The sequence below is a fragment of the Streptopelia decaocto genome, assembly GCF_964273445.1.
Source record: "Streptopelia decaocto genome assembly, chromosome: 3".
NCBI lineage: Eukaryota > Metazoa > Chordata > Aves > Columbiformes > Columbidae > Streptopelia > Streptopelia decaocto.
The window spans coordinates 13,563,332-13,804,191 of record NC_138656.1 but is presented as its reverse complement, the minus strand read 5'-3'; the positions used below and the strand labels follow the sequence as shown (position 1 = coordinate 13,804,191).

The window sequence follows — 240,860 nt, the reverse complement described above, 5'->3', positions numbered from 1 at the left end:
TAGTAGTAGTCTATTTTGCCCATCCAGATGCTCATGTTAGTATTGCTCTTCCTTTATCATCCAGGTGGCTGAAGCCATATGTCCTGCTGTTCCCACACAGACCCTGTGGTGAGGAGAGGTCCAGGGAAGATCACGATATCCAACGTGCTGCCTGTGGATGTGTGGCAGAGGTTTGACCAAGCCTGACTTGCCTCAAAAGCTCATCTGTGCCTTGAAACTGGGCAAATATGTTCCCTCTTTCACTGTTTTCTGCTCCTTTTGCTTCCCTCGGTCTCTTTTGAAGCCAAAGAGGAAAAGCCTGTTCCTAGTGAGGCTGATGACATGAATCCTCCCCTGCAGCCTCATGTAATGCCATGTGAGATTTGTCTTGTCTGCATGTATGCATGTAAATCCATTGCTGAACACTGTAAACTTTCACCCATACTTCTAAGGGCAAAGGCATTGCAGTAAAACATCTTGACCCACTTCTGATAGTTTGGGTTCATGTAGTGGTGTTCCTATAAATATTCCCCAGGCTTCTGTGTGAGCATCACTCAATCTTTGCTTAAAGGAAATTAATGCCCTGTGATCAAGTTTTCTCACCCATGTACTGTCAAGCTTCAGGTTTTTCTGTTTTCTCACTTTTAAATGCAGCAGAAATCTATGTTTTGAGTTTTTGCATCTTTCTTAAAGTCATTGATTTAAAGAAAGCCTAAAATTAATTCTGAAGTTGCTTGGTAACAGCTTAAAACAATAGGAGCAACATGACTAAAGTGCTGTGCAGCCATGTGGTTTGATCACGAGGCTCCCCTTTAATAGGTATGTCAGAACTCACCCAGTTATCATGTTGTTGTCCACCTACACCTCTGCTATAGCATATTAAAGAAAAAAAATAGACATCTACTGATCCAAGTAGCACTGCCTCCTACAAGTTAACTAGCAGAAATAAAATAAAATCTGGCCAAACTGTGGAGCTTAAAGTACCTGTAGATGCTCTTCATTGTGATCAGCTGCAGAATGTTCTTTCTTTCTACTCTGTGAGCTATGTGGGATACATCTTACACTTTTCTTAGCTATATGAAGGTTTTGATGAAACCACGTATAGGCAATGTGGCCAACTTTGACATGTAATAAGCAATTAGGAATATAAATATGTTTTAAACATTACTGCACAGTCTATGATTGAATGCTTGGCTAAAAAAAGAAATAGGCGATCTCTTCTCAGTGTTTAAGCACCTGTAAAAATCAGTCACTGCTTCAGGTTCACAGCCTGTGATAAGGGTTTGATTACACTAGAAACAGCAAGAAGTTGAACCATTGAGGATAAAAAGACAAGGTTTTCAGCTGTGTTCTCTGTGCCCCTCAAGATACTTCAACAGACCCTGGCAGTGGAAGAAGATCCAATGAAATCTCCATTGAGCTGCTGCAGAGTTTGGTTTCAATCAGCAGTCCTTCTTTCCTTCTCTGAAAAGGACAGAAGCAACTGGCTGACAGATATGGGACATAACTGCCTAAGTACACAGATAGGGGCTACTTTCAGAACACTGAATTCCACAGGGAGATTTGCATTATCCAGAAACTACTCTAACCAAGAGCCATTCAGTCCTTCTTCCCAGGGCAGAAAAGGTGTATGTTCCTCTGAAGCATTTAACAGTGGAAACGTTCCAGATCCAAAACAAAGCAAAAAAAGATGCTGTCTGAGCAGAACATTAATATTGCCTTCCCAGCTTCCTAAGACAAGCTGTGTGCTTTGCAGGGGTTAAATTTGCTTGTGTAAAATCTGAACACGAGCAGAAAGGAATAAAAAAGCAAAAGAATGCTACCTATGCTTACATGCTAAAGAGTATAAAATTAAAACTACTGCTGTTGCTAACATCCACAGACCCAGAAGTTGCTCTTCAAGCAGTACCAGTAAGAGGCAAAGCAAATCTGCTCCTCTGGAGTTGCTCGTTTATCCTCATTTTACATCTTCCTCATATAGCCATATCTCAAAAGCAAAGCACAGAGCCTTACTAGGCACTAGGGCTTCAAAGCTATGCTGTGCCCACTCTACTAGAATTAGATTAGTTAAAACATTGAGCAACTGTTTCGAGTTTGCAAGAGGAGCAAAATCCTAAAGCCCTGTGTTTCTAGACCAACTAACTAAAGTAAAACCTTTCCCATTCTTCTGTTTTCCCCAAACAATGGCAAGCTTGCTCAAAAAGCTAGAGAGGGAGGGAGAAAAAACACAGACTACTTACATAAGCCTTAACTTCTTTTGTTTTAACAACCGAAAGAGAAGAATGCTTTTAGCCCCACTTCCCCTCCTCCCCACTCCACCCCAGGATCTCCTGAAGAATGCGTGAAGTGCAATAATTAACTTTCTCAGGTAGGAAGTGAATATTTCCAACAAAAACTCGGACACCACCTGTGGACCTTCTCACACAATACCTTTCCAACCTCCTCAGGTTGCCAGCTAAGCTGGTCTCAGTGTGGCCAAGCGCCTGCCTACCCATTTCTCAGATTAAATGATAAAGAGTCCAATCTACATGAAGCCAGACAGGAAGGTTGCCTGTGTGTAGTGGAGGACATACCCGTTTGAGGTGTATATACCCTGTTTCCAAGCATTGAAGTGTTTGGCAGCAACAGGTGACCCAGCTGTCCCTGCTCACCATTGTTTCTTCCCAAAAATTTCACTGCATGAGGAGGCAAAACAGGAAACCAGAGTTTCCCTTTTCTTTCTTGAGCTGTAGGGGAGCCATACCAGGATGGGACAGAAGATGGCACTCGAACAGCACCAGATGCACAACCATTGCACTCCACACCTCCAACCTGGGTTTAAAAAAAAACCACAACACACCACAGGAAAACCCCAACAGCCACTCACCCACACGGTACATGTTCTCCCTATCAAAGCTTCAAGCTTGCCATAATTGTTAATGTTTTAAACTTTGGACTGTAAAGGCCAGACATGTTAAACAGTACCCACTGCTGTACTCTCCCTCCATTCACAATAAAGCCTGATACTGTAGTTAATGTTTCTCTTGGAAATAAAAAGCAATCTTATACTTTATTCTACGTGAAAATGGCATTTGGGTGTGATCAGCCTGCAACTTGCTTTTGTACAGTTGGTTCCCATTGGGGAGGAAACTGCTGAGAACAGCCCGGTAGGTTCACAGCAGGGTCTGCGCGCCCAGGGTTCACAATAATGGGGCTGAGCTCGCCCACTCAGAAGGTAACTTGTGGTCCTGCAGCAGCTGAACTGCAACCTCTTGTATGAGACATGCATAAAGAAATGAGCAGATCATGCTCCCAAGTGGTCACCCATTACCTTTAGCTCTCAGCTTTCTACACGTATGTGTTTTCCAGTACTGGAGCTAATACAGTAGCTTCCTCAAAACATTACATTTCATACCAGTTTGTAAAGGGAACAGCTTTGTCAGGTAGAAGGGAAGACTGAAGGAACTTAAGTAGGGAAAAAAAAAAAAATAAATAGACTATTAAGGTCAAATCCAATACAAATGAGCCAGAATTTCAAGCACTTAATAAACCAACTCTCTAGTACCTAAAGCTGTTCACAGACAGTAAGCTCTTCATCCTTTTTCTTACTACCAATGAATTTTGTTACATTGCATAAAGTGACATACCTACATGATAAAGACATTGTTTCCCTGAAAGCTATCTTCTAGTTGCAGTAGAGCACAAACAACATGTTATCTCTGCAGCAACAGGATTCAGCACCCCATTGTGTCAGGTCCTCTTTGAAGGCAGGAAGACAAAGGCAACCCCATCCACACACCTCAATGAAATTACCTTTGGCCATCTGAAACTCAGGTTAAGGCTCCCTCCAGTGAAATGAGCAGCATTTTCCTCAGGCTTCAGTGTGCTGAGTGGTTAAAGGGGCAGAAAAAGAACAAACATCTGATCATTTCACCCTCACATCACTTTTGTAAGAACTTATCTGCTTCTGGGGAGATATGCATCTCTGTCAGCTAGAGACAAAGCTGCAACAAAAGAGCGAGCCAGCTGTGGGTGCTCACACTAGCTAATACAATCACACTCCTCTCATGGACAGCTTATCAGTATTAGTTGTTCACTCCAGCTGGAGACAGCAGCCTACTCATAAACAAGGAACCTTTGCTTCTGCATCTGTATCGTCCCTGTATGGGACAGGAACCATTTATTCTTTTTTATTATTTGTACAGCACTTAGCACCATTAGCCTTCTGTTCACAACCCACAGTGTAAGTAGAACAGGAATTGAGCAAGATTTGAACTTATATGGGATCCAGACAGGTTTTAGAAGGTGCAAACCGCTGGACAGTGTTGAAATAGCTATGTTAGCCCACCATTCACCTGGCATGCTGGTAACTCCTTCACCATTGCCCTCCCAACAGTGTCCAGGAAGGCTTATTTTCAGATAGGGAATGTTGAAAATCGCTAGATGCAACAGGCCCAGTGTTGTGCTTGGCCCACTAATGGTTTCCCAGTGCTGGAGGGCTATCATGAAGATGCTGCATGGTTGTATAGAGATCCAGCAAGATTAAGCCACACATAGCAGGTTGTACTGGGACCAGACTGTCTCTGCACAGTTCACATCTACACTGCCCTGCCTGCTAGTACTTCAGCCAGTCCTCTGGTGTTCTGGATGGTGGAGAGCTGGCTGTACCATCTATGCACAATGTTCTAATTTATGAAAAAGGAACTTTTTCCCCCTAGAGGTTGCTTGATTATATGCAGTAACTAATTACCATAGCATTGTTGGAAAGTAAAAAGATTTTTGTACCAAGTGGGATTTGAACCTGCATTCTCCAAAGGCAGTATCACCCCTCTCATACTGCCAGATGGATGTAGATAGGCAAAGGAAATTAGACACAGCTCTCTCAAGAGATCCATGGCCCAGCATGCCCTGGGCATAAGGCTTACACGAACCACCACAGTCTGCATGCTATTGCTAATTCATCAGTCCAGAGTCACACAGAGAAGGAGAATCACTTCAGAGAAACACAAACTGGCTCCACATCACAGAAAGAGAAGATTGTGCTTTTTGATGATATGCCAGTATCATGTCCCCCTTTCAGACCACAAAGGCCAGAGGCCATATTTATGTACACACAACTGTCACTAGCGTCTTTTACAACCCTCAGGGTATTCAGATAATCTATAAATTTTTTTCCTGTGCCACCAGGCCAGAGGAACTACTTTTCTCTTCTGAAAAACACATCTTCCCAGAATACTTCTGCTTTAAATTTCAGCAGGCACATGTACATGATGCATCTGCCAGAACACACCAATACAGATTTGACAGTGGTCTTGTAGCTGTCTGATGAAGGAATAAATACAACAGATGCATCACCAGGCAATGGCAGCGATGGAAGAAATGAAGCACAGATGTACATGAGAAAAATCAGGATTTTAATGGCAGGTAAGAAAGATAATAAAGAATCAGTGAGTTCTGTTTGACATATTTTCCCACGTCAGATTCTTAGTCTTCCATTAGATGGCAGCTATCATAGGAGAAACATGTCAGCTTTAGGACTTAAGCACTCACCAGTAGCATTAGTCTGAAAGCAAAGTTTGGGATCTCATTCTTGGTAACGCTCATTAGCAAGTTTTTCTGATCTGCTAATGACTTCTTTTCTCTCATTCAGAATAAGTGTCCCTGGAGTGCTCAACACAGTACTTGGAAGCAATGCATCACCACCCAGCTGTTGTATGGCTGTTTTCAAGTCACACAACCAATTTTTAGTACAGGAATGGATCTACTTTTCCACTTCAGCCTTGACCTTCAGTGCTGACTCGATTTCCAGTCCACTCACAGGACGCTCACACAGATAGACTGCTCCTTTATGTTTCATTGAAAATAAAGTCACTCCATGTCCTGAAGCTGCTCACAAATTTATAAGTCCACTTTGCAAAAAGCAAGTTGCTTTGTCACCTTGGCTGTGAAGCACAGATTTGAGTTCACGGTTTTCTTTCACTTTAGAACTCCAGCCACTCTGTCATATAAATACAATTTGATGGAGAAATCTCACCACCTTCATGGCAATCATCAAAAACCTAAAAAAGAAAGCCCTGTGTCAGTAATTATATATATAGCAAGCACAATCTAACTGGAAGTAACATGCTTGCATGTTTTCTGCTCCTTCCCTAGTAGAAAAGCAGTAGTCTAACAGAGACCAAAATCTAGAAAGTCCAATGCCAGCTCTGAGGAAGAGTAATGTGAGCACAACAAAGCAAAACAGATCCTGCTGTAGTAAATTATGTGAACAGACACAGTGGCAAGTTTTACCCACATATCAGTTTACAATCCAAGCAGGAGAGGCCAAAAGCTAGAAAGAAATAAGTTACCTTGTTAAAAATCATAAATAGACACACTTGGGATGGGAAAATATAATAATGTAATTTGGAATGGGCTATACTTGACAGCACCCTTTCACATACAGTACAGTAAAGAGACAACATGTAAGTGGGAAACATCCTGGTCTAAACAAAAGAACCTGCCTCTTAACACCACAGCTAAGGCATCACAGATACCACTCATGAGCATAACTGGCTTAGAAAGCCATGAGGATCACTCATGGGCATAACCCTGCATTGTGCTGGCTAGCCATTCACAGGATTGTATTCAAAATTTGAAGGCACCCCCATATTTATATACAGAATTAGTTACTTACAGGACAGAGTCCACAGGGCGTCCTGACTAATCCAGTGGGCTGTATGAGAGGACTAACAGCTCTGTACAACTTCATCTGTCCATCCACACTGCCTACTGTCCCTTCCTTTGCAGCAATAATAGTCATCTCCACTTTTCCATCGTATATTAGCGTATTTAAAATGGTTTCAATGTCTTCCATTGACAACTCTACCTATGAAATAATTTGCAAAATAAGTATTAGGAAAGACACGTGCCAATAAGTCCTGCAAGGAGGAAATGAGCAAACACCATGAGTAACAAATCCTTCAAGTTCTAACCTAGCCCAGAAAAAGGCACCGCTCTCGCTGGGGCACTCTATGGGGTTGTGCAGATGCAAGAAGTAAAGCAAATAATAATACCTCCTACCTCCCAAGCACTTTTGAATTACATTAGCCTTGGCTTACCAAAAAGAATTTCCCTATGCACTTCAGGTGTCTACATCATCCTAACAGAATACATTTCCAGTTTTACAAGAAAATTATTGTGAAAGAAGAAAAACAAACAAAAAACCCAGACTATTGAAGATAGGCCTGTTGATAGTGACCAATAATTGCGGGGTGTTTTAAATATTTTTTTCTTTTTTTTTTTTTTTTTTGTTACCTCCCTTAGAACTGCTTGAAGTACATAGGCAAACTTTAGAGAAATCATAAAATATGTCCCAGTTGGGACTGTTATAGGAATACTTATTCCAGTTTCTATCAGCAAGCATCTGAATGCAAATTCTTCTATGCATCTTTAAAAACCCACATGTACAAACTATGCCAGAACCCCATGCATCACCACTCACTCTCCTCAAAAAGCAATAAAGTAGCAAAGCCCACCTCCATTACAGTATCTGTAAGGTACTAATGCAGTTATCAGACCCCCACCAAATTTGCAGGACCCAACTCCTGCAACTAGTTATACACTGACAGTTTTGACTGTAGCAAGATGAATCTATTCTGACCTTACTGATACCCAGTTCACAGATGTATTTCCACACCTCATGGGATGAGGCAAATGAGCTGTTTCTCTGTATCATAGGGTTCTGTTTGCTCTCTCGAGCTGCCTCTGCCTGAGAAAAAAGCAAAGATGTGTTACAGTCAGTACTCACAGCCAAGAGCCTCCTTGATGGTTCAGTTTCAGGCAGACCAAAGTATAAAAGTTGATTTAGAAACCATTTCTAGGACATGTTTTTTATTTAGCATTTAAACCTATGTCCTTAAAACTGATATAGGCAAGACAAAGCAGTGCACAACTAAGCATAATTTTACACTAAATATTACACAAAATGTAAACAGTGATTTAGACTGATATGAAGAAATAGTAGCACTTGGAATTTGGTTAAGAAAAAAAGCTTCTGCTGTACCTACCACCAGTTAAAAAATATTTTAATAGAACAGAAAAATGCTGCAACCTGCATAGGACTTATTTAATGGCAAGCAGGCTTCTCTGACAGCTGACCTAGAGAAAATTGTCTTCTAGGCAGAGCCTTTTACCCTCTCAGAAACTAGGAGCTCTGCAGGGAATGCAGTGACTTTTGCTGGATTTTTTTTGGTCCTGTGTTCTTTGCTGCCTAGCTTGTCATTGGACCTTGGAGATGGAACACTTCACTCCGTGTACAGGGTCTGAAAATATTAATTATTAAAATGCAACACCATCACATTTGCTGTGACAAAAACAATAGTCCAGTACAGATTTGCCAATCCAGCTATAACAATGGCCAGCACTTATGGAAAACACAATAGAAAACTTTAACCTTGCCTGTCACTGGTTTTATGAAGAAAATAATTACCTGCACAAAACAAGTAGAAGGTGACATCAGTAGTGGCACTCACCTTACTTTGTAGAAATTTAAAACACTGTTGATTTAACACCTCCACAAATTCAGACTCAAAGTCTTGGTCACTATACCAAGCCCCGCCAGTCACTGACCGGTCTGGCTGCAGGTTATAGAGCATATACACCTTCTTCTTGGATGCCTGTTAGAGAAAAGCACACAGCTCTTAACAGCTGAAAGTCTTCCATTTGAAAGGAAGATTTAAGAAGATTTCTGCAAATGACATTTAGTTCATTACTCCTGAAATCTAGGGCACAGCAATCCAGCTGACTCAAGCTATCCTTAACATGGAGATAAAGGGAAGATCAATACCTTTAGATTCCTAATCATTTTATAACATGGTGTGTTAAGAGAGAATCCTACTAACAATGTACACACAATACTAAACTCTGAGATCTTCTTCAGTGAGGTTTATTTTAGCCTACTGACTCTAATCCCCACCACAGTCAAAGGAGGGCAAGAAGGTGTGCTTAGATGCCAAAGACAAAAAATGTAGAAACTTTCAGCTATTTCTGCAGGATTCAACTCACGCACTGATGATAGAAGACTCCTTACATAATTGTTGTCCGGAGGACTACTCAGCAACCACTGAAGCAATGTTAGCAGCATTACATCCCCTAGATAAAGCCAACATCTGTCACAAGAACATTAAAAAGCTACTGCTATGCTCAACTTCTCTATCTCCATTTTATTTTTATTTAGAAAGTTACCCTCACTTCTCACTCCCCTCTGCCCCTTCCAAAAAAATGCACACCTACACATGCCAAGGTATAGCCTCTACAGTGCAAACGAGACTGGCACACAGAAGAGGCACACAACATAAAACTTCCGAAAGTTTACAAACAAGTGATCTTCCTGGCCTTACCAGGCCCTGCAAAAGACAAAATCTCAGCTGGAAACCAGCAGAATGTCCAAAGAACATGCTAATACCAATGACTTGTAATTAAGCAGGTAAGGGATAGCAGGATGCTGCATGAGAGAGAGAAACAAGCATGAAAAGAATAATCCCTAATCTAGTAAATGGACTGTTGGCACATAAGAAAGTACTTGAATAACTGGAACAAAATAGAGGAACCAAGACTAAAACAGAAACAAATGTTTTAGAAATTGTTTGAAGTAAACAATACAAATCCAGCATGAACAGGATAACTGAAGGGAGTTTCAGGATCTGCAGGTAAAAGGAACCTTGCAAGGCCACTGGTAGCTAGGTAACCATATCACTAGTCCCATGTAAAAGGCTGAGGTTGCTTTAGTATCAGAAATACCAAATTGTGGTACAGCAATGTGTGTACACATTGGGACCAATGGAGAAAAAGTAATTACTGCATATTGCTTATTTGGGTGGAGACTAGTGGAGAAAGGAAAAACAGGTGGTAGAAAAGAGAATTAAGAAACAAGAAAGGAGAATAAGGTATAAAAATCAAATAACAAGAGAAGTCAGGATTTGCAGACTCACAGGAATTAAACCCATTGGGATGCTGGAGGGAAACCCACCAGGTGCTGCCCTAGTTTTATGTCCTAAAGCTCAGGTATGGAAGAGCAGAGAAAATGGTGATAGAACTGCAGATTAGTAGTAAGCACCACAAGAGGTTTGTGATAAAGTTGTTAACAGAACAATAACAACAGCAATAAAGAACCAAAAGAACCAAAATTGCAATTTTATAGTAATGGTGTTAATTAGCAGTGGTGTGAAGAGTGATAAAACTGTATATTAATAGTGATGTGTTTATTAATTAGATTGTTAATCAGTTTGTTAGAAGTATGTTATTTAATAAACATAATAGCCTCTTGTATCTGTTGCACCTCAAACCTGCATACTAAAGGCAAAGAGTCAAATGCATAGTCAGTAAGAAAGTTGTAGGGAAAATGAGGTTTCTCTACTCCCAGTCTCCTGTTCAAACATACACAGCATGCAGCAAACGTTTGAAATGGTTTAAAAGCAAGAAGTCACAAAATACTCACTGCCACAGATTTAACTGCTTTAATTAGTTTCTTGCTTTCCAAGTTTTTCAGAATCTTGTTGATCTCTGTTAAAGGCAAATTACTTTTGTATCTAATGTCCCTGCTCCAAATACCTGTTTAAAAACAGAGAAGTGAACAGAAATTAATAGAAGAAACCATGTGTTTCTGTACATACTCACAAATCAAAAGTCATATAACAGCATTGCTTGACACATGATGTATCCTCAATCCTACCACTCCTGGCAAAGCGAAAGAGAGGGAAGGGACAGAACGGAATAGAACAAATAAAAACCAAAACCCTGACAAAACCAAGAAATGCATACCACAACCACCACACTGTCCTGCCCTCTGCCTCTCCTCCGAGAGCTCTTACAAGTGGGCCCTATTTCACTGCCAACATGAATACATCAGAGAAACGTTCTTGCATTTTTAGGTAACTTGTGTTTGCTTCAGCAGAGATATGACAGCCAATTCTACCTGCGATCTCTCAACCATAGTGTGCAACAACTACTGAAAAAGCCTAGTTACTAGACATTAAATCCGATACAGATATCACATTTTATTTTAAGCAGTTTGTGTTCTGCAGATTCCTCAGCTTGACAGTCCCATAGATAAATGGTAATTCATATTCCAAGTATTCTAAAAGAGCCCCCTCAAAAGTCAACCAGGACAGGTTGTTATTTTAACAGAGAAATATGTCATCTTCTCCTTTGTTTTTAGAAAGTGGACACATGGAACACTAGCTACAGACCTGGTACAGGGACTCTAGATTTTATATTTGTATTGTCTGGACAAGCATTTAAAAGTCTGGATAGGAACACTTCCATAAGTAAACAGAGTTAGTACCATTCACAGTTATAATTTATTTTACCTTTGTTGCCTGCATCTTCTATAATTTGGTAAACCAGTTTCTCTTGATTGTCAGAGCCTTTCATTTTACTGTAAAATAAGACAGACATCATGATTTTTGAGAGGTCCAAAATTTGAAAGAAATTGGATTTGTTTTAAACTAAGTACTATGGAAAAAAAAATGCACAAAGAAAAAGAGACAAAACCAAAACAAACAAACAACAACAAAAACTCAAAACAAAAACAACAACAAACAACTACACAATAACTAGCCATTGGTAAATATAATACATGACACTAAACCTCTCTGGATCAAGCCAAACTTGCCTGCAAGAAAACACAGTAAAGAAAAAAGAAAAAAGAGTACAGTATGAAATCAAAGTGACTAAGCAGGAGTCACTCAACTTGTCGTAACGGTTGGGAACTCAGAGTCACATATTAACACAACTGTGGAAGGTTAAACACAGCACAGAGCATATTTCAGGATAATCTGTCTCTAGACAGAATGCCTACAAAGGAACAGCAGTGTGCTCCCAACTCTAAGACGTGCCTTTCCACTGGTCTAAGGAAGCCTGAACTCAGCAATCTTTTTCTAATGCATTTTAAAGAGAGGGTGACACACCTGCATCACGAGTAATTTTGAAGGATATTTCTTCTCAGAGCATGTCGAGGCATCTTCTGCTCAGATTTACATAGGCAACACAAGACACAGTTTAAAGGTACATTTTAATAAATCAAAGAGCATAAGCACTAGTTCAGGTAGCCTCCTGGAACAACTGTTAATATGAGTGCTGATACTGTAACATGAGCAGTGAGGGAGACCACAGAACCACAGTTTGCAAAGGGGATGGACAGGCTTCAGCTGGATTTCACCTGAGAATATACATATGTTTGCACAGATGACTTCGCTGTCACCTGGACCAGGAACTTTGCTAGCAAGTTAGAACTGTAGTCTCATGGCACCATCTGTTCAGTACAAACCGCTATACCAAGAACAGCTTTCAGGATCAGCTCAAAGGAGTTAAATCTACCCTCCGGAAACAAGCAGTTATGTTCTGTAACACCCTTATTACAGAATCCATATTACATTACTTAGTGTATTCTCAGCAATACTGCATGTGAGTTGCAGATTTGTGTTCCAAATATATTCATCTAGCAAACACAAGGCTTACCTTGCATTTTGAGACTCTTTGATTCTATATAGGAGACCTGCATTGCTCCTGAGAAGGTCCAGTTGCCCCTAGAAGAGATGGGCACAATGCATTTACTTTTCTTCAAATAGTTTGTTTCAGAACACGGCAAAAATCTTCTAATATTCCAAATTAAAAACCTTATTGCATGTCAATTGAATAAAGTGAAAAACTAACACTTCTAACCACTAGAAACAATAATACCTGTGAGGATATTTTATTCCCCCTACAAGTAGCTGTTTATCATCAGGTGTCAGAAATAACAAATGCAGTTCCTGTCCTCTCCCACAACATCCCTGCAATTCCTACTATTTCTCCTAACTTTCACCATTGTACAAGGGACATCACATTCTTGTATACTTTGCTCTTGCTTTCCACCAAAACACTAATTTGCACGGCTACCCAGAAATCACGTTGGAGCTCTACTGCACAAATCTTGAACAATTCCGAGTTCCAGTAGCAAAGTTCTATTTTTTACCAACTAGAAACCACTGGAAAATTGCCAGCCAGGATTGATAGTGGCTCTCAGAGGCAAATTACCAGCACTTCTTACACACAAAACATTTGTTCTGCCCTTGAAACTTGTGCCTAGGCCAGGCAAATTTTTAGTTCCTATTCAGAAGAGGCAAGCAGTTAGACAAGCCCATGAACATAATTGTGTATAACAGCATGAACTAACATTCACTCTTTCATTGCCAGCTAATATTTTCCCCAAGTTACAGTTTTGTTTCTTATAGATTTGCATTATATGGTTGATTGAAGCTCACACCAAGACCATCCCCTTCAATGCTTTTTTACAGATGAAGTACTGGCAGCTGACCTCAAGTGAAGTACCTGATGCTTATAAAGTCTGAGCTCTTACCGCAGTTTTTCCTCATGTTTGAGGTACTTACTGCATCTCCGCACACACACCCCATGCCCCAAGTCATCTATTTTAAACAAATTCTAGAGAATTCGTCACTGTGAAATGCGGCAAATTCAAAAGGTACTGAATACAAAAGCTCACATCCAACATGCTGATAAATCTCATAACTATAACAGAAAGACCACAAAGAGAGAGATTTAGACTACTTCCACTGCCACCTAGTATGGCTCCAAGCTAAGAAGTTTCTGTTATGAAACGAAACAAAAACACTGCACCTCGCTCAGTTTGGATACTTTCCACCACCGCTCTTTCTAAGAAAGCCCTTCTTTTGCTCTCCCCACTGCACCACTCAGTCTCCTGACTTCACATACCCCTGAAGCAGTTAGCTAAGGAACTGAAAGGAACCTTGATCCTTAAAGACCTTGAACATTTAGCTGATACTCACGTTTATGCCACACTGAACTAACATGACTATGTTATGCTATCTGTTCCTGAACACATGGCAGAAGTTGACAGTGATCCCTGCTCCTATCTTAGGCTCACTCCTGATATGCTAAAGGCAAATGTCCAGTGAGATGTGGGACATTTACAGAAGATGCAAAAAATCCCTTGAGGTGTTTCAACTGCTTTTTATCAGAGCAATCTACAACCTTGGGATTTTGTGAGGGGTTCAGAGAAGACCTTCACATATGAAAGTATGGAATAACATCCATTCTAATAACATCCTCTAGCTTACTCATTCCCCATCATTAATCGATCTTGTGGTTATCACCCATGGCTTTCTCACCAACTGCTGAACCACTGCAACTACACCTGCATCTGTTACATTAGGCTATTGTATCACATGCTGCTTTACAATGAAATGCACAGGAAAAAGAAGATCAAAGAACTTTAGACATATTAAAAAAACAAATGTACTTCTCGGTGGTAGCATCCTCACCTAGGGAGATATAGTTTCATGGTAAGCTTGTATTACTGCACGGAAAGACTAAGTTGAGGTATGTTTTGATCGGCTATGGCAACCAAAGTAAGTTATGGTATTAATAACTGTACATTATTAACTGTACATTATTAACTGTACCACTAAATCCAAAGGGATTAATTTGCTAGCCCTGCCCAACTGTGTGTATGAAGCGTGCTTTGGGTTGCTGAAGTAACATGAGGAAGGCGAGATCACCCTACCATTGAGAGCAGCCTGTTGATCGCCATGGCTCGCTGCTGGGCTTCCATGTGAGGCATATCATTTTGAATCACCTGGTCTGTGATACCATGAGGGAACTGATGACACAGCTCAATAATTCTGGAGGAGGATCAAAATAAGGTTAAAATCATGTTCTGTTGCATCCAAACCCAAATCCAAACAGTATTAGAGTCAGAATGGAAGAGAGGGGAAAGAAAGATTCAGGGAAAAAGTACCAATGAACTGTTTCTCAGTGATATCTATTGAGGGAACTTAGCATCTACTCCCTGTGCTGATAAACACACCTCTGCAACTGCTGGACAAACTGCCTTTACTCTTCATTACAACAGTGAGCATGGTGCTCCATTTTACTTTTACGTTGCTCTCATTAGTAAGTACATGGATTTTCTGCTCCCTACAGTTTCATTATACAAAAGCTTCTGATGGGAAGGAATTGCTAGCGAGTCAGCAATTGCAAATACTGATGAAATCCTGTTTAGAATCCACTAATTTAATGCAGAAAAGTTGCAATTCCCCTCTGTAAAATTTTCCAAGAAAAGAAAGACACCACGACAGCAGACCCCATCCCTCACTGCCACCTCAGCACTTCCCAGCCCCAGCACAAAACACATAGAATCATAGAATCATTTCAGTTGGAAATGTTAGATCATCGAGTCCAACCATAACCTAACCTAACTCTAGCACTAAACCATGTCCCTAAGAACCTCATCTAAATGCCTTTTAAACATCTCCAGGGATGGTGACTCCACCACTTCCCTGGGCAGCCTGTTCCAATGCCTGACAATCCTCTCCACGAATAAATGTTTCCTAATATCCAATCTGAACCTTCCCTGGTGCAACTTGAGGCCATTTTCTCTCATCCTACTACTTGCTACTTGGGAGAAGAGACCAACACCCTCCATGCTACAACCTCCTTTCAGGTAGTTGTAGACAGCGATAAGGTCTCCCCTCAGCCTCCTTTTCTCCAGGCTAAACAGCCCCAGTTCCCTCAGCTGCTCCTCATCAGACTTGTGCTCCAGGCTCACAGTGCCCCCCAGCACCAGCAAGCCTTTCCTCCTGCACCATCACCTCCCGAGGCTCCGGCACGCCCGGTGCCCTAACTACTCCCCTCACATCTCTGCCACCTCCCCCCAGGACACTTCCCTCACCTCCCTGCCAGTCCCCACAGATCCCCAGCGCACCCTGTCCCTTCACGGCCCCTTTCCCCCGCCGACAGGGCCCTCACCGCCCGGCAGCCTCCCGCCTAACACACACGCTGCCGCCCCGCCTCTCACCAGGACGCCCTCCCCCGGCACTACCAGCCCCGCACCTGCTCTCTATATCCATGGGGTCGGGGATCTCCGGCTTCACCTTCACCTCCGCCATGGCGAGCGGTAACGCGCCGACAGCTCAGTCCTGACGTGCGAGCGGCGCAGGCAGATGACGTCAGAGCCGCGCGGCGGCGGAGGACGAGGTGGGTTGCTAAGCAGCGAGACGCGGACCAATGGGTGGCCGCGCTGGCCGTTCCAAGGGAAGGAGGGGCGGGGGAGCGGCCGGGCGCGCGGCGTCTGTGGTAACGGACGGACGGACGGACGGACGGACGGACGGACGGACGGACGGGCGGGCGGGAGGGAGGGTCGGGGATCGGGGTAGGATCGAGCGGGGCGGGCTGGGATGGGTTTTTTACCGAGGATCGAGCGGCGTGAGCAGGGCTGTGGAGGGAAGCGGGGTCCAGTGGGGTGGGCAGGGCTGGAGTCGTGCAGGGTGGGCAGGGGCTCGGTAGCAGGGGTGGAGCGGGGTGGGCGGGGCTGTGGGCTGGAATCGAGTGGGGTAAACAGAGCTCTACAGCGGCGATCGAGTGGGGTGGGCAGGGCTGTGGCTGGGATCGAGTGGGGTGAGCAAGGGCTGTACGAGTGGGTGGGCAAGGGTCTGCCACAGGACCGCGTGGGTGGGCAGGGCTGTGGGACAGGATCGAGTGGGGTGGTCAGGCTGGTGCAGCGGGACCGGGCGGGTAGCAGAGGCTGCACAGCAGGGATGGAGGGGGGTGCAGAGGGGTGAGCTGAGCCGTGAGGGGATGGGAAGCGAGGCCTGACCTGGCACGGCAAATGCAGGCAGGGAACAGAGCCCATGGAGGGGCAGGGGCTGCGCATGCTGAGGAGCGGGAGGGGCAGGTCTGGTTCTGTCCCACCACTGCTGAGCTCTCAGAAAGCTGAAACAGGATACTGTGGTTTTGGTCCAGGTGTGCCAAGAGTAGCTGTGTCTTTGAGGAAGAATTCTCTCTGCCCCCTTTTGTCAGGTAAACATCTGATCCACCCATCGTTGTGTCTCCCTGCAGCCCAGGAGAGTTTGGCTGCACTCCTTGACTGCTGTTTTGGGTGGCCCAGCTGAGCAGAGGCAGCTGCAGGCAGCGCTGTGGCATAACCTCATGTAGCCCCAGTGAGAGCGTGGACTAACAAACACCACCCGTGCTGAATCATTACTGTATGCATTGATGGGTAATGTGAGAGATGTTTCTGGAGGATTGAAGGGTCAGTTACAAGACCAAATCCTTCTAGTGTAGACATGTTTCCTAGCCCTGAGTATCAGTTTCCAAGATCTGGAGTCTCTCTTTTTGTATTGTAAGAAGTTATTGTATCCAAATGCGATTTTTCACACTTGAATTGTGTGACATGGTAATGACTAAGTAAATTATGATAAATCCTATTTGGCACCTGTTTTATAGGTATATTCTTAGTGCATACAACAGCTGAGATAAGCTTTAAGTAATAGCTGTCTTGCTTTAGTCCTTTTCAGGACATCTTGTACATATTCAGATGGCCACAATGAAACAAGAGGCTGGTTCTTCCTGCAGAGAAAATGACACCAAATCTGCCATGATTAGGGTTCACATACCATGTATTGCTGATGTATGATGCTAAAGCATCTCACTTGAATACATGGAAATCAGACTTAAGCTGATTTAGGCCAAAGTGAAATGAAAGCAGTGGTGCTCATCTCAAGCTTTGACCACAGTTCTGCAACGGGAGAATAAGTTGGAAGTGTGATGGTTGATAGGATCTTATTTCTTTTCAATGTCAAAATCATGCAAAGATTAATGAGAACTAACAGTTTAAGTAACCTAGTGTTCTCTCTGTTAAGAAAAATAAATGAAGACAAGGAATCACATCAAAAGACTATATTTCTCAATGCATTCTTCTGTTTAGAAAAAATATTGTCTGCCTTTTTGTTTTTTAAAGATCACTGCTGAGAAAAAATGACAGCTGGCTCTGTCTCAGTTCCTCAGGTCATACCCCTTCAAATCCCTCTTCCAGGGAAGGCTAAGCATGAAATAGACACAAATACTCTTGTTGAAATAAAATCAGGTATGAGTAAGAGCTTTGACTGTATGTAAACCCTTTTCCTGTGTGTTCGTTTGAAACTTTAGCCTCTATACTTTTGTTTGCATTTAATTATGATTCTTATGAGTGCCGACTTCATTAAGGAACTTATACTATTAACAAACAGGTTTTAATACACCAAATATACTTGCACTTAATTTTGTGCATTCAAACAATATTATTGACATATTAATTATTTCATAGATGTTAGCAGTCTTAATTGCTTCCAAGATCAAGGTCTTAAACTGCTGCATCTCACTTTGACTGCAAAACCAGTGCTTGAAAGTATCATTTGCCAGGCTCACCTCAAAGGTTTTCCTTACAATATTTGAAATGCCATCTTGCACCATGGGAGGAAATATATTTTCTGTCATTAGAATGGATAAGCTTTTACAATGTTATCATTTTTTAAAAATTGCACAGCTACTTTATGAAGGGAAATATTACTTATAATCAAACTGCATTTGTTGAGTGACTAATTTTTCGTGGGAGGAACAGCTTTGGTCCCAAATGTGCAGTCATTTATGGAACTGCTTTTTTATGTAAGAAAAATCAAGCAGAGTAATGAGTACTTTGAAGCACAGAACTTGTTTTTCAAAGGCTGAATACAGTTTGGCTGATTACTTTCTCTCCATCTTTCAGATACACCTGACGTGTCCATTTATTACACATTGGATGGAAGTAAACCTGAACTCATTAGGAAACCTGGCCATGGAGAGCACAACACTTTTAAGTATAAGGGTCCTATCGTATTACCAGTTGGGAAAATAATGGTCAAGGCATTGGCAGTTACAAAGTAAGCATCCTGTTTTATTTTAATTGTATTTTGGCAAGAGACAGACATTCTGGTCATGTCTTAGAGCCATGTTGTGTAAAGCACTCCATACCTCGTAAATGTGACACGCCCCTTTCCCCAGCCAGTTTGCAATCTAAGTGATCTTCATGGGTTGCATTGACTTCACTTTCTTATAATGCTTTTTGTCCATTAAGTGTTCAGTTGGATTATCTCTTAGATGTTTATTTCCCGGGCTGTGGATGCAGGCCAATGACCTGTAGAGACTGTGGGTGGGAAACTAATGAAATATACTCAGGGCACATCCTTTTGAGGGTGGTCATCAAAAATGCCAGAGGAACTAGTATGGTTCTTTCTCAGGTCATCCAGTGATTCAGCAGATTTATAGAAGCTGGTCTACCCAGGAATCTGCTTAGTTTCTCCTGAAGGAGCACAGAATGCTAAACCTCACAGCTTAAGTACAATGTTAGTGCAAGGGTAAAGTAAAAATAAAATACATAGAAAGAAAACTGGATTTTGCTGCACGGGCATTAACTTTCTCCAAACTAACTTCAAGCTTAGAGGCAGAGAGAGGAAATGCATTATCTGCCTGTACTGTGCTTTATTATATTTTATTTCCAAGGAAAAAGAAACTTCCACTGCAGTTGGGGATTTGTGCTTGCTGTTCCCCCACTGTTAGCACCCACAGGTATCCTTTGCTTGTGTCTGCACCAGAATATATCAATACAATCCTGGGCTTACCTGTATTTTCTGATATCACTACCTGGATTAACACTTGTTTCCAGCATGTTTTTATTAAGACATTTTCAGGTGGGCTAAATATATGCTCTAGAATCACAATAAATCCTAAATGAATGGTTTAGTCATTTATAGCCATTTTAGTGTTACTGCTGTAATTCAATATATGATAGAACATGACAGTTGTTGTATCAAATGAATATAATGCTAACTGCTGCTTGACTGGGAAAACTAATATGGTATTATGAATGGAATAAAAGACTTGCTCTCCTCTATTTTCTGTGATGCTGGCAAACAGTAGTTACCCCAAAAAGCAGATACAGGAGTATCGAGAGTTTTACATGTAAAAGTTGTTGAGGGATTAAAATATTATTACATTTTATTGAAAACTTCTTAGTGTGCACATTTTAAACTGAAAAAAAAGAACAAAACAAGGCAGTAGTTACTTGAGAGTCTTGCTTAGGATTATATTTACTAACTGAAATAATGACTCACAAGCTTGGAAGAGATGTACCAGCAAATGAGCCATGGTCATCAGTGATTTACTTTTTGCTGCACATAGGTTTGTGGCATATATATAGCTTTATGAACATTGATTTTCAGGGACTGCAGAGAGAGTACAGTTGTAACAAAGGTATTTCTGGTAGAATACAAGCAACCAAGCATCCTCTTCTCTGTTGAAGACAATGACAAGAATTTCCTAAAAGATATCACCACACAGGCAAGTTTTGGCAAATTTATCTCCATGTCTGAATATAAAATGTTGTATGTATGGCATTACATAGAGATGAAAATTTGATTGCCTATAGTTTTTATAAACTTTATTACCTCTGCCCATCTTTGTTGCCTTCGTCCTTTTTGTAATACTAAGATTTCAAGTGGACAATTTTTTAAAATTTTCTTCACTTGCCTCTCATTAGCAGTCCAGGTCAAATATTTTTAAAATACATTTATTATTTAAGATTTTCAAATGCTTGCATTGAAAATGAGCGTGTACTTTTAAAATCATAACAAATAAATATAGCAAGAGAAGATTAGTGCAAACCAAACATTTCATTTGGAAGTCAAATGGAATTACTTTTTAGGAGAGGAGAGGTGGGATGTTTACTACAAAACCAAAGAAGAATGGAGTGAATGTGGAAATCAAGTCTGCCTGGGGTGAAGCACCCCAAGATTTTCAAGGTATAGTATTACTTCATAAGACTGAAATAGACTTCTGTCTTAACTCAAAATGTGCAATATAAGGTTTTCCTCTTATATCATTGGTAAAATGTGTAATTTCAAAACCATCTCAGAAGACAGAACAGCCTGTGGGAATTCTATTTCTAGTGCTCAACACTGCAAATAGAGAACAAAAATTAACTTCCATACATACCGCATTACCTCTTAAAACATATTAAAAATTCATTCATTTCTGAGCAACATAACAAAGCCCAGTCTATAGTTCCCTTTGTACCAGAAAATGCTGTTAAATTGATGGGATTGCAAATCCTTTATGGAGTTCTTTACCAATGTTTGCTTGCAGTAGTATTCCAAATTAAGTACACCAAGCAGAAATGAAAACTTGACCCAGATTTTCTCTATAGATTAAGCCTGTTATTCCATAGTAATGGACATAGTGCTGTTTAAGAGCAGGGAATCATATTAATGTTTACTCATTAATTTACTCTTAGGATCTGAGGTTATTTTGAGCACGCAGGAAGAAAGAAAACCATAAACTGAGAAAAATAAAAAAATAAGCTCTTTCAGAGAAGAATGAGGTCTCTTGTAGTTTAATTTCCTGTAATTCCAGGCAGTTTATTTGAACCCAAAATCTGGATGTCAAATACATTTTAAAATATGCTTAGCTATTGGAATTTAAAATGGTAGAATGTAATATTCATGTTAACTGCATGAAGTGAATGACAGTGGAGTAACAGTATTGTAATTTTAGACTTTGAAAGAGAAAAAAAGACTGCTCACATGTCCCTGCAAGGACCACAGCTCCCTGCCAATCATTTGGAAACAACAGAGTACAGAGAGGAACCCATCTCAGCACCACCAATAGATTCATTACAGGTAAGCAAAGGGGTGTTGAGGAAAACTGTTAAAGGCTGTCATCAGAATTAAGCTCTAAAAAAATAAGAGGTGAAGATTTGTGATCATTCTCATATAATATCTCAGAAATTAATGCCTTTGGCTGTATTATACACTACTCATTTAAATTTACTGGTAATGGCAGACTAGAATAGAAGTGCCCAAAGCAGTACAGAGTTGTCGGTAAGGACAAAACCAGGCAAAGCAATCTAACAATACCTGCATTCCTACCAATTATCTTTTAATACATTACTGAATCTGCAATTAGCAAATAATTATTGTTATAAGTTGGCAAGTTGATATTTAAAACTTAATATTTAGTAACTCTGTCTTGGAAGTAAGTAGTAATACATTAATTTATTTTTATTGGAAGAAGTTGTGGGTCCTTAATGCAGCTAATAGGGAAATCAATGCAGCTAATAGGGAAATCAAGTATTAATTAAATCAATGCATTTCAGTGCACTGTGTCTCAAATAGTTACTCTTACATGCATTTTTCAAATAGCCGCTTCTTAAGGTTATAGAATTACCTTTATTTCAGTTTGCTAGTTCTTCTGCAGTAACAAGCCGGAAAAGCTTAGCAAGCACACAGGTGGCAAGGATCCAGAGGGAAACAGATTTCCTCAGGTAAGTGAGTTCTCTTTTTAATATGTTTGTTCTTGCAAAGTAACTGAGTAATTGCCTTTGGAACCAAGTTGGTAATATCGTGGGGTTCTATAAAAATGAAGAAAGCAAAGACATACACTGGCTCATAACTGGAGAACGTGATCTAGGCAGGACTTTGAAAAGTCTCTTACATGTGGTTTTACTTACATCTCATCATACGCAGTTATCAAATATTTCATCATTTTAAAAAAATCCTAATACCTGTAGGATCAGAGGAAAAGCTGTCTTTTTAAATTAGTGTATAGCCCTCCCTGCTGTAGGTGAAAACTGCTCACTGGAGTAGTCTCACAGACTTATCAAAATTGAAAGTGTTATGTGATCTACATCAGTGGTTCCTCACGTTGCAGCAATGGGGCCTGATACAGATTGTTTGTCAGCAGATTGTTCACCTCACAGAGTGAGGAAGAAAGTATGAAACTCCATGGCAGCCAGAGAGCTTTCTGCCTTGTAAAGCTGTTTAGAGTTCAGAACCTCATATCATGGATGCTGGGGCATGGTCTGGTGTACCACCATAGCTTGGAAACCACAACTGAGAAATCAGTGGCCTAAGTCCTGTCACAACAGTTTCCAGATTAACCATTATTATGCAGCAGTACAATAACAAAACAAGCTGAGGCAGTTTGCTTTTATTTTCAGATGTGCACACTGTTCTGCACCTCGCCTGTCTGACCCCTTGTCTCACTTCTGTCAGGAATGTGGATCTCCTGTCCCACCTGTGCCAGTACATCGCTTCCCACCCCCTGAAGGAGCACAGGTCAGCAGAACATCAGAACAATCAACAAATCTTCTTTGAAGAAAACAAATTCCTCAGCAAATTACACATTCAATGCTGGCAAAACCATTATTTAATCACGCTTTCATTTGTGAAGCTCTGTTCTGGTTGCTTTATTTGATTCAATACCTTTAACAGTGGACCTGATGTAATTCTTAACTTATGGGAAAAATTAACCATAGTTTGCTTCAAGTGCCATATATATTAATAAGGATAATGATGAAAAAGTAAATAGTGTTTTATTCACTTGTGCCAGGAAGCATCACCAAATTCAGATTCCTCCTCATTCTGCAACAATGACCACATCTTCAGGACCTGCATATGCATCTTATTCCAGTGCTAACTACTGCAGTTAGTTAATTATTGACTAGGGCTTATGTCATAGCTGTAGAAGATCTATCTAATATGCCTGAAACCTTAAATGGTGGCATGTGTGGACATATGTAAGGGCACTGAGTTTTTACAGTGATACCTGCAACTGTCTTCTCTAAACTCTTCCCAAGAGATAATAACCTGATCTAACAAATCAATAGTGTATTTTTTTCCCCCTGTATCATCAGAAAGTTGTCTTGTCTGGGGCAATGTTGTAGTTTCAAGTGATAACAGAGAATATTCAGCACCTCTTTAGATCAGATTTGTAATTGAGAGGATTTGAACTACTACCTGCACACATTTTATAGTAACATTTGAAATTAGCTGAAAATTAACTTAGTACCTTTCTGGAATATTTTTAGTGGTCAGTAAAACATAATCTTTCTAGTTTTCTTTGTATTATCTTAATAGCCTCTGATCTATAAGGATCAATAGAAGCATTTGTTGCTGTCAGTTTCTGTGTTTCCAGTGAGTTTGCTGCTAATGTAGACTCTAACCAGGAAAATATTGAAAATCTCTTTATAATCTTACTGATCTCATAATGGTCCTTAATGTGCTGTGATGTGGCTTTTTCTTCAGATGGCACCATGTCTTGAATGCAGACATCTTGTGCCAATGAATACACCCACTTGCATCGTATGTGAGTCGCCAATAGCTCCACAGCTACAGCCCCAAACCAACATCTGCATAAAGGTAATTGAGAATAAATATAACAAAATAGCAATTTACCTCCTGGCATGCATTTTTCTAATGGATGACTTCATTACAAATATTTAGATCCAACTTGGGTTTGTGTAATCACATTATGACAGATTTAAGAGTTAGTACAGGGGTGTCAAACTAATTTTCAGCGGGGGCCACATCAGCCTCGTGGTTGCTTTCAAAGGGCCAAATGTAGGAGTAGTTACATTTATACAGTCCTAAAATTACATTTGGCCTTTTGAAGGTATCCATGAGGCTAATGTGGCCCCCCTTAAAATGAGTTTGACACCCCTGAGTTTGTAGGATGAAAACCACCTTGAATAGAAAGAATCATTAAAGGTAAACCACATACACTCAGGAAAGCATGCTAAAGAGCACATGATGCAGCAGTCTGAATGACAGGAACGCATGCACGTTTGGTAAAGAGATATTCTGTGATTTATGGCCTTAGTATTACTAACCATCCTAAGTTTATTAAATATGTCTTCATGACTTTGCTTACCTCATTTGATTGTAAGTGCTTAGGACAGATGGGCTGGCAGGACTGGGGCAGTGGGTATATTGCATGGGGGAGCCTTGCATGGGTAAACAAGGAGTTCCTGTCAAAACTCAAATATAAAAAGGAAGTATACAGAAGCTGGAAGCAGGAACAGGTAACCTGGGAGGAATATGCAGAGATGTTGTTAGGAAAGCCAAAGCCCTGATGGAGCTGAGTCTGGTGAGGGATGTCAAAAGCAACAAGAAGGGCTTCTGTAAGTATATGAATACCAGAAGGAAAACTAGGGAAAATGTGGGCCCACAGCTGAATGGATTGAGGGCCCTGGTGACACAAGACATGGAAAAGGCTGAGATACTGACTGCACTCTTCACTACAGCCTTTACTAGTAAGATCAGCCTTCAGAAATCCAAGGCCCTGGAGACCAGAGGAGAAAGTCTGGTGGAAGGAAGATTTACATTTTGATTGAGGAGGATCAGGTTAGAGAATACTTAAACAAAGTGGATATACATAAACTCCTGGGCCCCTGATGGGGGATGTACTTATGAGTCCTGAGGGCGTTGGGTGATGGGATTGTTCAATAATCTTTGAACAATCATGGCAACTGGGAGAGATTCCTGAGGAATGGAGGAAACAAAGTCTCATTCCTGTCTTCAAAAGCACATGAAGGAGGACTCAGGGACTTACAGGCTGATCAGCCTCACCTCAATCCCTGGGAAGGTAATGGAGCAAGTAATCCTGGAAACCATTTCCAGGTATGTGAAGGACAAGAAAATCGTTGGGCATAGTCAGTGTGGATTCACAAAAGAGAAGCCATGATTAACTAACCTGATACCCTTTTAGGATGAAATGACTGGCTTGGTAGATGAGAGGAGAGCAGTGGATATTGTCTACCTGAATTACAGCCTCACAGAGAAGCTGCTAAAGTATGGGCTGGATGAGCAGTTAGTGAATGGATTGAAAATGGGCTGAACAGCTGAACCCTGGGAGTGATGATCAGTAGCACAATGTCTGATTGCAGGCTATCAGCTAGTAGTGTACTCCAGGGGTCAAGACTGGATCTGATCCTGTTCAACATCTTCCTTAGTGATCTGTGTGATGGGGCAGACTGGACCCTCAGCAAGTTTGCTGATGATATGAAGCTGAGAGGGGTGACTGATAAACTAGAAGTTCATGCTACGATCCAGAGGGACATGCTGGAGAAATGGACTTTCAGGAATCTCATGAAGTTCAACAAGGAAAAGTGTGAAGTCCTGCACCTGGGAAGGAGCAACCCCCTGCACCCATATATGCTGAGGGGCACACACCTGGAAAGCAGCTTTGTATAAAAAAGCCTGAGGATCTGGTGGACACCAAGCTGACCATGACTGAGCAATGTGCCTTTGGGGCAAGGAAGTCTATGGTGTCCTGGGCTGCATTTAGGAAGTGTGTTGCCAGCGGGTCAAGGGAGGTGGTCCTTCCCCTCTACTCAATACTGGGGAGGCTTTACCAGGAATACAGTATCCAGTTCTGGGCTTCCCAGTACAAGAGAAACATGGACATACTGGAGAAAGTCCAATCAAGGGCCACAGAGATGATTAAGGAATTGGAGTGTCTGGATGAAAAACTGGGAGAGCTAGGACTGCTTAGTCTAGATAAAAGAAGGCTCAGAGGTTATCAATGTCTATAACTACCTGAAGGGAGGGTGCAAAGAGGGCAAAGTCAGGCTCTTTTCAGTGGTGCCTAGAGACAGAACCAGAGGCAACAGACACGAACTCACACACAGGAGGTTCCATGTGAACATCAGGAAACACTTTTTTACTGTGAGGGTGACTGAGCACCTGCACAGTTTGCACAGAGAGGTTGTAGATTCTCCATCCTTAGACATATTCAAAAACTGTCTGGACATGGTCCTGGGAAACATGCTTTAGGTGACCTTGCTTGAGCAGGGGGATTGGACCAGATGACTTCCAGAGCTACCTTCCAACCTTAGCCATTCTGTGTGATTTTGTGATAATTGCAAAGGAACATTTTTGGAAGCAGGATGCTGAAAGGAAAGTACTGGCTGAAGACAGATAAGAAAGGAGATTCATAACCTGAGGCAGTTATCAGCTTGATGTCAAAGTAGATCATAGAAATTGGTCTAAATGTGATGTTTTATGGTAGCCCTGATGTAGGTGCAAAGGCAGACCTGAACTGTTTGGTGGCAGCCTTCAAAATATTAGACTAATTACACTTGGCTCTGCTGGAAACTCACATGTTAATAGTGAATGTCCTAAGATCTTTTAGGGCACCCTCATGGTATGTTGTTGTTGTTGTTGTTGTTATTCCTTGCAGATACCAGACTGTTTTCATAGAATCATAGAATGTCCTGAGTAGGAAGGGACCCACAAGGATCATCAAGTCCAACTCCTGTCCCTGCATCTGACAACTCCACAGTTCACACCATGTGTCTGAGGGCTTTGTCCAGTCTCTTCTTGAACACTGTCAGGCTTGGGGCTGTGACACCTCCCTGGGGAGCCTGTTCCAGCGCTCCACCACCCTCTGGGTGAAGAACCTTTTCCTAATGTCCAACCTAAACCTCTCTTGGCACATCTTCCTGCCATTCCCTTGAGTTCTGCCATTGGTCACTAAAGAGAAGAGTTCAGCACCTGCCCCTCCTCCTCCCCTTGTGAGGAAGCTGTAGACTGTGATACGGTCTCCTCTTAGTCTCTTCCAGGCTGAACAAACCAAGGGACTTTAGCCACTCCTCATACAGCTTCCTCTGGACACTCTCCAGTAGCTTAATATCTTTTTTTATCCTGTGGCACCCAGAACTGCACACTGTGCTCCAGGTGAGGCCGCACCAGTGCAGAGCAGAGCGGGACGTTCACCTCCCTCGCCCGGCTGGCAATGCTGTGCTGGATGCACCCAGGACACGGTTGCCCTCTTGGCTGCCAGGGCACACTGTTGGCTCATGTTCAACTTGGAATCAATCAGAACCCCCAGATCCCTCTCTGCAGAGCTGAGTCTGTATGTACAGCCAGGGTCGCCGTGTCCTAGGTGCAAAATCCAGCACTTGCCCTTGTTAAACTTCATGTGGTTGGTGATTGCTCAGTTCTCCAGTTTGTTCAGATTCCTCTGCAGGGCCTCTCTGCCCTTGAGAGTGTGAGTGCAGTGACTAAGCAAACTGACATTGATATATACATATAATATGTACATTAATATATACATATAATATATATAAAGATCTGGAGGTATTGATACTGGATCTCCTGAGGGAACTGTACCATAGTTTTAATAAAAAAAAGTTGTTCATAGTTTTCAAATACTATATGAAATGTATTTTTTCTCTGTTTAAAAGGGCAAAGTAATTTGTCAGGCATGTGGCACAGGAAATCCTCTCCACCATAAACACTGTGTGACTTGTGAAAGCAAACTGCCTGAAATACAGACGGTAAGGCTTCTTGCATCAATCGCAGTGGGGTTAATCAAATCAAAGCATAACATCCTTTTACTTTGGAAAACTGAAGTCATATCACTGTGTGCCTATGGTACAAAAGCAGAGATTCCCTCCCTCATGCCATATGCAAGCCCAGCACTCCCGCGGATGCTCCATCACAAATGTCCAGCTAAACATAAGTGTATCGTATACTTTCAGGTTTTTCCTGTTGAAGTCAGGGTTGCAAATGCCATTGTAAAAGCTCGGAAGGCTCATAGAAAATGAGTAGTCTTGACTCCAAGGCAGTCTTGTTTGCATTCATGTTATTTTCAATTGCAACAGAAAACTTGGGTATACACATCAGGAAGATCACTCTTGTTGATTTCAATTATTTTGTGAAAATAAAAGCTTCTTTTACTTTATTTTATCTCTATTTGCTGCTTTCCCTACATGCATGCAGCTACTATGCTTGTGTTTGGCTGTGACTGCACCAAGGTGAGAAAATCAACAATAAGCGTTCTCCCCAAAATGGCTGTTTGTTTCAACTCCCCATTTAGACTGTTCATTTGTTCCCTTAGAAGAATTTTACTTTCATTTCCGAAGAGTCTTGTATTAAAACCTTATGGTACATTTAATTTCTTCAGGTTATGTTAAATACAGAAATTAGAGAAGAATAATGATTTGTGAGTTTAAATCTTCTGATTATATTGGAAACCTCCTGAGTTCTAAAACTGTCCGTACCTAGCGGTAAAGATCTCTTGTATAGCCACTGAGGTGTCATTTCAAAGTGAATTTCAGTAGGAATCTATACTTACCTAAGATAAACATATGTTTAGGTGCTTCACTGGGTGTAGACATTACTACATAGCTGCATATGACTTGAATGGTGAGATCTGTAGTAGCTAAGAGAGAAAGCTAAATGCTTACTAACAATTATTAATAGGAATCAGAATTTTTACTAATAATAGTTATTAATTAGTGATAACCAATAGTAATTCCTGAATAATTAATAATTATGGTATTACTATTAATGGTTATTAAATAATTCAGATTTAGAACCTATTTAGACTCATGCTCTTGTAAATTTTATCTTCCAAACGAACCCCCAAATTACATCATTCAAATTGCAAGGCAGGCCACAGAGGAAAGTGGGGCTATTTCATGTTTCCTTACTTCTTGTTGTGGTGTATGCAATCAAAACAATTTTCCTTGGGTTCTGTTCCTTATCTATATTCCAGACTTGCAGAGAAAATAAACTGCGTAAGCCCTGAGGCAAAACCTAGCAAAACATTTTAAGACTTACTTGTCCTAACTAGGATCTATACCCACCCTGTAGAAGTTTCAGCTGAATAATCCATTTTATTTTGAATATCCATGTAAGTTAATGGTAGTAGGAAAACTAGGTAGTATATAACTTGTATATGGTTAAAGAACGCAAAAAAAAAAAAAAAAGGTAGCAAATACCAAACTGAGAGAAAACTCATGGTCTGAACACACTCTGCTGTACTGCTACAAGGAAAGGTACAAAAGAAAAATAGCTCTTGTGGTTTGGATTTGAAAATATAAGTTTATCAGCAAAGAAGCCTCCTTCTCAACTTCAAGTGTACTTGTACATGGGCCATATTAATAAATATTCAGTGTAAAAGGACATAACTGATAAGGAATTTTGTGGTTTTTTTTTCACTCAGTTCTGCTACAAATATTTAAAAATTAATGCCATGTTTTACTGTGTTTTTGTAATGAAAAGAAAATATAGCTCCGATTCAAGTCAGTCTATTGCTTATTCTAGGTTGAAATAATTCTTTTAGGCTAAATAGTACTTTATGTTATCAAAGTAACTTTCCTCTTTTCCCTTATTTGGCTTGTGAGCTTTTCTTCAAAATAAGCATTTTCTCACTAATCCTTGTTTTGTTTTATTAGCCCATGTTTGGAGGAGACACTCCCTCACCCCACTACAGCCAGCAAAGGAAGACAGTTTTGTGCTCAAAATGCAATCGTGTCAACCAGTGTGATGCCCGTTTCTGTGACTGGTGTGGAGCCAAGGCATGTGCTCTCAGTGTTTGTGTTGACAAATCTGTTTTTACTCATCTGTGACCTAAAGCAATTTCAATATTCTCTTTGCAAATCTCCCATCAGTTAGTACACAGCTCATTAGTATCAAAATACTTGCTTAGAGCACACAGGATTATGTAAAGAAAAATGAAAGGCTTAGATGGCACCCTCACCCCTCAGCAGTCAGTGACTTAAGGGTTTAGAGATGTATACAAATTACCATGAGTCAATGAGCATCAGCTCATTGCATCAGTTGAGATGCAACAGCTGGGTAGTTTGCAAAGTAACTTATCTATCAAAGGTTAAAGTACAGGCTAACCTAATGCAAATTTCTCCGTATCTACACTGGGCTATGGTCACCTATCCAGGCAATTAGCAGAGATGAGATGATGCATGCAATTTTTCTTGGCTGAAGCCTTTACTAGCTTCAGTAAAGACAAGTAGAGCTTTGCATGGTACAATCAATGTAAACAATTTCCCCTAGCATATATTTTTATAGGTACAGTTTTCAATCTAAGATCACTCTCAAGGAGAATATTTTTGTTTTCTATGAGCTGAGTCTACATAAAATTTGAAACATTCCCCTATATGCATACATAACCATTGATCCTGTACTGTACTAGGGGACTCAGGGATGGGAGGACTGGTGGTGGTAGAACTGAACTGTAAACAACTGCCATCAATATTCAGTATCAGAGCACCAGGCTGGTAACTACAGGGCTTTGCCAAAGAAAATAATTATTTTTGAAAGTATGTGTTAAAAAAAATACCATAATGCTGGAGTTATCTGGAAAAAACGTTTGCCTCTGTAGCATAGTGTTGAGATATCTGAAGATTTACTGTCTTGCATCTGCCAATGTGTTAACAGTCTGATAGCCTGGTTAATATTTCTAATCTTAACAGCTTTGGGTAGCGCTACTTTACTTCCTTTTTTATTCATGCCACCGCTTTTATAATTCCTAAATGATGCATCATATGTTTCTGTAGTAACAAGTGTTTAATTGAACTTTCCAGCCTGGACCTCCTCCATCCTACTTTACTTGTTTCAAGTGTGGCACAAGCAACCGTCCATATGCTCGCTTCTGTGGGTCCTGTGGTGTTTACATAGAGCCTCCGTCAAGGATGGGTTCTCAGAACAGCAGTCTCGTAGATGCTGGGGACTCACTGGGGTTTTCTGAGGTAAGACACACGGTATTACAAAACCAGGTTTGAACACGGCTAAAAGGCTCATCCACTGTGGGTGTAGATTCACACAACTCCATTAATTTCCTCTTTGAGACAATGGTATGGCCTGTGAGCATGCTGACAGCAAAACCCAGGATCTATTTATTCTGAGGACTGCTTTCTGCCAAAAAGTAGCCTTAGCCAAAGGCCTTAATCGGGCTTTATTCTAAATAGCCAAGTGAGAAACAGTCAGCTTTTCAGAAGTCCTAGCTCTTTAAGTACTTTTATCTTACTACTTGATAGTTATTTGTGTCCTGCTGATACAAGGTATTATTTCATGCATATGTAACAGTGTTTTTAAAACTGTGTTTTAAGAAAGACTGTAATACTTAGCAAGGCCAGCTTTTGTCCTGCAAAAGCATACCTGTCATTCTACTGGCCATCATGAAGAGTTTTGCTTTTCCTTGAATATTTGTGATAAGTTGCATCATTGTTACAGGCTGGTAATTAAAATCAAGAATTGTTAATGATTCTTCCTGCTAGCTTATTCATTCCTTTACGATTTTGTGTACTGTTCGAGTTTTCTGCTTATAAGGCATTTAATTCTGTCTATTTATATTACTTTCACTTTTCCTTCACCTCTACCCCAACAGGCTAAACGATTTCAAACTCAAGTTGCCTGGCAGCCTCTTCCTGTCTCCTTGCCCAAATCAGGGGCAGAACTAAAAGAAAGAGAAGATAAAGGAACCCAAACCATTGGACTTTTTTACCCATCTAGCAAACTGTTGGAAAAGAAGGAACTTGAGCTGATTTCACACAAAAAAAAACTGGAAAAGATGAGTGACCATAACCCTCTCCTGACAGCCGTTAGTCCTGGAAGAGGTCAGGAGTTTTGATTTTATGTTTTCTAAACAAAGCTGCAATGTATGACCTTGCTTTTTCTCAAAAAAAGATTATAGTTTCTGGAATGTGCCATCAGTAGGACACGGATTTACATCATTACAAGTCTGTCTTCTCACCAGTCACTTGTAAATGTAGTGCCTTAGAATTCACAGAACCATAGAATCATTCTGGTTGGAAGAGACCTTCAGGGTCATTGAGTCCAACCATTAACCTAATACTGGCACTAAACCATGTCCCTAAGAACCTTTTAAATACCTCCAGAATGGTGAAACAACCACTTCCACGGGCAGCCTGTTCCAATGCTTTGACAACCCTTTCCATGAAGAAATTTTTCCTAATATCCAGTTGAAACCTTTGCTATCACTGATGTCCATCAATAGCTAAAAGAAAGCCTAATAGCAATATCAAAATTATGGTTACTGACCCCTGTGCAGCCTTACTAATTTGCTAGTAGTTTGATTTCCTGAGATCCTACAAGATCAGGACAGATGTTCTATATTTGAATTGCAAACCACTGAACAGCCAGCCCACCTCCCAGCGCCCTCCCCACCCCTCGCAACATGATGTTCAGTTAGAACTGCGATACCACCTGCTTGTATTGTTCAACAGAACTCTGAGACACAGGGGATCATAGCTCTTGAAAAATATGACGGGGCTTGTCTATGTGAAGAGCTTGTTTGGAGTGCTGTTGTGGAATAAATTATAGAAGTTTCAGAAGCAAAGGGAACTAGAGAAAGAGATTATTAATAGGATTACAAAAACTAGGATTGCTAGAAATCTTGAGAGCTCTTGTAGGACCCATCTTCCAGCTCCCCAAAGGTATCTGTGTGTCTACATTGCTCGTGGCAGAGACCATCCACACACAGACTCCTGTATCAGTACTGCAGATAACTTTGTTTCAGTCCCTGGTTTGGTCAGTTAGTTCTTTGTGAAAGCGCTTAACTGTTTGCTGCCATTTAAAAGTTTGCAATTTTTAGAGATTTCAGTTTTACTGTCCTGGAAAAACATTAGCTTTCAGGATCCCAAACCCTTGAAGAAAGTCCATCAGTATTAATTAAGCACCTATTAAATAGCCCAATTTGGAAAATTGTCTTTAATCTCCCAGGGCAGTCCAGCTGTACAGTCCAGAGAATAAGTTAATTTATACTAGTACAGCATCAAACCATGGTTTGGAGGAGCAGTTACTTTTTTTGATCTCCTTTGCCATTGCTAGATCTTCTCTACAATCAGAGGGTCAGCCCCACAGGCCATCATAAGAATTATTTGTTGGGTAGAAAAGGTTACTAAAGAATGTTAGAAATTCCTGTTTTGAGTCTATATATAAATATCCAGAGGAGGCACTCTTATTTTAAAAATTATCACTAGGGAAATCTGTTTTCTTGTTCCCGTACTCTGAAACTTGGTGTGTTCTCTTATACATCACACAATGCAACACTTGACTCAACATGTCAGGGAGCTTAATTTAGTCAGAGATAATAAAGGATTGGGCCATAATAGTGCTGAGGAAAAAAAAGGTAGCACTGAACAGTTATATATCTCTATCAGAAGTACAGCTCTTGACTTGTGAGTGAGAATTCCTTTCACTGGAAAAGGTTGGGAGGAAATTCTGAACTGCTTTTAAACTATGTTAATTTTATCCAGTTAGCAGAGGTAACATTTAAGTTGTACGGTGTAATGTATTCTTCTTTAGACCCTGCCAAGGACTGAAGAACATATTTCATTCTATAAATCAATAAATGTCTGTTAGAATCAAGTTTTTCATGCTGTTCCCTTTTCTTGATGCTGAGCTGTATATATGTCTTGAAACTACGTGTGTCAACAAGACCATACACTATCACCCAGGAAAATCTTGTTTATATATGCTGAATACCTCCATTATTTCTTCAAGTCGAAGAGTATTAGACATTTGATATTAAAGTTTTTAAATACAAGTGATTAAATAAGTTATTTTAAAATTATTAATTCGTGACCATACTGGCCATTCACTAACCTTATTTTCTTTGTGACAATTAAAAAAAGAAAAAAAAAAAAAAAAGAAATTGGAAGAAATTGGGACAGGAGGAAACAACAGCAGTACCAAAACCCTAATGGTTTGATTTGTACTGTGTTTCTCTTTTTTTTTTTTTTTTTTTTTCTGTATTTTCAGTCTGTTTTGAACAGGAGCCAAGTCATTTACCAGGTAAACTTTAACAAGAAGCCTCCCCTTTTCAACTGTAACAACAGCAAATCAGAGTCATCAGCATGAATTCAAGTATTCCATCAGTGCTGCCAAAAATCCTTTCACATGTATTAAAACCCCAAACATGCAATAATATGTTCCTGACCATCTGGATTTTTTGAAATAAAATCTGGGGATCTAGTTATAAGCTAGTTTATTGCAAAAAAGCACTGACTTCTTTGGAGGGATCACTCACCAAGTAGCAGTCTAGCTTAGATTTTTTTTAATTACTGTTTTCAACTACCATTAATTTTTGCATCTGAGACCATGGCAGGGAACAATTTCTGTTGCTCTGTGGATCCTTCATTTTTATTCCTTTAAAACTGCCTAACAAATAAGACTTGCTGTTTTAGTTTATCATAGTTTCTACCAGTTTGATCTTGGAAGATTCCTCCAAACACAAATCCTTGTGCACTTGTATTCTCTTGTAAAAGTCAGAGAGCAGCACTTTTCTTCTGACTTGGCTTCTTTTGACTGTTTTTGAGCTTCACCTAACCTAAAGAGAAAGATAAGGTCAGATCAACTTCATTATTTAAGTGAGGTTACCAAGCCTACACAATTTATTTACAACAAAATAAATCATGCTCTGTACTCATAAATATGCTCAAAAATCAAATTACCCAGATCCAGATACCAATTACTTAAGAATGAGAACAAGTATTTTTTTTTTTCTTTCTCTGATGAAAACATAATGTTGCTTCAGAAATACTTGGACAGGAGCTGCAAGAACTCTAAATGGCTTAAGATGAGTTTTAATCCAGGTGCATTCAGCCCCTCATGCTTCATGCCCTGAATGCTTAAGCTCTTAAAATGCTGTCCCATATATAACTGAAAGGAATTTATTTAGGGAATAATTTATACAGACAAGAATGCTGTATAGCTTGAGTTATTATGTCTGCAGTTCTCAGATTTGGCTTATTGTTACCTGTGAGTGATCTGAAATCAACTAAAAATCAGTTCAATCATGAACAAGTGCTTAGTTGTAATATTGTACTTTTTAAAAAATTATCTAAAATAGTGTGAGATACTCCTTCACACAGGGCCGGTTTTGATTATAAAGGACAATTTCAAGACATAGTTTTGTTGTGAATAGAGGTGGCCTAAGAATGAAATATAATCTATGGATAAGATAGTATAACTGGCTTCTCATTTTCTTGATCAGATTAATTTTCTAAAGAAATGTTCAATTTGTTTTGTCTCAGTGAAAATATGCTATCTTTTAAATCATCCATCACATGAGTAGATGAAATCCATGAGAATTTCATGGATTTTTCTCCTGCTTGACTCTCTCCAATCAGGTTACTGGAGAAAACAGCTGGATCATGTCTGCACTCACCTGAGATGCTATGCACAGAACAACCTTGAATTCAGAGCACTGATTGGGGAACCTCGAATGGGAAAGGTAGGAAGGAGTTTGTAAGTAATATCTTCTTATGGAGCATCATGAAAATATTGTGGCTGCTAGACAGAAACTGCAAAAATAAATGTCTGCCTTTTTAGATCTTGACCTGTTTGTGTGTAATTTTTGTTTTGTTGTTCCATTTTTTGCTTAGTCTTTTACTGAAGATTTTTTTTTCTGCTTTCTTTCCTATGGCAGTTTCTATTCTTCTTTCACCTCACAGCTAGAACAGAAGTGATAGAAGCCAGAAAACCCTTGCTCAGCTGCTTTTACAGTATCTCACAGCAGGCAATCAAGAAAAAGAAGGATCACTGACATCTGTGTAGTTGGTCAGTTAAATAAGCCCTGCTAAAAATGGGATGTAATGATGTGCTTGCTTCTGCTCCAGGTTGTATTATACCAGCAGACAGCAGCAATTCTCTTTGGTTATATGATCTGCTTCTAGTGTAAATTATGCCAATATCATAGGAAGAGGGTATTGCTTTTTTTTTTCTGGAGATGTTGTCTTCAGGTTGTCACCAAACTGCATTAAAATGGTTAAAGGGATGATAGCAAGAAGGTAGAAACTGGAGATTCTTCCCAAAGTGTCTTAGAAGATAGGGCTGGTACGACAGAGAGATCATTTTGTCTCTGTCCTGAGTGGGGGATCAACTCTGCCTAAACTGTTCCTAACAGAAGCCTTGAAGCTTTTCAGTCTGGCCCAGGGAGTTGCCCCAGGGAGTCCACTTCTGCACTCAATTATCCTTGCTGTTCAGCTGCAGTTCTGCATTGCTTTCTTTGGCAACCCTGCTGAGTTAAGGAGTTTCATCCCTTCACACTGCTTCCCGTGTGCTGTCAGCACAACTGCTTGTGGCAAAGTCCTGTGGACTGGATCAATGACCCAGGCTAAAAATGGTTCTAGAGGTAAAAAAAAGGGCATCAGGGCTAGCACAAAAGTAGGTTGGCAGTGAGCATCTCAAAGTGGGGTGCAGGCAGAAGTAGGGTTGGGAACTCTTTGAAGTGGCATAGCTACTGGGAAGCTTTTTCCCAGTGTTTGACCTAAGTCTCCATTGTTACGGTTCAAGCTCACTACTTAGCCTGTCCTGACTGATGTGGCACATCAGTCAAAAAAAGCCCAAAACAGTTTTAGCACACAGAAACAACTACATCAATACTGGGGATCAGAAATCTAGTTCTCATTTGGCAGATTACACTTTTAGGAGATATGAAACACCATCAGATACTTTGCATCTGAATTCTATACCGACTGAGACCTATTGGGTCCAAGACCAGTTGTGCTCCAGGTACCCAGCCGTCTGAGCCAGAAGACAGGGATTGGGAGCAGAATGAAACCCCAATAATCCAAGGGGAAATGGTTAGCAACCTGCTACACCACTTGGACACCCATAAGTCTATGGGGCCAAATGGGATACACCCAAGGGTGCTGAGGGAGCTGGCAGAGGTGATCACTAAGCTACTTTCCATTATCTATCAGCAAACCTGGCTAACCAAGGAGGTCCCAGTTGACTGGAAATTGGCAAATGTGATACCCATCTACAAGAAGGGCCGGAAGGAGGATCCAGGGAATTACAGGCCTGTCAGTTTGACCTCAGAGCTGGAGAAGGTCATGGAGCAGATCATCTTAGGTGTCATCATGTGGCACATACAAGACAAACAAGCGATCAGGCCCAGTCAGCATGGGTTTATGAAAGGTTGACCCACCTGATCTGAACAGGCTGCCCAGGGAAGTGGTGGAGTCACCATCCCTGGAGGTGTTTAAAAGGCATTTAGATGAGGTTCTAAGGGACATGGTTTAGTGCTAGATTTAGGTTATGGTTAGACTTGATGATCCTGAGGGTCTCTTCCAATCAAAATGATTCTACAATTCAATGTGTTCAGAAGCTGTAGTACAAGTATAAATATGAAAAATATCTGCTTGATGGAAATGAAGTATAGGTCCAGTGCAACTTGTTTCCTTTGCTGGAGGATTAAAAAAGATATGCCTAAAAAGTATTAGATTGCCTAGAGAAGGCTATTCCTGCTGGCTCTCGACCTTTTTTAATTCCATTGTCTTGAAACCACTGCCCGCAGAAGTAACAGACGTGATTCAAAGTAGATGCCAACTGAGTTTAATGCTGCTTTCTCAGTTTTCCTGTAAATTAGAAATATAATTAATCTTATCTTAAATTTCTTGGCCTGCTGCAATATAATCTTGTCAGCTTCATTCCACTTCTTTGTAAACCCCTCTGCACTTATTTATGTATAATTTCAATAGCCTTCTTGCCAATACTACTGTCTCAATGAATTGATATAGAAAGTTGCCCACATTTTACTACAGGTTATGCTCCTACAGACTGATACAACTCAAGCAGAAACCAGTTATCCTGGAGTAGGGAGTCCTAAGGACAGCACAGCCTTTTATGCAGCTGCAAAATCTGGGTGGAAAATGACTGAACTTTCATGAAACATAGCATTATTACATCTTTTGGATTCATTTGGCATTTCAGTAATTCTGATATTTCCAGTTACTCAAAATACCACCTGCCCCTTGCTGAGTTAGATGGGAGGTGTACAATATCACAAGTAGGCAAAGGCCACATGTGATTTTGTTGTGTGGCTCCATCATCAGCAATACTTATTCCTAAAACTATTTCTGTGTACTTTTTGTAAGAAATACTAATGGTTGCTCTTTCCCTTTAGATTAATTCTGCTACCATCCATGAGGATGACTATGAAGTCACTATTATACTGAATTACGCTCTTGCTACTAATAAGGTCAGTTTGGGGGATAAGGCCTGTTGTTAGGCAGCTGGTCTAAAGCTGAGCAGTCAGTGTAATGCTGATATATTTTAAATTCAGGTCTAAACAAGAGATAGTTTTGTTCAAAGGGTGTTAACGCATCACTTCAGAGAAAGGAATCTCTTTTTGTATTGGAGCTGGCTGAACAGGTATCTTTATCTGATTAAGCCAGACTTCATGGTTATGTTGTTAACATCTTGCATTTCATTAGTTTGCTATTAATTATTAACATTCTTCTTTCAGCTGTTGCTGTTTGATCATTCTAACACCCCTTAGTTCTTGATCTTAGAGCCTCCTTCAGTATGCATACTGTGCTCTTAAGAAACAAGCTTAGTAATAATTTTCAGTAGATTGGAGGTAATGTTTACCAGAGCTTCTGTTAACTGTATTCAAACACTCGAAATCTCTACCTCCAGAATTACCATGTTCCAAAAAACACCTACATATTCATTTCCAGCTTTTCAAATATGAAAATCTACCATTTCTAAGATCCAAAATTCAGACTGTATCTCTTGTGTAGAATCTTTAAAAGCTTACCTTGACAAGTGGTGCCTCAAAAGGTGTATCACGTCATTTCACAAGTGAGGAGTTAACCAGATCTCTCAAGTGGCAGAAACACTTTCATTTGGATGGGAATCTTCATTTTGTTGAGTGAGGTTGTGTCGCTTTTTTCTTTTTTTTTTAATAAAAACAAATACCTAACACAAGGTTTAGGAAAAAAAAATTACATTATTTTACCTCAAAACAGAGTTCAATTACATGTAATAATTAGTCTTCTGTGAATTTGAGACTGATATTTAAAAGCCTATATATTTTTTTGTATGCTGAACATTTTCATTTTTTCACCACTGTTTGTGCCATTGAGATTGTAACAGGATTACGTGATAATCTGATTTACTGCTTGCATTTGATGATTCTACAGGATATTCATACTAATAGATCCATGAAGATTAGCAATCGTTACCTGAAGTCTGTTACAGAGGTTGGAGGTGGACAAGATGGCAGTCAGACTAGTTTTGGTGAGATTTTTTTTTTTCCCCTCTGCCTTTATGATAGACCATAAATGTAGTAGTCAACAATACAAAAGTAGTGCTTGGAAGGTTAGACACCGAAACAGGCAAATGAATATACTGGTACATCCTGCACCTCTTTAAGTCTCAAAGTGTGGCTGAGTTGAGATTTAAGCAATGTACAGACTCTGTCAAAAACTCATGGGAGTGCTTCATCCCTAGACGAGAGCTGGAGAGGCTAGTAAACTGCAGCAGCAGCTCCTAGCAGTGTCTTTATTATAGGGATAAAATTGTAAATGGTTTGCATATTCTTTTACAATAGGAACTATAAATGTCAGTATTAGCTCCACTTTTGAGCTGTGCCAGGGACTTCAGCCTCAGCACATTTGGCAAAGATAAGAAATTATGAAATACATCAAATTCTAGACCTGGTTTTCAGAGATGCTTAACTTGCATCTCCCATTAGTCTCAGTAACAGCTCAACATTATAGGCATCTCATATTGGACTTAGGTTTTCATTAAATCAACTAGTTGTAAAGTCAACATTAGAATTCAGAAATTTGACATACTTCAATTCACATATAAATTCTGGCCAGTTTGTTCTTCTAATCTGAGACTGGGCAAGTGGAAGCCACAGCACTAGGAGCTGGTTTTCTCGAGTGTCAATAATGTGACACTCCAGGTCAAAGGATCCTCACATGCTACGTAATTTACTTATCAACTCTCCTGCACATTGATAGATTATATCTCTTAAAAGTAATGGACATATATATCTACTCAAGGTCCTCCAGTCTTGTTCTTAAGTATTTGAAGGCTAAACAGCATTGAAAAAGTGTAAGGTTTTTGGTCAAAACAATAAATGGATCTGAGTCGAGCCTGTTGAACAGCTGCAGCTAGTTAAAAAAAAAAAAAAAATACTCAAACCCCCCAAAGTTCACATTTCATTGAATCTTCATTTCAAAATAGCAAGTTTTTAAGTCTGCCTGAGTGTAAATCTTTTGATAAAACCAGTCTGATTTGCAACAAATATTTCATCACTTTCTCTTGTAGAAAATTGATAAATACTGCTTTCATTTCAACATAAAATACTTTTGTGAATAAATTGTTTCCAGATCTCTCCCCCAAGTTCTTTTTAGAATACTGACTTTGCTTTGAATTAACACTTTTTTTCCTTTCTGGTAGGCAAAGATGATCATAATCTTTTCAATTCAAGAGGTAAAATAAAGAGAACGAAGTCAAGGACACTTACAGAAAAAGATCAGCTCCCCGTACGTATCTTCTGCCAATAAAGCAAAAACTATTTGTAGAGCAGCACTAACATGAAGGAGGACACCCAAGGGTAAAAATAGAAAGCTTTTAACACTGACTGGAGTGGGGAGGAGGGAAGGGGACAAAAGTTCAACTTAATATAAAACCTGAAAATTGGAAGCTGACATTTATTACAGAGCTGGAAATAACCAATCATTGTCAGTACTGAAAGATTAATTAATTGTTGCTCACATTTTTGGGCCCATTCTGTTTTACTGACACAGCATTAGGCCTAAAGACTGTTGCAGATGGATTTTGTTACAGTTTTTTCTCATAAGCAACATCAGATGTTGGCATTATCCTCTTCCCTTGACCCTTAATGGTTGGTTTGACTCCACAGGATATACTCTTGGCTGTGCTAGAACCACTGTTCACACAGTCAGACTGTGAACTAGACAGGAGAAGACGACCTACACAATAAGCTTTTTAGTCAACCCAGTTTTCCCATCCAGCTGAGATGTCAGCACAACTGAGGGCTCACTTCATGCAAGAAGCAAGACTTTATTTCCACTAGAGACCAAATATCCTGGAAGCACTTCTTACTAAATGGCTTGTCAATAATGCCATAAAAATTTCCAAAAGGGAAAGATACATTAATCTAAGCTTGGAACAGTGAGCTGACTCAACAGGTGGAAGAAGATATGGAGCTTTGTGATGAGTCCAGAGATAAAAATGCTTAGTCAAGTGACTGGACTTTCAAAAGGAAAGATGAAGGAGGTGGAAACCTGGGAAGAAATAAAAGGAAAAGTTTTAGGTTTTGTTGATTCTTTGTTGTTTTAACATTCAGTAGAATAACTTCCATGAGGCAAAACATTCCTTTTGTAAATAAAATATTTCTACAAGTTCTGGAAGCTTCAAAATTTAATTCTAGAGCAAAGAAGTTGTCCCCATGTTTAATTTTACTGTGGTGAGCAAATCTTTGTACAGCCCTGGAGATCTGCAATGATGTAAAGCTAATAATTTGCAGATACATTTGCTGAATCAAGCCCTCGATAGTGAGGTATTATCCTAGGTTATCCAACACTTGCTCAAATTCAGAAAGACATTCCCACAGAAGGGTTGTGGATAGTAATAATAAGGCACTACACTGCACTCATAACACTGTGTGCATTTTACATCTTTTCTGAAAGGCAGAATATGGCCCATCTACTTGCATTTTCACTATGTGGAATGTTACTGGCTATTTTCGGTGGATGAACTGGGTCCAAATAGAAAAGGAAGAATCATTTTGGTAGAACAATTGCTCACTGAAATAAGCTATTGCTTGCTGAAGTTTCCCTTTCCAGCTCTTTGATGATTTACTGCATGAATGTTATCCTGGTATGAGACTTCAAGTTTATGCTTGGGAGGCACTATCCTTGCAATGTAACTGTCTTAAGATAGAAAGAGCATTTTAGAGAAGAAACAACCTATTTTACATTTATATATGTTCTCTGCAAATTTCTGTTTGGCTGGTGTGTAAAGCATTCTCCTCGTGATTTGTCAAGGCCATGCAGAAAGAAAAATATGCTAATGTTATAGTCTAGGGTCAAGTCCTCTGTATAGCAAAAGCAAGCATAATCTCTACCTTTTTGCTGTGTGGTAAGGTGCATCCTGACTGTGTGATCTACATTTGACTGCTCTTGTTACTCTGGCTTTGAGCTAGGAGATGACAAATGTTTTCAGATGAAACAATAGTCCACAGTTTGAACAGTTCTCTGTCTTGAGCATAAAGTCCATTTGCCAACTTAAACTAGCATAATATTAAAGCAAGGTGGAAGCTGCAGAATCTTTATGGCCTTTAACAGCTCACCTTTCCTCTCCTGTGCATTCTAGGGAGCTGACCTAAACTGCATCAGCGATGAGGAATGACCTGCTCTCACAGTTGCTGTCTGTAACAACCACGTGGAAGCAATCCCCCTACTCGTGCAGAAAGGTGCTGACATTGACCAGCACTCAGGACTATAAGTGAACACTGATTCTCTGTCTCCAAACTTCTCAAGTTTTATCAAAAAAGCACTTGTGCTCCAGTTTTAGAGAGGATTAAGTTCCCACCCCTTCTCCACAAATCTGTAGTCAAGGAGCTCCTTTCAAAAAACAACCCACAACTGAGCAAAGATAATGGTATTCAGAAGTCCTTTCTGTTGCCAGCTTTCTCATAATTTCTGTTAGGAAAGCTGCTGTTCTATTCAACTCCTTCCCCCACCACTTAAACATAATATGATAAACCACAGTAAAGTCTACCAGAAAATAAAAAATAAAAAACAAAGAAACAAACACAAACAACAACAAAAAAAACCCCAACACATAACTTCTAGTGTATTCTATATCCTCCTATTAATTTTCCTTAGTTTTAATCTGCCAAACCACTTCTCCATGTGCCAGAACAGTTTTAGAATAACAGAAACAAAGAATCATTTTGGTTGGAAGAGACCCTCAAGATCATCAAGTCCAACCATAACCTAAATCTGGCACTAAACCATGTCCCTAAGAGCCTCATCTATATGTCTTTCAAACACCTCCAGGGATGGCGACTCCACTGCTTCCCTGGGCAGCCTATTCCAAAACCTGACAACCCTTTCCAGGAACAATTTTTTCCTAACATTCAATCTGAACCTCCCCTGGTGCAACTTGAGGCCATTTCCTCTCATCCTACCACTTGCTACTTGGGAGAAGAGACCAACACCCTCCACGCTACAACCTCCTTTCAGGTAGTTGTAGACAGCAATAAGGTCTCCCCTCAGCCTCCTTTTCTCCAGGCCAAACAGCCCCAGTTCCCTCAGCTGCTCCTCATCAGACTTGTGCTCCAGACCCCTCAAGAGCTTCGTTGCCCTTCTCTGAACTCTCTCTAGCACCTCAATGTCTTTCCTGTAATGAGGGGGCCCAAAACTGAACACAGCATTCAAGGTGGGGCCTCACCAGCATAGAAAGGGACAATCATTTCTCTAGTCCTGCTGGCCACACTATTCCTGATACAAGCCAGGATGCTGTTGGCCTTTTTGGCCACCTGGGCACACTACTGGCTCATGTTCAGCCAGCTGTCAATCAGCACCCCCAGATCCTTTTCCTCCAGGCAGCTTTCCAGCCACTCTTCTCTGACCCTGTAGCATTGCCTGGGGTTGTTGTGACCCAAGTGCAGGACCTGGCACTTGGCCTTGTTAAACCTCATACAATTGGCCTCAGCCCAATGATCCAACAGGTCCAGATCCCTCTATATGACCGTCCTACCCTCCCGCAGATCAACACTTCCACCTAACTTGGTGTCATCTGCAAATTTACTAAGGGTGCACTCAAGCCCCTCATCCAGATCATTGATAAAGAGATTAAACAGAACTGGCCCCAGTACTGAGCCCTGAGGAACACCACTCCTGACCAGCCACCAACTGGATTTGGCTCCATTCACCACAACTCCTTGGACCCGGCCCTCCTGCCAGTTCTTTATCCATCTCAGAGTACACCCACCCAGGCCATGAGCTGCCAGCTTCTCCAGGAAAATACTGTGGGATATGGTGTCAAAGACTTTACTGAAATCTAAGTACACAACATCCACGGCCTTGCCTTCATCCACTAAGCAGGTCACCTTGTCATAGTAGGAGATCAGGTTGGTCAAGCAGGACCTGCTGTTCATAAATCCATGCTGACTGGGCCTGATCTCTTGGTTGTCTTCTATGTGCCACATGATGACACTCAAGATGATCTGTTCCATGACCTTCCCTGGCACCAATGTTCGACTGGCCTGTAGTTCCCCAGATCCTCCTTCTAGCCCTTCTTGTAGATGGGCATCACATTTGTCAATTTCCAGTCAACTGAGACCTCCCCAGTTAGCCAAGATTGCTGATAGATAATGGAAAGTGGCTAAGTGATCACCTCTGCCAGCTCCATCAGCACCCTTGAATGGACCCCATCTGGCCCCATAGACTCGTATGCGTCTAAGTGGTGTAGCAGGTCACTAACCATTTCCCCTTGGATTATTGGGGCTTCATTTTGCTCCCAGTCCCTGTCTTCTGGCTCAGAGGGCTGGGTACCTGGAGCACAATTTGTCTTAGTATGAAAGACTGAAGCAAAGAAGGTATTTAGTACTTCAGCCTTTCCCTCATCCTCTGTCACTATGTTTTTCCCCCCACATCCACCAGAGGGTGGAGATTATCTTTAGCCCTCCTTTTGTTGCTGATGTATTTATAGAAGCATTTTTTTTGTTCCCTTTTACAGCAGTAGCCAGTCTCAGCTCTGTTTGAGTTTTGGACCTTATTTTCTCCCTGCATAACCTCACAGCATCCTTGTAGTCCTCTTGAGTAGCCTGGCCAGTGTTCTTTCCCTGCCAGCTCACCTTTCAGCACATGGTGACAGCCTGCTCCTGCACCTGTAAGATTACCTTCTTGAATAGTGACCAGCCTTCCTGAGCTCCTTTGCCCTTCAGGACTGTCTCTCAAAGGACTCTGCCAACTGGACTCCTAAACAGATTAAAGTCTGCCTTTTGGAAGTCCAAGGTAGCAGTACTGCTGACCGCCCTCCTTACTTCTCCTTACATATTACTTTCTTAGGTAATAAGCATATTGCTTATTCCTCCTTTTCAGGCATAACGCTGCTCTCCACAAGGCAGTGCTGCTTGGACTGGAGGGATAGGAATGTATCCAAGTCCTGTTAGTGTAAGTACTGCAGCTGGGCCTCTAGCTCAGCTACAGGCTGCCCACAGTCTGCTTGCACAGATGTAGCTGGCAATACTGAATGGCCTGAGCCTGCCTGAGGCTCAGTACTCTTATTTCACAGCAATGTCCCAGCAAGAAGCAGCATCCAGAAATTCTTAAGTCACTCTGCATCGACATTTACCTGCAAGCCACTTCACTAATTCCAATAACTTGGAATGAATTTAAGTAGAAAAAACAATCTGTTCTTTATTTACAGCTGCAGTGCAAGCATAAATAGAATGCAAGAGGACAATCAGCATATGATTTGGCTGTTGGAAATAATGAAATTATTTCATTGTTCACAAGTCAGCTTGGATAGGGAACATTGTACAAACTAAGAAACCCAGGAACAGTAGTCTCAATAGTGTGTGATTGCAACTACCTTTTCCCAAAATGGAGCTGGAGTTTGAGCTTGGAAGCACCTAAGCGCACACTGCCAGTTCTGTCTGCAGACTTCACAACCCTGTACAACCAGCTCAGGCCTTGTAACACCCAGCTATTCTGCACAAGATTCCCCCATTCCTTCCTAGCAGTTCAGAGCACAATTCTTCACTGTCTGTGCTCAGTTCTGCAAGATTTATTTTCCTTTCCAAACCTGTGCAAGGAGAGGGACCAACAAAGCCTTCCAAAGCACAAGGACATTTTAAGGAGACCTGATAAAGACTGCTTAAGATGGTTTGACACTTGAGCAATAGCACTGTAAGCTGTACATTGATTAGCTTATTTTCCATTTTGGAAGTTAAAACTGCATTCAGTGCAGCTCACTGCATTAAAGATCAGATTATTTTCGTCCAGGAAACTGAATAAAATTACTTTGCTGTTTTGCCTTCGACTTTTATTTATAAATGCATCAACATGAGGCAGCCACCAACTACTAACAGAAATTTACAAGGATACCAGGCACACTAAGACCTGGTATAGTTAGACATTATTAGCCGGAATCCTAAGTCCCTGAAGGAATTGTAAAACTCCTTCCCCTTTTTATTTCCAAAATTATCCAAAAGCATTAGTATATGCAGCATAAAAATGGAAGTGCCTGCCAGCTCTTGCAAGAAACACAAGTTTTTGCACCAGAGCTACCAGCATCTTCAAATTGGAAACAGCTGTGTTTAAAAAAAATACAACCACAAGCAGTAATTCTTAATTAAACCAACAGGAAGAACAGGAGAACCCCTGCAGAAAAAGATTATGTATGCAGTGCATCAGACCCCAGGTACTTCCCAAATACACTCAGGTGAGTGAAGGAGAATTCAGCCAGCTTCTCACAGAGACAGCCATTCTGAAAGCAGTCTCAGGAAACAGTCATTCAGTCAAAGTGGCAGTGCCAGAGCACGGACACAAGACAGATGTCATCAGCAAGCGAGAAGCTACAGTAGCCTAGGAGCCCGCATTCTCTATGTAACGACGTGCAGCCTTGGCTTCATCTTCAACCTCCGTTGCCTTCTGAGAAATGTCTTTTTTCTGCAAAGAATAAAATTAGTATGTTACTGTCCACCAATGAACTGAGCATCATTCATCTTCAAGGGGAAAGTGGGTTACCTCTCCCATAAGACAGAGAACCAGGAATGAAGAAGCAACAAACCACTTTGGCAACACCGTGGTAAGAAACCAAGAGGCCAGCTAAACAATCCCAAGACTAGAAACTAAATAACTCTTCCAGAATCTCAGGGCTGTAGAAGAATACTGTGGTGCCAATGTGTACGTACCACTGCATTTCTCATTCGTTCTCTGTCCAGCTTCAGGAACTCTCGCAGTGTCAGGTCAGTAGGTTCTTTCCGAAGGGAGAGAAAAGCACAACCTGCAGAGTGCTTTTTGTGTTCCTCCCTGAAAGAGGAAAAACAAACAAACAAACAAACAAAAACCACCAAACCAATTAACGAGACGGCACACAGTGCCATTCTCCCCTGCCAAGCACGTCGGTCGCCAGCAGCGGTTTCGCCTCTGCCGCCATCCCCCGCGCTGCGGCAGAGCTGCCGGGAGCGGCCTTGGGAAGGGGCCGGGAGGAGACACCCACTACTCACAGCGGGTCGTCGTCGGGCTCCCAGCCCTCCAGCTCCTTGAAGCAGAAGAAGCACTGCGCCACGTCGGGGCCGTTCTCGCTGGGGCGATGCACGAAACCCGCCGCCGCCATCTGCGGCCACAGGGAGAACAGGAGGGCCCGTTAGCACCGGCCGCCCCCGCCCGGCCCCGGCCCCGCTCCCCTGGGTCCCGCTCCCTCGCCAGACCCACCCGCTCGGGCGTGCAGGCGCAGCCCTCGGTGAAGGGCCAGTTGCGGAAGGTAGCGGCGCGGGTGGGAGCGAAGTAAATCTGCCATTCCTCGGGTAGCGCCGCTGCCGCTCCTCCGCCGGGCGCCATGGCTGCGTTCAAACGGCGGCGGTTGGGCGCGCGGAGCAGGGCGGGAGCGGCGCGGCCGCGCGGGCCGCCGGGAGCCGTAGTTCGGCCGCCGGGGCCGCGTCTGCGCTGCCGGCAGCTCCCGGCAGCCGGTGCTCGGGGCGGGCAGGACCCGCCAGCAGAGCCCCGGGCCTGGCGCAGTGTCAGCCGCCTCCAGCCCCGCAGCGGCTCACAGAGCCCTGAACCTCGGGAGACAAACTGCACCGGCCCAAACCTCCCTCTGGGCCTTACGCCTCCCCCAGGCCTGGGTCTGAGCTGCGAGCCGTGCCCTCGGCAGCCCGGGGCTCCCCTTCGTTCCCTGCCGCACCACCACCCCACCCCGCACAAAGCCCATCAGCGGCGGCGCAGCCCTCGCAGCGGTGCCGGCAGGGCTGGCAGGCGAGAACCGCCTGAGGAGCATGAGGTTTGGCAGGAGCTAGCAAGGAAAAAGATGCTCTTTTTAAAGCCTCCAGCGCAAATCCAAGGGAAAGGAGGACATGTTTGCCAGTTTGACCTTTTTTTCATAAAAAATTACACCCATAAGCAGGTGCCGTGGGTTTCTATGTCGACAGAGCTGGCAGAGCAGCACAGCAAGAAGGGTCCTGTCGAGGCAGGACCCGTTCAGAGATGCTCCCACTGCTCTGTGGCAACGGCCGCCTGTTCTTGCCACGGGCAGCACAAGTGTCTGAACTCACCGTCTCTGCCTAACGCTCCCTGCCTGGAGAAGGAAGCAGGACTGGCAACCTGGCTCATTGCCACTGGGGCAGGAGGCAGCTGGTTTTGCAGGGTGAACCGCCTACTCATCCATTACAGCAGCAGGAGGTTGGGGTTTGGCACTGTCTGAAGCGGCAGTCAGTGCTTGCTCAGAGAGTCTCCTCTAGAAAAAACACAAGGGCTAGAGAGAAGCAACCCCATGGACCAGGTTACCTCCTTGAGCAAGCTGATGCAAGCAAAGTAGTCAGACAAGGGATGAAGATGGCTTAGCTCAACCACTTGCTAAGATCTTATCACAAGCAGGTGGGTCTGCAAAGAGGCACATCCTCCACCATAGGTGGCAACAAACGGACCAAGCAGACTTCTTCCTACATCCCTCAGACTGAATATGAAACCTGAAAATAAGCATTCAGCACATACACGTACAACATCAGGAGTCTCAGGAAAGAGACTTCCCAAAGTAAATTGCAAAGTATTACTTTACAAAATTATTGACCACTATGCAGAATAATCCTAGTATTTACCCAGCTTAGCCACTGTAGATCAACGGGTGTGATAAGCTGACCACAGCGGGCAGCTTCCTGGTTGTGAAGTATCAAAGCTCAGACAAGCACATGGAAACATTCAGGCCTCGCTGCTCTATTAAAAAAGATGAGGTTCCACCTTTATTCTCCCAGGAAACTTTGTTGTGTTAAACGAGACTGCATTTGGCAATCACAGTCACTGGTACAGTCACTGCGCAGCTCAGGGAAGCGTGGAGTAACCGTGTCATTAAGCAGGGTGGATGTTTGCTTTCTAATTACAGCTAACATAACTCATCACACTGGTCTCTGAGCCACAAAGAGGCAAGCAGAGGGGTAAAAGCACATGGTTTGTTCCATTGCGTGCCTTGGAGGAGCCTCATTTGTTGCAGAGAAGGCCAGCTGTGCATGACCATTGAAGCAGCGGCCTTAAGCTGCTATGAGCCATAGGGTTTCTCATTATTCAACATTTTGGGGAGGAAACATTCTCTTGAGAGGAGGCTGTAAGTGGTTCCTGTGCAGCCACAAAAAGAGAGAGCTGCAGCAGCTGTTTTATAGCTACTTCAAAGGCTGCATAATTCTGGTGCTCACTTAGTGAGGGCAGGTAGAGCGCCCTGGCAACGCTGATGCATTTCCCTTGGGCTGCCAGCCCCTATCAGATTGCACACCTGATTTCACGTAGTGCTTGTTCTGCGGCTGGCCTCAACCTCCTGTCCTCAGAAGACTTGCTGAAAGTGTGGGGTGAATTCCTGCTCACCAAACAGAGCCTCCATGCTCTGTGCTCAACCATATAGCCAGCAGAGTAAAAAAAAACTCTCTTACAGACAGCTTGTGTTGCCAAAATAAAATAATGCAGATACCACAGACTTCACCAGTGTCCTTCAGATCTGGTGTGCTGGAATCCCTTCGCAAATCAGGAAGGTTTTCTTGAGTCACAGCTATTCATCTTTCCCAGACCATTAACAAAGTGATCTTCGAGCCAGCCATGCTTGCACCCCGTTCTGATCAAAGCTACTAAAGTTCTGATCAACAGGGAAGGAATTCACAGAAAGCAGTTCAAAGCTGTGCCAGATTTTGACAGGCAGCACGAAGGAACAGGTTGCAGAACGTTCTCCACATAAGATAACGCTAAGAGACTAAACTTAGGCCTACAGTCCCAGGAGTGTGCAGTATAATAGGTATAGCAGTTTTCCAGCATATTTCCAAGAAATATGGTCAAATCAGCAAGTAACATAAATGCTGGTTGCAAAGCTATTTCATGTTTCTGTAGCCTCCAGAACAGCAATATTGATCTCCATCCCCTGTAACCTTTGATGAGTTCATTTTTACCAGTTTCCCTGAAGAAAGTATATGCTGGTATTTCTACTTTTCCAGGTGACAGAGAGATCCAAAATAGCTGAGGTGCAAAGGCTCAAAGGCACTTAATTGCCTTTGAGAATCCAGGGGTAAATGAACCACCTGGATAAAACAAGCGGAATCCCAGGGCTGTTGTAACGCTTTCTTCACTTGGCATCCTCCCTCTGACGGATGAAGCCACGGAAGCATAAGCACAGAACAAGAAGTTTCTCAAAATCTTCACGGTCACCTTGGATGTGATACAGAACTGGCCATCTTCTTCAGACTATTTTTATCTCTTAATTCTGGCTGACACAGAAACAGCCTGCTAAGGCCTGCGTGTGTGTGGCTTCTGTGCGAATGCCCAGTAGAGAAATAACGAGTTTATTGTGTTGCTCCACTGGCTACACACACGTTTAGCATCCTCTATCGGCCGTACCTGAGTTTGCTAGGTTTCAATGAAATAAGATGGACAGACAGCTTAACAAACAGTATGACTACATGTAGACTTTTCCAAGGGAAGGGCTTTAATTCCATTCATAAAGACATATTTTTTTCTTTCCAAGTACAGCTTACTCATAACATCAGTAACACTGAAAAGTTTCACATAGTTGTAGAACAGGCAGAAATGTGCTTGGATGCATTCTTTTTCCCTCCCACTAACACTGTTTTTGTTTTCGTGAGGATGTACATTGGCTACACAAAAACATACTTTGTGTCCATATCTCTGCTGTTACCATAACAAGGACTCCATTAAGGGAACTACTCCTGTTAGCCAAGTACCCAATGGGTATACACCATGGATTAAGAACAAAGAAGTCACATTTGTTGCGTAGCTATCTGTGGGGCCTGAAGTGAAAGGAACAGCACAGTAGATGTGATTCATATTTAAAATGCACAGACTGACCTTCAGTCAGGCAGCAAAGCAAACTGCCAGCTTAATGTTCAGCTGCAATAAAAATCAGGGAGAGAGAGAAGCTGCTAAACTGTGTCAAAGGACTAGAACCCACTACCAGAGAAACGGTTTGGGGTTTGTATTTTTTAAATTCATGTTTATTTCCATTTATTATTTGCTTTCCTCTTTACTTTTACCTAGAGTCATGAAATCACAGCCTAAATGCTTCAAGAACTGGAACTGTCTCACCTCTACCCTCTACCCACTCCTCCCCCCAGGCTGCAGACAGATTGCTTCTACAAACTAGAGCCTGAATTTCAAACGTCACCACTAACTTTTGTTCTGGGTTTCTTCTAGTCAGTGTGTGTAGCAGGAGGAGGTGGATGCTGTAGCCTGTGAGGCTGGCTCTGCAGCTAGAGGTCTGCCCAAAGGGCTGATCTGCAGCATCAACAACTGTCAGAGCGGTTGTAAGATTTCAAAGAGCTGATTTGGCAGCTGTTGTGTCCTACTTTGCCTAACTGCAAACCTGCTTGACATCTTGTTCCTGAACACAAAACACTGCACACTACAAGAACTTCACATTGAGGGTGATGAGGGGAAAGGAAGGCAGCAGGGAAGGAGTGGAAGAAAGATATCTCTGAGCCTGCATTCAGGATCACATGAGTTCACATACTCATCGTTATTCCTAAAACATTGTTCCAGTATTGCTGTTCTGGCATGTGTAGAGCTTTCCTGAAGTTTGCATCCAGCCAGATGCCCCAATATCTTATTTCTCTTCATAGATTCAATAACTGGTTCCTAACAAAGCGATCAAATCACAGGAACACTGTGGATGATTTAAGTTTAGATGTTCATTTCCCATAAACAAAAACAGAAACAGAAAACTTGGGACTGGGTTTCAAAATCAGAAATCCATGGGCCCCTCTGAAGTGACAAGTAATTTTGTTTGTGTGTTTATTTTGTTTGTCTGTTTGTCAATGAGGCTCTCCAAAGTAACAGTGGCAGGAAAACTCCCTATAGAGAATTTCAGTCTTCCAGTGGTTTCAGCATGTCCCAGTTGGCATTTCCAGGCCTCTCCCCTTGGAGTGCAGGAATCAGTCCTCTTGGATTGCAGTTTCAGCACACAACATAGCAGTGTTGACACTGAAAGTCCTAGGGACAAAGGCATCGGTGTTTTCCAGTTCTCACATGGCAGCCAACGTTCTCCACTGAAAGCAGTGGTAGTTCCTCGCTTGATGGACTGGGCTTTTTACAAACCCACAGACAGCTCCAATGGATCAGCGCCGCAGCCTGAGAAAGAACGCATGCTTGCACTCCTTGCTGTCCAAGGGATAATATTTGTCATAAAAATCCAAAATGTATTCTTCAGACTTAAATCCAAACTTCTGGTAGAGCAGCATAGCAGGGTTGCTTGCAGAGACGTGAAGGGTTACATCTTTGCCCATGCAGGTCTGCCAAGGGAGGGGGGAAAAAAGAAAAGTATCACAGCAAGAGAATGGGATGGCCCCTGGGGGAATGTGGAGGAGAAGAGATTCATCAGGTCAGGTATTTGAGTTACTGAGGTAATGTGAGAAAATCGCAGGCCTCAACACAGAAGTTACCACAAATAGCAGCTGAAAGGTAAAGGGAACACTGCTGTTCCTCCGAGCCTTTGTTTCTGGGAAACGTGGACTCTCTGACAAGGAAAACAAGTTTTGGACTATAATTTGTCAGTTTTCCATTGTCAATTGCTAAGTAATTGTTAATTAAAAATAATCTTGGTGTGCAGCACTGATCTCAAATACATTTTAACAATGGCCTGAAGAAAAGACAAAACATGCCAGAGGATCAGGCGCTGCGCTCCTCCCTGTCAGCAAACAGAGCTGAGCTCTCCGGGACTGCACCAGCAGCCCCAGCGCACCTCTGGGCTGTCACACTGGAATTCCTGTCTATCCCACCCAGCTCCTCTCCCATCCTTCAGGGCACAGCACTCACCTCCTGAGAAGGCAGGGAATACAGCTCAGATGGCAAATGGCGCAGCTGATTATTCTAACCAGCAGCTTTCTGATAAACATGCTGATATAATATTTTTTTCCCTGCTTTCATCTAGTGTTTTAATAGCGTTCTATTTAAATTGAATGTATTGTAACTCTAAGTGGGAACAGTTAACACCCTTTACAAAATTTTCATGGTAGATTATTCAAAGGGAAAGCTCTCACACTCTCACAGGGATTTAAGAAAAAAATCTGGGTTTGTTTTTGGGAAAAGGAAGTTGGAATGAGATGGCAAGAAGATGCAGTTTAGTCCTTTGGGCCAGATGCACTAGAGGATAACTTTTGAAAACAAACCCATCAGAAAGGCATCATTTGCATCAACACATTTTCTGTCAGATTATGCTGTTCCCAAGAATCCATCCCCAAACTCAGCACACTGATCCAAGAGACAGAGAATTACCCTTAAACCAAACAGGCTATGAAAGCGGCTCTAGCTACAGACATGGTGTCAGCCCAAGCAGGCTGCGAAGCAGCACATACAATCTGGCAACTGAGGAACAGAAGGTCACAACCACCATTTCTTCTCTTCCGTGACTAGATACCTTCTACTACTGACAGATACTTGGCAATGGAAAAATAAATCTAATGTGAGCTGACAGTATACTAGTGATCTCACAATGCTAGCAAGCCTAATCAGCCTCAAACCTGCCTGGCTTTCCTCAATGTGATAACTTTATGCTAGTTTCCCTGCAAGCAGAATTAGGTTAATTGGCTGTGATACATCCTACAAAAAGCTGTGATGACTTTCTACAGCTGACTTGCCAACACATCTCAGGTCTGCTGCAGAGACAGGACTCCAGCTGATGGATCTCTGCAAACCCTGGCGCATCGCTCATGCCTGTTTTCACTGGGTGTTGACATCTCCCATCAACAGACTACAGTTGAGGGCAATTTACTTAAATGCTTTACACAGAGACACTCAGGAAATGTGAGGGATGAATTTAAAGTAGGTTAGTTAGTGGCCTGTGTCAATATGCAGAGCAACAGAGAGGTGGACACTGCAGAGAGCTGTGTAGGTACAAGAGTTACCCTTGGGTGGCCCAGAAGAGATACCCTCAGTGGAATATGCTTTTCCAAGCTACAGATCACTGTTCCTGAGGCTCTGCCAGCACTCCCTACTTCTCTTCAGCTAAATGAGTATGAGGAAAAGGGCTTCAAGGGTGAGCTTTTGCTAGTGCAGCTCATCTTGACTAAAACAAGTTAAGGAATGTTTCACATTGGTAGGTCTGCCAAGAGAGTTCAGGGAGTGGTAAAACTGTGGACCCTGAAGAGGCACAGCTGGGCTCTGAAAATGCCATCCGTCTGCATCTTCACTCAAAATTAGACTGGCTTTCCTGCAATTTAATTCAAGAAAGTGAATAGAATTAAGGCCACCTGAATAACAGTATTCTTCAGAGATTTAATGAAGTTTAACTACTTTAATACCACCCGTTTAGTAAACTCAGATTAATTTTCCCAAGTGTGCCTGTGGAACAAAGCCCAGTACAAGCTAGTCTGAACAAATCTGACTGAGTTTACAAGCGCTTATTCTTTAACTTCAACTCAGCTGGATTGGAACTAGAGTATTAAAAGTGAAAGAGAATGATTAAGATCAGCAAGTGATTTAATGCAACAGCCCTTGTCACGGAATAAACTCTCAGGTGTAGCCAAGAAAGCTGCAATAGATTCTAACTGAACCTCCCCACTATTATCTCATTCCCTCCTTTAACACCTAAATTTATGGTATTACTGTTATGTGAACTATTGACCACTGAAGAACACAAGGTTAATCCCAAGACAGTCATAAATCCACAGCACCTCAGTCATTCCAAGGACCTGTCCAGTATGGTTATTCTTCTAAATATATTCTAGTTTCTGCTTTTGAAGTGATTTCCCACCATAAATGTTCACATGAGCTGCTGACAGTGGACAATCTGTGCAGGTGTGTAAGCAAAAAAACAGCAATGGGAAAGAGACAGAAAGGAGGAACAACACTTCTTACTTTCTAATATTTGCATGTGTGCCCACAAGGAGAGGTAGTTCCTTAGGAGACATGGGATTTTTTCCATTACCTGGATAAGATGGTAAATCATGAAGGTTGCAATCCCAGCTCTTCTCCACTCAGGGTGAACTAACAGAAAAGAGATGTAAGCTTCATTGTATTTCACATCTGGCACCATAAAGCCAAAGGCAATGATAACTTTCTTGTAAAGGACGACAACGCTGAAGTCTGGATATTGCAGACATTCTGACAAATCAATTCCTATGGAGAAAGAGCAGTTGAAAGTATTGCAAAACAAAACAAAAGTGTCACACTTGCACAGAAATTCAGGGTTTTAAGGCCTTTTAGAAACACTCACTTGATCCCTACCTTTTACCTTTGTTTCAAAGCTCTGAGATTGAGAGATGCTTTACCCAAACAAGCAGACAAAACGAGATGTGCTCACTAGGTGGGGATTCTTGTATGGAAAAATTAACACAGCTGATTTCTTGAGCTGACTCAAGGGTGAAACTAAAACTCAAAAAGCATGTTTTCTAGAACAAAATGATTTTTCAAAAAATTACATGACCTCAGCACCAAACTGATCCTTTGTTTGTATTCTAAGCCATACCAGCAGACTCTGCTAAGAACCCCATTCTCAGTATGGATGTGGATAAAGATACTTGCATGTCCAGATGTAAGTTTGTGCCCTTTGCCCAAGTTTGCTAAGGGCTGCAATAATGTTAATGGATAAGGGTTTGCTTCTCCATTTCACCTGGGCTGGGCCAGCACCGGGCTGATGTACACTATTCCTATTCCAGTCAGCAAATGCTGAGGACCTGCCTGAAGACAAAGAAAGGGCGGACAGTTTAGAGTGGATCAGCCTGACAGACTGGGTCAACCGTCCCATTCTTCCTGCAAACTGACGCAGCAGACACGAGACTGGGCTTCAGCTTTGATAGCATTACCCGCCTAAGGTTCTCATCTCTTTTCTCCACCTCGTCTTGAGCTCCTGCTGCTTCCTTTGCTGTGCACACTCAGCTGTTTGTGGACCTGCACTGTGAACCTGACCACAGCCTTCAACACTATCACAACATTTGCTTTTAGCGTGCAAATTCTCTAAGCTGGGGCACAAAGTAGCCTCTCAGGCAGTGGTGCTTCTGTGAATGAGAGGCTGGACAGAAACGCCTGAAGCTGGTGACTTCTGAGTGGAGTTTGTTACCTTACCTAATTATGTTGCTGTGGCAGCCTAAGAAGATCCACACACCACGTTCGGGCTGGGCAGTGCAGTTCACAGCACAGAAGACTGCTTGGTAATTTGTGTGGACAGGCCCTAAATGAAGTGCAAGACATAGTGGAGCTGTGCCATAAATGTTAGTTTCAGCCTCAAACTGGCATTCATGGATATATTTGGAATGTGAGATAACAAAACAGCAGAGTGTGTCTTCCCGTAATGTTTATCTCCCTTGATGAGATGCAAGACTTCATCAAGCACTAGGCACAAATAAGCGGGTGAATTATTTTCTTGCTCGAAAGTAAGCTGGGTGGAGTAAGATGTGGGAGGAATCAATTGGCAATAGGGAGCCACATTAATTATCTCAAGGCTGCAACTAACTGGGAAGTGCCTTACAGCATGTCTGTACAGGAATGCTACATTGCCCTGAGCACACTGACGTCTACAAAACGGTGCCGTCCCCTCCGCACACAGTTATTCCTATAGGAAGATGCTTAGCTCAGTAGGGTTTACCACTCAGGAGATGTTTCCCGTTAGAACATGAAGGCACAAGACACTGTGAGAAACAACAAGGGGAAATCTTGCTTCACATCAGCTCATTTGTGGTAACTACCAGCAAACTTGCTTCTGCCTTGTGAGAAACAAGAACTCTGACAGGAAGGATATGGAGAGGTGGAAGAACTAAGGTCTGGGCTTGCCCCACCTGGTCAAGTGCCTAAAACTTAAGGACTCAGTCAATGAGAGCATCACTATTAGAAGACAACTGAGTGTACCTAAGATGTCATTTACGGATGATAGCATCTCCAAGCACACTTGCTTCAGATGCCTAAACGTAGGTGGAATTTCAGCTGTTTCTCTGAACAACACTGCCAGCTCCATATCCCACCACCTGTCACAACTGTACTAGCCTGTTGTGAAGCTAAAGCCTTCACATCCACAAAGACACTGTGCTTTATCTCCTAAAGCATCATCACCTCACTTATCTCGCCTGCTAAAACAGAACCAAGGTGCAATAAATCGTAGACTCTCAGCCTCAGTAAATTTACACCATGGAAGAGATTTTAATTCCTGTTTGGAGACCGATGGGAGTGTCAGCTTTCTGATTTAACGATGAACAGTTCACAGTTGGGTGGAACACACCCACGCTCCTTATGTTAAATAAAACAGGGTGAGTCCTGAAGAACTTAATGAAGGTACGACCCAACTTGGCCAGAACTTCAAATGCGTTATCAGAAGAGGAGAGACTATGACAAAGGTGTTGCGCTTCTGTTGGAATTGCAAGTGTCCCTCATGAGCTCCAAAACAGCTTGTGAAAGGGAAGATATGTCATGTTATCTCCCCTGAATTGTACAGTTTGGACAATGAGTAGCACAAAGAGCTTGGATCCTGACTGCAGCATATGAGCACTGCTGAACTACAAACCCTGTTGAATCACTATCTGGAAATCAAAATGTAAAGCAGTTACTTGGAAGGAATAAAGGTGTGTACTGTCTGTTAACTTAATTAGTCTGCCATGTTGTTTGTTGATCAGAAGCTGATCCATGCATTAGTTGAACATCACTATTATTATTTCAGAAAAACTAGAGACTACAGCCTCATAACTGCTCCCATAAAGGGCAGCCACAGTCCCAAAGAGCCTATAGTTCCAGAAATGACACATAAAAATCAATACCCAGGCTTTCCCATACCTTGCAAATACTGAGGCTTGAAGAAATAAAGGACACCACAGCAAAGGTGGCAGTTGTAAGTGCAATTTGCAAACCTCACTCCAACATATGCAGCTTATGGCTGCTAGGAAGAAACTTCCTTATGAAGCTAATGAGCAGTAGATCTCTGGTATAAAACTGTTTACTTTGCCCCAGATTCTGCAAAACGTTTCACTGGATGCTTAATTTTAGTAACTGACTACTCCTATTGGCATCAATGGTGTTATCCAAAACAACCTCTTTCTTTAAGTGCTGTGCTAATTAGGGCCTAATTGCCCAGTTCTAAATGATCTCAAAAGACAAAGACACCAAACCCATGTCTCCATCTGAACTGCATTCCTGCGACATCAGATAATGGTTTTCTAAGAATCAAGCCAGACACCAACTGAACAAAAATTTGGCCCGCGAATATCTTTTTCTGAAGAAAAGCACTTCCTTCTTAGAAAACCAAGCACTGAAGGAATCTTACCAGGCCAGAAGAATTCATGGCACATGGAGTTTATAGTGGGGATGTGATTAGGGCGAACATAGCAGTAATCAATGGGTGCTTCTCGCTCAGCCTTCCAGTTGAGATCATTCCTGTGTGGATACGCCCGGATTTCTGCCAGCAGCCTGAGTTTTGGGGGCTTTGTCTCATAGTCACGCCTGCCAATAACATGAAAAGCAAACACAAAAGGTGAGTGAGCAACAATAACTGCCACTGCAGCTGAATGGGTACTGCCCATGAAATATTTTCTGACATGCTCAGCTTGGAACAAAACAAGTCTGGCATTCGTATAAGAAAGCAGCACCCAGCTCAGAAAAAACACCCTTGTGTCAGAGGCTAGGACACTCCTTGGATCTGTAGCATGTGAAGCCAGCCTCTCTTTACCACAGGAGCAAGAAAATCACTGTCCTGACCCAAAAGCAGGTGCAACTTGCACTGAATGACTATGGTGATTCCCTCTTTGCTCTGCCCCCTCTTGGAGATTCCCCTTCCCAGTGCAGAGCCAGATTAACTACTCAGCTAAACAAAACACTATGATTTCAGAGTTACTATAGTATACTGGGTTGTACTTCAAGGATGAGTGAGGAGCACTGCCCAAGAAAGGTGTCCTCTCCATGGGCTGTCAGTTCACAAGCCAAGAGCAAATTCACCCTCTGGCCAGCTGTACCTGATGTAAGGTTTCAGGACACGGGATGTGTAAGGACTGACAATACTGTGGTCTGTCAGCAGGTCTTCTGAGCCTACCAGTCGATACAGAAACTTTGTTGTCTGCTGTCGATATCCCTTCATGGCTGGCAGCATTGTCTATATGCACAAAAAATGCAGAACATTTCAGGAACATTAGTCAATGACTTAAAACAGGGGACTCATATCAACAGAGGGAGAATAAAGGCCATCCAATGTGATAGGATGGACTGGACCCATAGCATGATGGTCCCACCTCAGAGGACTTTGCTGTGCACTCTCAGATTTAGCTGCACACATGACTCAGAAAAGCGCTGCAAGTGATCTCTCTCCTACATAGCATGAAAGAGCAAACGCCTATTTGGTTACTTCAGGACTCCACCAATGTTTGGGCAGGGCTGGAGTACAAATACAGAGACATTTGTGGTGCTGACGCTGATAGACAGCTATGTGGTATGAGCATGTCCCAAGAAGAAAGGGGTTTGTGAGAACATTGGTGGGACACAGCCCCAAGTCAAAATGAGTCTTATTCACATAATCCTTTTCACTTTGGGAGGCAAACATCCACGGGTGACACTGCCGTCTGCAGCAAAAGTTCTAAAATAACCTGTGCCAAAAGCTCAGTTAGATTTGGAAACACTCACCTGGTATCTGTCCAAGATCCTGAAGTCCTGGCTAGTAGTTCTGTATGTTGCTTGCCCTACCGGGGACCTGGAAACACCTCCTTCTTTGGCTCCATAAATCCCATCAACCAAGAGCAGTGCAGCGTTCACAACTTGGTCCAAGTCAAAGAGTGGCAGTCCTCTTTCCCTCTTGGCCTGCCTGACTATCAGCTTGCGCCTCAGTCTCCGGGCCTCTGGGGTCATGCTCGTGGCATTGGGACAAGCTTCCAGTCTCTTCAGCAGCAGCTTTTCCTCATAGATGCTAACAGAGGTATGCTTGGGAGCTCTGGGTTTAGCATCCTTCTCCAGCTGTGGCTTCCTCTTGTCTCGTCCCCTCACCTGCAGAGATGTGTTTGACTCTTCAGGATCTTCACTATCCCCTTCCATCCTTTCTGTTTTTTCTTCTTCACTCTCTACTTCTTGCTTGATCTGCTCAGCTGTCTTCACTTTTTTTCTGCTCGCTATCACAGTGCCAGCGCTGGCTGTCCCACTGGGAGGGGGCACATACTCTATTCCTGGGTCTATGACTCCATCCCCTTCCATCTCCTCATCATCTGTTCAAAAGATCAAAATAATCCAGGAAAAAAAATGTAAACATCAAAGCCCCATTTCAAAAAGGGTTGTCACAGGACTTTTCTGCTAAGGAAAAATAATGCAGCTTTACCCAATACACTCCATTTTCTATATACTTCTAGACCTCTTGATTTTCAACATGAGACAGCATAAGGAGTCCAATTTCAGGACACAGAATCAATCTTCCTGCAGTTTGGCATCCAAAACCATAGCATACCTGAGCTGCAAGCTCATGTTCTTTGACAAATGCTAAAGTGTTGAAAATTCCAGAAGATCAAATGGTCAACCTGGTAAACTAGCTTATCCTGGAGAAGTTCTGTTTAATCTGAGGGAACAAGTAGGAGTTACAGAAGCACAGGATTTGTCCCTCTACAGAAGCTGACTATCCTTCCTTCCATCAGTAAGTGCTTTATTCTCTTCTTTCCTGATTAGATTGAGATCTGTCTCCTTAAGGAACTAACAGCATTCAGCCTGCACCACTACTTTGCAACCTGACTGAAATTTTGCATCTGTTAATTGGGATGTTCAAACTTAAAAAACTAGTGGAACATTACCATAAGAACAAAATTTCTCCCATTTAAAAGCATTTGAGACAAAATTAGAGTTGCTATCTAACCGTAACCTGTGTTGCAGTGAAATGCTTATATGGAGGGGTGCAACAGTTGTTAGCTGAAATCTTCTATCCACTGTTTATTCAGCATCCCTCAGAAGACGATAATGGCCTTCTGGCCTTAGAAGCTGGCAATACAACTATAGAAAACTAATCTAGATTTACATGCAACTAAGACAAATGGAATTTTACCAGTTACTTTCCATCTTTTCTTGAAAAGATCCTACAGCTCATTGGAAGTTTTATTTTTTAACGTCTTACTTGATAACTATGGATGACTTATAATCATGGCATCTCTTACCGTGAAACAGAGCCTGTGGTGGCATGACATCTGGGATGAGATCTGCTTCTGAGAGAAGGCTGGGAGTAGCTGAATGCGAGGCTGGAGTGCCAGGAGCAGAGAAGTCCAGAGATGGGGACGGAGAAGGGCTTGTCAGAGGAGTACGATCTGAAGAGCTCAAGGAGGAGAAGTCAATCACCTCTCCTTTCTCAAGGACAATATCAGGACGACGGCCTCGACTGGTGAATTTAACGGGAGTGGAGGAAGTACTCCGGTCCAGGAAGCCGGCTGCCTCCTTCTGGGCTCTCCGAATATCCTTGGCTTCCTGAGTACGAGATCTCTTCTCCTTCAGCTCCATGGCTGATTCGACTGGATTGCGGCTTACCCGCTTCCTGAGTCCTTCCACAGTAATGATGGGATCCAGAGGTGGCTTTGAAGCTGCTAAAGAAGATAGTTTGCTTATTCTAACAGCCATTGAGCTCCTGCAGTCACTGCATACTTACTATATGGTCAGAAGAACACCCGGACTACAAATTTTGGAAGAAGTGTTTTCAAAATATGCAAGAAATTCACTCCAAGACACGTAGCATAAAGCCAATGCATGACTAAAGCCTCATTAAAGCCCCAGTCTTGCTCCTCTGCACAGAATGGAATTTGCATCCAGTGACAAAAGTTAAAAAAACCTTGCCCGTGGTAAAGAGGAGCAGAGAAACTACAGATTTCAGCTAAAAAAAACCCCTGCACAAATCTCAAAAGCCTTTAAATCAGTCAGCACAATGCAAAAAGGTAATAAAATACAACAAGCTTCTCATACTACAGTATATGCACCATAGTCCTCTTAAGTCAACCATTACAGCAGAGCAAAACTAAGAAGCTGTCTGTGCACACAGACACATGGTTTTAAGTAAACTTCCAGCTCTGTCAGCTCTGGCCCAGCTAGGAACCTACACACCATCGGGGAAACAGTTACCTTTCGCCTTTAGTGCAGATGCAGACAGTTTCTCTCCTTCAGGTTTCATTGTTGGGGGTTTATTATGGACCAGTTTCCACCATCCTGGTTCTCCAAATTCCTGTGCGCCTGAGCGGAAAAACAAGGGGCTCCCCACAGAGAGACAGCCAGCGACTGTGCTCCACCATGTCGAGGTCTTTTTCCTACAGTGGGAGAGGGAAAAACAAGCGTTAAGTGCCCACATGCCAGCTGTGCTTCCACCTTAAAGCCTCCTCCCTCTGCCAAGATGGAAAGGGTAAAGTGCTTCTGCCACTGGCACTGATGCAGAGGGATGACATACTCCTTATGACCCCATCCTCAAAGAGGAGAAAGATTGAGTAATTTTAAGCACTCTGAAGGGCAAGCTAAAATGTACTGGTGGGCTCTTATGTGTGAAGCGCTGCATACATATTCTCATAAATGCCACGCAAATACAGCATGGCAAGATGGCAATTTTTCTTTTGTCAATGAGCTGCCATACACTGAGCCTACAGAGTAGATGTCTATCCTGCCACTGGAACCCTCAGCCTTCAAATGATGACCTTGCCACCTTCATTAACAATTTGACGATACAAGAACAGAAACAGGATCCTAGTGCTACCTGTGTTGACCTGACTTTGCAGAGCCATATTCCATTACTGAAGACAGCGAACAGGACTCTGGGTGTACAGGATGGGAGAGGCAAAGGAAAGGTAGTGATAAACCAGAAGGAAAGACAAACTTAATTTAAATGCCTGCCTTGACTACTTTGAGATTTCATTTAGCAAAGCACACTCCCAGAGCTGCAGGACAGGATCCCTAAAAGCTGAATTCACAAAGCTGGTTGCGATCCAACCACTCTGCCCTCCACAGCTGCAGCCTTGTCAGGCACTGCAGAGAAGCAGAGTTAGGAGTCTGAAAAGTAAATCACTGAGGATAAGTGAGCTGCAGAAGCAGCAAGGTAACAGAGTACATATGCTTGTCCCACACACATGCATGTGATATATACTGGAGCCCTCTTTTAGCTTGGGGTTTTCTTTTATACCATGAAAGGGCATCCCTACTAGTCAACATACTTGTCAGCCACACCCACTGAACTAATTATGAAGCACCTTGGTCACTTGGAACCAGGGAACTGCATTTCAGCCTTTCACTCTGCAGGGCAGTGTCATCTATTGAGCATTTGAGCGCCTTTTTTCCTCTAAGAACTGGTCACAGTTTAGGGAAGAAATGAGAAATATTTTTAAATTGCCCCTGTAACCATTAACTGAGGTACTCCCTTGGCTACTGGAGAACTGGGTTCATGGTGCAAAGTCTAAAACCCTTATTTGCACAGGATCTCAGGATCCCTATTTGCCTTTGCACACCTCCACTGGCAAAAGCTTCAGCACTTGGGTTAGGCTTGGCCAAGCAGGTATTCACTGCTGAGTGTTGCAGTTACAAACCTTGGGCTACTGACCCTCAAACAAGAAGGATTAAACTCAATTGCCCCATACCAGAGTCTGGAGCGTTACAGTAAGTCTGGATAAGCTGTATTTTAATATGCCAAGGAAGTAAAGCATTGCATGCCCTGAACCGCTACACACATCGTTCGGCTGTCCTTGCTCCATCGGTGGCTTGTCCAGGCAAGTGGGGAGACTATGTCTGAGGCCAGTAATCACTTCATCTGAATTTAATCAGAACAAGGAGCGCCCTGTTCTCAGGGCAGGTCTCAAAAGGCAACAGCAAACACTGGGAGGTGATGGCTCCCTGAGCAAGGGACAATGGGCCTTCAGGTACCTTTTTGTCAGAGTCCCTGTGGTGTCCAGAGGGGACAAACACTAACATTTCTGAGAACAGAGCAGGGAGGCACAGACAAGCAGTGAAAGTAAAACCAAAAAGCAAATCCAGTTAGGGAGAAAGGCCAGATCTTGCATCAGAGAAATCCCTGGGGAAGAAAAGAAGCTGTGAAGTCAATCAGTTCTACAACTTCAAAGCCTTGCTCAGTTCCTCTCCTGCCTTCATAGCACGTGCATTAATAATGAGACTTGTGTTTGACAGCTGCAGCACCCTCAGAAAAAAATGTGCCGTTCACCTATACAGCACACAAATCATCACACTATGAAGGCTGCCCTTTATGAGAAAGATTCATACCCTGACAGCTTCTTTCTTTACACACACTGAAAAACATCTCAGTGGTTTGTAATGCCTGCTATGTAAAAGCTATTTTATTAAGATCCAACACAGGCTCACAGACAAGGCACAATTTTTCTTTTTGGAGAACTGGATCCATACAAGCTTTATAGCAAAGTAACATGGTACTTTGCTAAACCTGTTTTTACTTTAAAACCCAGTGATATCAGGACAAGCCTGTCTGTTGTGTCTATTTAGAAATATTCAAAGGCTTTGTAGGTTCATATGCTACCTACAGGACAATGAGAAGTAACTTAAAATATATGCATTTATATTGCTTTTGTGTGACACTTGTGGGGTTGTTTTTGCCTACTAAGAAAAGAGTACCCCTCATGCATATATTCAGTTTCTCAATATGAAATCCTCCCATTTTCTCACTACTGAGGCTCAATAGAGACATCACCAATTAATCAGGATTCTTGTCCACCTGCATAACAGGTTTTAAGTCCTTTGGCTCATCAATCAGACATTCAGGGAAACATCGCATCTTTACCTGTTCCCTAATAAGAAAGTCCAGTGTTTCTCAATAAAAGCACAAATATCTTCTTTCCATCTGAAGTACCCCTGACGGCCTGTTCCCTCCAGCGACAAATTGTACATTGCCAGCATGACAACCTGGAACAGAAAACATCAGATACAAGTGAATCTTTTCTGGTTCATCTGCTGAACTGCCCGCCACAGCCACCACGCACAGACAAATCTGTGCTCCCTCATAAGTATCTTGTTTTTGCAACATCTCACAGGCAACTTCTGCAATACATCTTCTTCCTGATTGCACGCTGACCATTCTTGTCTTTCTGTTGTCAGATGCACAGTCTCCCACAGAGTTCTCCATCCCAGGGAAATAACAAGATGCCTAGTTATGCAGGTTTATGTTGAGATACAAGATTTCACAGTGGTTGTATAAATTAATTATATCACAACTGGAATCTGAATGTAGCATGGAGGTAGGGAACAAGTCTTTCAAGAAAATGGCCACAAGAAATCCCACTATCTAATCCATCAGAAATGTAGTGACAATCATCTTTCTAGATACTTACTGTTACATTTTAAACTGAAGAGACTGTAAACTCTGTAAAATTACATATCTACTAATCGTTCTGGGTATGCAAGAATTAAGTTTGACTCCAGGTGATAACCATTAAAGACAATCCTTTTACAGCTCATTCATTCACATGCTTTACCACCAAACTCAGTCTGACCTGTTACACATCTAAACTAAAGGGCAGGTTTGAAAAATACCACACCTCTTTGTAAGTAAATCCTAGGTGACAAACTGTTAATTACATTTACCCACTTCATTTGAATACAACTAAAGTCATACAGCTGGGATGGGAACATCTCTCAATAATCACACATCCTCGGTTGGATACCATTTCCAACAGGGACTTATTCTTCACTGTCAGAGAAGTTTGAAATGTATTTTTAACAGGCAGACGGGTCTCCATGCAGTGGGCTGTAACCTTCTGAAATGCATTGCTGAAGATAACAACATGATTAAATACAGACAGCCTTAATGTCCCTTGTAGCCTACTTCTATCTCATAACTCCTCATAGTTTGATAACCATTTACCTAGGATTTTGTAGTTGTATTTTGTTTTGGTTTTAAGTCAGGTGCAACACCATTTCAGGACTTCAGAAACAATTATCTTTTCAGCTAACTAAAGATAAGGATCTGTTGAGGCCACACACTGAAAAAAAAAAACAACAAAACAAACAACAACCAAAAAAACCCAGAGAAATCACTGTCCCCATTTTTCCTACTTCAGATAATCCTAGGGAGACAGCCTCTTCACTAGTTGACCTTCTTCCTTGCCTGTCTTGATTTTTTCTTTCCCTTTGCCACTCTGGAGAGACCTGGGTGTAATGCCATGGCAGCCTTTGCTCTCCAGATGCTGAGGCTGCTGAAACTCTGCCAGCGTGCTGGCCAGAGGCTGCTGTGCCAACCATTTCCCCTGCACAGCCCTGCACCAGGCACCACAAAAGAGCTCTGTAGGAGTTACAGCTAATGTTTTAAATTATCTGCTATGAGAGAGCACACCACTACTGTACTAAAGGATGCAAACAGGTTGGATATTAGGAAAAGGTTCTTCATCCAGAGGGTGGTGAAGCACTGGGACAGACTCCCCAGGGAGGTGTCACAGCCCCAAGCCTGACAGTGCTCAAGAAGAGACTGGACAATGACCTCAGACACATGGTGTGAACTGTGGGGTTGTCCTATGCAGGGGCAGGAGTTGGACTTGATGATCCTTGTGGGTCCCTTCTAACTCAGGACATTCTATGGTTCTATAAAACGGATGTCTTGCACATACTGCGTGATGCTCAGCAAGTGGAAACACTAAATGCTGAGCAGCAGCTACTGCTCGATCAAATTCATTTTAGCAGAAGCAGACAGCACTGCCTGCCTGCTCCTTCAGCATCCTGCTTAGAGCAAAAGCACATGCATCACTCTACCCATATGGTAGTTGCTATATAATGCAAATTATTTTGATTGCTCAAGTGTGCAAGTGACTGAAAGAGCAAACTCTAGCAAGGACTGTTGCAAACAAGGAAGCAGCCAGGTTGGAGCTTTGTGTTCAGGGAGCCGGCAAGCTTTATGCTTGTATGTTGCCACCTTACTAGTTTTACCTTTGCTCATATACACAAAAAACTGTTCATGCCTATCAGCCAAATTGCATTACTTTTGCTTTTCCACACCTGCCTGAAGCCATGAATTCATGAACGACATAAGGGGAAGAAAAAGGAGAAAAAAAAATGCAGTTTATACAATTATGTTTCAATTTACCTGCCAAATGCCCAAGTTCTAATATGCAGACAGTCCTTAGCTAATTAATTTCTGAAGTTCATGCATATATTTCTTTGTTACCTATACCTGATCCTCCTTTTCTACGTAGCACATACACAACAGACAACAATTTTAGAAAGTCCTATTGTTGTTCTGCTGGCACTTACTTGTTGCCATGTTAATCTCAGCCGTTCAAATTGCTCCTTCCCATCTTCCGAGCAATCAGAGCAAGTAAATCTGAAAAAGTTATCTCCTTTGAGGTAGCTGAGCTGTTCTCTCAGTTGACCTGAAATGAATAGTCAAAAATCAATTTATTGATCCCTTTATAAGAAAAAAATGCTGCAAAGGAGATTTGGATTCCCTACAACATCAGGCAGAAAAGTACTTTTTGCCTTTTTTTCAAAGTCCAGAGACCTAGGCAGTTCCCAGCCAGCATCAGAACTCTCTGCAATGGCACAGATTCATTTCACAGTTGCGGCAGCCAGCAGTGACCAAGGGAAAAGCAAAGGTATAGAAAAGGGGCATTTTATTTCACATATGATTGTAGGTACAAAGCCAAGGATATCCTTGTTTCCATTGCATTTCTCATTCCTTCTTGCTTCCTGAGGATAATGTATCTATTTCAATAAATAACTGTTTTCCCACTCTGATGTGTTAAAAAATGGTATGCTGCTGCAAAGGCTATCAGAATATACAAGCTTTCTCTTCCATGTCATCTTCCCAGTCACTACTACATTTCTTTACAGCTCCCTCTTTCCCTGTCCTCAAAATGCTACTAGAGTAAGGTTGCCAGTCCCCATTTACAGCAGCCTCCAGGATGCACTTGCAGCAGATATAGTGTGAAGCTTTAAGGTATTTATTTCTTCTTTCCTTGAAACTGAGAAATAAAAGAACAGCCCAACATTACCAGGAAACACTTTACTTCAATTGATGCATTAGATCACAAATCAGCAAAGCACTTCAGTATATGCTTTGCTGTGTAAAGCTAACCCTGTGTAAAAGTTTGTCTGAACAAAAGTGATCTGCTGGGATACAACTGCCTGTAAAAGCCCATGCATCCAAAGTCTGATGATCCAGAATTTAGAAAGTAAACTCTAGTCTGTTGCTAACAGCATCTATCTTATGTCAAGCAGAGGGATCAAGTTCTGCAGCTCTCTCCAAACACCTCCCAGAGCTAGCTGCTACAGGCTGGACATGCTTCTGTGAAAGCTAAATTAAATTCATATAATTGGGAAACCATTAGAGTTGACATTTAGCTATCTGCTCCACAGATGTGACAAACTGACCAGGAAAAAAAAAAAAAAAAAAGAGGAAAAGTAACACTATCCCAAAACCCTTTCCTCCACAGGCAGAGCTTTACAGCAAGGGTCATTATCTTCATCTGAGTGAGCAGAGAGGCTGAGTTGTTCAGCCAAAGTCTCCTAAACACACCAGCAACACTTGGAAAGGTGTGCATGTTTCTCAAATCACATCCTTGCTCTTTAATTAATGAAGAAATTCCTATTTCTTTACAGGGAATGCCAGCTTTGGACACCCACACAGTTCATGGATCAAAGTGCCTAACGCATACTGCTGCCATCAGGCTTCCGGGCTCCACGCAATGCCGAGACAGCCTTTCTCCTTCAGCGCAGGATGGGACACAGCTGAACGAGGGCTGCAGGTATGCAGGACAGTGTAAGAGACGAAGGAATTGAGAGCAGCCCTGTGGAGAAGGACCTGGGGTTACTGGTGGATGAAAGGTTGGACATGAGCCAGCAATGTGCGCTTGCAGACCAGAAGGCAAATTGTATGTTGGGCTGCATCAAAAGGAGCATGGCCAGCAGTTCGAGCGAGGTGATTCTGCCCCTCTACTCTGCTCTGGTGAGACCCCACCTGGAGTCCTGCATCCAGCTCTGGAGCCCTCAGTACAGGAAAGACATGGACCTGCTGGAGAGGGACCAGAGGAGGCCACATATATGGTCAGAGGGCTGGAACAGCTCTGCTATGAGGTGAAAGATGGGGACAGGCTTTTTAGCGGGGTCTGTTGTGATAGGGCAAGGGATAATGGTTTCAAAGGAAAAGAGGGCAGATTTAGATTAGAGATAAGCAAGAAATCTTTTACAATGGGGGTGGTGAAACACTGGCCCAGGTTGCCCAGAGAGGTGGTAGATGCCCCATCCCTGGAGACATTCAGGGCCAGATTGGACGGGGCTCTGAGCAACCTGATCTCATTGAAGATGTCCCTGCTCATTGCAGGGGGTTGGACTAGATGATCTTTGAAGGTCCCTTCCAACCCATACTATTCTGTGATTCTGTGTTGCAAACAACAACCCCAGTGATGCAAGCGAGACACAAGACAACTGGCAGGCTTACTTGCTGGAATCCACTTCTGGCACTTCTCACAGTAATAGGACATCTCTTCCATCCAGGATGCATCACCTTCATCGCTGTTCAGAGAGTCCCCACTCTGGTCGTGTGATAAGTCCACTGAAGCCTGGTCCTCAGACTCAACAATCAGGAGGGTCTCCCCTTCCACCTCACCCTCCTCCAGGCCCTCTGAGGTGGAGGTTCTGGTGGCTTCATCATCGTGGCGGCTCAGCAGCCCACTCATGTGAACATTATTAGCCATCTTAGATGGTGTTTGTGTAACAAGGAGCTATTCCTCCCCACATTGACAAGTCCATCCACTCTGGATGTGTGTGCTGTCTCCACAGTCAAAGTACCAATGACAGACAAAATGTTTTGTGTCCACCCTATAGCTTTTGGGACTGGATTATAACCTATACAAAACAACAGCCTTTCACAGATTACCTCTTGCTTGCTTAAACATTTGCAAGTGGTTAGACACTGATATTCTCCAAATGTCTTTAATCAAACCTCTGACGACTCAGGATTGTGCCTAGGACTGGTGGGACCCTTTTTCCATTAGCTCTTTGTCTCTTTCTTCCATAAGCTGCTTTGTCAAAGCAATCTGCTCTTCTAGCAGGCGAATATTCTCCTTTTTCTGATTTTGACGCTCAAGATCTCGGAGAACTCCACTGTGCAGCCTCTGAAAACACAAGGGACAGGGTTGGTCACAGCCTCTTGGATGCTGAATGTGATTAACCCCCACCCAGCTCTAATCCCTCCTGCAGGGCTGTTCACCAGGCTGGCTTTGCAAGTCCTCAGTCCTCTGCCACCACCTGTAGCCACAGCCACTTAATGTGGTTTGAATCTAAAACTACAGGAGCTGATACTCAATATTAATAAGCTTAAGGTACTTCACCAAAAAGCGCTTTGTTTGCACTCATTTCAGATGGGTGTGTTTACTAAGTGGTAAAGCTATCAAGCAAATAAATGCTGTGCACCCATATTTCCTATGGTGTGCAAGAGGGATGCGATCTATAAAATCCCGTTACCTCTGCCCTAAATCTTTACCAAATTGAGCTAATCTCCTCAAAACTTCTCTGCCTGGAGAGAATTTGGTGGCAAATTGGAAATTATTTTAAGAAAAACTGCCAGGTGTCTTCTGTTTCTTTCTGCTCATGTCTTATTCTTAAAAAATAATCTTGTAAACTCTTGCTGCAAGGCTGATCAAAGTCCCACAGCCTACTTTTGCCAAGCTTTGGAAAAAGCACTGCATTCAAAAAATATCCCCTTTACCTAAAATGTTTATTATAAATAATATGTGCAACACACATCAGCAGTTTTCTAGCTGGTGGGTAAGCCCCCAATGGGTATAAAAAGCCCTAAGAAAATCCCAGCTACTCTTTGTTTCCTCCATATACTTTTCTCTCTCTGCTACCTGGAAGGGTTTTATTCACTCTGATAATTAGCTGAAATATTTAAACTTTACTTTTCACCAGAGGAATGCAAACTAAGTGAAACCAAAACCAGTGACGTGGATTTGGGTGGGGAAAAGGAGGGGAGGGACAAGCTGTGAACCAGCTGCTCTACTCCAGATGTGCACATCTGGGGAAGGTGGGCAGCAGAGCGATATGAGTGGCAGGGTGATGAGATCAGACATGGGATGGAGGAGTTGGCAAGGCTGACACTAACTAAGGAAGGAAACAGGGACCATGTGAAGCATGACATCGGTTGTGCACGTGACAGCTGATATACGGTTCCCTGGCAAAATCGGCCAACCAAAGTGTGTGCTGCCACCATCCTCCAGCTCCATGCTCCCCAGGGCCAGACAGCTCAGCCAGCAGAAAGCAACTCTCTCCCGTTTTTTTTCTTTGCAAAGCAAGACATACTCTGCTGATTTAACTCCCCGAGCTGGCTAACCAAAGACAAGTGCTAGTGCAAAGGAGAACATGGGATGCCCAGTCCACTTTGGTGGTTTGACTTGAACTCCTTGGGCAGGCGATATGCTTTTAGATATTCAGACCAGATTTCAAAGCAATAGTCAGAAGCTTATCAGATAATATGGTACATGAGGACAGAAACATTACACATGCATAGAAGAAGTTGAAATTATTTTTGAGAGCTGAGAAGCTTAGTTTAGTTAAAGCATTATCTACCTGCCTAACTTACCAATTCATGCTCAGGTTGGATTTAGGAATGAGAAAGTCTCCCAGGTAACAAGGTTAGCCACTAGATACTGGAGATATGAATAATTACTAAGCCAAATGGAAAAAAAAAAAAAAAGGATTAATAATTTATTTGACCTGTTTGAATAATGCAAAAATGCACCTGCAAATAATTTATTTGAAAGCTGACCCTAAAGTCATTTTAGAAGATGTTTGTGATTATTATTTGACAAGTGGGGTTTTTGACATTGTTTGACAACAGGGGTTTATTCTTCATCTAGAATGCAAATAACTGCACATTTCAAAGGGACTTATTTCTCTTGTCAAGATTAAAATAGAAAAGTTTTGTTTAAGAAATATTTTATCTTGTTAAGAAAATACACAGACACATATATCACTCAATAATCAAAACTCTCTCTGGAAATTAAACTAATAAAATCTAATAAAACCAGCTTCAGTCCCCTGAACTCAGGTTACAAATTAGTAATCACTAAACTTCACAAACTTAAAATTTCATTACTATTACTTAATAGCAATAAAGGATGTGAGGAGCTACAATGTAATTGAACAATTACATCAAGAATGTAATTCTTTTTCCTTCAAAAAACACAGCCATTTTGCAACCTTTCAGAAAGATTTCATTTACTATGAAAATGCACAGTTTGCAAAATACACCTTTATAATTTGAGTATCACGAGTGACAAAGAACTATGAAAAAGTTAATCTTCTCACCATCCTCTGTTCTCAGAAGTCAGGCCTGCTTGTCTTCTGCATCAGTTTAGACAAATGTGCAAAAGCTCAATTCACTTTGTACTTGGCATCTCAATTTATAAAAGTCAAAAGTTTATTAATCTGCATAAAGATAAACATGAAATAATCCATACACCAGGACTGCATAATGTCCATGTTACTTATTTCCATTACATTCTCTAAATGACTGGGTTCCTTAAACATGCAGCCATTATTCTCTGACTTGAAGAACTACAGAGAGAAAATCTCAGATTTAATTTATAAAAGATAAACTTTGAGCCTTAGCACTTTTGAACAGTGATTTAAAATTATATTAAACTGATTGCTGGAAAGAAAAAAAAAGAGTTGATCATTTTGGATTTGCTTCTGCAGCAGCAGCATCTTGAGCAATGCTAATATGCCTGCAAACATATACAGATTAGCATCAAATTCAGCTTTTAGGGAGATGACTTCTAATTCTAGAGGACTGGTTTGCAAACTCATCCGCATATGTACAGGTCAGGCACCTCTAAACTCACAAGTTACCTACACAGGGTTCACAGGCTGCGCCTATGCCTGGGTGTTAGGATGGATAGCAAAGAATAGACACTGCATCTGTCCCCCAAAACCCCATAAAGGTTTTGTCACCAACCAGCTAGGTCCTTTGACCCGTCCATCGCTAAGGACACTCAGCAAAACTGTCTATCTGTCAGAAATGGACAGCAGTGACACAAATACCCTCTACAGCAATGGAAAAATATGTTAAAACAGACAGCTGCTCACCGTTGTCTCATGTGGGAAACCTAGAATCTCCACAGGCAGAAGCTTGCAGCAGCAAATTTAATGCTTTAAAGCAATTTGATGTTATTTTGCAAACCAAGCAATAGCTAAAGCATAGAGCAACAGGAACAGGCAAAGGGCAATAAGTCCCTGTTTTCTTCCTAGTATCATTAGAAATATATGAAGCAACCAGAGAGTGTTAACCAGATCAACTCATTGCTGATCCATCACTTTTTTTACTAGAGACATATTTCACACACCAGAAGAATGCGTCCTGTAAACTTGCTGTTGCGCCCTTAATTTACCTGTGTTCTGCATGTGACTTACAGCATCGCCTCTATATACTAGGGGACCACTGTCTTGTTCATTGCTAAGACTGGATCCTGAACAGGTACCCAGCCTTTAGTTTCACATTCCCTCTCCAGCCTGTTGCCCGAGGTGTTACTTCATGACACACAGATGCCATTCTGACAGTGGCATTATTCATTTACCCATAGACTGGTTTATGCCTGCAACCCCTACAGAATATGAACATTTGATAAACATTGATTTATTTTCACAGTCTCTGTATGAGATGAAGGAGAGATATTAGCCAAAGATTAGAGTCAAACACATCCATCTCACTGAAACATCCAAGTATGATTGTTTTCAGAGCATGTGTTGTCCTGCAGCACATGCTCAAATTACAGGTCTCATTTATTTCAGTTGTAGTTTAGGAGCATTTAGCACATATTCCTGCCAGACCTCTGGTGGCTCAAGGCAGATACACTGAATTAACTAGTAATCACCTGCAAAAAGCTGAGCTTAACTGATCTACCCAGCACCTATGTCAGCTCCAGTAGGTGCAGAACCTCTACCCATCCCCACTCGGAGACCAGACTTCCTCTTCCAGCTGCTGTCTGTGCCATTCAATCAATTTTCCAACAGCAAATTAACCTCCCTCTTTCCTTACCCACATCACCCTAATCCTCCAGGATCCATCATTCTCAAGCACTGGCAGAGACAATCTCTTGAGGGAAAAAATTCCTGTAATTACGGCCTGCATCGTAAAGCCCACGCAACAGGCAACTGAGCTGGGCTATGGACTAGCAACCTGACCTTTGATGGTTTGTAACTTCTGACTGCTTCAAACCTTTAACAACAGTCATTTAACATAAGCTCTTTTTGTATGCATTTTCTGGATTTTTTTTGGTAAATAAGCAGGGTGAAATCAGATGTATGTCCTCATATCAGTACCCCTTTGGCTCATTTACAGGGTCTAAACCTGCATGCTCATTGCCCAAATTTCTGTCATGTGCATCTTATCTATTCTGCAATCATGGGACTTTCAGTCCCAGGCAGGATTTCTTTGTACAGGGACCCACTATCATCTGACCTGACACTTCAGGCTGCAGGGCTCTCTTGCACAGGGTGCCTGCCAGGAATTACCTGATTTTTGCGAATGTAGCACAGAAAACTTCCCTGTTTAATTAGCACATGGTATTTCTGTTAGCTTGCACTCTGCCCGTCCTGTCAAATCAAGAAGGGCACCAGGGCAGGCTGCATGGCACAGAACAGCACTGTTGGCCCTTTCACAGGAGGTATTTCTGGAGCCCAGGAAAAGCAGAGCACATGTATTGCCAGAGGGACAAGCACCAGCAGGAAGGCAGGCAGGACAGGGGAGAGCCCTGGGAATGCTGCCAGGGTGGTGCCCTTTGGCCTGGAGGGTGCAAGACTACATCTTTCCTGCACCCTGACACCCCCAGCGGCTGGAGAGGATGAGGAAATCGCATCCACTGAGCCTGTCCTGCCTCACCCCGAGCTCCTCTAGCAGCCTCTTGCTCCTGAAGGCAAATGCATGGGATAAGGGATAAGGCATAAGAGGGCGGGTGCAGCTACATGAGCATGGAAAGGGCAGATGCCAAATCAGGAGAAGGTGCAGAAGGGGTAGATCGTGGCAACACCAGCAGCAGAGCAGGGGAGGCAGCTCACTGGCTGGGGGCTGCTCTGCAGGCACGGCTATGGCCTCCGGGATGGGCACACCCAAGCTCCCGCAGCCCCCAGCTTCAGGCAGGGGCACACGAGGTGTTAGGACGCTGTGGCTCCGGCTCCCCGCGCTCAGGGCCGGGCAGGCGAGCAAGGAGCAGCAGCCAAACACACGTGGAGCGGCGGCGGGGCCCAGAAGGGGAAGGGGCAAGGGGCGGGGCTGCGCGCGTAGGGGCGGGGCTCCGGAGAGGGCGGGGCTCCGCCCTGAGCCCCCGAGCCGAGCTGACAGGTGAGGGGCGGGGCTCCGGAAAAGGGGGCGGGGCTCTAGCAGACACCTCTGTTCAGGCCTCCAGGTCGGGGGGCGGGACCTCGAGCGAAGAGGCGGGGCCTGTCCTACCGGTGGGCGCGGGCGCAGGGGCAGCCGCACGGGCGGGGCGGTGCCCCGCTCGCCCTCTCCCCCCCCGTCCCGATTGGCGGGCCACTCACCTCCCGCTCCCGCCGCTGCTGGACGTGCACGGCCACCACGGTGGCGGCGGAGAGCAGCGCGGACACAGCCAGCACCGCGCGGGACCGCCGCGACATGGCCGCCGGCGGCACAGGCGGCGCGTGCCGGAGCCGTCCGCTCGCCGCGGGGGGAAGGGCCGGGCGGCAGGAGCCGGTGGGAGAGGAGGCACGCCCCGCCGCCAGCCGAGTGCATCGAGCCAGACCGGAGCAACGGATCGCCGAGGCGGGGCGGGGCCGAGCCGAGCGACGTCCCGTCCCCCTGGGTGGGCGGGGAAGGCAGGAGCGGCGGGAGGGAGAGCAGCGGCTGCCCCGGCCGCCTCCCCTGCCCGGGGAGCGGCCCCTGCGGTTTCCTGGGTTTCCTGACGAGGTCTGGGGGACCCTCGCGCCCCCCGGGCCAGCCGCGGCCCTGCGGCAGCGCCGTGCGCCCGGGGGCTGCGTGCGGCAGCCGCGCCTGCTCGGGGGCCGCGGCGGGAGCCGGTCCCGCAGCCCGCGCTGCGCCAGCCCGCTGACCGGCCCGGCCCGGCCCGGCCCGGCCCTGCCGCGGCTGGGCCTTGATGATCAGAAGTGCCAACACGGGCGGCTAAAAAAGGGCCTTTGCCCCCTCGACGCCGCTGCTGGAGGGAGCGTCCCTGAAAGGGGGAACACAGGCAGCTGCTCTGCCGCCTTTCCCGGGGCTGTTTTCTGGAGCTTCCTGCCGGCGTGCACTTGCATTTTATGTGTGGTTGCAGTTGTGAAAAGCAAAAAAAAGGTATTCTGAGTTCAAGAAAGACGTTTTGCTTTTATTGCATTAAGACCTCCCGTTCTGCACTTTCCTTGCCCAGAAACCCCAAATAGCAAAGGACAAGCAGCTGGAGAAAGCAGCTCTTCAGTTGTTTGGTTTCTTCTCATTGTTCAGTGTGTGGCCTTAGGCCTCGTGTTTCACAGTTTTTTGTGCTCTGAAGACAACATTATTCCTTCCCCGGAGGGCTTTTCCCTGGCACCTCCTCACTTGAGTATCTGAGTGCTTTGAAGACAGAGAAAAATTTGTTCTCAGTGTTCCCGTGCGAAGGCAACAGATCGCTCTCATGAATGATTCTGATGCACCATGTTCAGATGCACTTCAGGCTTCAGGTGGAGGACTTCAGCCTTTCAAGACATTTCCAGTGTAACGCTTTAAAGTAAAGTTCCCCCTGGCTAGCACGGAGCAGACAGAGGCTCATGTCACACTCAGGGAACTTGTCTGCAGTCACTCTGCTGCTGTATCACCCGGATGAGCACAGAGAGGTGCAGAAGCGTGATTCTTGCAGATGTATCAAACAAAAGGGTGTCTAGTGGTGAGGTGGGATATACCACAAGGTCTCTAAAAACCTGGAGGAGGTCAGGGAGCAATCGTTTGCCAGTTCCCACAGTCCAGGGGTAACCAGTGGGTGTGCAGGTAGCAAGCTTAAGCCAACTAAAAAGAAGTTCACACCATGTGTGATCAAGTTGTGGAAGTAATTGCCCCTGGCACTATAGAAGCTGAACTTATCTACAGATTAAGAAAGGAACTGGACAAATTTCTGGAGTGCCCTTGCTGTCTGGATGTTGCTTTTGGCTCATGAACTCCTTAAACCACAAATGAATGGGAAGGTGGGACGTTTATTGTGAAAGGTGTAGGCTTATTCCCAACTCCTTCCTGTTCTTTTTTCTCCAAGGATCAGCCACAGCTTGCTGCCAGGCAGAATGGAGGGGCACACGGAATTTCAAACTCATCAGGTACTGCAGTCCCTGTCTCCAAACTGGGCCTGGATATCTCCAGGTAGAGTTTAGATGAATTACAGAGCGGTTGCTGTGAGGGGATGGCCACGTCACGTCCCCAGCCCAATCTGGAGTGGGAGAGGAAAACCAAATGAGTGAAGCTGATCCCTCCCTGTTATAATCTTTTTCATCTCTTTGCTGAATGAATGTGATTAAAATGAAAGGTGAAATTAGTGGGAATGATAATATTTCAATTGAGTCTAATAGTTTTGCTCACATCAGTGTGTTTACTGTTATTAAGACTTATGCATAAGTGCTTATAATGCATCCAAGGCCGCTGGAGTGCCAAGAACAGGGTCGAGCCAGATGTGTGGCAAATGTGAGCCAGGGCAGTGCCCTTGGCACTGTGGAAGGGCACAGCTCAGCCAAGCTTGAAGCCGAGAGCGTCTACCCAAGCCTGGCATTAATCACCTGAGGGGCTAAAACCCGTGGTGGGGAATATTCAGGCCGTTCTTTCACAGACTGAGTTTCTTCCATGGTGTTCTTCAGGTGTTTCTTGCTCTCCTCTCTTCCCTCCCAAGGGCCAGAGTTTGCTGAAGTGCTCACCCAGCCATGGACCAGATTAACAACTGAGTCTGGCTTAATACCCTGCTGCAGCAACAAGCCAATTTTCCATTTTCTGGCCACTTTTCTGGCTGGGTTGAGTAAGCCCAGCCAGAGGCACTCTGCAGAGGCAGGGAGTGGGGAGTGATAGAGGAGGGAAGCAGGAGCCAGTGGTAATGCTGCTGGGGAAAGCCTTTTCAGCTGGCATTTAGCTGAAGTACAAGAGAGAAGGAGATTTCAGAGTTCCTCCAACAAACACAACGTTGACTGCCCCAGGCCTGTTGCAGAGATGTCTCGTGGGACCGATGGGGTGTGTATGACTGGCAAAGCGATGGTAGCTCCTTGCAAGGAGACAAGCTGTGCTGCTGATGCTCTCAAACAGAGGGTGAGGCAGAGGATGAGATTGTGCTGAGGAAAGTGTGGCTCAGGAGGGCCATTTTCTTTGCTGGTTCTGGTGGTTGCTCCTCACGTGAGGTTTCCTCAAACAAATGTTGTGGCTGCTAATAGCTGGTTCCTGGTGTGCTATGCCCATACCTTTATTTGATGCACTCTTTCCTGTGCCTTGGCTTCTCCTTGGCTGGCCTGACTGCAGCAGGATGCATGTCTCATGGAGACAGGGCTGAGCACCAGACAGGGAAGGGTTGACTCATGTGTGAAGAAGACACCGAAAAGCTGAAGACCATTTTTTCCCCTGGGCAAACAGCTCAGGTCTTTACAGTGATCTTGGATAACAAGTCTGAAGTCAATGCTTAGGGGGCATTTTTATCCTGGTTTCCAAAGCAAATGATGCTTGTGCAACCTCTGTGCCTCATCCACCCTCTCCCTCCCCTTCACACGCTTACACAGGCATTCACCAGCTTCCTTGGTGAGGTTGCATTGCAGTCCTCAGTAAGACTTTCATGTTTATTTGCCCATTCCAACCATTTTGACAGATGTGGAGGAGTTCTGGCTAAGAGTTGTGTAATGAGTGGTTACACCAAGCAGGGGAGCATCCCGTGAGGGGAAGAGGTGGCCGTGTCAGCTCAACTCTGTATTAGTCACCAGAGAATCCAAAAAACAGTGCTCAGTTGCAGCTTGTTGTAGCAGGTCACCAGTAGCCTAAAGAAAAACCCTGCAAAATATGAGAGAGGATGGAGATAAAGTTTGAGGTGATCTTGTTCCCAGGTTCACAGCCTGAACCACAGCCCCTTGCCCGGCTTCATTTCTTACCTGTAATGTGTGGAACCAATCTCTCTTCTCAAACTGCAAACAAACAAATAATAAATCCATAACATATGTTTTCATAAAGCTTTTGGGGTGTTTTTATAGGAGTTTTGATGAACTAGATGTCTTTCCCCCTTTGCAGAGCCGGCTCATGCACGTGCAGGCTTGCGTGCTCACACTGGCAAGTTTGCACACACCTGGGGCACTCCACCAAGACACAATGGCTCAGCTACCTGTCAGAAAGAAGACCAAAAAAAAGCCAAAAGTCAATCTAAACCAAGTTCCCATCTGCTTCGTGAAGCCGCTGGAATCCAGCCTGGAGATCCCAGCACAGTCAGCCCAGCCCAGCTCTCACAGGCACTGCAAGGGGGCTGCCCCGGTACCCGACCACTCTCTCTGGCACCTTGGCCACTGGCCGGGGGTCTGGGCATGCGGTGGGTGTGTGTGCATGTGCCTGCACACCATCAGCCAGACATCTCGGGATAGGTATGGAGAGGACCACACGGGAGAGCCCCCGAGGAGGGCTGTGCTCCATGCCTGCTGCTACTAGCATTGATTTTCTTATTGTGGAAGCGCTAAAGTGAATGGCTGTGTCGTAAGTGCTTTTTTTCTCACCGTGATGCCTTTTCCACTTTGAGAAATGTAATTATCCCCCCCAATAGCTGCAGAAATGTTTGCTGCAGTGTAGGCGTTGTCCAGGAGTGGTCAGACAGTGAATGTTTCTATCGGATTTGCTGAGGGGGAGGTCATATTGTCTGTATTCAAAACCTAGAAACATGCTGAATTAAAATGGAAATGCAGTAAAGGTTTTGTGTCCTCCCTCTGTAAATAAGAGGTAGGGCTGCTAAGGGCTTCTCTGTGCAGAGACTCAAAAAATAATTTAAGTTAATGAAATGCATGTATTAAAAATGCCTTGTTTTGACCAAGTTAGCTTCCTCTCCAGGCAGGTGGAGGTATGCCTGACTTGAGCGAGTTTTATTTTCTGATGGGTACAACCGAAGTGACAGCCACCCCAGCTCATCCCTCCAGCATTTGTACAGGGGCTCCATCAGCCTCTGACCCGCTTTCCCCAGCAGTTTGGATGAATTTTGTTGCTCCTCCCATGCAGACAAGCCCCAGGGTCCAGACAAGATCTTCCCAAGGGGCTGGAAGTAAATGAGTCTGATCATCCTGAGATTTTAATGATGGAGAAAAGATAAAACCAGATGAGGCAAACCCTTCTTTTACTCCTTTTGTGAGCAAGGGAGCATTGAAGCTTTCCTTCCATTTGTAGCCTGCAAAACAGTTACTTTAGATTTGAATTTCCCCGTGCACTTCCTCCTTCCAGCTAGGAGCACAGGAACCTGGGGCAGCCGCTACATGAGCCCTGTGGGTTTTATAGCTGGGTGATGTGTGGTTACACGTTAGCCAGCCAGCGCTGGCGGTGAGCGCACCAGCAGGTCACCTCCAGGTAAATAAACTAAGGTGTGGGCTCTGCTGCTGCTGCTCGCCCCGCCGTGGCCTCATTTCACCCTGACCAGAGGGTGCAACAGGGCCTCTGTGTCCACAGCCACTCCAGGCTCCTTCTCCAGCACTGCCATGACAGGGGAAGAGAGGACAGAGGTCTGGATGCTGGCCCCCACCGTCTCGCCATGCTTTTCCCATGGCACAGCTTGTCCGTACCCTTCATTTTGGCGTGCTGCAGCAGGTACCCGACCCGGGGAGCTGCACGCCGGCTCCGTCCTTCACGAGCTTACCCTGAGTGGGGACGGGTAGTTATACAGGCGGAGGCCAAAGTCTACCTGCAGAGCAGTAAGGGGAGGATGTAAACCCAGCACTTTATAATTATATTGGTGGCAATCGCACAGACCCTTGCCCGTGGATGGTGGGAGGCAGGTATTGCAGCAGCACTGTCAGGAGTCGAGAGCAGAGATGCTTATGGGCATGGGGTTGTTTCTTGGTTGTTTTTTTTTTGGTGTTGTGTTTTGTTTTGTTTTGTTTTCCCCTGGCAAACATTGTAAAAGGCACCAGGAGATAAAAATCCTTGTGAAAAAGAAAAAAATGTTGGTGAAGTAATTCTGCAAGCAATTACCGCGTAGTTCACATGGCAAAGTTAAACCTGACCCAGCGCCAGGGATGCTGCAAGAGAGAGAGGTGTGTGGGTCCCTGGCCCACAAAGCTGGGGGGAGCCCTGCAGAGTGCTGCACCCCTGGCTCCCCCCCTCCTAGGTTTCCCTAGGGGGAGGAGGCTTCTTGGGCTGTGGCGGTGCAGCCGTGTGGGGAGCAGGGAGAGGAGGGCTAACATTGGGGTTTGGCCCCAGCTGGGTGGGTGAGGAGGAGACAGAGGCACCCATGGGTGCTGCAGCTGGCACTGAGCACCCCCCCCCCCCCAAGTTGTCAAACCACAGCTGTAGGGAAAGGATCCTGGCTGGAAGCGGCACTGCTGCACTCCCTGGGTGATTTCACAGGCAGTGCGCACGTATCCCCATGTGTAACTCATCCCGGGCACGTTGGAGCACATCCTCTGCCATAGCGCAAGTGGGACGGGCAGGGACCCTGACAGCAGTGCTAGGTCCCCCCTGGTTGCACCTGTGGCACCAGGACAGGGAGTGGGAAAGGTCCAACTGTAACGTGGCAGCATTTGAACAGGGGGTGGGACATCCTAACCCATCCTGTGGCCTAGCTGGGAGCACATTTGTGCTGGGTCTGCTGTCAGCAGTGCCAATGGCCAAGACTGTCCTGGCAGTCCTCCTGGTTGGAGGGGAGCTGAGAGGAGTCCAGATGGACTTCATCTTCTCTTCCTACTACTGCCAAAGCCCCCAGGGAGCTGCACTGCCAGGGCACCTGGCCAGGGGTAGCAGTGGTGAGACCATCCCTGAGCATCCAACCTGAGACAGTTATTCCTTCCTCCAGCTCATCATTGACTCTCTGTGACCTTATCACTGCTCCATCACGCTATTAATCTTCCCATTCCCCGCAAAAGGAGAGGGATGGCAGGGACAGCACCTACTGCCCAGCTGGCCCGGCCCCTTAAAATGGTAAAGAGATGTATAAACCCTGTATGCATACAATGGGGTTTATGGCAGCAGTCATCTGGCAGGAATGAGGAAGCCTTGGGGGCCACAGAGGTGCCATTTGTCCTTGGGGAGGGGACAGGGGATTTTTTACCACGAGGTCTGAGCTGGGAGAGGGGTGGCAGAGCTGGCAGGACTTGCAGGATGGGGAAGCACAGCCCCGCATGCAGTGCAGCAGTTTATCAGCCTGTGCCAGCTGTGAGAAGCAGGGATTTTAGAGGTGTTATGAAAGTGCTCTTGTTATTTTTAGGAACCTGGGAAGGGACTGGCTGGGTCAGACCCCAGCTGTGGCTCATCCACCTTTTTTCCACTGGCACCAGCCAACACCTGCCTTTTCGGGGAGAGCTTTCCCAGGCAAGGTGAGCAACTGCTGACTTCCTACCCCTGGATAAAAGGTTGTGGTCCCAGTAATCTAATAGGACAGGCTGATCTTGCCCAGCAGCTGGGCTTCATGCTCCTTGCTTGAACTCTCAGCCTCTGTGAGCACATGCAATACATCCTCATGGGCAACACATCATGTTAGAAGTGCATCCCAGCAGCAGGACACCCTAACAGCAGCATGTCCCAATGTGCAGCATATCCTGACAGCAACACATCCCAACAGCAGCTCATCCTGATGTGTAGCGCATCCTGACAGCAGTGCATCCCATTGGCAAGGAAAATGTGTCTTTTCCAGGGCAACGCCTTCTGTTTGCATAAGTCACCCTGCTCAAGCAGGCATCATCTGGGCAGCAAAATGGGAGCATAGAGATGTGGTGGTGCTAAGAGTGGAGCATAATGCAAGGAATGGTAACATCTCTGAAGGATAAAACCAGCACGTGGGTTTTCAGTGGTTCAGCAGTAGCTGAGGCTCCCTTGGGAGTCAGAATCAGGCCCACAGGCAGGAAAGCTGCTCACCTTCATGGGTGTTGACACCCTCTCTGGAGGGACCCACAGAGCCAAATCTTTCCCTGACCTGTCAGAGAGAATCAGAATTGTTTCGGTTGGAAAAGAACTTTAAGATCATCAAGGCCAGCATAACCTAGCACTGCCAAGTCCACCACTCAACCGTGTCCCTAGGAACCTCATCTACATGTCTTCTAAACACCTCCAGGGATAGTGACTCCACTACTTCCCTGAGCAGCCTATTCCAATGCCTGACAACCCTTTCTGTGAATAATATTTTCCTAATATTCAATCTACACCTCCCCTGGTGCAACCTGAGGCCATTTCCTCTCATCCTACCACTTGCTACTTGGGAGAAGAGACCAACACCCTCCATGCTACAACCTCCTTTCAGGTAGTTGTAGACAGCGACAGGGTCTCCCCTCAGCCTCCTTTTCTCGAGGCTGAACAGCCCCAGCTCCCTCAGCTGCTCCTCATCAGACTTGTGCTCCCTTCACCAACTTAGTTGCCCTTCTTTGGACATGCAAAATCCAAAACACAGGTCAAAACCAGTGGCTACCACTCCATTTCTTCATTGTTCATGCAGTTGATGGGTTTGGAGTGCAGAGAGATGTCTCTGGTGAAAACATCAGAGAAATCCTAGGGATTAAGGACCACCACCACCAGCCACTCGTCGCTGAAGGCGCTGGAGGGGCTCTGACTTGCATAGATGCGGCTTTTGGAGGTTAGAGCACATGTGGATTCACTGGTATTTAATAAAGGCTGTGTGTGTGATGTATTTTTAAGCACTGTGGGAACAGTAAGAGAGAGTAACTTGCTGTCTTCTGTGTATCTACCAATTTGCAGGAAACTCCTGGGATTTCACTACCTTCGCAACTTCTGGTGCTGTATCAGGTTCAGTAGGAACACACCAAAGTTCCCAGCGAGAACAGTGGGCACACAGTGAGATCACAGGAAACCAAGCAACAAAAATAAGTTAGGCAGTGTGAGAAAAGATGGGGAAGGGGCTTCAAAGGGGCTTCTAGAGCAGATGCTCATGTGGTCATGTTTCTATGGCAGAGTCTGTGAGCTCAGGGCTCTGCTGACCACCTTGTGAGAGGGGACGTCTCTCCAAGGGGGTCACCTCATCCTACCAGAGTGGTACTGGACCATGTGTGAGGATGTGGGGGGCATGGATCCTCCAGCAGCTTCTTCCCCCAAGCCTCAGAGCCGTAGGTGCCACCAAGGAGGGTGCTCGGGGATGCCAGTGGGGTCTGACATATCACAGGAGAATTTGGGTGCCGTTTCCATGGGGAGGGAGCAGGACTCCGAGGCTTGACGGGGAGCGGTCCGGCAACTTGGGGTGACGCCGGGCGCCCTGAGGGAGCAGAGCCGCAGCGAGTGGGTGGCTGCAGAGACAGCGCCAAGCAGGCGGGAGGGAGTGGGAAGAAGCGGAGGTATCGGTGGAGAAAGACAGGGAGACGCTGGGAGTGGCAGGGGCCGTGGGAGGCAGGGAGACAGGAGCCTGGTGAGTCAGCCTGGTGGGGTGCTTTGAAATTCAGCAGGGAAGCACAGGCAGGGCAGGTTCTGCCACAGCCTGGGGAGCCATCTTCCCCCAGCTGGCACCCTCTTCATCCCTCCTTCCCGGCTCAGCCAAGGAAAGCAGATTGCCTCCAAACCAGGGTGGCTTGTGGAGCCACTGCTCTCTCCTTCCGAGATAACGCTGGCATGGAGCCACCCTGGCTCCATCCGCTGCAGTGAAGCGGTTCCTCATCTAACCAGGAGAGCTGCCAAAATGCCAAAACCGGGCTTGGAAGCAGAGTTTTCCGGTGACCAGGCTTGGCCCCATGGCTGGCAGCACAGGGAGGTGTTGTGCAGTCATGACCAGGGCAGTAGCTTTGCTTTAGATGTTCGAGCAATGCTCACATCCCCCTGACCTCTGGGGGACTGTGGGCCAGTATTCACCCAAATGTTGGCATTGGAGGTGCTATGCTTAGGGTGGGAACCTGCCCCCAGAGGCAATAGCAAGCCCCTCTGGCAACACATAGTGTGTGCGTGCAAGAGGCTGCCGAAACCCGGCTGAGTCACACCTGGTGCTGCAGGTGTGCGAAGGGGCGCAGTGTAGGGTGGAGAGGAGCAGCCACTGAGAGCACATCAGCTCTTCACAGGCAGATGCTGAGCTGGGAGATGAAGGGCAGAGGTCTGTCTGGGGCTGGAAGCAACATGTGCCCTGGGTGAGAGGCTTTTTTAAAAGCAGGGGACCTTTCCTCTGTGTGCTGCTGTGGGCTTTCAAGCTGTGGTCCTCAGATGTCCCCATGATCCTTCTGGGAAGAACCTACAGTATTCTGGACCTCCACTAGAAAATTCAGGGAGGCAGCAGGCTGTGAAAGGCTGTGGAGGAGATACCCTCCCTTGTTCCCAGCTTGTCTAGGCTACAATGGGAACATCTTCCTTCTGCAAACCCTGTAACGTGGCTGGAGTGTGAGCCCAGGGCTCCTGCTGGTCTTGTGGCACCTGTTCCTGGGTGCCAGCATGGGCTCCATGCTCACCACCCTGCCTCATGTGGGGAAACATGGAGCTTTTCATGGAAGGAATGTCACTCTGGGATGCCTCTGGCAGAAGACTGGGCAACCTTTTGGCATCCAACCTCTTCCCTGACTCTCCCAAAACACCTCTGGGATCACTGTAGGAGTTTGACAGCCGGGGGGTGTCAGCTGGTGTTTCAGGCACACTGCAGACCACAGAAGATGAAGGTTCGTCTTCCCAAGGATCTGAAGCTGTGGCCTCTCTTGCATGGTCAGTAAACTCAGATTTATCATCTTTGCTGGGAGCCAAAGACCAAAAACTGTGCTGTTGCATTGCCAGGCTCCTGTACCAGCCAGGGTCTCATCTCTGTCCAGCCCAGTTTGGCTCAAAATTATGAGAAATCACTGGAAAAGGGACACTGTGTGACTGCTCTCAGCCTTATGTGCAAAGCATCCCTACGTATCATCTACAGGTGTACCTGCTGGTGTCCCTTCACGTCCCTGCAGGAGGGGTGATGGCTGGGGGCAAGATCCCACCAGGGGCCAAGCATGAAGGTCCCTTTGCTGGATTCTGAGCTAAAAGCCCAGCTCAAAGACATGGCCATGGCATTGCCTTTCAGCAGTGTTCTGCTCTGTCTGGCTGAATGATCAAACCTCTATCCCTGCCCAGGCTGTGTCTCTCTGCCATGTGGGCACATGCCCGCTTCTGCAGCTACACAGTGCTGATTGAGGTGAAATGTAGCCAAGACAAGAAGAAGAAAGGGCACAGCTCCCGGGGAGCACTGGGCAGCTAAAATATTCCCTAGTCACAGATAAAATTGAGTTGCCATCTCCCAAGCAGTGGACATGTGCCTTTGCTTACACCTCCTTTACTGAGCATCTCTCCCTCTGCTCTGCTCTTCTCAAGCCCAGCTTCTTCCCTCACTCTGTACACCCAGGTCCCTGCCCCCAGGCACTCCTCCCCCACTCCCTTCTAGATGCTGTACTGACTGGGGCAAGGCTGGTGGAGAGAGGAATCCTCCAGAAGGGACAAGTTCCCCATGTCCCTTGCATACAACCATTGATCCCCCCACCACCTGGGGTGGGTTGGGGAAGGAGCTGCGACTGCGACAGTGACACATGGCTGATTCATTGCTCGATCCAATCTCTCCCCCAAATGACGAGAGTCAAATGAAGCATATTTTAGTAGTCAAATTGTAAAGATGGCTCTTATTGTTGTTTGACCCTACAGGGTATTTTGTGTACTTAATTTGATTTACACCCAAAACATTAATTTAGTGTACTAGATTTTCTCCCACACCCAAGTAATGCTGAAAATTAAACAGGATCCTACAGAAAGGTTTGTGCGCCATTATCTTGTTATCATTGTTATTTAATGAGTAATTACAGTGCTCGAGCTGTGCATGCAACATTGCTCAAGCAGGTATGTGGAGAAGGATGCCAGCCCCCCAGTGACATGTCCATGGCATCATGTGTGGCTCCTTGCAATGGTGTTGGTGGGGGCATGCTATGAGCATGCTTCCCAGGCTCCTCTGGGTTAAAAAATACCAAGGAATGGTATTTTTAGGAAAGGCAGCATCATTTTCTTCTGGGCTATGGTCACACAACACTAAGGTTTGGTCAGCATTCTGTATTTCCACCTGCTAACTCAAGGGGAAGGTAGCCCACTGCTGCTGAGATGCTCTACTCTGTGGAGGTGGTACCTCTCCATCCAGCTCCTCTTACCTTGCTGAAGGCTGCAAGACCTTCTCTTCACCCTGTGCCTCCAATGGTTCTGGGCACACCACAACCCTGACCACTTGTGTCAGGCCTCCAGAGCTGATAATAATAATAATAATAATAATAATAATAATAATAATAATAATATAGTTCCTTATTGAGCTGTGCATGTAGGTGCATGTCTGATTTGGAGCACCCCAATTAAATGTGTGGTCCAGGACCTCGCTAAATGGGAACCTCAAAAGCAACATTTGAAAAAGACAAGACATTAAAATAGTCACAGAAAACTCTTGGTTCAGGAGTGCTGTGATTAATGTCATTTGCTACCTCTTTCAGCTTGAAAGACAGGGAGTGGTCAAAATAAAAGAAACCTCAAGTTGAAAGCATTGAAAAAAATCAATTAAACCCATGTACCTTCATTTTGACTCGAAGCAAAATCTCAGACATAACACAGAAATTACATAGCCTTAAAGAGAAAGAGAAGTTTTAACGTGTGGTATTGCTGAGGTATTGCCCAAAGGCATGCTGAGGTGGCTTCTCCCCTGGTACTTGCAGAGACTGTAGACTCTCTGCAGGAGCAGAGGGAACAAGTAGGTGTCCCCAGCCCACTCCATCACTCTCAGAGATTGTCCCATGGGTGAAGGGTCAGGGCTTAAAAGCCATCCTGGAGGACCAAGTGCAGAGTAGTGGGGAAAATCCTCTGCTGCTTCAGCCTGTGAGATGAAAATGTCTGCACCTGAACATTGGTCTGGTAGACCCTCCTGAAAGGGGGTACAGCAGATAGGGCTGCTGCGGCTCCCAGCTGGGATTTTCTTCCTGGAAACACCAATTGCTTTGGGATGCTCAGACTGGAGGACCTCTCCAGCGTGTGACACCAGGTGTGGGGGTCAGGGCTGGGGATCCTCCATCTCAGCACCTTCCCTGGGACTCCAGCCGCTCCTACTCCTTCAGGCAAGAGCTCGCACCAGTTTGCCCCTGGATAAAGTCTCCAATGGTCCCAAAGTGGTGGTCCTTGCCCCAAAGAGTTACTGAGGATGTGCATTAAGCAGAGCTCTTTCATTTGGCCATGTTTGATGGTGCATCCTTTCCAGAAGCTCCAGACCCATTAAATCTTTGTCTCAATGAATGAAATCCTGAAACTCCCATCTGTTTACCCTGGCCTGTGCTTTGCTCTTTGGGAGGAAAGCAGCAACCGTAGAGAAGAGCGATACCATCTGAAAGGCCTCTTCACACAGGGAAAAAACTTTCTGTGCTCAGCCCCATGAGCCTCCACAACTGCTCCAGCCTGGTCCTGGCTCTTCTGCAAGGATGTGCTCAGGGAGGAGGCACCAAGTGCATTTCTACTGCAGATTGAATAGTAAGCGTGAGGTGGGAGAAGGCACCCTTGAATTCTGTTAAATACCTGAGGACACACAGACTTCACTGTGCTTGGAGGCTTTCCAGTGCATTTTTGTGGGTTTTCTTCTGTTTCTCATGCTTCCTTCCCCCCACCTCATCCTCTTCTATTTTGTTTCGTTTCCACTTAGGGAAGAGGAGGAGAGGACAAGAGGCAAATAAAAAAAGAGGGGAGGGAGAGAAAAGGCTGAGGCTGTGACACGTTTTCCATTTTAAATCAGTGACTGAAACAGAACAAAACCTTTAAAAAAACACCAAACAAACAAACACCCCCCCCCCAACAAACAAACAAAAACACAAAACCAGAAGAAAGGCTTGTCATTAAGAAAAATAATAACAACAACTTTCCGTCTGCTGCTGCCCCGAGGACAGCTCAGCCTCTTCCCCGGCTCCCTGAGGAGCCTTCCCCTCCGCGACCTGCCCCGGGGGGGCCCTCAGCGCAGCCCCCCGTGGGCGACGGGACGCGCACTGCGGGTGGAAGCACCCCCGGCACCCCCTGGGCGGCGGGCGGGCAGCTGGTCCGGCCGCACCGGGGTGGCCGCCAGCGGGGCGGCGGCGGCAGCGCTCCCCTCCCTTGTCTTTTTTTTTTTTTTTTTTTTTAATTTTCAGACGTTAAATTCTTTTGCAAACATTCATGCCTTAGGAAGGGCTGGAACAAAGCTCAGCTGCTCCAACCGGTCGGACAGGTAAGCAGACTTGTTGACACCGTTATGTTTGCAGCACGCATGCTCCTTCCCAAGTTTCCTGGTGCATTTTTCTATTCCACCTTATGAAACTTTCCTCCCCCCCCCCACCCCCCTTCCCCTCTCCTCCCCTTCCCCTCCCCGCTCCTCGGCGGCTCTGCCCGGTGCGTGCGGTCCCGCTCCCCGCGGACGGCAGCGCAGCGCCCGCGCCCCGCCGGGCTGCGGGCGGGCGGCGGTTGAGCTGCCGCTCCGCTCCGCTCCGTGCCCAGCCGTGCCCCCTGCCCTCGCCATGCCCAGAGCCTTCCTGGTGAAGCGCCGGAGCCCGCAGCCGGCGGTGCGCAGCTGGGATGGGCTGCCCGACGAGGAGAGAGCCGACACCTACATCCCAGGTAGGGCGCCGACGGGCTCCCTCCCCCAGCACCGCTCGCCGCCGGGAGGGAGGGAAGGGGTCCCCGCCGGACCCCAACTCTTGCCCCGGTCCCCGCGGGCTGCGGAGGGGGCGGGCTAGGAAAGGGGCTTTGCCGGGCCGGGAGAGCCCCGAGGGGGCGGGCGGGCGGCAGACCGGGAAGGGCTGTGCTAAACGTCGGGGTGGGGGGGATCGGGGGGACCCTTCCCGCCCAGCGGCGGGGGTGCCGGGTGCTGGCGCCGCCGGGCGATGCCGCTCCCATGCCTGGCACCATCTCCCACGCCGGCGAGCCCCCGGGCATGGGGGGGAACAGTGTGAGTGTCCTAGAAGTTGGGAAACCTCGTTTGCATGAGAAAGGTGGCGGGGGGGAGGAGAAGAAAGGACCCGGGCTGTGTAGGGGGCTGATGTCTTCCTGGCCTTCCCCTCCCCTCCCCTCCTCCTCCTCCTGCCCTTGCCCGGGGTATAACGGGAAGGCGGCGGAGCTGGCTTGTTTGAACTTTGGGACCGTTCGTGTTTGAGTTTCCGATTGCAGCGTGAGCCGAGGATCCTCCCCCGCCTCCCGCGGCCCGCCCGCAGGTTAAACACCGGGGCTCGGCGGCTTTCCCCCGTTGCCACCGCTGCCCCCCTCCCTTGGCCGCGGTTCCGCGATCCCCCTCTTTATCGCATCCCGCCCCCCCGCTGCAGGCGGGATCGGCTGCGTGCTGCTGGGCTACGAGGACAGCTGCAGCCTGGAGAGCAGCGGGAGCAGCGGGACCCGGGACGCGGAGCCCAGCGATCCCCCGACGCCCCAGCCCGCCCCCGGCGACTTGGGCACGGCCGGGGGGATGCTGCTGGACCTGGCCGTCAAGCGCCCCGTGGTCAGGTCGAAAATCAAGGTAACTGCCCGCAACCCTGTGTTTTCTTCCCCGGTGATGGGGCGACCCCACTTGGAGGGCAGGGCACAGCTGCTGGCTGGGACACTGGGTGACAATATTCCCTTGGGCTCTCTCTGCTGGAGGTGACAGCACCTGTCCCACACAAGGAGATGGAGGCCTGTGAGACCAGCTGGCTGTAGGATGGCAGCGGCAGGGCAAGCCTTGTAAGCGATGTACCTTAATCTTCCAGTGCCCTTTGCTTTTCCTTATCCTCGCCTGGGACATGCTGCTCCTGACCTGCTTGGCTCGGGTCCCACAGGAGCTCTGAACCCAGCCAGGAAGGACCAGCCCTGGCAGCGAGGAGTCATGCCCCATGATGTGGGGGTGGATCTCGTTCCTTAATGTGGGGTGTCCTTAAAAGGCTGCATTCTAGGTTGTAGTCAAGGGGAGTTGTCGTGAATCTTCCCAATGTCCCCTTACACTCTTCACTTATCAAGATAGCAGCTAGGAAAAGGTCCTTCTCCAAAGCTGTGAAAGGCCATTACCACCTTGAGGTGTACCTACAGGGCTGGGTGAAATGAAGCAATTATCTGTCCATTAACTTAACTGGAGAGTCTCTCTGCTGCAAGGACTGGGGCTCGTGTTGACTGGATGTCCCTGGGCAGAGCCAGCAAAGTAGAGTGGTAATTTCAGTCCCCAGGCTGAGAAGAAGAATGGTCTTCTAATGGTACTGGACAACCCAAGACCAAGCTCCCAAAGCACGATGGTGATACATATGGGGTGGCAGGACCAAGTCTATCTTTGAACATCCAGGGTTCCCCTCAGCAGAGGCGAGGCCAGGCCACCTCAGTGCTAGGAAAGAGGGGATGTGTTTACCAGTGGCTAGTTAACACCCCATTAAACCCTGGCTGTTTCTTTGCCAGATGGAGCTGTAAAAATTCCCACTGTCTCTGCTGACATCACAGCCTTTCGGCCACCATGTTATTAATCTCATGATTAACACTAGGTTTTCACCCTGCTTGTATGTAGCTGCATGAGTCTTACCTGTTGCCCAACAGATACTTCCCAGCTGCCATCCCCCCTCTAGTTTCACACCTCGTGGTTTTGCAGCTGCCTTTTTTTTTAATCTTTCTTTACAATTTTCCATAGTAAGTGAATGAGTAGGATGGGAAAAAGAAGTGGCTCTTCAGGAAAAAGAAACTCCAAATGTATTCCTTTATGAAGAGCTTTCCCCACTGCTGTTTGACTTTAACCTACTTTGTATAATTTAACCTAGGCTATTAGCACAGTCACAGCGAAACCTCATTTCAGCAGTTGTGTTTTCTCAGCATGCCACAGAAACTCGCCAAAAGCACCACGAGAGCCGATGGACGTGTGCGTGCGGTGCTGCCTGCTGTTCTGGCTTTCCCCTGGCCCAAGAGGCTGGTGGCAAGCAAGTCTGCTCCCCTATGAATAATTAAACTAATAACAAAATATTTGCATCTTCTAGACGTTAAGCCTTCCCTCTGAGGAATGCTCTTCCCAAAGAGCTGAATCATCAGTGTCTCCCTTAGTCAAGTTAGGTCATGGTGTTGGCGCAATATTTTTGGTGTTAGGAGCAGGAATTAGGAGTTTAACCCCTAATGACACTCTGCTGTTAATTAACAAGTCAGAGAGATCAACAGGAGGAGGTAAATGCCATTGTTTCATTCTCTGCTGATTCAGCACAGTGTGCCTGTAGCCTAAGCGCAGGTGCTTATGGATGTAGCTGAATGGGGGTCCCTGTCTCTTGAAGGCATCCAGCACACAGGTTTTGCTTTAACCCCTGGAGCCAAGCTGTCCAACATCTGTGCAAGTCCCAAACCACACACGTTAACAGTCACCCATCTGATTGCAAGGGAAGCGTGAAAGTTTCACCCAGCAAGAATCTCTTGAATGCTTTCACTTTTCATTTTGAATATATCCCAAGTATTCTTAAATGTAACAATGAGCCATCCCTCCTTATTTTGTTAGTTTTCTTTGTTAGTCTTTGTCATGTTGATGCCTGCTCACCCAGTTCTCTTCCATTCCCTAGTTCACCACTGGCACCTGTAACGATGCTACGGTGCATAGCTGCGAGCTGTGTGGCAAAGGCTTTCGCTTGCAGCGGATGCTCAACCGTCACATCAAGTGTCACAGCCAGGTGAAGAGACACTTGTGCACCTTCTGTGGAAAAGGCTTCAATGACACCTTTGATCTGAAAAGACATGTCCGGACCCATACCGGTGAGAACATGTTCCCTGGGGGCTTGCAGACACCTCTGGGTAGTGGGAGTTGGGAGAAGGGGTGGGATGGGACAAAGATGGGGGCTGAGGGTAACCCAGAAATACAATAATACAAAACCCAGGTAAACAACATTTGCAGAAAATAGCGGGGATGTGGTGGAGGAAAGGGAGAGACATGAATGTGGACAGATAAAAGTCCTGGGACTAACAAAATCTGAGGAGAACTAATAAAGTCTGTTAGAAGTGCTATGGTTGCATGAGCTGGCATCCAGGTCTAGTGTAGATGTTGCCGTGTGCTGCCATGCCTGGGTCAGCGAGACTGGGATAACCCACCCAGGAGAACCCACATGTGATAACTCACCTGGGATAACCCACCTAGGGTAATTCATTGCATGTTATTGCGAGTCCAGCAATGAGCGCGGGCAGGCATTGGATGAAAATGCTTTGCCCTCTAGAGGCAACAAGCAGCAGTTTCTTGGATCTTTTTTGGCGAACCTTTCCTGCTGGCTGTCCTGCAAGGTGGGGTCATGGCTTGATTTTGGCACCATCTGGAGAAAACAGAGTGCAGTTCATGCTATGCTTTTTTAGGGAAACTAGATAACACATCTGACTTCTGCTAACTCTGTGCATTGCATCTCCACCTGCTTCAGGCTACCAGCTCCCCCAATCCCCTTTTGGAGCCGTTTCCCTCTGCATATCTGGCCATTCAGATCAGTTTGGCCACTGGTCCTCTACTCGTTGTGTGGGTCACAGCATGGGTTGAAAATCAGGAGCAGTCGGCTGAGAATCAGGAGCAGTGGGTTGAAAATCTCCCAACAGCAGTTCCTGCCCTGGATTGAGGGTGGGTAAAAAAGTTACCTTCAACCTGATCTAGTTCCCTCCTCCCTGCTTGCATCTACACCAGATGTACAGGCATAACTGAGGAAGCTGTCATTTAAGCCCATGATGGCACTGGAAGAATGAAAAATCATCCCTTTCCCTTTTCTGCTTGCTCTTGCTCCCAGGGATGCACTTTCCGTGGCTGCTCTGCAGTGGGTTCAATGCTCGAGCCCACCCCAAACAGCAATGGTTTTGTTTCTTTGATTGGTTGCCTCAAATCCAGCTAAGAGAAGTGCTTATCCTAACTTGGAGCAGGGAGAATGCCATGTTTGAGTTTCGCTTTTTCTTAGTAGAAGTGATGTCTTAAACACATATCAGCCCCACTGTTCCCAAGCAAGGCACTTTCTGGCAGACCAAGCTGCCTGTGCTTATGGAGCTTTGACTTTGCACTGTAGAGCATGCAGAAGATGCATCCACCACATCTCCTGGGCATGTTCCAACTTTCAGATTTGTGGTTAGCTACAGTAGCTGCTGATTATTTGGGCTTGCTCTCCAATGCCCCTTTTTTGGCTCAGGCACCACCACCCAGGTGATCCACCTGGACGCATTCCTGTGCAATCTGGTCTGTGTGAACCTGCTTTAGCAGGTGGGTTGGACTAGATGATCTCCAGAGGTTCCTTCCAACCCCAGCCATTCTGTGATTCTGTGAACTGCTAGAGATGACGCAAGTATGTTGATGGGCAGGAGTTGTTTCTTAGCAGTAGAGCTCACTAAAACAATTCTGCCCATTTGGACGGGAAAGCATTGGTCAGAGCCAATGTTTTGTGCTGTTTTGGTTTGTTTGCAAGGCTTTCATGTGGAAAGGAAAGCTGCTGGCTGTGAGCACGGAGCTGCCACTGGGGTATGGCTGATGTGTCGAGTTGGTGCTTCTGAAAGAAGTGATTTTTTAACCTCTCTGGTCATCTTTTGAGATTCAGAAACTAAATCCAAGAAGGTCTCTGTTCAGAAGCTAAATATACATATATGTTGTGGCAGCTAGACTTGAACTCACTATGCAGGAGTGGAGCTGATTTTGAGAAACTCTGGAAGCAAACAGGGGGTGAAAACAGGGGTGAAAACACACTGTCCAGGAAATGTGAATCTTACGGTTAGATTGTTCCCAAATTTACTAGAAGAAATCTGGCATAACTTTTTCTCCTTTCCAGTGTAAAGCTGGGATGGACACTCACATATATTGTATTTACCCGATGCCTTGGTTCATGGTGGGGGCATGAAGGCTGGCTGCAGCAGCAGTACTAATATGTATTGTGTATTGGTGTGTATCTCTGAAAATGATTGTCTTTTTTATGCCAGAGTTGGTTGCTGTTCAGGAAAGATGGACTATATTTGAATGTTTAAAAGAAGATAAACAGGCTGGAAGTGGTAGTGTGGGCTTTATATTTTGTAGCTACAGGTGCTCATCTACATGTGCTCTACTGACTGGTGGTGTTTCCAGTGGAAATTGTTGTGCAGTGTTTGTAACCAGAGTGTGCAACAGTAGGGTAGTGTCAGAGAGAGTGAGAGCCAAATGTCCCAGTCTAGCTTCATGGCATAAGCAGCATTACACATTAAAGATTAACTAATACACATAGTAAAATCAAATTTTAAAATGTTTCCTAAGTAAAGAAGAAGTTGCCACAGCCCTAATGGGCTGTGCCGTCCTGGCATGACCACCCATGTGCTTGCACTCATGCCTGTGGAGCACTGCTGGTGTCACGAACCAAGGATGGTGGGGGTTTGAATAGCCTTCAGATGAGTGTGACCTTATTGTGGCCTTTTGGTACTTAAAAGGTGCCTGTAAGAAAGATGGGGACAGACTTTTTAGCAGGACCTGTTGTGACAGGACAAAGGGTAATGGTTTTAAAAGAAAGGAGGGGAGATTCAGGGCAGACATGAGGGTGATGAAACACTGGCCCAGGTTGCTCAGAGAGGTGGTAGATGCCCCATCCCTGGAAACATTCAAGGCCAGGCTGGACGGGGCTCTGAGCAACCTGATCTGATTGAAGATGTCCCTGCTCATTGCAGGGGGTTGGACTGGATGAGCTTTGAAGGTACCTTCCAGCCCAAACCACTCTGTGATTCTATGACTGTGTGAGCCAGTACACTGGCATTACCTCCTTTTACAAGACTTGTAAAAATGCAATCAGGATGCTGCTTATTGGAACTTCTGATCAGTTTGGATTTCTGTTAGAAAAATCAGAGACTGAGTGGTGAATTTAGTACAATCCAGTTACAAATTTATAGCCATGTGTATGGACATGTGTGCTTTGTTCTTTTTTGCATGGCACCATAGGACTGATCTTCCACAGGCTCGCGTTTCACCTTTCATTGGGAAAACAGGGGTTTAGGTAAATCCTTGCATCAGTATTAAGGCTGTTCTTTGCTTGAAAAATTACCGAGCTAGTCTAGTAAGTAAAATCAAAACTGGTTTAGGTTTTTCTCAAGTGTCACAAAACCCTCACCTATTTGTCATGCAGGTATGGGCAAACATTGTCCCAATCTAGAAGAAGGGCAACAGGGATGACCCTGGCAACTACAGGCCTGTCAGCTTCACTTCTGTGCCTGGAAAAATCATGGAGAAGATTATTCTGGGAGTTACTGAAAAACATCTGAAAGACAACACAGTCATTGGTCTGAGTCAGCATGGTTTCATGAGGGGAATGTCCTGCTTAAAAAAACTAATTTCTTTCTATAACAAGGTTACCAACCTAGTTGACCAAGGGAAGCCTGTTGGCGTGATCTTTTTGGATTTCAGTAAAGCCTTTGATACTGTCTCTCACAGTATCCTCCTGGACAAGATGTCCAGCACACAGCTGGGTAAACACACAATGCAGTGGGTGAGCAACTGGCTGACGGGCCGGACTCAAAGGGTTCAGTAAATGGGGTTATGTCGGGCTGGTGACCGGTCACTAGTGGCGTTCCACAGGGATCCATCTTAGGGCCAGGACTCTTCAATGTCTTCATAAATGACTTGGACACAGGACTTGAGGGAATACTAAGCAAGTTCTCTGATGACACAAAATTGGGAGGAGCTGTTGACACTCTTGAGGGCAGAGAGGCCGTGCACAGGGATCTGGACAAAATGGAGAACTGGGCCATCACCAACCTCATGAAGTTCAACAAGGGCAAGTGCCAGATTTTGCACCTGGGACATGGTGACCCCGGCTGTACATACAGACTGGGGAATGAGATGCTGGAGAGCAGCTCTGCAGAGAGGGATCTGGGGGTTCAGATTGACACCATGTTGAACATGAGCCAACAGTGTCCCTGGCAGCCAAGAGGGCAACCGTGTCCTGGGTGCATCAAGCACAGCATGGCCAGCCAGGCGAGGGAGGTGATTGTCCCACTCTGCTCTGCACCGGTGCGGCCTCACCTGGAGCACTGTGTGCAGTTCTGGGCACCACAGGATAAAAAAAAAAAAAAGATATAAAACTACTAGAGAGTGTCCAGAACAGGGCGACAAATTTGGTGAAGGGTTTGGAGGGGAAGCCATATGACGAGCAGCTGAAGGCACTAGGTCTGTTCAGCCTGGAGGAGATTGAGGGGAGACCTCATCATGGTCTACAGCTTCCTCACAAGGGGAGGAGGAAGGGCAGGCACTGATCTCTTCTCTCCGGCAACCAATGATAGAACCTGAGGGAATGGCAGGAAGATGTGCCAGAGGAGGTTTAGGTTGGACATTAGGGGAAGGTTCTTCAGCCAGAGGGTGTTGGAGCACTGGGACAGGCTCCCCAGGGAGGTGTCACAGCCCCAAGCCTGACAGTGTTCAAGAAGAGACTGGACAACACCCTCAGACACATGGTGTGAACTGTGGGGTTGTCTTGTGCAGGGACAGGAGTTGGACTCAACGATCCTTGTGGGTCCCTTCCAACTCAGGACTTTCTATGATTCTATGATACTTGGGGGTTGTTGTTAAATTGGTGTTGCTCGGTGGTAAGATGGTTACACTTTATTGCTATTTTGATAATGTTTGTTGTCTGTACTGAACAAAACTGCTCAGGCATTAAAATCACCAGCCAGCCTCTTCTCCCTCCTCCCAGGTAAATGTACATATTTCTTTCATCTTAATGCACTTCTCCTCTAGAACTTGAGCTTGTAATCTCAGTCAATCAAGTGGCTTCTTCTTTAGAACAAAAGCCACCAATGGACATCTGTTATCCTCAGCGTCTGCCGACATCCCCTTGAAACCTAGAATGTTTTTTTGTTCCTAAGTATATCAACCCATTCCTGAAAATTTTAGCCTGAAAGGAAGAAGTTTTGTTTAGACAGATAGTTCCTCAGGCTATTAGCTCCCTGCTGCGAGGTATTTGCTGAATAACTAATATGCCAGAGCATTGCTCATAGCCGGGTCCTTAGTAAATCAGAATGGTAATGGCTGTCTTTTAATGTTGCAGGAATTCGACCTTATAAATGCGAGATTTGCAACAAAGCCTTCACGCAGCGCTGCTCCCTGGAGTCCCACCTGAAGAAGATCCATGGCGTGCAGCAGCAATACGCCTACAAACAGAGGCGAGACAAACTTTATGTGTGCGAAGACTGTGGCTACACAGGCCCCACGCAGGAGGACCTGTACCTGCATGTTAGTAATGTGCACCCTGGAAGCGCTTTCTTGAAGAAAACCTCAAAAAAACTTGCAGCAGTTTTGCAAAATAAACTGAGCCCCGTCCTGCAGAGGAACTCCAAAAATGATGACAAGGATGAATAATACGGTGGATTACAGTGGGCTAAAGGAATGAAGTTTACATATATATATATAGTATTTTTTTAAAAAACAATTTTGAAATAAATCCCTGAAATGAAGGGGACGCTTTTGTTAACAGAACTCTCTTGATGTTGGTAGAATCTCAACTTGAAAGAAATATTCCTATATTCCATGCAAACATCACTTTTTTTATCTGGCCAAAAAAACATAAATGGAAAGGTTGGAAGAGGCGGTCACCTCTAAGATGGAGCATTTACTGAACTGCTGTTTAGGCAACCTGTTTTCTGTTTCAGCTCTACCACATGTCTAAGTGGCCATTGACAAATAAGTTACCTTCCCCCAGTGTATTTTGTAAAGATAATAGCCATTACCTCCCGTACAAATTACTTTGAGAGGTCTGAGTGAAAAGTGCTGTGTAAGAGCAACTACTAGTACATTGTTCTATGCAAAATGATATAAAATGGTGTTAAGAATAGGAGTCCATTGTATCGGTAAATAAGAAAAAATGTGCAAATAACCTTAACTCTGGCCTCCATGCAGTAAAATAATCATTTCTGGAAACATGATCCAAGATGAGCTGAGACTTTTTTAAAGGATGCAGAACTTTTTCCTCCCAAACTTTCTCTACTAGCAAATGGCATTATTCCAGGGCAGACTTACAGTCGTGTTTTAGGTACCTTAAGCTGTGAACTTATTTTATTATATTTAGATTTAAGTGTAACCTTAACAGTCCTGGACTTGTCATGCTCACTGTGGGGATTATTACAAAATCCTTTTAACATACATCAGTATCAATCCAGAAACCCAAAGAAAATAATGACTTGAAGATATGTATTTTTCTGCCAAGATGAAATGCAATTCTATATTTTATGGTGCGTATGTGCATGTGTGTGTTCATTTAGGGATTATTTTTCTTCTTAATGATTAAGCTCATTAATACAACAGAGCAGTGCAAGGCAGTGAAGAGGGACACTTAGCCTGTCTCTGCCTCATGGGATCAGCGCAAACCTGCTGGCAGGAATCTGTCCTCTCATCCGTAACCACTGTCAGTTTAGAAGGCTCCTGGTGAGATGGGAAGGAGGTGGTGATGATGATGAGGGACTGGTGCTATGTGTCTGTGTGTTGAGGACTCACCTTACAGTCCTGCTCCGGCTCTTTGTTGACCCAGGACAACCAGGAGGATAGCCTGTAGGGACTACTGAGTGTGAATTTTGGAATTTAAAGGAAAGGGAGAGGGATGCCCGTACAACTCACGCTGCTGAAAATGCCTGACACTTTGAGACTTGTCAGAAGCTGCTGCAGCCCTTCCTGGGCACTTGAGTGTCTTATACTGGGTGTGACAGGGCTGGGTGGTGGCTTCCTCAGCAACCACAAGCTGCTCTGGTCCAGGCAGGCGCATGTTATTCACCTGGCTCTTAACTTAATGGACACAGCTGCCAAACAGGTTTTTTTTTTTCATCAGTTTAAATGCATGATAATTAATGGATTTCATTTGTAAATTCCCAAACTTCATTTTGTGCTCAAAATAAAGCTGGACACTTGGAGAGAATACACTGTATTCTATATATGTTGAAATAGCTGAAAAGTAACTCACCTAAAATACTGTTATAGCCAGGACCTTCATAATCATTACTACTAAAATGAGAGATTCTGAACGTCTCTGCAGGAATAATTAAAGAGTCTTCTCAATTTGCCTCAGTTTTGTACAGGCATCTGCTTGGGTTTTTGTGGGTAAAAGCTTTTATGAGTTTAAAGGATTTGTAATGATATTAATACTTTATTCAGCACAACTGTTGGTGCTTGGGACCTTGAAAACAGGGATAATAAAGTGATGCTACTGTGTAAAGAACAAACTTCTCATCCTATGTAACAAGAAAATTCGCAGAATGCTTTAATAAATGGGAAGTCCATATGGAAAAAAAAAGCATCTGAGGTAAATTAGAATATCCTTTTTCACAGAAAGAGCTGAAGCTTATGCACTGATCCCTAGTTCTGAGAACATGCCGTTTTTATTATTATTATTATTATTATTATTATTATTATTATTATTATTATTATTATTATTATTATTACGGAATAGTGTAAATAGAAGGTTGCGCACTCTGAGACAAGCATGCATGCTTGCAAATACATGGACAACACTTCCCAGGTGAGAAGACAAGTGTTAACAGCAGATCCAGCCAGTTGTGCTGGTGAGACTCCCCTATAACTCACCAGTGAGGGCTCAGTCATGAAACTTGAGTTCAGCTCCCAGGTGGGACTGGTCACTAAAGTCCATCTGAGCAACGTGACTGGCGTTCACCTCCCTGCAGAGGACTCGTGCTTTACTCTGCTGAAACCTCAGCCCTTGCTCCAGAGCAGTGGAGGTGTGGCTGGAACCCTCCCTAGCTAGCTGGAGACATTTTGTGCGTGTGCGTGCGTGGTTTCTTTTCCCTCCCGTAGCACACTTTACTTTTGATTTCCCTCCAGTATTACTGCCGAAGCATGTCCCTGCCCAAAGAACTACAGACACATCAAGGTGGTCCATCCATGTGATCTTGGTCAAAGAAAGCATCCACGGCAACAGAGAAAAGAAGCGGGTAACAGTACACAGAAGAAAAACAGCTCAGGATGGAGAGCAAAGCCCTGACAAGCTGGATGCTACAGCTGAAGAAACTGCCCTGATTATCTGGCTGTTTTTTCTGCAGATGACAGATATGCCCTGTAGCAGATGCCTTGGGCATGTCTATTGAACAGTCTGGCAAGTCAGTTTAAACTGGGCACAAAGTGAGTTTGAGGTTGCGTGACACTGGCAATGGCCATTTGCCTGTTCGGTTATGGGAAAAAAAATGGTTGTGCCTCTAAAGAAATGTTCCAGAGCTCCAACAGTGATGCCAGAGGCAGACAGACCAACAATGTCCACGGGTACTGCCTGAGGGCTACCTGCCTCCTCCTGGCTGTCCGGTGGTACAGACACATCCAAGACTTAACAACAGGTTTACAAACTAATGCTGCCAGTGACGCTTGCAGCCTTCCTCAGACACCAGGCTTTTGTTAAACACATGAACATGGGGGAAGCCAACAGGTGCCTGCACTGCCCAGGATCCAGACTTGCCCTTATTTACAAGGAGGCAGGATGAGGCTGAAGCCTTACATGGTTCAGAGACAGCTGATGGCTGTATGATGCATTGATGAAGGCAGCAATCCCACCCGAACACTGCCCAACTGCTCCACACTCTCTCAATTTATCTAATCCCAATCACCACTGCAATTCCAGAATGTTTTGTCACCTCCAGCTTCTGCCCAGGGCATCTTCCCTTTTGCTTATGCCCACCCTCCTGGTATCCACAGAGTTATCTTTCACAGAAAATTGACCATGTTCAGTGGTGTCAAACCACCCACTTGCTAAAATTCTGTGATGTGGGAATGTACTTGTAAAACAGGTAGAACTGAGCGCTCACACAGACTTGCTGTGGTTTGTCATCTCTGAACCTGGTTTCGCAGTCTTCATGATTTGTCTGTTTAGATAGAAGTCTAAGCACAGAATAATCACACCATCACCAGACCAGGTCTGAATAAGCAAGTACCATTATAACTGAGTTTCACTGCGCAGGTTTTCACAGTTCGGTGCTCAGAAGGAGCAGAGATTACGCATTACAGAGTTTCTTCAGCAGCAAGCCTGCTCATTGGTATCTTTAGGTATGGTTCTGGCTGATTTTTTAAAGCTTATGGGTTGGCTGTATTTTTATTTGTAATCTGCAATGATATCATGAAAACTTATACATACGATTTAGAGAAAACAAAGAGAATGAGGAAAAGAAGCTTTCCAGGTGTGCAACACACAAAGTAACACTGCCTGACATGATCAAGGCTTATTGCGTGTCTTATAGACATTTTTGGAAAAAACAAAACCAAACCACAAAAAACCACACCCCTCCCCACCCAATCAGCAGCTCTTCATTCCTCAGAAGGCCCTGCTTCAGGGCCACAAGTGTGCTTTTAGAAAGAAACTTACTCACACTGGCAAATGTGATAACCCAACACTGGAGAGATCGTTCCACACAGGGACACTCCCTGTTGGCTCAGCCCCGCAGCAAAGCCAGGAGAGCTCAAGGCAGTTGCAGACTTAGCCTGCTCAGAGCCTCGCAACCTGAGGTACAACACCTGCCTACACCCCCACAGGTCTTTCTTGTGAGGCGTGCAGCCTGTTAAAGAACCTGAGGGAGGAGCCAATAGAAGCAGTTGAACTTCCAACTTCTCAGAAGGCTTGCTGGAAATTTCTAAGTGAATCAGTTACAATTTTGCTCCTTTTTTGCTAAGTCACTTCTGATAAATTATGACTTTATTAAATAGGTATGTTAAATAAGTGTTCATTAGAAATTTAGCGCAGTTTTCCCAATTGTTGCTGCAAGAAAAAATACAATAGTAACAACCCTGTTAATAGATACCTTTGAGATGAACAAGAACTAAGCTGGCTGAAACCCAGTCTACTATATTCATTTGTTTATCATTTGCATTTCTCTCAGCTCAGACAACGCAGATGTCATTTTGCTTCAGCTCATCAACTTCGTTTTCAAAGGTTCAGTTCTGCAACAGATTTTTTCTCAAAAATGACAAAAGGAGGATGATTTATTGAACAGTTTTACTTGATAACAGAAACTTCCCCATCAATCTCAGGTTGCATAAACTCTGTAGAGAAAAACAGAGATTAAGACAACTTTGTCCAGCCAGGTCCACTTAAGTCACCTACAATGTAAGCAAATACACATTTCCCACTCCAATTTTTTTTTTTTTTTTTTTTTTTTTTTGGGTGGGGGCGGGGGGGGGTTGAAAACCCTCCAATATTAAGAAATCAGCAAAGTTGCTGAAAAAAAGAATATGTATTCCAATGAAAGATTTAAACAAGGGATTCTTGCTTTGGTTCTGTGCTCAGACCACTTGCTTCTGCACAGCTTAGTTTGGGTCAGTTTCTGTCCATGTACTCCTCAAGGCGCAAAAGCCACTGATTCCAGTACTGCGTGCACAGGTCAGGATCCATGAAATGCGGATGCGCAGGGGAGCCATTCTTATAGGCAACCACAATGAGTCCACAGCTGACCTACAGTTAAAACCAGAAGGCTGTCAGAAATACAGTGTTAATAAGCAATTTTAATCAGCAATTCTGAACACTAAACCTCACTGCAAAACATCATCCTTAACATATAAGTGCCTTAAATAAGAGGTGAGGAACAGAAGAGCAACAATTTAACATAAAATACTCGGAGACTAACATTCAAATGCTAAAAGTTCAAAGCTCTGACTGACTTTGGTGAAAACTGAAAGACTTAAACTTTGAATATCTGAATTTTACCAGATGCTGGTAAAATTCACAGGTTTTGCCTGGGGTCATATACCAGACTGATGTCATTATCCAACATCAGTCCGAATGGAAACGGTTATTTAGGTGTGTTCCAACATCTATTATACTTGACAAACAGCTGGAATCCAAACACCACTCAGCTACTGGGGTGAAGAGAAAGTGCTGAGGGACAGAAAGCTAACAGCAGAATTCTAGAATTGCTGCCTGTATTTCACTCTGTAAGGACCACATCTGTTAAGTGCTTGTGTTTACTGATCTCTGTAACATTCTAGAAAGTTGTCTGAAAAACCTACAAATTACCTTGCTTTCTTCTGCTTTGTATTTCCCCCCTTCAATGTTTTGTATTGAAATAGCAATCCTTGAGGCCAAGCAGGCCTGGCCAGAATTGTGTTTGCAATCTTTAGAAACATTATTCCACTGTCTTCTGATTAAGTGATTGACAACACACTGCTTTCCTCTGAGGAAGCCCCAAACACACTAAGTAAATCACTTAGTCCCTCATTTGCTAGTGGGATATAGCAACACATGATGCAAGCAATGCCCTCCCTCCATATTTCCCTGTTTGCAGGCTCTTTTGCTTGACTTCCTCTCCTCCCCATTCCTATTCTTGACACAAGTGAAAACCACACAGAACAAAGTACTGAGGGCTGCCCAGATGCCAAGTCTCTGGGAGTTCATCTGACCTCCGATGATGCTGAGCATCCCTGGGTCCCACTAAGCAGTTCCTCAAAACCAATGAAAATATACTGCTGACACACAAAGGCAGCAGGATTAGCCAGTTAGTAGAGTCATTTCACAGTATGTCAGTTTAACCTGATGTAAAACTGGGCTGCTTTGGTACAAATCCTACCAACAGTTTCATGATGGACAGCAGGTGCTAAAGGCAGGAGGTGGGGAGAAATGAAAATAATGTGGGCACTGCTGCCTGTCTTGGCAGGTAGCAGGCCTACTGACCTGGAAGTCATAACTGGCATCATGATTTATGGCTCCAATATACGCTGCAACCTGTAATGGGTTGTCAAATGTATTCTTCAGAGATGGCTTTGGTTTCTCTGAAGTTTTCCAGTCAATCACACACAACTGGCCTCTGCATAAGATGAAAAGATAGGACGTTTTAAACTTAAGTTTAGTTACAGTGAGAAATATGGCATGGGACGGCAAAGAAAGGCATATCTGTTTCAACCTGACATCCTGTTGTTCATTCTTAAGCCCAGACTAAGCAAGTCTCTTCCACAATGGTAGTTTAGAACTCAAAAATCAAGACCTACTAATATCTGCTACAGTTTCTGGCAACTGCTGAGGAGCACTTAATCCTTCCCCACTCATAGAATAGTTTGGGTTGGAAGGGACCTTCAAACGTTATCTAGTCCAACCCCCTGTAATGAGCAGAAACATCTTCAACTAAGATCAGTTGCTCAGAGCCCCATCCAGCCTGGCCTTGGATGTTTCCAGGGATGAGGCTTCTACCACCTCTTGGAAAAATGGTTTCTCGTATCCTGCTCCAGTGAGAAAATCTCTACAAAGAACAACAGCACTTCTGTCCTCAGGTTGATCCAGGGGAGTTCATTCATTTCACCTCCGTTGCAAAATCTTTTCAGCTTTCCCCCCCTCACCAACACACCTGCTCCAGCCCAGGACACAGCCTCCCATGTGTCATGGAGCAGCACGCAACACTGGCATTACCAGGTTTCTTAGAGAACCACTACCTCACCGATACTTAGCCACGCAGTCTACCAGGCCCAGATACTGGAGAGTCTCATGCTGAACGGCACTTTCCAGAGCTTTCACTTCGCTGATATCTTTTAAGACATGTTGCACACTTGACAAGTAGCCGGAAATAATGTCTTTTCCCTGCTCCTTAGCTGCAATCTCTTCAGACAGGAATATAGATTCCAAAGCTGCATGAAATAGCTCTCCTTGGAGGAAAAGATCTATGAAAAATGTGAAAAACCCCACATTTTAGACACTACTTGTAATACCTGATGGACTTTTATTCTAGATATTACACAACATAGTTCTTAAACTAGTCCTGGTTTTTGTACTGAAAGCTTGAGGACTTGGGGAGGAGAAAGGAATGAGACAGAAACATAAATCAAGTGTCAACAGTAAAATTAGTATCTCTTATATTAATGCTTACATTACTTTTAAAAAATTTCATCAATTACTCAGAAACAAAATATGATTTTTTATTTGTTTATTCAAATAAATTTGTGAATTTCTATGGAATTTAAAATATTATTCTAGGCTGCTTTTGCTGCATTTGGTTCTCCTGCTGTATTGGTTCATTTGAATGGAGCTAGCCTCCTTTTGAAAGGGGTTGGTATAGCTCTAGGAGTAAGGGCTTGCTTATCTCAGAAATTATTCCAAGAAATATACATTTTAAATAGCTGTGTAATGTTTGTTATGCCACCTTATTCACAGAAATGCTTAGTAACTCAAAAAGCATAAACAAAGGATATCCAGTTTTAAAAAGCATAATAACTAATGTAAGGAGTGCTCAGGTATTTATGAACCTCGCTACAAGGGGCTACCTACCATTCCCCAGGTTCTCCCAGATCCCCTTCAGTCCTACAGCTCAGGGGAAGTCACTTTTGTAGGTCTCACGAAATTAAAACCTCTACATGCATGCCAATTTCATAGAAAAGGCTGTATATACTGGATAAACTAGTTACTGAAGAACTTCAACAAAAACAGTCGGGTTTTTTTAAACACTCAAGCTTATTTCCATCTTGTTGCAATGTAGCTTTGTATCTGCAAACAGGCTCAGTAACATCAGCTGGAAAATATAAATTTGTAAATAGCTACTAGCAACTAGAGAAACAAAGGAGAAGCAGACAGTACAGAGCAAAGAACGCCTAATTCTCATTTCCCACACGTTTCTGAATCCATTTTGGTAGTCTTAGAACAAAGATCAGAGCTTAGATTCATTGATAACAAGTGAACTCATAATATGCTCTTTCCCCAAAATGGAAAAAACTTAAAGGATTTCCAGAACATTTGAGGTGTAGGGCCAGACACAGCAACTATGCCAGCACACCTCAGCCAGCTATCCACACTACTGCTTCTACTTTGTAATCACACTGTGGTTAGACTTACTTTTAGTATACTCATCAAACCCAGCTTTTCCAAGTTCCAGTATCATTTTTTGCTTCCATCTTTCTAAATAAAAGTTTTGCTGCGGAGACATAGTCTGTTGGAGAACACGGGTAACACTGGGCATTTTTGTTCTTGGTAAAGAGATTTTCATGGGGAGGTTTGAATGACCGTTGACAAGGGGAATTCTCTTGTTAGGATTTATTAAAGGAACCCAGTTCTTGGGAGTTTTTGTTTCAGTTTTAACTGGAGGCCCATATAACAAATTGTCTTCTTCAAATATTGTCTCTGGTGTCTGGGCACTGGTTTTGTAAGATGTAACAGAGCAGACCAAGTTCTTGTATTTTTCTTGGTCAACTTGTTCATAACTGTTAACTTTTTTCTTCTTACTATAAAGACAAGTAGAGGTGGCCAGACACAAATATGGGAATTGCTTTTGGCAAAAAGGTATTTGGAAAAGCATTTCCAGTTTCCCAGGTTTCCTGGACAGTAGCTGTAGGAATTTCATTCTGATAAGAAACATTTGTAAGTAGTTATAGTTTTCTTTCTTCTGTTAGGAACAGTCTGTAGGTCACCATATTTTTTCCCTGTAGAAAAAGAAATCTGTGATTTGCAGAGTCATAAAACACTACCGTTTACCTATTTTTGCTCTTTGCCAAACAAAGAATTGCTGTGGTCAAAGTGCCCTAATACGCCTTATGCCACCAAAATTCCTTTAGATAAAGAACACAATAAGAGAAAGAACCAATAAGCAATGAAAAAAGTGAAAGATGATGAAAACAACCTGTGCTATCCACAAAACCTGAAACAGGGCAAATGCATAAAGATGTTGCAAGTAGCAAATACTGTAGCAGAGGATGCTCTGACTGCAACAGTAGCAGAACTGTCAGGAAAGGAGACAGAAAAAACTGTTTCACAGCAAACACCCCCCCCCAAAAGGGGGAGGGGGGAAATTAAAAAAAAATGCTATGCAGAAGAGAATGAAGCAAATCCACTGTTATGAGGTATTAAAAACAAGCAAGTTTATAGTGGATGCCAACCTTAAGAGGACTGTGGAGACAAACTACCTTTTGGAGAATAGAAACATGTTTTTCTCTCATATTCCTAGCAGACAGTGGCAGTATATGGATGCTGAAATTGGAAATCTCTAGACTGGGAAAGCCAAAGAGAAAACAGATGTACTGCAAGTATCTTCAGATTCAAATAAATATTTTAAAAATCAGAGTAAAATATAGAAGTACTTTTCTAAACTGAGTTGCCAACATAGTTGTGTTCTAAGAAACTTAGAAAGTTTAAAGTTCACAGTATAGCTTTCAAGACTACATTGTAACTGCAGTGCTAAGTCCCAGGAGAGTTTATGCACAAGGATAAACTGTAAACACTTGAATAGTGGCATTTAAATCAACACTAAAAACTTGCAGAATTGAGGCACTATTCTCCTACTGAAAGTTATCTGCTTACCATTACAAACTTCCCTTCTATCGACTGCAAACAAAGAATATGGACAACACACGTTGCCAACTAACATCAGCATTTTGTTCCTGAAAATACTTTAACATTACTCTTTTCTTTCCCCACACTTCTCACACAGCACTTCATACACTGCACCAACTGTAGGCACCACAGAAAAAAAAAAAAACATAGTAGGAGGAGTTATTTTGTATGGACAGATCCTGCACTCCTGCAGAACTGCAGTGGCACCAGCGTGTGGGTGCAGGCATCTGCCACACAAGGCGGTTCACAAAAATGGGGCTGTATTGGCTGCAGCTGGTGGGATCCAGGCATCACAGAACAGGAGGGTGAGACCTTGGACTCTGGTTCCATAAATATTGTTCCTCATCTGTGAAGGACAAAACCCTCCAGCTGTAGAAGCTTAATCAGGAGTAGGCAGATACACCCATGCTGTCTTGGTATAGTTTGGGCAAATAACTGATATAACAAAAAGCTAACACAAGACATCAAGGGTACAAACAGATAGCATGTAACCCAATACAAAACCTGTCAAAAGCCAGTCTGAACCAGGAAAACACAATGAGGTTGGATCAGAACTTTGTGTCATGTAGCAGTGGCATTTCTGACTTGGTACCAGGTACCCTACAGCCAGATTTGCTACGCTGTTGTATAATGGTCTCAGTCGTTAGTTACAGTTTCTTATAATTACAGTGCACATCAATTGAAATAGTTAATGAATTTAAAATTGCTTCATAGTCCATAACAGAGGAATATAATGAAAGTACCAACTGGTTACTTCTGCTACCTTTTTACAGTCTGATAAAGTAAGCTACATTACACAGGAAACCTTACCATTTAAGATACTTTGAAGTGCCACTTCAATTTTTAAATGATTACACTATATTTAATATTGAACCAAATCTAAATCTGCTTTCCTCATCCAGCAGAACTGGGCTAGGTGGAGTTGCACCTGTTTTGTCATTTTCCAGTGTTCAACAGCAAGAATGGACATGACCCTCTGAGCATACTCTGACCTTCAGATTCCTGTCAAAATTACCCTCCCGCCTGAAGATGAGAAAAGCAGTCAGGTAAGTTACAAAGGGACAAACCAGACAATTTCAATAATTTTATTTCCACAAAGCGTGCAAGTTTTGCCAAAAAACAGAACAGCCTGCTTTAGACAGGTTACACAGCAGCAAGAAATTGGACTGTTTATGTTCTGTAATTTAAGTTCCGCCCTACTTCATTTCACGGACATCTAAGGAAGTTTTACAAACTTAAATAAAATGTAACAAAATTTTATGTTATCTCTCATTTTTCATTTGATGTCAAGAAGCTCTTTTGACAGCTTGCTAAAAATTTATAACAGCATAAAGAGGTACTTTGAATGAAGTATATGTTACAATTTTTCAGTTCCCTTCAGGTTTTCAGCAAGTGAATTTTATATGTCTTCACTATTACTACCAATTGTTCTAATAAATTTATTTTTAAGAAGCTGCCCCTGTTTTATCTTTTGAATATCCTAAAGCAGTTCATTTCTGCAAAACTGTTATGCCAGCATTTACAGCAACTAATTATTCCCAGAAGATAATCACATTTCTAAACAGACTTTTTCAGTCTTGGAATGGGATCAGTTACCTGACAGAATCTGCCTCTTGCTGAAAAAGAAATAATGAACAATGTTAGCGTATTACAACAGGTGTCAGTTTGCTGCAGTGGGTAAAAAAAAACAGTAAAAGCAACAAAGGGATACATAAATGTCAGACTTAATACCTCAAGCAAAATGCTCTATTGTATTCTTTCATCACAAAAAGCAGTGCATAAAAATTAATCTCTCCTTTCTTAGGGTTTACCTCTAAATAGAGCTGCTGAAGCTGTGATTTAAAATAAAACATTTAAAAAAATACTCATATTCCACCGTAATAGCATCCAAGCTTGTAGTTTCTCGGGCTATTGTTTGATGACCATTAATATGCTTACCCAAGTGTATTAACGAGAACAGAATAAGCACCGGGTCAATGACTGTGTATTTGTTACATGAGCCAGAGCACAAAAGAAAACGTTTATTCTGGCCTTGTGTCAGCTGCAGGAAGCAACATGATACCTGAGTCAGTATGAAGTTCTCTCCTTGTAAGCTGCCCCCTCAACATTTGTTAAAGAGTAAATTTATACCAGATCAGTGCTTTGAATCATGGGGCTATTAAAATATGCAATATTACAAGGCCTGGAGCTAATTTACTATAACACTGATGCAGTGTTTCAGTAACATCTAGTAGGAACTTTTAATTGACAGTCTATATTGTTCTTGAGTAATGTCTGCAGAAATGTTTGTGCACTCTGTGAAATGAACCACTGAGAAAGGGAGAGTTTGCCAATTGCTGTGCTGTTCTACAAATGAAGTGCTTCTAGGATTGCTAAGACATAAAGAACACTTGTATCTAGCAGAATAAAGAATCACGTGTTTTTCAATAAATCACAGTGGCATTTCTGTGCAAATAAATTATAAGAAATAGAGTTGGAGTAGTCTGGATCTACTCTCAAACATAAATAATTTAATTGATATTTCTCTAAAGGGAAGTGTCTCTCTTCTCTCTGAAACAGTTTGTATTTGAAGACTAGTAAAACTGCTTTAGATATTGCATGATGACCCACACTGGAGAACTGAACACAAATAAAATAACCTGGAAAAAAAAAAAGAAAAAAGAGAAAAAAAAAAAAGAAAAAAGAGGAAAAAAAAAAGAAAAAGGAAAAAAAAAAGAAAAAAGAGAAAAAAAAGAAAAAAGAGGAAAGTACTTCTCTTAACTTTCCCAAGCCAGTTGGCTTTGCAGCTCCAACAACTGGACTAACACAACTGAGGAAATTTTTCCAGGATAGGAATGAGTGGCCTAAGTGAGGGGAACAAGAAAGAGTTACTTAGCAAATTGTTCACATCCATAAAAACTTTTAGACAATAATCAGTACAGCTTTTTTTCCACAGTCACCCATCAAGCAAACAAAAGCACTAATAGCACTACTAAACATAGTTACAGATCTGTTACCCTGTGTCCCTAATTTGAGGAGAGCAAATCTGCTGATGAAGGTATGATTTTAAGTTAACATCACAGGCTTTTTTATCTGTGAAGAAGTATTACTATTTGATGTGGAGAGGCAACAGCAACCTGTTTTTTTGGTCAGAGTGAGCCCTTTCTCTTGTTTTTCTGGTTACAGCTTAATAATGCAGGCTTTTGACAGCTTTAGCAATTTTAGGACTTAGCACACTTGCCCATTCCCTGCTGCCAGCCTCTCTTCCTTGGTTCCTTACAGTTTTAAGCTAAATCATTGAACCTAGCCAGGTTAAAAACACACCTCCCTCTTTCGGGAAGTTAACAACACAAGGAGAAAAATGAGATTAAAAAAAAAAAAAATAGCAACTCACTTCACAGCACAAGCCTACAAGCTTCAGCATTATGAAGCGAATTAGTGGGAAATAGGGTTGTAACACGAAGTCAGCGTTTCCAGCAAAGTAACGGGTGAAATCGCTGGCTTGATGTCGGTGACCAGCAAGCGCCCTCCAGCAGACGGAGGCACCAGGTGCCCGAAAATCTGGGGTAGCACTTGTGCAGGGTTTCCCCCGACAGTCCCTCAGGGATAAGCCGCTCCGGCCCCGCTGCCCAGCGGACACGCCCACCCGCCCCGGGCAGCCCCGCCGTGAGCCCCAGGTCACACACCGGGGGCAGGAGCGGGCAAACACTCCCCGGACGTGCGACCAGGGTGCGGGGCAGGAGAGAACTGCAGGCCCAGGGCAGCCGCGCTCTCGCTCAGCTGACCCGAGCCAGGTGGAGAGGCCGGAGTCGAGGGAGCGCCTTTCCGCTTCACCACCGCAGCTAACAGCGGCCACGCAGCCCCAGTCCGCCTTGCCTTGCCTTGCCTTGCCCTCCTCTCCCCACGCTGCAGGCGCCCACCGAGGCTCCCACCGGCCCGGCCCTGTCACGAGCAGCGGCCGTTACCTCAGCTCCGCGCTTCCCGCCAACGCCACGGCCGCTGCCCCTCGTGCGCGGGCGCGCTCCTGCTGCCACCGACGAGCGCGCTGCGCACGCGCGCGCCCCGCGGCCTCCTGGGATTTGTAGTTCTCCCGCCGCCCCGAGCCCTGGACTCTCTCCCTGCACTAGACCCCGAGAGAGCGGTGGTGAGAGAAGCCTCTTCCTTTCTTTCGATTTTGTGAGTGTTCTTTGAAAATCGCTAACGACAATAACCCATAGCTTTAAAAGTAAGGGAAAAAAAAAAACACACACAAGGAAAAAAAGCACATTACGCCACCATCTTGGATGAAGGCAAGCGGCACTCTGCCCTTACCCAAGATGGCCGCGGACCGCGCGGGGGCCGCCGGGACGGTGGGGGTGTGTCCCGGCGGCGTGAGGCGGTGTCTCCGCCCCGGGCTATATGAGGCGGCGGCGCGGGGGGTGGTGAGCGGTTGGCCGTGCTTGGCGACATGGATTTGCTCCGGGAGGACACGCAGAACAAGGTGAGGACAGCGACCCGGGTTTTGCTGAGGAGCGGTGCGGGTGCGGCCGTGCCCCGCCGGGCTGAGGGCCGCGGTCGGTCCCGGGCTGGTCCCGTGGGGTGTGACGGAGCTCCCCACCCTCCCTCCCCCCGGCAGCACTGTGGCAGTGGCAGGTTTTTATTTGTGTTCCTTTTAGTGCTTGTATTTTAATTATTGGGTTTCTTGGCCTCTGTGCTGCGCGCTCCCTGCACTTAAGGTCCTCTGAGGGCGGGCGGTCAGGGGGAGCACAGGGAGCTGCCCCTGAAGGAAGAGGCGCCTCGAGAGAGATAAAGAGGGGAAAAAAGGGTCGAAAAAACAGGGTGGGAAGGAGGAGAAGGGAGGGGGCTCTGTAGCTGCCACAAGGCAGAGCAGGGTGTGAGCAGAGCACCTGGTTGGAGGTGGGAACAGGGTGACAGGCAGGGCCTTGCAGGAGCTGGACCTGCTCATCGGGACCTGTGGCTCAGTGCTACTGGGAAACTGCTGTCGGCTCTTCTGCTAGAGGCATTCAACCTTGCTCTGTGGGACCAGCCTTCCTGCTTGTGTGGCCTGTGTTAATTAGGTTGTCAGCTGTCACTTCAGCTGTGATGCCTCTTTGCTTTAGTTGTCACATCAGTAGCTGACTTGGTTTTCCTTTCTTTGTAGCAGTGTTGGAGCTTTAAGTGCAAGGAGACTTAGGTTTTTGGCTTTGAGAGAGTATGGGGTGTTACCCAGTGTTAAGACACCAGACTTCTCAGAGCAAATGCAAATTAAATTCTAAGGCAGGAACTTCTTGAATTAATGTGTGTGTATGTAGTCAGGGCTTCGAATTATTTTTGTATACTGGGCAAGCTGCCTGGTGTAACCTACCTAGTGTACCTGGTTTAATAACTACCCCCCACACACCTTGAATAGAAGGTAAGACAGCCCTTTAACAGTCTGTAACCTGCCTGTTTGATTTTCATGCTGTTGCATCTGCATGCCGTTTTGCATTGTGACTAAGCTTAACTCGCAGGAAGATGATTTGTGTTTTAAGCTATTAAAGGTGTTTAACTCTTCTCAGTTGGTGTTTTCTCTAGCCTTTTGCAAGATGTATATTCCTTGGCTTGAAGGCTAGAAATACGCCTACCTTGAATAACTTTTTTTTTTTTTCAAGAAAACTTCCTTTCATCTACTTCTCTTACAAATATTTTAAAACAATCTTGATCTAGTAGACATGGCAAAAGTTTGAAGAGGTGTTTTCTGGTTATTTGCTTTGAGTCGTGAACGAGCTGGTGCTTTAACCTTTCTCTGCTGCATGTGAGACTATTAGTGTTAAAGTATCTACCATTTGAGAATACTGAGTGGAAGTCTTCATATGCTTTGCAGGACCTGGATGTGTGGAGGGGAAGGTAAAATATCAACTGTCTTGCAGGAATTGGTAACTTTGAGTGTTTATGTGCCCTTTCCAACTTAACAGAGAGGAACATCGGGGGAAGGGAAAACATCCCCATGGTGAGGGCTGGAGTATCTTAAAGCTCTAATATTAAATAGCCGAAGATTAACTAGCTTGTTTCAGGTAGTAGGGCTGTCTTGGGATTCCAGCAGCAGGGAGGAGGATAGAAATACTCCTATCTTGTCTGTTCCTGTTTGGGTAAGGAAACAGCCACATGGAGCTGGTGTGTGGCCAGTAGATAAAGCCTGTGCCTATAAAGGGAGCTTCATTAGATATTAACCTTGGATGGGAAGTATAAACCAAAAACTGACCCTGAGGTGGCAAAGCAGGAGAGGTTCAGGATGTGTAGGAAGAGGAAGGGAGAGTAGGATAAGGGTGACTGGAAGCACAGTGGGAAAGATGGTGTAATCTGTCATGGGGAGGAAAAGGCACTTCAGAAAGTGAAACAAGTAGTGGGACTGCCAAGCTAAGCTTGTGCAAATACTCTGCTATTTCTTCATCTTAATGTCAGTGGTGTAATAGTATTTTAAAGGCTTTAGTCAAACTGTTCTGGATGAAAATACTGAGCGTATCATAGCCCTTCTTTCTCAGAACAGTCAGTAGAAGACAAAATGGCATGTCATAGCCTGGGACTTGCTGTTATCACTCTTGAGCAGTGGTTCTTGGTGTTAGACGACTTCAGCATGTTCTGGAAAGAATTGAGGGTGTACTAGATCTTGCTTATGCTTTGTGAGAAGACTGCTTCTGTGTGCTGATGGGCCCAAAAGCATGTGGGGAGATGAACTGCTAGGAAGGTGAAAGGTACTGAATAGGGATAATGTACTGTCAAGGGCTTACAGCCTCCATGAAGCTGGCCTAACGGTTTGGGCTAATGCCACAATTTTAAATCCATGGGTTGTAAAGAGAGCATGGTGAAGCTGTATTGCTGCAGGAGGCCAGGAAAACATTCTTGTAGATGCTGACTGTGGCTTAGAACTTTGCTTCTGTTGCACAGTTTCCATTTTACCTGGGTGTGCTTCATGTTACAGATGGCATATGGACTCAAAGTACTTAGCCATGGGCTGTGCTCTGCAGGCAGACTGCTGCAGCTGGGATGATTTGATCTGCACTTCCAAAGCTGCTGTTTGACCCCCTGAGCTGAGGAAGCAGTGGATTGGGTGGAAGTGTCCTGTGCACTGCTGGGTGGAGCAAGGTGTGCTTGAGAGTCTTTTGCTTGGGATATGGAATCCTTGAATGGTGACAGTGTTCTTCCCACAGCCCCTTCCCTCTGTAAGGAGGTGCATGACCACTTGGCTTCTGCAGAGATCCCTCTGACAGGAGAGCTAAGAGATCAGGCCAGCTCAGTGCACAGCCAGTGGCAACAGGTGTTCTGGCTACAGAGGCTGCCTTCTGCTTACTTGGCAAGCACTGCAGTTGGTGAGGAATGCCATTTCTATGTGACTAAACAGAGCTGTTATTCCCTCTATCTTTGTTTTAAGCAGAATAATTAAACCATTGCATCACTGAACTTATACAGTCTCAAGTCACAAATTTCAGAAAGCATTTTCTATAGCATAAGTAACAACATGAAGGCTGTGTGTGAAGAGACTGGTTTATTTTCCTGGTTCTATGTAACTTGGACTACTTTGGGACTGTTTCAGCTGAATGTCAGAGAGCTAACAGCAAGTCTGTACTGGCTCTTTACTGCTGCATGCACACAGTGTACTTTCAGACATATTTTTTTGTATCTTGATTAAGGGGAGAGCCAAATATGGCTGAAACATAGTTCCAGCAACTAATGCCACTAATATCTGCTGGCCAGGTACCCTGAGAGGCTGCTGATTAACTCCTGAGTATCAAAACAAGGCCCTCTGGAACTGAGGGCTCTATATAAACTGCGAGAAAACATCATGATCTCTTAGTGCTCTCTGGAGAGCACTTAAACTAGTTTAATTAGAAAGCCTACTCTGCAAAAGTAATGGATGCTGGGTAATGGCAGATGTAGTTACTAAAGTCTTGTTTGTGGCTGTTGCTTGAATGACAGCAGATAGGTTATCAGTAGGAGGAGAAGTTTTTTAAAAGGTAGCTGACAACAAGCAGAAAGCTGTGGCATGTAAACCCTTGTGAAAGGGCTCCTCGATCCTTCTGGGAGCCCAGCTATGTGGAAAACCATTGGATTAATCCAACTTTTAAAGCAAATATAGATTCTTATTTTGCTAGTGATCAGATGTTGTACACAGTTGCTTGCACTGGCAGATTCTTTTGTTAGAATGCAGAAGTAACACTGAGTCATCTAGAACTGATGCTAAAACTGCAGAGGGCATAATTGTAGAAGCAGCAACTCAGGCTGCTCAGCAGAACTGAGCAGCTTCAGTTGCTGAGGGCATTTCCTCCCACTGGATGCTTCCAAGCGTGGACATGTGTTTGCATTGTGTGAGGCCTGAGCAGAAGCTTGAGTCTGTCAAGTTGAAGATTGTGTATCTGATGGTCATCACATGGCTGTACTTAAATTATCCAACTCTCTTGTTGTTTGTTTGTTTAACATCTTTAAGCAAGTACGGTAAAACTCTACCTGACCGGTCACAGTAGTGCTCTCTGAGTCTTCTCTTTGGGTTTTGAGATAAGGTGATTGTCATAGTGTCCTAATTGGTACCATAATTTATGTGTTTAGTCTTCGGTCTTAGAAGCATTAATCAATATGATGTCTGTTATTCTGGAGAGCTCTGCTTGATGTCTTGCTCTAATTTCCAAGTCAGACAGTTGTGGTGGGTGGTATCTTTACTGAACAGGGAAGGCCTTTTATTGAACCCTCAAGAAACCCTGAGTGTCCCAATGTGAGTCACTAAAGAGGCATAAGCCTAGAAGTGGAAGGCATCAGAGTAGCTGTAGCAGTTGCTGTAGTCAATGCAAACCAGAAGCCTCCAAGCTGTTTCTGACAAAGGGAAGTGGGGGCACTATGCTAGGTTTGTGTGAGTGTTTCAGTTTGCAGCCCAACCCAGCTATTTCCCCATGGTGCTGCTCCAGGAGTTACTATCCTCTCTACCTCTTTGGGCATGTGCTGCAAGCAAGAAATAATCTCTCACAAACTGCTGAGTTTGAATTATATCCCCTTGAAGGTGTTGGGGAACAGACTGGTTTCTGGTAACTGGAATAGGGAGACTTGAGTTCTCTTGCCCACTGCCTTGAGTGCATGGAGGAAGCAATGATGTCCTAGCAGAGAAATACCTCCAGATACAAAGGAGCTGCCAGGCATGGCAGGCCAGAGAGCTAGGAGTAATTTCCTGCTGAAGGCTGTGTGCCTGGAGGTGGAAGTTTAATTGCTCTGCTCTGCACGGCCTTCATGTGACCATTAGCAAGTTGGTCCTCATTCCTGCTTGTAGGATGGGTATAGGAGGGGTGGTGGAATGAAAGGTCCTGAATGATGAGCTGCTAATGCTGCAGGAGCAGGTGTTTGTATTGATTAAGGGTTGGTGTGGAATTGCTGAGGGGATTCCAGTGAAGGATGAGTAGGGGTCTGGAGTGCTTTTCTTATGAAGAAAGACTGAGAGAGCTGGAGAAGGCTGAGAGGGGATCTTATTTATACATTAAAATATCTCGAGGGTGGATGTCAAGGGGATGGGACCAGACTCTTTTCAGTGGTGCCCAATGATAGGATGAGGGGCAATGGACACAGACGGAAGCATAGGAGGTTCCATCTAAACATGAGGAGAAACTGCTTTGAGGGTGACAGAGCATGGGAACAGACTGCCCAGAGAGGTTGTGGAGTCTCCTTCTCTGGAGACATTCAAAACAGGCTCAAATGCATTCACATATCATCTGCTCTAGGTGAACCTGCTTTAGCAGGTGGGTTGGACTAGATGATCTCCAGAGGTCCCTTCCAACCTCAACCATTCTGTGATTAATGCCTTATAGAACTGGGATAATGAGGGGGGCTTCTTGCTTCCAGTTCATTGGAGAAATGCTGCCCCAGCACTTTCTGTAGGGAAGCAAAGCACTTCATCCTCCTGAAGTCAGGCAGTGTGAATGCTCTCTTTGTAGTCTGAGCATTGCTGCTGTGATTGCATAATCCTAAATATCTCTGACCTAGAGTTAGGAGCCCACAGTGACCTTCACAGGACTAGAACAAACCAGTGGTTTTATTAACCTCTGTTTCATATGGCTCCAGGTTCTTCACTGAAGACCAGAATCCTGAAAGTTAGAGGTGATAATCCTCTGCTGTCTTCAGTGATACACTTCTTGTTTGAGCCTGCAGAGTGGCCTTTATGTATAGGCTGGATCATGTACATTTACAGCAGGTGTTTAGTTAGGAAAGGTGCAATATTTTATCAGCAAGTGGCTTCATGTAGTCCTGAGGGGCAGGATCCCATCACTGTGTGTAGGTGTCTTCTTGCCTCTTGTCCTGTTTCTGGGCTGGTCTCACACTTTGGGCCCTGTGCATGGTACACACTGGTCTAGAGTGCACAGCTGAGCACTGCTGCTGACTCCTAGTTGTTTCTGTATAAATAAGCCCGTGCTGGGGCAATAAGCTCCGCTTAAGCTCCGCTGCAGTGGCATTCCTGGGGACCATTAAAGCTGTCAGTTATGTGTTCTTGCCCCATTGCCTCTGCAGTTTATGGTACAAGTGCATGGGAGAAACACCTGTGACATGTTAACTGCTTTAATCTGACAGAGCAGTACCATCTTGTGTTCGTACCTGCCCACATTTTGTGCAGGCATGGAGGGGTATTCACACAGTATCGAGTCACGGGTTACTTTCTCCACATCACTTAACAAAAAGGGTTGCAAATTCAGGACTGGCTGATTTGTGTAATCTTTTCCTTAGTTTATGTGAGAGAAAGCAGTTTCCTTTGGCTTATCGTACTTTCCAGACTCAGCAGTTCATATTGTTAGCACTGCTGATCCTATTTGGACAGTAAAGATAAGTAAGCAGGATGCAAAACACCGGGGTCTGCATCTCACTGTTTTGGCTGCTGGTGCTGCTTGGTCAGTGTTGGTGGGAAGCACTGACCAACTTGCCTTTCATTCAGCTGGCAGAGAGTGAGCTGTGCTCCTAGTGAAACTAATGTCTGAGGTGGTATTTACCTATCCTTCTGCTAGTGCTTGGGTGGGGCAGCTTCTGCCTAAACCAGTGTCAGTGACCTCTAAAACATGCACATTTGTGCTGTTTGGTCTGTGCCTTCTTAGCAAGTCCTATGTAGGCTGTAGCATGCCTGTAGAGGGATATAATAATCTGTCCCATAAGGTATCTGGAGAGAAGCAACTACCCTGTTGGACTCTCTGACATCCATTTGCATGTGAGCAGTGCTGGGACTACTAAGAACTGTATTCCAGGGCATACTCTGTGAGCTTGATGTCCTTGCTTGCTGCCAAGGCAATATGCAGCCTTCTGTCCTACATGAGTCAGAATGGGAAGCTCAGTGTGCCAAATACAAGGTCTTTCCATAGTCATAAGGCTTAAAAAGGTGTATCTCTTAGCTAAAGTACCTTCTTCTAACTCTAGCAAACAGGTAGTATGCAGCAGTTAAAGTCTTTTTAGCATGACTAGAAGAATGAGGGTACAGTGACTGGGGTATCCCTTGCTTAGGCTTGAGAACCTGATCATGGATGCAGATGCATATCAGCCTGACAGCTGTGTCCTCTGCGGGCAGCCATGGAGACTTCTCATCTACCCAGTCTGCAATACACAGATGCCCAGGCTAGAGGGATGGAATTTCTAAAAGCTTTTGGAAATAAAACTTCACCTTATAAAGTGGTGTGACCTCTCAACAGTTCTTCTGCAGCTTTACAGCAGCTTAAGGTAGCATTCAAGCTATCTGTGATATGACAGGATTGCTCAGATGCTGTCTGGCACCATTTGCTTGTGGGCTTTGCTGCTGAAGCTTGTTGTTCTTATCAGGTAGTTGGGGCAAGCTCCGGGCATGTGGGATCTGAGCACTAATATGCTGCAGGGTGGTGAAACAACATCAGTTGTGGCCCAGTTCTCTCACTTGCTTTCCTGGGAAGGCATTCAGAATTATCTCTATAAAGATAACCTAGGGATTCAGCCTGCCTCTGATGGTCAGTCTTCAGCCAACTTCATGCATTGTGACCTTGATCTCTGGCAGTTTCTCCCTTATGCAGAAAATAAGGATGATTTGTTAGGCTGCAACACTGAAGGGCCTCTTAGATGATGGCTTTCATAGCACAGGAACCACCATACTACGATAGATTAAGGTTCCTGCATGCTTCTTGGGTGCAGATGACTGAAGCTCGTGATCACTAATAGCTTGTAAAGGTCAATTCCTTGGTATCTGAATACATGATTCTACTTAATGTAAGAACTGGATGTATACATTAATCTTGGTAATATATGCTTGATACACGTAAACTTTTTTGCTTGCTTCTGAGGTCCTGTAGGGAATTGAAACCATTTGTCTTCAATGGTTGAGTATGATCAGTGAAGTACAACCTGATTAAGGAAGTTCAAATTGTAAACCAGAGGGACAAATGGGTTGGTTATGCTCACTCTTACTGCTCATGAGTGCAGCTTGTCCACTTCCCTGAACATTGGGGCATTCTCAGCATCAAGGCCTTGTTTACTCTGAGTCAGAAAGGACTGCCCTTGTAAGGAATTTCAGTAGGACTATAACTTGAGGATGATAGTGGTGTGTAACCTAGAGCATCTTCAACTGAGAACTGCTCTATAAAAGTTTGGTTGAAGTTGTATTCTGGGTGTAGGCTGTCTGAAGCACTGGGAAGGTAAGTCTGGTCTTTACAGGAAACCTCAGAGCATACCAGGTTCAATAAAGATTTCCTCACATACCATGCTCAGAAACCTCTTCTGAACTGCTCTAAATGGAAACAAATAGCATTAAAATATTGACAGATACAGAGATCTGTCTTGAAAACCTAAGACCTAGATTTATGAGAGGAAGAGGCTTACAGTATCACAGTATGTTTGGGATTGGAAGGGACCTCAAAAGATCATCTAGTCCAATCCCCCTGCTGGAGCAGGAATGCCTAGGTGAGGTCACACAGGAACATGTCCAGGCGGGTCTTGAATGTCTCCAGAGAAGGAGACTCCACAACCCCCCTGGGCAGCCTGTTCCAGTGTTCTGTCACCCTTACTGAGAAGAAATTTTTCCTCAAATTTAAGTGGAACCTTTTGTGTTCCAGCTTGATCCCATTACCCCTTGTCCTGTCATTGTTTGCCACCGAGAAGAGCCTGGCTCCATCCTCGTGGCACTCACCCTTTATATATTTATAAACATTAATAAGGTCACCCCTCAGTCTCCTCTTCTCCAAACTAAAGAGACCCAGCTCCCTCAGCCTTTCTTCATAAGGGAGGTGCTCCACTCCCTTAATCATCTTGGTTGCCCTACGCTGGACCCTCTCCAGGAGTTCCCTGTCCTTCTTGAACTGAGGGGCCCAGAACTGGACACAGTATTCCAGATGTGGTCTCACCAGGGTGGAGTAGAGGGGAAGGAGAACCTCTCTCGATCTACTAACCACCCCCCTTCTAATACACCCCAGGATGCCATTGGCCTTCCTGGCCACAAGGGCGCAGTGCTGGCTCATGGTCATCCTGTTGTCCACCAGGACCCCCAGGTCCCTTTCCCCTACACTGCTCTCTAATATGGAATTTCCCAACCTATACTGGAACCTGGGGTTACAATAAATAGCTTTTTGTAAAGGAAAATTCAGATATCTTTGACACTTGTTCTTGTACCAGCTTAATGGGGCTTTCTTTAACAGCAAGTGTGCATTCTAGCAGCAATGAATAATGGGATGCAAGGTATCCTGAAAATAAGATTGAACAGGTGCAGTGCTAGTGCTGCAGTGTTCTTGGGGTTTGGTCCTGTTTCTAGCAAACAGTTGGTTCTTAAACTTTATAGAAGCCTAAAGAAAGAGGTTTCATGCCTTTTTTTTTTTTTTTATTCCAGGATCAACTGTTCTGCCACATATTGTGGAGGCACAGGGTCATAAAGAGAGAACTACTAGGGTTGTTGTTATTTTTGAAATGGCATAGTAGGCTTTGGCTTAATGTGCTTCAAGAAAACAAGCTGGAGAAGTACTGGAAGGAGCATGCTTCTTTTGAGAGAAGACTTCCCAATACCTCTGGTGTGAACTCTAACAATTGTTTCTTCAGACTTTAAGCTAACAAACCTTTTTCTTTTCCTGTGTTTGGAAGGGAAGGCTTGTTGCAGTGATGTGGAGGTAGTGTCAAGGCTGTCATGCTTGTCCATAATGTGCTGCTGTTGGAGGAAGAGATTTAGTGCAATGTGGTTCTTCGCTAAACCTACTTGATGCTTGACCAAGACATATCCTGTGAATTCTTTTGCAGCTGAGGTCTGTATCTGTAGACCTGAATGTTGATCCTTCTCTCCAAATTGATATACCTGATGCCCTAAGTGAAAAGGACAGAGTTAAGTTCACTGTGCATACTAAGGTAAGATTGTGGAGTAGCAAGTGGTCTTAATAAATGTTATGCAAGTAATCTCTGTATTTGCAATAAATATACCTGTGAAGATGGGCTTGACAGTGAAGGAAATCTAGATGGAGATTTTTCACTTAAAGGTGGCCTGAAGGCAGGGGTGTGTGTGTGTATATATGTATCTGCAGAAACTTCAGATTTCCTAGGACTTGAATGCTCTCTAAATAGAGACAAGGTAGCTGATACACTGGATTTGGTTTGCTGAGGAATCCTAGTGTGACACCAGAAGGCTGGGGGGTAGGGATGGGGAAACCAGCTACTGCAAAACTTCACTGAGTAAGCTGCATTATTGCTATTCCACAACAGTGCCTATTCTTTAAATAGTATACTTGGTAGTAAGGCTCTCAAATGAATGCCAGCTCAGCTAAAAGGGAGTAGGCGAGGCTCTCACTAGGCAAAATAGCTTCCTTTGGAAATGGACAGAACTGTTTCTAAAAGCACTAATTTACAAAACAGTAGGGCTTCTATATCTTCTCTTCCAGACTACACTGCCTGCTTTTCAAAGCCCTGAGTTTTCAGTTACAAGGCAGCATGAAGACTTTGTGTGGCTGCATGATACACTCACTGAAACTGAAGAGTATGCAGGACTCATTGTAAGTACTTCCTAAAAAATGCAATTCTAAATGAAAGACTATGGTGATTTAAAGTGCATACTAGTAAGAGTGTGAAGTCTGTTTTAACAATCATACTAGTGTTCCATGACTCAGGTATTCCCGATGCTTCCTTTTGCCTTAATTCCCAAACAACTTGAGTGGTATGGCTCTGCTTGCTTGGAGCAGCAGAAAAAGACCTCTGTGCTCTGGAAGTTCCTGACTCTATGGTGGTATTAATATCTGTCTGAAGATAACACAGCAAAATACTCTGTTAAATAGAGTCTTTATTTTCTATTATGATTCTGTAGGAGGCCCTGTGGGCCACAGAAGATGGCTGGCTACAGGGTAGATTATAGAGGCTGTTCATCTCAATTGATTTTCCTCCTGGGGCAGGGGCAGCACAGAGCTGGGAGGGGCCAACAGGGACCTAGACATCAACATGCCCCTAGAATTCCTGGGTGCAGAGACTTGCTCACTTGCCACGACCAGGCAAGTCATAGCCTTCCAGAGAAGGCTAGAAGTGATTTTTTTGAAAACTATTTGCTAGCATCTGTCACTAACCAGTTCCTTGGCTAGATACCTCCAGCACCTTCAAAGCCTGACTTTGATGGTCCCAGAGAGAAGATGCAGAAGCTAGGGGAAGGAGAAGTGTCTATGACAAAAGAAGAGTTTGCCAAAATGAAGCAAGAGCTAGAAGCGTAAGTGGAATGAGCATACTGCCTTAAGCTCTACTTAGAGAAACCTCCTGGGAGAGAAACATATTTAGTGGTAATTAATCTTGAGTTCTGAAGGGTGTTTGCTGCATTAATCTTTAAAATCCTGGAGCTGGGGTGTTGTTGAAAGTTTCTCTCAAACTGGAAAACTTCCTAGCTAAAGAGTGAAAATAGTTTCTTGATCACTAGGTAGCTATTTCAGAAGCATGCTGCTGAATATTTGCACTCTATAAACCTAAAACAATTCTTTGTATATTGAAGAAGGCAGTACAAGAGACTTAGTATGTTCTTTCCTTCAGTGAATATCTGGCTGTCTTCAAGAAGACTGTATCATCACATGAAATCTTCCTTCAGCGGATTTCTTCTCATCCTGTGCTCAGCAAAGATCGCAATTTTCATGTTTTCCTGGAGTATGACCAGGATGTAAGATACCTTTTTTTTTTTTTCCTTTCAAAGTGAGGTGAGGTGTAAGAGTGTCACTTCTCTGGGCCCAGTCAGAATGTTATGTAAATCTGTGTGTAGTGTCAGCAAGCAGATATTGCCAGTACTTCTGTGAGATGATTAAAGGATGAAAGCCTGGTCTTTAGACCTTTTTCTGCTATAAATCTCAGTGGTTTTTAATCCTAGTCAAGTTGATTAGGGAGCCAGCTTGGTATGTCTTGATTTCTTAGAAACAAATATGTTTCAGGTGTACCTATGCTGTGTAGTGCATGGTCCTAAAAAGGAAGAATGGAGGTGTATTAAAGTTAGCACTGCATCTGTTTTGTTACACTTAATTGAGTGATGGATGCTGATCCAAGATATGCAAGGAGAAACTGAGCTGTTTCTGGGAATGAAAAAATCTGAGGCACAGCATAGTTGAACACATACAAGTCAAAAGATTGTTACACAGACCATCTTTGTGCAGCTCATAGGGCTATTACAGAGAGCTTGGAAAATGCCTTGCTTTGTTGTCTGCTAGATATAAATGATGTTACAGCATTGCAAGTGTCAAAATAGTCACTCCTTTCCCCATTGGTATGACTTTAAAGCTCTCCTGGGCTCTCTTTTGCAGCTGAGCGTTCGGAGGAAAAACACAAAAGAGATGTTTGGTGGCTTTTTAAAAAGTGTGGTAAAGAGTGCTGATGAAGTCCTTTTCTCTGGTGTCAAGGTAAGGTAGTTGTTTTTTCTCTTACTTAGCCTAATCTTGTTTTTCTTGCTTCCTGCTTGAGGGAAGTTAGTTATGTCTGTTTCAGGCTTGATGTGCACGAGGCTCGGTTACTGATGCTAACCTTCCTTGTTACTGCTGTCCCAAGTTCTGTGGAGTAGCCTGTACTAATTTTGACTTGTATAGAAACAAGATATTGAAGCTATAGGCTGTTAAAATTTAAGTGTATATTTAAAGTTTCTGGTGGATGCACAAGAGTTGCTTTAACATCTGATGCTGGTGGACACGAAGGTGTTCCACCTTCGGCAAATGTGCTTGTGGCTTTTTTTCTACTTTGGAGCTGTGAACAAACATGATTTACGGGTTTCTGCTTGCACTCTGAGACCAAATACCAAAGACTCCTGTAACTGGTCCATGTTGCCATGGTAGCTCTTTCTAATAGACTTGCTGTCCTAAACACAATGTCATGAAATATTTCAGTACATGTAATGTTTGTGGATGTGAGGCAACCTTGTAAACTGCTTCCTGCTTAGCTACTGTGTTGTAGAAGACCTGGGAAATAAAATTCCAGCAGTTGGTAGCCATCTGATACCAGCTTACTGGTTGCTTCAGATAACCTGCAGTGTTGAATAGTCCGGTGTCAAGCCCATATTCACTTCATCATGAAGAAACTGTCCAAACAGCTTGGTTTGTCAAACCCTTGGCTTAGGGTCTTGTTGAACTCTGGTCTTCAGTAGAGCCTGATGGGCATAACGCTCAAGTGGCTGTGGTTATTTCTTTGATCCTTCCCAAAATTGAGAAGAGCTTGTATTCTGCTGTAATGTAACTGACTTAATAAGTCATGTTCTCTTTCAGGAAGTAGAAGACTTTTTTGAGCAAGAGAAGACTTTTCTTGTGAACTACTACAACAGAATCAAGGATGCATGTGCAAAAGCAGATAAGATGACACGATCTCATAAAAGTGAATATTTTCAAAGACCTTTCTAAAGACCTTGCAGTCTTGCTGATTTCAGCCTCAAAATCTTGTCTTGTTCTTGCAGATGTTGCAGATGACTATATTTATACTTCAGCTTGCTTGAACAGCCTGGCATTAGAGGAACCTACAGTTATCAAAAAGTAAGCAATTCTAACTGTTTATAAATGTATTCTGAGTCTAGGAATATCAAATTCCTTCTGTAAAATCCAGGGCATTGAGTAATAACTGTTTTGAGTTTATTGAATTTCAAGCAGGTGGCATTTAAACTTTCTTTTGTCTGATACTCCTGGTATGACAGATGTAAAATTATCAATTGCATCTGACTCTTAGCTGATCTTTTGCAAGTTGTGCCCTAGACCTGAATTGTACTGGTCTTCAAATCTCCTTCTAAACAGAGGTCTCCTTCAATTTTTGTTCAGGTTGCACACTCCCAGAGATTATGGGAGAAAGGGGTTATGCATTGTGTTCGAATGTGCTGTTAAATACAACTGCGGCTTACACTAGGCCTGTATTTTCTTCTGGACCTTTGCAGTTCCAGAACACTAGAAGTTTAAGCTGTGGAAGCCTAGTCACCTTTTCTGAGGTGAATTCTTCCACCTTTCCAAGCTTTTGCTATCAGTTTACCAAGACCTTATTAAGAGTATATAGCTGAATAAACAACAAGATGTCTCATCCTACTTGGAGACTAGCAGCAGGGAAATTCTCCACAAGATCTTTCTGGTCTAGAGATCAGTGGTGTTACTTTAAATGGTGTCTAGCTGCCCAACTATACTAGTCTGTTAGGCTGGAATTGGCATCTTTTGTCCAGGTCTTTGCTTAGACCTGAATTCTTCTTAAGCTGTTGTCTGGATCTGTATGGAGGAGTAAACTCCAGCCTTCAGCTTTTTGGTCTCCTGTCAGTTGATCCTGGAACTTATCAGACTAGGAAGTATCTAAGACTTATTTATGCCTTTTTTTTTCCCTTAGGTACTTGTTGAAAGTTGCTGAGCTCTTTGAGAAACTCAGGGTAAGAGAAGCTTTGGAGCAGGGAAAGAATATCTGAATCTGGATGTTACTGTTTCCTGTTATATACCAACTATCTGATCTTTTCTGCAGAAAGTAGAGAGTAGAGTTTCATCTGATGAAGACTTAAAGCTCTCTGAACTGTTGAGGTACTACATGCTCAATATAGAAGCTGCTAAGGTGAGAACAATTTTCTGTTTGAAGCTTAGTTTTATTATGGGCATCATGACTCACCCGTGTTCTTCTTTGTGCTTTAAGAAGATGGGAAGGTGGACTCTTGTTTTGCCTAAGAAACCTGGCACTCCTAAACCACATCAGAATACAGAAACTATATGTTGGCTATCTGCAGCCCAGTACACTTACAGAAGGACTGTTTAAGATCTTCAACAAATTTTTCTTTAGCATGTAGAGAGGAAGAACTCATTAGATGTCTGTAGGCAAGTTAGAGCGAACTGAATTTGAGTCTGCAGCAGCATTCTAACCCTTCCCCTGCCTGAGTACTCATTGCTTGTCAGTAAAAGCAATGATGACTAATTAAAAATCCTGAAGTAAATCCCAATTACTGAAGTACTTCATCATTAATATGTAGTAATATGTGAGGGCTGTTTGAGTTGGCTTTCAAGAGGGGTTTGGTAAACTGATATGACTGCAAAAGCCTTATCAGCAACTCTTCTCTAATCAATACTTGACTTGACAAGGGTGTAACTATGCTGAGAAATGGTATCTAGGTATAACCAGATGGGCATCTTCATCTAGTGTCACACCTGTAATGCCATGTACCCTGGAATACTGAATACAGACTCCCTGTTTGGTGTACTGCTGTTTAGATATCAAGACTATACTGCTGCTAGATTAGAAAGGAATTAGCACAAAGACCTGTACTGCTTCACATGTTAGTGTTTCAGTCAAACTGTCAGATCTCTAACAAGTTAAATGATAATATATCCCCTTACTGGAAGTAGACTGAGGGAATTCAGGAAGTGCTATTACTCCTTAGTGGAAAGGTCCACCTTACAGAAAGTTAAAGCTACTTTAAGAGAAGTGATCCCTACAGTAGCTCTCAGACTTCCTCAACTAAGGGACAAGTGGCTGTTCTGATTACTTGATATTGCACTGGCAAAAGGCTCCTGTTGCTATGTAAAGAGCATAGCAGATTATAATGGCTTGTTGGAAGAAGCAGAATCTGGTGCTGAAAGAAGTGAAATCTCCTGCTGTTAAGTTAGTTGTAATCTCAGTTTGGGATGCAGTCCTCATAAGGCTTTGCACTATTCCTGTCTACTTTCAGGATCTTCTGTACAGGCGTACAAGGGCTCTTGTTGACTATGAAAACTCAAACAAAGCTTTAGATAAAGCCAGACTAAAGAGCAAGGATGTCAGGCTGGCTGAGGCATATCAACAGGATTGTTGTCAGAAGTTTGAAAAGATTTCAGAATCTGCAAAACAAGGTAAAACAAGATTTGCTGTATTTATGCTCAAGGGAGATCTTAATGCAGTTCAGGTCTCCATTTGACCTTCAACTACTGAAGGCTTTTGAACACTCTCCTGAAGCAAATAGTCTGGACATCCCAAGGGCAGTATAGATGCCTGTAAAATAAATGCAGCCAAGTATCTTTAAGAATGAATGTCTGAAGCAGAGCAATGTCAGTACTAGACTCACCTTAATTATAAGCCCCTAGTATTTGCTTTCATGACTGTACTCTTGATCTCAGCCTCCAGCTGAAGGTAACTACTCAGGCTTCTCATTATCTCAATTAGAACTGTGCAATCAGGCTTTTTTTCTGTTCTGGTACAGCTGAGTGCCTCATACAGAGTTTCAAACATTGGTTCTTAGTAGATGTCTTTGGACAACATAAACCAGAGGAAACATGCTTTCATGGTATATACACTACTCCTTTAACATTCTTGTCTTTTAAATGTTCTGGGTTCTCAGCTTATGTGTCTTACTTCCGTCTTATTCCAATTGTCTTCCTACAAAACCTTTCTATCTTAGATAAGCTGTCTCTTTCCTCATCAAGATGTCAGTGTCATGTGATATATGCACCTCCTGGCTAGAAACAGCAAAACTAACTCAAACCTTTTTGTAGTAAAATGCTGTAACTAGAGCTGTACAACAGAACTCTGGAAACATAAGGGGCATTACTGAAATGTTACATTTTGTATATCTGTCTTATCTTTGTTCTTTCTTCCCTGCAGAACTGATGAGCTTCAAACAGAAGAGAATAGCAGCATTCCGCAAAAACCTAATTGAAATGGCAGAACTGGAAATAAAACACGCAAAGGTGTGTTCTTTTTGGAATTTAACAGGCGTAGCTTGAGAGAGTGAGTTCTGTGTAACTTGGAGGATTTGCTGGTTTCCTTTTAAAACTAGGAAGTGTAAAATAGAACAGCTGGGCTCTTCAAGATCTGAAGAGGTGAAGGAAAGGAAGTGAAAAGCTGTAGGTGTAGTGCATACAAAGAACAAATGCTGACAGTTTTATCTGTCCCGTGCAGAGAGTCTGTTTTCTACTTGTCACTCCTAGGACACTGGCCTATTGGGCTGCAGGTGTGAAGTCTTGATTTTGCTGGTAGTGCACAACCACTTGCCTAACTTCCCATGAGGCAGCCTCATCTGTGGGTTTCAACCTCTCCTGCATCTAGAGGCAGCTGCTGCTTCAGATGTTACTGAGTGCTGTGAGAGCACATCCTGCAGCTTGTGATCTAGCCATCATCCTTTCTCAGTTGGCTTGTCAGTGAAGGGGGACACTGGCTTTGTGGCAGCCTCTGCCGAGCTTTACTGAGTATGCTTGAAGTAGGCTGTGGAGACCACACCATATACTGCCAGCTTAATCCAGGAAAGTGCACACAGGTTACCAAGTCTGCTAACTTAGTGTAGAGAACAATGCAGGGAGCCTCAGGAAGAGGTAACTGTGCATCCTCAGCTTCTTTTGGAGAAGGGAAGTTTAACTTCCCACTCCTTGAGAGTGCTGGGCTTTGTCACAGGAAGCTGCTTCACTGCTGATATCGAATGTGACACATAAAAGGCTTGACAATGTGGTTTGATTTGGTCCACTTTAAAAACTTACTGTTCTGTCTCTTACCCCTCTTTCCCACAAGCAGTCATGGTTGCAGGCCTGCAGGAAGAGGCAGATTGCAGGCCATATGATCTGGTTTTGATGCTTTATTACTTGAATGCTTGTCTTTGCAGTATAAGCTCTTTAACTTTGTCACAGGGTACAAAATTTGGGGATGGACCTGCTATTTTGGAAGCTACTTCATTGTGGAAGGCCTGGTTTAAATTATCAGTCATACTGATCTGAAATTAATTCTCTTCCTTTCCAGAACAATGTCTCTCTCCTGCAAAGCTGTATTGACTTATTCAAGAACTAAGGAGCCTTATTCTGAAAATGTGAAAAAAGCATCAATTGCACTCAATGGCCAGGGGCAACTTATTGGCTTGACTTTGTTAGCTTAAAATAAATATTGTCACAGAGATTGTTTGACTAGTACTTAAATATGTTGATAGTGATACATTGACTTTCTTGGTATAAATGAGAGCCAAATTGTGTATGAATTGTTTGGATGTAGCTGACATCCTGCTGGCTGATAACTCAAAATGAGTAAAATGTAAGAAATCAATTTGCTGTTGACTGACTTCACCTAGCAGAAAATGTTTTCTGAGAACTCCTTTTCTTGCAGGATCATAAATCTGTCTCTTCATAGCCCTGATATATTTAAAGCTTGCAAGTGGCAGTGACTTATATAAGTGTAGTAATTTTATAAAGTAAATATCCTAACATTCCACTTCCCAGACAGATTTCTACTACAATATATTTTGCATTTCTATAACTACATTCAGTATTTGTACACTTCAGCAATACAGCAAATAAAGATCTCTGATAGAACAAGCTGCTTTTGTATGGCAAGACTTTGTGTGGGATGTAAAAGGGCAAACTGGGATTTCAGGCACAGACCTATGGCAAGTTACTGATCACCTGGAGCTCTTCATTTGGAGCACTAGGGTTAAATATTTGACTTAACAGGATTGTTCTTGGAATGGGTGTTAACATGCAATGTGGCGACTTCAGGTCTTGTTGCTTGAGTAGCTCTCAAACTTTTATTTCCTATATGCTGTACACAAAGGAAACAAAGCCTTTCAAAAGCATTGATATGCTTGAACTCTTCCAAGATGGAACTCCTCCAACTTCATAGATGGCTTGAACTCCTTCAGGCTGTGTTAGTGCTTCATATTTTGTCAATCTTCACACCTCCTGCTAGCATAAAGGAACTGTTTAAAACTTCAGGGCTTCTGGAAACACAGCCATTTCCAGTCTTATATAAGATAAATCTTTTTAAACTTTGGCAAACTGGGTGTACACCTTCGTAACTGATGCAACTCAGCCTATAAACCCCAGGCTCATCTTTCTACAGGCTGGCTGTCATTTCATGTATGTGGATGTAGGTCAGCAAGCCATACCCGTCTAAAAGCATCTGAGGAAGAAGAGTATCAAAGTCTTGGTTAATATCTTGTGACTAAAACTTCTAATCACCAGTGGGTGGCAGGCTGGGACAGCTGCTGGTAACTAATTGCACAACATTTACCCTCACTGTGCTGTAAGGAAGTACAGGAAATTCTGCTGCATACCGTAATTTCTTACCTGGCAGCTGGACTTGTGTTGATCTATAGGAGAAACTGGGTGCATATGTGAGCAGTCTGCTTACAAGGAAGGACAGAAATCTTTCTTTAATAAATGTGGTGTGACTGGAGTTAACTTTCCTTTTAGCAGGGTCTTGAATAAAGCCTTAGCAGAACAAAGATCGCCACAGGCAAGTCAGTGTGATAAAGCAGGTTATCATCAATGTGAAAATAAGTTTTTAGAAATATTGCTGACATAATTTAAAAGACTGTTTCAGAGGTGGAATAAGAGCAGAGTTTCATAGATGTTCCAAACAAGGATTGACTTTAGTGTATATGTCATGATCATGTCTCTAAAGCAGTTTACCTGTAGAACTTGTTGCTCCAGTTTATGGATTGCAAATTGGCTTTGGAGAACAGGCACAAGCCTTATCATTGAGATGGTAACTGTGGTATGTGGCTTTTCACATAGTCTCCTTTCTGTCCATTTGAATGAGGTCAGAGGGAAAACTAATGTTTGGTCAAGTTTACTAAGGTTTGTTAAACATCCAGCTCTAGTGTTGTTGATGAAGGCAGATACTGCTACTGCCTGGAGGTAAGTGTGCTGCTGGCCTGCAGCGCAAGTACTTGGGTTAGTTCTACACAACCCCTGCCAGCCGTGTTCCCCCAAAAGTTTAACTAGCAGGTCTCTGCTAATCCATCTTGTTTTGCCTGAAATGGACTAGGGGTTCTCCCAGTAGCAGCTTGGCAGGTACAAATCTCCAGGCTGGAGCTAAGGACACATTCTTTTAACACAGCTGATAGCAGAGCTGCATCCCCTTGTATGTTGGTGTCATGCTTGTGGTTTGTGTTATGGGAGAAAGCATAGAGAAACTACCTTCCAAAGGGGAATATTTCTAGTGCCATGTAGCTGCTGGACTATCTGTAGTGTTACTATGTAGTAAGTTTGGATTCTATTTTTTTCTCTTCCATCTTGGAGATGAGCAGATGTTATTTGTCCTCCCAATAGAAACATGAATCCTTAGGTATGCAGCTGTCTGCTGAGCATTAGAGAGTAAGGAGGTCTCTGGACAACAGTAGCACAACTCTGCTTGCAGAGAAACAATGATGACTCTTGGCATGGTGCAGACAAGGTGGGCTAGGAATGAGTCATTGGGTGCTGCAGGTATCTGGCTGGCTGTTCCCAGTGGAGCAGAGCTAACAGTTAACATGGGCATAGAGCAGTGGATCTGGATCATGGTGCAAACCCAGGAGGGACTAGCAGCAGGACAGCTGTATGCAGAATGCTGCAGCATTGGTATGGTGTTTACAGAGAGTCAGGCATATTGAAGTGTCAGCATCTGTGGGGTGGGTAAAACAGGTGGTGGTTGTACTTACAGAGTTGGCAGTATCTGGATATTGGAAAACTGCAGATGGAAATCAACCTGGTTCAATACAAGAAGCTCATAAATGTGTCCTGTTGTACAAGATTGTGATTCCAGGTGGTGCAATAAAGCAGGGTTTTATAGCCATAGGAAGGGAATGATTAAGGGTCAAGTGTACTTCAAGAAATAGTTGGCTTAGCTCTGTTTTATGTAATTGCTCATAGTTCTAAGAAGACACATTGCTGATGCTAAGGCTGGTAAACCAAGCAGAAGACAGTACCTGTGCTTTTGGCATACAGTAGGCCTGGAAGAGCTGTGAGCATGGATTCTTCATGCTAATTGTTGCTGGGTCTATGCTTCCCCCAGTGATTCTGCAGCTATGACTGGCTTCACAGGCCTGAGAAATGCCACTAAATACCCTGGCCTGACGGGGAACAGAAATTCAGCTGCAGTCTGACTAATCTTGGGACGATTACTGGTAGCAGCGTACATGAATTTCTCAAAATATGGAGTTGGGAAGGTTTTCTCAGTAGGTATTAATAGTTTCTGGAACTTGCAGTCTCTCCCAAAAGATTGGGAGGAGCTGCTTGTTTATGCTGTGAAGCAAAGAGCTCTGCAGAGTTCCCATTCTTGGATGTAGCTTTCAGTACTTTTCTGCTGTCCCAGCACTTGCTGCTATGTCTGAGAGAGCAGTAATGAGTTATTTCAACTCGTGCTTTTAAACACCTGCATTATCACTTAGTGACAGTGGAATATCTGAAATAGATTTGAAATATGTTTGTAGATCACTGGTCACCGATGAATGAATACAGGCACTTGGTGATCTGTTTTAATCCATCAGATTGTTGCCTGGCTCCAGCTTTGGACCTGCAGCTCACTGTTTTCTGAAAACTGTGGTTCATCTGCTATCAAAATGCTGTCCAGTGGTCAAGCTCTGGTGTGGGCTCAGCCTTGCCTTTTGTTTACTTTTTATATTGTAAAGCCAATGAGAAGGCTCAGATGAGATCAAAGTCCAGCTCAGCTGGGTTTTGTGCTAGTGTGCTAAAAATAATCACAGCTAGGACTGCTTTGTAACTTGAACAGACAAGCAAGGATGGTGCCTATTTTTCAGGGAAGGGGATTTGGGAAAAGGTGACTTGCCTGTTGTTCCACAGGGAGTTTTTGTCAGAGCCAGAAATTTAACTTGGAACTGAAACTCCACTCCATGGCTCCTGCTGTCTTGATGTGCTGCTGTTGGAAGCGGTCGAATGAGTGCTTGTGACTTTAGTGTGGCTGCAGTTGACTGCTCTTCTGTGCAGATGTGGTAACTGCTGATGTGTATGTTCTGCCTGTGCTCCAATGCAGTGAAGCCTGCTGGTTTCAGTGACTTTTAGTGCTCTCTTCCATGGGTCTGTTTTACTTGGCAGTGGAATTGCAAGGTCACTTTCTGCAAGAGAGGATAGTGGAGTTCTAGGAAGGTGGAAATGTATTGTGAGTGTTGTCTGCTGATACTTTAGCTTCTTGTCAGCACTCAGATGTAGAGTGTAGTGTATGGGTTGTGTGTACTCAACTGCTTCCAGCACCTTAACCTGTTATAGGTAAGGCTGTCAATCTTCTCTGTGATTAAAGGGATTCTCGTTCCCTTTCTGTTTCTTGAGTATAATGTTGCTTTGCTCTTACTTAAAAACTTTCCCAAGCCTGTTCTGTATGGGGAAAATGCCTCTGAGAGTCTGATTCACTAGTGTAAAACAAGGATTAAAATAATTTTAAGGTTCCTGTTTAATGGTAGCCTACTACCTGCTTTGAAAACGACATGCTGCTTTTTTGTGTCTGGTTTAGTTTGGATCAAGCTTGTTCTGCTTGCTCTCTGGGGAAGTTTAAAAGGGAAGAAAAAAGAAAAAAGGTAAAAGCCTGGCTCCATAAAACAGCATGGGTTTAGATTATACCTGTATCTCAGGTCAAAAATATACCTCAGGTTTGCTATAATTTAGTCAGGGGCTTCTAGCTCTTTCTTGATTTCCTTGTATTTGAAAACTTCATTAAACAAAACCTTGTTAGGTAGGCCTAAGAGGTTAATGAGCAGGTTAGCAGAGATGTTCTAGTAAAGTTAGTCTACTTAAATTTGAGACAGCGATGGATGCCACTGAAAGGGGATGGCCTCACTTCCCTTCCTGTTTTGTTCCTATTGCATCCCTTGGCCTGGTCCTTATGTTTGTGTGGCTTTGTGCCAAGCTGATGTAACTCACTAAAATGGCATGAGATGGGCCAAAATGGAGATAGGCCAAAACAAAAACAGGCTCTGCCAAGTCAGTGCACTGAATCTGTGTTCCTGGAGCAGAGAAGCATGCAGGCCTGTGCAAGGGTGACTCAAAGGGGATGCAGAAGAGACCTTGGTGGGGAGGCTTAGCTTAGCCCAATTGTGTTTTGAAACCATTGGACTAGCACTGGTCCAGTAAGTGCTTCCCTTCCAGGAGAGAGTGGCAGTCGTTACTTCTAAACCTGTAGTGGGAAGACCTGGGCCATCTAAATTCAGGGCTGTCTGCATGATGGGGACCACCTTTGAACTGGGGACTGTTACTTTTTATAAAAGTTTGTCCTTCAGAAGGTGCATAGACAGCTGTTGCTGGGAAGTGGTGGTGGCAACTTCTTCAGAAAGATTTCTATCCTTTAGTGTTTAAGAAAATAATAACTCTCCTTGTGTGGGGAGTGCAGCACTGGAAATTTACCCCCACTCACAAAACTTTTAAGGGGGGCAGTGAAGTGGTTTTGGATCATGGGTGCAGTAAACTTCAGCAAGTTGAAACCCTGAGTTAACAGGAAGTGCCACTTTAAAATTTTTCATTCTGCTGTGGAGATTATTGGCACAGCCTCCTTCAGTAAATGTGAGGTTGTTGCCATGGAGGACAGGAAATCCCTTGTCTGCACAGAGAAGGAAAAACACTGGAAACTGTCCTACTGTAAAGCACAGCTGCCTCTGTGCTGGGAGAGGGGTGCTTACTTCTACGGAGGGGTTTCCAAAGTCTTGATTTTTGTCTGCCTATCTTTGCACACATTTGCTCTTTTTCTCAGTGGGCTGCTTGTGCATTTGAAGAAGAGCTGGACAAAGGAAGTGGGAGCAGCTGGTCAAGACTAGTTTTAAGTGCCCTGATTAATGTGAGCAGCAGGAGAGATTTTCACTTGGGAGTAAGATACTTAGCAAATTTACAGTATCTGCCTCTCCTTTTAACTCTTTGGCTCCTCTTATTTCTGTTCTCTCTCCTGTTTGCAGAGGAAGGTCTCTGTTTTCTTCCCTTGGACCTCTTAGAGCAGGGGGCATCTCTGCTGTGGCGGGGGTCTGTGTTCTCTACCTGGTGATCTGAGATGTATCCTGGCTGCTATTGCTGGAGGTAGGAACAGCGTCTCAGGCTATATGTGCAACTCTAGCAGCTGGTTATCTGTTCCTGCAAACACCTAGATGCTTAGAGCAGGTCTATCCTGATGAGACAGGGAAGAGATGAGATTTGAGGAAGCTCTTCCAGGACATGTTGGTGCCATCTTTCCACTACAGGGTCTGCAAGCAGACCCAGTTCCCTTAGGAGTTGAGACCAGACAAGCCTGTGGTAGGTTAATCAGCTTTGTCAAACCATCACTGTTAACTGCATCAAGTTGTATAAAAATTGAACTGCTTGGTTGCTGCTGGTATGAATACCTACACCATCATCAGTACTTGTCCTTCTTAGCTATGATCTGCTTCAGAGGCTAAAAGAGCAGATTACTGCTGATGCACACCAGTGGTTATTGATCACCTGTAGATGGACCACTGGATCAGGACTTTCTCTTCCTTCAGAGGTACACTTGTCAGCTGTCTGGTTCTGCCCCATTGCTGTCCTGTCTGTTCATGCTGTTGCAGTCCTGAATTGTGTTAGATACCGAACAGAAACGAAGAAGGCCACGTCCAACTCTGAGCTTTAACCTCTGCTTAGCAATGTTTTCTGGGTCAAGTTTTTGTGCAGATGCTCATGAATCTGAACTTGCTGTTTCAAGGCTACAGAGGATACTCCTGCCTGTAGACCATGGTGTTATGGAAGGTGTCTTGGCTGGAGAGGAAAGGGACCTCTGCTCTTCACCTTCTCTTTGTACACCAGTTGTTGCTTTTAATATGGCGTGGTACTTCCTTTGTGTTTAACTGAGCTGTATTGTTCATAATGCTGTATGCTGTTGATTTAACAGCGAGGCCTCTGGGGATACCTCTTTGGAGTTGCTCATAGGGATGGTGTGGGTGGATTTGAGGCACCTTTTGCAGCCAGTGTGATGGGAACAGCATCAAAATCCTAGGGCTCTGGTTGTGGTGGTTGTACTCCTGGATCCTCCCTGAAGCTACTCCAGGATTTCCCTGGCAGCTGTTTCCAGACTTGCCATAGCCCAGCTTTTATGCAGTGCAGAATGATGCAATCCCAGTTCAAATAACCCTCTTGCACTGTTTCTTCTCATACTGGGAGAGTGTCTTCTGATGTAACCTGGCATCGTTGTGTTGACTTGGATGAATGCAAGACTCATTTACACTGATAGGGCTCTGGCTGTGTTTACCCAGCCCTGAGTACAGTGGGTTGTGACGTCTGTCTGGAGTCAACAGGTAGTAACCTGATCCACGTTTTCCTTCTCTGACTGACCATAGAGCGCCACCTCCTCCTTTCTATACCAACTCTCCCTAGGTGTATTTGCACAAGTAAAATCCCACCCTCTGTGCTGCTTTGTTTTCCCATTGATAGCTGATGGTGTGTGTTTTAAATGTCTTTACCTTGATGTGAAATGGTTCTTCTGCCCTGATGTGAGACTGGACTTTTTAGGCTTTGCATCCATCTGTTGCAGAAAGCCTGCATCAACCCTGGGGGTGCCATTCTGGGTCTGGACTGGCGCCATTTGGCCCAATGGCATAGGCCTGGCTGGGTTTCATTAAGGATGCCTGGTCCTCACAGTGTTTCTAGTCCTATGGTCTGTAAAACATGCTAAATGACACAGAGACTGGTCACTGACATGAAAAAAACCTTTGCCTGTCCCTTGTGTGTGTGTGTGTAAAATGAGAAACAAAAGGGAGGAATTAAAGGCAATAAATGAAAAGAGAGATGGTCTCGTTGATCTTCAATTTGGTTGTCAGTGACAACCATTCTGGCAACTGAGTGCAGCATGGAGTCTGCCTTTTATTTTCTAGAGTGACCAGGCCATCCTTTTGTTAAAATAGGAGGCTCAGGGGAGAGCAAGCGAGTGAATCATCCCTCTCATTAGTCCCCAGGACAGTGTCTCCTTCCTCTGTGGCACGGGTTGGCAAAAAGAGGAGCCAGAGTTTGGTCTTCTGGAGAAAGAAGGAGGAAGCCAACGCCAATGGAGCCGATGCTCCAAAAAAGAAGGACTGTTGGGTATGCATCTGCCCATCTTTTGCATTATGGATGCACACACCTAAGAGCCTTCTTTTGTCAGACCATTCAAGGACCTTTGGAGAGGCTGACTTAAAAAATAAGCCTGCATTATACCAAAAGCAAAATATAACATGGCATCTGGATGCTGCATGTAGCTCAGCCTTGGGTAAGACGAGAAGAGGGAAAATGCAACATTGATTTCCTGTCTTTGGAACTGTGCGTGTAGTGTTTGCCTGCTTGAGTGAAATTGCAAGCTTGGAGGTTGTGTAGTGAAGGAAGAAAGATGATGCTTGGCTGAAAAACTTTACTTGGGCAGAGTAATTTAGTCTACCAAACTGGTTAATTATAGCAGCTGTGTGGTATGCGAGTATGCAAGCCTTCAACCACTAGAGCTTCCTTGGTGCATGCAACAACCAGAGGGAGTTATAACGCAAACAGGGAGTTCTCTGTGGGAGACAGACATCCCTGTGTCTTAGTAGAGAAATCTCTGTAAATAAATTACCTGGCTCTGTTTGGTTGCAGAGTAGCTAAAAAGGAGCAAGGATGGGGGAGGACAGGTGCCCTGACTGATAGCTGGTGAGATATAGATTGCTTTGGTGAATGATGGAGGTGATGACAGCTTCCTCCTCTGACTTAACATGATATCTATATCCTTCCTGTCACAGGTAATCACACATTGACATTATGCTATTGAGTATTTCTGCTTGGTGTTCAGTACCCCCCTGTAAGGTGGATTGTGCCGATGAGGAGCCTGCAGTGTGGGCTTGGGGAGTAGGCAACGCCAATATCCCATCTATCCCCTTAAGAGGCAAGGTGGAGCAACGGGTCTGGAGTCTTCTGGCAGCTCCCCCATGGGCTGAACAGGTAGAGCACTTTAGGGGACACTGTGGGAGGTATGAAAAGCAATCAATTCTTTTAAAAGCTGATCATGAGGATGACCATGAGCCAGCACTGTGCCCTTGTGGCCAGGAAGGCCAATGGCATCCTGGGGTGTATTAGAAGGGGGGTGGTTAGTAGGTCGAGAGAGGTTCTCCTCCCCTTCTACTCTGTCCTGGTGAGACCACATCTGGAATATTGTGTCCAGTGCTGGGCCTCTCAGTTCAAGAAAGACAGGAAACTGCTGGAGAGAGTCCAGCGTAGGGCAACAAAGGTGATTAAGGGAGTGGAGCATCTCCCATGTGAGGAAAGGCTGAGGGAGCTGGGTCTCTTTAGCTTGGAGAAGAGGAGACTGAGGGACGACCTCATTAATGTTTACAGATATATAAAGGGTGAGTGTCACGAGGATGGAGCCAGGCTCTTCTCGGTGAAAACCAATGATAGGACAATGGGTAATGGGTACAAACTGCCTCTTAAATTTGAGAAGAAACTTCTTCTCAGTGAGGGTGACAGAGCACTGGAACAGGCTGCCCAGGGAGGTTGTTGAGTTTCCTACTCTGGAGGCATTCAAGACCTGCCTGGACACATTCCTGTGTAACCTTACTAGGTGTTTCTGCTCTGGCAGGGGGATTGGACTAGATGATCTTTCAAGGTCCCTTCCAATCCCTAACATTCTGTGGTTCTGTGAAAAGCTCAACAGAGCAAAGGAAACAGGAGCCTTGAGGGCACCCCCTGCCTTCTGTCTGCCCTGCTATGATAGTGTGTGCATACCCTGTGCCTACCAAAGCTGCAACATAAGGCAGATGTGCAAGGAGATGTGCTGGCAGAGCGTGTGACTCTGAGCTCTGTGCTGAAATGACACAATCCTTGTTAAAGAGGCCATCATGGAGCTCTGCAGAGGTGTAACAAAGCAGGCAGGGTGGAGGGGAACAGGTGGCTGTCCACCAGATGGGTGTGGAGGTGAGGCCAGCATGCTGGTGTGGGACACTGGGGTGCTGGCTCATCACAAACTTGGCCAGAGGTGCGGCAGTAACCTCCACTTTCAGCACTGTCCAGCAGCACAGTAATGTGACCTGTAGTGCTGAGGGATGGTTTCCCTTGCTGTCCTAAGGAGGTGAGGAAGGTGTTGCGATGAATGGATGGACAGACACACCAGTGTGCAGGCAAAGGTTGCCTCAGCTACTTTGCCCAGGACATGCAGCAGGGAATCGTCCAATGAGTCAATGCCCTGGGCAAATCAGTGGGTTTGTGAGCATGTTGAAGCCTGCTGAGCTCTACAGAAGAGGCATTTTCTGTCCCTGCAACCTTAGTCTGGAAGTATTTGCGTAGCACAAATACATGTGTGCTTGCAGCCCAGAAGGCCAATTGTATCTTGGGCTGCATCAAAAGGAGCGTGGCCAGCAGGTTAAGGGATGCTCTGGTGAGACCCCCCCTGAAGTTCTGTGTCCAGCTCTGGAGCCGTCAGCACAGGAAAGACATGGACCTGTTGGAGAGGGGCCAGAGGAGGCTACAGAAATGATCAGAGGGATGGAGCAGCTCTGCTGTGAGGACAGGCTGAGAGAGTTGGGGTTGTTCAGCCTGAAAAAGGCTCCAGGGAGACCTTATTGTGACCTTTCAGTACTTAAAAGGGACCTATAAGATGGGCCAAACTGTCCCGTGATTCTATGACTACACTAACTTTACAAAAATCTTTTTTCCCCCCCTCTCAGAGATTTCTGCTACAAGCTGCTTAAGACAGACAATGGCCTTTACTAGTGTTTGTGTAACACCTTGGGGCAGAGGAGCCCTGATCCCAGCTCTAAGCCATCACCCCAGGAGTGGGTGCTCTTCAAGCCCTGTGAAGCTCTGGAGCGCTTTGCTCTGCAGGGCTCTGTAGCCAGATACGTGCAGAGCAGTAGAGAAAGGAGGAGGCTCCACCAGGGTTCCAGCTGCCAGCAGACAGTCTCTGTGCTAGTTATGGGAGAGAATTCTGCGGAGCTGGGCCAAATAAAACTCATTTATCCCCTTGGCCTGGAATTGCAGGGATGCTTAAAGGAGAAAAGTTGCAGAGCTGCAGTGAATGAGGACAGATTGAAGAGCGGAAAGAGGGTGGAGGGAGAGGGGCAGCTAGTGCTGCCCAGATCACAGAATCATAGAATAATTTGCATTGGAAGGGACCTTCAAAGCTCATCTAGTCCAATCCCCCTGCAATGAGCAGGGATGTCTTCAACCAGATCAGGTTGCTCAGAGCCCCGTCCAACCTGGCCTTGAATGTTTCCAGGGATGGGGCATCTACCACCTCTCTGGGCAACTTGTTCCCATGTTTTACCACCCTCATTGTAAAAAATTTCTTCATGTCTAGCCCAGATCTCCCCTCCTTTAATTTAAAACCATTACCCCTTATCCTATTGTAACAGGCCCTCCTAAAATGTCTGTCCCCATCTTTCTTACAGGCCCCTTTTAAGTGCTGAAAGGCCACAATAAGGTCTCCCTGGAGCCTTCTCTTCTCCAGGCTGAACAACCCCAACTCTCTCAGCCTGTCCTCATAGCAGAGCTGCTCCATCCCTCTGTTCATTTTTGTGGCTTCCTCAGGACCCTCTCCAACAGGTCCATGTCTTTACTGTGCTAAGGGCTCCAGAGCTTCACAATGTTGGAATAAAATGAGGATCCTCTGACTGCAGGGATGTGTCTTAAGCTCTCCATCCAAGCATGTACAGGTGTGTGTCTCCATACCTGTGACCTTCGTGTTTGCTGATCAGTGGATGTCTGCCAGCCGCTTGGGGCCTATCTGGAGTACGAGCTCATGTTGCGCAGTGGCAGGAGAGGGTAAAGAAAATCTTTGCCCTGAACCTCCCTGCAGGCTCCACCATGGCCTGTATCCATCCCTGCTTGGCCACTCGGTTTGGCCTCCTGTGCCTCCCTGTTGGGCTATGCAGGATCTGTTCTCACCATGTGGTTTTTGTTGCCATGAATGAGTGAGGCCAGAAATCTGATATATGAAAGCAATCTGAATAATGAAAGCTGATTTCCTGTGGCTGGTAAGGACAGGAATTGGAAAAATAAGTTGTCATTTTTCACTGAGGTGATGCTTGTAGCATATCACTAGGTTGGGGAATGAAATGCAGAAAGTGGAGGGTGATCAGCTGTGACAAAGATACCACAGCAGGTAGATTCTTTTTCTAATGCTTGTGTTTCCATGTTATGGGTTCCTGCTGTAAACTTGGGAGGAATATGCTCCTTTGCTATAGCAAGGCTGGGTGAAATTCTCCATGTTAACCATCAAAGGCAGGCTCTGCTTCCCTGGCCAATGTCCCCTTGTCACCATAACTTGCTTTCCAGCCTTGGTAAAAGTATAAACCCCAGGAAATCAGCCTGAGGCTTTGGATGACTAGAAAGGTCAGATCAAAGAGGAATTCACAAACAAGCCTGCAAAAATGAGAATGAGAGTCCATCTGACCCAGAGTGCTTGTCTTTAGTTCTGCAAATGGAGAAATGACTATGTAGGGGGCTACATTGCCACAAGTAAGTTAAAGATATGCAGGAGTGCTTTGTGGCTGGGTTTGGCCAAATCTGTATATTATTAAATCAGCTCCAGAACAGGGTAGCCATGTCCATGCTGCTTGTTGGAAGTGCTGTCTGGGCTACACTACTTCTCAAATCTGAAATATCTGTGGAGTAAAGCTGCTCACTGTGGGCTGAAACCACACCAAGGGCCATTGTAACAGTCATGGTTCCACTTCCAGTGGTGTTCTCTGCTGTGTTTAAAGATATTATTCCTAGGATATAGAAACTGTCTCCCCTTCCTTTGACGCAGTGAGGAAGCTGGTTTGTCCTCACTTGTCCATGTGAGGTTAGGGGGATGTTCCAGGTCTGGGACTTGCTGGGTAAGGAAGAGACTGAACGTACCTAAAGGAGGGTGTTTTGGGCATTTGGTGTTGTCTGAGAGGTGGTGGTAGGGGGTTCCTGTGTCTGCTTGTCTCTTCTGTCTTTCCTGCTCTGATGCCTGGTGTGGGGTGTTGTGGTGAGCTGGCTGGTGTGGTAGAGAACTTTGTGTATCTAACCAGGACCTGTGATTGCTTGGCAGGTTAAGGGGATTGCTTCTCCTGCCCTCAACTGTGTCCAGATGAGCATCTCTGCTTTAAACTAAATGCCTTGAAATCAGCCCAAGAAAAAATGGTTTGCTGTTGAATCCAGGATTTCTGGGCTCTGCCTCTGCAGCAGCCACAAGCAGAGTTTGCAGCTCTGTTTGCTGCTCAGCAGCACTCACAAGCACAGTGTCTGGCAGACCTCCCACCTTTGCCTTGTCTGTAAATATTTGTGTCCTTCCCTCATCCATCAGCAGCCTGGTATTTGTGCAGGGAGGAGGTAACAGATGTTTGAAGAATTAATTTTCAGTGCCGCCTGTTCACAGGAGCTGTGTAGGAAGGCTGCTTGGTGGGACTGCAGTGCAGCAAAGCAGAGTAAGCAGTGGTGTTTCCTTCTGCTGTGTAAAGCTACCCAGAGACATGGTCTCAGCGATGTTCACCTGGGGGTTTGTGGGGCACTGAGCTTATCTAGCAACTGCCTGGAAACAATAGGTGCTTTCAGCTTGAAGCACTGGTGTTCCTAGGCTGCTACAAAGAACAGGGCTATTGGTAAACTAACGTGTTTGATCTCTCATCTTTAATGCTTTCCTGAATTAACCTTTTCCAGTGGCTACAGATTTACTGTTTCTTTTCTCTAAGACTCACTGTGGTTCTGCATTAGCCTGACTGCCCAGCGGCCAGACAGGTGGGCAGGCATCACTCAGCAGCAATCCGACAGAGCCACAGTCCCTCTGGGATCTGCACCATGCTGCTTTCCCTTCCACTCCCTGTGCAACGTGTGTATTTTTGGTGCCACAGGGAGAAAAGTGTGGTGGCAAGACTCTGATTTTAGGTTCACTCTGAGGTCTCAACAACCTTAAACTTCTTGGGAACCTTACTCAGTAGTCTCTGCCTGAATACTACCCTCCCTGCCATCATGTGTGTGGATTCTTTAGTGCAGCTTTGGTTCCACAGTATGAGGAATGTCACCTGTGTGATTTCAGCAGCTGTGTGATGGACTGGACCAGAGATTTGCTTTGGCTTAAGGCCCTCTTTCCATCCTGATGCATCCACCTCCCCAAAAAACCCAGACAAACCTCACTCCACCACACCAGAAAATATCAAATGGCTTTCGAACTGCAGTGGTCTCCTGATCCCACTCTTAGAGGTATTATAAAGGGAGAAAAATGAGGGGATGAGCCAGGCACAGAGCAAGTAATGAGGTTAATTTCTTCATCTCTAAAATGCTGCAATCACTATAGAAGTTGTAACATGTACCTTAAAGAGTACATCTCTGTTGCAGTCTTTGGACAAAACCGGTTTGAAACAGAGCAGTGCATGGACTGCTACCACCACCCTTTCAGCAGTCTGGAGCACGAGATCAGCCATAGAGCTCACTGCTGAGTTGGACAGCTGCTCCGGTGCTGGTGTTGCAGGGATCACTGTGTTACCACATCCCTTTCAAGCAAAGGGAAGTGTCCCTGTTTGTGTCCCTGGTGTTAACATACTGCTCGCTTCTGTCAGGGTCTGCTTCACCAACTTGTGTTCCCAGGCCTCTTCCCGATGCTGTTCAGGAATACTCACTCCCTGCTCAAAAAAAAGACACTTTTTGGGAAACATTTGCCAATACAGGTTTGAGCAATGCTGTCTGTCCCTGTCTCCCTGTTTATCCACAACACCACTTTGTGGGCCCAGGAGTAAAATGGAGCAGGGAACTGACCCAGGCTAAAAATAACCTGACAAACTGATAGCTTAGGTCTCAGTGCAGATACTGGTTGTGAAACTGTGGCTGTGGTCAGAGGAGTTAGGCAGACTTTCTGAGAACTGCTCTAGGTTATCGGGTACAGGCGTGTTTTGTCTGAAAAGCTACAAGGCCAGTATCAGAGAAGGGTTTTGATAAATATGCTGCTGCTTCTGCTGGCATGCCAGTTCTTTAAGGTTAATGACAGTGTATTTCAGAGCAAGAAAGCCCCAAACCCTGAATCACTCACAGAATTGGCTGAAATAAGAGTGAATGATGCGCAAGCGTGAGTGTGATATTGTTCCATTTCCTGATTGACTTGTTGAGGAGATATTTGCTCTTGTTAGAGGTGTATAACCCTCTAACTGGCATGGAGTCAGAAACTCTTTATTTTGACCTAGCAAAAGGGAAGGGAGTAGCAGAAGAGGATGAGCCAGCATTAGCCCCCGAAGAGACAGTAGACAGCTGGCGTTTTTCCTGGTAAGTCCCTGCCACCTCCAATCGCCTATTTTCACGCTGTGTATTCCTGCCTCCTCAGGAAACACTTTTGACTGTAATAGCAGTTTTATTAATGGCTTTGCTGGGTGGAAAGAAGGGCTACTGGCCCTTCAGAAATGGGCTGTTGGTCTTCTGGCTCAGTACAGGACAGCTGACGGCTCTGTCCTGGCAAGTCTGGCCTTACCTCACGTGGCCACACTCTGTCCACACATCTGCCTGTCTCAGGGCACTGAAAGGAAGAGGTTTGTTTTTTTTTTTTCTTCTTCTCCCCATTTCTCACCTTCCTTGTGGGTTCAGCTGAAGGGACCTCGGTAGCGAACTGGCTTTTCTCCTTGCCTGAATATGGGGAAGGACAGACTGGTCTGTGTGCAAAAGGTCTGGTCTGTGTATCTTGCAAAATGAAATGAGGCTGTTTTGTCTCCAGCCTGTTAGCCCATGTGGCTCCGTTCATAGCCCAGTGAAGCTGAGCAATGCTCTCCCAGATACAGCTGGGGCACAGCTGGAGGTGGCAGCATGGAACAGGCTGTTCAAAGGGGTGGTATATGTGCAACTGCACCAGGTTTGGCTCCTTCAACCACCCCTACACCAGTGCAATAAAAGCTGCCTGCAAGAAAGGCTGTGGCCTTTGTATGATGTAAGGAATGGTAATTAGGTCTGCAATAGCACTGTGCAGGGCTCAGAGGGACTCATGAATGCTGTGGCATGACACAGCTGAGCTACATCTCTGCCTTGACAACAGGTTGATCTCTAGCTTCACTTTACTTAGGATCAAAGGAAGCATAGTAAACCCCTTGGAAGAGCTGGAAGTGCTATTGCCATTCTCCAGGAGGTTCTCCTCTTCCAGAGGCAATCCCAGAGTAAGCTGGAGGTGCTAACCTTTCTTCCTCTTGTTCTCCAGTAGGAAAACATGATAGCTTCCATGTGTCTCAGCATAACTGAGCTGAGTCAATCCATTGCCCCTCCCTAGGCCTGTATTTCTGCCATCTAGCACAGCCACCTCTGTCTCTGGACCAGCGAGACACACCAAGGGATGTCACAGTGTGTCATGGAGAAGGACTGTGCCTGTTTGTTTTTATTTTCCTTGTGTCTTTCTCATCTTGGTTGCTCTGCACCCATCCTTAAAAAGTGGTGGGGATTGGGGAGGTAGAAATCTCTTACTACTTGCATCTCTCATCAATGCTTCAATGTTCACTGAAGACCTTGTTTTACTCCTGAAAGGGAAAGTGCTGAGAAAGCACCTTCCTTCAGCACACCACACCTTAGTGTCTCTGCATGCCTTCGGAGGGGAGAGCTGGGTTTTCCTAAGCACCAGATGGAGCTGGGTGCCTGAGCCTCACCAATGGGGACAGAGTGTCTGCCTCCCTTTGGCCTGTTTCAGTAGCTGATCCATTTGGTCTTGGATATAATTGGAAAGCCAGATCTGTAGTGTGGGTGGAATTTCACACTTGAGCTCCATGGGCATTGCACATGGCTGGATCATGCTACAGACGTGTTCCCTGCTTCAGTTACAGGTAAGGAGTAAATTGCTGTGTATTTTCTGCCCTAGTAGATACTTAGTGAACATGTGAATGTGTGCTTCTTGGCAAATGCAAAACATGGCTGGTATCTGGGCTGAGATGTCCTCTGTTTTTTGAGATGTGGCATCTTGCTATGAGCTGCCACCACCCACTCCAGCTGTGGCTGTGCTTGAGGTCCCTGCAGAAGCAGCTGCCACCCTCCTCCCCAGAGACAGAAGTATTTCAGTGCTGGGCAAAGGAACCTTGTGTCAACAGCTGCTGCGCTCTGCTCTCCTCTGAAGGCTGCCAGTTAATACAACACAATCCATCTGCGCTCAGCCTGGAAGCTGCTTGAGGTAGGGGCTGTTGTTGCTGTGAGTGCTTGAACAGCACTGCAGACAGGGGTCCTGGCCTTAGGCACCAGGGCAAGGAGAACATTAAACTGGTAAAGTGGCTGTGAGTCCTGGCATACCTGTACACTGATGAAGCCATCAAGGGAAACAGAATATTTTTTTGTCCTTTTGACCACGTGCAGAAACCATCACAACTGCAGAAGTACACCTGGTCAGTTTAGAGATGTTTTGCTATCCCCTTGCACAGCTGCTATCTTTGCGTCTTGGGTACTGTTAAACCATGTCTTTCTTTCATGTTTTGTTTTGTTTTGTTTTTTACTGTCACATTTTAAGTTTCTTAGCCTCTTCTGCTTTTCTGGAAGTGTGTTGGAGGAGACGAGGCTTGCCTATTCATCTGTGTGGTCCTCACATAACCAGACTTCAAGGCTCTGCTCTCCAGAATGAAGCAAGGGTAACGCTGCTGCTTATCATGTGATGTATCGTGTGCCTCCTCCTGTCCTTTGCGATGTTCTTGTCCTGGACCAGAAGCTGTCATTTTAGGGCTCCTGGTAACCACATCCAAAAATATCCCAGCCCTGTGACGGAAGGCACTAATGACCAATGCAAACTCATTTTTCTGGTTCAGATTTGTTAAATATTTTTTGGCAGGCTGACTGGAGAGCCTTGTGCCACATCAGGAGCTGCCTGTCTCTGTGCCCTGCTAAGTAGATGTTAGACGGTGCACTGCCAATTATCCCCCACAAAACCAGCATAAACTCCATTGCCGTGGCTAATTGGGAAGAAATCAGATGCTCATGCAAAACCAAGATGAAATGTTTGCTGCTGAGATCTGGTACACAGATGCTATATTACTGACGATGGACGTGTTGCCTGACCACTCAGACACTCTCCCTGTGTCTCACCCCTGTCCCAGCCCTGCTGGAACAGGAGAGCAGCTCTAATCCTGTCTTGAGGTCAGCAGTGCTGCTCCATCACTGGGTCTTCTTCACTGCTAGGAGCACAAGTACAGATGTGGCTCAGCTGAGATGTGATAATTCTCTATGCTCCCACAGTTTGTGGCATCTGAAATCGATTGTTTCTTTCACTGTGAAGTTGTTGCTACGTAATTTCACTTTGCAGCCTTCCCAAAAATCTGTCAGATTTTTATGTTTTCAGTGTTTTTTTTTATGTGGGATTTTGTTTTTCATTGAGAGCAGGGCTTTTACCAAACAAGCATCTCAATGACCATCTCAGTTAAAAAAGTCCTTCTAAAGGTCAGCTTACCTGAAGTTGTATTGGGGAATGTTTTGACTTAAGGATGGTGTATGGAAAAAAACCAGTATCTATGATTGTAAAAATGCGACCAGCTTTTGTCAGTCTCTGGGAAGTGGCAGAGAGAAGCTGTGATCTACTTTGCTTTCATCCTTGGCTCTGCCTACATGGAGAATTTAACTTGCTTGCAAACACTAAAAAAAAAAAAAAAAAAATTAAAAAAAATTACTTAGGATACCTTTTGTGTCTATGTAAAATTAGAGTCCCCTAGGCTGTGCTCTCTGACTCACTGATCTGGTGTGCCACATCATCCCATGGGACCGTGAGGAGGAGGAGAGGGCAGGGGAATTTCTTAGCAATGTGATGATCATCAGAAAGTCAGTCCCTGCAGCCAAATTTATACCAGCAAACTCTTTGCCAGCCATGTGGGCAGGCTTAATGCCTGGGTCATGTGGTCTGGATGCAAATTTAGTGCACTTGAAAACCCAGCTAAGCCGGAGGGCTGTACAGTAAAGCCTGTGGAGACCAGCTGTTGTGGCAGCAGATAAATGAATGGGAAGCTTAAAAAACACTCTTTCCTTGTTTTAGAGAGGTTTTCTGTATAGGGCTCCACCACGCGAGGAGCTGTGGGGCTGGATGTTGGGCTGTGGTTTGTATCAGGGGACCGAGTTGAGAGTGATTGTCTTTGCTATAGCCCTGAAAGGGGGGGAAAACTCCCATCTTTGTTTCCCAGGGTACCTAATACGTGTCCTGGGCTTTCAGACGGCAGGCGATGCGATAGCTCCAGTGCCACTGGAGAAGAAACTGAATGCTGTTTGGATATGGGAAGGGTTAAGCAGCCTGGAAATGAGGAAAGAGCTGTGGTGTTCCTTCTGTGATTTAAAGCGTGAAAAATGCGCCCTCCCTCTCAGATACTTCCCTCTCTCCAAAAAAGGCTAAATGGGCTCAGTGAAAAACCAGCAGAGGCATTCCTCATATTCTCTGGAGTAACTGGATGTAGAAGCCTGGGTTTAAAGGGATAGCTCACAGCAAATTAAATGTGACTCTGAAAGGAATTCACCTTCTGCAGGAAAGCTGGGTGTGGTTTCAGTAATGAAGGAGGAGCTGGGCACTAGCTAGAGAAAGATGAGACTGTGTAAGAGACTGGTATTAACAAACATAGACGATCCATTAGTTATCACAGATTGTTGAACATAGGAGGCCAGTTTGTCTTTATTTTATTAGGAACAGCTTATATACACAGTAATAACCATAGGACTCGTCTGGTTTTGCAGCAGCTCCCAAGCACACAAGTTAATGGTATCAATGCTGATCCAAAACCCATTCATATCAACATCTTCTCCAGCATGCTTTGGAGCACAAACAAAGTGAGCTTAATAAGTTCTTTTAGTATATCCTGTGATCCTCCTGCAGCCAAGCAGACTGCGTTGTCTTCTCTGGGCCAAGACTGCAGGCACTTACTACACCATTTGCTGATGGCAGTCTGCCTGTTGTGAAAAACATGTGAGGGCTGGTTTGCAAAAACACCTCCGTGCAGAGAAAGAGTCACTTCTGCCCCATCACCTTCAAACTCCCCGTAAGGCCCCTCTCACACCCAGCAAGGAGTTACAGAGGTGATTTGAGGCCTGAATGACAAGGGGAGGAGAAGAAAAACTTTAAAAGACAAAGGAAAATTAAAGAAGAAGGAGGAAGGAAGGCCAATGTCAATACGATGTGGAAGGGAGAGATCTTTGGCTGATGTGCACTGTGTTGTGGTTTTTCCTTTCCACTTCCAGCCAGCTGGAGATGAGAATAGCATAGGGGCACAACTTCACAGTGAATGAATTGCTGCCTCCACCTCCTGTCTGGCCCAGAGCTGCAGAGAGCTCCACCCCACTCTGCTCATTGACCACAAGCAGGATTTCCAGGAGGCTGAGCTATGAACAGAGTCACCCTTGTCCTGGTGGATCATATAATAGAATCATAGAACAGTTTGGGTTGAAAGGGACCTTCAGGTCGTTTAGTCCAACCCCTCTGCAATGAGCAGGGACATCTTCAACTAGGTCAGGTTGCTCAGGGCCTCATCTGAGCCTGGCCTTGAATGTTTCCAGGGATGGGGAGTGAGCAGGAAGGTCTCTGTAGGCCAAGGATCCTAGTCAGGCTGCTCTGGAAAAGAGTAGGATGAGGTCAATCACACATCAGGCTTTGCTGTCAGACAAACAGTGGATATGTGTCCCATCAGACTGCACCACTGGAGTGGGCATGATGACTTCCTTTCAGATCCCAGTTCTGCTAGAGGTGGAGTTTCCCACTCCTATGAGAGGGCCTGAGCAGCCCTAGAGGTCTTGGTTAGCCAGAGCATCCCTAGTGAGCATGGCTGAGACTGCATGAAAAATAAGGGTTAGGGGAGAAAGTGGGAAAGAAGGAAAACACTTGATATATGGGGGTTGGAGGAAGTGCCCTGGGGCATGAATAATGCTTTGGTCACTTCGGGTGGGAATTTCTTATTATCTTTGGGCAGAATGACTCTCTGGGTGAGTGGGATGCAGGAGACTAGATTTGTTCATCTCTGAGGCCAGGTCTGACTTTGCTTGGATGTTTATGTCTGGGACAGAGCTCCTGGCTGGGTATCCTGAATTGAGATGGAGCAGGGAGGTGGTATCTCCCTCCTTAGCTGCTGACCTCCTTTCTGGGGTAAGGATTAAGCTCTTGACCTTGGTGACTTCTGCAAATGCAGCTCATTCTCCCAGCGCTTGTTCAGAAACATTGCCATTTCTTAGTATTGACCCTTTGTCTATTGGTAACTTTTACTCTGCAAAACTTGCTTGCTTGTGTAGAAAGCCAAACCCAGGGCTTCTGAACTGGAGGTCCTTCCCCACTACCTGCTGGCAAAGTATAACTTTTGGGGGTGTGTGATGGAGCAAGGTCTCCTTGCTGAGGGGTCCTACTGGAGCATCTCATGAGTGTTGCAGTCACTCTGTGTTTGGGTTGAAGATGTCTTGGAAGCAAACTGCATCCAGTTGACATGAGGAGTGTTCTCTGTCCTGGTGCCTGCATGCTCATTAATTGGTCCTGACATCCTGAGAGGGACTTGGTGTGAGGCTGTCAGGAACAGTTACTGATGCTTGGCAGAGCTTCCATGCTGGTGCTTCATGAAGGCTGCAGGTCCTTGCGGGGGGCTCAGCTGGTGAAGACCTGCAGCACATAAGTGCCTGGTGGTTCCTTGGGCAACTTCCTGTCTGATTTCTGTGTTTATTGTGGACCTAGGATTTAATATATATGCAAGTCCCTTTCTAAGGAGAGGTGTTAAAAGTTACTCTTCTGAGCAGCGGGGGTTGACTTGACTTTTTGTTACTGGGGGAAAGGAAAGAATTGCCACCAAAATCAAGTGGTTTTTTAATGTAAACTTGATTACCAAGTGCTTACCTGGAGCAAGCTTAAACCACTTAAGAAACCACCCTCTCTCTCTCCCCTAGCAAGTGCCTGCCTCTTAGTAGCATCGACCACTCCACAAAATCTCCTAGACCTCTATTAGGTGAAGCCTTGCCTGGAGGTGGGAATACTCACATGGCTTTGCTGTGGAGCACAGCCAGCACCGACAGAGTTATGAAGTAAAACAGGAGTGTGTTTAAAGGAAGGGAAAGGATATGGTTTGCCTGGGCTTTTCCTTGCAAGGAAATGCTGTTAAAGAGGAGTCCTGGGAGAGACAGATGCCAGGAGTGGGGGTGCAGGATGGAGAAGCTACAGAAGGGGGAAGGACTGCAGCCAGGTTAGTTTGGACCTTGGGTAAATTAAGGGCTCAGGGCTGATCAAGGGACATCAGGGGATAATTCAGCTGGCTGTTGCGCTCTCAAGTGCCTGCAACACATTGCAGTGGTGTTTAAGGAGCTTATTCAATGGCAAATCCTGGTTTGGTCTGCCTGAAACTATCTGGCTTGGATTTGGCAGACATGTTTTAGGGGAGACTCTTCCTGGCTGGCCGAGATGGAAGGGCTAAAGGAACTTCAAGTAGGCTTGCTGGCAGCCAGGACCAGTGTCCCCAGGACTCAGAGCAAACAGGGGAGCTGGCGTGGGGTGGCTGAGCCAAAAGCCATGCCAGGAGTCCCAGTCATCCCCACTGGCTTTGCAGTGCTTCCTGCCCATTGTGCCTCCGTGCTCAAGCACATTGTGGGCTGTATGGGCAGAGCATCCTACTGGGAGGAGGGAATTTCTGGCCCTCAGAAAGCAAAGGGAAGCCTGGTTTAAAATAGCTTCACCTCGTGAGACCCATTCCAACCTGCATTCATGCAAAATCAGCTAATTCAGCTAAAGAAAAAAAAGAAAAGGGGTGTGTGTGAAGGCCTGGTTCCACAGACCTGAGGATGGGCAGAGGCACAGGGCTGCCCTGTGGTTGCTGGTGGGGCAGTGGAGAGGCAGTGCCCGCTGCCGCTCCATGCAAGGCCAGCCAGGGGCTGGGTCAGAGCAGTGAGCATCTCTGGGATACACCGATGTGCTCAAGGTACCTGTCCCCTTCGGAGAGGGAACCAGCCAGCACCAGCAGTGAAGGGGAGCCTCTTCTCTCTGCCTATCAGCACTAGCTGCAAGGCTTTGATATTTTATTTATTTTATTTTTTATTTTGGTTTATTTTGTTACGAGTGACCTCTTCCCTTTATGGCTTTTGAGCTTTTAGGCTGGGATGGCTGAAATGTGCTTCACTGGCCTACCCTGGCATGAGAGGCTGAGTTAAGACTGATTAAGTCTGCTCATCCCTTCAGAGCCTTCTGCTTGCTGGTCAAGCCCAGAGCATTTATTTGGAGAGCAAACACACGTTGTTCAGCTCAGCACACATGTAAAAGCTGGAGCTGATCTGCCTCTTGTGTCCAGGGGGGTCAACACTAAAATCTGTGATGCTTGTAAGAAGAACAGGGCCTGTGGGTGAGTCCAGGGATTACGGCAGGATTAGCTGGTGTGTCAGACCAGAAACCGTTATTTGTTGGAGAATGCCCACGATATCTACGGAGACAGAAATGGGGTGAATTTGGCTTCAGCAGAGGGCGGAGGTGTGGGAAGCCTTCGTCAGCCTGTGCAGTGCTCATGCCAGTTTGCAAGTCAGTCTTTGGTGCTTGCCCTGGGCTTAGACTCTCAGAAGGACAACAGGGTGACACTGGCTGAGGCTCTGCTGTTAGTGTGGCTTGAACAATGTGAAAGAGGAAAGGCAGAGTCAGGAAGACAAAAAATAAATGGAGATGATGAATCTCCTGCCTGCATTGAGTCTTTTTTTTTCTGTACTGAAGTTATTTTTCTCTCAACTTGCAGGCTTCTAAGATGTCTGGCTTTTCTTCCTCCTCAACCCCCATTTTTTTCTTTTTCGATCTTAAAAGGCAATTACTTAGTGAAACCACCCAGTTGGGACATATTTAGGAGTGTGACTCAGTCAGTGAGTGCCCAGGGCTCCCAGCTGTTGAACTTGCACAGCTGGGCACAGCTGGGGTGCTCAAGAGCTTAATTTTTTTGGCTCCAAGTCTCCTATTTCCCTCAATTTTAAATTGGCTGCTGCTCTTTCCTGCTGGTGCTAACTGGCCTTTTTAAGGGAGTGGTGCACCTGGATCACAGGCATGAGCAAAGTAAATGAGTCAGGAACACGTTTCTCCAGCCCACCTCATACCCCTGGCTCTGATGGACCCTTTTCCCAGCTTTATACTGCCTTTTATTTATTTTTTTTTTGTTGACACAACTTAAGAGATGGTAGAGTGAAATCATGACATGTATTTCTAGCTCTCCTCCCTGTCTGCTAACGATATGGATCACTGCATTTACCCTTAGGGAATTGGGCTGTACTTTTTAAGAGAGCTGAAGAGAACAGACGCTTTGATCCCTTGGGCACCAGTAAAGTTCCTGACCTGTGAGCATCGCTTTGCTGCCAGCTCAGTGTCAAAAAAAAAAAAAAAATAGAGGGACTCAATCATAAAAATGCTTTAAAAACTTGAAAAAGTGATGACACCCACTTCTTACAATTTTTTTCTCCATGGGTAGAAGACTGCGTGTCTCTTGTATTTGTGCTGCTTTAGACAACAGTGGAGTGCCATCTTGACTCGGGGTGCTGAGCCTTGGAGGGAGGAGGCCCCGCTGTGAGATTTGTGAACATTGCAAGCCAGAAAATATCTTACGCTTTCCCTCACTTGTCTTCTAAAAGGAAGCAGGTAGAAAGCCTTGCTTTTTCTTTCTGTCAAAAAGAGATTTGAAAGGAATCTGTGGAAGAAGATAAAAGCCTGAGGAAGGTTGTGCATGACCCCTTCCACGTGGCTGCCCCTTTCCTTGGCAGACTTAAGTCTTTTCCACAGTATTTCCTCTTTGTGTCTCTTGGAAAAAGCAATACTTTGAGGCACACATTTTGGCTGTTGCAGCAGTTATCAAGGGCAGGTTTCCCCCTCTTGCCGGCACTGAGCGGGCAGCCCCACGTCAGGGTGATGACTCAGTGCCTGGCAGAGGCAGGGAGGGCCAGCGGCGGCCCCCAACCTGCGACTGAACAGGCTTGGCTTTGTGCTGGCTGGCTTAAAAGGAGCTTTATGACTGCTCTCAGCACAGCATGAGCCCTGGTTCCTGCACAGGCCCCTCTTTGTGGGAGGGGGTGATGTGGTCCCGGGCTGGAGGTGAAGCTGGGTGTGAGGTGGGGAGCAGCCCTGCCAGCACAGTCCCTCAAAGGGATGAAAATCAGGAGAGGGTGAGAGCCGGGATGGGGAAGTCAAGTCTCCAGGGTACTTAATTGTCATGGAGTCCAAGGGAGGAGGTGCTGTAAGGGTACAGCAAGGGTCTGGCTCAGCCCTGCATTGCTGGTGGTCCCCAAATGGCATTTCGGAGTCACTAGACACATCGTTAGGTGCCAAAGACTGCAACTCTCACAAGCTGATGATGTCAGAGGTTTGAGAAATGATGGGGGAATACATAATAACACACACCTTGCCAAGAGTCTCCTAATTACATATAAATATGTGAAATCTTGGGCTCTGCAAGGTTTTTGTTCCCACTTCCGTTGCTCGGTTTCACATTAAAAAAAACACCAAACCCTCTGCAGCTGCTCTCTCTCAGTTGCAGGGACAACTGTACGAACAATTGTTTTTACAGTTTGGCTCTCAAACCAAAGTATCAATTTTTGGTTTGCCTGAACTACATGGTTTCTGGCTTACTTGTTCTGGAGATGGCTTTTTCACCCTTTTCTCATCCATTTACTTCTGTGGGTAATGAGAGTGGGAGATGTTCTCCCATCTGTCCTCCCAATGCCTCTGCCCAGGTGTCACGGCTTGCACATTCATGCAAGGTGCCTTGTTGGGAAACCCAACAGCTGGAGTACCCCTCGTTTGCTCTTCTGTTGACCCTGAGCATGATAATCTTTCCCTCAGCCTCACCAGGCAGACATCTGCAATTTTTCCAGACTGCATCCTGCTAGGGTGATAAAGCACAGAGGCTGCATCTACAATTAGACTGCCTCTTAGGACCGCCTAAGACCTAAGCTCACCACCGCAGGGGTGCTACAGAGGTAGCAAATGCTGAGACCCACCATACAGCCCATGTTATGCAGTGCCAGAGGGTCTCCAGGAGGGGAGTAACTCCACATCACCTTTGATTGACTCTTCTCATTCCTCAAGGGCTGGATGGCATCATGATGGTGATACCTGCCTGTTGATGTGGCTTGTTGCAACATATGTACTGGAGATGTCCCTTCTGCAGCTTTTTTTGAATTTTGCTTGAATTTCACTAAGCTCCACAATAACTCCCAGGCAAGGAGTTAAAATGCAATGATTTTTCAAATGCTGTTTGCAACTGGCCTGCTCTTCTCACTGCACTGCTTCAGTTTTAGTGCTCCATCGCTTCTGCCTTGTCACCTCAGGAACTGCTGCAGTGCACTTGCATGGAAGAAAGCCTGGAGTGACAAGATGAACCTGGCCTTAAACATGCATAGAAACATCTGAGATTAGGTGATTTGCCTTCTAGGTATGCCACAGAGCCCAAAGATGGAGCTGCCAGATGTTATGGCAATACTTGTGTGATAATGGCAATGCTTATAGCAGCTGTCTAAAGGTCTGCCAGCACTGGACTGGTGCCCAGGTGGGAGTCGGAAGCACTGGTGATCTGCAGGTTAGGGACTGACATGCTGGAAATCAGCATTGCCAAGAAGGACCTGGCAGTCCTCATGGAAAACAGCTTGACCATGAGCCAGCAATGTGTCCTTGTAGCCAAAAAGGCCAACAGTATCCTGGGCTGCGTTAAGAAGAATGTGACCAGCAGGTCAAGGGAGGTTATTATCCTCCTCCTCCACTACTCTGCCCTGGTGAGGCCACATCTGGAGTACTGTGTCCCGTTCTGGGCTCCCCAGTTTAAGGAGGACAAGGAATTACTAGAGGGAGTCCAGTGGAGGGCTGCAAAGATGATTAGGGGTCTGGAGCATCTTTCTTAAGAGGAAAGAATGAGAGAGGTGGGTCTGTTCAGCCTGGAGAAGAAAAGGCTGAGAGGGAACCTTATTTCTGCTTATAAATATCTCAAGGGTAGGTGTCAGGAGTATGGGACCAGACCCTTTCAGTGCTGCCAGATCATAGGATGAGGGGAAATGGGCACAGACTGAAACACAGGAGGTTCAATCTAAACATGAGAAGAAACTTACTTACTTTGAGGCTGCCAGAGCCCTGGAACAGGCGGCCCAGAGAGATTGTGGAGTCTCCTTCTCTGGAGACATTCAAAACCTGCCTGGTCACATTCCTGTTCAATATGCTCTGGTGGACCTGTTTTAGCAGGTGAGTTGGACTAGATGATCTCCAGAGGTCCGTTCCAACCCCAGCCATTCTGTGATTCTGTGAAATACACCTGTTTGCAAATCCCGAGCTTGAGCCAATGTTTCACGTCCTCCCTATGCCCTGCAATGAGGTGCAGCAGCAATGGTAACATAGACCCAGGGATGGATCTGCAACAACACCCTGAGCCAGTGGCTACCTGGTATCCTAGGCCCTCAATTTCAAGTGTGAGCTGCTCTGCCATCCTCACTGGCATTCTTGGATCGAAGTTTATGTCTACACTCATGGGCTGGCTTGGATGCTCATGTACACCTCCAGCTCCCAACCATGCAGGTGGTATCCTGGTACATAAATCTCTTCCTTAAAACCCAGCATTTTGCTCGGAGGGAGCAATAAAGATAATCCTGATATTATTTAAGAGAGAAAGCTGTATGTGGGACTCGTGGAGAAGTTGCTGTGTGAACAGTCAGCTCGCTCTGTTCTTCAGTTGCCACGGCATCCCCGATAAGAGCCATTTGTGGGTGCATTAGGATAGTGGGGGGGTCCAGCAGCAGAGGAGGATCAGGACAGGCAGACAGTGGCAGCAGAGGTGGCTGCTCAGGTCTTGGTACAGTGGCTTGATTGCCCCAGTGGGGGCTCTGTATGTATACCAGCAGCTTTGGGAGAATTGTCAGGCCCTAAATCACAACATCTGACTCTGAGAGCCAGTTCTTGCACCTGGAGAAGCGGGCAAAGATCTCATCACGCTGCCAGACTCACAGCAGCATGGGAGCTGGTGCCCATCCAGGAGGTGATGTGCAAACACGCTTGCTGTCGCATGGCTGGACATGACACCCATACTGGTCCCTGTCTGCTGTGTTACCAGATTTATGTGTCCTGAGCCTTAGAATTACAGAATAGTTGGGGTTGGAAGAGACCTTCAAAGGCCATCCAATCCAACCCCCTGCCATGAGCAGAGACATCTCCAACCAGATCAGGTTGCTCAGGGCTCCATCCAGCCTGGCCTTGAATGTTTCCGGGGATGGGGCATCTACCACCTCTCTGGGAAACCTGTTACTGTTTTCCACCACCCTCATTGTAAAAAATTTCTTCCTCATGTCTAGCCTCAATCTCCCCTCCTTTAGTTTAAAATCATTACCCCTTGTAGTATCATAACAGGCCCTGCTAAGAAGTCCCCATCTTTCTTACAGGCCCCCTTTTATGTACTGAAAGCCACAATAAGGTCTCCCTGGAGCCTTCTCCAGGCTAAAAAACCCCAACTCTCTCATAGAGATCTGTTCCATCCCTCTGATAATTTTTGTGGCCTCCTCTGGCCCCTCTCCAGCAGGTCCATGTCTTTCCTGTACTGAGGGCTCCAGAGCTGGATGCAGGACTCCAGGTGGGGTCTCACCAGAGCAGAGTAGAGGGGCAGAATCACCTCGCTCAACCTGCTGGCCATGCTTCTTTTGTTGCAGCCCAAGATACAATTGGCCTTCAGGGCTGGAAGTGCACGTTGCTGGCTCATGTCCAACCTTCCATCCACCAGTACCCCCAAGTCTTTCTCCTCAGGGCTGCTCTCAATCCCTTCATCCCCCAGCCTGTATTGGTATTGGGGGTTGACCCTACCCAGATGCAGGACCTTGCCCTTGTTGAACCTCATGCGGTTCGCAAGGGTCCACTTCTTAAGCCTTACCAGGAGCAAGCCTGGATGGCCAGATCAGTGCTCAGGATACAGGAACAAAACTGTACAGAGCTCTCCCCTTCTTTAAGGCTTACTTGGGTAACCTTCCCTGGAGCTGCACCAGGAGCATAAAGCTTGTACTTTTGTGGTTGTATCACCAAAGTATATATAGGCTATAACATACAGAGGAAATCCTGGGACTTCCTTCTGTCTTGAGTTAGTCCTGATGTTTCTGGATGGGGTCTGTAACCAAAAAGTTGCCCCAAGCCCATGGGGGAGACACCAGTCTCAAAATGCTCAAGGCTATCAGGATGGGACCACATCCATTTGTAGGCCTGGAAATCGTGGTGCTTGGCTACGCCTCAGCATTTTTGAGAGAAATAGGTATTATACACCGGCTTTTGCCCAGAAACCCACACTGCTGTAGTGGTGGGAGGAACCGGAGCACCTGAAACTGCTGTAGAATGGCACAGAGCTATTCTATAAATGGCCCCTGAATTGTGCATGATAACCTAAGACTTAAAGTGAAAAAAAGATATAACACACCTCTTTAAAGCGGGAAATAGCTCACTAGCAGACATAGGGGGATGCTAAAGTCAGGCCAATAGGTAAATTAACGCAACTACTAGCCACTTTTTTAGTTCTTGAAAGTGGCAGGGTATATTTTCAGCACCAGGATTCTAGGTGTTTTAGGTCTGAAACCACTTCAAAGGCTGAAAGTCAAGCCTGCTTTTCTGAGCCCTGTGGCTGTGCTTGTGCAGCCAGGCATTAAAAAAGAAAAAGCCACATATCTGGAGAATTCAAACAAAACCTGTTGCAAACCTCATTTGCTGAGAAGATGAAGCAAGGCAGGGAAAAAAAAAAGGTTAATGGGGCATTTTGTTGTGCTTGTGTCTCTGTGCTGGAGAAGCCTTTAAGGGATTTAGTGTGAATAAATGCCCGGCTCCTGCAGCAAGGGGGGTCACAGCTCACCAGGGAAAATACTGTCTTGTGGCTCTCAATTTAGGTGGTGCATGGAATCTGGGTGATGAAGGCTGAGCTCTTGAGGAAGGAGGGAAATTTTAATCTGGCACCATGAAATGGCTTGCTTTTGCTAAGCTGTTTGGGGGAAATAACTGACCTTTAGATAAGAGACAGATTTGTGAGCAGGTCTGTCTGATAGGTTCCTCTTTCTGAGGAGCGGCTTTGGGGCTCATCACTGTCTATGGCACAGATCTCAGTTAAAATAATCCTGTAAAAATGCTGCAGTATCCTCTTAATGCCTTTTAAACCTGACTTTCCTCAGGATAGCTGCAGCTATCCTGAATCTGTGCCAGTTGGATGAGCTGCTCTGAGAGCTGGAAGGGCTGGTGGGTCGCATGATCTCCTGCCATGCTGTGATTGGACAGTAAATTTGGTTGGAGGGTCTGTGGGATGGTCAGGCGTATTTTTCTATATGAACATTTACAGGGGAGTAGGGGGGAAAGCAACTTTAAAACTTTTTATCTCTCCCAGCTTCCCAAAAAACTCCCAGCAGAGCAAGCATCCACTTGGGGCATATGCAGGTGGTCCTCCCAGGTTTGCTGAGTCAGAAGACAAAGACACAAACTACCTCCCACCAGCTCTCAGGTGTCAGTAAAATTCTTCCTTCTTCATGTAATGAAGGACACTTCCCTTGGGTGAGAGCACTGCACTGTGCAGTTTGCAGGCCTCTTGCGACAAAATTTAGAGGGGAGAAAAATCCCCACCCCGTTTCACAGATCCTGATGGAGCGAAAAGTCTACACCCAAAGTGATGATATTCCTGCACTGGAATCCCAAGCTGCTGTTTTTCCTTGGAGCTGGACTGGAAGAAATCCCACAGAATTTGGAAGGATACAGATGAAGGAAGAGGCCAAGAGAAGATGGAGAGAGAGAGAGCTGGGTACCAGGAGAGGCTGAGACATTGAATGGGCTGTCGAACATGTCAAAATCCTATTTCCTGTACAAACGTCCCATGATTTTACGGGGAAAATATCCTCAGCTTATGAGCAACAGCAGTTTAAGTACAACCCTGAGACTGTTCTGGTCCTTTGTGCTCCTGTGGGCACAGTCTTATGCATCCTGAGGACAAAGTTACACAGTCACACGGGCATCAGCGGAGCAGGTCCATCAAAGCAGGGCTGTAATCCCATGAGCAACCTCATGTCCTGCTTCTGTATGGACCAGGGATTTCACCCAGAGGCTTGTTTCTGAGTCTCTCACTCAGCTGGACTCCTGGTGTGCTGCAAGAGGGCTGGTCAGAAGATGCATTTGCTCCTCAATGCCCTTGAGTGCAGCGAAGGGTAATGAAGCTGCTGAGGGGCCTGGAGCACAAGTCTGATGAGGAGCAGATGAGGAAACTGGGGCTGTTTAGTCTGGAGAAAAGGAGGCTGAGGGGAGACCTTATCACTGTCTACAACTGCCTGAAAGGAGGTTGTAGCATAGAGGGTGTTGGTCTCTTCTCCCAAGGAGCAAGTGGTAGGACAAGAGGAAATGGCCTCAAGTTGCACCAGGGGAGATTTAGATTGGATATTAGGAAAAACTTCTTCCTGGAAAGGTTTGTCAGGCATTGAACACGCTGCCCACAGAAGTGGTTGAGTCACTATCCCTGGAGGTCTTTAAAAGGCATTTAGATGAGGTTCTTAGGGACATGGTTTAGTGCTAGAGTTAGGTTAGGTTACGGTTGGACTTGATCATCCTGTGAGTCTCTTCCAACTGAGATGATTGTATGACTCTATGATTCTGATGCTTTAAGGAGCTGGGCTGAGCCCAGCTGGGCTTTGAAGGAAGGTTGGAAAGAACATGGCCATGTCGCTGATTCCTCCTCTCTGAGCCCAGACAGGCCTTTCAGGGAAAGCCTAAACATTAACAAAGCCAGCGGTGTGCACACAGCAGAGCAGCTCAAACACAGCATGGGTTGTATGCTGAAGGGCACTCACATAGCCATGGCTGAGAGAGGTCCTCCCTGACGCTGAGGGTGCAAACTTCAAGGCTGCCTTCTATCGATTCATCAAATATTTGTTTGCATCTGTGACCTTCAGACTTTCCCATCATGGGGGTGATTTCGGCTGCCGGCGTGCTGGCAGCCGCTTTGATGCATGGGCACGTGCGCAGGCCAGGACGGATGAGCTCCTTGCGGGCAGTGTTCCTCTGAGAGGGTTTAATTCCAGCTGTACCAGTGCCAGGCTCTGGTAAAACTCACCCCTGCCCCAGGCTCCCACCAGCATTCTTTTTTTCAGAACATTTTTACTGAGGTGCCAGGAGAGCCTCTGCACCTATGTGTTCCAGGCTTGGCCATCCCTATTGCCAGCTGGCGGAAATGACTGCTGCTGTGAACATTAGTGGAGAGCAGTGATTTATCCCTGTTGGGGACCCCCTCTTTCTCCAGGCAAGCAGAGTGTAGACTTTCCTTACTGATGGAATGTGGTGGCCAAAGTCCTCATTGTCAGTTCAGTGCAACAAAAGCATAAAGCCTGTCGTGATGCTTTATGGGCAGGGGAACGCCTCTACTCCCTTTGGATGTCTTGCTTGCCCCTGAGGGAGAATTTCGCATAAGTGGGAAGGAGCTGTTATGGTAAAGGTCCTCCCATTGTGTCCTAGGAAAAGGGAATCCACTCTCCTGAGAGGTGTCTTCCCTTCACACAGATTTTTGTGCTTTTGAAACCAAGCTTCAGACTTTCACACCGCAGGGATATGACCCTACTATGCACAGGTACAGGACAGGCTTTTCTCAGCAGTGGCTTCTCTTAGGTGCCAACAGATTCTCAGTGTGAGTGTGCCTGCTTCCTTTTGTGTTTACCAAGTGTAACTCGCAATTCTTACTAATTATGGAAATATTGTCTGCTGCTTATAGATATTTGGGCAGAACCATTTATGTGCTTTTCATTAGCTAAATGCCTCATTGCTAACTAGACTGTTTAGCATGAATATTTTTTGTGTTTCTGAGGAAGCTTTCTCCTTATACTAGACATCTCTTGTTCCCAGCTCAGGACTCCCTTCCCCTCCCTGGCTTGCCTTTGCCCCTGGGCAGGGTGCCCCAGCTCTCTTGCACAGTGGCCTTGCTGATTTGGTAACCCGCTTGCTTTCTGAGCTACTCTGGGTTTGCCTGTTCCTTTGAAGCGCAGACAGGGAATGAGCTCAACAGCTGGTGATGGCTGCAGCTGCCGGCAGTGATGCAGTTCTTGTTTCAAGTCCCATTTCCTCTTTCCAGAAACACAAACTGCTATAAGTAAAGAAATTTTCTACATGAGGAAGAAATTTTTTACAATGAGGGTGGTAAAATATTGGAACAGGTTGCCCAGTGAGGTGGTAGATGACCCATCCCTGGAAACATTCAAGGCCAGGCAACCTGATCTAGTTGAAGATGTCCCTGTTCATGGCAGCTGGGTTGGACTAGATGAGATCTGAAAGTCCCTTCCAATCCAAACTATTCTATGATTCTATGAACTGAGCTGTCAGTGACAATGGGCAGAGGCAAGGATGTGCCTTGGCTGTGTGAGTATATGAAGGCTCTTGCTCTATGTGCCAGTCCCTCATAGGAATACCAGTAACGGTGCTACAAATATCTGGTAGTCAAGACTTTTGGCAGTGCTGACCAGAATTCACTTGGGTTTATGCTCTGCTGTTGAGGTGCTGGTTTCACATAAATACCCTTCCCAGTCCTGGAGGGTGCATCTTTTCTCTAGGACTTATGTTTAATGTAGCAACCAGACACAGAAATGTGCAGTGTTTTCTGGCATACCTGCATGAACAAGCATCCGTGCTGGGCATAGGCTGGACCTGAATCTGGATAACCCGTGACAGGAACTTTGGATGTGATTTGTTTTGGGTAATAGCTTAAATGACACAATTGGACACTGCAATGTACACTCCACAGACAAGTATTTCCCTGTGTTTGAAAATGCAGCTCTTGTTGCTCTCCCACTCTCCTTCTTAAGCTGCATGCTATTGCTTGACATTGGTCAATCCTTCCTGGGCAGGGAGGAGAAATATGGCCCTTGCCCTAAGGGAAGCTGCTGCCAGCAAATGAGGGTAGCTCTCTGGCTAGTGCAAAAATCGTACCAAAAGATTTACAAAAATGTTTTTGATTCAAACTTTTGCTGCCTCTCAAGAGTTGCACGGTAGGTATCTTTTTCCCCTCATCTTTCCAGGTGGCTGAATTCCCCTGGATGGCCACATCTTCCATGATGTTCTTTGCTTTTATCTCCAGAGAAGGTAGAACATTGCCATTAAATCCATCCTGGGAGATGAAGTCTCTCTGTGGAGAACAGGGATAAGTGAGCATCAGACTATATATCCTGTAAGTCACTGTTGCGATATGTTTTGAATCCACCTGGAGAACTACCAAAATGGGTTTGGTGAATTTCGTGTTTGCCATCAGCTGATCTCTGGCTGTCCCCCTGCACCCCTCCATGTTTCACAGGAGCGCCTCTGAAAGACAAGAGGAGGAGGACAAGCAGAGAAACAACTATATCCAAAAATGACTCCAGAAATCTCAGCCTTGCCAGTGACTGTCATGAAAGACCAGGCATTTGGCAGACCCATGCCCGGCCATCCGATGCACAGTCACCACAAGGAGGTCAAATGGCACCAGCTTCTGGAGACACACCAGCACCTGCCAAAACAACATTAATTCAGTGTCTCCTTGCTTCATGGTGGTAAACCAGAGAGGACAGTGTGGTGGCATTAATCAAGCAGGTCAAATAGGAATCTTGCCTAGTTCTGAGCGACTCATCATTGGGAAGCCCAGCTTCAGTTTCAAGGCCTGGAAAAAAGAATCCCAAGAGTGAATTCACAGTCAATGCCTGTAGAGACCCAAGGCCCAGCTTGGAGTGAGGATGTCCATTAGGGCGACTGCCCAGATGGGACCAGAGCTGGGTCCCTTTATGCTGTGGGATGTGGAGGTGGGCTGAAGAAACATATTCTTCCCCCTCTGCTCCCTTCCTTCAGCAGCCTGCTCACTGGAAACCTTTGTGTTTCGAAAGAGGCAGCCTTGGGGCCACCTCCCCTTCTATTATACTTTCAGCTTGGTTGCTGTCTCTGCTATGTGTGTTTGTAGTGTCCAGCAGAACAGGTTATCGGTGCTGGTTCTGGTTGCAATATGCTAATTCAAATGCCACACTCTTATGTTGAAGTGGGTAAAAATCCCTAAGAAGAGCTAAGGTCTTCTAACCTGTGCTTGCATCCTTTTAGAGACAGAGCTGGGAAGACACACCTGTCAGGGGGTTACACTCACTTTTTTTGTACTGTGTGGCCCTTGATCTTTTTTTGTTTCAAACTCTGAGCCGTATCTGCTCAATGGATGTTCGATGTGTGCTTTTAAAGATATCCATGTCAATATGCTGATCACTCAGAGCTGCTGGAAAGTGGCATTTGTGAGGAGCAGGGCCATTCACCATCTCAGTGATCAACCATCAGCTCTTGCTTCATCTTCCCATTCTCCATCAAGTAGGGTGTTGTTTTCTGCCTTGTGCCCCCAAAACCACTGGGAAGTGCTACTGGTGTAAGGCAGACTGGCTGCAGAGGTAGCAGTTGGGTGGATTTGTCCCTGTGACATCCCAAATTTTCATACCGTCATGGCCATGTTGCCATTTCCCTCAGGTCTCTTGCCTGGAGGTTTATGGTATGTTCTGAGTGACATGGCCAGGCTGTGGCAGGAGCATGAGCGTGTCCTCCAGCATGGTTGGGTTCACGCTGAGCCTTGTGCTGTTGTTTCCTGCCATATCTGCAGGTCAGCACGGCTCTCATTCAGCCCCAAAGCTGTTTTCATTCAGGACGTACCATCTGGGGCTTCACTTTCACACCAGTATTGCAGTTTCTGGTGTTGTGTCAGCTTGTGAAAGCCAAAGTAAAAATGAACTTGGTGGTGTTTAGAGAGATGTTTGTGTAAGTACTTCTAGCTGCAAAGAAGGACAATGGGCAAATCTGATCCCACACAGATGGGGGTCCACACAGGCACTGATGCCAGGGATGCATCGAGTGTGTGTTCCCCGCCCTGCCCCACCGCCCCGGAAAGCTGGGAAGTTCAGCTTTTTAAAATACTGCTGTGCCAGCCAAAAGTCTCCACGTGTTGGAAAGGCAAATAAAACAGAGCACTGGGGAGCAGGCAGAACTGGCCTTTTATTGCTCGTACTTCTTGGCTAGTTGGAAAGGAGGAGAGGATGTTTCCCTCAGACCTACTTTAAATCTCCTTCTCTCTTTTTTTTTTTTTTTTCCAATAGGAAATTGTGAGTGCACGTGTTAAGCAGAGCCCTAGGGATTGGGAAGCTTGTGTGGCTGGCGGCGTGTGAAGCTGGCAGCTGGGGTAGGACACGCACTTACTCACTATGCGCTCATGCGGCATTGCTTGGCTGCTTTACCAAATTCCTTCCCCTCCCCTCAAACCAGACTGTCTCCCCTCAGCTTCCATCACTGCAGGCAGGTTGGGAGAAATGCCATGACAGCAGCATGACCTGGAGCGGGTCCTACCTCTGAAAGTAATTCCCGCTCCTTCTCTCTCCCCAATATTGACTATTTTTTTAAGCTGGATCCACTCCCTGATCAGACTGTCCTCCTAGTCAGGGACACGGTGAACCATAGCATGTAACTGGCTGAAGGGAAGGGGTGAGCTGCCCATGGCAGCACAGGACCATGCCATAAGTTCACTAACCCCCTGAGTCCTTGCACTCTCTCCCGCATCCTGAGGGCATCACAGTTACAGCTGCCCTGCTCTGGCTGTCATGGTTCAAGCAGCAGGAGCTGGTCTAAGCCATCCATGCAGGAAGGAGGTGGTGTCTTTCTCCCCTGGCATGAGCCCCTAAAATCTCTTGGGAAAAGCAGCACCAAAAATACCAACTGATGCTGCCCAAGCAGTAGAGGCTCCTGGAGCTGGCATGGCTGCTGTTGCATACCCTGGACATCTGTGGGAGCTGCAGCATCAGAGGGTCAGGCCCTTGCTAATACACCCCAATGACATGCTGCCTTGTATCGAACACAAGACTGTGTCCTGGCTAATGCACATCAGCATGGTGACCTTCAAGGCTGGCCAGAAAAGCCCCAGATGACAAGATCACGAGAACTGTTACCTGGAAAAATAAATGAGTGTGTCTTCCTGCCACAATTCAGGCTCCAGTGCACTCCTACATGGCACTTCTCCCCTGCGGCTTCTGCCCAGGATGTTAATGCTGAGACATATCTTGTGTTATTTACTCACCTCTCTCCCAACATTACTGGAAGGAGCAGAGGTGTGAATGGAGTTGGTGCTGTGTCTGCAGATTGACAGCTTCAGCCATAAAAGCTCAGCTGCTGGAAGAAGCAAACCCCCCTGGCTGGGGCTGGAGGGGACACAGCCTCCACTGCTTCAGAGCTTATTAACAGCAGTTTCCAGCTGCTGTGGGACAGGTTCTTGGTGCGGATCAGCTTCCCAGGGAGCAAAATGTGAAGGGGCCTGTGTCTGCCCACACATCTGGACACCACTGGGCAGGATGGGACCTCCTCCTTGTTACAGGCCTGGCTGCAGCACAGCTAATCCAATATTATGAATGACAATCAGAACAGACATGACATAATTTAAACCACCAGGCTTCTGTAAAATGATTACTGTTAGGTGTTGAGCTGCCCAAGGATGGGGGAAAAAGCACTATTTTGTATACAGGGGAAACCTGACACTTAAAAATGCTCTGGGAAAGAGGAAATAACTATAAGAAAATAGAGCAGACTGGGTCTTCCTCTGGTGATCTGGTGGATGAGCAGAAGCACATCAGTTTACAGAGTGGCAGAGATGAAGCTGTGGGTAGTCTGGCCCAAGGCCTTTCAGCAGCTCCTGGTGTGGCTCTCTGAAACACTTCAAGGAGCTGGAAACCTTTGTCTTCAAGCAGGAATGTGCTCAAAAAAGCAAGCCTTGGAAGCTGCACAGTGTTGTTCCCTCCCTCTCCCATTAGACCTACCACCCAGCCCTTGCTGGAAGGGGAGGTATGCAGAGGCTTTGCAGGAAAACCTTCCTCTGTGTGTGGATGCTTTAACTGGCAGTCAAACTTTTCATGGGAATGCAGTTTAATGACGGATGGGATTTCTGACTAATAAGGGTGAGTGCATGCCCACTACAGAGCTGAGAGCGTGGTGATTACGGCTCTTGCTTATAAATGCAAGAGCTCAAAAGCCTGGCCTGGTGAAGCCAGCCTTGAGCCTTCAATACTTGCCACCTGCTTCCCGAGGTATGGGTTGCTTTAACCCTCTGGGGTCAGGTTGCTTTGATTTCTTTTGGTTTTCCCTTTAAACACTTTTAAGACAGCGGGTCACAGCAGTCCCTTCCTGTCTCTGCAGGACGTTTGCACTCACTGGGATCATGTGCTGCAGAGTACTAAAGGTTTCACTCAGAGAGAAGTGCTCTGCACAGGTCCTCACCTTCATGCAGAGGTAACCCAAGACTCTTCCATGCACATGTGGGGACAGTTAAAGCTGAAAACCTGTAAATCTAAGCTGCATCTAGAGCTGTGTAACCATAAGCTTTTCAGGCTCATATTTGTAAAGGCTGACTTCAGGGGCTCGCTATGGTCTAGCTAGGCGAGTGCTTGTCCTCAGTTCCTAGGCATAATTAACAGGGTTCTATCTCAGCCCCAAAACTGCACAATGGGATCCAAGTCTGGAAGGAAAAATTTTCTAGTTTATGTGATAAAAATCTCATCTCCACAGACAAGAAGGAGTTTAAGGGCACAGTGGCAGGTGGGAGAACCCCATAACCCAGTCAGAGAAAGGGACACGGTCCCTCCTAAGTCTTTCCCAGCAATGCTATCAGCCCCCAGCTGGGAGGTGACACTCAGCACCAAGAGCAGCTGCTCTTGGAGCTGCTTTTGGACTGAGGGTGGCATGGCCTGTGGGTATGTGACACATTATGGGCTGCAGATGAAGAATATTTTGATGTTACTCAAGGTTTGCAATTGGAAGTTTAGGGGACTAACCAAAAGCAGAGAAAAGGAGGGATCAAGGCAATTTGGGGAGAAAGAAATGTGGGAAAATAGTCAGGGCTGGTCATATGTAAACAGGCTGCTAGTCACCACATTTATCTGGCTGTGCCTTGTGCCCAACCAGTACAGTCTGTCCTACCTTCTTACTAAACTCCATTTCTAACTGTTTTCCTGTGTGTGTGTGTGTGTGAGCGTGTGTGAGCGTGTGTGTGAGCGTGTGTGAGCGTGTGCGTGTGCGTGTGCGTGTGTGTGTGTGTGTGTGTGTGTGTGTGTTCAGAGGTCTACATACCAGCAAACAGAGTCAAGCCATGGTTAAGAGGACCACATGAGCCTGAAAAGCTGCAGGACATGCCCTGCTCAGCTTTTCTGGCAAGCTGTTGTCATAGCCTCCTTCAGGTGCTTTGGTGTTGGCCTTCAGAGAAGTTAAGTTCTGGCATGCACCTGATCTGAGCCAGTGCTGAGATGGGAGAATCACAGCAGCCCTACAAACACCTGTTTGTGTCAAGGGAGGGCTGTTCTTTGACCAGGGAATACTCAAACAAGCCTGCGAGGTGACTGCTATGACCTCTGATGGAAAGATGGATCTCTCTTCCTTCTGTGTCACTTTCTTTAGTTCTAGGTGGGCATCTTGCATTTCTCTGCCTGTTTCTGTATGCATCAGTGTAGTTGAGACTTAATTTTTCTCTGTCATGCATCAGAAGAAATTGCTTTGCTTTGGCCAGAGTATTAGGCTAGCTTTGTGATTTGACCAGCTTGCCTCTTTTCCTTGGATAAAATCACCAAGAGAAGGCCTGAGAAATGAATCCTTCTAGTCCTTCCCATAGAAAAATTGGGGATCTATAGCTCTGGGAATGGGCAAGATGGGAAATAACCCTGTAGCGCTGATGGCCCTCAGGCATGTGTGTCCCAGCCCTCCCTGGCAGAGTCACAAACTCCACTAAAGAACTAAGAAGTCAATAGAAATTTCAGGTGTAATACTCAAAAATGCCAGAAGATCATACTGTGTCTCAGTAAAGGAAGAAGAAAGAAACCATCTCAGGGTCACTTGGCTTGAAAGAGAAGAAGGTCTGAACACGGTGCCCTTCAGGCTCATTGTCAGAGGAGGTTTGGTGCTGGGAGGTGCTGGGGCAAAGGATGGCACAGACAAGAGGAGTTTCATTTTATGCATGTAACCACCATTTCTGTGAAGCAGACCTAACCAGATGAAAGAAGATCTGATCTGCTGCCTTTGATTTGGTGAGATGTAAACTGTGGTGGGGAAAAAAAGCTGGGGAAAGAGGCATGTGAGTTTGCGGCAGGGGATGCCCCCTTGAAACTGCTGTAACCCACAATCTCCCCACATAAGCAGTCAAGAGTAGGTGCCCCTAGCCAGGGCAATCCATCCAGGGCTTTCCCTGCTGCCAGCCAGGTGATGGTTTCCACAATGGGCAAATGTGGGCAAGCTGGCTCTGCTGTGACGTGAAAGTGTGTGTGTCTGACTCGCTGTGTGGCTTTCCTGTGCGGCACCTGAGGAGAACCATAATAGAGGGATGTTCCTCTGGAGTCAAGGGCTAAGTCTGTATCATTAGCAGAACCCAGTCTTGACCTTCATGCTGTTGCACAAAGACTTGGCCTAAGCCCAAACCCTCTCAGGAGGGAGAGGGAACAGGTCACTGCCACACTAGTGGGGTGCATTACACTACTGGCAGCAACCCTGAACAGGGCTGATTTTTGGTGTCAGCTCTGGACCTGCGCTGTCACTAGCATCGTGGGTGGGAAGCATGTGGGTCACAACCCACCACCTGCCTCGTTCACGTGAGGACTCCAGGGAGCGGATGGCAGGCACAGAAATCCTCAAACAACTCTGCCTTGAAGCAGGCTGTGTCATCCAGCCTTAACTTTTCTCCTTGCCCACAGGCAGACACTGGCCATGGGTCTTGTGGGTGGCAAAGCTGGACAGACAGCACCGGGTACCGTTGCAGCCCGGCTGCCTTCCAGTTGCTTCCAGCAAATAAACCACCTAACACCCTCTGTGAAATCTGTTTGGAAAAGCTCAGTTGGTTAAAATGTTGAAAGAGGGGAGAATGATGCGCAGATGCAACTCTTGCTTTAGTTTTATGGCCTTAAGAAACTATACTAAAACCATGTTTAAAAAAAGGAGCCTTTTCCAGGAAAAGTTTTCCAAAGGCTCAACTTGATTTCCTTTCCAGCATCATGAAAGCTGCTCTTTGATAAATACTGTGATTAAAAAACCCAATAGTCTTATTTTTTCTCCAATTTATTTTAATGTTATAAATTCAGTGGGGGAAGGGAGTGCTTAGAAATAAAAGTTTGTGTTTTCTCATATAAACATATTGTTCTTAGGAAGACACTTTCTCCTTTGACAAGGGTCTTTCTGTTGGAAAACTGTTGCTGAGCTTGCCCTGACAGCCCAGGGACAGTAAAACTTGTCAGCATGAGTGAGAAACTGAAGTGACCCAGCTGGAGTGGGATAATGCTCGTATTGACAGGGCAATTGTCCCTTTAACTCCACGGTGGTGGTGCCAAGCAATTTCCCCCGCTCCTTGTCCTCCAGCTCTGAGGCAGCTGCTGACTTGCAGCACATTTCTTTTCCTAGATGTCACCTTGTTTGTTTCCCTCCCTGCCCCCCTGCCTCTCTGGATTTCTAGGATGCTTCAACTCATTTCTGACTGTGGTATTGCTGATGTGGATGGGCTGGGCTGCATATTTATGAACTGATTCAAAGCCCACTGAAGGCAGGAGCAATTTGCTGATGATGTCAGTGGTCTCTGGAGCAGGCACTGTAACTACTTTTTTTTTTAATCCAGACCATCACAGTTAAAGAGTGTGAAGAAAAATCTGCCATGTTTTAAAAGTAAAGTGCTCAGGCCAAGTCCACTGCCTGCTGAGCACCCGAAACAAGGATCCTGCTTAAACCTGGAGCATCCAAAGCAGTGAGAGACACCAAATTGCTCACCTCTTGGGAAAACTGAGGCTGTCCTCTTTAAAAAAAAGATATTTCACTTGCTCTCTTTGGATTTTGTGTTTGAAACAAATGAAGAACTTTGTGAAGAGAAGGAATGAAAAAGAAAACCCCAATGAACTTCAGGTGAGCATCTCAGGAATCTGCAATACTTCCAGCCAGTCATGGAGCTCTGTACGGTCTGGCCATACCAGCATTGCCTGGGCCATGGAAGGAGAGCACAGATCATACCTCCAAGAGGGGGCAGGAATTACAGAAATTGCCACGTTTATCAAATGGGAGTTTTCCTGGGAGGAGGAAGGGTTGTAGGTTTTTTCTACTTTTTCAAATAATTTCAATATTCATAGAGGCAGTTGTCTAGTAGAGATGTTTCTGCACCATGCACAGTGCATGTAGGCTGGTGCATGCCATCAGAGACTGGGTTCAACACGGAAAATCGTGGACAACGTAGGTTGGATCAGCAAAACTCTCAAAAGGAGAGTTTTTATCAACAGACCCAAATTCTTGCTTTACAGGTGGATTAGAAGGGGTGTTTAAGCCATCAGCTGAACCTTATTTTCCATGTGGCTGTGGAAAATTGGACAGTAAGATCCCCCTAATGATAACCAGCTATTATCTGGAGGAGCTGATATCTGCCTGCTAGCAACAGGCGAGGTTAGATGAGAGGTGCAGCATGTTGGGATGGCTGAAGCTGGGATGACTCCCCAGCAGAGAGGTCCAGATCTAGTGCAGTGAAGGCTGCAGCTCTGCAGATGTGGATGGGGCATGAGGCTCCCACGTCAGCTCAGGATCTGACTCAATGACCATGTCATTATCCTGGAGGGTGGATGATGTGAAGTGATTCACCGTTGTCAACCATTGGCATTTGACGTGGTTGAATCAGGGCTGGTGGGCTTAAAAACTGCCAGATTGGTTAAATGTTGTTGGAAGAGATGTTGGGTCTTCTCCTTTGCCTGCTGGATTGTGGACCTCTGGTGGTCGGCTTGCATGCAATGCTCTTCCCAGCAAGCACAAGGCAAAGCCTGCTGGCAGCTTGTGTAACCAGAGGTCAGCTGAGTCTGTGAAGAGCTGACTTTTGCTGCTTCTCACAGATGACGCTGGGCCCATCTTTGCTTGAGAACCGGGTGCCTAAGGGAGGCTGGGGGCTCCCACACTCTGATGGGTGCAGGGTGAAGGGAGTGCTTGTGTCCTCTCCATGCCATGAGAAGCTGCTCCCCATTGGGTGACCCATTTATCCCACACCCTGGGTTTGAACTTTGTGAAGCTATGTAGAAATTCGCCACTTTTGTGGCTGCTCAGTTTTAGTTTGCTGCCTTTTGAAATCTTCAAATATCCTTGTAATTACAGGAGGCTCAAGGAGAGAAACACCAAATGCTCAGTCTTGTGACAAAGCCACTGACACCAGAGACATGCTGGGAGAGCAGGACCCAGTAGCAGTTAGTGAGTAAAAAAAATATATGTATAGGAAACTCCCAGTGTGGGGGCCAAGCTGCAAGTGAGGAACTGCCAGGAAAGGTGTGTGAGTGTTGGGGGCTATTTAATTGGGATGAATTAGAGAGTCATTGGAACTGGATCACTTATTTGACTTTCCTTGGGCTTCATCCAAAACCTGCTAAAAGCTAACATTATTTTCTTTTCCACTGACCTCCATGGGCTTTTGATCAGGATATGTGTGCCTACAGGGTTATCTCAATTTCCTGGAACTCGTTCACTGTTTGAATTTGCTAAGTATATTTGCTACCAGGCTGCTTTTTTCTTTAACTCTCACCGTTTGATTGCAAAAAGTTCCCGGCAGCTGCTGGTTACACAGGTAGTGTTGCTCTCTCAAAAATGGCCATGCATGTCCCTGGGTGTCCCCTTCTTTAGCTGGCCCCATGTAAACCTTAAAACACCACAATTTGGAGCAGGTAAAGAAGATCAGGAGTGTCAGACAGCATTAATATTTTTCTTCTATTTGTCTGCCTCAGACACTTCTGTGCAAATGCACAAACTCCCCAGAAGACGTGTTTGCTCTGAGTTTATTACCTGTCTATTCACTTGGTCATGGTCAGGCACAGCACCAACCAGAGCCGCCCCTGTGCTGCCTGAGCCTGATCCCTGCCTGTGGTTGTAAATGACCCTTGATCTCTGCATGAGCCTCGCTTCTTCCCACATAATGGGCAGCATTTCTCCTGGGGAGACAGGAATGCCAAAGCACAAAACTCCTTGTTCCTGAGCAGTGGCATAGGTAGGGCAGAACGTTTAACTGGCTGGATTAATGAATGTTGCTTCATCAATCCACTCAATTAATAAATGGGCACAGATAAATCAAATGTTCTGATTGGCTCAGCTAGGATTGATTTACCTCCTGTCACTTTATGTGTGCAGCTTGGAACTGTGGTTTTCAGCAGCAGCGCAGGCATGGAGACCTGTGTGTTGTCTGCTTTGACTGACAGCTTTTTGATCAGGTAAGGGTGAAAAGCCATTTTATGAACAACAAGGATCTGATTTTGCGCAGCCCTACCTTTTCTTATACTAATATTATACTAATAAATACAGAAACATTTCTAGTAAAAGCCCTGGCTGTAAGCGTTTAGCATCTTCTGAAGAACAGCATGGCCTGAGGAACCCAAAGTGAGGGTGTGGTTTGGAGAGCAGATGCTGGGGAGGAGCAGGGCTGAGGTGCTGCATTGCCTCTGTGTCCATCTCCTTGGAGCCCCAGCAGATAATGGAGAGCCATCAGTGGAGACAGTCCACCCCCTCCAGCTCCAAGGAGGCAGGTGGCTGAGCCACCTCCAACTTCTCAGCCAGGAAGGAGAGCAGGTGCTGATGGCTGAGCAAGGCTTTGATTATCTTGCCTGAATTGCTACCAAAGTGCATTTAATTCTAAAGCCTTTGGTCTGCTCTTTGGAACAAAGTGGTCTCAGTAATATCTACAGACTTGCAAAAAAGTGTGTATCCTGCTTTTCCACTTGAACTGGGGCAGGTTGACAGGTATCATTTTATAATGTATTAATGGAAATCTAACACTTACAGGAAAATGCCTATTTGTCTTTCTTCCAGGAGTCAAGATGGTCCTTTAATTTTGAGAATCAGATAGAAAAATCCCAGCTTTTAAAGCAGGTCCCTCTCGCCCTTAAGCAGTTCTGAGCTATCCAAGTAGACCTGTACTCCCATGTGAGGGACAACCCTTTTGCATACATTTATGTCCTGGAGAAGGTGTTTGAATGTGATGAAGTAGTATACAATGAAGAGCAGAGGTAGCTATGTAGACAAGCTTTACATAGTCGCTCTCAAGGTAAATATTTCCCTTGAGTATACAGAATCAAAGTACAGCTTGCGATATATATAAAGCTGAGGACAAGCCGCAGCTTTCCGGCAGCGAATGTGCTGGTTTTATTCCAGGTGACTGCCAGCCTCATCCTCTTCTGCAGTGCTGCTGGGACCTCTTGCAGTTCTAGCACAGGCGGCTGCTGTTGGGAAGCTCTGCTTGAAATTTGCTCTTTCAGCAGCAGACGTATATGTGAAATTACAGCTGCTATCGGAAAGTGTGTGTCTTCATGCTCTTTTCTAACTAAAATGGCTGGGAAGAGATCCCAGCATGACCCCCTGCCCATTGTTAAGTTTTAAGCACATGCTGCTGAGTAAGAAAGACCCCAAAATGTATTATTTGAAGAGATTCAGTGCAGGGGTTTTTTGAAGATAATCTTGGCATTTATGTCACATCTTAATGCTTGGGGTTTACAACATGTTGTTCTTTATAAGTGATTCCCACAGTTTAATTATGCTGTATGAAGAGAGTAATTAACTTTATGAGAGTCACTGCCCCTGGCAGTGGAAATGGGAACCACTTCTGCCAGCTGGGACGGATCAGTGCTGCATCTGTGTGCTGGGTGAGAGGTGGGAACACGCCAAAGGCCATTTGCCCATGGGACAGCTCTGCTGCATCAGAGCACTTCAAACTGACCAGTGTCACCATGACCTCATTCTCCAGCTTTCTCCTATTCAATCTCCTTTCGCTCTGGTTTTATTTTTGAAGGCCCTTGTCAAATACCAAATAACGCTGCCTCTTGCCAAGGTGATCACCAGCCAAAAGTCGTCTCTTAATGCGAACTGCAGGCAGCAGCTCTCTGCCAGGAGAGCAGACCTGAAGTGTGGGTGGCTGGGGTTGTGCTTCCCCTGCCAGAGCAGTTTCCGTGTCAGCACACCTGAAGGGTGAGATGATAGCACTGAGGTGTCAGGCCAGGCTGAAGTCACTGGTGTGTTAGGTGGTGCATGAATATCTTAAAATATGAGCAGGCGAGCCAGGAAAACAGGCAGGGGATGAGTGATGGTGCATCTAAGGGAAGAGATGTTTTGTAAGCAGCCCTTAGAGCTCCCTTTGGAGACACAAGGCAAAGCCTAGCAGGGCATTTTGAGGGTGGTAAAATACTGGCACAGGTTGTCCAGAGATGTGGTAGATGCCCCATCCCTAGAGACGTTCAAGGCCAGGCTGAACAGGGCTCTGAACAACCTGATCTGGTTGAAGATGTCCCTGCTCATTGCAGGGGGTTTGGACTAAATGACGTTTGTAGGTCCCTTCCAACCCAAACTATTCTATGATTCTATATTTTTAGGATTTTGGGGTGCCTCCCCCTGCTACCACAGGGCTGGCACAAGCAGTCACTCGTGTGTTAATTCAATACCGCTCTGTTGTCTTGGGGTCTGGGGACAAATGAGATACCTCTGGCAAACCTGGAACAGGAACATTTCTCCCACAGCTCCTAGCTCCTCCCTGCCTCCCACACCTGAAAACTTCCCCAAACCCCAAAATCAGCCATCATACTGTGCTGCTGCAGCAAGGTCTGGGTTTGCGTTGGTTGAAACCCCTCACCTGGCCGATATGTCAGCTTGGCACCTGGGTGTAACCATATACTTATTCAGAGAGGTCTTTTTTTTTTTCTTTTTTTTTTTTTTTTTTTCCTAATAGAAAAGTCCCTGTTCTACTAAGAGACTGCTGAGTACAAAGTGTTTTTTGCAGGCAGCAGGCACAGCATGTTCTCGGACAGTGGAGTGCAGGTACACAGCTCTGCACTAAGAAGAGTAATTCAGAGTTAGGATTTACCTTGGCATTATTCAGTGCCACCTCACCCACAGTTTTAACTTTTCCCCAAGCTTGAGGTTTCCTACTATATTTTTTGGAATGAAAGCTGCTTATTTTTTTTTCCCCTCTTTTTCTTTCTTTTTCCTTTTTCTCCTCTTCTTCTACTCCAGATCTGGTTCACTGGTCCTGTTACACAGTCAGTATGTTCAGAGCACTCCCTTTACACTGGTTCAGCTTTGCTGGGTAAATAACCATCCCTAGGTGTGTCTGGTTTCAAGACCTTCTGACACATTTCAGTGATGATGTGGCAGCTCCCAGGATGTTCAAAGCAAGGTTTTTCCAGCAGAGACAAAGAGGTGCTGCTGCCTCTTTGCAAACCCTCCCTCACAATAGCGGGTGCATGTTGGATGCTTGTGCCCAACAAGAGAAATTCATCCTAAGGAGTGTGTGGAGGGGAAGGAGCTTCACGTGACACTGAAGTAAAGAGATTTAACAAAATACAGACAGAGGGATTGTCTACTTTTTGCTAGTGCACAGAAGCAGAGGAATAAGCAATGGTGTGGAAGTATTGTAAGCTCAGGTGGTGTTGAGCTGAAAGGGTGAAGGTTTCTCTCCACTCAAGCAGACTAGAGGGCTGACAGGGGCAGAAAGGCTGGTCCCATGGAGGACCTCTCCCAGGCATGCCCAGCCTCAGGTACTACCCAATTTCTGCATCCACAGTGTGCCTGCACACCCGCCTGTCCTGCCCAGGCTGCCCTGGACTATGAGGGGTCCAACCATGGCGCCTTCTGCACCGTGGGAGCTGATGGAGCACTCGTGTTCTGTGCTGGAGGAGAGGCTCCTGGGCCACCTGCCTCCCCTGGTCTTTCCTCCAACACCGGCATCCACTGACTTCCCATCTCCCCCCCACTGCTGGCTCACAGATCAGTTCCACACTCCATGGTTGTCACTTTAGAGTCTGTGGGCTGGAGAAACATGGAAAGAGGAGAAAATAAACAGAAAAAAAAATACAAGGTATTTTTTTCCCATAGAAAGCCCCTTAAAATTTGTGAGGGTGGGGGGAAAAGGGAATTCCATATCCAGAACAGGAATTTTTCTACTCCAGAAAAATATGCCACTTATTGGGTGTATTTTTCTTATATGAGTGTGGAACGTGAATTTTTGGGAGGAACCCCTGTGTATTGTATTGAAAGACATGAATGGTGGGACGATGCCATGCTCGCTGGGGAGTCAGCACGTTCAGCTAGGACCTGGGAGATATTACCAACCAGGACAGACCTAGTAGAAGTTGCATCCTCTCTCTGCCTGCATTTCTCCTCCTGAAAACTGGGGTTGATGGTACTGCCTTTGTACTCAAAGTGTGTTGCAGTGGTTTGCTGTGACATACTGGAAACTGCCATTAGTAGCGTGCCCATAAAGACATGACACAAAGCCACAGGGAGATGTTTTTCCCTGTGGGGTTGTGCTCCAGTGCCACCAAGCAGCCCAAGAGGATGACTCTAGAAAGGGTCCATTTGCTTTTCCTGCTTCTTATGACCAAGCAGACCCAAAGTGAGCGAGACTCATTAATGATAATTGCTGTGTGTTGGAGTGATGCAACCAATATAAATAAATACATAAAACCAAATTGTCTGTCTGGAGGCGAGTGCCTGGATGAAAGGCATTATTTCTGTCTGCAGCTTTGATTGAACCATGAAGCACAAGAAACCCCTTCAGGACTTAGCTTTCCCTTCCTGGCTCTTGTGCCAAGATTTTGCTGTCCCTCCAGGTACATCCAAATCTCCAGCTGTGGACACCATACACACTTTCTCCCCATTGGTTCCTGGCAAAACCAGCACAGAAATAAGAGGAGTTGGCGTGGCAGGGTGATGGCTGCTGTGCTTTGAGTTCCCTCTTCCCTTTGACCTTCTGAGGTACATCTGTCTTGTGGCCCTCAGGCTTTGCTGTGCCGCTCTTGCTGGGTGGGAAACCAGGCCATCCCTGCTGCTCTTCCCATGCAATGTTCAGACCTGTCCCCAACTGCTTGTCCTGGCTTTCACATAACCAAAGTACTCGTGGCCTCTTTGGTACCTCTCCTGTTTGCGTCGGTATCTTTGAAGCCTACAGCCACTTGCTGGATTGGTTGGAGGTTAGCTGCTGATGGGAAGTAGATCACGTAAGCCCAGTTTTGTCTTTACGGCAGTGTGTGTACTCCTGCAGAGTGTCTATGCCTGCAATGTCTTGGTGTCACAAGCCAGAGAGTCACCCTTCTGACTCAGTCCCCAACTGGTGTTGCCATCTGCACGCAATACCAGTATGGACACACTCTCATGTGTACAGCTGAAGACGTGGACTTCTTTCCTGTGCTTTATTCCAGTTGCACCAGGCAAAAGGTACTTGCAGACAGCAAATGCCTCTGTTCTCCCCAAAGGCTGCTTCAACCAGGGGAGCAAAGGTGTTGTACCCATTTCACATCTGAGATATGGTTACAACAAGCAGAGAAGGTTTGTGAATGTGGGAGAGCTTAAACCAGAGAAGCCTGTCCTCAGAAGAAGCATGTTTCTTTTAAGCCAGGAGTACTTTGTGGCTTTTTATTTAACCCTGTAAGTGCATTTATATCGTCTTGTGCTCTGTAGTGGTAGCATCCCTAAAATACCTGAAATTCTCCATCTGGGGCCATGCCCTGGGATTTCTCAAACCTCAGAGCTGTGCTTGTTACTGGCATGTTAGAAGGTCCTTCCTGGGCTGCTTTCAGCTGGATTAAAATTTCCATATGTTGAGTCAGGCAATGAGCATGAACCCTGCTAAGGTTATACATGGAAAGCAACAAGAGTTCCCTTGATATTACCAGCAATTGCCCCATTGCAATCTGTTGGCAGTGGAGCAAGACAGACTGCACGTCCCTGAATTACTGCAATGCATCTAGTAATATTTTGTAAGTTCTGAAGAAGTTTCTTGTTAAATTCCAGCTCCTGGAGTCATGCCAGTTTGTGTCCAGCCAAACTTTCAAGACAGGCATAAAATTATCTGGACCTGAAGCCAGTTTGGGGATGGGAAGAGAGGGTCTCTCCTGCATCCAACATGGATGAAGAAAGTCTGGAGAAAATAGCTCCTTATGCTTTTCTCCTTGCCCAGATGGGAATGCCCTTTCTTTTGAGCTGTATATAGCCCTGCTCCTGCTGACTGGGCACTGGTCAGAGAGATTAGGTAATTTCCTTGCCTTCTTCTCTGGAAGGTGTTTTGATTAGCATAACCATTGTGTTCCCAAATTAACTTGTGTTCCTGGCTTTGCCCTTAGGCTGGTTTTTCATGTTACAAGCCTGCTCTGGCACAGTAATACAGCTTTCCACTCACTGCAGCATCACAGAGCGCAGCTTACATCGGGATGGATCCAGCTATGGTCAGTCTGCATGCTGCCCTTCCTGAGGCTGATGCTGAGACTATAGAGAGCTGGTCTTGCAGCCCTGCAGTTCTCCAGTGTTTGCCATGGCTGTGTGGAAACTTTCAAACAGCCCAAGCTTTGATGCGAGGCTTGGGGGACCATGGCATGTGCTGGACCAAGACCAGGAGCAGCCAGGAATGTGGTGCATCAAGAGATGCCATTGCATCCCTGCCATCACAGCAAAGGGAACATTAACTTCTGGTACAGGCTAAGGTATCTCAAGCCATCCAAGCCTGTCTACCACATCCCTATGCCAGTTGCTCACCTGGCTCCTGAGTGCCATGAAGATCAGGAACTTCTTGCAGAGTGGGTTTGGTCAGGCATGCAACTGACAGGCTGAACTTACTGATTGGCACATCTCTTTGGTGTCAAACCTTATCCCTGGAAGATGTGTCTGGAGGTCCAAAATCAGCTGGTTAACACTCAGTCACTGCTGGCTGAGCCAGAGGAGGTGATATAGCTTCATAACCGTCTCTCTGTGGAGATAAGTCTGTTTAAGTAAATTCTCCGACAGAGCAGGTTTAAGTTCTGCTTAAAACATCTTCAAAGAGGGATGGAGGAACTGGTGAACCACACCGATATTTGACCTTGCCTGCTGCAAAGTGCATGTCATAATGCCTTGAAATGGCCTGGAGCAATCTTCCACCAGATTTCACATGGACTTAGACAGTGGGAGACTGGTTATGGCCAGGAGGGGAGAAGAAAGTATGCCACAAGAATGTGATGTTCTTGATGAGGCCAGCAGGAAAGTAGCTGGGGAGGAAAGAATTTACCTTTTCAAAACCTTCATCGGCTAACTTAACTCTTTGCTCCTCATCAATGCCATCTACTTCTGTCATAGTTTGATCATCAGTGGACCCAAAGACAAAGTCATTGAATTTTGGCTTCTGGTTGCCATTTCTGCCATTTCTGGAGTGGCTAGAAAGGGGAGGGAAAGAATAAGATAAAGTACAGACATGCTCCTTGTTACTAGGTGGAGGTGTTAGTACAAGAGCAGGGGCTGACCAGCAGCTACTGGCTCGTGCAGCTGAGGACTCCTCCACTGAGGACAGTCATGCTGTGATATTCTTTCCACAAACGTTTGCTCTCTGGCAGCTCTGTTTAGGGGCTCTGTGCTCACACTCCCCATGCGCACAAGGAGCATAAGGCCCCACCAGGAGCCACGTTTTACATGTTGAAACCCTGTGGTTTGGTACCCACGTGTTTCCCTACCAGCACAGACTCAACCCTTTGCTGTTCCCTAGCACGCTTCCCATCATGTTCTCTCTTGACCTTCATTTTGGCAAGGTGAATAGCTAAACTCTTTGTTTCCTTTGTAACTCCTAGTCTTTATTTCCTAATGGCCCCTGGGCCCTACCTATCAGCTGTTCCTGGAGGGATTAGGTTCCTCCTTTGAAAATGAGCAACTAGAACTGCAGCCACCATCCAGGAGAGGTCCAAGGACAATGCCACCAGGAGTCTGGAGTGATTTCTGGTATGGCAGGTTTCCCTCTTGTGCCCTGAACACCCCCACCTGAGCACACTCATGTCCTCTCCCGCAGCCCTCTCTTTCCTGCACAGGGATTCCCCTGGGCTTCACTGTGTCTCCAGGTACACAGTCTTGCCCTTGGCACTGCTGAATTTCATCTTGCCCTCAAGGTATAACTGCTTCGCTCACAAGATATCCACTCCTTCTTTGACTTTGGAGAAAGACGGCCATTCCCAAGTCCTGCATGAAAACCCAGCTGACCAAGAGCAATTCTTCTCCCATATAACTGTGACTCCTATTTTAGAGGGAAAGAGCTTGGCCCAAACTTGGTTTGCAAGTCATATGACATTACTGCCAACTACTGTGGCCTCATCTCCAAAGTTCATGTGTGCCACATCAGCACTTTGCTCCAGCCCATGAGAGATCCTCAAAGTAGGAGCCACCTGGGGAACCTGGCTTCCACCAAAACCCATCCTTGACTCTGGGGTGGCTCTGTCCTTGAACAACCCGATGCCCATCTTCAGCAGCTGTGCAATTAAGTGGTATGTTTTCTAATACAAACCTCACCTGTGCCACCACAGAAACATGGGTGAGGAGGGAGAGGAACATCCCAGAAGCTCTTGCTGCAACATCCCTGTGGTCACATCATGGCCCTGCACCATGCTCCACTGCAGCATCCAGTTTCCATCGCTGGAGCAGAGCCGCTGTTTATTAAACCCAGACCAGGGAGAGCTTGGCAAGACATATGGGCTGGGAGGGACAGCCAGGGAGCTGAGGGGAGGCCAGATGTACTGATCCCTGCTTTTATAAAAAAGGAGAGCCTGCTTCCAGGCTCTGAAGGGATCAAGTGTGGATGTGGGGCCGCTTGGAGGATCAGCCCAGCTGGTGTGCAACACAACATCATGTCCATAGTGCAGGCAAGCCTGAAGCAAAGAACTGCTCTGCTCTAACTCCTCCCAGCTTTTGTGGTGTGTTTCTGTAGCAGTCCCACAGTGGGAACAAGGGTGGCAGGGAGCTCCCCACCTCCCCAAGGGCTCAGGATTGAAATAACCACTGAGCGCAGGCAGAGCTGGCCCTTGAGCTGTAAGAAAACACAAATCATGCCTGTCTGCATGTTCAGCTGCAGCCTGGACATGGATTGCATGGGGCGAGGCACTTGGTCACAGTCCTGGCTGGCTCCCTAGATAGGCTTTCATGGCCGTCTGCATGATTGTGCCTGGATCTTCAGAAGGAAGGAGGAGGGCTGCGAGGGACCTCAGGGAGTCCTGCAGACTGTCCCCCTGCCTTGTGGCAGGGTTTGTTTCACAACTGCTGTGCAGAGCTAAAAATACCTCGGCGATGGTCATGAATTTAGGATAACTAATACATCCAGTGGAAAGATTTGGAGCCGTTCCAGGGCTAAACAACAGCTTCTTCACCATCAGCCAAAGACTTGTGGATGCAAAAATAACTAGGAACTGAAAAACTTTACCTGGAGCAAGGGATTTTCAAACTGAACCCAAGAAAAACTTTATAGCGGTGAAGACGACCGTGGATAATCGCCACCACTTTGGTTGTTTTAACAACAGGGTACACAGACCTCTGGATTTGGGCTGGATGCTGCCTCTGGGCAGGAGTTGGGAAAATTAGTAGTTAGGGAGAACTCCTTCAATGTGGGGTGAAAGCAAATTATACTGATAATATAGGAGCTGGGTCTGTTCAATCTGGAGAAGGGAAGGCTGAGAGGGGACCTTATTTCTGCTTATAAATGTCTCAAGGGCGGGTGTCAAGAGGATGGGACCAGACTTTTCTCAGTGGTGCCCACCGATAGGATGAGGGGCAATGGGCACAGACTCATGCATAGGAGGTTCCATCTAAACATGAGGAGAAACTTCTTTACTTTGAGGGTGTCAGAGCACTGGAACAGGCTGCCCAGAGGGGTTGTGGATTCTCCTTCTCTGGAGACATTCAAAACCTGCCTGGACACATTCCTGTTCAATAAGCTCTGGTGAACCTGTTTTAGCAGGTGGGTTGGACTAGATGATCTCCAGAGGTCCCTTCCAACCCCATCCATTCTGTGATTCTGTGACCCCATGGCCTGGATCAGCAGTACAGTGCAAGAATCAGAAGAAAACACCATGGTGGGAGGTATAGGCTTGATGTCCTAAAAACATATGGGGAAGAACGAAGAACAGACCAACTGGTGACTGTGGGTGGTGGGAGGAGTGCTGTGGGGTGAACCAGCTGTGAACCACATAGGTATCAGTGAGCAGAAGGCAAGCAAGGGTTTTGAACATCTGCCTGCAGACCCGAAACACAGCTGGGGAGGGAGCTGTTCTCTGAGCACATCCACGCCATGGTGCCAGAGGACACCCATATTCACATCCCAGCTTTGTCTGCTCCAGGTTTCACTCCTTGACATACATTTCCCCTCACACGCATGTATCACTCTGCCCTTGTTGTTCCACACTGAAGCAGACAATCAATTATTCATTTGGCTGGAGACAGCAAGAGTGAGCCCACATCCCCATTGCTTGGGTGCCTGGCTGGGGCAGTGCATGCTCGTCCCTGCCCAGGTGAATAATGAAGTACTCAGGGCAAATGGCAAAAGCTTCGCTAAGACCACTCAAGAGAGCCCAGCCCCATATCTCTCAGGCATGGGGTTACTCCCCGGCTCGCAGCAAGGTGAGTGGCTGGGCAGGGTGACCTCCAGCTGGGGAAACAGGGACCTGTGGGGCTTGGGACACCAGTGCTGTCTGGACCCATCTCTGGTTCTGAGCATTTCAGTGTGAGAAGGTCCTTGGCAGGTTTAACCAGCTGATGCTCATGGGAGAACTGTGGACTGGACACCAACCATTGTGCTTTTGCCTGAAGGGCTGAACATGGAGTCATTCTCTGCCTACAGCTGCCCTTTGCATTTGTGGGTCTTGTCAGTCCAGGTCTTGCCTGTGGTGGAGAGACTTGCTCTGCCTGGTTTGCCTGCAGTGTGTAAAAACCCCAAAAAACTCTCCACATTCTCATGACTGCTGAGAATAGAAATGTTTGTGCCTATTTCAGTTCTCTCTGCAGAAACCATATTATCATAACTAGTCAAAATGTTTCTCCATTAGCATATTTTTTCTCTTCTTCCATGACATCAGCCTGCATGAAACAGTCACTTATTCTCCTTGCTGTTGTGTTGAGATGTACCAGGCTGTGGGCAGGACCTGCTTGCTGCCTGTCCCCAGCCCGGCCTCAATAGCATGGCTTGTTCTCTGTGCAAGGGGCAACGATGCAGTAGCAACTGATGTAAACCCCAGAGAGGCTGCTGAGAGCAGCCCTGATTGCCACCCAGTGAAAAGATCTGGTCACTGAAATGTAATAACAAGCATCTACTACAGGCTGCAAGGAGAGAGATGGCAGGAGGCTGGAATATCCAGACAGCCTGCCCTGTGATGTCAAATTATCACTCCTTCTCCACCATTTTCATAGCAAATTAATTTCTTACTCCACAGTCAGTGCCTAGCAAGTGTAGAAGCTGAAGTGTGCACCACAACATGGCCGGGGTGGAGCAGGAAACAGAGAGAGATGACTTTGAGCTGGTCTGCAGATGTGGAGGCATATTCCTACCCAAACCTAGACCTTTTGCGCGATTTTGGGTGAAAAGTGTAGACAGCGCAATCTCTGAATTACCAAGTAGGCAGCAAACCTCTGTTATATCAGTTTATGGCTCCTGCTTGGTTGGGTGTCTAGGTGCTGGGTTGGTTTTGGAGGCACATTCCTGGGGAGGTGGGCCTTTGGTCAGAGAGGGCTCTCATGTTCTTATGGCACTGACTGGACGCATACAGCATCTCCCAGAGATCCCTGGCTCTTGTCCAACAGTTTAGCCTAACAGTGAGTCCCTTCCTATGTGAAGGGAGTCCCTTTCAACCCTTCCCTTTTCATCTCCAAGGTACTAAGGCATCCAAATCACTTCTAGACAGCTAACTCCCTCTGGTGCAAACAGGTGCTTGAGTAATACACTTCCAATGTCTTCTGTCCCACCACAGGCCATGGCCAATCCAGAAGGCACACAGAGGGTGTGTCCGCAGATGACAGTCACCATGCTGGGTGGCACCAGCCATCACGGGCAGCTCTGGGCATGGGTTTGCCCTGGCCCTGGGACCCACAAGATGATGGATGACGAACCAGACCCAGCACAGTTTAACCACACAACATCTGAAGGCCCTGAAGAAAGGCTCCCGCTGAGGTCAGGTATCTTTAGGGTTTGGCCTGCTTTGTGGCACCCCCACCCAGCACTTGAGGAGGGTCTAGAGCATGAACCAGCAACCCCACCCCTTGCAGGGACCAAGTCAGGTTTCCCACCCATCCTCTCCTAGCCGTGCTTTAGGGCTGGAGCTGACACAGCCACAGCCGGCACAGATCAATTCAACGCGCCAGCACCGCTGGGGCAAAGGTCTGCCAGGCTTCCCCAGCCCGGGGCGCTCGGTACCGACCCTCCAGTCCGCCTCCCCGGCTGGCAACTGCGCGCTCTGCCGCTGCCCAAGCCCGGCCCAGCCCCGGGCACCGCTCCGCGGCGGAGGAAGGAGCCCTCCGCCCGCGGGGTGACCCGGGGACTACATGCCCTACAGTGCCGGGGCGGTGCGTCCCGTCCCGTCCCGCCCCGCCGCTCTGAGTGGGCCCCGCGGCGCAGCGCGGAGCGGCGGGGCGGGCCGGGGCGGGCCGGCCGAGCCCCGGCGAGACAGCGGCGGAAAGTGCCACGACTCCACACGGCCGCGGCGGCGAGGAGGGACCGTGACCCGACTCGGGTGGGTAGGAGGCGGCGGTCGCCCTCCCTTCTCCCGTTTCCCTGCCCTTTCCACGCTGGAGCGTCGCCCTGTGGGGACCCCCCCCCCCGCTGCCCCCCACTGCGAGGGGCGCCCCCGACCTGGCGCTCCCCCCCCGGCTGTCAGCAGACGTGGAGCGGGGTGGGGACACCCACACGTCGCCGCCGCCTCGCCGCGCCGCTCACACGCACGGGAGGGTGTCCCGCGTGGAACCGGGGAAGGACGGGGCGGGGGGATGGGATCCCGGGTTTGGGGACTGGCCACGTTTGCGGGGGGGGTCCTGGCGGATGAATGGCCCGCGGCGAGGGCGGTGCGGAATGGCGGCGCGTGCGGCCGGCCGGGCCGGGGAGGGGCCGCGCCGCCCCCGCCCCATCACCCGCAGCGCTCGGACCGACTCCCTTGCCCGAGCGCCGACCTGATGAAATTCATTAATCTGATTAAGCGCGGTTACAGAAGGTCGCAGCTCTCAGGCTGTTGTTCTTTTTTTTGTTGTTGTTTTTTTTTATTTTATTTTTTTATTATTTAATTTTTATTTTTATTTTTATTTGGTTTGTTTTGTTGTTTGTTTGTTGTTGGTTTTTTTTTTGTTTTTTCCTTAATTAAGTACCCTAAAAATCCCTCCCAGCCTGGGGACACCCCTAGTAGCGCGGGGTCCAGCAGTGCACAAAGCATTTGGAGAGAGGTTGCGACCCCATAAGCGGAGACCCTCCGACCCCGGAATCTTTCCAAACTGGATGTTGCCAGCTTTCCCGTGGGTTTGCTGGCGGACACCCCACTTCTCATACCGCTGGCGAAGGGCACGTGGAACCTCCCCACCTGAAATGTCAGATTTCCTCTTTACAGAAGCGATGGCAGTGGCCTCCCCTTGCCCGCGTCGCCGGGAAATGGCTGGAAGGAGTTAGCAAGGCAGGTGCTACCTGGGATGTGAACCCCGAGCAGAAGCTGATAAGGGCCAGTGGTGAAACGGTGCCTGGGGCTGAGGAGGGGAGAGAAAATTTGTAATAGCTGCTGCAGAAGTTAGTCAAGCTGCATCTCTGTTACGGTGCTATTGTGTTCTTCTCGTGTGTATATATGTTTTTTTTCTGCCCTCCCCTTTTTTTTAATTTTCTCTCCGAGGCTTAGGAAGGGAGCTGGCAGCACTGCCCAGGGCCCTGGCTGCTGCCGCCACACTGCGAGAGCTAATGGAGTGCTAAGACACGTTCAGTTAAGTCAAGCTGTAACTGTTGACAGTCGGTGCGACGGCTGAGCTGGAGTTGCTGTAAAGAGTAACACATGCTGCCAGAAGGCTGGAAATGCACAGTCACACAGAAAATGTTTTTAAGCAGAGGCTGCAGGGGACACAGGCAGGGTCTGCTCATGGCGTACGGGCTTTTCTCATTTGTTTTTAATTTTTGTCCCTGTTGCAACAGGATGGAGAGAGAAGCTCCATGAGAAGTATCTGGTGATTGTCCTTTATCTGCTGGCAGTGCTGCTGCCTTCTGCTGCCAGGCTGCCCTGCTGTCGACAGGATCGGGCCTCCCAGGTCCCTTTCCATCGCCATCTCCCTCCTTTTTGTTGGAGGAACACTGTCCCTGGCCATGTCTCTGCCTTCGTGCTGCCTTTGGGTGAGGGAAGCTGCAGACCAGGGGGAGGGAAGGAGACAAGACCTTATTTCTTTGAACTGGAAACCAAGCAATGCTTGCCCCAAACAGTGGGCGGTCCATTAGGTGCCACCCGTTTTTCACCACGATGGCCCAGGAGATAAGTTTGCATTTTGGAAAAAGCTGAAATCTCAGCCTGTAAACCTGTGTCAGCCTGCTTCAACTGACTTGTGTGTGTGTATTTAGGGTGGGGAGAGCTTTTTATTTGTTTTGTTTTTTTAACCTCTAGGGAGGTGCTGTAGACAAAGGTAGCTGCAAGTGCTTTGCAGGCAGGCATTGCTGCAGGCCATACAGAGCCCAGCTGCATAAACCCAGTTCTCTCTTTCTCTGCCCACTGACACCCCATCACCTCTTCTACATTGCTCTGGGATGCCACTTTGACACTATGGCAAAGTGCAAGCCTTGGATTGCAGGAGGAACAGTGTCCTGCTTGCAAAGAACATCTTTTCCCATCTGCAGCACCCATCCAGACCAGGAGGAGATGACAGATATGTTTTCCTTTGGCCGTGTAAATAAATAAGGCTTCTGTAGTGGGTTTCATGGAAGTGGTCTCAGAGAGCAAAGATTGAACAGGTGGGAATGCTCTAGCCTGGTTTTTGACACTTAGCTGTCTCTGGAAAATGCCACCACAAGGCACTGAGAGCGGCCCCAGTGCCATCATACCATGTGTCTGTGGGTTGGTTTGTCCTGGAAATTGTTTGGTGCTGAAAAACCAGCGAGGCTGAGTGCTTTACCGGTTTTGCTTCCTTAGGGCAAGTTGGACTTTTGCTCAGGTCAGAGGTGACTGCCCATGCCGGGTAGTGAGGGAGGTCAGGCCTCCTGGACTGTTATCTGGGATGTTGGGAAGTTTGATGAATAACAAGAAAAAGCCCCAGGAACAGAGGAGTCTGAGCACGGCGTTTCAGCTGGCTCCTTTATGTGAGAAGGCTAAGTGAATACCATTTGTCTGCCTTACTCCTGTTCTGGTGGTGGTGAACAGCTTTATTTGAACAAGCTATTTTGTGGAAGAAGTTTGCATGTGGAGATATTTGATAATTTCTGCTGTTTTGGCTGAGTGAGGAGTAGAGGATGATCCTGCTCAAGAAACTTTAGGCAGGTAAACATGCTCAGTGTCAGACATGAACTTGATTTTTTGAACCTGGACTCTGATAGCTGGTGATGTCCCTTCACCTGTTAGGCACAAAACCCTCTCCAAAGGCAGCTTGGGCATCAGATTGAAAAATGCCATTGTAGGGACAAAGTAGTGTGGAGGATCAGAAGGTACAGAAGGGAGGATGCTGAAGTCTTCAAGCCTCTTCAAAGCTTGGCTGTCAAGCTGAACCTATACTTGCAAAACTATCCTTTGGGCATACACGAGCAGATAAGCAGTGGTACCTTCGTTTCTTTGTTTTTTCCGTGTCTTGGCTAAGGCCTTGTGCAGGTGGAAATGTGTAGGGCTTTCCTGCTGGAGGCAAAGGCACGCGTGTTCCTGCTGCTACGCTTGCGAGGGGAACTGAGTCTTGCTGTGCAAATCCAGGAGCAAACTTTCAGCCCTCAGAAGGGTGAAGACGGTGAGGTCAGGAAATGCCAAGGCAGAGCTTTGCTCCTGATGCTAGTGCTGCAATGCATTGCTTCTTGCATTTATGCATCAGGAAGTTCCCAGAGGAAGAATTTTTCTTATCCCCTAAATGCCAAAGCCAGCCTGGTTTGATTTAAACGTGTGTGGCAGCGCACAGCCTGCTGCTGTCTTTGCACAGTTGGAGTGATAGGCCCTTCCCTGAACGAGTTGTTGGGCTTATCCATGCCAAGTCTCAACCACAGGAGGAACTCTACTGGTAGAACTTGCTCCTTGGAGTCAGTGCCAGGTCTGCCAGGACTGGCCCTACACTGTGGGCTGCAGGGCACAAGTGCTGAGACAGGACCAAAGTTTCCCTTTGCCATGATAGCGCTGCTCAGAGTAATTGCTGCCCGGTTGGTATCTCTCAGTCTTCGTTTTGGATTTTGTCCTGGTGGGCCTGCCCTTGGAAACAGTGTGGGGTTTCTCTGGTGCAGTGGTGGGAGCTTGCGAGTGGCCTGTGAGGACATCTCAGCTGCTTTCACGAGCTTCTGCTGCTGCGACAGCTCTTCCAGCAAGTATGAGATGTCCACAGCTCCATTAGGTTAGTGCTCTGGGCTGCTTTTCTCTTGTATTGGTTGGTTGGTTTGTTTTGTGAGGGGGGCTTATTGGGTGGTGTTTTTTTGTTTGTTTAGCTAGGAAGGACTTTAATGCTAATCTGCATCATTATCTGACCCTGGCTGTAAAGCCTGAGAGGAGGCAAGGTACAGGCAGCTTTTACTGCAGTGAGGCTGGGTGAGGCTGCCTGCAGGTGAGAAGGAGTGTGGGGTTCAAACACCCTCTGCCTGTAAGAGCTTTGGTAGGGACAGCAATGTGGGGTGGGATGTAGGGACAGCAACACGGGCTGGGATGTGGGGCAGGTGAATGGTGACAGCACCATGGTACTGCATCCAGCACCACCGTCTCACCCATCGCACCACCCTTATCTCTGTGTAATAATGCTACCCTTTCTCATCCATCCTGTGCGTGCTGAATGCCTCTGTAGAGGTTTCATTTTTTTCCTCCATTCACATCCTCCATGGGCTCCGTCCAGCTGCTTTTGGAGGTGGCAGTAGCAGCTGGTGGAGTTGGAGTGCATTTGCCAGCACTTGGTGATGCCCTTGCCCTAAGCTGAAGTGGCAGATTTTTATCTAAATACGAATCTGTGGCAGTGTGAGGTCAGGAAGGGAGCTTTTTTTAATGATGTGTCGGCTTTGCTGGGTGAGGAACACCAGTCACTTTGTTCTGCCCCTAAAACAGCTCCTGGGTGCTTCAGTGTAGCCCTAAGAGCTGCACAAGGTCATGGTTATGGGTTCTCTAGCCCTACTTTTTAGTTACTGCCAAGGAGAGGAAATCCAGCCCTTTTTACCCTGCACGTTAGGAACAATCTGTCTGTCCTGGTGGGGATGATCCCAAAGTGCTGGCTTTGCTACCTAGTTGGAAGTAGCACCCGATGTGCTGGGATAGAGCAGGCTGAGACTGCTTTAATCCGAAACAGCTGGGGCAGACGTGAAATAGCAGTGCCTGTAGTATCAGCTGGGATCTCGAGCCGTGCCCTGGGATAGAAGGTTGTCCCTGCTGGATATCTTTGGTGGGAGATGGACACTTAGCAGCTCCTTCCAGCTCTGCACACACTGCTTGGGTGTTGGAGGAGAGTTTTTAATTGTGCTGTCACCTTCTCACTGCACGAGTGGCTTTGGGCTTCAGATTCATCTGCAAGTTCACCACTCTGTTGTTAGAAAGGAAAAGGCTTTGAGTTCTCTCCCTATGAGGACTGAGGTTTTGAAAAGATGCTGATCTCCTTAGTTTTATTCTTATTTTTGCCTCCTCCCCTTCAGCCCCTTCCTCCCTCCTCAACCCACAACCTCTTAAAGAGGAAATTTGATAATGTTTACAGTTAAGCATGGGGATGGGAACTTCTGATAGCTGAGGACGTTCTGCATTTTCCTGATTATGTTTTGAGGCACTATGATGAGAAACTGCAGCTTGGCACCTCCTGTAAAGTGCCCCATTGCAGACTAACTGCCCAATTTCAGCATTTGGGGTTCATGAGCCACCTTGGGGCCACATGGAGATGATGACCTAATGGGAGAAACACGAGTGGGATAGCAGAGAAGGGATTGGCTTTGAAACATGGGAGAGGGTCAATTAGCAATTAAGAAGAATGGAGATAGCAGCATCTTTGTGTGTGACTGTGCCCTGCCTGCCAGAGCTCAGACCAGACAGTATAGTCTGTGTTGCTGGGAGAAACTGAGGCTGGAGAGGACAGTAGCAAGGACCCTGTGCCCAGTTTACCCATGAGCTCATAGCAGAGGTGGAAAGAGAAGTGCCACATCCAGCACTCTGCAAGTCTAAATTCTTCCTGCAGGCATCCGTTGGGGAGATGAGATAATTAATGACCATGCTTTTTTGTTGTTTTTGTTGGTATTGATTTTTAGCTTGAATTTCTGACTTCTATTGTTATTTACATCTCAAGGAAATGGCCATAACTTGATTCTCTGCATGGGCGGAGGTAGGACAATGGGTAATGGTTTTAAACTAAAGGAGGAGAGATTCAGGCTAGACATGAGGAAGAAATTTTTTACAATGAGGGTGATGAAACACTGGCCCAGGTTGCCCAGAGAGGTGGTAGATGCCCCATCCCTGGAGACATTCAGGGCCAGGCTGGATGGGGCTCTGAGCAACCTGATCTGGTTGAAGCTGTCACTGCTTATTGTAGGGGGGTTGGACTAGATGAACTTTGAAAGTTTCTTCCAACCCAAACTGTTCTATGATTCTGTGATTCACATGCGAGTAAGAATGGCTTCAACCAGGGCATCATGCTCCCTAGGCTTTGAGCGTGATGCTGGACAACGAATGCATTGCATGTGACAAACTAACTGGGGGAAGGCAACAAAGAGGTCTGCAAGGCAGCCTGCTTTTCAACTGTGGACACCCATCTGTCTCCAAGCTTTTTGAAGGTCCCTTCCAACTTCAACTATTATATGATTCTGTGGTGTCTATGCATCATTGCTGGGTTGATGCTCTTTGCTGTGAACTGGGAGTAGCTGCCCAGTGGGACACGGTCGCCATGTGTCCTTTCCACCAGGCTGGGCAGGTTGCAGGTGACAGAGGGAGAAGTCCAGGGCTGCAGCAAAGGTGGGAAAAGCTCTTCTGTGCATATTCTCTCTTTCCAGGGAAATGTTTTACTCCAAAGTTTATAGCTGGATGTGTGTCTGGGTGCAATGAATAGGCTAGATGGTGCAGGGAGAGGCCAACTCTTGGCCAGCCTGCACCAAACAGTCTGAAAATGGGCTCTGTTACTGCCACAGGGCTGCATTTACTGCCTAGGGTCGTGCAAAACCATCCCACTGAACATGTAGTGGGTAGTTGCTCATGTCTATCTCTGCACTGATTGCACCTCCGTTTTTTTTCTTCCCCTTCTTTAGTTCTTCTGGAGATTGCTGCAGCCAGTGCAAGTAGTTGCTGTAGTACAATGGGACCCCTGTGCATAAGCAATGTAGTGGAAGTGGAGGAGCACAAACTTGGGGGTGTGTAGGCAAGCTGCCCTCACCAGAGCTTTGTGAATCTTGAGCGTTTGTCTTTTCAATGCATGGTGCCATTTAGAGACACAGATGTCAATATGGAACTCCCTGCTCAGAGGGGCTGTTGCATGAGGGTTTTTTTTCCCTCTACTAACTGTTGTTCTGATGTCTTGCAGGCACAGAAAAATAAGTCAGGATGGATGTGTACGACCCTCAGACGCTGGGTGTTATGGTCTTTGGAGGTTTTATGGTGATATCAGCCATCGGGATCTTCCTGGTGTCCACCTTCTCCATGAAGGAGACATCTTATGAGGAAGCCTTGGCCAAGCAACGCAAAGAGCTTGAGAAGACCCAGCAACAGAAAACAGAGAAAAAGAAGAAAGAGAAGCCTGTTGAGAAAAAAGGAAAAGCAAAGAAAAAGGAAGAGAAACCTAATGGAAAGATCCCAGAACAGCAGCTGACTCAGGAAGTGACAGACTCTCCCAAGGATGTGGTTCTTGAGCCTGCTGTGGTACCTGAGCCTGTCACTGTTGAGCCTCCAGTCACAGCAGTGTCAGTGGCCCCCCAGGAAAAGGACAAACCTGCTCCATCACCTAAGGAGAAGAGGAAGAAGGAGAAGAAGGTGGCAAAGGTAGAGCCTGCTCCTAGCCCGGTGTTGACTTCACCTCCTGTCAGTGTCCCCAAAAGTTCTCCTGTCTTGGAGGTGACCCCTAAGGAGGTGCCTGTTGTGGCCATTTTACCGGTTGGCACGCAGCAAAGTGCTCCAGTTGTCAGCTCCACCGCCATCAAGAAAGTTGATGCTCTTCAGACCCATGAGGAACAGAAGCATGAAGGACCTGTCAAGAAGAGGTCTGCATCCAAGAAGAAGAGTGAGCCAGGTAAGGCCAAATTCCTCTGCAAGTATCCCCATCGAGTAAGCCAGCAGGGTACCTTGCTGCTGATAAAACAGAGCTATCGCATTCTGAGATCTCTTCATCTTCTTCAGTGTTGTAAACAGAGCAGCTGTAGAAAGGTTGTCTCTGGTGAGATGGACCGTGTATGCCAAGGGGAAGGTGTGCTGAAGAGCCTACGCTAGACTGTAGTACTCTCTAGTGGGGAGTAGAGTTGAACTCAAGGTTTATTAACTTGTGTTCACTTTGTAATTTGTTGACTCCTGCATTGACTGCCCCTGCTTGGTGCTTAGCTCCTTGGTCCAGCACACAGATGTTGGAGAGCTACCGATTCCTCTTGGATTTGCTGTTGCATTGCGGGTCTCTGAGCAGATTTGCAGAGTGAGAATGGATGGGAGGTGCACATACCTGTCCTGGGAGAGGGTGCAGCTGCCAGGGTGCGAGACATCTAGGTGGAAAGCCAAGATGAGGTGTTTTCCCCCCATCCACCCCTTACTATTAGAAGCACACAGGACCTCTACTACTCTTCTTCTATGGGGGGGTGGGTCACTGCTAGAGTTTCTTCCTTCTTCAATGAAGGTGAAAAACAGCCTGTTGGAGGAGAAAGGATTAGAAAGGATTTTATACTGTGGGGAGCTGATCAAAGGATAGTTAGAGAGAAGTGACTCTGGATATGTCAAAGGAAAGGGAAGACTTGCCTGTAGTCATTTGTGCCTCACTTGATTGACTCTGAGATGGAAGAGATTAAAGAAGGTGGTAGGGTGGGGAGAAACAGCTCTGTAGCTAGATTCTTGCCTTTTATTGCACCAATGTGAGCAGTTTGGGTTTTATTTTTGGTTAAGTGATAGTTACAGGCACTAAAAAATGTACATGCTTTCAGACCTGTAGAAGTGTCCTCACATGGACATGTGGGAGAAATCTCTCAGGTGTTCTCAAGGATATGATTTAGTGTGCTAGGTTTAATTTATTTATTTACAAAAAACCCCCCACCCAAACGAAAAGACAACCCCTACTTGCTAACCTTCTCCAGCACATCCAAACCTAGATAGACTGCTGTGTGACCTGGCAGTTTCCACACCCTGTTTTAGAAGAGGGCCTGCTACTCAGCTGGACATTTTGCAGCAGCTGGTCTCCTAGGTTGGGTTTAAACCCTTGTGTCTGCTCATCTGAGGAAAGGATTTTACTGAAGGCCATCTCCACATAGTGATGAGATTTGGAACAGTTGAGCAGCCACTACTGGAGAATATTGCAGTGAAGATGTTGGGGAAACTGGAGGTGACTGCTTTGGCTTGTGCACACAGGGATGCACTTCTCTAACACTGAAAAACATGGCCCTAAATACAAGCTGTAACAACTAAGAGAATGCAGATGGGAGATGAACTCTTAACACTTGTTAAGTTGCAAGTTTTTTTGGCTGCTCTAAACATCTACTCCTTTGGTTAAGAAATGCCGATCCTGCTCGTCTTAAAAGCCAAGAGTGATGTCTTAGTTGCTTGGATTTTTCAAAGGAAAGCTCTTCTTTGTGCCACAAAGCTGTCTGCAGTTTGACCAAGGTATTGTGGGCAGCCTTTCAGCAGCTGTGGTCTCTCCTCCTCAAAGGCAGAAGCAACAAATTATCCTGTGGCAGGTAAAAACGGGTGTTCAAATTGTTCAAAGACAAATGCTCAGCAGTGAAGCAGATGACAAACCTGAAAAGAGTGGCTTGGGATATTTTTCTCTTGCGTGGTTTCTTTTTAGCCTCCTGCATTGCACAAAAACTTACTTGCAAGTGTTTAGTGTGTACTTGGATCCCAGGTTGTTACCTGTGGTAGCAGGAGCCACAGTCTCCCATGAAATATGCGTGGGTATCCAATTTGGGCTGCAGCCTCTTGGGTGTGGGGCTCCACATGGGCCATCTGTGTCTCCTGTGTCCCCTTGGATTTGAGAAGTAGCTCCTCAGATCCCTCATCCCTGCGGTGCTTTTCCATGGCAGCTTTGCCATGCAGCTGCTGCTTGTTTTGCTGCATTCTTCAGCAAAGTTCAACATTTCCAACCCTGCAAGTGGACTCAGCATAGGTGTAGGCTTCCTCTTGCTGAAGCTTGGCAGGCTGTCCCGGCTCCATTTGCCAGCTGCAAGGAGGGCTTTGCATCGTGTCCATCTTGTGCAAGGCTTGCTTGTGCAACGCTGCCAGGAGATGGGAAAAATTTTGCTTGGTGGGACCCTCTGCCCAGTGGGACCAGGCCAGGGGATCTGATGGGTTAGAATCACAGGACAGTTTGAGTTGGAAGGGACCTTCAAAGGTCATCTAGTCCAGCCCCCCTACAATAAGCAGTGACAGCTTCAACCAGATCAGGTTGCTCAGAGCCCCATCCAGCCTGGCCCTGAATGTCTCCAGGGATGGGGCATCTACCACCTCTCTGGGCAACCTGGGCCAGTGTTTCATCACCCTCCTTGTAAAAAACTTCTTCCTTATGTCTAGCGCGAATCTCCCCTCCTTTAGTTTAAAACTGTTACTCCTTGTCCTATTGTAACATGCCCTGCTAAAAAGCCTGTCTCCATCTTTCTTATAGGCTCCTTTTAAGTACTGAAAGGCCACAATAAGGTCTCCCCGGAGCCTTCTCTTCTCCAGGCTGAACAACCCCAACTCTCTCAGCCTGTCCTCACAGCAGAGCTGTTCCAGCCCTCTGATCATTTTTGTGGCCTCCTCTGCCCCTCTCCAACAGGTCCATGTCTTTCCGGTGCTGAGAGCTCCAGAGCTGGATGCAGGACTCCAGGTGGGGTCTCACCAGAGCAGAGTAGAGGGGCAGAATCACCCCCTTGACCACCTGCTGCCACAAACCTTTTGATGTAGCCCTGCATCCACACTGTTGCCGGTGTGGGTTAAGTGTGATCTAAGCTCTTGGGCCCCAGTTGCACAAGATGGTGGAGCTGCCCCAGCTGTGCTGCTGGGAGGCAGCCGCTGCTGCTGAGAAAGACTTTGCTGCTGCTAGGGCTCAGTGCGGCCATCCCAAATGGATTTAGCAGAAGCTGGGAGCAAACAGTGCTTGCTGGAGCTGTTAGGTGTTTCCGGGCTTTGCTGCTCTGTTGCTGTGGTGGGTTGACTGTGGCTGGCTGCCAGATGCCAACCCAGCCACTCTTAGTTCCCCTCCTCAATAGGATGAGAAAGAGAATAAGATGGGAAAGCTCATGGGTCAAGATAGAGACAGGGTAATCACCTGGTATTTACTATCACAGGCAAAACAGACTTGGTGAAATTAATTTAATTTATTGCCAATTAAAATAGATGAGAAAGAAAATGAAAGCAGCAACTTTCCCCCCTGCCCTCTCCCTGCTCAACTCCACTTCTTTCCTTGCAACTGCTGGGGGCTGTGGTCAGTCCATGGTGGCTCCTCTCTGCCGCTTCTTCCTCCTCACACCTTCCCCTGCTCCAGTGTGGTCTCCTCTCCTGGGGCTGCAGAGGAATCTCTGCCCCAATGCCCGCGGCACCTCATCCTTCTTCTCTGACCTTGCTCCTTTGGGCGTCCGAGCTTTTTGTTCAGCAGATCCTCATGTTAACAATGGCTTTAGAGGCTCTGGAGCTACTGGCATCCAAACTGCTTTTTCTTCCAAGATTTTCAGGGAAAATGAGCACACTGGGCCATAGGTACTGTGCAGGAACTCCTAAACCCCTTGCCTGCCATCCTGTATCCATCGTGACTATGTACACTGTGGTCCTGCTATAGCATTGTGGTCCCTGATGCTACTTGACTTTCTCAGGGTAGCAGAGGGGTGGGGAAAATGTTGGAGTCATATTGTTTCCTTAGCAAAGAGTGGGAACAAACTTGCCTGGTAAAAGGCAGAGCCTTACTCCACTCTGCATTGCTGGCACCACTGTGTGGCGTGATGTCTCTCAGCAAGGTTGCATCATGGTTAGGTCCAGCTGCTGATGTCTCTGCTCTCTGGCATTGGCAAAGCATTCCCAGCTTCTACTGGGAACCACTCAGTTTGATGGAGAACAGTGTGGGGGGTGTTGGGACCCATAGTAGAGCCAGGCAGAGGTGACAGCTGGCTCAAGAAGCACACGTGTGTGGTTGAGTGTCATCTCCAGCAGCTCTCATATTGCCTTCAATTAGAGAGGTATCAAACTTGACTGAGGAAATCTGGCTGGATGCTGGTTTGAAATAGCACTTGTGGAGTTGGATCATATGACGGTTTGGGTTGGAAAGGATCTCCAAAGATTATCCAACCCCCCTGCAATGAGCTGGGACATCTTCAACTAGATCAGGTTGTTCAGAGCCCAGTCCAACAAACATGCCATGAAAGGATGAGAATATGGACAATAATAATGCAAATCTTTATGATGTTCAGAAAGAAAAGTCCTTTCTCTTGTGAAACCTGGTCTAAACATGATAATAAGCTGTAAGCAAAAACAGAACAGGCACTCTGAGACTCGAGGACTTTAATTCCGTATAACCTATGGTAATTTGATTTCTTCTGGTGTATGCTAATATGGAGTCATTTAGAAGACTCAGAAAGGTCTACTTAGCCCTCAATGAGGTTCCTCATCCCTGACCTAGAAGAATTTATGACAATTCATTAAGACCAGAGAAAAGCTAGATTAAAATGGACAGGATTGGGAAAATTTATTACTAATGGCTTGAATTTGCTGGGATCATACAGGATTTAGCAAGAAAAGCCCAAGATATAATTATTTGTTTGCCTCAGAAAGACAGAGAACAAGCTAATGTCTTTGTTCCGTTGTAATGCTGATTTTTTTTATAAACATGTATTAAAACCAGTGACAGTATAATAAAGCCAACTGAGATGATGCTACTCAGCTCTTCCATCAACTTGAGTGGTCCCAATCTCTCTTTTCTCCTCCCTAGCACCCGCAGACTCAGACGGGCCCCTTTACCTGCCCTACAAGACGCTTGTGTCCACTGTCAGCAGCATGGTGTTCAGCGAGGGGGAGGCCCAGCAGCTCATCGAGATCCTGTCGGAGAAAGCTGGCATTGTCCAGGACACCTGGCACATGGTAGGGCTGCCAGCGCCGTTGTGGCTGTCCACTGCCAGGGCTCTGCCAAGCCTTGGGAGGTGCAGAGGGGAGGGAAAGTGGCATATTTTTGGGCAGGCTGGCCCTGTGGGTCAGTCCTGAAGAATGGAGCTGAGTTTTCCCCTGGAACAGAGAGCTAGATCCCATGCTTAGAATCACAGAATCATAGAATCATTTTTGTTGGAAGAGACCCTCAAGACTATAGAGTCCAAACATAACCTAACTCTGGCACTAAACCATGTCCCTAAGAACCACCATCTTTTTAAACACCTCCAGGGATGGTGACTCCACCACTTCCCTGGGCAGCCTGTTCCAATGCCTGACAACCCTTTCTGTGAATAAATGTTTCCTGATATCCAATCTGAACCTTCCCTAGCGTAACTGGAAGCCATTTCCTCTCATCATGTCACTTGCTCCTTGGGAGAAGAGACCAACACCCTCCATGCTACAACCTCCTTTCAGGTAGTTGCAGACAGCGATAAGGTCTCCCCTCAGCCTCCTTTTCTCCAGGCCAAACAGACCCAATTCCCTCAGCCACTCCTCATCAGACTTGTGCTCCAGGCCCCTCACCAGCTTCATCGCCCTCCTCTGAACTCCCTCCAGTACCTCAATGTCCTTCTTATGATGAGGGGCCCAAAACTGAACACAGGATTCAAGGTGGGGCCTCATCAGTGTATAAGGGGACAATCACTTTTCTGGTCCTGCTGGCCACACTATTCCTGATACAAGCCAGGATGCTGTTGGCCTTTTTGGCCACCTGGGCACACTGCTGGTTCATGTTCAGCCGGCTGTCAATCAACATCCCCAGATCCTTTTCCTCCTGGCAGACTTCCAGCCACTCTTCCCCAAGCCTGTGGTGTTGCATGGGGTTGTTGTGACCAAGGTGCAAGACCTGGCACTTGGCCTTGTTGAACCTTGTGGGGTGATGGGGATGAGTCTGGAGATGGTGGTCCTCACTGATGTGCTGCCCTGTGCTGGCAGGCCACGCAGAAGGGTGACCCGGTTGCCATCCTGAAACGCCAGCTGGAAGAGAAGGAGAAACAGCTTGCTGCTGAGCAGGAGGATGCAACGGCTGCCAGAAACAAGCTGCGGGAGCTGAGCAAGGTAAGCCCTGCGCAGCCCTCCTGGCATCTCTGGTGTGAGCTCTGCTCATCATGGTCATGCCAGAGTGCATTCCACTCCTTGCATCTCATCCTCCTTGGAGATGAAGTTCAGGTGCTCTCTGGGTCCTTCATATGTTTGCGGTTTCCCCCTGAAAAGAGTAGTAGATCCTCATCTGATCCAGCCCCAGGAGGCACCAGCCCAAAGGGCCATGGGATAGTGCCTGTTGGCAGCCACGGGAGGAGCAGGGAAAAGCTCTTCCTGTAAGAGACTGCAGCTTTCTGCTGCTTTAGAGAGGAAAATAAATCTATTCTCATCTCTGTCCAGACCCCCTGAGCTGAGAAGGAGCTGATCAGTTCCTTTTTAAGAAGCTTGATCCAGTTTACACCCCCTTTCCCTGACTTAGCCCCTTACCTCCACCTCTTTCTGGGTGCTGAAGTTGGAACAAAGCCCCGCCACATTGGGCTGAATGCCTCTTGCTTTGCAGCTGGCAGGACCTGGTAGTGGCAATCCTGTCCGTCTGTCTGGAGGAGAGGAGAGGAGAGGAGAGGAGAGGAGAGGAGAGGAGAGGGCAGGGCAAAGCTATCCTATGCACTTGGGCGCCGTGCCTGTGCAGACCACACTGGGCAGCAGCACGGCATTGCCCAGCCGGCCAACAGAGCATCCGTGCCTTGGTGTGGGGGCGGAGGGTGTTTACAGAATCACAGAATGATTGGGGTTGGAAGGGACCTCTGGAGATCATCTAGTCCAACTCACCTGCTAAAGCAGATTCACCTAGAGTAGATTGCAGAGAATGCATCGCATCTAGGTGAGTTTTGAATGTCTCCAGAGGAGACTCCACAACCTCTCTGAGCAGCCTGTTCTAGTGCTCCGGCACCATCAAAGAAGTTTTTCCTTATGTTTAGATGGAGCCTCCTGTGTTTCAGTCTGTGCCCATTGCCACTCATGCTATTGCTGGGCACCACTGAAAAGAGTCTGGTCCCATCCTCTTGACATCCACCCTTGAGATATTTATAAGTGTCAATAAGATCCCCTTTCAACCTCTCCAGGTTGAACAAACCCAGCTTTCAGTCTTTCCTCATAAGAAAGATGCTTCATACCCCTAATCATCTTTATAGTTCTCTGCTGGACTCATTCCAGTAATTCCGTGTCCTTCTTAAACTGGGGAGCCCAGAACTGGACACAGTACTCCAGTTGTGGCCTCACCAAGGCAGAGTAGAGGGGGAAGATAACCTCCTTCAACCTGCTGGTCACAGTCTTTCTAATGCACCCCAGGATACCCTTGGCCTTCTTGGCTATTTTATTTTATTTATGTTACATTATGTTATGTTATTTTAATTTTACTGCTTTGCTCCAAACTTTGTGATGTTATTGATCCTGGGTCGGGGGGTGAATAAAATTCCAGGCTGTCTTACTCCTTTCTCTTAGCTGGCCCAGTGTGGAACAACAGTGGCATCCAGTGGCCACAGAGCCCAGAACGAAATGCAGGAGGAATTGTGAGTGCAAAACGGCATTGCTGGGCATGGGGGCAGCATCAAAAAGGCTGAACTTTTAAGTCTTTGGAGCTAGGAGGCCACTGGTTTTGTGTCCATCTAAAGCAGGGAAGCTGGCACATTGGGGACTAAGCAGGTGACTTCTCTCCTTGAAGGAACTAGCAGCCGAGCGGGCCAAGGCTGTGGCTGTGGAGGGCAAGCTGAAGGAGCAGCTGCTGGCCCGTGAGCGGGAGATTGCAGCAGTGCAGGCACGCATGCAGGCCAGCTACCAGGATCACATCAGTGAAACACAGCAGCTCCAGGGCAAGGTGAGACCCATGTTGTGCTCCACAGCTTCTTCCTCTGTCTGCCAGGTGGCTTTTGGTGGCAGATGTGTCATTTTTTGGAGAAGATGTGGGATGTGTGAGGGGACCAGAGTCTCAGGGATGGGGGTGACCCTGTGATGCTCCTGGATTGTGGTGCCTGAAGGAGAAGAGGCACGTGTGAGCATCCTCAGGGATGTTGTATCTCCGGGAGCTGTCAGCACCCTTAGACACCCCTTGTGTTGCCTGTCACTCTTGCTCATCATGTGGGCTTCGCAGGGAGAGCAAAGGGGCTAATGGTGGCTTTAACCCCTGTTGGGCTTCTCTAGATCCGGACTCTGCAGGAGCAGCTGGAGAATGGCCCCAACATGCAGCTGGCTCGCCTGCAGCAGGAGAACTCCATCCTGAGGGATGCCCTCAACCAGGCCACCAGCCAGATGGAGAGCAAGTAAGGCAGGGGAGGTGGGGAGAGGGGACCAGAGGGGGTCATGGTAATTCTCCCCTTAGGGGAGCTCATATGCTCAAACTTCAAAGAAATGCAGCTGGCTATTTGACACAAGCGATGCTGCAGAAATCTGAGACCTGTGCAATGCATGCACAGCATAGAGGATCTAGGTAGAATTTCACACTCCTTTTTATAGAAAGTCTGAAATGCCTGGTGATTAACAGCAGTAAAATAATTACAGGCTGGACTCCAACTGCTTAGAGCACTTCCTCTTGTGTATGAGAACACAGAATCTCATGTCCTCTGCTTCGTGACAAAGGAATGCCTCCTGTGATTGAAACATGGCTTTTGAAAAGTGATTTGTCAGCTCTTTCCACCCCCTCCCTGAAGGACCAGGCGTGTCCTAGAAACAGGCCAATGCAAACATTAAGGTGTTTCAAGTCCTGTATCAGTCCCACAAGAGGATGTGTTCCCCCTTAGGTAACACCAGAGATGCTTGACTGGCCTGTGGGCTAAAATAAGCCTGCTTCTGTTGGTGCAGGCAAAACGCTGAGCTGGCCAAGTTACGGCAAGAGTGCAACAAGCTGATGAAAGAGCTGTCTGAGAAATCAGAGGTGCTGCAGCAAGAGGAGCAGCAGAAGAAGAGCTGGGAAATAAAAGCAGTGGCCTTGGAGAAGCAGATTGAGCAGCTGCAGGTAAGGCAGGCACTCACAAACCTGGTCCCTTTGCAGAAATGAGGCAAGTGGCTAAATTGCATGGGATCCATGGACTTGGCCATGGTAAGAGTTTGGAGAAAGATGGGTGTCCACAGTTGAAAAGCAGGCTGCCTTGGAGACCTCTTTGTTGCCTTCCCCCAGTTAGTTTGTCACATGCAATGCTTTCTTTGTCCAGCATCACAGTCAAAGCCTAGGGAGCATGATGCCCTGGTTGAAGCCATTCTTACTCGCATGTGAATCACAGAATCATAGAACAGTTTGGGTTGGAAGAGACTTTCAAAGTTCACCTAGTCCAACTCCGCTACAATAAGCAGTGACAGCTTCAACCAGATCAGGTTGCTCAGAGCCCCATCCAGCCTGGCCCTGAATGTCTCCAGGGATGGGGCATCTACCACCTCTCTGTGCCAGTGTTTCATCACCCTCCTTGTAAAAAACTTACTCATGTCTAGCCTGAATCTCTCCTCCTTTAGTTTAAAACTGTTACTCCTTGTCCTGTTGTAACAGGCCCTGCTAAAAAGCCTGTCTCCATCTTTCTTATAGGCTCCTTTTAAGTACTGAAAGGCCACAATAAGGTCTCCCTGGAGTCTTCTCTTCTCCAGGCTGAACAACCCCAAGTCAGCCTGTCCTCACAGCAGAGCTGTTCCAGCCCTCTGATCATTTTTGTGGCCTCCTCTGGCCCTTCTCCAACAGGTCCATGTCTTTCCTGTGCTGAGAGCTCCAGAGCTGGATGCAGGACTCTGGCTCAGAAGCTCACAAAGCTCATGAGCCTGGTGTGAAGGTGTTGTGGGGGAAGCCTAGATGTGCACGCTGCTGGGTTGTACCCCAAGGCAAGAGAGGAAACCCACTGGCCCCCCTCAGCCTGTGCTCATGCAGGCGTGGGTGCTCTCTCTCAACTCTGCTGTTTTAAGCCCTTTGTTCTCCCTCCTTGCTGCAGAAGGGTAGAGCTTGTGGCTCTTCTTGCCACCAGGGTGTGGCTGGGTTTGGGGTTTTTAGAGGTGTTTAAAGGATGCCTCCCAAGCAGAGCTGCTGAGCACACTGCCGGCAGAGTAGCAGTGGTGGGTTGCCAGCGGCTGGACTGTACCCACACAGGCAGAAGCATCTTCTTGGGGGGTGGCAGCTGCTGCTGGGATTCAGCTAAGCCAGAGGCTGGGAGTGTTTCAGAGCCAGGAACTTGCACTTCTTTCCCCCAGGGCTGGCAGACCAGGTGAGAAATGTGATTTATCCCTCCTGCACGTGCTGTGGTCTCCAAATTGCTTTGGCCTCTTTACAAAGGGGCTGTGGTGGCGGGGATCTTTACGCACGTCAAAGAGGTGCTCCTAGGGCAAGGGGCATTTGATATCCTCGCTCCTAATTTTTCGGGTTCCTGAGGATGCAGATCTCTTTTTGAGGGGCTGATTTTGGCCCCCGCTGCTTTTGCAGGTGAGGAGACTTGGGGGTGACAGGGGTGCACTGCTGGCATGAAGGCAGAAGCCGCCTTCCTGGCTCAAAACACTAGCTTCTAGGCATGCTTTTAGGAGAACTTCTCCAGGGCTCTCAGCTTGTTACACACCTTAATACTAATTAGGTAAATCATACTAGTTGGAAGACTTTAAAGCCAGTGGTGTAATTAAGGTGCTAGGGAGAATTGTGCTCCACAGTAACACCTGGATCTCTGGGCTGAGGATACAGAGTTCAAATCCTCAAAAAATGGAGAAGTCCTACTTTCTTGTCAGACAGCGACAGGGCTGCTTGTTTACCTTCTTCTGTCCCCTCCATGCAAACCAATATTTCTCCACCTTCAAGGGTGCAACTTGTGCCCATAGCACTGCTGATCTGCAGCACTATCTTCCTCCTCTGCCTTCCCCCTCCAAGCGCCTGCCTTGGTCAGGCCTCTTCCTCAACACTTTCTAAGATGGAAAAATAAAAGCCTTCCCTAGTCCAAACTGCACAGAAGATTCCGTGGAGGGTGGAAACACATGTCTCCGTCCCATGGCAGTACCTCTCCCTGCTGGGCTGAGGCTGTGCGTTAGGACCAGGGCTTTTAAGAGGTTTTTCAGAGCTTAGCTTTCTGGAGGGGAGAATGGTCGTGGTCTTGGCTCAGAACTGAGATGTTTGGGTGTTGTCTGCTTCCCACTTGAGGGCTGGCAAATGATAAAATGCCAGCACAAGGCAAGATGCTTTATGCACAGGGGGACCACATGGGGAAGGATGACTTAAACCCCCCAAAGCACAGTTTAAAAATAACATGCAACACACGGAGCTTTGCTTCGAACTGGCTGGGGTGCCTGGCATGCTACAGAAAGCCTTCTTTTCCTGCCGTGCAGGCTTCCCAAAGGGAGGTGGAGGTGACACTGCAGAAGAGGCTGGATGAAGTGAGCGACGAGCTCCGCAAAACCCAAAGCAGCTACAAAAGCCTGTTAGCAGATGCGGAAAAGGCGAAAGGACAGCAGCAGAGCATTGGTGGTGAGGACCTTGGTTTGGCACAGGGAGAGCTGTGTGGCAGACTTGAAGCTTTCAGGGCCAGGTGCTTGGTGGGGATGGCTGGGGTAGGACAAGTAGACCCAGGAACAAGTTTGGCTGCCTGGTGTCGGTGTGAGCAAGATGTGGCACTAATCCATGGTCCTTTCCTAGGATGCCACTCCAGTGCCTCTCTCCTGTGCTGTCCTGCATCCCTACCTGTGCCTCCTGAAAGTATCCATAGCCAAGGCTTCTTTGGCCAGGAGTCCTGCTTGGACAGGGCAGGGTTGGGAGTCTCCAAATTTGTTTGCAGTTACCTTACTGTGTTGCTCATCCCTTCCTCCAACAGAACTGCAGGCCAAGCTGCTGAGCTCCGAAGCGGAGGTTAAAAACAAGTTGCTGGAGCTGGACAATGTGAAGGGGAAGCTGCAGGATGCCAGCTCAGAGAATATGAAACTGCTGGAGAGGATCAAATCCATTGAAGCTCTGCTGGAGGCAGGCCAGATGAGGGAGGCAGAAAAAGACAGACACTTGCAGGTCTTGTTCTCATTTAATTGGGGTGGGAGATGGGGAGGGGGTTGCACCACTCAAGCAGGTGTTTGTGCACTGTGTTAACATAGTACTTGTGCCGTCTTTGCTCTGGGATGCCACAGAAAGGTCTGACCTGCGTCATGGGCCCAGGACAGGTAACAAAAGTGCTTTCTCTCTTCCAGGCAGCCAATGAAGCAGAAATGAAGCAGCTGCGGTCAAGGTGGGTCTAGCTGCATATGGAGGGTGCTGTGGCACCTCCAGCTTGGTGTCCGTATGTCCCAGGTGCTGAGCCCTGTGAGTGAGGGCTCCCCGCTTTCTCTGTTAGGCAGGCTTGGGGACTGCGAGGCTGGGAAGACAAGGTCGATCCTGGCCAACACAGCTGTTTAAAATATTAATTGGTTCCAGTGCTGGCCCTAAATAACAGCCAATCCATCCTGAAGTGAGACTTGAATTGCTGGCAGGCACATAGAGGCTAACTGCTTCTGCAGAACAGGACATTCTGGTGGTGCTGGTGGTGGAATGTCTCTGATCCAAGTCCATGCTCAAAGCTGGGCCAGCCAGACCAGGCTTTTTGGACCTGTTTCCAGGTATCTCCAAGGATGGAGATTCACCACCTCTCTGGGTCCCCATTCCAGTGTTTGACAAAATCTCCCCCTCGTGCAGAAAGGTTTCCCGTCATCCAACTAGGGCTTCCCGTGTCACAACTTGTGCCAGTCATGTGCTGGGCACCTCCAAGAAGGCTAGGCTCTGCACAGGGGGAGTATTTCTCAGATGTCCCCTCTGCCAGCAAGCATCCAGCATTCCTGAATGGGCAGCTGTTCAGTTGTCCTGGCACCCCAGGAGGTGGTTCTTGTCAAGGACCTGAACCTTCCTTGATCTGCTCAAACTGAGGCTCCCTTAAGGACGGATGGTGGGTCTGAGGGTGTGGAGGGAACCTGCAGGTGTCTGGTTGGCAGCCCTGATTTATGGTTCCTTGAGGTAGTAGGATGGTGCTTTCAAGATGCAGAGTTGTGGGCTACCTCAGCCGTGTACATATCAAGCCATGGACAGGAGTGTGTTGGGAGCAATTCCTGTTATGTAAGCCAGAATTTGTGGCCTTTGGATCAGGTTACTTCTTCTGGAGAGAGTCTAGCGGAGAGCTACAAAGATGATTAGGGGTCTGGAGCATCTTTCTTATGAGGTAAGACTGAGAGTGCTGGGTCTGTGAGAAAGCCAAGAAGGGATCTTATTTATGCTCATAAATATTAGGTTGGTGCAAAAGTAATTGCAGTTTTGGACAGTGAATTTTAAATTATTATAACTAGGTGCAAACACATACTTTTTAATCAAAATGGGAACCATTACAATCAACACATTTTTGCCAAGGAGAAGTAAGTAGCATAAAAATCTGTGCTTCAGGATTCAACGAACTCTTGGAAAGCATTTTCTGCATCCTGCTGTTGTGGAATTGTTTTCCCTGCTTAAAAGTTGTCAGGTCAGGTGAATATGGTGGAGGAGGCAAAAATTGGTGGCCCAATTTGTTGCATTTTTGAAGCATTGGTTGTGCTATGTGTGGCCAGGCATTGTCATGGAGAAGAACTGAGCCCTTTCTGTTGACCAGTGCCGGCTGCAGGTGTTGCAGTTTTTGGTGCATCTCATTGATTTGCTGAGCATACTTCTCAGATGTAACGGCTTTGCTGAGATTCAGAAAGCTGTAGTGGATCAGACCGGCAGCAGAGCACCAAACACTGACCGTGACCTTTATTTGGTGCAAGTTTGGCTTTGGGAAGTGCTTTGGAGGTTCTTCTCAGTTCAGGCGCTGTGCCAGTCATTATTGATCGTTGTATAAAACCCACTTTTCCTCGCACGACACAATCCAAGAAATGGTTCATTGTTGTTGTGTAGAATAAGAGAAGTCGGCACATAAAAACAACTGGATTTTTCATTTTTGGTCAGCTCATGAGGCACCTACTTATCAAGCTTTTTCTCCTTTCCAATTTGCTTCAAATGCTGAATGACCATAGTGGTTGACATTGAGTTCTTTGGCAACTTCTCATGTAGCTGTAGGAGGATCAGCCCTGATGATTTTCCTCAGTTTGTCGTTGTCATCTTCCAATGGCCAGCCACTATGCTCTTCATCTTCAAGGCTCTCGTCTCCTTTGAAAAACTTCTTGAACCACTGCTGCACTTTACATTTATTAGCAGTTCCTGGACCAAATGCATTGTTGTTGCAAGTTGTCTCCGCTGCTTTATGACCCACTTTGAACTGGAATAAGAAAATCACTTGAATTTGCTTTTTGTCTAACATAATTTCCATAGTCTAAAATAAATATAAAATAAACAGCAAGTAATATATCGGTACAAAACAAAACAACAAACCCAAACAAACCAAAGCAAGAAAAGCGTATTCAAATGATGTATAACATAACCACATTTATTAAAGAATGTATTCCAATATCAAATGGCAAATTTCAACAGTGCAAAAACCACCATTATCTCAAGGGTGGGTGTCAAGAGGATGAGACCAGACTCTTCTCAGTGGTGCCCAACAATAGGATGAAGGGAAACAGGCACAGATGGAAACACAGGAGGTTCCATCTGAATATGAGGAGAAACTTTTGACTTTGAGGGTGACAGAGCACTGGAACAGGCTGCCCAGAGAGGCTGTGGAGTCTCCTTCTCTGGAGACATTCAAAACCCACCTGGATGCATTCCTGTGTGATCTGGTCTAGGTGAACCTGCTCTAGCAGTTGGGTTGGACTAGATCATCTCCAGAGGTCCCTTCCAGCCCCAGCCAGTCTGTGATTCTTGTCCTGAGTGTACAGCCAGCCAGCTACTCGCTTGCTTGTTGTTGCTGATAAGCTGGTAGAAAACTAGATCCCACTCCAGCATTGCCATGGCTGTGGTTTTCAGTCCTGCTCCCTGTTCCTCCTGCTGTGTTTAGATCCCGGAGCAGACTGAGATAGGAAGGGCTGCAGTCCCCATCTTGGGAGCTCGCTACCTGGGAGGGAGGTGGATGCCCAGACTCACTCCTGCATCCTGCCCTTCCAGGCTCCAGGAGAAGACGGACCAGCTCTCATCCTTGGAAAGGGAAGCCACAGAGCTACGAGAGGTGCTGGAGCAACAGAAGATGAAAAACAATGTACGTGAGTGAACCAGGCTCACCTTTTGCTGCTCACATTTTTTTCCTCCAAAACCCACATCTCTGGGGTTTGAATGACAACCCATCATCACTGGCTGCTGATGGCTCTGTGGTGTGGCCAGAGGCTCTTCCATCCACCCCAGAGTACCGGGGCATTGCCTAGTCTGCCAGGGAGCAGGATTTCCTCTGGCAGGCTGTGCAGCTGGAGCCAATGGGCCACAGAATGCAGTGGGCTGCGTGAGTGGAGATCTGCCCCCTGTCCTCCTGCAAGGTTTAGGACTTGGTAAGCCTGTCCCAGCAGGGTCAAGGCAATCCTTGAGCAGGGATTCCTCACACCTCATTGCTTCTCTTCTCCTTATCCCTCTACTACAGTGTAGTTTCAGTTGTCTGGAGCTGACCTTGCAGCCCTCCACTTGGCCTGTGTCCTCTCCAGGCAGCTCTAGGCATCATGAGGGCTGCTTCTGGAGCTCCTGCCTCCATCCAGCTGTGCTTTGCTCCCCCAAGGCCACCACCTGTGCAATGTGGTGTGTTGAGACACTGAGAGGATGGAGGAGAAAGGGCACATGTTGGTGACCTTTGACGAAAGTGATGGGCTGCTGTCTGTTTTCCTGAGCAGAGGCTTTGAAATCCTCTGCAGTGTCAACAATCAACTTGGTGGCCTTCAGCATGTGTGGCTTATTGCCCTCTGTGTGTGGTCTCGGCAGGACCTTCGCGAGAAGAACTGGAAAACAATGGAAGCATTGACCACGGTGGAAAAGACGTGTGATGAAAAACTGCTTGCTATCACAAAAGCAAAGGTGAGCTCAGTATTTTTCTGTACCAGTGATGCCTCTGTTGTAGGGGAAACGTTCAACCTTACCAAGTCACCTTGCCCTGGGTTGCCTGCCTCCTTTTAGGAGCAGTGCTGACCCAACCTTCCTGCCAGCTTCTCCAAAGTTTGTCTTGATGGCCATGTACCACAGTACAGGTCATGGCTGGGGAAGTGTGAGGATGGGGGAACCAGGAGGAACATTTTGGTGGTTCTCAAAAGCAGCAGTTTTCTCTGTTGGCTGCTTTCCCTGTGCCAGCTCAGCCCTGTAGGCACAGAAAAGCAGGGCCAGCATTGGTAGCCTGGCAAGCAGGCACCCAAGACCTCGATCCTATGCCAGTTTGTCCCTCTCACAGGAAGAACTGGCCCAAGAACTGGATGCAGTCCAGACACAAACCAAGCAGGCGCTGCTTGCTGCCCTCCCCGGCATCACCGTGTCCTCGCACCAGGTGGGCATGGGCTTTCCCAGACCCTTACAGAGCTTCCATCACATGGGAAGGACAGACATCTAAGTGTCCTTTTTCTTCCTTCTGTTTTTTTTTCAAACTCAGGATTACAACACATGGCTACAAGAGTTTAAGGAGAAGACTGCGGACATGCTAAAGCAGCAGACAGTTACAACAAAGCCCCTGGTTAGTGGAGGGGCTGGAAAGTGGAGTGGGGTAGTGCCTGAGAGGGACTCATTTCTTTTTCTCACCTCTCCACGCCTTCCCTCTCTTTTCAGGATTCAGCACTTAAGTTAAAAGAGGCAGAGGAAGCGCAAAGCACTTTACAAGCAGAATGTGAACAGTATCGAACTATCCTTGCAGAGACAGTAAGTTGCAACCCTTTGCTGTGTATTGATCTTCCACTAGAAGTACATCTTGAGAGGTCTTCTGACAGCCCAGGTTGCCCACAGGCTCATGGTGGGCATCCCTCAATATGATGGGGGGCTGCTGTGTGGACGAATGATTTGCCAGTGAGACAGAAGAACAGGAGAAACCTGAATTTCTAGAGCTCTTCTTCAGCCTAATTGTGTTGGAAACCTTCCTGGTGGTGGTGAGATGTGGCACAGCAAGGGCTCTGATGAGCAGGGTAGTTAAGCCAGCCTAGGAACAGGAAGCTTCTAGCTGCACCTGGGGCACCTAATTCTATCACCCATACTTTGGCCCAAATCCTTGGGTATGCCAGGGCTTCCCAGCCCTGACAGTGCTCAGCTTGAGAGGGCTGGAGGAGGTTTGGGCTCAACTGAGGCTTTGTCAACAGGAGGGGATGCTGCGAGACCTACAGAAGAGCGTGGAGGAGGAGGAGCAGGTGTGGAAAGCAAAGCTCATGGTGTCTGAAGAGGAACTCCAAAAGGTGCGTGTTTTGGGGCAAACCTGGGTTTGTCACTTGTGGAACTGGACTTTTAGGAGCAGAGGGGCTGTTGGCTATAAACTGGATGGTGACCTTAACTGTCCTTGCCAACCTTGAACTCCAAAACATGGGGACTTCCTCTTCTCCTGAAATCCACCCCTCCTGTCACCAAACCAGCAGACAAGAAGCCCACCTCACATAGGAGCTAAGACTTTCTTCCTCCTGGATTCCACCTCTCTGCCTGGTGTGTACCCAGACTCTGCCAGTGGAGCTGGAGGAATGCTTGCAACTGTCTGGTTCAGGCCTGGTCACTGGGAAACCATGTCACCACATTGGTAATCCAAGCTCCGATGCTTGCAAGTTCGGCTGAGCCCTCCTGGTGGCCACTAGCTTGTTGGGAGGAGAGCACGTGCAGGGCTCTTAAACTCCTATTTTCAGAAGAACTTGGCTTGCTCTCAAAACCTGGGTTGACCTTGGCATTTGTTGAGCCTTCAGAAAGGAGCTGAGGTCCAAGCCACGTACTGCACATAATTTTGGGTCCAGCTGTCTGTCTGGCTCTGGGTACTGCTCTTCCTAGTTCAAAAGCCAGCTGGCAGCTGCCAGAGAGCTGTTGTTGCCCAGGAGTTGGGGGGGAGCGTGTTTTGTGAGCTCTCATGACTTAGCTGGAGTGTAGGACAACTTGGCCGTCCATGCCTTTTCTGCAAAGCGGACTTCTCTCCTCCCTCTTGAACACAGAACTTAGATGGTCTGGCTGCTCCCCATGCATCACGTGGGGTTTTGGAGTTAACTGGGGCTGCAGGGAGATGGGGGAGCTCTTGTACAAGAGATGTTCTGACTTCTCAGCCTGTCGCTGGTGCTGCTGAGGGCTGGTGTAGGATTGCAGGGTGATGACGTGGCTGCTGGTGAGTGCTGGCAGCAGGGTGTGCGTGATGGGATGAGCGTCTGGTGGCTAGGATAAGTCCAAGAGCAGTCCTGCCTCTCTGTGGAGAAGAGTTGAATTCCTCCTTTCCAAAAACATTCAGCAACTGTGAAGTCCTCTTCAAAAATGAGTCTGGGTTTAAATGCAAACCCTATGCTTTTTTGGATAGGTTGGCTTCTCTTAATAGCAAAGCCTATGACACCTCATTGGAAAATCTACCTTGCTGCTTCCAAACCAAAGGCACTTTCAGTAGGAAACTTTGCACGAAGGTTAGTGCCAGTTTCTCAGGTGTTGAAAGCTGACTGCAGCCAGCTGAAGTCCTGCAGGCAAAAGCTGTTACTGTGCTCCACAATTTATGGCCTGGGCTTGTTGGACTTGTCCTCCCTGGGAGGAGGAGCTCCTGCCTTACAGGCCGTGGAGCTCTAGTTTGGTGTTGGGTCTCTTCTGTGCTTGGGCACAGGATGATGGCAGCCCAGAAGGCAAATTGTATCTTAGGCTGCATCAAAAGGAACATGGCCAGCAGGTCAAGGGAGGTGATTCTGCCCCTCTATCCCTACTGCTCTGGTGAGACCCCACCTGGAGTCCTGTGTCCAGCTCTGGAGCCCTCAGTACAGGAAAGACACAGACCTGTTGGAGAGGGGCCAGAGGAGGCCACAGAAATGATCAGAGGGCTGGAACAGCTCTGCTGTGAGGACAGGCTGAGAGAGCTGGGGTTGTTCAGCCTGGAGAAGGGAAGGCTCCAGGGAGACCTTATTGTGGCCTTTCAGTACTTAAAAAAGGCCTGTAAGAAGGGTGGGGACAGGCTTTTTATTATAGCAGGGCTTGTTGCAATAGTACAAGGAGTAATGGTTTTAAACTAAAGGAGGCAAGATTGAGGCCAGACACGAGGAAGAAATTTTTTACAAGGAGGGTGGTGAAACACTGGCCCAGGTTGCCCAGAGAGGCGGTAGATGCCCCATCCCTGGAAACATTCAAGGCCAGGCTGGGTGGGGCTCTGAGCAACCTGATCTAGTTGAAAATGTCCATGCTCATTGCAGGGGGTTGGACTAGATGAGATTTGAAAGTCTCTTCCAGTCCAAACTGTTCTGTGATTCTATGAATCTGTGATTCTGTGAAGTGGGAGCAAAACACTGTCCAGTTTTTCATTGAATGAAAGATGCTTGGTGTCCATGTGAGATGCTGATCACTGGCTTTCTCTGATCTTTTCTGGATTAGTCACAACTCCAGCTGAAATCCCTTGAAGAGATAGTGGAGAAGTTGAAAGCAGATCTGCAGAGCACAGATCAGGTAATGGTTTTTGGGTGCAGGAGATGGGTGCCTGAGTCAGGACCCATCTGCTGACTGACCCTGGGGAAGGCAGGCTTGGACCATGGGATGTTTGGGATGTGCTGGACCTCAAACCATCAACCCCCCCCTGCTTTCCCCCCTTTTTAATCCAGCTAAAGGAATACACCTCTCTTCTGGAAAGACAACTGGAAAATCACTTAGAGACAGCCAGCTCCGAACGCCAAAACTACACAAAAGAAGTTGAGGCTGTAAGTGTTGCAGCTGTTATGTTCTTAAATGCTTTCTTCTTCTAAGCCTGACTTGCCACCCATCAGGCATTTGGGGAGTGCCAAGGGATCTGCAGCTTTGCAGAGCAGAACAAAACAGATGGAGCTGTTTGCTCCAGCCTGGGTTGTAAATGTCTAATGTCAGGAGATCCATTGGCAGGGTGATGGGATGGGGAGATCTGTATGGAGATGCTATCCACTGCTCCTTGGTGGCCTGTAGGATTTTTGTGGCTCAGGTGAGATGGAGCTGTCTCTCAGCCAACTCTGAGCGTGCATCAGCAGGCAGGTTAGCAAGTGATGCCATCATGGACTCCATGAGGAGATGTTGCACCTCTCCTATGAAGACAGGCTGAGAGAGTTGGGGTTGTTCAGCCTGGAGAAGGCTTATTGTGGCCTTTCAGTACTTAAAAGGGGCCTATGAGAAAGATGGGGACAGGCTTTTTAGCAGGGCCTGTTGTGATTGGACAGGGGGTAATGGTTTTAAACTAAAGGAGGGGAGATTCAGGCTGAACATGAGGAAGAAATTTTTTACAATGAGGGTGGTGAAACACTGGCACAGGTTTCCCAGAGAGGTGGTAGATGCCCCATCCCTGGAGACATTCAAGGCCAGGCTGGACAGGGCTCTGAGCAACCTGATCTGGTTGAAGATGTCCCTGCTCGTTGCAGGGGGTTGGACTAGATGACCTTTGAAGGTCCCTTCCAACCGAAGCTATTCTATGATTCTGTGATTTTGTGATCATCAAAATGCTTTCTTAGGCCAAAGAGCTCCAAACACAAGTTGCATAAATGAACTTTTTTTTCTTTCTGTTCCTCTTCAACAGTTGAGGCAGCTCTTATCACAGTCCCAGGAGCAGCTGGAGGCAGCAAAGATGGAAACACAGAAGCAAAGCAAAGAGCTGGCCCTGGTAAGGGGGGATCCCTGGAGCTGCCCTGCTGGGACCTCACTGCTCTGCCTGGGGCTGATTTGCACATCCAGCTGCAGGGCCAGCATCTTCCCTGGGGCTCGGGGAAGGGAGGAAGGCACAGCCAGTGCATGTGGAAACCCACCCGGTGCTGCTGGGCACTGAACTGATACAGCTTTCAGAGTGGATGTTTGAGACCCAGAAGGAGGTTTTTATTTGCCTGCCTTTCCTCCCATGATGGGGGTGGGAAGGAAGGGAGAGCACCAAGGCTTGTGCCTGCTGGTGTGTAGCAGAGAAGTCCAGCTGCCCCAATGCTGGACGCTAGGGAGTGTCAGGAAGATGTGCCAAGGGAAGTTTAGGTTTGATATTAGTAAAAGGTTCTTCATCCAGAGGATGGTGGAGCTCTAGAACAAGCTCCCCAGGGAAGTAATCATAGTGCCAAGCCTGACAGTATTCATGAAGCAATTGGACAATGCCCTCAGATACATGGTGTGAATTTTGCAGTTGTTTTATGCAGGGACAGGAGTTGGACTCGATCCCTGTAGGTCCCTTGCAACTCAGGACATTGTATGATTCTGTGACTGGTTACCACAGCACTGCCCTGGGGCAGGGGTTTGGCTGCCTTAGAACATCTGTCTGTCCACCTCCAGATGGGAAGTCTGGGGCTGTGCAGCACTGGTGAGGCCGCACCTTGAATCCTGTGTTCAGTTTTGGGCCTCTCAATATAACAAAGACATTGAGGTGCTGGAGAGAGTTCAGAGAAGGGCAACGAAGCTGGTGAGTGGCCTGGAGCACAAGTCTGATGAGGAGCTGCTGAGGGAACTGGGGCTGTTTAGCCCAGAGAGAAGGAGGCTGAGGGGAGACCTCATAGCTGTCTACACCTACCTGAAAGGAGGTTGTAGCATGGAGGGTGTTGGTCTCTTCTCCCAAGTAGCAAGTGATAGGGCAAGAGGAAATGACCTCCAGTTGCAGCAGAGGAGGTTTAGATTGGATATTAGGAGAAAATTCTTCACAGAGAGGGTTGTGAAGCAGTGCAACAGGTACCCCAGGGAAGTAGTGGAATTCACTTTCCCTGAAGGTGTTTAAAAGGTGTTTAGACGACGCTGTTAGGGACATGGCTTAGTCTCAGAGTTAGGTTATGGTTGGACTCAATGATCTTGACGGTCTCTTCCAACGGAAGAGATTTTATGATTCCGATTCTGTGTTAGTACCAGCCCTCTGCAGTGGCTTTTAACCCAGGTTCTGAGTGATCAAACAAGAGCAGAGGAGGCATGAGTGTGTGCTCTGCACCCCCAGGAGCTGCCCAGGTCAGGTACTACCACCCTGCCTCTAGCAGAACCTGAGGTGCTTTTCCAAACATTTCAGCTCATGTGCAAGTGGAAAAGCCAGCAAATGTTATCTGTAGGTCCTTGTGGGCCTTGTAACGGCTGTGGTGCAGGGATGTGTAACTGAGCCAGGCTTGCTGGTCCTCCTTCCAGGTCAGGCAGCAGTCAAGAGTGATGAAGAACTGTGTACAGGATGGAGAAGTGGTGGGGTTACAAGCTGACCCAAGCAAGCCTGTGCCCCTCGAGGTCAGGGTGGTGAGACAGCTGCCTGTGGAGGCGCTGACCCTTAACTGTGTCCCTTGTCCTGCCTCACCATCTCTAACCACATGGCTTTGCTCAGGGCTGTTGCAGCTGTGTTGTCTCCTGTCCTGTGTGTTGGGGGAGGCCAGCCCCCTGTCCCATCAACCATTCATTCTGTTCCTGCTGGCAATGTGTCACCAGCCGGCTCTTGCCAGGCTGTTCCCCTTGGGATCCCTCCATCACGGCATCAGGCTGGCAGGGTTTTCAGAGAGGCACACGGGGGATGCTGGAAGCCATTGGGCCAACATTACCATGCAATAATGCCATGTTGAGTTTGGGGCTTGGGTCTCCTGTTAGGAAGAGGGCACCCTGAAAGAGCTGTACTGGCATCCCTTCCCAACTGGCAGAGATTAGGATTACAGAGACTCTGTAAGTCTTGCTGGTGCCGGGCTAAGGCATTAGGAGTGGCTGTTCCAGGCCAACACCTCTCACTGGTGACCGTGCTGCCACGAGCCAGGCTCTGTCTCTCTCCATTAATCCCATTAAGTGTGGAGCTTTCTCTCGGGTACAGGGACCTGCCAGGCATGTCCTCCACTACAAGGTGACTCTTGTCCCGGGTCCCAGCTGGAGCTGCCTGAGGAGCAGGCAGAAATTGGCAACACAAAGCCAAGCCCCAAGCTGGCCATGGGCATCTTCCCAGCTTTTGTGTGGAGAGGGCATGCTGGTACCTATTGCCCATTGGTGTTCTGGGGAAAGCTTCAGTTTTCCTTTCTTTTTTCTAGCCTAGCTTTCTTTACAATGTCCCCATTAGCTCACCTTTTGGGTATTTTTTTTACATTTTATTTTTCGGTGTTGTCTCCTTTTCTCAACACAGTTGAAAACCCAGCTGGAGCAAAATGAAACGCTGGTGGAGAAGGAGCAAGTGCTGCGGCAAAAGTTGGCACTGGAGCTGGAGGAGGTAGGTGTGGGCAAGGAGGGCACAAGGGTTTGCAAAGCCTTTATGGGTTCTCAGCTGCTAATGAAGCCCAAGAATTAATTTGAAGGATTAATTTGAAGGTTTTTCCCCATCCCAGTCCACACCTCAGACATTGCCACCTTCCCTCACACATCTGAAGAACCTCTTGCAGCAGCTGTGCTGAAGCCACATGGCATTGCTGGCCCCTCGAATTGCAGCTCTCCCAGTCCCTCTGTGGTTTTTGGCCACTCTTCCTGGCTAGAAATGCTGTCTACCTGGTAGAGGCTGGATCAGCAAAAGCAATGCATTGCATTTAGCTTCCAGCTGTCTGATGGTGGCCATATAACCTGAATCTTCACCAGAGGCAGACCCGCTGAAGACCAGAGGCTGTATGGGGCAGGATGCAGGAGATGCCTGCCATCATTAACTCATGTGCTAACTGAGTATGTATTGCGCTTCCAGGCCCAGAGCTCAGCATGCAGTTTGCAAGCAGAGCTGGAAAAGCTGAGACTGGCTGAAAATGCAGCACCTTCAGATGTGGAGGAGATCCAGCATCTCAAGGTGATTGGGCTGCCCCACTCTCTCGTGCTTGGTGTTGAGCAAGACAACAAAAGCCATGTCCAAGCAAGACTATGGGCATGGTTTAATCATTCTTAGGGATGGTGGTCCAAGGTAGATGGTTCCCCTGCAGGTAGCTCCCTGCCTTGGTCTGGCTGTGAGCTCTGATGTGGCTGAAGGACAGCAGGGTGCAAGTCACAGCCCCTTCATCTGTGTTGGCCAAGATATGGGTGTTGCACTGAGCAAATGCTCTCGTAGGCTGGGCACTTAATGTATTGGCAAATTGTTCTGGCTTCTGTAAGGTTGTCTTTGCCCGTGGCATCTCTGTGGAACCAGAGTGAGCTGTAGCTGGTGGGGTGGCCCCTCCAGTGAGGACGGAGCTGGGTGCCCCTCTGGCTTTTGGCCACCAAGGTGGCTTCATGCAGACCTGAGGCAACCAGAGGTGTTTTGGAGGGTGGGAGGTCATCAGATGGCAAAGGGAGGCTCAGGCAGGTGCCTTCTTTTGACTCCCATGTAGGAAAGACTTGAAAAAGAAAAAAAATTAACAAGGGACCTGGGCCAGGCAGCAACCAAACTACAGGAGCTACTGAAGGTTACCCAGGACCAACTGGCCAAAGAGAAAGAAACAGTGAAGAAGTTGAAAGAACAGCTTCAGGAAACGGTACTTGTGGTGGCCACGGCCATCCCTCCCCTTGCTGATGTCAGAGGCTGTGGGGAAGCGCATCGGGTGGTGGTTTAAAATGGGAGGTGGCACTTGCTGCCAGAAACCGTCTCAGTGGTTTTTGGGAAGCCGTGGGACCCAGCAGGATGGCGGTCATGATTCTCCCTGCCTAGAAGGGAAGACCTGGCCCATCTGTAAAATGCTTTGCTGCTTTAGCCAACGTGAGAATAAGATTTGAGACCTCGCTGATTAACCCACCTCTTGGTTTTTCTTCTTCAGGGGGAAGAGGACAGTTTGAAGGAAGGGACTTCAGTTTGACAACTCTGTGACCTAGACCTTACCATTCAACTTACCAAAATGCCTTACACATTCCTAAAAATAAAAATATATGCTGAATTTACTGTAGATAAAGATACAAGCCATTAGTGACCCAAAACTGTTTTGAAACTTAAAAAAACCCAAAAAAACAAAACAAAAAAAAACCCAAAAAACAAAAAACCCCAGCCAGTAAACACTGCAGGTGTACGTTTCTAAGAAAATCTTCATACTGTTTTGTACGACTGTTCATTCCCTGGGGAGGCACTCCGTTCGCATCGGGGCAGGCACCAGGGCTTCAACCCCCTGTCACAACAGAACCCATGAATGTGTGAAAAGGGAAGGCTGTGTTTGTACACCAAACAGTGCAATTATTATTTTTTATATATATATATTTTATATATATATATGTTTTTTTTTTTGAGTGAAAGAGACCCACTATGGAAGGAAACCTCTCTTTGATGGTTGGCTCTTGGCACGTATCATTTTGCATATTTCTGGGTGTCAATGCAATTAAAATGATGTAGTGAAAAGAGCTCACCCTTGCTTTATTTTTCTGGGTACTCCTTTTAAGTCTGCAGGCCAGGCGGGGCTCTGGGGGTGACTGAAGGACCCTGCTTTGGCCAGGAGCGGATCCTTTATTCTCCCAGCTCCTTGCTGTGCTGCAAAAGCATTCCCCTCTGTTTTTTCTCCAATATAAGCAGAGGAAAGAAACTTTTCCTTCCAGCTGCTGGGGTGATCGTGCTGGGTTGCACACTGAGCTGCCCTCATGGGCCAGGCACCAGCAATGTCACACGTGCTGTGGCACCAGGGGACACGTTGGCAGCCCAGGCAGGGTGCTGCAGCAGGACCAGCTCCTCCCCTACGGGGGGGGTCATACTGCGTGTGGGGACAGTGCATGGCGGGGTGAGCCACCCAGTAACCCCAGCCCTGGGGGCCCATCCCCCCCTGCCTGCTTAAGTCTCAGCGCTGCCCTATAATTTTGACCCCACAGGTGCAGCAAGTTGGTGGTGCTCGATTGCTGCTGGGTTTTCCAGCTCTGCTCCTCTGCTCTCCCCTTCTTGTGGCCTTCTTTTATATTTTTCTTTCTCTTTTTTCTTTATAATTTTTTTCCTTTCTCTCTCTTTTTTTTTTAGCTGTTTTTTTAGGAAATGTCGAAGGCCACATGACACCTCAGTGCCTGTCTCCCCACAATAGGGCTGCTGAGCCTGGTGCTGACATCAGCAGGATTTGTGAGAGGGGAAGGAAAAAAGGCCCCTGAAGTGCTGGGTCCCTCTGGGGTGTGCAAAGAGCCAAGGCCAGGAAGGGGGATGAGAGGCAGACCTGCCTCCATTTTGTCCTCAGGGAAGGCAGTGTGTGCTCAACCTCTATGCTAGACACCAGAAAATCCATGCAGGCAGGGTGGATGTGTGTTGTCTCCTTTGCCTGCCTCCCCACTCCCCAGCACTGTGGCTTCAGGGCTGTGATGGAGAAGGGATGTGGAAATCACACTTTGGGGGGGGGTGTGAGGGGAGGAGGGATGTGACTCACCTTTGGCTGGGCAAGAAAAAGGGGTTCCTACTGACTCCTGGCTGAGGCAATGGCAAGCTGAGAGCCACCCCCCACTCCAGACCACCACTCCCCCAAAACCTACCTCTCACCCCTGTCCAAAGACTGGGGCTTGCTGGGGCTTTGCTAGCTGAAGCTGAACAAGAGGCTGCTGCACCCAGATGTCAGGGGGTGCACATCAGTGCTGAGCCTGGCAACTCTCCTTGCAGAAATGGGCTGAGCACCTTGGCAGGGCTGTGCGGAGCCAAGAGGAGGGCCACCACCCTCCCTTGGTTTGGTGGGTAGTTCAGTGACACCCCTCCATTGCTCACTGCCTGCACCGGCCTGGAGTTCGTCGCAGGATGGGAGGTGATAGGGCTCATGCACCAAGCGGGGGGCTGTTTTCCTGTGAGGTGATGGCCCCAGCCCCTTGCATGGCAGCTGAGACCCCACACTCATTACAAACTCTGCTGCTGCCCCCCAACCCCCATGCAGCCCTGCTCTATGAGGGCTGTTGCACGCATATAGGCAGCACACCCTGCAAGTACCCCAGGTTCTGGCAGGTCCATCTCCCCACAAGGGAGGGACAAACTTGGTCAACAGACCTTTGCCTGCAGCAATGAGTAGTCTTCAGTTGCTCTTCCAGCACATGGGAAGAACCTCATGACCCAAGGACTGCTGGTGACCTCAATGCTGTCAGCATCGCCTCTCACTGTGGGGCAGTATGCCTTACCTGTTACCTTTCGGCTTTTAAAAGTTCCCCAAAAGCAATGGAATGCCTGAAGTTTACCAGGATTGCAATAAAACCCAACCCATAGGCTGGAGTGAGCCGTTGAGTGTATCAGGGTGGCTGTCACCCCTAGAGAGCCATGGATCGGAAGGGCCCCAGAGCAGCAGGCGAACTGAAGTGATGCAATCCTTTGGGTTTTCAGTTTCTTTGCTTTTGCAACAATGATTTCCTTTATTGTAAGCATTTGTGCAAAACGGAGCAGACACCCAGGTGTTCACACATGAAAAGTAACAAAGACCTCCCCCCAAAAAACAACACAAGGAGGGCAGCTGGTGTATGCTGAGTATGCTACAGGGCAGGTGGGCTCTGATGAGGCTCCAAAAGCCACATAAGAGCACTTTTGATGACCCCCATCATGCCAGAACATGGTGTCCTTCCAGGACACATCACCAAGCCTTCTTGTTTTAGGAAGAGCGAGCTGATTTGTTAAGCAAAGCTGGAAAAAAAGCCTATCTATTTGGGGAACATCTCTTTGGTAGAAGGTGAAGGACATCCCGAGGAGCTAGGAGAAACCCAAGCCTTGCCTACCAGTGCTCAGGGCTGGGGACTGGCCAGCCCCTGCTTTCCCAGAAGCTCGTGGGATTTCACAACATGCCCACCCATTGGGTTGCATAGGTTTGCCAAGCGTTATCTCCTTTCCTGCAGACAAGCCATGCTGCCGGCTTGTTACCCGTCAATCTGTGACGCAGGGCAGATCCAATCGGCAGCTGGGCACCAGGCTGCTGCAGGTGGGTACTTTACTGATAAATATCAAGCTATCATCCAGCTCAGGTGATTTTTGGATGGGAATGCTGGATCCTTCTGCTGATTTCAGCCATGGCTGGAGTTACCTTTCCGGCTGGGTATTTGGGCTTATGAAGCCATAGCTTAGAAACTCAAGTTCACCTTTGTTGGAGCTGCTAAATTACATTTACACCATCTGCTGCTCAAGCTCAGGCCTGAATTACCAGCTTCCTCCTCCCATGCCCTTCGTCTTCTGAGTGTAATGGACAAAAATGGCTTTTGGGAAACCCTTGCCTGCAGGTAGACTTGAAAAGGTTTCTAGCAGCTCTGCTCTTGCTGCAGCCATGTGGCACTATTTGGGCTGCAGTCCTGCTGAGCTTGTGTGGCTCTGAGCTGTGCCCATCACCCCAACGCCTTCAACTTTTCTTCCTCCTGTAGTCCTGTTAGAAAGTAATTTCTCTCCTCATCAACTGGCCAAGCTATAGGAAGCATTCTTCATGTTGTCTCTTCCTGCTTGCCTTGCCTTTTCAGAAGGTCTGGGTGATTTTAGAGAAACCTTAACTGAAAGGATTTGAAACAGTCACAAGAGGAAACACCTTCACATGATTTTTTATCCCCTCCAACCACAGATCAAACAACCTTGAGAGGTGGTGAAGTTTGACCCACTAACCATGACATGGAGAAGCCTGAAGCATTATAGTTCTGAAGGTTAAGAGTTACTGCCAGTGCTGGAGAGCAGTACTCTGCCAGAGAGGCCAGTATAGTACCTTGCAACTTGCTGTGAGGGTCCTAAAAGCAGCCAAAGGCTCTTTGATCAGCTTAAGCTGTGGGACCAAACCTAGCTAAGGCCCAAAGTGCCACCTAAGACCTCCCTTCCCCCAAACTGTGAGACTAACACACTTCAGTATCCAAGTCCCGGATTGGCTCATGTCCGAGGCTGGACATGAGCCAGCAATGTGCAATTGCAGCCCAGAAGGCCAATTGTATCTTGGGCTGCATCAAAAGGAGCATGGCCAGCAGGTCGAGGAAGGTGATTCTGCCCCTCTGCTCTGCTCTGGTGAGACCCCACCTGGAGTCCTGCATCCAGCTCTGGAGCCCTCAGTACAGGAAAGACATGGACCTGCTGGAGAGGGACCAGAGGAGGCCACAAAATGATCAGAGGGCAGGAACAGCTCTGCTGTGAGGACAGGCTGGGAGAGTTGGGGTTGTTCAGCCTGGAGAAGGCTCAAGGGAGACCTTATTGTGGCCTTTCAGTACTTAAAAGGAGCCTGTAAGAAAGATGGGGACAGACTTTATATAGCAGGGCCTGTTGCAATAGTACAGGCAGTAATGGTTTTAAACTAAAGGAGGGGAGATTCAGGCTAGACACTAATAAGCTGTTTTTTACAATGAGGATGGTGAAACAGTGGCCCAGGTTGCCCAGAGAGGTGGTAGATGCCCCATCCCTGGAGACATTCAAGGCCAGGCTGGACAGGGCTCTGAGCAACCTGATCTGTTGGACCTTTGAAGGTCTCTTCCGTCCCAAACTATCCTGTGATTCTAGGATTATATAATCCATTGTGGGAAGCACCCTCCTAGCTTTCAGGTCTGTCATCCTTTCACCTTTGCAGTATCTCCTGCTCCATGTTCTAACCAAAGGAAATCTGAGGCAGAAGTCCACCATGGTGTCACCCAGGTGGATATGGCTTCAAAGATGCCTGCAGTCCAGAGGCACTAGTTATCAGCTGGATCTTGGCTGGGAGTTCCCTTTGTTTGTCAAACAGCACCACTCCCGCTCTGTCACTCTGGTTTCCTTATCTCCACCTGGACTTTGGACAGAGACCAGTACTGCAGACACCAAGGCAAGGAGCTCTTTATGAGGATGATTACACACTTGGGTGAGCTCAGAGCTGACTGAAAGAAAGGCTAAAAGCACCAACAAGAAACGAGACTGGTTTGCCTTTCTCAAAAATCAGAAAGCTTCACTCTTGTGAATCTCTTTGAATCCGAAAACCTTGTGCTCCCAACCCTGTAACATGCATGGGTGCCAAGTTAGAGCATGCAGTCAATGCCTGCCTTGAATTAAAGGTTTTAACCATGCAGCATGGCCAGAGAAAGCACATGCTGAGTTAGGTAATGGACCATTACTTCCCTGGCCCCACAGATAAACCAGCAAGCGGCTCTGCCAAGGAACCGCAGGGACAGTGCAGCACTCTGTCCCTGCACATCTGGCAAGAGTCTCAGAGGAAGGAGCAGCCTGGGACTGCCTTGGCTTCATGGGGCTGGCCAGAGAAAGCTCCCTCAGTTCTTACAGGGAAAACAGCTAACACACACTGGGTTGCTCCTGCTCAGACTGCAAACATGAGATGCTTTTTCCCAAGAAGCTTCGCAATCCATGGAAATTCGGGCCTGAATCTTCAAAGGCAGAGCCCAGGTGCAGGGGGCTGGCATCATCCCACTGTGAGAGGGGTGCGGGGCTGAGGAGGGCAGCACACTTGGCAGGCAGAGAAACCTGCTTTCTGCCCAACTCCCTCCATCAGCACTTCCAGCCTGTTTCTCCCCTCTCTTTCTCCCCCATGAGCAGCACAGAGGGAAGAGCAGCTGTGGAAGACCTATCAGCTCCCTGAGCACCCAGCTTGCACAGGACACCGGCGTTCTCAGCCAGCAGCACCAGCCCTGCGGCAGGACAGCTGATCCGGAGGCTGGAGAGGAATCAGTCACTGACCCAGGGGAGGGAAACCCCATTTATTTAGGCTATTGAAATTTGGCACGCACAGAACATATCACAGTAACGCACTGGAGGCTAAGGGTTTTTTTCTTTTTTTTTTTTTTTTTCTTTTTTCTCTACAGACATACAGGAAAACTCTATGCAACTCCCATGTACACGTTACACAAAGGAAACAGCTTTAATCAACCACTGGTGAAACATGGAAGCTTTTAAGATCTCTGTAGCTGGCACAGGAATGTTCTCTAACCCCCATAACAAAAGGCATTTCAGGTCAAACTTTCTAGTAGGTGATATTTCCATGCATTTCTACAGAATTGAAGAAGCTAACAGACAAAAAGCCCAGATCAAGCCATATTAGTCAGGCTGATTGGTTCTACTAAGTTAAATCAATAGTAACTATGGACAAATGGACCAAGTGACCAAAGACTGGGGCTGAGAATACCACTTTTTTTAAGATGTGGTTCCTTCTCATTGTACTACCCATAATTGGAGAGCTCTAATACAAGAATCTTCATTTGTAAAAGCCTCAGAAGCACCTGATCCGCTAGTAAGTTCGTGTTAGAGAAACTAAGGTAGTTCTAAGTTAAACTATGTCAACAGAAAAGCGTTTTATATAGAATCAGGCTGGAAGAGACCTCAAGACACTTTAAAACAATAAAACTGAACCTACAGAACGAGTGAACCTTTAAATATTATTACTGCACCGTGAGTTTACAAGAGAGCAGATTAGGACTATTTCTCCAGAAAAGTGTGTCCATTTTCTCTCTGTTTAACTTCAGAATTAGCCTTTATTAGCAATGCTCCGCAACTGCAAGCACTACAAATTTAAATGAGTTTTGGTGCCAACCAGTTGCTTTAACCTAACTTTAACTACAGGTTTTAAGTTTTGTTACAAGGGAAAAGTTTGAGTTTGGCAATTTGGCCAGCAGTCTCAAAAAGACTGACTGAATTTTGCTTGTTACAATTTAGAAAAGAACAGGAACCAGATTGTTCTCACCCCCCCACCCTTTCAAATCATGATACACTGCTGCATTAGACCGAAATTTTTTGAGACCTTTAGTGTTAATCCATCAGGGACAGTATTGGGCTGGACAACCAATGCAAATATTAATACACCAAGATAAATCCTTAGATTTGATTTATTTAGGGTCATTTGTACATACGAGCTACATCTCCAAAATCTACTTTATTCTACAAGACAGCTTCCCTACAGTTAGTGAAACCCTTGCCTAGAATGGTTGCTTTACATAATTGATATATTAAAACATGGAATGCTTGTAGAGTTGTGGCACTGTATGATGTCTACACAGGACTTCCTTCAAAAGCTACAACTAGGGAGCCTCCTAGCTTCTCAGCAATGCAAGCTCGGTTGAGGTCCTCTGGCCCATTTGCTTGGCATTCATGCTTTATGCCTAAAAAAAGAGGCAAAACACTCAATAATGCAGTATTTCAACATGCTAGCAGTCAAAGACACATTTGGTAGTAATATTAGAAGAGGCAAACTGGTCACTCAAGCAGGCAAGTCCTGCCTTAGCTTAGGAATTTGGACAGTTTTCCCCTGATATGGCACAGGAAACATCTGGCTACACACCAAATACCAATGCAGAAATACCAGGAAGAAAGTTTTCACTAGGTCAGTGCTCGGACTGTTGTCCTTTTCACTGTAGGCTATCTTATGAACAAATCTCTCATTCCTAGTGCAGGTGAGGAAGCTACACACAAGCACACTAAGATGGCTGACTCAGCTCCTGCTGGCTCTGGAGAGGTGGGTAAAAGAATCACAGTGAGAACCTGAGATGCAGAGACCAGAAAGACTTTGCTGGTCTGAGAAATCAAGTGTTTTCTTTTTTTCTGGAGGATGGGGAGCCCAACCCAAGCCTGTCTTATGTGGTAAAAAGCAGAATTTCTTTTTTCTTTTTTCCACTTCCACATGTGCAGCACACAGTCTCCCTGGGTAGTTCCAATCTACTGGCAAGTTGTTCTGTGACGGCTGGCACTGTTGCACAATGATCCTGTCAGTCCTGCACACTGCAAGGTTTTGGCCCAGCACAGCATGAGGAACTGAAGGGAGGAGCAGTGATATTTGGCTATGAGCCATTGTAATGACCAACTTAACATGAAATTTCTGAATGCTGCAGCAAGGTGTTTACTCCTTGGTTAATGGTGCCTGACAGGACGAAAAGAACTTTGCTTCTCCACTTGGAGATGCAATACCTTTTGAAATTAGTAATCAGAACTGCATCTCTAAATCAAGTGAAATGGTAATTACTACACCATAGTAAGTTTATGAGATTATGTATTTCAACAGACACAGGGCTGAAAGTCCTCTGCCACAGAGACAGCTCTGCACAAAATCCAGCTGTGTGTTATGAATCAAATGGTTTCTAGCCTGTACAGTGCAGATGTGCTGCTGTGTACATTACAACTATAGTGCCACACACTGCAAAACCTGCCGTTGTCCTGAGCACAGATCTAGCACCTCTAAAATTCAAAGTCAGACAGTGTAACATTTAGCCAGAGCTCGTTTCAACTCTGTCACAGGGCATTTCACCTGTGAAGTTCTCATCTTTCAGCAGTACCTCAAACAAAACAAAACAAAACCCCAATTCACCAACAGTTAAGCCTTGCTGTGTAAGCATTCTAGGGGCATGGCACAGCTAGAAGCATGAGCTGCATTACGTACCTTGAAACTTCTTTTTGATTGCATCCTTGGAGCTTGCATAGATCATCTTACTTTTGAGAGGCGCTTGTTCTGGTGCCCTAGTGGGATACACCAAAAAAAAGATTGCAATTAGTGACACTATCCAACATAGACAAAAGCACTGTCCTACTGATTATGAACAAGTGAAACATCACATGGCTCAGAATACAGGCATCTGGCTGTCCTGCTCACTTTAAGCCTGCCATCTTGTCAGCTTGGACAATACAAATGCTCAGAGACCTCACCCACAGTGCTTGGAGTACCTGTTAGGAATGAGCGAGCTGTGAAGATGGCTTACCACAAGAAAAACATCAGCTCTTCTTTTTTGGATTCCTTGGTCTCGAAGCTTGCATCATACAAGGCATAACGGCAATCCTTCTCAGGAAGCATCTGCACAAAGTGCTTGAAAGGGTCGGTAACTGTCACACCGACATCTCCCACAAGAATCTCTTTGCCTTCTTCCACAATAATGCACTTTTTGTCTGGACTGAGGCAGAAGATGACAGCCTTCTTCCTCTTCTTAATTTCCTCAGGTGTAGAGCACTTCCGCACTTTCATGTCATAGAAGATACGGCATACCTCATCAGCAACTTGTACTCCAGATGCCTGCAAAAACAAGAGCAAAGACATTTAGGGCTACCACCGCAAATTTTCACAACTACATTGCTGCACTGCCTTAAATCCAAGGCTAGAAGACAATCAATACTGGCAACAGCTACCAGTGGCCTGAGAGTCTCATCAGAAAAGGCTGCCTGCCCTCTTTTCCAGGCCAAGTAAAGAATCAGGAGTCTTGATGCTGCCCACAGCCAGCTGCCAAACCAAAACTATTTCAAAGGCAGCACAATCCTACTTACATTATAACATTGTTTTGAGGTGGTTTTACATGCACGTCCACCCCTTGTCCTCCAAGACTCAGTTGTGACAGATCCTTTGGCATTACAGCAGCTTAATTTTGTTACCCACTTCAGGCTGCCTAGACAATTAAGTCCAGAAGCATCTTCTGTTCAAAGTTTCCTTGCCATTTTTAGCATGCTTGCCAGCAGATTCAGGAACAGAGATAAAACTTGTCATATGGATTTGGTTTAGTGATCAAGAGAGATGTAGTGGTGTACTAGGACTGTGGTGGTACAATTTTTAGCTGAACAAGTCAACTTCCAGAAGTTGCTCTGAATTCTGTGTCTTAAAGGGAGAACTTGCAAGTCTTAACAGTTAGTGTGTCTACTTCCCAGCAGTTCCTCCACCAGTTCTTAAAGTAAACTGCCTACTTTTTCAACTCCCCCTGCCTCAAGTTTGATAGGAAATTTTAGTTACATAGTGGGATCCCCCTGTGCTAGCTGATGCAACATTACCAATCTAATGTTAAAGGCAGCTTCATAGAATAAAGAGGACAAGACCTAGCAAGAACTACAAGAAGCTGAACTGCATTTTCAGTCTGCTGCTTTATTTTTTGGGAATGAGACAAAAAAAAAAAAGGCAGGATAGAACCATTTGTATCTGAGTTTTTGTTCTGAGAGTGCAGCAATGTTTGAGAGCTTCAAAGCAGCTGTGCAATAGCAAATACTGCAAATATGAGAAGCCATACGAGCCAGTGGACATTATGGGAAGCACATCATGGTCAGAGCAGGAAAGACCAAATTGAAGCCTGTCCAATACTCATCTATTCATTCAAAATGCTGCATGCAATGTAAACAGCCAGATTCCTTTCTAAAACTGTTTCTTCCCCTGCTAGCCTTTGGTCTTCCAAATTCAAATGACATTATCCTCAGATATGAGAATTCATATCTCAGAAGGAAAAATTGCCCTCCTCCCTCAGTGTAAACTGCCAAACGTCACTGTTACGAGCATAGTCAGCAGTACTAAACAGTCAGGTAAAGCAACTGAAAAAGGCTAAAGGTTGAAAAAGACTAAAGATTGTTTTTCATTTTGCTTTTCCTTAAGCTCAGCCCCAAAACGCATGCTTGATGGATCCATTTTGTGGGGAACACTGTACCTTGTCAAACTGGAAGTGTTGTAAAGAAACAGCAGAGTTCAGCTGTGATACTGTGATTAGTGGTGAAGAGGACCTGTTTAGTGCTAGCTTTCAAACTGGCTGTCCTCGAGAGATAGTTATTGACTGGAAATTGCTTAACATATATTTGTTTTAAAGACTTGACCAATGCCTATCACACAGGACCTCAGATGAGCCTGGATTCTCCTCCTTCTACCAACACCTCTCTCCTGTAACTTCTAGAGGCTGGCACAGCTTTGCTAACCCAGTGAAGAGAGGTGGCACAGCTGACAGAATCCACTCCATTGGAGTTCGGCATCTAAATCATCCAAGTGCTGGTCATGCAAAACCAGGGAAACCTCATAAAGCAGTGAATCTGAGACAGCTCTTCTCTAGCATGGAGAACAGTGCTTTTTAGGGGTTTATTTAAATACAAAGGGACCTCCCTTGAAACTTATAATGCATGGCTTGTCTATTAGGGGTAATCTATCCAGAATCCATTGCACTTACTTTGGGACAGGAGAACAAGGAGTAAGTCACTGTGCCTCAGCTGTCTGGCAGGCAGCCACCCTTCTGCACATCTCAAATACGGCAAGGGAAGTAAGCAGAGAAAGCCTATTCCAGGATAAATTGGAACAAAAGTGCAAACATCAACTCAAAGTGACTCATTCCTATGTCACCTCCTCCATACAGAGAGACCACACTTCGTCAGAGTGACTGAGAACTAATGAGAAACAAAGGCCTTTCTCCTCCCGTCTCTGTGGTTTGTGTGGGCAAGAGCTCTCTGGGAAGACTCTAGATAACACAAAGTTGCCCTAATAAAGCAAACAGTGCAGCAACTAGAACTATTGCATCATTCACTAAGGACAAGTCCAGTGAACTACAGACAACCTTTTTTCCCCCCCTGAGGTTTGTCTGATAACTAATGGTACCTCAGTAGCTGACAACAGGTGTTAAGACCCAGTTTTTAGTTATAAGAAACTCAGTATTCTAAGTAGAAAATGCTCAGAAAGCCTGAGCTAGGAAGGGAATGAGTCTAGTAACTGCACTAAAGTGGCTCATGTCACCTAGCTCTACCTTTGTCAATCTTTGATCTTTGTTCCAAGACCACAACAACTAATTCTCCTGTACCAATTCCTGTTGCCAAGAAGTTAACTTTGAAAGAAGAGGTTAATGCTCAAGAGCAAACCAGGAGCAAGCAGCAGCAACAGAGTTGCAGGTTGATCAAACTGTGCAGTCAAGAGCATATACTTGTGCTTCTGCACAGCCAGAAACATGTCTCCAAGTCAGGAGACAAGTTGTTTCCTTAAAAAGAAACTGAGCACTGCTGGCAAGTCACTTCAGATTCCAAAAATGTTGAGAGTATTTAGTCTGGAAACAGCAAATTCACAAACTGCAGCTGATAACTGGGACTGACCAGAAGCTGAACAGACAACACTAAGAACTGGATTTTTTTAGCTTTCCAAAGCAAAAAGCTGTTAGTAGCTGGTGCTACTCCTTTTCACAGCTGTAAAACCCCTGGATTCATCATGCAGGCTGACATAAGCAGCCATCATATTGCTAGAGACAATGCAGATTTGTTCAATTTGAGAAAACCCTATAACTGTACCACAGTATGGCTGAAATGAACCCATAAACTCCTGGTGCTTACAAAAAGAGGATCTACTTTTGTAACTGTAGGACTCCCTCTTCTACCCTGTCCTTGTACTAGACAGGACTGACTTCATAAACATACTTAAAAAGGAAAAAAACCCCAAATCTTAGACAGCCTTTGTTTTAAGGTGGTTGCAACCATTCTGTGTAGGGCAGCAAAAGGATGACTGTCAAGAGCACTGGAACAAGGAGAAATGCCACACTCGTAAATACATGTATTCAATCAACATTTTAACCATGTCTCTGACGATTTGTCCAGAAGAATAGCTGGTGAGAGGCCTCCATCCCACCAGTAATGACAGAATAAATGTTTATTTGTTAGTCTGGATTTTCTCTCTTTGGCCCAATATCGCTCTGCTCAGGGGGTTCAATACATCACACTCATTATTATTTTGTGCATTTTGGCTTGAATGCTGTAGAGCTGCAACCGCTTGCCCGGTTCTGCTCCTTTTTCAGTATGAAAGCAGTTATCCAGCTCTGGACTGGTACGTGGATGGCTGTTCATTGAGCAGCACATGTTGCAAGTACTTGTGGGATACATGACCATCAGCTGGTGATGTTTTGTTGATCAACCTTGTAACATAGGCAACACTAACTTAAAACCATTCTCAGAAGACAACTGCAGAGAGAAGACTACATTCAAGTAGCTGGGTTGTTTCTATAGGCGTTGAAGACCCCTGACTGCAGGGGCTGTTAACCTCACTCAAACAAGGCAGCAGCAAGGCGGCAAGCCACCTAATTCTCAGATGGGAAAACAAAGCCAGTACAGCATATTCGAGGAAACATTCAGGCAAGAATGGACAAAGTTTCTCTGAGAGAATCAGTGAAAATGAGTTCTCTCCCAGTAACTCCATGCAGCTATGGCAAAGGCATTGAGCCTTGCAGGCAGCACTGCCTTGTTCATTATTATGGAACACTTACACCAGTATCGCCATTATATTTTCACACAGACTGCTGTAGGCACATGAGGTAATGGTTGCATTAAATGCCTTGTCAGCATGCACTGCAGTAACACAGTGGCTCTTATGTCCCTACACAAAGCCATCGTTCCTGCCTTAAGCGCAAAGCACCGCAGAAGACTTGAGAGAGCAGAATGCTGGTCCTACACAGGGCAGCACAAAGAGAGAGCCTTCTGTCCAGCAGGCTTCCAACTGCAAGAGCCGTCCCCAGCTGCCTCCACTAATAGCTTCCAACATTTTTGCTTCCATCACTAAATACTCTACAGTGGAAATTAAATCTAAATGGGGGAAGACAGAAGAATAATCCAAAGCTTTCTGAAGAAAATCCCAATATACAGAAAGCCATTTCATGAGTGAGAAAGATGCCAGACGCCTGATAAACTGGATTTGTAGCAAGCCTGCATCAAAATGCAACTCTGACACAAAGAAATTTGCCTTGAATATTTAAAATATTTTACCGAAGTCTTTTTTTCCCTCCTCAACTGTAAGGCAGCCAAGAAGACTTTAAGCTAATGACTTAGTTTGCCTCAAAACAAGTTTGAGGGACTATATTTGGTTTTAAGTATTGAAAATTTTACAGTGGAGGTTTTCTCTCCTGTGATCAGAACCTAAGAGCCTTCCACAGTGGTGTATGTGTTATCTACAGACATTTCAAGAACCAGTTCTTGAGTTGTGTTGTTTAGGAATCATGCACACATTGTATACACCAGCGTGGACTATCCACAGCTATTCAAGTGGAAACTTTTGCTTCTTGGAAAAGCATCAATTTTTCCAGAATTTGACACCAAGAACTTACTAAAGTATGCTTTGTTTAATTGCAAAGGCAGACTCAAGAACACTGTGCTCCCACGTTTGCTAGTCATATTAGTGCCATGTATTTGTTTCTCAGTTTCTTCAGCGGACACCTTCTGTCCCCTATGCTTGGCATACTATCCCTCCCATTTACCTTCAAAATCCCCTGCCACTGCCAGAACCGCCTGTGTAACCATGTGGAATTTCCATCTGACTCAGTTATGTGTCATAGCACATCTCTGCGACAAATACTTTTTCAATTAAACCTATTACCACTCGACTGTTCTGGGAGAAGCCTTCAAAAAGGCATCCCTTACATTGCTACACAATACCCTGGAATATCATCAGCACTGAGACCTTGAAGGGAAAGCTAAGCCATGTTAGTTGTGAGAGCATCTGGCAGAAAGGGAGGGTCACACAGCCTGAGTGCAGCTAACAGACTGCAAAATCAGACCTCTGGAAAGGTGTCAGCTATGGCCAACAAGCCAACTGAAAATGTAAGTAGTTAACAATACAAGGATCTGAAATACTGCTTTGCTTTTAATCTATTATTTGAGCACTCAAGAAAGCCCCTCCGATATTACCACCCCCACCTTACTGAGTAGGAAAGGAGGCAATGCATAGAGCGGCTACTTTGACCCAAAGATCAGCACCAGTGCGTAAATATCAGTGACTTCCCAAGTCTCAGTAGGTTCTCTGCTACCTACAGGCAGACAGACACCTTCGTTTACACCAGGCAGCTTATGCATCTGAAAGTCCAAAGCTTGAGTTCAGATCTGAAGCATGATAGCAAAGACTGCCTTTTTACTGCTGCTGTGTAAGAGGCCATTATTTGCACGCCATAAATGGGCAGAAAGCACAGAGGTATTTGCATATCACTTGTAGGCAGATTTTGCCAGTTAGACTGAAGTTTTTTATTTTGCATTATTTGGGTTTGGTTTTGTTGGTTGTTTTTTTGTTTGGGTTTTTTTTTTTTGTTGGTTTGTTTTTGTGGAGAAAGAATCAAAACTCTATTCAGCCTTTTTTTTCTTTTTCCTGCCAATAAGAAAGGTAATTGACCAGACAAGGAGAGATGAGTAAGAAAGCAATTATTAAAAAAAGCAGAAAAAAAGTCTCCCCTGAATTCATGGAGGTCATTTCCTCAGCTTTCAGCCAAACAGGAAATCGTCACCTTCTCTAAGGTACCACGAAGTTTGCTCCCAATATAGTTATCAAGGTAGGTAGAACAAGCAATACCGCCTAAAGGCAATCCCAGCAACAGTGCTGAAAAACAAGAACTGTGGTAGCCAGTAGCAGGGCAGAGTTTTGAGTAGAACCCATTCCTATGTTGAAATGTGTGGTTTTAAGGTAATGCGGGTGTAAGCTGGTATGCAACAAGACTCTTGCAGGAAAGCAAAGCTTCTTAGAAACACATTCAGCACAGAAATCGGCTATTATGAGACCAAGTGTCTTTAAGAATTTTCTTGTGGCCCTCCAGGCACCCAGAGCAACCTAAAGCTTAAACCTCACCCTTAAAAACAGGCTCTGAATGCCTTTTCTGGGCATCCCAGATACTTGTTACCAAGGTATTCTTCCTGAAGACTGCTGTGAATACTGAACAGTCAGGCAAGCAAAAGGCTCTGAACAGCTTTATATGCAAGTTCTGGCTGTCTGCAGGCCCTCCCCACAAGATCGCTTAGGTCAGCCCTGGCTCCCAGCAGGAGCCTCTTGATAGCGATATTCTGACAAGGCAAGTAGAAGCACGCCAGACACCCACACTACCAATTGTCATGAGGCTGTCATCTTGTATGTGAGGCATATGTAACTTGTAATTACACAGATTTGGGAATAGTACTGACTAACAACCAAGAAAAATAATTTGCATGGTCCTCCAAAGACCATGGACTCATTTAAACCAACAGCAAAGAAAATGAACCTTGTGGCAAGACACAAAAGCAGAAAATCCAATGCTCTTTTGATACCAAATGATGCCCTCCTGCCAGCATTACTGTACTGTGCCAGAATGCCTACACTCTTTGCCCAAAAGCAAGTTCATCTGCAGCAACTGGAAAGCCTGTTAAAAAGCCAACCCAGACCCTGTTCCAAAAAGGAGATCACTATGAGAAATACTAGTTTTGTCTGACAGGGGAATTCTCCGGTTCCGAAGCAAGATGAAGCCTGACACACTGAGCAGTCATTCTAAACTAGGTTTGCGTACTGCAGAGGTGGAAGAGCTAGCTTGTTCAGACAAGCCTATTTTAAACAAAAGCTGCAAGTCTTGTCAGATTTTCAGCAGCTTCATCTGCAGCTCCCATTAGCTCTGCTCCATACTGCAGGCTAGCCACAGATACTCCAACTTGGGTGTTATAGGAAGCAGGGAGATCAGTAGCACATCCTGCCTGCCAAGTTTATACAGAATAAAAGATTATTTACTGGCTATACCACATGTTCAAGAAACTAACGGTAAACACAGCAGGAAGGGCTGAATATGTAACCCCTCTACTAAAGGCAAATAACGTAGGCAAGTGTGTAAAAACACACAAATGTTTGTTGCTAGACAAACGTTTGTGCATGACTCGTGTAAAGACAGGACCGTAGTTAAAAACTGTATGAGCAAATAATTCAAGTGAATTTGTCAGTCTCAGTAGCCTGAGCTAAACGGGGATGCAAACTTGCAGTGTTGGCAGACCAAAAGAAAATGAACCACCATGAAGCATAATGGTCCTTTGGTCTATTCTGCCTCATTTATGAAGGGGTCCCGTGGCATTTTCTAGAAGCCAGAGAAAACAGGCACGTCACTGTCTAGACTTAATACATTTCTATGTTTCCTGTTACCAGCATTATATCTTAGCTATATTTCCAGCATTGTATCTTCTCTGCACAGAGAAGCAAGACAATCTCTCAAGCCCTTGCTGCAAGTACCTTAAAATTTAAGCTTCTTTGAGCAGTCGTTGCAAAAACGTGTTTGTTATAACCAGCGTTCTCCTTCTGCTGGGTCTGCTACCCTCCTTTTGTCTGCGAGCAGGACTGCTGACTCCAGCCGGGCCTGATTAAGGGCGACCCAGCCCCGAGAGGCTGCGCACCGGGCACGGCCGAGCGCGGACCCGGCCAGCGGGACTACGAGTGCTCGTGTCCGTCGCCCCGCTCCGCCGAGGAGCCGCCGCCGTTTTCTAGGCCAGGCCCCAATCCCCAGCCTTTGGGAAGATGGCTTCCGCCCGGGCCCGGCCGTCGGGGCGGATGCGGTTGAGACCGCGTTTCCTCCCGAGCCGGGCAGACCCCGGCCCCCGGGGGAAACTCCCACCACCCCCTGTGGCCTTTCTGCCAGGCTGCGACCTCCTCCCCGCGCAGCCCCACGCGTGGGGGAGCCACCGCCTCTCCCACCCCCACGGTCGCGCCCTGCGGCACAGGGAGGGGCCACGCATCGACCCGCGCGGCGGCCGCCGCCGTCCCTCCCTTCCCCCCCCCTCCCGATTCTTCCCGCTCACCGCCCCCCCTTCTCCTGGGCGAAATGGACGCGCCCGCCCCTAGCGCCTGTGTGCGGCGCGGAACATACCATCGGCTCAAGGGAGGAGGGCGAAGGCGATAGGACAGTTCCATCACACCAAAGTGTGGGGGGGAAGTAGCCTTCCGCCGCCTCATGGCGGGATGGAGTGGGGGGAAGGGAGGAGAACAGATACACCGCCTCAAGTTCAAAGGCGAACAGAAAGGATCCAGGGGAGGGAAGGAGACGGAAAAGGGGCCGCGATATCATCGTGCCGCCGAGCACAGCGGCGGCGCCAGCCAGAGCGCAGGCCAGGATGTGGCGGGCAGTACTAACCACCCCCCACCCCACTTTCCTCGGTGATGAAGGCGGAGGAGGGGGAGAAGCGTAACATCCCGCTCCCCCGGCGACGCCAGGCTCCCTACCATGGTGTCGGCGGGGGGCGGCGGAGCGCAGTCCGGCAGCGGCTCTTCCCTCGGATGCTGGGCGCGGCGCGGGCTCCGGCAGCAGGAAGGGAAGCGGCGAGGGCGCGAGCCGGGCGGAAACGCTGCCGACGTCACGGCCGCCGTGCCCGGAGGAGGAAGCGGTTGCTATGGTGGGAGCCGAGCATGGCAACGCCCCGGACCCCTCCTCCCACCCCGCCCGGCTCCGCGCGCACGCGCGTGTCCGCCTGCACCCGTGGGGGGAGGGGAACCCACGCACCCACAGGCCCCCCCTCCCATTTCGCCGAGGGTGGCCTGCCCAATCACAGGGGGAGCCGCCGGTTGATTGACGGCGGCCACCAGCTGGCCGGCCAATGGGGACGGCCTCTCTGCGAGGCGGGGCGGGATTACCTGCCCCGAGGTGTGCCGCGGGGGGCGGGGCGGTGCTGGGGGAGCCGCGAGGGAAGGGGCGGCAAAAAGGATTTGGGTGGCTGGGAGGGGGGTGGAGGGGACTGAAGCAGTCGAGACCGGCAGCGGTGGGGGGCGGCGAGCAAGGAGGGGCAGGGGGACCCGTTGGGGGCGGCTGTGGGTCGGTCACGGCCCTGGGGGAGGCGGCCTAGAAGAAAGCCGATGGGGGCGGGGGTCAGGAGAACTGCCGAGGAGGAAGTGTGAGGCTTTTCTCCTTTTTTTTTTTTTTTTTTCTTTTGAGGGTTTTTCAATACCTACTTTGGTGCGATCTCAGTCAGGCACTCCTGATTGGCCCGGGCGGCCGCGCTGCGGGAAACCCTGTGCATTTGTGACCAGCGGCGGCAGCCGCGGCCCCGCCTGAGCCAGAGCGGCAGCTGCTTCAGGTGGCTGAACAATGGGCGGCTTGTCCTCGGGACAAAGCTGACCGCTGAGGAGACGCTGCTGCTGAGCCCGGGGCCTCCGAGAAGCTGCTGTTCTGTGTTTATTGCAGTACCGCTCACTCTGAAATGCTCTGAAAATATTATTTCCTTAACGTTTTGGGGCAGTGAAGCTTGGGCTTTTTGTCGTCAGATTACAGAAGCACCTGCTAATGTTAAAAAAAAAAATGTGTAGATAGATAGTTTTTTATTACTGGATCCTTACTGCAGTGATGTTTGTGGCTTGAACTGATGAGCAAAAAGCCCCTGGCATCAAGCTTGTTTATTGAGTCTCTGCTTGCTTGTAAGCAGAAAACAAAATCAAGACTTGATTACATGTTTTCAAGGCAGGGACGTGAGGCAGCAATACCTCTTACCCCGTTACAGCTATAATGAAGCTTCAATACTAAAGCTGTGAGCTAGCCATACCCTACGGTTTGCATCCATATTGCTGTATTGCTGTTCTAATTAATGGTGTTACATTTTGATTTTTTTTCCCCCTCCTTGCAGCATACGCCAGTAAATGCCATTTCTAGATGCTGTTATGCCCATTCACATTAGAAATTACTGAAAGACCCCATATTGACAATGCCTGTATTGAAAAAGCAGTCCTATTGCATTAGGCTCTTGCATTGGTGGGTGGCTTATGCTGGCCAGAGGTCCCTTTTGGAAGAGCATTTGCCTCAGATTTGTGGTGAAACTAGCAAAAGACCTAGCAGTATGACTTAGACTTGAGTTGGGGTGGGTGAGTAGTTCCTTCCTAGGCTATTTCCTGATGTATTTAATTAGAGAATGCTGAAATTTGGACCCAAGTCTTAACTTACTTTGGAAGTAATAACAAGAATTGAGTAGGGACATGTTTGGTTTTTGTTTACAAGTAAGTTTCTCTGGACAACTTGTTCTGGTCCTGTCTTTCTGCTGGGTCTGCTGCCTCGTGGCAGCATGTGCTGTGTGGCTGGGAGAGAAATCAAGGCAGGTGCTGTTCAGTTATGGGGGCCAGTGATGTAGCAGACCTCCATCTCTGGTGGCACCTAACGGAGACCTGGGACAGCTGTGCTTTTTAGTGTTAATTGATGTGGGCAACTTGTCTGTTACTGTTCCAAGCTTACTCTTTATAGATCAGTTTTGCTATGAGACAGGGGTACACAAGCAAGACATCTTGAGGAGGAGGGGAAGCGATGATGTAAGGCCATGAGAACAGGGCTGCAGCTGCTTCTTTTCATATACTTACAAGGGAAAATGAGTCTGTTTCAAGAGGTCTTGTGGTTTTGGAAATGCTGCAGTGGATTGAGAAGGTATCTAACTAGTTAAAGGAACCTCAGCAAGGACAGGAACTTCTTCAGCAGCAGAGTAAGGGAGATCTCTCTCACTTGTTCCTGTCTCATGCGAAAGATGTGCTTGCTCTGGGAAGGGCACTTACCAAGAACCATGATGGCTTTTTGAAAGGTTTTATCCCCCAGAAGACAAAACAACATAGCCCAGTGAGGCATAAGCACAGTGGCTGTGGTGCTTTGAGGAAGCTGGAGGCAGGAGCTGTGCCCCAAGATGTGTTGACATGTGTGTGGCTTATGGTGGTACCGGCCTCCCTGAGCCTAGGGCCCCACGGGCTGTGTGCTGTATCTGCACAGGCACTGGGAGCTCTGTCTTTGCACCAGGAGCTGCCTGCCAGTTATTAGCAATATGTATGGGATGGTTTGGGAACCCCTACTGTATGGAAATCCCATGCTGTTGTTTGTGTAGGGGAAAGGGAGGGTGTTTTTCAAGTCCTGTGCTGCTCCCTGACTTGATAGCCTGCTCCTCACGTGCCTGTGACCTTAAGCATCACCCCAACAGTTTGCAGTGCTGTGGTTTCCCTCAGAGAGGGCTTGCACCAGGGCCCTCATGAGGCAGCTACATAGCTGTCATCTTGGAGCCTGAACCAAGGGGATGGTCCCTGTTTTGGGGAGGGTGGGAGGGAATTCTGCTGCTTCTTTTTACAAGCTCCCTTTCCATCAGTCCTGACCTTTTGACAGGAACCTGGGGCAGAGGTGAGGACATTGTGCCTTGTGGCATATCACCACACTGACACTAACCCCCTCGTGGCTTACTGCTCCACCAATGTACCCCCATTACACCAGCTGCTGTGGTGGGGTACAAATGAGCAAGGTTAAGGCTTCTAGGAGCTGAGACTCTCCCCTTTGCCCCTGTGCAAGGCTGTTGTAAAGAAACAAATTAAAACTCTGGATTGCTACAGCATTGTGGAGATGGAAGATTTTTTTACTAGCTTTGCTGCCTGTCAATACTGAATAAGCTTTGTCCTTTTTTCCTAGCGTTAGTGCTATAAAAAAGCTACACTGAAAGCTCAAGTTGGATGTATGGATGAACCACCTCGAAAGGCAAATTCCCCTCCCTCTCTTAAGGCAAATGACATCTACAATTAACTCAGGACTTCCTCCCCAAAAATCCATCCACCAGCCATGGGGAAGCCCAAGAAATGTCAGCAATCGTGTAGCTGCTGGTGACCTTGTTGGCTTCAGTCTGAAACACCATTGTGAATTGCAGCCGACAAGCTTCTTCCCGGTGAAGCACCACTTCAAACCCCAGCAGGGTCGATAGAAAAAGTCACCCATAGATTCCCGTTTGTGAATGAGACCCTGCATCAACAGAAACCAAAGATCAATACATATAACTCACTAACTTTCTAGCGTTTGAGATGATGACCACTTGCTTACTTTATATGCCTCAGCTATTTCAACTCCCCCTCCCGTCCTCCAAGCTACTGACTCATTTCCTCCTCTAAAACCTTCCTTTTTTAGCCTTTCGCTCTTAAGTATTTGGTGGCTGTTTTGAGCAGTCTGCTCCATGCCTTACTTAGGCAAACTCCTACATGACAGC

At 46.2% G+C, this 240,860-nt stretch overlaps 10 protein-coding genes and 1 long non-coding RNA gene across 16 annotated transcripts; 4 read left to right on the top strand and 7 right to left on the bottom strand.

The window, feature by feature from the left end:
• Positions 1-5,351: 5,351 nt before the first annotated feature.
• POLR3F (RNA polymerase III subunit F) lies at positions 5,352-15,950 on the bottom strand. Its single transcript, XM_082048998.1, has 9 exons — positions 15,850-15,950; positions 14,522-14,639; positions 12,457-12,524; positions 11,307-11,374; positions 10,436-10,548; positions 8,472-8,615; positions 7,601-7,708; positions 6,635-6,826; positions 5,352-6,017 (listed from the first exon to the last, which is right to left on the bottom strand). Exons 1-9 carry the CDS (start codon positions 15,903-15,905, stop codon positions 5,940-5,942), a joined length of 945 nt encoding a protein of 314 aa, XP_081905124.1. The 5' UTR covers positions 15,906-15,950; the 3' UTR covers positions 5,352-5,939.
• Positions 15,951-16,060: 110 nt separating this feature from the next.
• On the top strand, positions 16,061-45,725 carry DZANK1 (double zinc ribbon and ankyrin repeat domains 1; the record flags this gene model as incomplete). The annotated part of the gene is given in 25 exon segments (XM_082048074.1): positions 16,061-16,092; positions 17,756-17,881; positions 18,539-18,692; positions 20,031-20,148; positions 20,513-20,609; positions 21,361-21,485; positions 22,044-22,129; positions 22,805-22,922; positions 23,892-24,005; positions 27,833-27,925; positions 29,831-29,953; positions 30,977-31,141; positions 31,780-32,008; positions 35,546-35,649; positions 38,326-38,400; positions 39,347-39,443; positions 40,617-40,702; positions 41,908-41,994; positions 42,558-42,590; positions 42,594-42,686; positions 42,688-42,689; positions 45,296-45,341; positions 45,345-45,367; positions 45,624-45,640; positions 45,643-45,725. Coding segments are annotated over 24 exon segments (2,277 nt in total). The 5' UTR covers positions 16,061-16,092; positions 17,756-17,772.
• On the bottom strand, positions 45,594-47,809 carry BIRC5 (baculoviral IAP repeat containing 5). The gene is made up of 4 exons (XM_082048073.1): positions 47,636-47,809; positions 47,428-47,537; positions 47,113-47,230; positions 45,594-46,867 (listed from the first exon to the last, which is right to left on the bottom strand). The coding sequence occupies exons 1-4, from the start codon at positions 47,759-47,761 to the stop codon at positions 46,784-46,786; spliced, it is 438 nt and encodes a 145-aa protein (XP_081904199.1). The 5' UTR covers positions 47,762-47,809; the 3' UTR covers positions 45,594-46,783.
• Positions 47,810-52,072: 4,263 nt separating this feature from the next.
• On the bottom strand, positions 52,073-70,002 carry KAT14 (lysine acetyltransferase 14; the record flags this gene model as incomplete). 2 transcript variants are annotated; one of them, XM_082047829.1, is made up of 10 exons in its annotated part: positions 52,073-52,692; positions 55,326-55,516; positions 58,644-58,819; positions 59,329-59,465; positions 59,990-60,561; positions 61,492-61,911; positions 62,441-62,622; positions 65,103-65,224; positions 67,562-67,680; positions 69,747-70,002. In XM_082047829.1, 10 exons carry the CDS (start codon positions 70,000-70,002, stop codon positions 52,519-52,521), a joined length of 2,349 nt encoding a protein of 782 aa, XP_081903955.1. In that variant the 3' UTR covers positions 52,073-52,518. The 2 variants fall into 2 exon arrangements, with proteins under 2 accessions (XP_081903955.1, XP_081903956.1); XM_082047830.1 differs by having other exon boundaries at positions 61,492-61,908.
• A 256-nt stretch (positions 70,003-70,258) lies between these two features.
• Positions 70,259-76,134, bottom strand: PET117 (PET117 cytochrome c oxidase chaperone). Its single transcript, XM_082047833.1, has 2 exons — positions 75,845-76,134; positions 70,259-70,422 (listed from the first exon to the last, which is right to left on the bottom strand). Exons 1-2 carry the CDS (start codon positions 75,938-75,940, stop codon positions 70,273-70,275), a joined length of 246 nt encoding a protein of 81 aa, XP_081903959.1. The 5' UTR covers positions 75,941-76,134; the 3' UTR covers positions 70,259-70,272.
• Positions 76,135-89,708: 13,574 nt separating this feature from the next.
• OVOL2 (ovo like zinc finger 2) lies at positions 89,709-98,688 on the top strand (the record flags this gene model as incomplete). Its single annotated transcript, XM_082048897.1, is given in 6 exon segments — positions 89,709-89,785; positions 89,787-89,846; positions 89,848-90,011; positions 90,713-90,903; positions 92,936-93,125; positions 98,378-98,688. Coding segments are annotated over 6 exon segments (993 nt in total).
• Positions 98,689-103,287: 4,599 nt separating this feature from the next.
• MGME1 (mitochondrial genome maintenance exonuclease 1) lies at positions 103,288-107,703 on the bottom strand. The gene is made up of 4 exons (XM_082047262.1): positions 107,120-107,703; positions 105,735-105,954; positions 104,978-105,110; positions 103,288-103,762 (listed from the first exon to the last, which is right to left on the bottom strand). The coding sequence occupies exons 1-4, from the start codon at positions 107,637-107,639 to the stop codon at positions 103,628-103,630; spliced, it is 1,008 nt and encodes a 335-aa protein (XP_081903388.1). The 5' UTR covers positions 107,640-107,703; the 3' UTR covers positions 103,288-103,627.
• Positions 107,704-108,182: 479 nt separating this feature from the next.
• Positions 108,183-112,696, bottom strand: LOC309437179. Its single transcript, XR_014183511.1, has 5 exons — positions 112,555-112,696; positions 111,362-111,453; positions 110,207-110,226; positions 109,539-109,633; positions 108,183-108,268 (listed from the first exon to the last, which is right to left on the bottom strand). It is a non-coding gene; the product is annotated as an uncharacterized lncRNA (long non-coding RNA).
• Positions 112,697-112,940: 244 nt separating this feature from the next.
• Positions 112,941-131,265, top strand: SNX5 (sorting nexin 5). Its single transcript, XM_082048263.1, has 13 exons — positions 112,941-113,069; positions 122,801-122,905; positions 123,433-123,543; positions 124,120-124,241; positions 124,556-124,679; positions 125,311-125,406; positions 126,259-126,364; positions 126,444-126,519; positions 127,346-127,385; positions 127,475-127,561; positions 128,667-128,826; positions 129,575-129,660; positions 130,700-131,265. Exons 1-13 carry the CDS (start codon positions 113,037-113,039, stop codon positions 130,745-130,747), a joined length of 1,194 nt encoding a protein of 397 aa, XP_081904389.1. The 5' UTR covers positions 112,941-113,036; the 3' UTR covers positions 130,748-131,265.
• Positions 131,266-151,640: 20,375 nt separating this feature from the next.
• RRBP1 (ribosome binding protein 1) lies at positions 151,641-225,263 on the top strand. 5 transcript variants are annotated; one of them, XM_082048262.1, is made up of 24 exons: positions 186,879-187,008; positions 193,940-194,641; positions 199,499-199,647; positions 200,647-200,769; positions 202,415-202,567; positions 202,891-203,009; positions 203,548-203,701; positions 206,026-206,164; positions 206,508-206,695; positions 206,872-206,909; positions 209,720-209,810; positions 210,515-210,607; positions 210,975-211,067; positions 211,170-211,250; positions 211,343-211,432; positions 211,864-211,956; positions 214,088-214,159; positions 214,312-214,407; positions 215,247-215,330; positions 216,806-216,898; positions 217,767-217,850; positions 218,310-218,408; positions 218,923-219,066; positions 219,346-225,263. In XM_082048262.1, the coding sequence occupies exons 2-24, from the start codon at positions 193,960-193,962 to the stop codon at positions 219,382-219,384; spliced, it is 2,997 nt and encodes a 998-aa protein (XP_081904388.1). In that variant the 5' UTR covers positions 186,879-187,008; positions 193,940-193,959; the 3' UTR covers positions 219,385-225,263. The 5 variants fall into 5 exon arrangements, with proteins under 5 accessions (XP_081904387.1, XP_081904386.1, XP_081904388.1 ...); XM_082048261.1 differs by lacking the exons at positions 186,879-187,008; positions 216,806-216,898 and adding an exon at positions 151,641-151,660; XM_082048260.1 differs by lacking the exons at positions 186,879-187,008; positions 216,806-216,898 and adding an exon at positions 172,179-172,417.
• A 986-nt stretch (positions 225,264-226,249) lies between these two features.
• On the bottom strand, positions 226,250-237,284 carry DSTN (destrin, actin depolymerizing factor). The gene is made up of 4 exons (XM_082048264.1): positions 237,106-237,284; positions 228,128-228,435; positions 227,812-227,888; positions 226,250-226,540 (listed from the first exon to the last, which is right to left on the bottom strand). Exons 1-4 carry the CDS (start codon positions 237,106-237,108, stop codon positions 226,431-226,433), a joined length of 498 nt encoding a protein of 165 aa, XP_081904390.1. The 5' UTR covers positions 237,109-237,284; the 3' UTR covers positions 226,250-226,430.
• Between the last annotated feature and the right edge of the window lie 3,576 nt (positions 237,285-240,860).

Bases quoted from the DNA above. Each gene is read 5' to 3' on its own strand.
- POLR3F (XM_082048998.1), bottom strand. From the start codon at position 15,905: ATGGCGGAGGTGAAGGTGAAGCCGGAGATCCCCGACCCCATGGATATA. The intron at 8,616-10,435 runs GTGAGTATTTTG...TTTCTCTAACAG, and splicing joins AAGCAGTTAAATCTGTGGCA to GCATCCAAGAAGAAGGTGTA. The intron at 7,709-8,471 runs GTGAGTGCCACT...CTTTTTTCTCAG, and splicing joins TTAAATTTCTACAAAGTAAG to GCAGAGGCAGCTCGAGAGAG.
- BIRC5 (XM_082048073.1), bottom strand. From the start codon at position 47,761: ATGGCGCCCGGCGGAGGAGCGGCAGCGGCGCTACCCGAGGAATGGCAG. The intron at 47,538-47,635 runs GTGGGTCTGGCG...CTGTGGCCGCAG, and splicing joins GCGCCTGCACGCCCGAGCGG to ATGGCGGCGGCGGGTTTCGT. The intron at 46,868-47,112 runs GTACGTACACAT...TATTCTTTGCAG, and splicing joins AACGAATGAGAAATGCAGTG to AAAAAAGACATTTCTCAGAA.
- PET117 (XM_082047833.1), bottom strand. From the start codon at position 75,940: ATGTCGCGGCGGTCCCGCGCGGTGCTGGCTGTGTCCGCGCTGCTCTCC. The intron at 70,423-75,844 runs GTGAGTGGCCCG...TTGTGTTTTCAG, and splicing joins AGCAGCGGCGGGAGCGGGAG to AGGCTGCACAGTGGAGTTCT.
- MGME1 (XM_082047262.1), bottom strand. From the start codon at position 107,639: ATGTTTCTTATCAGAATGAAATTCCTACAGCTACTGTCCAGGAAACCT. The intron at 105,955-107,119 runs GTAAGTCTAACC...CATTTTTCATAG, and splicing joins GTTTGATGAGTATACTAAAA to ATCTTTTCCTCCAAGGAGAG. The intron at 103,763-104,977 runs GTCAGTAGGCCT...TTTTAACTGTAG, and splicing joins ATGCCAGTTATGACTTCCAG to GTCAGCTGTGGACTCATTGT.
- SNX5 (XM_082048263.1), top strand. From the start codon at position 113,037: ATGGATTTGCTCCGGGAGGACACGCAGAACAAG. The intron at 124,242-124,555 runs GTAAGTGGAATG...TCTTTCCTTCAG, and splicing joins ATGAAGCAAGAGCTAGAAGC to TGAATATCTGGCTGTCTTCA. The intron at 127,562-128,666 runs GTGAGAACAATT...GTCTACTTTCAG, and splicing joins TCAATATAGAAGCTGCTAAG to GATCTTCTGTACAGGCGTAC.
- RRBP1 (XM_082048262.1), top strand. From the start codon at position 193,960: ATGGATGTGTACGACCCTCAGACGCTGGGTGTTATGGTCTTTGGAGGT. The intron at 206,696-206,871 runs GTCTTGTTCTCA...TCTCTCTTCCAG, and splicing joins AAAAAGACAGACACTTGCAG to GCAGCCAATGAAGCAGAAAT. The intron at 216,899-217,766 runs GTCAGGGTGGTG...TTCTCAACACAG, and splicing joins GCAAGCCTGTGCCCCTCGAG to TTGAAAACCCAGCTGGAGCA.
- DSTN (XM_082048264.1), bottom strand. The intron at 227,889-228,127 runs GTAAGCCATCTT...GTATCCCACTAG, and splicing joins GAGCTGATGTTTTTCTTGTG to GGCACCAGAACAAGCGCCTC. The intron at 226,541-227,811 runs GTACGTAATGCA...CTCTTTTTTTAG, and splicing joins AATCAAAAAGAAGTTTCAAG to GCATAAAGCATGAATGCCAA.